This window comes from Homalodisca vitripennis, chromosome 5 (assembly GCF_021130785.1).
Source record: "Homalodisca vitripennis isolate AUS2020 chromosome 5, UT_GWSS_2.1, whole genome shotgun sequence".
Taxonomy (NCBI): Eukaryota; Metazoa; Arthropoda; class Insecta; order Hemiptera; family Cicadellidae; genus Homalodisca; species Homalodisca vitripennis.
In genome coordinates, this window is record NC_060211.1 from 103,908,254 (window position 1) to 104,150,453 (window position 242,200).

At 32.6% G+C, this 242,200-nt stretch overlaps 3 protein-coding genes across 3 annotated transcripts; 2 read left to right on the forward strand and 1 right to left on the reverse strand.

The window, feature by feature from the left end:
• The first annotated feature begins 13,696 nt into the window (after positions 1-13,696).
• LOC124362622 (serine/threonine-protein phosphatase 6 regulatory ankyrin repeat subunit A-like) lies at positions 13,697-91,494 on the forward strand. Its single transcript, XM_046817282.1, has 20 exons — positions 13,697-13,957; positions 17,186-17,304; positions 17,640-17,873; positions 18,885-19,085; positions 26,269-26,421; positions 30,350-30,553; positions 42,986-43,151; positions 50,254-50,382; positions 50,936-51,068; positions 52,304-52,513; positions 52,595-52,778; positions 53,442-53,550; positions 60,232-60,412; positions 61,350-61,467; positions 62,477-62,702; positions 75,733-75,820; positions 78,020-78,249; positions 78,446-78,608; positions 82,982-83,169; positions 88,796-91,494. Exons 2-20 carry the CDS (start codon positions 17,278-17,280, stop codon positions 88,897-88,899), a joined length of 3,048 nt encoding a protein of 1,015 aa, XP_046673238.1. The 5' UTR covers positions 13,697-13,957; positions 17,186-17,277; the 3' UTR covers positions 88,900-91,494.
• Positions 91,495-113,311: 21,817 nt separating this feature from the next.
• Positions 113,312-162,200, forward strand: LOC124362623 (transmembrane protein 245). Its single transcript, XM_046817283.1, has 14 exons — positions 113,312-114,031; positions 128,704-128,926; positions 131,460-131,512; positions 134,720-134,781; positions 139,559-139,740; positions 141,674-141,798; positions 141,966-142,094; positions 147,158-147,325; positions 147,680-147,875; positions 151,112-151,296; positions 156,291-156,391; positions 159,285-159,415; positions 159,800-159,974; positions 161,241-162,200. The coding sequence occupies exons 1-14, from the start codon at positions 113,513-113,515 to the stop codon at positions 161,422-161,424; spliced, it is 2,433 nt and encodes an 810-aa protein (XP_046673239.1). The 5' UTR covers positions 113,312-113,512; the 3' UTR covers positions 161,425-162,200.
• A 14,237-nt stretch (positions 162,201-176,437) lies between these two features.
• On the reverse strand, positions 176,438-239,667 carry LOC124362624 (exostosin-1). Its single transcript, XM_046817284.1, has 8 exons — positions 238,345-239,667; positions 228,202-228,446; positions 201,956-202,157; positions 201,009-201,128; positions 192,044-192,289; positions 190,223-190,504; positions 186,635-186,888; positions 176,438-180,386 (listed from the first exon to the last, which is right to left on the reverse strand). Exons 1-8 carry the CDS (start codon positions 239,038-239,040, stop codon positions 180,206-180,208), a joined length of 2,226 nt encoding a protein of 741 aa, XP_046673240.1. The 5' UTR covers positions 239,041-239,667; the 3' UTR covers positions 176,438-180,205.
• Between the last annotated feature and the right edge of the window lie 2,533 nt (positions 239,668-242,200).

Sequence of the window (242,200 nt, forward strand, 5' to 3'; positions counted from 1 at the left end):
GAGTGATTTAAACTAATAATTTACTTAACACTATCAACATTTGTCAATAGTATGACATAACCTATAAACTCAGTTTCTCAACTTTTGTGTCAATCTAACAATTAATCAATCAATCATAGTTTACGATAATGAAATATCAGTGTACAATTATTTACCTTTATTGTTGTAGTTGTTGTAAATGACGAATCTAAGCACTCCACATTTTCACGAATAAACATAGTTATCTGCTTTATCCCGTGCGGCGGACCCCACTGGACGGGCATCGTAACGTTACCGGTGCGTTACACTTTTTCATGAGTGACTCCGAGCCGCAACCTAATTTAAGACGTTGTCACGTCAATATGAAATGTAAAATAAATTAATAAAATATGAAATGTAAAATAAATTAATAAATAAAATCTGAATTGTAAAACAAAATAATAAAATCTGAAATATTTTATTTATTTTTTGAGTTGAAAATATTATTTTGAATAATACTTATATTTTAAATGTAAATCATGTTAGCAAAAAGATATACAAAGCAGATAATTTGAACCACTGACCACAAATTCACTAGGCCAATACTCTATCCACTGAGCTATCAGGAGCTTGATAAAGATGATGATAACTGCCTATCAATTGCAGCCAGGTACTATAGTAAGGGCCACGAAAGAGTGCATTTGGCGGCGACCAATAGAATGGACAGGCCTGTGCGACGTTGCCATACATCACGTCAACTGCCGCCCGGTACGACGCGCTACTGCTATAGCGGGCAGTAAGTTTGGCAACGTCGCTTAGTCCTCATTGGCTGCTCCAAAGTCACGTGCTAAATAGGCTCCTCCCTTATCTGCACTCTCTCGTGGTCCCTACTGTAGTGGCTAGACAGATTTAAACAGGTAACTCTGAATAAATGGTTGTTACAACTACAAAGTATATTGATAACTTATTTTAAATCATAGATATGTAATTTTGAACATTTTGTATTTAATAATAAATATAACTATGTGAAATAAAATAACCAGTCAAAAATGTATTATTGGCACTTTTAAAATTGTAGCAGTTTAGAGGTTACTTCAAAGCAGGTTTTATTTGATAAGAATTATAAAAATATCACCAAATAAAAACTTAAAACTAAGTGATCCAGAGTTACTATTCAGTTCATACTTTACTTGTTGGTTGGACTTGCACAGCCAAATGACATATAACACATTTAATCACTGAGAAAAGAATCACCACCCAAACACAACTACTTATAGAGCAGACAACCATGTTAAGAAATGTCCCTAATAATATCCATACAAATTATAAATTAGGAAAATGGTATGATTAATTATTATACCATTTCCCTAATTTTTATTTAAACTTGTTAGTTTCTATGGGTATAGAATATTAACACGCATTTTCACATTGATAACATTGCCATTTAATACAAAATGAAAAACAATTTTATAAATATAATTACAAATTATTTAACAACACACCTCGGACTAGATGTACAAAATTATGTATTACATACTCTTGTTCTAGAATACAAGGAGTTCTTCTACATAGAGTGAATGCATCAGATGGAAATTTTTCAATGAAATAATTTATATTGCATCTTAAGATCATCTCCTAATTGATCTTTCCTTCAGCAGCTATCACCGAACAGTTCTATTGCATGTGGAACTGAAATCAAACAAATGCAAAATCAACAACTTAAAATACCATCTATTAGTACTTACATACTAGTATTCTTAACGACCCTTCAATAAACTTTATCATTATAAAGGTGAGAAGTGCATTACTTTACTCTGATGTTCTAGTGAAAAATATATGAATTTAATGTCTTTTTAGTTTTCCAACTCAAGTGTGGAATAGCTGATCTTCAGAATCATGGCATATTGCGTATAACTTAAAAGGTCTTAATGAGCACAGTAATCTAAACTAATATAAATGGTTTTTTTAAATTAAAAAATTATATATCTCAACGAGCTATCATAGAAACTTCAGTTGGATAAAGGGAACCTTTTTCAATTAAGATCATTGGAATATTTTTTCAATATCACCTAAATATTTAGGTGAGACAAAGGTGGAACTGTGGGGAGTGAAATTTTCAATATGACATGTGGTGTATATAGCAAATAAGCAACAAATCAAAATGTATTTTACAGCCTGTATAGATCTAACTGAAAGCGATTGTATAAATTTAAATAGTGCAGGATATTTTGTTTCCGGAATGACTTGGCCTATAACATTGCAGTCAGCACAAACTATGCAAATACGGGTTGCCAAGTTCTAGCAGTTAGTTCACTCTGAGCTGCTGTCGCAAAATCATAGCAGCCTCTATTGATTTCTTGCCAAATATAAATTAAAGAGTGTTATTTGTTTCTTACAAGCTAAAGAGAATATTACAGCAGAAATCCCTTGAAGAATGTGCTGTGTTTAAGGGAGAAATATCATAACTGATGGTGCTGTGCATTTATTGTGTTAAAATTTAAATATGGCTGAATATCAAATTCATTTAGTGATTTTTGTGGGTGTCAGTTAACACCTTTGGGACCCAGCAAACACAAATCTTTTTGTAGCTTGAATAATCTGTGACAATAGAGGAAAGAGAAGAATCTTGACACTTCTAGAAATTCTACCTTAGACAAAGTACTTACTTACTTAACAGTTTTCTCTACGTACTTTGTCAAATCGTTCAAAAAGGCAGTCTTTAGCGATAGACTTGTGTCCTTTGACCTCCTTCATCGTACATGTCAATTCGACAATTTAAACTGTCACAAGAACACTTTCACTTATAAAGTTTCCTCCATAAACACAGAACATTCTACGACGGATTTCTGCGGCACTATTCCCGTCTGTTTGAAGAAACTAAAAACGCACCTCAATTAACATTTGGTGGGAGAATCAATAAAGTCAGCCATGTTTTGCAACTGCAGCTGAGTGCAAACTAACTACTAGAACTCAGCAGTGACAAACGTTGCAGCTGGAAAGATGCGCAATTGACTACACACACTGCGGACCTATCATGTGTTTGGCCGTCATGACATGAGGTCAGAGGTTAAAAATTGACTCTACTTGTAATTAGCTTTATTCTATTTTACTTAGCAATATTTCTTTTAATTACAAAAACCTGTTTTTGATCATTAACCACTAGGAAAATCAAATTATGTATTTATTAGGATTGAAACTTGAGGATTAACTCATATAAGTTAGTTGACCATAGTAGTTAAAATTAATGTAAGTTATTTGTTGGGTGTAGTCGCTCCATTAATAACAATCTAAACCCATCTTTATAATATGAATGTTGAGTTTAGCTCCACTTCACCTTCCTCTTAAAAGTCAATAACAAAAAACAAAACCAACAACTTACATTGTTTCAACGTCAGAGACACCTAGACTACAAAATATAAGTATAATCCAGGTGAATTGCATTCTCACCGTCTCATCAGGTGCACAATTGAGCACACTACAATGTTAACACGATGGGTAGGGTACGATAAGCGGACCCGGTTTTTTTATATCGAAGAATGTAATCATCGATACCTAATATTTGCATCTCAAATCCTAGACTATCAATCCATATAAAAGTATCTATAGTCCTCAATATCAATCATATGTTTTAAATTAAAATATGAATTTAATATTTACAGTGATTAAACAAATTATTATAACCAAGATTAGGAAAACTGAAGACGACCATATTTGCTCCTCTCACAGTTACAGTTGAGTCTTTCCAGCATATTTCAAAAAATGGGTTTTTCGGTACGAGTCCAACATGTTGAAGCCACGAAAAACATGTCCTATCATCTTTCAAAGCAATTTCGTGCAGTTTTCTAAAATTTACCGCCATTTTTAATAATCAAATGTTACTTATGTAAAATTGAAATATTACCTTACGTATATTATTTGAAAGTGTTTACAGCTGTTGATATAGATTATTTAAGTTAATTATTCAAAATAATTAATTAGTAGGATATCGATTTGTTATATCAATGGTTATGATTAATTAATATTGTTTACCAATTTCGATATAAAAAACCGGGTCCACTTATCGTACCCTACCCAACACGGTCTCTAGATTCTAGACTCTGTATTAAGAGGAAGGTGAACTGGAACAAATCTCAACTTTCATATTATATCAACACTTCCCAACATGGCTACATCTTTATAATATCCCTACTAATGTAACTTTAAATAACATCAGAAATTTCTGAACGAAACAATTTTATATATAATTATATATCATCTTCTAAATATAGAAACAATGAACCATTTTGTATTTATATGTATATGTATATCATGAAAGTATAGAAATTTCAAAATAAAGTTTTTTTTATAATAGTCATTTCACCTCAAACTTGATTTTTATTTGTTTTCCGTGGAAATGTTGTTGTCTCAAGTGATTTTTTAATTTAAAAGATTATATAAAACTCTGAATGTTAATTTTTGATACATTGTTCATTTACCTTTAAAAAGGAGCTTTTATGATAAAAAATTAATTTTAGGTAAATTCTTTTCTAAAACCTCGGGTTTTCGTCCAATAACCTAGCTGGCACTTTTCCAATCACTTGTCTTAATTTTGTATAATGGTTATGGTTCCTGAATTATTTATGACATTATGTACTGTTGTTAACTTTTTTTTTATTAATTAGGCCTAACACATGACTTTAATTTAGTATTTTAGACATGTTGATATCTACTGATAGTTTTGTTATTCAATATATAAAGCATCATGGTTGTAAGGGTAGGGTACAATAAGCGGACCCGGTTTTTATGTCGAAATTGGCAAACGATATTACTTTGTTACTAATATCATAACCATCGATGTAATCAAGTGACACTGAGTAATTATTTTGAACTGTTAACTTAATATATATATATATATATATATCAACAGGGTAATTATCATATTAAACGGCCGGGGCGGAAAAAATACGAGTTTTGCGTTAAAAACTTATTGGAATCGTCATATAGAACAAAAAAAGTATAAGGTTTGATGGGGTGGAAATGAGAAATAACGAAGTTCTAGAGAAAATGAAAAATTAAATAACTTTTCAGTAATATCTCCATGTTCTACATCCACGTCTAGCGTCACGTGACCTTTTGTGGCCAATGATTGAACCTCGTGATGACGTCACCGGTTGCGCCGCCATCTTTGCAAACGTAAATGAAAAAATAAGGTAATTCTAAGCAATATATGGGTCAACCTCGATTTTTCTCATATTACAATATAATGTTCCAATAGTCAATTAGAAAGGGAAAATGACTAGAATTTCTTGCCGGAAAGCAGTTATAGGGAGCAGGCAACTCATATTACAATATAATGTTCCAATAGTCAATTAGAAAAAGGAAATGACTACTAGAATTTCTTGCTGGAAAGCAGTTATAGAGAGCAGGCAACTGCGAGAATAACCTATTAGTGATCAGGGGCACTGACGTGATCTGGGCTTCAAATTTGGAACTACTCTGAGTTAATTTTTTTTCTAAAAGAGCAAGCAGCGCGAAGCGCTGCGCAGCGGGGCAAGCATCGTGCGTGATCTTCGTCTATACTGAATTGATTCAGGCCAAAGGAATGACACAGATTCCTTTACCAGATTTTTACGGAGATTTTGTATTGGGCGGATTATATTGGTTTACTTTGCTTTCCAGCATTTAATTATGTGTTTTAAAATTGTTTTATACATACATTACCTACATTATATTGTAATATGTAATAACAATTTATCAGACATTTTTAATAAAAAAAGAATCACGCACGATGCCTGCCCGCTGTGCAGCGCTTCGCGCTGCTTGCTCTTTTAGAAAAAAAATGAACTCGAGTAGTTCCAAATTTGAAGCCCAGATCACGTCAGTGCCCTGATTCACTTAATAGGTAAACTCTAAGCAATATATATGACCGTCTGGCGGTTGCCTGCTCCCTATTAACTGCTTTCCGGCAAGAAATTCTAGTCATTTCCTTTTCTAATTGACTATTGGAACATTATATTGTAATATGAGAAAAATCGAGGTTGACCCATATATTGCTTAGAATTACCAAAAATAATACAGAAATGAGCAAAATTTTTATAAAAATAAATGTTTTTCTTAATTTCGAGAAAAAAATTAATTACGAGTGCCTCCGGGCCATCAGCGCGGGCTTCGGCAGCACCTTCGGTGCTGCCGAAGCCCGCGCTGATGTCAATAAAAGAAAAACATCCCTCGAGATAGTACCTATCAGTAAAATATAAAATACTAGAGGGCTGACCAAAAATTATAAAATTGAAATGTAATGCAAAGGCAATTATGTAAAGTTAAAAAACTAAATAAATCATGAAAAACTCAAATATATAGATGGATCAGAGAACACATACCATTAGTGTGTTTGGCGGATACAGCTGAGCAGCAGCAACAATAAAAGTCGTTCTATCACAACGAAACGACAAAGTCTCCCGGTTTAAAAACACCACTCGGACCGCAACGACGAACACATACACTCATCTTAAAAAATTCCATGTTCAATTAAAAAAGAGATAATTTCGTTTTGGTTTTAAAACGTAAACTCTTTACGTGCCCTAACGAAACACTCCGACACACACAATTCACTAGGGTTGGTTGAAACTAGTGGATGGTTGATTCATCATTGTAAACGCACTCACTCAATCCGACCTACTGAACACGATATCTTGTGTAGAACTGACCCATGCCCCGGAGAAACTCAGATAACAGGTACGTTATCAGAGCTGCTATCAGTCCCGGCCGCAGATAATATTCAAGTTAAACAGATTATCCAGACACAGCACACAAACTGAACATTAAAACATTAGGAACTTAACCACTTATCAATATACCCCCTAAAATCATGTTATTTGTCATTTGCACCCCATAGTACTATATATATTTTTTTGTTCAGGAGGGTGAGCAGAATACGTTGGTAACGTCAAATTCGTGATTTGCCGCCCTGGCGTTTAATCTTACTGGTACGATCAACAGCTGTAAACACTTTCAAATAATACACGTAGGGTAATATTTTAATTTTACGTAAGTAATTTTAATTATTAAAAATGGCAGTCAATTTTAGAAAACTACACAACATAGCTTTGAAAGATAATAAGACACGTTTTTCGTGGCTTCAACATGTTGGACTCATACCGAAAAACACTTTATGTGAAAGTTGTGGGAAAGAAACAACTGTATCTGTAAGAGGAGCAAATATGGTAGTCTTCAGTTTTCCTAATTTTGGTTATAATAATTTGTTTGATCACTGTAAAGGGTAGGGTACGATAAGCGGACCCGGTTTTTTTATATCGAAGAATTTAATCATCGATACCTAATATTCGCATCTCAAATCCTAGACTGTCAATCGATATAAAAGTATCTATAGTCCTCAATAACAATCATAAGTTTTAAATTTAAATATGAATGTAATATTAAGTTAGGCTAAGCTATGAAACAAAGGTAAAGGTTTGATATATTAATACTTACTTAATTTAATAACTGCAACTATAGCAATAAACGCAGCAACATTTAGTTGCACAGCATTTTTTGCCAATTCTTTTTCTTCAGATGGATTACTTCTTTCAATAGGTCTCATTCTTTGCATTGTACCCCACTTATAGCCACTAGAAGCACAGATATAAGAATATTTATATAACTAACTTATAATAATATAGAAAACTAACTGTAATGACTCAATACAAACAATCGTAAAGTGTTCTAAGCTTTCAAACCAATAAGTTATACGGTGTTAATTTACAATAAAAACAAGTTATTAGTTAATTATTTCCAGTTTACGTCTGTATAAGTAAATAAAAAAATAACAAACACGTTACTTCATACATAAAAATAAAATTCACTTGTTCCCTGGCACAACCCTGGTAAAATAGAACATGTGTAGCACTGGAAACAGTAGAGGCAATGTACAGAATTGCCAAAGAAGATTAAAACAACTTCACATAGTCCAATCCAGAAAAAAATTACGAGCCGAGAGCGTCTCTCGGTGTGTCATAGACTACAACAATGAGTAATCTATGGTTCAGGGTGAAAAAGTCTAGACTGAATCGGGTTTTAATTTCTATATTTTGAAATAATCCATACAATTTCTCTATTCATGAAATCTAATTTTTAATTCACTTCACTGCTCGCTTTTAATGGCCTACCAGACAGTCAAGGTGCCAGTTTTTTCCACTTTGTATTAATTTTAAAGCTATGTGGAAAACAGTTTTGCAAATATATGCTAATGGATGATAGCAGACGCAGATTAACCAACACTAGTGTTCCAATGTTGGCTTTGTAAAATGACATTGAGAGAATTGCCATATTACCAGATTTCCCCGGCAATTATAAGATATCGATGGTAAAAATATAATTCCAGTGAATTTCCTCAAAAATCTAAAATTAAATTTAGAACAGATATACTTTTTTGAAATTATATCTGAGAACGAAAAGTATTTATGTTTGAAACATTTCCCTTTACAGTTATTCTTATTCTTTATTATTATTACTATTATTATTACTATGGTATTCTTTCAGAGGAAAACTTGGTTAACCTACGTTAAAATGTAGATCGTTGAGGGTCTGCAGATTTTTGGGCTCATGATTGACGAGTGAACCTAACCGAATCGAGGACCAAAGGAACCGACCTGAGATTAACTGTTTTGTTATGTTCTCTAATCCGTATTAGACGTGACGTCAACTTGTTTACAACGTCAATGTATAGAAATGTTTCCAAATTTACCTCTATAGAGAAAAATGTTTCCAAATTTACCTGTATAGAGAATGCGTTTTCTCTTCATTGCTTAATGGACAATAGAAAGAAATAGTAGTGTAAATAAAATTTAGTTAATTCGTCCAATACAACTTAAAATATTTTTGTCAAGAGTTCAGCAATTATCTTATGTCCAATTGAGGTGTATTAAAAAAGTAGGATCCACCTAAAAAAAACTGATTGTGCTATATACATGATTCCCTGTCTAGCCTTTTAACAGCCACGCTCGCATATATGCGAGCGGCAGCGTGTCCTTCCCGCGGGCCACGCCCGCATATATGCGAGCGAGTGTAAAGGTTTTGAATTTCGCGCCTTACTCCGTCATAAACGATCGGAAATACTTTGTGTTTGGTACGAAAACCTTCGGGAGATTTCGGCGATTCTCGTGAAATATATTGTTTTGGTCTCAATATGGTTGCATCACTGCAAGTATCAATTAATGTCTTGTGGTCCACCAGCTGTCACAACTGCTGTTGCATAGTTTGCTGTGTATTGATGAGTTTGTTTGTAAACAAAGTAAAATGTTTTCACGAAAACTGAAAGAAGGCGACATAAATAAATACTTTAGTCGTGATAACTTAAGTGAATTGTCAAAAGATTATGGAGAGAGTGACAGTGATGGTGAAATAGTCAGATAGTTTACCAACTATTTTTGTAAGTGAGGTAAGGGACTTTGACATCATTCCAGGGCCAAGGCGACAGATCCATTACAAATGAACCTAGGTTATATGAAAGAAAGAAATAATTTCAATTTAATTGAAAATAACATATGTATTGATGAAAACATCTGTCCGGCCCTTGAAACAGTTAGACCTGCTGAACATAATCTAACTCAAACTCGCCAATTACCTAGGCCTACAACGGAACAAACTAACAGATCTGGCACTAAACAAAAGATTGTGTTTCCATGGGAACATGATAACAATAATAATTGCTAAACAGACAAATTCATCAATAGGTTTTATTTGTCTTTTTTATTTTAGATTACAAAGATTTATTAGGTTTGCCTAAATTTGCTTACTTTGATCAATGTTAGGTTACAATTGCCATGTAAAATGAAATGTATTACAATGTAAAAATAAATAAATTAATTAAAAAAACTCATTTTTTACTATATTTAGTCCTAGTGAACACCTTAAAAGCATGTAAAAGGTAAATATATAATTTTATGAAACCATAAGACAAAAATAAGTTTTTTGTGTCATTTTGCTAAAAAAAACCCGGCCTGTGGGTATCACCAGTAGATATAAAATATGGCTGTTAAAAGGCTAGTTATGGTGTGATTCCCTCAACGAGTAGTGTGTCATTTCTGATGAAATTAATAAACGTGATTAAGATAGAAATCTTTAAATAAGTTGAATATTTAATTAATGAACAATATACTAAATCATAATGATGGTAGAAAACTAAATATGTTACTATAGGTTTATATTGTAGGCTAATATTACTAATACTAAAATATTAAATATTAACAGCTGTCTGATGCGGGGATTAAAAATATCTAATTACAAATAGTTTTTTAATTTGAAATGTTATTGATACACTTGCTATTTACAAGGACATTAAGGAATAGGTAGTCAAATAGGTAGACAAATACCTATTTCTAAGGTATAAAATATGTGTTTTTATATTAAGTTTGTAAATTAATACACATTTTTGTAAAAGAAACTCATTTATTTTGTCTAGTAGTCTCTGTACTTTACATTAGAAGTTTACATTTTTCTTACATTAAAAGAAGACAATTTGTACATTTTAATGTTTGTGTAATTAATAACATTTAAAAACGAAAACAAATAATAGTTACTTTTCTTATGACACATTTGGGAATTGTATGTATAATGCTAGAAAAGATTTTGATTCGATAATAGATTTTTTATATTAAAATATATTTAAAATATGTTTGAGCCCTTAATATTCTAATATATATCGGAAGCAACGCTCTCCCACGGTAGCACCTCGTTAAAATCTCCCCTGTTCAGCATTATCATAATATGGGAAGCTTAGACGCAAATAAAGAGCGAAGTGTTTAGGTGCTATATAAGGATTGGAAGCCGGCTGTAATAACATTACCTTGAATTTTTCTCCATAATAACAATGTTAAAACTCATGCAGCTTTACTCTTATTTTAGACGTAGAACTACGGGAGATATTTTTCACATTCAAACTCTTTTTTGTGTTTTTACATATTTTTAAGGAATACTAAAACAATTAACCTCCATCGTTTAAACGTTCAAAATGTATACACTTTACAAAATAAAAAAACGTTTTGGAAGTGTAGGCATTATATATGTAAATGAGACAACTCAAATAGCGCTAAAAATAAAAAAAAAGTTGTAAAACGTTTAAGAATGGTTCTTGTGGAGTAAATCTCAAGATAGTTTTACAAATGCCGAGTTTAAAAACGAACTGTGGGCCAGAGGTTGGTAGAGCATTATTACTAAAAAATAAAAAGGGAACGAAGTATACTCTATAGTATTAATATTAATAAAATGCAGTTAAATCATTCCTGTCGTACACATTAAACCCAAGGAAATCAATTCAAATATTAGTAATAAAGTCAATAAGTTCAGGAACATAATACGTAATATTTGGTGTTATAGACTTGAAAAACCCCATCTAAAAAGTTACTTCAGGAATAAAGTCCCTCTGGTTAATGATTCCATGATTAAAATCGTTTAATTATCTAGATGTTAGTAAAATTGTATAGAGGTACCATATCGGAATGGGACTATTGTTTTTTTAGTCGGAATCATTTCTTTTAGAGAGTTCAGAGTCGTTTAGTTACCGACTATTTGCCAAGGAATCAACATTAAAATGATCTTACAGGTTATTTTAATCCTCTATCTGAAAAGGTTAGGCTGTTGTCCCTTGGTTTCACATTACGATTGTTTTGGTCTGATGTAAACATTGTGTTAGCTTATGTCAATTTACTTGTAATTGTAGTTACACAATTAAACAAAAATGTTCTTTTTTTGCTAAGTATTTTTATTTGATTTTATGTTTTGTTTTAAATTAAGTTAACCCTGATTGAATACATATATTATTAAATGTTGAAATGCACAACTAAAGCATGAGAATGCATAAAATACTCATAATATATATTATTTGTTAAAAATTAAAATCTCAAATAATATTAATTGAATATAATAATTATAATTAAAACTAGAAATAAAATTCATGATTGAATTCAATTGTTAGAACTGCAACCAAAGTCCTTAAAAAAGAGTAAAAATTAATGTACTTACAATATTAATATATTAATGACTTCTATATATTCTACTTATTTAAGAAAATTAAAATACGCCTAATTTTTAAATGACTATATGGATTGGAAATCGGTCACGTTTAGTTAGTGTTAGAGTTACCCATAAGAAATATTACGTATGGTTTTGTCAAAAGGAGTAAATAACTGCGAGAGCGATAATATATTAAAAGTCTACGGGGTTCTTCATAGTACATCGCATAATAGCTGGCGGGGTCTTATTTCCGATATCACTCTGTTGTCAATCTGTACTTTTTCTGCTATCCTCTGTGGCACTCGTCTTCCTTCTCACACATACGGCTTTTAATGGTCAGTTACCTCAGTCTGCAAAACTTACGCTTCACACCCAATCTCACATTTGTTTACTAATCTAACAAACACGTGATCAATACATGTCTGCGACATATTGGTTACCTTGGTCGGCCCATTTATCAATTATTCAAAGCCAAAACTGGCCGTTAGTATTTTGTAATAAATTGTCAATATCGTTACTCTCTGAAGAAACCAAATCCAAATCAATACATTGATTATATGAACCCAGTTAATTAGGTTTTGTATATTCCTATTTTTTCGAATCACCAAAGCACAAATATTTGTTTATGTCTTTCCCACTTCACTGACAAAACAAAAAAAAAACTGACTCAGTATCAAACAAAACGGGTCCGTTGAATTTAACAACACATTATTTGTTCTTACAGCACGCAAAGGTCCAAAAGTACTGTTCTTCGTATTGAGGGTACATGGCATGCCTGTGACATAAGCATAAAGTTTCTGTTGGGTTGGCCACTGCACTGGCCAGTTTGACGAGCGGCCCTGGCGCGACAGATTCGGGACGATTCATAATAATATCACAACCTGCTGTCTCTCACCAGTATCCTGGCGCTGTGTGTCTTGACTGTTCAGTGTGTCTTTACTGAAAATATATTTATAATTTTGCAGTAGTAAATGAAGCAATACTATAAAATACTATACTAGCATTGGAATTTTTGTCTGTTATAGTAGTTACATTAGTTTTATACATGTTTCGATTTGGAACTCAACATTTCCATGGCTAAGATTTAAAAATAACCCGGACCGTGAGAGCGCTGGAGGGCCTTTGGGTCTGGCACCACTCTTCAAGTGGCGGCTCTGTAACTCTTCTGCGTAAGATCACATATTGTGCCCTATAAGTTCATTTCAGATGTAAAATGGTTTTATATCAAATACATTTTACTCAATTTATATTTCATTATTTCGTAAACCTGACAATTATTTACTTTTGCTAAAACATTAATATTTTAACTCTTTAAGCTGACATTTACCGATGCAATGTTTCGTCAAATCCCAATAAAGAATTCTTAATTCATATCGAAGTATAAATATATGATCGTCAATATTAATTTTGTAGAATGCAAAGGCGCATTATCGTATAATAATAAATAAACTCTCCTTTACTAATTCATTTTACAATTAATTTATTTATTTATTTTATAAAGAATTCTAAATAAAGTAGTTAAAACATGTTACAGCTTATTTATGAACAAAGTAACTAATAAAATAGCCATAGCTTACGTGACAATCACTACAATATTATTTCATATTTGACTACTACTTGGGTTTTAGGACTATAAAGTAAAATCATAATATTCTAGTGACTCTATATTTAATCTTTTACTCTATGGCATTATACATAATTTGTGCAACAGTATCTAATCTGAATTTTTTTCCTTTTAGTATAGAAACAGGAAGGTTAGTGAAAATGAAAACGAAAACAGCCGAAGTCTGCAAGCTGTAGTGCTTTAAATGGTGCTTAATAATTTATTTAATACAAATTTGCAATAAAAATAATTGTTTTCCACGCAAGTTTTTTTACTCTAATAGTGCTCTTTCACATCATAGTAATCAATACAACTCTTTTAAACTAAAATATTCATTTCGAGAAACTGTTGTTGACGGTACTATTGTATTATGGTTGTGAAAAATGCCTTCATGTCAGAGTTTATTGAGTAAGCATGTCAGAGTTGTTTTAAATTAAAATATCTTAAGTAACTGGTATGCTATTGTAATAATTGGCATTTAATCTGGTTCATGATGCTTATATTATGACAATTTTAGTTGCTTGAGTCAATTTAGCTATATTGTCAAGCTAAGTATCTACAGAATTGTACTTTACATTTTTAATACATCAAAAATAAATTATTTCCAGTGATAAAACCATTTTTATATTTATATATAGGCTACACATACAACAGACCTCTTGTTATCTAGTAACCATGGCTGCAGTATAGTAAGCGGACACCACCAAAATCGAATCAAGGAACCAAACTATCAATTCAAAATACTTAAACTATTGAAAAAACATTCCAAATATAGGCTAGCTATTTCAAATTAATTATTTCCAGCTCTTTTTAAAGTATTAAATAGTAAAGTTGTTCAAAATTCATTAAGGGTGCAGTATAATAAGTGATCACTTCCACCATCTAAAAATACTGAAAGCAAAATGTCAGACCAAATAATGTAATAGGTATTTCACAATGTAGTTTTCTGGTTTTAAATTCACAAATTTATATATAAAAAACTATTAAAAATTAAAATACAATATACAAATAAAACATTAACATTTACTTACCTTTAACTATTTTAAAGGTTAAACGTGACTCCTTGTGAAACAAAGGACACACATACGTTATTGTTCTTGCTGTCATTAGTTAACCAAACACGATTTTACTTTGAATAAATTTGGAACGATAATGTCAAATTAAAAAATTATATTGAGTTTTAGGTTTTGAATTCTACTATAGAGAATCTATACTTTTATATTTAATATAAATTTTTTTATTTCAAATTGAATAAAACAACTAAACTGTATTTAAACTATTCTTGAGTCGCGTAGTACTTACAATTATTTTACAATTATAATGCTCAATTGGATTACCACCAATAATCTGCTTGCTGATACATACATTCTGCAAGATGACCAGCAATGCAATCACTTCTGAGACAAGTTTTTAAGGATTTCTTTGTAGCTCTCCAATTAGATTCTATAGTTTGGGTGTTTGCAGGAGTTAGTGGATCAACAATGATTTTATGTAAAACATTGTTCAATGTTTAAAAATAGACTACATTATTCACTAACATCTGCATATTCGTCGCCATTGTTCTTCTCGTTGTCACTAACCTACTCACTACATAAACGAAATAACAGCTGGCAGTGATCATTTATAAATATCTATAAGTCAATGTTGTATTCGATAGTATTGATGTTTTAAATAGATAATCGTGATTCGTTTTGTGGCAGTGGCTGCTTCTTGATTGTGACGGGGACTGCTTATTATACTGAAGCAGCAACCTATTAAATTATGCATTATCTTCCCCTATCCCAGTAGTTGAAAAACTGTATTTAATGAAAAGAGTAAGTCCTAAAAAATATTATTGATTGAAATTGTGATGTTTATTTCATGATATGGGAACAGTAATAAAAGCAGTTTAAGTAATAATAAAGCACAGTTAAAGTAAGTGCAATATTAAATTACATAATTTAAGTTTGTTCACTGTATACCTGTAAATGATAAGATGACAAAATGCTACATTTTAATGTTTGCATATAATTTTATATAACCTATTTGCTAGATTCTTTGCACAAATTTTTGCTACAATGATAGGTTATCAAGGATTGATCATATTTAGTCAGGTTCAAGTGTAATTTAAGTTTTTCTTGGATGAATATTTTGGTGTTCTGCTGTACGCCTTATTTTTATATGTGCCATCTTGTTCATAATCTTATTCATATAACCTTATCTCTGTAAAATGATAATAAAAATCTAAGTATTATAATACTAGTACTATCATAAACTCATAGTAGACTCAGGTATACAAAAGATAAAATATTAACTTAGGACTATATTTTCAGTCTTTCTATTTGGCATAGTTGCAAGCTAGTGGGACTGATACCATGTAAAATTTGTGCAATGAGAAATTTGTGCAATAACAATAGCAACACAAAATCACCTACTTTGTTTATTGTTATAGGAGTTGTTCAAATTGTGTCCCCTCGGCTTCTTGGCAATATCCCAGCTGATGATAAATCGCTGACAACGCATTGTTTATTATACCTACTGGAATGCACACAGCTCCTTCTACAATACAGTGTCCTGCTATTGTTATTAACCACTAAAAATTGTTAATATGAAGTCAAACTAATTAAAGCAACTTCCTGAATTTTCTGCTAAGTTTACAGTTTATTTTAAAAATCTTTGAACCTCTGCCATTTTGTAGCAGAAAAAGCTTTAGAAGTGTGGTTTGCGGCTACTTCTTTGCTTGACTAACCCTTTAAAATTAATGTGCATTTCAACATATGGTCATATTAAAAAATGTTTACTGACCCCTCGTAGACTGTTCCTATTGAAGAATAGCAGGACACTGAATACATCTTAAAGTAGATATTTGTGTACAGGAATCATCTGTGAAGTGTTGTAGCCTCATCTAATATGGTTACTATAAAATTAAGCCATTCTTGAACTTGCACACAAGATTTGCATTGATACTTTCAAGCGCCTCCATTTTGTTTAGGATAACCTTTAGAGGTCTAATTTGTGGCATGATGTTGAACTAATTAAGAGCTTTAAAAAGGTATGCACATTGACCTATGCTTATATTTAATTTTTTCCACTAACCCCTTACAGGCCATCTCCTTGAGGTGATGAAGAGCTACTGATTGCATCAAAAAGTACAATTTTATGTCCTATGTCACTGTAGAAAGTTTTGTGTTAGTACGTTTACAAGAACCGAAGATATTAGACCGTTTCGAGACTTCCCAGTACCCCTGTATGGCAATTCTGTGCTAATGTAGACTTCTTTTGTAATTCCATAAACATGAAGCAACTAACCTCTTATTGGCCATTATAAGATACATAGGTAGAGAATGGTTTAGACATATAGGTGACTAATCTAAACTACCCCTCTCAGTGATTGTAATGTTTAGCAGGTGTGGTAACATAACCTAAGTACTAGGGATGCTTGTTGTATGTATTTGTCTTGAACATTTTCAAACCAGGTATTAACGTTGGCTGAATGTCAGCTGTTTGAACAATTAATCTTAGTTGAATGTAGCTAGTTTGGATATAAGGACAGTTTTTAGGAAGTATGTATACATAATTTTGTAGTCCATATTTATAATTTGTAACAGGATATGGAGATTAAATTAATTAGGACTTGATGACTTTTTTGTGTTTTAGTTTGAGCATCAAGCAGAAGATTGCTGGTGTGCCTTTTTAAGTGGAATGGTATTAACGTGCCTTCTGTGACATCTGTAATAAACCAAGAAAAAATGGTGATTCAGCAATTTGATGACGAGGCAAGAGACTTAAACAATTAAATGTTATATATTTGTGTTTAGTTTATTTTTAATTAAAAACTGTATATACCGTATTTAAACATTGAATTATATTGTTTTATAAAATGATGCTATAAATGACATTGGTAGACCAATAAAAAATTTTCTTTTATTATTTTCTTTAATTGGAAAAAATCAACCGTACTGTTTTCTAAAATATTAATTATGTTAAATAAAAGATACAAGTGTTAACAAGGTTCAATAATTGTATGTTCATGTTAATGGACTTAACACTTAATAAGTATAATATTAACTTGTTGAACCCAAATAAATCATGCAAAACAATTTTATTTCAGTCTGCACTTGTGCAAGCAGTGCTGATTGGAGACTCTGATGAGGTGGTTTCTTTGCTGCAACAAAAGGAAGATCCAAATCAACAAGATATAGATAAGCGAAGTCCCTTACATGCAGCTGCATTTAAAGGCGACAGTCGCATTGCTGAAGCTCTTATAATGAATGGAGCTCGAGTCAATGTCAAAGACAACAAGTGGTTGACTCCACTTCACCGAGCGTGCTGTGTCAACAGTGATGTAAGTTTATATCTGGTGAGATAACTGTTCACCATGTTATATAATTGTTAAAAATTTAAAATTATACTTACAATAACATTGTTGGTGTTGTATGGGTTACTGTATGGTGTAATTAAATCTATGATAATGGTAGTTTGAACATGAATCACATCAAGTTAACCTTTTCCACTCCATAGGAAAATTTAGTCCAATACCAATAAATCAATGTTTCACTCCATTGGCGGAATATTCAAATCTTTTATTGGTTTTGTATTTTCATTTTAATCATTCCTGACATTAGTCCATAAAGTAGTGCTAGAGAAACATTTTAGCCTAATTACTGTACTATATATGATGTGTAAAGTTAGTAATATGGAGCAATTAAAAGATTAATTCAATGATTGTAATTTTTTATGAATTATGAGATAAAAATACAACATTAAGGAAACCAAAACCGAAATTGAAGGTTTTTAAATGTTTTTGTTTATTTCATTATGTCTTTATGAAACTAAACAAAATATTTTCATTCTATAATCAATTCCACATTACAGTTATTTAATTTTTATGACAGAAAAAGTATGTAGGCTTAAAAATACAATAACATTTTAAAATTTGTCATCCTATTATTCTGAACAATACTTACAACACTTACTGTCTATTACTATATTGATTCTCTTAAAATATACATTTAATAAAACATGATAAATTGGTTTTTGTATTTAAAAAGTACAAGTTATTTTAATAATAGTTAATCATGGATAGCAAAATACACTATTCGTAATATTCATCACTATGGATTTTACTAAGAACTTAAATTGGAAATTTTGTTTTCTTGTTTAGAAACTGTTAATGATAGTAAGTTTTGTCGCTTAATCACATAGTAATTATTCACTGTTGATTGATGTATGTATTGTGTTTTATCTGTCTTACATATCTTTTGATATGGTTAAAAAACACTTGTCCAATAATGTATCTATTTTAATTCTTAATTCTATTTTACCTAGTATTAGAAAAGGTTGAAATTGTCTTTAGGACACAGTAGAGCTGCTGTTGAAGAACAAAGCAGATCTGAATGCCAGGGACAAGCACTGGCAGACACCATTGCACATCGCTGCTGCCAACAACGCTGTGGAGTGTGTGGAGGTTATGTTACCACACCTGCTCAACATTAGCATCACTGATAGAGGTGGTCGTACTTCTCTTCACCATGCGGCTTACAATGGCCACCATGAGGTTAGTCACCTAAATATTGTTTACTGAGCTATACTGTTGAAATGCATATTTTATATTTATGTCTTACAAAATAAGAAAAGATTAATTAAGCCTCTAACTGGCAACTGCCATATATACGGCAGTTAGGTCGCTCGCATACCGGCACTACCGTACATACGGCAGTAAGCAGATGTTTCGGAAATTGGTTATTATTTGCGTATTTTCGATGTTTCAGTTTAAAACCTGAATAATGGCAGAATAATGAAGCGATCAATTTATGTATATTATTACTCAAGAAATCAAACTTTATTCCTCTTTGTATGGTTAGAAGAAACGTCTTGTGCGAGCAACTGTTTTCACTGTGACCAGCTGACTGGGCCGATTAGTTACGTCTGCTACCATTGTGTTTTGGTGTCTGTCTAATTGATTTATTTTTAGTTTAAATTCTGTTTTGGTTATTAGTATTATTTTGAATATTCTGAAAACAATTATGTATAATAAAGCATGTATCGGTTCAATTTCCAGTGTTTTAAAGCCATTGTACAAATGGCTAAAAAAATACATTCTTAGTGGATTTTGTGCTAAAGTTAAAAAAGTAAGGGTCAAAATCACAAAATGGAATAATTTTAACAAAACTTTGTTAAATAAAAAAAATTAAAGATAATACTTTCAACTTTGTTGTTTATAAACCTTAAACAATGTACTTACTTACCTTCATCACAGCAGAGCTCAATTTCAGGTTAGTTTTATTTTATACATTTTGTCGTGTGATAGAGCATGTAAAATATTCACTCCGGTCACCACTCCCTTTTTTATCATTACTATCCAAAATAAAACCAAGAAACATAAAATACTAACTTTTATTAAATAACTACGGTATTTATCTGTATATGTATGGGATTCAACACTGTTATATTAGATTAATGTTTCATTTTTTCCTAAAAACAACTAAGAAAATATGCATTTACGATGTTTAGTTAGCTAAAGTTACTTATAAAAAGCTAAAATCAATGCCATCACTTAACTACCTATCATGTGCTTATTAGAGTAGTATTTAAACAAGGAAAATAATGTTTAAATTGAATTATTTTTTTCATAGGAATTAAACGATTTTAATACATTTCTGCAAGTGACCGAAGTGAATCGAGCGTGACAGAAATGAACTGTACGTGACAGAAGTGAACCTACGTGACAGAAGTGATTTCTTCCTTCAAATCAATTTAAGATTTATTTAATGTAATATTAAAAACAATTGTGACAAGATTTTATTTGGATAGTGCGTTTTAAGTTAGGACACGAAGGAAGATGCGTTTGAAAAAAAAAAAACTTCAATAGTACAAATTATTTTAATGAAAACGTTAACTTTGAAATAAAGACAAATCAAACATCTTAAAATTAATATTTGAGAACAAATGTACAAAAAATTACATGTCTTGACTTTCTTCAGTACTAGCAGTTATCGATGTCCTTTGTAGAATGTCGGTCATTTTTACCGATTTTCTTGGAAGAATGGTGAGCCTCATGGATAGCCTAATAAATAAATGAAATTAATAGCCTCAGAATTATTAAATACATTTGTAAAATCAGCATTACATGTCTTAATCAATAATATTTGTAAAAATATCTATAGTTTGACAAAATATATCATGATCAAAAATTACATTTGTATTTCTAATGTAGAAAAGCTGAAGATGAAGGCAAATAGTTTAATGTAAGGAAGAGAGAGCTTACTTAGTATTTATACCTAAGGCTAAATATACGATTAGTTACCTTGTCTTTCACAAGTAGCTTATTCCTTTGGACTGGAATAAGAGACAAATGAAGTGTTATTTTCTATGGATATTTCTTTCTTTGTTTTTATCCGGTTCAGCCTCACATTTTATTCTAATTTGGTGGCTTTATTTTTTTGTTCTTCATTTGCAATAGCTGGATCATCATCATCTCCTTCAGAAGACGATGTCGAATAAAATCATGTGGTACACAGTTTTTTTACCATAATTGTTTCCGCTATGAGCTTTGCAGGGAATCTTTCTTTCTTTTGTATTTTCAAAAACTTTACCAATAGTATAGAGGGTCGCAGTATGTATCTGGCTTACAAGAAAAGCAAGATAAACTTCTTGAATACATTATGCTATTCGAACCCCATGTTATCTGCCTAGCCAGCGTGATATTTTTTTATGGGTGGGATCACTGTTGCTTTTACTTCTTTTTTCATTTCATAAACGGTTGAACTGTCTATTTCAATTAAGTAAATTTTTGTCCTCTTCTTTAAAGTGTTCACAAAATCTGAAGCACAGGTAATATCGGTTCCTTGTCTAACAACTTCGTCTGCTATCGTTTCAATACTCCTCCCACACCATCCATTGGGCCTTTGCCATGGCCAGCCTCTGTATAGTTCCAAGTCATAAATTTTAAATTCTTAAAATATGTTGGTACTTTGCTTTTCATGAGAAAAATGTTGTACCTATTCTTATATTGGCTTGAAGGACCGTCAGAATAAAAATGAATAACCGTAGTGGCTGGGTATTTGTCTCCGATATGTTTTAGGATAGGGTCCCATGTGTGCCCAAGTAGCATGGGCCTGGTGGTCTAAATGATCAGATACTGTACAGAAGCTTTTTGCTACCAACTTCCCAGAATTATTCTTAACATAATACAGTCCAGTATTTAAAGTTATCTGTCGTTTTGAGGCACCAAAATGTGCCGATTGGATTTCCTCTGTGTGCTTAGCAATATAATTTTCAGAAAAAATCTATCCTCACTAATAGTTCTCCTTCTGTCAAATTAGCTTTAAGTTGCTTTAATTTTGAAGATTGCTGTATGTAATAATACACATGCTTCTTGAAAGCTATTAGTTCATTATTGAGCTCATTACGTAGTTCTGAAACATTCTGTATATTTTTCTTCTTTACAATTTTTACTATTTTCTTTCTTTTCCCCTTAATGACTTTCTCTTCTTTAACAGTTTGCCATTGATAAAACTTCACTTTAAAGTCATTGTCATATTGGTAAGGTATGTGCGCATTCTCACATTTCTCACAGAGGTTTCATCATACAGAACTCATTTCTTGGATCACAGGCAATGTGGTGTCAATTACATCATTGGCATTATTTTGGGATATAACTTTTAATTTTCTTAAAGCATTTATTTTCAGGTCTATATTTTTGGTGTTTGATGCAAGCACAAGTTTCTCTGTCGGCTGCTTTTGGGGAAAGTTATCCAGAACGGGCATAGTCTAGAAAATGTTGATAATGAAATATTTATGTTGCTTTCAAGTTATCTTTTATGCAAGTTCTTCTTGTAATCCAACAAGACTCTGCGTTGTTTTTTTTCTTTGTTTTTTTATAATAAAATCTCGTTTGCCAGGACAAATACGGCTAACCGTATCGTCTTTATTAAATTGTATGACATTTCTTGCTTGTTGGTCATAAATACATTTTTTCCGCTTACGTTCGTACTTTGAACTCACCTCCAATTCTTCTGTTCATTTTATACGATACTAGATCTTTAAAATGGCTCTGAACTCTATACCTTTTTAAAAATTTTATTCCCTATCATCTTAGTAAACTAACTGGTGCTCTTTGGATTTGTTATTTACTCTAGATACCTGACTTTTTTAATTGTTTTCTTAAGCATATCCTAAAAACAACTGTTTCTTTACTTTTTGTGAAACCCTGTCTTTAACCAATTAACATGTTCACTTGTTTGTTTGGCGAGGGGGAACCTAATTGAGGCATATCTTTCTGTTTTGGATTTTGCCCTCCTCAGTCTCATTTTATACTTCTGAAGTTTGCTTTTTAGTTTTTTAATTTCTTCTTCCTCCTGTATTTTTATTTTTCTATGCGCTTTGCTCCTATCTTTTCTTACTATCTTACGTCCCCTTTTCTTTTGTTCCGAGTTAGGAGGGGACATTTCAGGTACTGCTGCTAGTAATTTCCTCTTTTTGTTTAAATTTGATATTTTTTTTTCCGATCACAGCCATTGTTTTTTTATTCGGCGATGTTCACGAGGTGTCATGTCTTTAACTTTTTTTCATTTTATTTTCACTTTTTAGTTTAGCATATCGTTTTCTATCTTTACTTCTCTTTAACTCCAACTCTTCTTCAGTCATTTTCGCCCTATGCTTATGTTGTCTTTCTTTTGCTAAATCTCTCTGTCTCTTCAACGTTTCACTATCTGATGTTTTCTTTGCACGTGCCATTTCTTCATTGAGTTCAGCCTGAAAAACATGCATATTACTCGAGTTGGCGCCACAAAAGCATGTTGGATAAATATGTTCAAATATTAAGTGCTATTATTTAAATAAATCATTTGTAGGCTATTAAAAATCTTAAAAAAATATGTGCCTAACAATGATTATAGCAGTTCATTTGGATTTTACCTTGAAACCCTAAGTGAGGTTAGGAAGAATTTTTACAAACAAATTAAAATTGATAATTTTATAATTTAAAATGTATAAAACACTTTGTATTTTACATATCTTTAACAATAACAAATTTGCGTCTTGTAAATAATTATTGCAGTTTAGTATTTAAATCATATTAACAAGAAGTAATTCTTTTTTGTAGGTCATTGTAACGTTAAATATTTGTATCGGCATAATTGTAGGCCCAAATAATAATTTTCAATAACGTAAAAGGCCTGTAATGTATCTAGTAATGTATACATAGAATAATAGATATATCTAATAATATAAGTTCACTTTCGGTCACTCCATTCACTTACGGTCACAACCACGTTCACATCGTTCACTCTCATTCACCACCCGGTCACGTGAGAGAAGAGAGCGTGACCGAAGTGAATATTTGTAGTTCAGATAGCGCCACTGCGCAGACAGCAAAAACCAAACTGTTTTGAGTTTGAGGTTATGTTTTAATGCAGTCTCTAGTATTGAGCAATCGAATTAGTTTTATTATATGTTTATAAGTTATTGCTTTATATAAGTGACCGAAGTGAAAGGTAATTAACAGACGGCAAGTTTTTACCTGGAATTATGTAGAAATCCAAAGAAGATTGTAACAAACTAAACACAAATCACAACGTAAAACAACACGTACGCTCAACTTCTTACTGACTGCAGACGAAAGTCATAGATCGAACCGCCCGTGTCGGTTATATTGCTATTTTTAAAAATGACGCTGACTGAGAAGGAAGTGAAGGAACAGACGTTCTATGCATTTAAAACAGTTTGTTATTTTACTGTCATGCGTGTGTATATACTTGTTCTCACAAGCGCTTAGTAATAAACTAACTTTTACTACCTTTAATTCTTTTTTATGTCACAAAAAATATATGAAATGTTCAACCCTCAAATTACGTACACTTGGTGGTAAACGCATGACCGGACAGGAATATGCCAAACTAAAACGGTTACTGTAAATCAAATAAGGAAAAAATTTTAATAAATATATATTTCTTTATTTAAATTTAAATACTGTCACACTTATTGTATATAATTATTTTTTTTTAGTCCTAGGGTTTAATTTGTAAAGATGATGTAACATGTCCCATTTTGTGAATTTGACCCGTAAAACATTTTTTAAGTAAAGCCACTAAAACTATATAAATTTTGGGTAAGGGTAAAATCGTCCTTCTTTTGTATATTTTGGATTTTTTATCAATCTTTCTTACATATATGATAAGATAGTGCAAAGCATGTTGAGATTTTTCACTTTATTTGTTTAAGAATATTTGAGGAAAATATATTGAGGAAAAACATGTTGTCTGATATTTTGTTCAATGACAAAACAAAATTGAGGTTAGTGCTTACTATAGTTTGAATTCCTAGTTTACTTTAATGCATTATTAACCCTTTGCGTTCGAAGGTAGTATTTGTTATTTGTCCTTGGAGCTCGTATGGCCAGCTCTACTGGCCACCGCCATTTTGTCGGGAGCGCAGATTAATTTTTGCTGTAATGTTATCTCAGCTCGTATGTCCAGCTGTACTGGCCAATATATAATACGTCCATAGCTCGTAAGGCCAGCACCACTGGCCACTAAACACAGCAGTTATTTTCTAATATTCTATTTGTTTTATAATGAATGGTGAGTGCTGAAACCTATCAAGCAGCTTTTGAATTAAACAACCAAGCCTTCATTTCAATCGTTTTAGCACCAAAGCTCAGTGCAGGCAGTAAGGTTATGTACGAAAGACTGCGCAGTATGCAGTGACAGAAGGGCTGGCAAAGAAAGAAAACGTAGTAAATTTTACTGCAAGACTTGTGCTAGCCAACCCGGACTGCACATCGGTGGATGTTTTGAAAAATTTCATTCCGTAAAAAAATTTAAAGACTAAGAAAATTGTAAAATAGTTGTGACTGTGTATATAGTAATAAAACATAGAACTATAATGACATTTATTTTCTTACAATTTGTTAACAATATTAATGTAAGATTTATATTTCCTAAATTCATGCTTATCTTAGTATTAGAAAGTTTATATAAAAGTAAATTTTAAATTAGCCTATAATTCTTCTCTAAACATTGACTGTGCAAATGAGACAAATGGCGTGTAGTGGGCCTATACACTGAAATGATAGAAGAGATGGAAAATAGAGAAAATCTAGAAAATTTTACTAGAAGACGTGTGCTAACTATTCTTGACTACACGTAGGTATGTATTTTTAAAAGTTTAATTCCGTAAAAAAATTTATAGACTAAGAAAAATGTAAAATAGTTTATGTTTGAGTGTAACATAAATGTAAAGGCATACTTTATAACATTTTATTTACATATCTTTGTTAAAAATATACGTTTAAGAGTAAAATTTTCCAAATGTAAGTTTATCTTTGTAATAGAAATATTCATTAAAAATAAATTTTAAATTATTTTTCAATTCTTCTTTAAACATTTTAAATTACCATGCAAATAACACGGAGGAAATTGAAAAATAATTCTGATCTGGTGAGGCAAACAACAAATATGGCCGCCGAGCTGTCAATAAAAGAAGCGCGGCCAGCAGTACTGGCCATACGAGCTGCGAGGACAAACTATGGTAAAACTAACACGAGGTGTCTGCAACCTTGGTGTGGCCAGTACTGCTGGCCTTTCGAGCGCATAGGGTTAAGAAACACTAAAAATAGTTATTTTATAGAGTAAGTTATTGTAGCAAAAACAAATTTTTTGCATAGGTACTATGATAGAAACCACATCTTATTTGAAACCTTTAAACATAGCAGTTAACCTTTGCTAATAATATTTCAGATGGCAGAACTGCTCATATCTCATGGCTGCATTGTCAATGCCTGTGACAAGAAAGATAGAAGACCTTTACATTACGCAGCTTACCAGGGTCATGAGGATCTTGTGCGTTTGTTGCTCAACCATGGGGCTGATGCTAACGTTAAAGATAAAGGAGTAAGTAGAAATTATGATACAGTACTATGTATCTTACTCCTCCATTTCTCAGGTTTAAAACGAATGTATTGAAGAGAATAAAATTGAAAATAAAATATGATAAATTAATAGATTTGTATACATAATGATTGTTATGCATACTGTGATACAGGACTTAAGTTTAAGACAGGGAAGTGGATCTGCTTGATAGAAATGTCTTTGTTGTATTTAAGGATAATAAACATATGAAAGCAGATGACTTTGTATGATCTCAACTGGTGGGCAGTCAGCCAATGAGATCATTAAATACATATTGTAGTATAAGTTTAATTACTACTTAGTTTAATTATTTTCCTATTTTTTTGTAATTTCTTATATTTCAGATTAAAAAAGTAAATAAAAATGATTTTTGTAGTTGAATTTTACTAAGTACTTATTGTAGGCCTAATTTATTTTGATTTTAAAATTTAAAAACTTTTTTTTTATTTCAGCTGCATTTGAAAGTTCATTATCCTCATAAAGCAAATAAATTTTATAAAACCAATACATCATAGAAAATTAAACAAGTTTTACAATAATCTATCATAAGTAGCTTTTATTAATGAAAATTATATTATGCTAAACCTCAATTTCTTGTTCCATCGACTCAGCCACTATGGTACAATTTCATAAGTTTATATTTTCAATACCCTGTATGTGTGTCGTATTTTTCACTTCAAGACATTTTTTTGGGCTAATTACATTCCATATTCAGTTAGGTAGTCATATGAAACCTAACATGAATGATTGTCAAGAGTGTTTAATATGTAAAAACATTCATATACAAACTTGAATATTTAAAATAAAAACTTAAATAAATAAAAACACTGATATTTGTTTACTTGCTTGACATAATATGTCTGTGTTAGTGCAGTAGTGTGTATGTATGCCCAATGGACATGTCTTATTGGAATGCTATAAATATTAGTGGTATTATTTATTTCTCTTGGGCTTCACATTACTGACTGAAGATGGGCTGAACTAACCTGAAACATGTCTCTTAAGTGAATAATAAAAATCAACAACAGATTAATACTCAAAATAATATAAAATTTTAATAAATAAATTAATAATAATTAATAATTTTAATATATTCTAATAATAATAGAAATGACTCAAAACTAAGAACTACATTACCACTAACGCTGAAATCTCCACTCGTATATCTTGATTGTACTTCAGAATATTTTTGTTTTGTAGAAAAGAACGAAGTGATCTATAAAAAATTTCAAATGTTTCTTCCAGGTAATAACAAGATGCAGAGAAACATTTAACCAAGACTTATGAAATTAAATATGAATTGATTTATTTCAATCAAATTAAATGTAGTAGTTTAAATTACCTGAAGTTACTATTTAATTCAATTGTTGAGTTTAGCTGCAGTTTATCCTCCACTTAGTGCAGTGTCAGATGTCAGACACTGCACTAAGTGTAAGGTGAAATGGAGCTGAACTCAACATTTGAATTGACCCAACCCTTCCTACGTTATCATACTTAACCCAGATACGTTATTACTTGTGAATCATTAAAGTCATCACTATCTCTTTAAAATAGTTAAAATACCAGAAGATCTTTCAATACATTGTTATTGCATTGTAGTCTTTCCAACTCCAACTGGTGTATAGAAAACAAGTATTGCAAACCAAATATTATGATAATTTATTACCTTTGTTATCTTAATTATGAATAAAACCTGTTTTAGTGATTAAGAACTGGTTTTCTACTGCTGTTCTACTGCTGCAATTGTTTGGTAGCCACCTTAAAACGTCATAAACAATTTAAAAACCTACATAAACAAAAATTGTTTGTAATCTGAGAATATTTTCAGTTTTTGTTCTATGAGACAGTGTAGAATAGTGTCAATCTTAAAGTCTTGAGTTTTTAAAAAATTTGCATTTATAAATGTTGTTTCAAATTTCTTACAGGTCACAAAAAGTTAAACTTTTTGTCTGTATTAGATAAGATACAAATTTTGTGCATGTTTAAATATTTGCGGTATAACATTTTTACAAAATGAAACAGACTTTTTCTAGGCATATCTGAATATTATTCCCATACTAAATTAATTCTAATTGAGTCAGTTATTACATTAGTTACAGTACTATTGTACACTTCTAAAAGCTATATAGCCTCCATCTTAAAATTTTACAAGATATTAAACAAAACTAAGAATCTTCTTGTAAATAATGAGTATTTTAAAACCTTTTTCAGTCCTTTTTATTACTTAAGGGATAAGATATTTCTATATCATTTTAAATCTTTGAACACTCCTCATTTTTTAAATCTATTGAGAAATGCACAGTTACAAGATTTGTTTTTAATTAAATTATTTTTTTTTAACTTTCCACATGGAGTTTTTTTGTGTAGTTGCTGAGTATGTTCTGTAGTATGTCTAAGAGCCATCCATGTTGGAGAGCGTGGTACTAAATTCCAATAGTTTTGTTAAGCTTTAGTACCACTTTTTATTTTGTGATGCCAACTTTCAGATGTCTTTTAAATTCCTATTTATGTAGTTTAACCCTTTGAGTGCCACAGCGTCGCCAATTTTGACGTTTCGTATTTCGATAATATTTTATATAGTACAAGATTATTTTGGCCAAATAATCAGACGGCTGTATTCAATAGGATCCAAACTATCAATAAATACGAGTTTTATGTTGTTTCTCTACTATTTTATCTGTGAAACGTATGTTGTTTGGGTACTTATCAAGAAGCCACTATTTTTGGACGAGTTTTCCTTATCGGGGACAAAATAAATTACAGTATTAAAAACAACTGACTTTATTTAACCTATTTTGGAATTTACAAGTTATTACGACAATCAATTAAATCAAAAACTATAAGAACAACGTTTTATTATTCGAAAATGTCAGGTCATTCGTGTGTCTATTTGGAGAGGATTGGAGATAGGAAGTATGACTCATCGAGTATTTTTAGATTCATTATGGAAGAAGGAACTTATAATGAAGTTTATTTTGATCTCTGATAAGGAAAACTTGTCCAAAGATAGTGGGCTGTGATAAGTACATGTACGATGATTCTGTCTTCTAGTCACACGACGTAGAGGACGAGTACCGTGTTGCATAACGGCATTACTTGTTGTTTATGTGCCGATAACCAAGCATTTGAGTAAATACAAAATAAAATAGTAACTTATACAGTATTTTACTGTATTTATTTACAAAAGTAATGTATGATTTGAGTTGTGTTCAAGCGAAAAACGTGAATTTTCAATGTGAATATAATTAGGGTTATTGTTTAGTAAATGTAAACTTTTATGTAAATATGTTAGCAAGTATTTGTTTCTAGATTTACTAATCATATTTATTTGTGTTGTATTAATGTTTTATTAGATTTATTGGGAAAACTACATCATTACTAAGTAATTTCTAAACTCTGACAAATGAAGTACAGTTTATAAAATGTCGGTACCGGGCAGCATTTTGTTAATACATATAATACCATGTTTTTAAAATTCTAGAATAAGATATTACACATGGGTTTTATTTAGAATCATATGGCCTTTATCATGGTATAAAGAAAAAAATCTTAAAAATACCGTATACACACAAATTAGGTCGAAACTTAACTTTTTATACAAAAGTAAAAAACTTTTTTTTATAAATACTGAAATTTTTATATTTTTATAAATCAAATTTTATTTGTAACGATATGTATCACATTCTGCATTTAATAAGAAAAAAAACAACAACAAAATGATAGAAATCTGTTTGGTAGTTATTTTACAACAGCTTTTTTCCCAAAAGCTTACAAATATGCAAAAAACAGCGTGGCACTTTATGCATATGCCTTCGGAAAATACCCGTGGCACTCAAAGGGTTAAGTAACAATCAAATAACTAAAATCAGGTAGTTTAATTTATACACAAATGTAACTGTCTCTCCAACAGAAGTGCACACCGCTACATGCAGCTGCTGCCAGTGGAAACGTGTTGGTGGCCAATACTCTGATAGAAGTTGGGGCTGATCCTGATGCCAGAAACCTATTTGGTAACACCCCCCTTCACATAGCCTGTCTCAATGGCCACGTCAACTTGTGTCAGGAGCTCATCTACTGTAGAGCCATCATCAACTCTGTCAACCTCAAAGGACAGGTAGATCAAATATACCTGTATTTTGTTAAATAGTTACTTATGGGTCGCAACAAATCAGTACTACAGCTCTCACCTTTGACACAGAGTCATGAATGTATTGGTTTCTCTATCTAACCTTGTTGTTTGGTTTTTTAATTTCAAATTTAGTAAATACCTTTCCATGATTTTCATTTATATAAGTGTTACTTCTAAAGTTCACAAAACAGTTTGTTTGAAAAAATCCTATAAAATATATCTGTGATCTTAAAACTAGTAGTATTGCTTTTAAGATCCTGTTATTACATCTTAAGTTATGTATGTGTTGGACAAACATGTTTTATTCATTTATATGTAACATAAAAATTCTACATTGAATAGTTTTATATAATAGTAACAATAGTCACTGCATTAATATTACATTCTTACAGTCTCATACTTGAAATAATTCTTCTATTAAGTATAATGGTGCCTACTAGAATTTCTTTGTTTTGTTCTGAATTTTTGGCAATTCACATTCCTTTTTAACGTTTTCTAGAATTATTAAGAAATTTATTTCCATTTATACATACTTTTTTATATAATTCCTAACAGTAACATTAAAAAATATATGTTCTTGTTTCACATTTGTGAGGTTCATAACAATTTGTACGTACTTCATTATACATACTTGTTCTTATAGCCCATAAACTGTTAACATACTTCATTATTTACAATAATTTTTGACAGGCTCTGTAAATTATAAAATTAATATCACTCCAATTGCTTTGTTTACACTTTTAAAATTTCATTAAAATTTTTTTTATGTATTAATCTTTCATGGACAGATGTTGATACATCCGATAAATTTGAGCAAAATCATACCAATTTTTTATTTAAAATTATTTAAACCTGTATTTATCAGAGATAATTTACAAAATATAAATAAATTCTCAAAACACAAATTGAATGGTTATTTTTAAGGTAAATTTGTTTTGTGTTGTGCAGTTGGTACATTGCATTCAGGTATATCAGAATTACTTTTTTTGTCATAAATCCTTTCAAACAATTATTTGGTAAACGTTCTACTAAACTACGTTGTAAACTAAGTTTTGCATCAAAATGTATTAGAAAAACGTCTTTCTATAACAGACTGTATCTAGCTCAAAAAAATTTGACATAATTTCCTGATTTTCATCCACCCTCAAAAGATTATATTACATATAATCTTATATTATATACTCGCCTTCGGCTCGCTGGGGGCTACGCCCCCAGGCCCCCAAAGTAAACGCTTGCAAATTCGGGGATAAGCGGAATTCTCGGTGACTGGTTAAGTCCGGACATTAAGTAAATGACAAGGGATTTAAAAATTGACCTTTTTCATAGATTTTTTTCCGGATTCGTAAAAACTTTTGACTTTGAGGGCATTTTGCGGTTAAACCGTTAGAGATACGACAAAAAGTGACTGGACCTTTCTTGTTGGAAATTTAATTTTGTCTTTCGATTGTGCCCTCAGATCTGATCTACGGACCTATGGTTTAGCCAGAAATGAGCTCGGGAGAAAAGTCTGCACGGGTCAGCTATCTTGAATTGTTTAGTATAAACATAATAAAAAACCGACCTCAAGGCAGTATTTTAAGTCGAACAGGGGGTTTAATATCACCAGGAGACTATCTAGTCAAGGCGAGAAATTCCCCTGGGTGGGTGATTAATGTTAAGGAGGTTAAGACAAGAGGGGGGTTTAATTTCGTCAGGATATTGTCTGGTCATATGAACAAATTCCCAGGGGGGGTTAACGTTACCGGGGGATGGGGGATAAGTCTCCAGGGGGTTATCTGGTCATACCAGGATCTTCCCAGGGGGGGGGGGTTAAGAGATTTGGTGACTGGTAAAATTCGGACATGAGGTCATGGCAGGAAATTCCCTGGGGGGGGTTTAATGTTACCAGGGGGTTAACACATCAGGGGGTTGAATGTACAGGAGGTTATCAGGTCATACCAGGAAATCCCCGGGGGGGGGTTAATATTACCGGGGGTTAATGACACACTTGGGCCTTTTTTAGAGGGTATTGTGTCTGTGAACATAATAAATATTCCTCTGTCCCTATCTACTATTGACGCTTAGCTAACGCTCAGCCAACGCCCGAAGTCACTGAACCTTTTCTGTAGATCACGTGATTTCCTAAATCCCGTTTAAAATTGTTGTTTTGAGTTACGACCAAACCGTTTTAGCCGCTATCAAGCCCGGAATGTAAATTTTTAGGCGAAAATGTCCAATATTTTCACTTAATCCGCGTTTTTGCGGTCAAACTAAGGGAAATATAGTAAAAAGTCACTTGACCTTTTTTGTAGGTCATCTTATTTCCTAAATAAAACGTTAGTCTTATTTTGACCTCCGACCAATGGTTTCGCCGCTATCGACCCCAAAAAAAAACAAAAGTTTCGCGTAAAAGTTACAACAAAATTTGTACATAATCACGTTTTTTTCGGCCAAACCAATCGAGATAGGGCAAAAGATTACTGGACCTTTTCTGTAGATCGCGCAATTTGCTAATTTGATGGGTCAATCAGATTTGAGCTACGACCAACGGTTCGGCCGCTATCGGGCTTGAAACATTATTTTTATCGAAAAAATCTCTGGAATTTCAAATGTTCGAGCGTTTTGTCGCTTAACCATGGAAGATAGAGCAAAAAGTCATTAGACCTTTTTTGTAGTTCACTTCATTCCTGACCATGAATTTTCCGTCAGATCCGAGCTAGCTCCAACGGTTCGCCCGCTATCGGGCTTACAAAAACATGCCTGCAGGGGTGAAGAATGCGCGATTTTTTTTGGGAATTTTTTTGAGGGGTTGAAAATGAAAAATTCTCACTTTTCGGGATTTTCCTGGTGGTTACACGTGGAAAGCTATCTGTGTACCAAATTTCAAGTCTCTAACTCATCTGGAAGTAGGTTAGAATTAGTATACGTGAGTGAGTGAGTCAGTCAGTTACACATGCGGTTGTATATATATATTAGACTCGCCTTCGGCTCGCTGGGGGCTACGCCCCCAGGCCCCCATTTAGGTGTTGGCTAAATTCGGGGATAAGCGTAGTTCGGTGATTGGTTGAATTCAGACGTGAAGTTTCCAAATTTTATGTATCCGTTCTCGAGAATCTTACCGGGTCGTAATGCTTCGCTAACGCTCAGCTAAAAGATGTGTGGTGTATAATATTAATTAATTGATGTGGTAGAAGAGTTAAGTTATGTGTTTGTGAAATTTGGAGACAAGAAGAATTTGGTTTTAACCAAAGTCAGAGGACGTATGTATACCATAGTTTAATTTTCCGGATTTACCCAAAACTTTTGACTTTGAGGGCTTTTTGCGGCATAACCGTTAGAGATACGTGAAAAAGTGATTGGACCTTTCTTGTCGGAAATTTAATTTTATCTTTCGATTCCCGTCATCAGATTTTAGCTGAGAGCTTTGGTTTAGCCAGGAATGAGCTCGGGAGAAAAGTCTGCACTGGTCAGCTATCTTGAATATTGTTTTAGTATAAACATAATAAAAACCGACCTTAAGGCAGTATTTTAAGTGGAACAGGGGGTTTAATATCACCAGGAGACTATCTAGTCAAGACGAGAAATTCCCGGGGGGGGGGTGATTAATGTTAAGGGGGTTAAGACATCAGGGGGTTTAATTTCGTCAGGATATTTGTCTGGTCATATGAACAAATTCCCGGGGTGGGGGGGGTTAATGTTACAAGGGGTTAATGACACACCTGGGCCTATTTTAGAGGGTGTTGTGCCTGTGAACATAAAAAAAACACTTTGTCCCTATCTACTATTGAAGCTTCACTAAAGCTCAGCCCAACTCCCGACGTGGAGGGGGGTTTTTAGTCACTCGTTAACGTATTAATACAAGGTCAATCTGGAACCAGCACGAATCGCACTAATTATAGTTGCAAGATTTAAAACCCCTAAAATTGACGACAAAGAATTTGCCTTTTTTTAGAGCATTTACCAGGCTTACGGAAAGATAAACGACAGAAAGCTATTGGAACTTTTTTGTTGATTTTATCAATAGCTAGTTATAAATAGTTTTTACATTTAAAGCTACGGCCAACGGTTCGGCCACTATCGAGGCCGAAATGTAAGTTTTTAAGTGAAATTTTCGACATAATCACGTTTTACGGCTAAACCATGGAAGATAGAGTAAAAAGTCACTGAAACTTTTGTGTACATCGCATTATTTCGTATTAAAATCAAATTTCTATTCTGGCCTAGAACTAAGGTTTTGTCTGCAATGGAGCACAGAAAACAATATCTCACGTAAAACTTGAAAAATCGATACATTAAAACGCGTAAATGCGGCCAAACCATTGGGGATAGGGCACAATGTCATTTAAAACATTTTTGTAGATCGCGCTGTTTTCTAAATCGCACTGAAAATTTGTTTTGAGCTACGACCAACCGTTTAGGCGCTATCGAGCCCGAAATGTAAATTTTTGGGCAAAATTTTCAAAATGTTTTCACTTAATCGCGTTTTGCGGCCAAACCAATTGAGATAGAGCAAAAAGTTACTGGACCTTTTTTGTAGATCGCTTCACTCCACACTAGCGTTTTTTCGTCAGATCCGAGCTACGACCTACGGTTTAGACACTACAGAGCCTCAAACAAAAGTTCTACAAGCGAAAATTGCCAAAATTCGACAAAATTGTCGATTTTGGACGCATTTTACGGGTTGATCGGTAGAGATATGGGAAAATCTAATGTGTCTATTTTGTAGATCAGACAATTCGCTATATCCCCCAAAAATTAGATTTGAGCTACGACCAACGGTTTTATTCGCTAGACGGCTCTAAAGCAAAAAAATACACCAGTTTTTAACCAGTTTCAACCGGTTTTTAATTTTTTTGAAGGGTTAAAAAGTAAAAAATATCCGGTTTTCAGACTTTTCCTCCGGGTCATATTGCAAAAGGTACCTGCATGCCAAATTTCAAGTTTCCAGCAACTTCTAGAAGTATGTTAGAATTTGTATCTATATATCAATCAGTCAGTGAGTCAGTTTCACATGCGGCTGTATATATATGGGATAGAGATATGACAAAAAGTGACTGCACATTTCTTGGCAGAATTTTAATTTTGTCTTTCGATTATGCCATCAGATTTAAGCTACGACCTATAATTTAGGCAGTACAGAGCTTAGGACAAAAGACTGCACTGGGCAGTTTAAAAATATCACGTAAAACATAAAAATCAATACTTTAAAACGCGTTTATGCGGCCCAAACCGTTGAGGATAGGGCAAAATGTTACTGGGCCTTTTTTGTAGATCACATTATTTGATAAATCCTGTTGAAAATTTGTTTTGAGCTACGACCAACCGTTTAGCCGCTATCAAGCCCGGAATGTAAATTTGTAGGCGAAAAATTTCCAAATCTTTTCATTTAATCGCATTTTGCGGCCAAACTAATGGAGATAGAGTAAAAAGTCACTAGAACTTTTATGTAGATCACTTCATTTCCTATATCTAACCTTTGTTTTATTTTGCCCTCCGACCAACAGTTTCGCCGCTATCGACCTCAAAAACAAACTTTTCACGTAAATATTACAAAAGAAATTGCACATAATCACGTTTTTTTTTCGGCCAAACCAATAGAGATAGGGCAAAATGTCACTGGACCTTTTTCTGTAGATCGCGCAATTTGCTAATTTGATGGGTCAAACAGATTTGAGCTACGAGCAACGGTTCGGCCGCTATCGGGCTCTAAATATTATTTTTTATCGAAAAAATCTCTGGAATTTCAAATGTTCGAGCGTTTTGTCGCTTAAACATGGAAGATAGAGCAAAAAGTCACTGGACCTTTTTTGTAGTTCACCTCATTCCTGATTATGAATTTTTCGTCAGATCCGAGCTAGCTCGAACGGTTCACCCGCTATCGGGCTTACAAAAAATGCCTGCAGGGGTGAAAAATGCACGAATTTTCTCGAATTTTTTTTAGGGGTTTAGAAGTAAAAAAGTCCGGTTTTCAGACTTTTCCTCCGGGTCATATTGTGAAAGGGTACCTGCATGCCAAATTTCAAGTTTCCAGCACTTGTAGAACTATGTTAGAATTTGTATCTATATATCAGTGAGTGAGTGAGTCAGTCAGTTTCACATGCGGCTGTATATATATTAGATAGAGATATGACAAAAAGTGACTGCACATTTCTTGGCAGAATTTTAATTTTGTCTTTCGATTATGCCATCAGATTTAAGCTACGACCTATTAATTTAGGCAGTACAGAGCTTAGGACAAAAGACTGCACTGGGCAGTTTAAAAATATCACGTAAAACATAAAAATCAATACTTTAAAACGCGTTTATGCGGCCAAACCGTTGAGGATAGGGCAAAATGTTACTGGGCCTTTTTTGTAGATCACATTATTTGCTAAATCCTGTTGAAAATTTTGTTTTGAGCTACGACCAACCGTTTAGCCGCTATCAAGCAGCCCGGAATGTAAATTTGTAGGCGAAAATTTCCAAATCTTTTCATTTAATCGCATTTTGCGGCTAAACTAATGGAGATAGAGTAAAAAGTCACTAGAACTTTTATGTAGATCACTTCATTTCATGCCAGGAAATTCCCAGGGGGGAAGTTAATCTTACCGAGGTTAAGCCATCAGGGGGTTTAATTTACTCAGGAGGTTATCTAGTCATAACAGGAAATTCCCGGGGGTGGTTAAAGGATTTGGTGATTGGTAGATCTGATGTACGCTAGCAAAAATCGGGGGATGAGAGGGATTTGGTGATTGGTAAAAATTCGGACATGAGGTCATGCCGAGAAATTCCTGGGGGGGTTTAATGTTATCGGGGGTTAAGACATCAGGGGGTTTATTTTACTCAGGAGGTTATCTGGTCTTACCAGTAAATTTCCCGGGGGGGGAGTTAATGTTACCGGGGGGGTAAATGACACACTGGAGTCTATTTTTGAGGGTGTTGTGTCTGTGAACAACAAAACAAAACTTCACTCTGTCCATATCTACTACTGACGCTTAGCTAACGCTCAGCTAATTTCTAATGTGGGGTTTGTATTCACTCGTTAACCTAGCAAAGCAAGTGCAGTCTGAATCTGGAATGAATTACACAAATATTTATCGCACATAAATTTAAAACTCAAAAAATTGCCAATCCCACGACAAAATATTTTTACCATTTATAGAGTTTTCCAGGCTTATTAAAGGATGTTAAAAACTAGGGTGTTTGCCTAATTAAGGGATAAGAGTGGTTTATTGATAGATAAAATTCGGACATGAGGTCATACAAGGAATTCCCAGGGGGGGATGGGGGTTAACGTTACCAAGGGTTAAGACATCAGGGGGTTATCTGGTCATCCTGGGAACTTCCCAAAGGGGGGTTAAGAGATTTGGTGATTGGTAAAATTCTGTCTAGTTATTGAACATTTAGGATTTAAGTTATGACCAATGGTTCGGCTGCTACTGCCTGCCTCAGAAAACAAAATGTTCATCTAAAAATAATAAAACATTTCCTTTTTAAACAGGTTTTTAGGCCAGACCACTTAGGATAAGGCATAAAAGTTACTGGACTTTTTTTATAGAACACGTCGTTTACTAAAAAGTTGTTAAAATGACGTATTTTGAGCTACGACCAACCGTTTAGCCGCTATCAAGGCTGGAATGAAAATTTGTAGGCGAAAATTTCCAAATATTTTCACTTAATCGCGTTTTGCGGTCAAAATAATGGAGATATAGTAAAAAGTAACTGAACCTTTTTTGTAGATCATATTATTTACTAAATCTAACCTTTGTTTTAATTTTGACCCTGCTCCGACCAATTGTTTCGCCGCTTATCGACCCCAAAAACAAAGTTTTCACGTAAAAATTACATAAATTTTTGCACATAATCGCGTATTGCGGTCATACCGATGGAGTATAGGGCAAAAAGTCACTAGACCATTTCTGTTAGATCACGTTAATTTGCTAATTTGATGGGTCAATCAGATTTGAGCTACGACCAACGGTTCGGCCGCTATCGGGCTCGAAACATTATTTTTATCAAAAAAAATCTCTGGGAATGTCAAATGTTCGAGCGTTTTGTCGCTTAACCATGGAAGATAGAGCAAAAAGTCACTGGACCTTTTTTGTTGTTCACTTCATTCCTGACTAACGATTTTTCGTCAGATCGAAGCTTAGCTCCAAACGGTTCGCCCGCTATCGGGCTTACAAGAAAGGCTTGCAAGGGTAAAGAATGCGCGATTTTTCGGGAATTTTTTTGAGGGGTTTAAAAGTAAAAATTCCCGGTTTTCAGACTTTTCCTGTTGGTTATACGGCAAAAGGTACCTGCGTGCAAAATTTCAAGTTTCTAGCACTTCTAGAAGTAGGTTAGAATTTGTATACATATATCAGTCAGTCCAGTTTCACATGCGGCTGTATATATAATAGGACTCGCCTTCGGCTCGCTGGGGGCTACGCCCCCAGGCCCCCCCAAAGTAAACGCTTGCAAATTCGGGGATAAGCGGAATTCGGTGACTGGTTAAGTTCCGGACATTAAGTAAAATGACAAGGAATTTAAAAAATTGACCTTTTTCATAGATTTTTTTTTCCGGATTCGTAAAAACTTTTGACTTTGTAGGGCATTTTGCGGTTAAACCTTAGAGATACGACAAAAAGTGACTGGACCTTTCTTGTTGGAAATTTAATTTTGTCTTTCGATTGTGCCCTCAGATCTGATTCTACGACCTATGGGTTTAGCCAGAAATGAGCTCGGGAGAAAAGTCTGCACGGGTCAGCTATCTTGAATTTGTTTAGTATAAACATAATAAAAACCGACCTCAAGGCAGTATTTTAAGTCGAACAGGGGTTTAATATCACCAGGAGACTATCTAGTCAAGGCGAGAAATTCCCTGGGTGGGTGATTAATGTTAAGGAGGTTAAGACAAGAGGGGGTTTTTAATTTCGTCAGGATATTGTCTGGTCATATGAACAAATTCCCAGGGGGGGTTAACGTTACCGGGGGATAAGTCTCCAGGGGGTTATCTGGTCATACCAGGATCTTCCCAGGGGGGGGGGGGGGGGGGGGTTGTTAAGAGATTTGGTGACTGGTAAAATTCGGACATGAGGTCATGGCAGGAAAATTCCCTGGGGGGGTTTAATGTTACCAGGGGGGTTAAACACATCAGGGGGTTTGAATGTACAGGAGGTTATCAGGTCATACCAGGAAATCCCCGGGGGGGGGGGGTTAATATTACCGGGGGTTAAATGACACACTTGGGCCTTTTTTAGAGGGTATTGTGTCTGTGAACATAATAAAATATTCCTCTGTCCCTATACTATTTGACGCTTAGCTAACGCTCAGCCAACTCCCGAAGTCACTGAACCATTTTTCTGTAGATCACGTGATTTCCTAAATCCCGTTTTTTTTTTAAAATTTGTTTTGAGTTACGACCAACCGTTTAGCCGCTATCAAGCCCGGAATGTAAATGTAAATTTTTAGGCGAAAATGTCCAATATTTTCACTTAATCCGCTTTTTGCGGTCCCAAACTAAGGGAAAATATAGTAAAAAGTCACTGGACCTTTTTTTGTAGGTCATCTTATTTCCTATAATAAAACGTTAGGTCTTATTTTGACCTTCCGACCAATGGTTTCGCCGCTCATCGACACCAAAAAAACAAAAGTTTCGCGTAAAAGTTACAACAAAATTGTACATAATCACGTTTTTCGGCCAAACCAATCGAGATAGGGCAAAAGATTACTGGACCTTTTCTGTAGATCGCGCAATTTGATAATTTGATGGGTCAATCAGATTTGAGCTACGACCAACGGTTCGGCCGCTATCGGGCTTGAAACATTATTTTTATCGAAAAAAATCTCTGGAATTTCAAATGTTGGAGCGTTTTGTCGCTTAAAACCATGGAAGATAGAGCAAAAAGTCATTAGACCTTTTTTGTTAGAATTTCACTTCATTTCCTGACCATGAATTTTCCGTCAGATCCCGAGCTAGCTCCAACGGTTCGCCCGCTATCGGGCTTACAAAAAATGCCTGCAGGGGTGAAGAATGCGCGATTTTTTGGGAATTTTTTTGAGGGGTTTGAAAATGAAAAATTCTCACTTTTCGGGATTTTCCTGGTGGTTACACGTGGAAAGCTATCTGTGTACCAAATTTCAAGTCTCTAACTCATCTGGAAGTAGGTTAGAATTAGTATACGTGAGTGAGTGAGTCAGTCAGTCAGTTACACATGCGGTTGTTTATATATTAGATAAGATTATTATTATATATTATAGGTTAAAAAAGTGTTTAAACCTATATATGTATATTATGCAATACTTATTTTCTTCTTTTATTTTATGGAAATAAATTTTACATTCAGTATAAATTTTTTAATGTACATTGGGTAAATACCCAATCTTGTATTTATCTTCCCGCTGGTATTTACCCGGCACACACACCAATTTTGGCTCATATTGTCTTCTCCATACACTGGACTCAATTCACAATAAATTTCTACAGGTTGAATTTTCTTTGGCAAAAGAAATTAAATGACGCTATGTATTTCACTGTTTGTATAGAGTTGATTGCAGTGGCCATTTTGAACACTAGTGTACAGCAACTTTTATTGTGACACTATCAGATATGCACTAAATGTAGCTACTTAGTGCCACCTAGATATTGACTATAAGAGGGTAGTACAAAGTTCAACTGAACTGCAAACTGACTGCCTAAAACAATTCACTACTGCCTTACTGTCTGTCCTGTATGTCACAATCATGCTGTTGGTAATTTAGATTTTTAAGGCATCAAATGACTGTTTCAATCCTGGTTTGCTCACCACCCCTACCCATTTGGAGTTCAGATTCCTCAGCAACTTACTTTCTGAACGACCCTTGTTATTGTAATTTTCCAAAGAGAAAAATTGTCTAGTGTAATTTTACTTGTTTAGCTTTGTTTTTTAATCGATAAGTGTGTTTGGTTTCTAAATAGATTTCTTTTTTTTTTGTTCTTTTGATACTGGAAATAAACTTTAACCCTTTTAGTGCCAGACAAAAAATCAAAAGTTGGTCTGAGAAATGCCAGTGATTTTTCATATAAGACGGATGCCAGGCCTATTTCAGCCGTTTTGCAGTGTTTTACTAAAAAAATTGTAAAAAATGACACATATTGAGATATTTTCCTAATTTTTTCATTGTTTTGCAGTAAAATAAATTTCCTTATAAAAAACTATAAGGCAGCGAAGGTGCTGCCGAAGCCCACGCTGATGGCCGGAGGCACTCGCATTTTGGGTGGCGGAATGTGATCAAGAATAAAAACAAGTTTGAGTGTTTTTTCAATAAAGAGTTTAGTTTTAGTTTGGTAATGTTTGTTTTGGTTGAATTTTTGTGTTGGAGAAATGTAGAGGTAAAACACGAAAGTACAACAAAGCGACGCGACTCTGCAATCACATTATCTACTAGACCGCTCGACTTTGACCTCTGTCTGAGGATGGGGAGGGGTTTGCGATAAGACAATTCCTGTTTTATATTGACGAAATATTGTTTTACGCTAATCTAGTAATCAGTAGAAGCAAAATGTCAAATAACGATTCATGTCTGGGTGTGGTCGGTATAATCCCAAAGTACTATTTTCCACTATGAAACCATTAAAAACTGTCTGAAACTACTTTCTACTTAAAAAATAATGTACACTTTGTAAAATATCAACAACAAAAATTTACACACTTTTGTACATAGGTATAATAGTTAGGCGGTAACACAAATATGGTGAGGCAAACATAAGGGATGCAATCCTTTTTTACAGCGTTTGCACACAAACGTGGTTTTCATTTTATTGAAGTTTACTTTTTATGTTAGTAAACTATTTATCAACAAACAAACACTGTGGAAGCAGCAACACAAACAACCAAACACAGAGGTTAGACGTGAACGATCAGCTGACACAACTTTGTCTGATGCAACAACCACGGCTATTTCTATCATGGCTAAACACCTGACTAACCTTACGATATTACTATTATTATTTTTTTTATGTAGATTGGTTCATTCTGATTGTTTGTATACCAACAAATTTAGAACAAGTTAAAAAGTTATTGCGGTATGACTTTTACTCCGAACGTCCGTATATACGGATGTCGGCATTCTTCGGTAGTAATTCACGCGTCCGTATATACAGACGTTGGCATTTCTCGGTAGTTTTTTAAACGTCCTACATACTAAAAGGGTTAACCAACTTTAAAACGTTAATGATTTTTAGATACACCTAAAGTATTGACTTTGTACATTCCTTCAGGTCACTAGCTCAAAGAATGCTTTAATTTGATTTAAGTCAAAATCTTACTGACATTTAAAATCTGGAACTATATATATATATATATATATATATATATATATATATATGTATATAATAGATATATAGAATATATATAATTCTTATCACCCACTGAAATTTATATTCTATGTCATTGCAAAAGTGTTAGTTATGGTATATAATAGAAGTTTGTTTTTCAGACCCCTCTGCATCTGGCAGCAGCATCAACTCATGGCAAGGACTGTCTGGAAGCTCTGCTAAAGGAAGGGGCAGACTTCAATGCTCAGAGTGAAGATGGCCGGACACCTCTCCACATGACAGCTATACATGGGCGGTTCACTCGCTCCAAGACACTTATTGACTATGGTAAGTTGCACACTCATATCGGCTTGCACTAATACTTAATGTATAGCCACATCTGTTTATACTTGCTTGATAACATCATAAGTACTTCAAAGTCGACTTAAAGTACAGAACTAAATATATACAATAGATGTGCTTTAATAGAATTTGATGATAAGAAAGCATGCTATTGTGTTAGTCTCAATATGATGTACTTTAAACGCTGATAAAACTTTACACATCGCTAAGGTATAATCATACATATCACAGCATATAAATGATGCAACTTTATGTGAAACAAGGAAAGTAACATTACTGTATGCAATAATTATTTGAGTAAAAATTAGGATATATCAAGTGAAAACAATAAATATGATGTTATAAATAATATATTTATAAAGTTACTTTTACTTTTTTGAAAGACAATATTGTATAATAATTCCAAACAAAGAATACTAGTTTATATTAGACCTATACAAAAAATAATATTTTATAATACTATAATACAAAGTTTACAATGTTCAGTATTACACTATAAGCGGGTTTTAATGACTGAGATGTGTTTTGTCAAGCCATACCTTATTGTTATTAAATGCCCTTAATTGTTTTGTTAAAATATATCTTAATGATATAATTTTTTCCAATTGATTTCATGATTATTGAAGTGGCATTGAAAATCTACACAACCCTGCTTAGAATTATTGTATTTGATTCATCTTCAACTTATGACATGATATAATACCACTAGTAAATTATTATACGTTTTCCAATATTAATTTTATTTTTATGAGATCTTTTGAAATCAAAGATGCCATCGTCAGGCAACTTATGATGTGATGATCATCCATCTCCTCATTTTGAGCAATTATGCCGGTTAAAATCCAAAGTTTTTCAGGACCTTCATATACTTTGACTGTTGAATGCAATAATTCATAGTGGGTCTCCAAGTTAATTGTCCAAAATTTCGTCTTTATATCTGTCTCATATTAGTGCACGTAGAACTTGTAGATGTGCATTTTTATTGTCACTTCCAATACATTGGACAGCCAAAATAATAAATCTTTCACTGTTTTCTCATGTTGTTTGTGGAGCTCTCCAGTGACATAGATAATTATGTTTGAGGGGAGGCCACCGAAGGATCTGGGGGTGTGGAATAACACCAGATAAAGGGGGGTTCAGGGACTCTCCCCCAGAAAATACTTAGAAATAGTAGACTAAACATAGTGATTTTATATATTTATAAAAGTGAAAAAGTTCTATAGAAACAGCTATTATTAAATTACATTTTTAATATTCTGACAATTTATGTGTAATATTTTAAATGATTTGTTGTCCTGTAGTTATTATATGATCCCATGATATTAAAAAATGGTTTACGAAACCGTCCTATAAAAATCCAAATGCTTCAATGTTTTCTTCATCTATTTTCATGTTATCTATATACATAAAGCCAAATACCAGTGGAGTGGTTCATTACAAAATATCCAAAATTACGGAACGGATTTATATGTAACTTTGTACGCATGTTTATCATGTCTCTTAGATGCATGCTAAAAAACAGAGTCTAAAATCTCGTAGTATCTCAATTACGGAAATCCGTGAAAAATTATATATTTACTAAGAATTCTTATTACATTCAGAGTTGTTATAACATTAAAAATTACCCATATTTTATATGTAAGCTTAAAACAATTTTTGCTTGTTTCATCATGAGAACTCTTGAAAACATTGAGAAAAGTGTCAAAATAAAAGTGTTTGGAACAATTTTTTGTCATACCTCACAAATGTTATGAAAATCCGCAATACCCATTCATTACATCACATAATCTCCGCTGGGTGATTAATAATGATTGGGTACTGACGTTTATAGAAATTTAAACCCGATTGACATAACTGATCACTGACAAATAATGATTGAAATTTTGTGATGAAATCTTAATAATACATGAATAAAATGTTGTTTTCATAACCATATAAATGCTTAACTATTTACACGTAACTAACAAAACATGTAACTTTTTGGGACAAAAGTATTGAGGCTTTAAAGATAAAACATAGTTTACCTGTTGTAAATTAGTATTCATTGAGTAAAGTGTCAACAATTTATTATCCTTTAACCTGAAATTGGTATTGTGTTTACTACATTTAGAAATCATAATTTAATTATTTGGCCTTAAGTTTTTCAAATGATCTTTGTTTGAAGTATATTTTTATTTGAAAAATAAAAATACCAGTTTTGATATTGTTTGCTATGAGATAATGAGCACTTCATAAAAGCCAGTAATAAAAAATCTACAAACAAGATATAAATATAGAAACGTTTAAAAGTCCAGTGTAGGTGAATTCAGAGGTTCAAGCTCATTTATATGATTAATATTAGACGAATCAAAACTGTGTTTGTTGGTAACAACGTTTTAAATTTCACTCTAAAATTATAATTTTTTAATTATTTAAAAATGTATGTAATGAATCTTAACCCTTAGCACGCCGTAGACGGAATAATCCGCGATGTTGTTTGGTCTTATAACGCCAAAGACGAAATAATCCGCCAATCAATAAAAATATATTTTATTACTGTTTTTGAAGTTTATAAGTTCAATACATAAGCCACAATACAAAGTAATGTACTGGCTTGACCAAATAATCCAGTTGCAGCTGCCAGCTGGCCGCAGTAGGTAAACAATAAATTGTTTTGTTCCTGGCAGCTGTTCTCCCACTCCCGTCTGTACGCCGATGACGATACTATCCGCCATTACCGACTGTCAGTGGAGCACGCATTGTGCCTTGGGAAGTGTTCTTGCGTTGTCATTCCTTATACAAACAGTTGTAAAAATTTATTGTTACCATGTTTTAGGTGTTATAATAAAGTTTTTATTGTTTCTTTTCTGTTGTGTAATTATGGCTGCAAGTCATGTCCCGAGACCCTATGGCTTCATCCCGATTTTTGTTTTGAAGTTTACTGTACAACTGCCTAAATCTATTATTATCAGAACTTATAAAACTAATCAAGATCAGCATATTACACTTTATTTGTTTTCTTATCCTTGTACATAGTTTTCATATTTTTCATCACATGCATTTGATTACTCTGTAACCTAAATTTGATTTTGATTTAAATATTCCATTATTATGAAAAAATGATATTATTATTATGCAAGTATTACATTATTGTAAAATTTATTTTTTTGTGTGACTATTAGTCATTAGGAATTAATAAAAAAATTAGCTTTAAGGAATTTTCATTTTTATTTTTTCACCTTAAATGAGCGTGATCTAAAAAATTACTAAATTTATATCGGCGTTCAAAGGGTTAAAACATACTATATTATATTAACAACAGACAAGCTTTAAAGCATTAAGACAAGAATTAAGTTCAAACAGCTTAAATATTTTGGTTAATTACACAAATCTTATTTTATGCATATTGAATAGCTAATGAATGAATGAATGAATAAACATTTATTGTCATATTACATCTTACAAGATCCAGCTATGCTGGTAAGACAGATGACATTTGTCAGAAATTTCCCTTTCTTCGGTCTCCCATCCGGTTTGTATTGTTATTTGGTGGTAGAAGTTTTGTAGTAGTAGATTTAACAAAAACAAGATTCCAGCTAAAAAGATTTGCTAACAAATAAATAAGCTCTAATATAAATAACAGTATTAAAATGTTCAGCTATGAATAAATTAACTATAAAATAATGAACAGTATTAAAACCTATGTCAAATATTTATTTTGTAAAACATTATACCATAATGTAATAACAATCATTCATTAAACTAATTAACAAATAAAACAATAAAATTAGTAAAACAATTAACAAATAAAACTATAAAATTAGTAAAACAATGAAATTAATAAAACCATTAACAAATCAAACAATAAAATTGGTAACAATTAACATAATATAACATATTTAAATAACAAAATGGAAATTAAGTATTGAGTTTCTTATTATATTAAATTAAGTTTCTTAGGAGAAAAACACTTAATCTTCATAGCTAGATTATTATGTTTTTGTCATTTAGAAATTCAGAAATTCAGAAATCTTGTAGTAGGCCTTTTCGACAAACATATTTTTTATTCTATCTAAGAATTCAAACTGTGGCATTTGTTTGAAATTGTTAGGCAATTTGTTGTAAAGTTTAATACCCATATAATAAAAACTTTTTTCAAATATGGCTGTGGTGTGTACAGGATATATTAACAAATTGGTATTTCTAGTATTGTGTTGATGAATAGTTTTTTCTTTAGAAAACCAGTTCAAATGTTGATGAACTTGACTCAGTACTTCATTCGTGTACACACAAGGGACAGTAAGGATCTTCAGTTTCTTTAATTTTTCTTTACAAGAAATTCTTCTGGAAGAGAATGTAATTATTCTTATAATCTTTTTTGGATTTTAAACACTTTTTCTGCTAGTTCTATTGAGCCCCACAATGTAAGTCCAAACTTCATAATTGAGAAAAAATAGCCATAGTATAGGTCATCTTTGTTTTTAAACTTGTGATGTGTTAACACATCTCATATTGAAACAAATAATAGAATTGGGGTTTTTTAAGTTTTGTATTTTTCCTGTCCATGTCATATGTTCATCAAAACAAACTCCCAATAGTTTTACATCTTTGCAGCTATTTATTTGTTCTTTATCTATGGTGACTGTAAACTTTTCTTCTCTTTGCTGTCTGTTTTTGAAGTGAATATTTGTTTTTGTAGTATTCAGAATCATTCCATTAACTTTAAACCACTCTTCTAATTTAACTATAGTTTGTTCTACCAATAATTTCATCACATGTAAGTTTTTCTCCTTGATTATATCTGTGGTGTCGTCAGCATATAAGACTAATTTCGTGTCTATGTCTTGTGGTAGATCATTTGTATACAATGTAAATAGTAATGGTCCTAAAATCGATCCTTGCTGAACTCCTGACATTACATTTTCATACTCTGAATGATACTTTTTATAATCTGATACTAAAGTTGTTTTTTGTTTTCTCCCTGTAATAATATATGACTTAAACCAATTTAATATTTCCTAATTTAACATTTTCATTATAATTAATGATCAATGTACTTTGAACGCCATCTTTCATCATATTGAGAAGTTTTAGAACATAAAATACTATTAGGGCCTCACATGAGTCACATAGGTACTCTCACGATGGCAGTGTTCTTATATGATTTCATAACTAATTGTGTTATAACTGACGTGAACTCAACACTCTTAGAAAGTATTGGATACCAAGACTAAAATATGGATTGAAAATGTATAATCCTCTAAATGTATAAAATGTATAACCTCTGCCTATAATGATGCATGTAATGGTGCTTGATATCCATATTTCAACACTAGGTTGTGGGCCTATTGCAGTGAGGAGAGATAGATTGCGAAAATGGTGATTTATTCTAATGATTATCACAGATTTTAGTGATGTTAAACTTTTATATTTCTCTGAAACCCACAATCGGATTACATTGTAATTTTAACATATGGTTAACAAAGGTTTTACTCTGAGTTTCAATTTAATCTCTTCAAGATAAACAGTTATTGGACAGTTTCTACTGGAACTTTTCTTACCTTTAATGGGTCATAAAATTTGTTTTGGTATTGTTTTAATTGTTACAGAATTTCAAGTTACGTATAATTTTTGTTATAAGCGTTAATGAATGGTGGTTTTTGAGGTTGCACTTGGCTAACTGTGTGTAAAATGAGTGGACGGAGAATGAAAGCTAATTGGGATGGGATAGTTATAAGTTTTGGTCTTCGATAGCTGCCATAACTGGGAGATCACAAGAGTGACGGTCCAGCTACCAAAAATTGCTGTTCGTTTTGGCGTTACCCAGGGAGCACGTGTAGCAAGCTACGGACGCGAACAACTTCACCCCCCAAACTTCACCCACAAAAGCAGCGGGTGGCTTGGAAATTCCTCGAAAGGAATGGGTTTTATTGAATCGTTTTCAAACTGGTGTTGGGAGAAGCAATCACTGGAAATTTAAGTGGGGTATTACTGATGACCAGACGTGTGATTGTGCCGCAAACTCTCAGACAATGGAGCACATTGTAAACGACTGCCCTTTGCGGTTGTTTTCTGGTGGTCTGGCTGGTCTAAGTGGTTTAGAGGATGGGTCTCTAAACTGGCTCAGTAATTTGGATTTAGCTTTGTGACGGGAGATCTTATTATTATTTTTAATTTATGACTCAAGAACTTTGTTCTTACGTACTTTTTAGTAATTGTAATTTTTAATTTATTTATTTATGGATAGCTGCCTTCGTCCCCCATACGATATATATATATATATATATATATATATAGTTATAAGTTGTCTATTTGTACTAAGAGAAACACTTTCTAAGTTAAATGTATATGTTTTGTTAAATAGACTTTTTTAACATTTAAATCTTTTAGGCCCACTATATAATCTATTATTATATGTAAATTTAGCTCTACATGCCAGATTAATTTTGTAATATGGAATATTATATTTAATTTCTTATATTTATGTTTTGAAATCAAGTGGCAGAGAGGATTTTTAAGTTTTAACTTTACATAGATAATAAAGATAATTTTAATTTCATTCAACCCTAATTAATGTTTCAAATTTTATTTGATAGTAAAAAATTATACCACTAGTGAATTACAACACATTCCAATAATTAATTTAATGTTGTGTGAATTGTTCACACAAAATTAAATTAATTAAATTGGAATATGTGTTGTAATTCACTAGAGGTATAAAATATTTCCAAGAATCTTCAATAAAAAAATTTGTTTCTTAAAATATGTCTGTCCCAAAAAGAACCATTATCTCAAGTATCCTGGTTAACTGAAATTATCCTGTCTGTTTCTTATTATTTCAAGACCAACTATCCATTGTTTTCATGCAGAATTTTTGACATCCTGAAAAACTGCATTGCTTAGCAAAACTCAGTAAACCAACAAATATTTCTTAAATTTTGTGACCAACAATGTTTTAGAATAGAGTATCGAGAAGAGATCTGGTTCATAGAATCATATGCTTGAGTCATTTGAGTCAGTCTCAACATACTGTTACAGAAAGTTAATGTTCATAAACAAATAAAATTATTTGAAGTAAAATTAGTATAACAAAATATCATGTTGTTAGGAGCGACTGTGGACAGTGTGGACAGGAATGGCTGTACAGCTTTACACATTGCAGCTCTGTATGGTCATGAGCTTCTCAGTGGAACTCTACTTAACTATGGAGCAGATCCGTCAAAGCCTGGCTTCAAGGGTAAGCTTGCACATGTTTCTTGTTTGTGGGATCTCATGGTTAATTATTACAGAATTTCAAGTAAAGATTAAAATATTAACTCATAAAAGGAACATTGGATGTTTGTAAATAATCATTTCTTTTATAATAATAGGAATTATTACTGTATGAAATCAATGAAATTAAACAAAATTTATTGTTGCTATATCCCGAAATATTATACATTTACATGTATTTTGGTCCTATAATTATAATGTCATAAACTAACTGTCTATGTGTGACTGAGAAGTCCTGCTCAAATAGTTTTCTACATAAATAATATTACTATTTCCTAATAAACCAACATTTAGTATAATGAGGAAATTGCAGCATTTTTAGCAATTTTTTGTTGTCTCCACTACTTTTGGGAACCAGGATTCATTTAAGTTTGGTCAGATATTAATTTAACCTGCAATTATTACTGCAATATTATTTTTTAACAGATCTGAAGTTAAATACAGCACAATTAGTAAACAGCATGCTAATAAATTTGATTAAGAAAATAATCATGAATAACAATGGCTTTGTGTCCTAGGCCGAACCCCATTACATATGTGCTGTCTCGGAGGGTTTGTGGAGTGTTGTCGAAAGTTTCTCCAGACTGGGGTGGATCTGGATTGTCAGGAGGCAACAGGGAAAACACCTCTCCATCTTGCTGCCTTCAAGGGGTAAATATTTAATTTTAACACTTTTATATTATTGTCCAGGACTCGCTTTAAGTAGATTTACTTGTGGGGTTTGAAAATATGTTTTTTGTTTCTTTTTGTGATATCTGATATCCTGGCACATAAACAATGATGAGGAATTCTGAATTGGATATAACACAAACGTGACACAAGAATACACATAAATAGTATGTCACAAGGTTGTATGTTTCATTTAACCATGGTTTTGTCATGTCCTAGGCCTAGCCAGTTTGTACAACCATGGATGGCTGCATGCCATATTTCAGAATATTCAAAAACGTGTTTTCCTTATAAACTTAGAGCATTTTACAATTTATAGGTATTTCACAAGTACTCCACATTATGTGTCATAACAGGCTTCACTGAGGTTGTATACAAATTTTCAAATCTTATTTTATTCTCAAGATTATCCTGCAGACAAATAGGTAGACAGACAATTATATAATAAAAGAAGTTGACACAAAAATAAAGCGTCATGAAACTCATTCTTGTTGAAATGAAGTTTCATGTGATATTTAAAGTCTACATGAAATCTTTCTTGAATCTTGGTACATTATACATTCAGATTTTTTTCCATTAAATTGAGTTTCATTTCAGTATTTAAATAGCAACTGTCTACAAACCACTTACTATAAAATTATGTTGTATGTTTTAGGATAGTTAGGCTATGTGTTAATGTGTCACATGTTTGAATTTATTTTATGTGTATTGAGTTTGTTACCAAATTTGTTTATTTTGTAGTTGGCCATCATGGTTGCCTATAAGATCAATGTAAAAATATTTTCTATTGGCTAGCACGAGCCAAATCCCATGGATTGACATACACCATTATCAAAGTTAGTGAAGAAACTTCATGCACAACTTCTAGTCTATAGGTTAGTTTGTTTTCAAGATATCGTGCGGACAGACAGATAGACACAGAAATTACATTTTTCCAGTCCCACAAGTTATAGGCTTTGCTAAAGCTTAGCCAATTATATGGTTATTATTATTATTATTATTAAGGTGTTGTCCAAAACTATTTTTTTAGGTGTATTGCAAATGTTTCTAAGCTCCTATTTTATATGAATTTCCAGTTTAGTTGAAATTAGAGTAACTGGAATAGTTAAAAATGAATTTTAAAAACATGTATTAAATAAATATTTAATATTTCTACAAAATTGTAAAAAATTAAATATATTATCATATTTTTATGTTTTTTACCGTATTTCCCTCAGGAGTGTAGAGTGTCTGGATCTATTGGTCAGCAAGGGAGCCAACTTCCAGGTAGTGGATCATTTCCAGCGGACACCCCTGCACATAGCAGCCGCCCAGGGCCACTACTCTTGTCTGTACACTCTGGCATGCTTTGGGTCATCAGTTAATGAGCAAGACATAGAAGGCTGCACTCCTCTCCACTTGGCTGCCGCTTACGATCTTGAGGGAAAGTAAGTTTATCATTTAGTTTTGTATATTTATTAAAATGAGGTGATGATGAAGTGCTAGATTGAGTGTGGGTATGGTCGCAGGTGTGTCAAATATCTGGTGGAGCACAAGGCCCAGCCCATGTTGAGAGACAGACGAGGGTTTACAGCGTTCCATTACGCTGTGGCTGGAGGCAACATTGCAGGGCTGGAAGTGCTCCTTGCCAACTCCGCTTTGCTGAGCCTCTACAGCAATGATCTGCCCAAACTGACACCACTACACCTTGCGGTAAACTCACCTTAATGGTTCATTTTGAGTTAGTTAGTTGGAAATAAAATACAAGGTGTGTTTGGAAAGTAAGTTCCATTTTGGAATACAAACACAATAAAATATTAAAAGGTAATTTTACTTTAATATAGAAGATTGTACCTTTGACTATTTTTCAACAAAGTTTTCACCATGGTTCAAGCACTTTGTTGTAGAACAAAAAACATCCCACCAGTAAAGAATCACTTTATACTCTGTTTTATGTGTCATCATAACATTTTCACCACTTCATGTAAACCTCGTTTTTTATTTGCAAAAAAGTAGTAGTTATAGAGAGCCTGTAAACTGGATGATTGAATTGTCCTAACCTAACTGTTCAGTTAGTATTTTAAAACAATTGGGAGCATTTTTTAAATCCAGCTGGAACACAGCATGTGATAACCTAAGTAGCCATTCCCAATATCAAGCTAAACCGTTCTGGAAAATAGTAGAACTCCATTTAAAAGTATTGTAATTACAAATCATTGGTCTCTTTAATTTTCTTATCTTTTCTCCTAACCTAATTGTCATTCACAACAGAAGTCCTCACACTTACTGTGTAACAGACTAAATTTCACAGTTGGCAGGTAATCTTTAGGTAAATTTTCTGGCAGTGTACAACTATAAAATGTGTACTCTTTTCAGGCTTACTATGGCCATACTGATATACTGAGGCTACTTCTTCCATTATTTTCTGATACAAATTTGAGAGATCCTTCCGGAAGAACACCACTCCATCTAGCTGCACTGAAAGGTAAATTCTTAATATGCAACCAATCCTAACAGTAAAAAAAATTATAACAGAAGTAATATTTAACCTTTGAGAAGAAATTCAAATGTAAAATTGATGTTTGTGTTTTAGGAAACACTTAACCCTTCAACGCGTTATTTTTTTTTCATGGTCATACCCCCTCCTGCGTTGATTTTTCTGGCGGTTTTTTAGAGATTTTGTGTTTTATAAATAATATAAGCAAATTACCCAAGTTTATAATTATTTTGTTGTTATTATGTTGTTAGTGTTTAGAATTAGCCAAATTAAACAAAATTAACCTACTTTAGGTTAGTTTATTAACTTTACAATGATTCAAAAACCAGGTAAGCCTAGGCCTACATTTAGGTATGCATCACCTCCTCCTCTTTCAACAACATTGAACTCATTTTGTACTACAATGTTTTCACCTAGCCTATTTTCAATATCATCATCACTATTTTGTCCTAAGTCTAATACTTCAAACTCAGCTTGAGCAAAGTCATTGTCATATCCATCGTCGAAATCTTCATCTGATTCAAGGTTCAAAAGTCTGTCAATTTTACTGTCTCTTTCCACTAGGTGTCCTTCAAGATTACTCATTTTCGATTGATTTTAAAATATTTTACAAAACCGATAACAGTTTTAAAATAAATTCCCTAAAATATGCAAAAATATTTCCCTAAAAGCTAGCTAACCTACAAAACATTCCCGACTCATGTTTGTAAAACACAACAAATTGTTCCTGTCAAAACGTGATTTCCTTCTTCAAAACCATATAGTTAGCTTGTAAAACTAATACTAAGCATAACTAATAATAATAACTAAACAAAGGAACATAAAACACACAAAAATATGTCAGTAGAACATAACCATCACACTAACAATGACTGTACAACAACAACAAACGTAAGCCGACAAACGATCGGGTGCACGGCAATGACGTCGTCTTGAATGCAGCTGATTTCTCAGATATTTTTTCTAAAGATCGATTTTTCGAGATATCGACTCAATTAATCGAAAGTTTGAATCTTCTACTTTCAATTGGTATACATTTTTCATTGAAAACATTCGATAGTTGTCTGTTACAGCTACAAAAATAACCGACTACTCCATGACGTACTCAGTACGGCAAAACGCGATCTCAAGTGAAAGTGTCATGACGTACCTAGTACGGCAAAACGCGTTGAAGGGTTAAGATTGGATATTCTTGTCTTTTTAGCTTTATTCTCCTTATAGCTCAGTCAATAAAGGTTTTATGTCAGATACATAATTCCCTAAAAGATGAATTCTTCACTTGTATTAGAGCATCACTAGACATGTATTTGTACTAAAATACTCCTGTGAGATTTTCCCGCACCCTCCTTTTAGTAGATTTTGCAAGCATTAAAATAAAAATGTAGATATCTGCTAAACTATCCTTCAGGTGTAGTCTTTTACTTGCTAAGGGTGGTATAGATATATGGTTTAGTATTATTACTTTAAAAAAATACTAACATAGTAATAGTTATAATTTATGTATCGTAATAAATAATTAGTTAAATTAAAAATTTGTTATGTGACAATACCTGCTGCGAAGTGCTCGACCGAGCTCCCGCAGTATCATGCATCTACCTCTAAACTTCAGCTTAATCTCACTATTACTTACTTGGGGTTATTTGTTTATTTTAAAACTGAAAACATTGACTGCAAGGTCTATTCGAACATTTCCCCTCTAAAACTGCTTTTTTAACTGTAAAAATGAAATATTTAGACTTTTGTAATTTGCAACATTTTTAACACAAAAACTTTTAGGAAACTAATTTTAGGAAAATTAATTGCTAACAAAATAAAAAAGGTAATACATGTCACATTTTTCAGAATTCTAGGACAGTGGCAGTGGTAATAATAAAGGGGTTGTGAGGGTGGAGAGAAATCTTAACCCTTTCAGTGCCAGACATTCTCCCTAGTGCGCGTAGAAGAAGAGCCAGGCTATAATTGCCAATTTTTCAGCAGTTTGCAAAAACTGTCACAGTTTTGTTATTTATTTATGAAAATTGTTACTTTTTGTTTTGTTTTGCTCTAAACAATGTGCTTTAAATTAATACTGGAAAATAAATTTACTACAACGTGCATTAAAAATATAAAACTAGAAAAACTTTTACTTACATAAAATTTTATGATGAATTTTTCAGTTTGGTGTAAATATAAGGCCAGTAAAAAAATCCTTGTTCACTAAATTGAGTATGTATTTGAACCTCCACATACTTGTGAACACATACACAAAAAAAGTTTTACATCTATCTTCAAAAATAAAGGTTTTATCATTGTTTTTAAAAAATAACGCGTATTTGGATTTTTCGCACATCTTGCGGTACTTTGGGATTATACCGTCCACACCAGTATGAAGAACACAAAAATAAAAATTTTAAGAAATAAACATTATAGAACGAAAAAAACAACTCTTTAATTACAAAATTACAAACTTACAACGATTATCAATTGTTAATGGGGTCAGATTCCGTTATATGCCCCCAACGCTTAAACGTTTTTCAATGAACTTACAAAACGATGTAATTAAGTAACAGAACTAATATTCCATTTATCAACAAGCATTTCCAGGTATTGTGATCGGTATTATTGTCGCTGTTATCTTATCTTTCTCGAGAATCCCGATTACGGCAGGTCGCTTATCTTTCTCGAGAATCCCGATTACGGCACGTTATCTACTAGACCGCTCGACTTTGACCCTGTCTGAGGATGGGGAGGGGTTTGCGATAAGACAATTCCTGTTTTATATTGACGAAATATTGTTCTAAGCTAATCTAGTAATCAGTAGAATCAAAATGTAAAATAACGATTCATGTTTGGGTGTGGTCGGTATAATCCCAAAGTACCCATCTTGCTAAACACTCTCCGTTTCACTATCACTCACAACAACATTACTATCGTCTTCTAACACTCTCCGTACAGTGTTTTCACTAAGAGGTGATGCAATACGCTTCATTTTGTAAAAATTTTACAACAATAAACGAAACAACAAGTAAGCTCGGCGCAATCGGCGAAACTGCGTAGTTGGTTAGTAAACAACAGACGACAGCTGACTCAGACTAGCGACGTTCACAGCCACTTGATTTTGTTTTATTTATAACACTAATGTAATGGAAATACATTCAACTGAATGTTTTCTATTAGTTTATATCTTTATAAATACAATTATAACAACATTTGGATTGTTTAGATATTTTTTTGTATTTTTTACGAATATTTTAAAACACGTCCGTGTAGTCGGACGCTGGCTCTTCTTGCACATTTTATGTACGTCCGTGTAGTCGGACGTTGGCACTGAAAGGGTTAATAGAGAAAAACCAGGGTCTTTTGTAAAAATACATGTCTAATAGTGCTCTATCATCTGTGAAAAAATTCAGCTTGTGGAAATTATTTTGGACTTTTGGTAATTTTTGTTACCTGGGCATTTTTATTACCTTACATGATCCACGAGGGTGTACAGATGAAATAATTAGTCTGGGGCGGCGCGGCCGGTCCGGGTGGTAGGCTATGGCGCGGGGGGGGAAGAGGGGTGTGTGAATCGGTCATTCCTGAAAACATCACGCCCGCGCCACGGGTGGCGGGCTTCAAGGGTCGGGCCAGCCGGAAGGGCTTGGCTGACTTGTGACTCATCTTTCCCTCCAGCAAACCTTCCTTCCCTCCAAACAATATAATACCAGTGTGACATCTGTTGTCATAGAGTGAGCATCGTTAAACTTCAGTATTAACAGTGAGTTTTTTCTAAGCTGTGTGTATTTACTGAGTGCAGTTAACTGTGAATAATTATTAAGTTCAGTGTTTTTTGTATTGTGTTATTTTGTTTTAGTAAGAAGCTTATTTCATAAGCAATATGTGTGACCGCGTGAAATCAAAACTGAAGGGTAGAGTTTTTGCACAGTCAAAGTCGTGAAATTGTCAGTAATGTACATACATTCATGAAAAAGGAGGCTGATGAAAAAAACTACAAGTATTCCCTTGGCAAAGGCCCGTGTCCGAACAGCAGTAGCTACAGGCGTCTCAGAACGTGAAATCTCAAGAATTAATAGAGCTTAAAAATTTAAAACCGTTAATAATGACAATGGTGAAAAGTAGCTTTCTCACCCCAAACAAATTGAAAAGGAATCGTAAAAAGCCTATATTACAGGATTGGATGACTTTGACAAAGCTCTGATAAGGCGAGTTGTGTAACGAGTTCCATCTTCTAAAAAAACAAGTTACCAACTGTATCTTTGTTACATGAAGAATTGAAACAGCGGATCGACTTTAAAGGATCAAAATCGAGACTCAACAACATTCTTAAAGAACTTGGTTTTCGATGGGAGGAGGACACAAAATAACCGCAAGCTTTTGATCGAGACTAATGAAATAAGAGAAAAAAAAATTTCGTATTCAAGAGCACTCAAACGTTACAGAGATGAAGGACGTCCAATTATATACTTAGACGAGTCTTATATACTGACAAGTCATGTGTCAAGTTCATCGTGGTCTGACGAATCAACTAAAGGAGTGCGTGTTCCCATTTCGAAAGGGGAACGTTTGATCATGATACACGCAGGAAGTGAAGCTGGTTTTGTTCCCAATGCATTGACAATGTGGAAGGCATCGAGTCATTCGGGTGATTACCCACGATAACGTGAATACGGAATCAATGATGAAATGGATGAGAGAAAAACTTCTGCCTAACATACCACCAAGATCACTTATTGTTGACAAAGCACCTACTTCAAAAAGTAAGAAACAATTGATGAAAGATTGGCTTTCTAAACATCAAATACCTTTTTCGGATGATTTGCTAGTCCCGGAGCTGTACAGAGTTATTCTCCTAAATAAACCGAGATTTGTTAGGTATGAGCTTGATGAATTAGTGACCAGCAGTGGAGGACATGTTGTGCTTCGGCTCCCATCATACCACACGGACTTAAACCCTAATTGAACTCATTTGGGGCTGAAGTGAAAAACTACGTAGCCAGTAGAAATATTCAGTACAGTTTTCAAGTATTAAGTCTTTAGCGGAAGAAAAGTTTTCACTTATATGGTGCAGAGGAATGGGCCAGAAAGTGCGAACACGTGAAAAAAATTGAAAATGATTATGCTTCAGCTGAGAGCCCCAAATCGACAATCTCGTGGAATCAATGATCATTTCACTCGGCAGCAGTGACAGTGGAAGCAGTGAAAACGCGCCAGATGACTTGAGCGGCATTGAAGACTTGGGTGATGATTTGAGCGGCATTGAAGATTTGGATTGAAGCGTATTACCTATTAACTTTTGTACATATTTTATTATTATTTATTAACATGTTTTAAATTACTTCTGTCATTAAAAAAACTGTGGAGAATGTTGAATACAACACTGTTCTGTTCTATTCTATTATAATAAGGATCTAGCTTTATATTTAAGCTATTTAAAGACAGTTTAAGATTTAAAATGTAAAACTGAACTTTTATCCGTATTGTATCCTAGAAAATATATTAGGTGAGGTTTAGAGGTAAGCCAAAATGTCATTGCTTTCACGCTAAAAGAACTGAAGACCGTACTGAGACTGGGAGAAGCTCCCGCGCCCGAGTGTTTTATAAAATATTAAGATAACGCTTAATTTCCCCCAGAATGAGGGGTCGTAGAAAAAAGTTTTAGACAAAAAATTCAGTTTTAATCGATTTTCTAAAACTTTTCCACGGAATTTTGATACTGACAGGATAATAAAAAACTTCCTCGCAGAGCGAAAATTTCATGTCATAAAACCAAACTAAAACTGTACTTGGTTTTTAACTAATTTAGACATTATTATTTTAGAATTTACATTTTTTATACGTATTGGTTGGAAAGACAAGAATGTGTTCTTTAATTTGATATAACTTTTATGACGATAAAGTAATGGCAAAATGCTCATTTCATGTGTTAAATGGAATGAGTTTTGTGAAACGTTGCGCGTGACAGCGAAATAGAACCTCGAGCGAGCCGAACCTTAGTTGAACGGCTAGTAGTGCCAGAGCCCGCGAGCCCAGACTAATTATTTCATCTGTAAAAGGGGACGATAAGCTCTCCCAATATCCTGTGGAGAACCGCAATTGCACTAAGTGTGACATCATTTCAGATATATACAGTGAAAGTCAGGTCTAGAAATCAAGAGATTCTGTATCTACAAAAATTAAATGATTATTGATTCAAATGCAACAATTAATTAATTTAGTTATAGTAATAGTTAACAGTATTGATTTGTAGTACTGGGGAAAAAAAAAAAAAAAAAAAAAAAAAAAAACTTAATAAGCCAGACACCTTTTGTAACAGATGAAATTGGGCTATCCAAAAACATTGTGTAAAGCAACATCACGACTTGTTTTGATCGTGTGATATGTTTGAACAATTTTTTTAATTTTAATTTTTAATATTTCGTAATATTGGTTGGCTCTTGAATGTAATGAAAATGAACTAACTAAATTAATTTCTCTCTTTACATTTTATTTAACCTCCTGGAAATATATATCACAAACGCTAGATACACTTTTAAAAAAGGTACAATATGTGAATGAGTAAAAAGGCTCAACAAAGGCACAAAATCATAAAAAATAATTTACATCTGTTTGATAAACAAATGTCATGTGCAAGCAAAAAAATATAGAAAATAGTGTAATATTAACAATATTCTGTTAACTGCCTCACAGGTCACACTCATTGTGTCCAGCTATTGCTACGATGTGGCGCATCAGTGTGTGTCCATGACAGTGTGTTGCAACAGACCCCTGTCCATCTTGCAGCACAGGCTGGCAACCTTGACAGTCTCAGACTACTGCTGGACAACGCAGAGACTGTTGCGGTCATTGATACTCCTGATACACACAAGAGGTATGGTCTTTATCAGGCGCTGTTCCTCAAGGCTTCACGTATTTTTAAATACTTAAAAATTAATTTTAAAGAGTGATGATAACAATTTTTTCAACTTAACAGAAAACAATTATATGCCCTAACATATGTATAACCAGCACAGAGTAATGAAGAACATTAGAAGTATATTTGTTTTTATTTTATTGCATGGATCAACAAAATAAAAAAAATAAAGTGATAAATAGTTTTGATCAGGTTGAAAGGTCACTGCTATCAGCAAGAGTAGGGGCTAGTAATGTTATTTATTTTTAATATTGTAAGCATTTTGGGATACATTATTGAATTATGGTGTTCTTTTGATGGGGTACTCATTAAACCTTTATTACATTTTTATTTTACCTGGGTTTTTTTATTTAGCCATACTTTTGTTATGAAAACATAGAGTATAACTTAACACTATTAAATCCTGTTCTCATCAATTTTAATTTTGGTTGCAGGTATCAGATCATACATAATTGACACTACAATTAAGCAGCTTTTACACCTCATTAAAAATTGGGAAATAAACCTTTTTTACATTTTTATATAAATAAATAAGTATATAAATAAAATTATCCATTTGTAAAATTGATATTTAAACAAATATACTTTTGGAATTTGAGCTGTAATATTATCTGGCTATTCATTTTATTATGAACTACCTTTAGTTATATTGTAATATAAACTTGAAGGGAAGATTTTATTGTAGGTGTAGTTACTTAATTGTAGATAAATAGTTTTTATGAAAATAAATGTTTGTATAATTTATGTTTATTTGTATTAGTTTTGTTAATTCTCAATCATTTAAATTTGGGGCTTACATTTATGAATTCATCCACATGTGACAAATGGAGAGATTTAGGTTTATGTTCTGGTTACATTTTGTTATATTTATTTGTTGTGCCAACAAATGTTGTAGGACTCCCCTGATGTTGGCAGTGGGCTCAGGCCACACAGACTGTGTCATCCTCCTAATCAAGTCCAAGGCTGATGTCAACATTGTGGACAAGGACAGGCACCCTTCACTCTTCAGAGCTGTAAGTACATATCAGCCATTTCATTTCATCTTTATAGTGCTAACTTATATAGAGAATGTTATATCCAAAGCAACAAGAGCTATTTGTGCATGTAAAAGGCTTTTTAGATGTAAATGCGGGTTAAACCCCAAGATGATACATGGAATCTACTAGCCAAAATTAAGGCAATGGTCACAGTTCTTATGTGATGGCCAAAAGCAGATTTTTCATGTCTAAAACTGAGGTAATGATCTGTCCAGCTGTACAAATGGAGGCTGTTCAGTGATTCACACCTCTAGGCCGGAGGTTAAGGAGGCAGCTCTAGCTTATTAAGTGCAATAATGTTTTTAAGTAGAAAGGTGATAAGTTTTCTACTCTATGAATGACATGTGACAGTAACAAAGGAATATCCAGATGCCAAAGTAATAACTAACATGTCAGAATGCATGGCAAAGTAATACTCCTTTGATAAAACATAATGTCACAATTGGCAGTAGACCTAGAGCCAAGTTGTAGGGTTGTTTTCTCAATCAGTAGAACTTTTAGTAAATACCTGTGGAAATAGGGTCAGATCCAAGATGTGGAGGCCTCAGGACTCAGACAAGGACGTAAGTAAGAAGGATATACAACTAAAACTTCGAATGCTAATGACCCTCTTTGGAAACACTTAATGAAGATGAGGAGTTTAACTCGTGAATGAATGAAATCTTTGTAAAGAAGTAAAAGAATTAGTGGAAAATGTGTAGCTGGTATGTCCTTGTATTTGCAAAACAAAGACAAGAAGGAAGCACCTAGGGGCTTACCTAATTTTAGATCACTAATTAATTAATTAGTGATCTAGAAACTACAATTTGATAAAAAAAAATGCTAATTCTCTATTTGTGCAAATAGGGTAATGCTGAGCCATAACATTTTTATAAAAATGTTCCACTCAAGGATTCAATAAAATTTAAAAGGATAAACTGATTAAAAATACAAATTAATGTTTTATTTAATTGTTAAAAGTGCTTTACTTGTGGTGTGTTCGCAGGTTGTGTTTGGTCATCAAGAGATCTGTGAGCTGCTACTGACACAGGGGGCGGACGTAATGTTCCAGGACCTGGGAGGCAAGACCTGCCTGCACCTGGCAGCTGCCTGTGGACATACAGACTGTTACAAGACTGTCCTGGACCACTGCAAGAGCAGCCAACGTGATCTGTTGTCCACCACACAAGACTATCAGGGCTGCACTCCCCTCCACTGGGCCTGTCACAATGGTATCTTACCCCATCACAGACTTGTCTAAAACTTTCTCAATATTCGATTGTTTAAAACAAATAAATTACCTTTATATTAGTATCTCATGAGTAAACTTAATAACTACTCCAATAATTGAGTAGAATGAAAAAACAATATGAACAATACTAAAACCATAATACATAAAATAAAACAAATTAAGGCAATTCGTGTTTTGAGGTCTCTATTTTATGATATAATGATATAATGAAGTTTATTCCACAATAATTCAAATTTACAAGACATTGCAATAATGGAATAATACTAATCACTGTTACCAGTAATTGTGGCTAGTTAACAAATTTTCAATACATAATAAATATAACATATTTGAGTTCAGTTCAGTATACTGTACAATTAATGGTTGACGTGCAGCTTTGCAGTGTTTGTGGCGTGTCTTGATGTGGGGGGAGGCGAACAATACATAATATAAGATAAGATAAGACAGTTACAATTTTTTACAATGAGCCTAGACTTGTTTGCAATGGATACACCGTTTAAAACTACGATTACCAGAGTTATTTGATTTTATTATATAAAAGTACACAGTTTAATATTTAATACAAATACAAAGGCAAACAGATACAAAACTCTAATATATAATACTTAATTAATCATACGTAAAATTTTAATAATACGTATAATTTTAACAAATATTTTCCTGTAAACAAGTAAGTTCTTTTTTATCTAAAAGCCATATTTTTTAGTTTTTTTACAAAAAAAGGTTTATATTTTCTATTTCATTAATTTCAGTAGGCAACTTGTTAAAATACTTCGGTCCCAGATATAAGAATGATTGTTTTATTATAAACTTGTTTTACTTTTGGTAACATGAATAGTCTGATTTTATTACTACGCATATTATAGTGGTTCCTTGAGAACCCTCTGTTGCCACTTCTGCAATAAAAAAGTCGTAATGTTTTAAAAAGTGAACAAATGTTGTATAGGGAGGATGTTAAGGTTTTGGTAAAGAGGAAATGAAGATACTAATGCGGACTTTTTTTAGAATAATGCGTAAAAACATATTCTGTGTTCTTCTCAAGTTGTCGATAACTGTCTTTGACCCACCTGCCCAACAGACAATGCCATACTGCAGTCTAGAGTGTATTAGTCCATAATACAAACTACGCAGCAAGACTACGTCACAAAAGTTTCTTAAAAAATAAAACTTACGTAAGTTATATTTATTTGATTATGCAAAAGGTTTCCATGTGCTTTCCATGTTAGATTTTCATCAACATTTATTCCTAGGTATTTAAAAGAGCTTACTTTTTCAATGAATTGCACAGTTACAGTTCAAACATATTATTACAGGTATCGTTATGGTATCTATTGGAAAACGGAAATCGAAAGTTTTGTGATCAAAATTTATATATTTTGTTTTTGTTTGTATTCAACATCATTTTATTTACTTCACACCATTGTTTAATAATATTAAGGTCGTGAGATATATGAGAATAAAGGTTGTCTTTAATTTTATCAGAGTATACAAAAGCAATATCATCCGCAAAAGCAAATATGTTGCCCTCAAAATCCCGATTCAGTAGATCATTTATGAAAATAATGAATAGATTTGCAGCCAAAACAGAGCCCTGGGGGCACTCCGGCCTTAACAACCTGGGGTGAACTTAAAATGATTACTTATTCGCACTTGTTGGGTGCGACCCGTGAGAAAACTTGAAAACCAATTTAATGCTACACCTCTCATATACCAATTGCCTCCATCTTTGATAATAAAATATTATGATCCACAAAAATCAAAAAGCTTTTTTGAAGTCAACAAAAAGTGCAGATGTCTTACAACTGTTATTGAAGCTGTTGTATAATAATGAAAACAAAATCTATCAGCGCATCTTCGGTTGACTTGCCTTGCGTAAAACCAAATTGCCTATTGTTTTGAAAGTTTTATTGTTTTTAGATATGTTATTAGTCTTTTTTTTCATGCATTTTTCAAAAATTTTTGAAAAAAACTGATAGCAGGCTAATTTGGACGTATATTATCTAGACTCTGAGAATTTGGTTTTTTAAGCAGTGGAATAACAATGCCCTTTTTTAGTGCCTCGGGAAAAAAAACCAGTTGAAAAACTTATGTTGATTAAATGAGATAGTAAAGGAGCTATTTTTTCAGATATTTGTTTTATTAGCAGTACTGTGGTGATGTTATCGTATCCGTCGACTTTTTTTTTTTAATTCTTTAATAATTTTGTTGATCTCGTTTGCATCTGTTGGTGTAATATAAAAGGAAGAAGGATAACACCCATTATCTGACCTAAAGAATGATGCAAGGTTTGTTGTGCAATTGCTTATATCACAGACACTGATAAGGAAGCTATTTACTTTATCCGCAACCTCTTGAGGCTTATCTAAGGTGCTTCCATTCTCCAGTACAATTTTGTTTGACATTCTTATTTACGTTATTGCCCATTAAATTATTTATTATTTTCCATTGTTGGCCAATATCGCCATCATGCTCATTTATTAACTTAGAATAATATTGATTTTTAGATTGTCTATATCATTTTTTAAAATTAACTGTAAATGAATCATAATATTTCTTAAAACGATTATCATAAGGTCTTCTTCTATAAATATTGTATAACTTTTGTCTTTTCTTGACTCTATTTAATATATTATTATTAATCCAAGGACTTTTAAACTTAGCTTTATCAAGCTTATTTCCTATAGTAATCTTTACAGTATTAGTATTTACAACATAATTTAACTTATCTAAGAATAATTCATAACTATGATTAACATTTACTGTATTATAAAAATCTCCCCCCAATTCACAACATCTATGCTCTGATTTGATTCTTTCGAAATTATACTTAATTTTTGTTTTGCTATTTTGTTTATTTTCAATTGGACAGGAAGTGAATATTTTTAAACCTATAGCACAATTGATCTGATATACCAACATCAAACACTGCACTCTCAAGATTATTTATATCTCTATATCTAACATAGATATGATCTACGCAGGTAGAAGACGTATTAGTAATTCTAGTTGGTTGGTTAATTAGTGATATATAAACTGTAATTATTCATTAAGTTATTATATTTTTGTACATCTGATGAACACTTGAATGTGTCTATATTTATATCACCAATATAAAACTGTATTTATTTTTATCTGTAATAATTTATTTTCAAGTTCATATAGAAAGCTATTTTTCAGAAAAATTTTGTAATCTATACATTGAGAGGAGATTAATTCGTGTATTATTATATTTTAACTCTAACAGAAGACAATCAGCTGTTGTCATATCGAATTTTAATTGTAAACAATCGATATCATCTCTAATGAAGCAAGCAACACCACCTGCTCGGTATGTGTCATTACAATTACCAAACGTTTTGTATCCTGGTATCTTTATAAAAAGGACAATTCATTGCTATTTAACCAGATTTCACTTAGAACTAAAATATTTGGCTTACTCCTAATTAAATTAAGTTCCACTAACAAATAATCAAAGTTTTTTTCTCATACTTCTAATATTTAAGTGTAAAAAAGGAAAATTGTGCGTTTTTTTTGGGGGGGATGAATAAAATTGATCCAGGCTTTTATAAACAAAATGTTGAGCTTTTTCTAAATTCATATAGAAATGAATTATTAAAATATTGAATTGTTTACATAATATTAAAACGAAAATTTCAACAAGCAATTGCTGTACTAGCTTACACTTTTCAACTTACTTTACAGTTTATCTAGATCCTGTAGGTTGCTTATTTTGTAGCACTTTTCCCTGTCATTTTTTTTCTTACGAAGAATCTTCCTTCGCGGAAACCAGACGTATTTAAAGCCTGCGTCTCTGCAACTTCTCCTTCAACTGAGCTAGGAAGATCTTGTTGTCCGGCGACATATGTTCACCGATGAAGACTCGGTTCTTGGAGAATGATGGGGTGCACCTCGCTTGCCATTAGAGTTCTTTTCTGTCTAAAGCATTGTATCCAAGCATCCCTCTGTATTTTAGTAAGGAATTGTACAACTATTGATGGAGGACGCTCTTCTTTTTTAAAAAGTCGGTATGCGATGGACCGCCGACACTTGAGATTCATGTAACTCTATTCCAAACTGCTGATCCAACATCCTTCAACAAGCTTAACACATTTTCCCCTTTAGTCTCCGGTATTCCGCTAATTTCCTAAATTCGTCCGTCTTGAGTATTGTTTCCATAGCTTTGACTTTGTCTTCTAGTATGTATACCTTTTTCATTAAGCTTTCTGTTCTCGGATTTAATAATTTTCATTCTCCTTTTTTAATTCGGAGTATTCTTTCCTAATACTTGCAATTAAAGTATTTGATTCATCGACTTTGTCAGACAAGAATTGTACAGCTTTCCTGAATTCCTCTATCTGCGACGTATAGTTCTTTATTTCAGTAAAACACTTCCTCTTGAACGAGTCCATTGTCGATATAAGAAACTCCTTAGTAATTGAAGTAGATGACGGATTTACTGCTGCCGGTGGAGGAGGTCTCCTTCTTTTGTACACAAGTCTCACATTTCCATTCCTTGCCTCCGGTTCTCGTTTTTTCACTCCATCGTTTTTAACACACAGAGTGTGAAAATATTGCTCACATCCACCACTACACCTAACTGACGATTTATTTTCTCCGCATACTAAGCCACAAAACACCACAATTTAACGACATATTATAAAATTATTTGAATTACAGTATTGAACCGCACGATTACACAAAAAATCACACGCTCGGTATCTTATCAGTAGCGCAAGCGGAACGATAAGCTGCCTGCACGACGGCTGCAACTGAACATTTCAACTACCTAGAATAAATAATGAAAGTGCAACCAGTGCAAACAATTCATTAGATAATTTTCATCTCATAAATAATTTAACTTGACAAAATTAAATGTGAGAACTATAAAAATAGATCAGTTTGTATGCATTACACTATCAACATTAACTTTTATTATAAAAATTAGAATTAAACATGTAATGGAACCGTAGTATCTTTGATTGTAAACAGCCATTGTTTTGTTTTATTTTAAAAAAACCTTTTAATTTTTCTTATTTTTTATTTTTAGTGGAAGGTTATTGAATAGTGTAGGGGCATTGACATTTTATGTTTTAATATAACACTTGTTTTTGCCTTGGCACTGAAAATAATACAGGATTAGTAACGTATTAATTCAAGACTACATAGTTAAATGTGTAGACATTTATATCAGGTTGATTCACATTTATAATAAAATACAGAACATAAGGACAGATATTTAAACTGTTTAGAGGGTGCGGGACTTAAGCAATGCATTGACAAACCTACTTGAGTAACTGACAACCGTGTTTCCTGCCTGGACCATATTTTTGTAAGACATTTTAACATGGATCATGTGAGAACAGCTGTGGTCCACACTGACATTACCGATCACTACAGAACCGGCCTGACTATCTCGGTGTCACGAGACATTACTACCACTGACTCTGACAACGCGCCTCGTTCTTACATCGAGTACGCTCTTCTCACCGACAGCCTGGCTTGCGTCGACTGGCCTCCCGTTCTGGGTTGTGCTGATGTTGACTCCTGTTCTGAGCAATTTATAAATATAGTTTGCAACACTATGTCCGCAGCTAAAAGAGAAATCTGTAATAGAACCACCAGACTTAAAAAATTAAAACCTTTGATAACTTTGGCACTAATTAAATTGATTAGGCGTAGAGATAAACTTAGTAAATCTGTAAAAAAACAACCTTTTAATTTACAATTAAAAACCGATTATAGGAATCTTAGACATCAGCTCAGTAGCTCTATAAAGCGAGCGAAAAGAGATTATTATCGCGATAAAATCAATAGGTCAAAAAATAGTCCCAAACAATTCTAGTCGGTAATAAATGAGCTAAGTGGAAAAATTACTAAGAGTTCTTCCTTTCCTATAAAAAAAACATCTGCCAGCGGTTTCTGATTACACTTCCGATGTAATACAGAAATCTGCAAACAGCTTCTATTCTTTTTTTGCAAAAGTGGGGCAGGAGTTGGCGGATGTAATCGATTCGAGCGGGGTGCCGATTGTGAATGACGCTGATTTTACACTAGACTGTGTGTTTACCCTGAACACTTGTGACTGAGGTTGACGTTGTACGACACGTGATCGCACTGCGGGGAGCTCTGCGCCCGGCTTTGATGGTGTCTCTGCTGATGTTCTCAAGGAAAATATTCAGTTCTTCATTAAACCCATGTGCCAATTAATTAATTAATCTAAGTATTTTATTGGGTGTCTTTCCTAATACCTTTAAAATGGCTAAAGTGTTTCATTTATATAAATCAAATGAATTTACCAATAAAAGTAACTTTAGACCAATTTCCTTACTCATTGTATTTTCTAAGATATTAGAGCGAATAATTAAAGAACAATTAGTATCCTATCTTAATCAAAACAATATCTTGAGAATGTGTCAGTATGGGTTCAGAAGCGATAGAAATGTAAACGATGTTCTATTTGATTTAAATAAAGAAATAAATGCTTCTATTTCAAGAGGTAATCGCTCAATGCTTGTTTTTCTAGATAGCTTTTGACTCGGTAAAAAGAGACTAACAAATTAGAAGCTATTGGAGTTCGTGGAAGCACCCTTGTGTGGTTCTCAAGCTTGCTTAATGATAGATTACAATATGTTTCTGTCTGTGGGGTGGCTAGTGATCCATTGTCAGTGGACTATGGAGTTGTTCAAGGAAGTACTCTCGGACCAATTTTATTCTTAATCTATATCAATACATTTAGAAAATAAATTTAAACGGTGCAGATGACACTTTAATTTTTGTAAACGGTAATAACTGGTTAGAAGTGCAAAGGAAAGCTCAGTGATCTCATGACGTTAAAGAAATGGTTTGATCAAAACGTGTTAACGCTTAACATTTTAAAAACAGAATTCTTGCCAATATCTCTTCGCTCTATTTGTGACTACCATTTGAAAAATTTGACAATTCATAGCCGTGGAAATTATCTGAATGATTTATGTACATGCGAAAGCATAGATAAAACAATAGCTTACAATTATTATCTTGGAGTTATTTTTGATCATAGGATGACATGGTCATATCATATAGATTACTTAGTTCAGAATTACGTCAATTGATTTTTGCTTTCAGACAGCTAGCTAGCTATGTTCTTAACGCAAGTGAGATAAAGCTGGCTGGCATACTACCCTTACATTCAGTCTATGCTTTTATTTGGAAATATCACTTGGGGGGAGCTAGTAAAACAACTTTAAACAGACTGTTTTTATGCCAGAAACAGTTGCTAAAACTTGCCTTTCATAAAAAATGCCATTACCTTACTGACACTCTATTTAAAGAATTATCAATCCTTACAGTTCATCAGTTATTTATAAAATCTCTCATAGTTCACATCTTCTCACACTTTCACTCTATTTTTTCAGAAATTCCCCATTCATATAACACCCGATATGCCCATGACACAGGAATAGCCATTTTACAACTATATAGATCTACAACTAATTCGTATTACATATCAAATATACTATTCAGAAATGTTTCTAGATTCTTTCATGCTTATAATTTCTTTAACGCACAATCCTTGTCAGTTTTAAAAAATCGTATCAATGAGTGGCTATTGCAATTAGGCGTGTCAGAGGCGGAGATCATTATCACTGCTGGGTACAGGGGACCTGGCCCTTGACCATGACGTTACTATTACTAAAACACACACACACACACACACACACACACACACACACTCTGTCTCTCATCTCACTCCTTCATAAATGGATTATTTAGTTTAGCCACTTATACCATTTTTATTTCATTTGTTTTTCCACCACTTGAATAAAAACAATCACTTACAGTAAAAGTCAAGAAGCAATAGACATATATCCCTTTATCTTTTTTACCTTATTCTTACTCTTTACTAACATATCCAGCGTATTATTTAAAATTTTATGTTGGCGGCAAGATGCAACTAGGCCTACACACAGGCAGATTGCTCATGTAGGCTTTCCAGTATTGTCATATTTATTGTTCTATTCGTTACACTTATCTTACATTTCTTCTATAAATAAGCTGCTGTATATATAAAATGATAGCTTTTTCATCTAAGAAAGATTCTATATATGTATATATAAATTGCTGGTATAAACGTTATTCATTCATTCATTCATACTTTTTTGAAAACATAAAAAACACAAGGAACTAATGATTTGGACTTAAAATATATTATAGGCCTCTTCCAAGAACATTCCTTGTCTTGATCTTATAGTTTCATTCCTTTTACCTCTTGATTTTAACACATTTTAGTTAATTGCAGTTACTGAATTTTTAGTAAAGCAATCGGAAAAGTTTTTAATATAAGCTACTCATTAGTGTTCTTATTATTACTCTCCATACTAGCAGAATATGATTCACATGATAGAAACAGTGTTTTGCTTGAAATTAATTTTACAAGATATTACTAGATAAACTATTGGTTTAGTGGGAGTAGCGGTGAACCTTACAGTATGTGGTTGTATCTGATAAACATTTAAATATATCTAACCAGACTTCAGGTTTCTCTGTCAATGAGAATTTAAGTAGAACTGAAATTGGACTAGTCTATTTTACAGATTTTTCTGTTTGTTGTATTGTATTTTAAATTATACATTCTCCATTTTCCTACAAAACCACCACAAGTTTTTGTAATTAGAATTTAGTAGAAGACATTCCCTCAATCTACAGATACCTTCCTTTTACATGAATATACTTTGGTCTACAATATGCGATTGCTGTCCAGGAAGTAACAGATGTTTTGATGTGGTGCAGCAATGAGCGAGACTAGTATCGCCATCTTGCCATCAGAGTGTTCTTACACTCTGTACGCAACCAGCCGCAGTAGATTTTGCATCGTACTTTGTATACAGTGGAATATTGAAATGAGCACTGTAATTAAATATCCCACCAGTTGTGATGTGTGATCTGTGATAATACTTTTGTTAATAAAAAATTCAAACCAATTGAAGTTTTTGTCGCCAGATTTGTGATCTGTATGGTTAATAAAAAATGAGTGAGTCAAGTGAGACAGTCGTGCATTGATTTAAAAAATGGACCAACCAGTGTTCATAGTGAGCATCAAAGTGTTATTCTTAGTTTTGTGAGTGATGAATTGGTGTTGAAAATCAACGAAACAATCTGTGAAAATTATCATTTTACAATTACAGAACTTCAAGAACATTTCCTCCAAATTTCATTTTTCATTGTGGTTTGTAAACTTGATTACCACATATATTGTGCCAGGTGTTTTCCGAAAATCCTAATGGAAGACCACACAGAGACTTGCTCCAGCACTGATCACTCGTATCGTAACTGGTGACGAGGCTTGGGTAGACTGGTGGGCCTCATGGTGTGTTTCCAGGGTGCGCAAAAAGCCCTTGACGCTTAAGTGCATGGCAGTAGGCCGCCCCAAGGGGAAAAAAAAAGCATGTCAACTGTAAAACAAAACGCCAGTTGATGGAATGGGAACACACGCATTCGCCCCAAGAAATTGAGGAAATGTCTGCAAACGCCTATCAGCCATGCGTTTTTGGCTACGCAATCATGGCTACTGTGTTTTTGGATGCTCAGGGAGTGATTCTCGTTGATTTTCCTGAATGTGGCCAAACTGTCAACCCAGAGAGATATTGCTAAACACTCAGGAACTGAAAACGCAGAATGCAAGACAAGCTTTGGGAAAAACTTAGTAAGAAAATTTCGTTTCTCCACGTCAATGCTCGTCCACACACGGTCAACTATACCCAAGAGCTCTTGGATGGTAGGTTTCAATCATCCGCTCTGTTTCCCAGCAATGTGGCTCGCTACGCAACGATTTTACAGAACTTAGAACGAATAAAAGAAGAACCTGGAGGAATTTCTGCAAAAATATTAACAGTCTTCCCGAGGCATCCAGGCTTCAAAAAAACTCCCCAAACGGAGCATACAAATCCTATGGGGACTCTAGTAAAGGACAATGGAGACCTAACAATGAACAGGAAGGAGACCTTAGAACTACTTCTGGAGACACACTTCCCGGGGGGTCAGCTAACTCGTAATGAGGATACTTATTCTCTATATGGGGGGGGATCCATCCAGTCGGGAGGTGGCAAAAGCCAGACAGTTGTCTAACAGACTATTCACACACGAAAGAATTAAATGGGGCGATAAGATCTTTCAAGCCATTTAAATCTCCTGGGGCGGATGAAGTTTTTTCCAGCCCTTCTTCAAGAGGGGCTGGACATTCTATTAAATACCCTTAGCATCTCTATTTAGAAGCAGTTTCGCCCTAGGATATATACCAAAGAACTGGAGGATAGCACTAGTGGTGTTCTTGCGAAAAAATGACAGGGATCCAACAAAACCCAGTTCGTACAGACCCATAAGCCTAACCTCCTTCATGGTGAAAACTATGGAAAAAATTATAAATAGACACATAAGGGACGTAATATTACTGGAACACCCACTTAGTCCCACACAACACGCATACATAGAAGGAAAATCAACCACCACTGCTCTCCACAGTTTTAGTGAGAGAGGTGGAGAATACCTTCGAAAAAAGGAAGCCCTAGTCAGCGTCTTTATGGACATTGAAGGAGCTTTCGACCGAGTAGCATATCAATCCATGAAGACTGCGATGGAACGTTTTGGAGTTTCCCCAGACGTAGTCAAATGGATAGTAGCCCTCCTAAAAAGCAGACAGGTGAAAGCCAAGTACGGGGACGAATCGGCTGCGATCACGGCCCCAAAGAGGCTGTCCCCAGGGGGGAGTCTTATCTCCTCTCCTGTGGGCGATGGTAGTGGATGATCTCCTAAGAAAAGCAGAGAAGAGGGGGATAAGGCTACTATGTTATGCGGACGACCTAGTGCTTATGATTAAAGGGAAAAACATAGGCAGGCTGGAACGCCTAATACAAACAGAACTGAACTTCATAAGCAACTGGTGTCATGGGGAAGGTCTGGCGGATCAACCCATCAAAAACTAATATGATTACCTTTACCAGGAAAAGGAAATTCCAGCTAGCAAAACCGGTCCTGGAGGGAATCAGCATTAACCAAACAAAAGAAGTGAAGTATCTGGGTTTAATCCTGGATGAGAAGCTCACTTGGAACTCCCATATTAGAAACAAGACATCCAAAGCAATAATGGCCCTTGGGGCCTGTAAGAGACTCTTTGGATTTAAATGGGGACTTAAACCAAAAAATGATATATTGGATTTATGAAACCATAGTAAAACCAATGGTCACATATGCTGCTCTAGTGTGGTGGCCGAAGGTCGAACAAACAACAGCTGCAAGAAGGCTACAGAGTCTTCAGAGGTTAGCTTGCTTAAGCATCACGGGAGCAATGAGCTCCTGCCCAACACTAGCAATGGAAGCGGTTCTGGGTTATACTCCTCTTGGCCAGGAAGTGTTGAGAACAGCTGCGATGAGCGCAATGAAGCTTCTAGGAACAAAGGTAATAAATGCTACCTCCCTAGAAGGCCACATGAAGATATTGGAAAATTTTCCTGAGGCTGAAATGCTAACCAAAGTAATCTGATACTATGGTTAAGAAATACTCCTTTGAAAAAACCATAACACGGTCTCTATCGGAAGTAGGGAGGAATGGATTAAAAGGGAGGCCTACCCTAAAAAAAGGAGTCCTGAAGTTTTACACCGATGGTTCACTCCTAGACTCAAGGGCAGGATATGGAATACATGGACCTGGAGTTGACATGGCTGTGCCCCTAGGAAGACTAATGCCTCAGTTTTTCAGGCGGAGGTCATGGCAATAGATTCATGTTCTAGAAGACTCACAGGGGACAAAAGGATTATCATACCTAATACTCTCTGATAGTCATGCTGCACTGAAGGCACTGGATACCTGTTCGATTGATTCGAAAGCGGTCTGGGAATGCAGGAATGCTCTAGCAGAGCTAGCAACAAATAACAGAGTAACACTCGGATGGGTGCCGGGTCATGAAGGAATTCATGGGAACGAAAAAGCGGACATCCTCGCCAAAAAGGGAGCAGAATCCACATTGGTGGGGCCTGAGCCAGGTTGTGGAATATCCTTCTCCAGCATTAAAAACCCTCATGGTTAAAGATTGGGAAAAAGAGGACAAGATACAAGAATTGGAGCAGAGCCTCGGGTTTAAGAATATCCAAAATGTTTATCTCTCCCTTATGCAAAAGGATGGACAGCTCTCCTAGATCAGAATAAGGAGGATATAAGGACTGATATTAGGAATGTTGACAGGACATGGCCCTCTGAGGAAGCACCCTTATTTGAAGGTAGGTCCTTAGTCGGAGCAGCGAATGTTGACTCCTGTGGAGAAGAGGAGGAGTCAGCAGAGCACATTTGGTTTTGGATTGTCCTGCCATCGTAGAGACTAGGAAAAGATACTTGGGAGCATATCTCCTCAGCCCCAAGGACATCAGAGAACAGGAGCCCTTAAATCTGATTGGTTTTTGCAAAAGCCTCGGTTTTTGAGGGCACAAATAAAAGTAAGGGGAGGCGCAAAGGTCCTTTTAGGACTAAGTGCGGGGACAAAGTGTCATCTTCCCTCAGAAGGAAAAAAAAAAAAAAAAAAAAAAAAAAAAAAACGATTTTACACTGACACTGAATTGCATGCCGGTGTAAACCAGTAGTTAAACTCGCAGGCAGCAGATTTCTACTGAAAGGGTATTGAAAAGCTTGTACCACATAAATGTCTTAATTGAAATAGCGATTATGTAGAAAATAGCCAAAGAGTTAACTTCAAAATGTAAATAATAAAAATCGTTATTTTCAAATTGTTAATTTTTTATTTCAAAATGTCTTATTTTCTAGACAGCCCTTATATATGAAATACTGAAACACTGTGGGTTAATGCCATTTCTTTTTAGTACTACTGTGCTAAATCATTTATTGTTATTTACTTTATAGCCTTTTTAAATTTTAATATATATATATATATATATATATATATATATATATATATATATAATTAAATTACAGTATTAACCGTTTATGATGTGACTTAGCAATAATAATTTTATTGTTTTGTTCCCAGGAAATGCTCATTGTGTTGAATTTATATTGGAGCAGAAATTGTCCAAAATGATGGAGGGGAATCCATTTTCACCTGTCCATTGTGCAGTGTAAGTTCCATTATTGAAAGCATATTTTAGTTTTATTTTGTCCTTATAGGTCTCCATTTTTAATAGAGATCTGTTGACTATGTGTATGTAATGTGGATGTCAAAGTCAAAACTTTTGTGACACAGAGCATCTTAATACAGTATTTAGAGATTTAAAATAGAATTTTTCAAATAAACATTTTTTAGAATAAGTACAAACATTTACAAAGTTTGGAAACATATTTTTACTAAACTAAATTCAAATGTCCATTGTTTTAAAAAGAAATACAATTCAACGATCAAAATGTCAAACTTTTATGAAATGTGTGCAGATGTGTTATTTATAATCCAATTCTGTATTAAATTTTTTAAATCCATTGTACTTCTGTAAAGCCTGTCTCATGACTGAAGATGGGTGAACTTATTTGAAAAAACTAGTTAATAAACACTAAACACTTGTATAGGGTTTTTGAAGGGTTTTTAGTCAAAATTCTTGTAAATTCTTATAAATTTTATAGTTTAAAAACTCTTTTACGTTATTATATGACTATATTTTGTCCGATTCTTAACTTCTTAGATCAAATCGGATGCTGGAATCAGATAATAAGAGAATTGTATTTACTACAGAAAAGGTCCAGTCACTTTTTAACGTATCTCCAACAGTTATGCCAGCTTTCATATTAAAAAACTTAAGTAAAATCCAGACAATTAAACAAACTACGTCTATTTTTAACTCCTTAGAAAAAGGCGAATAATATACTTCACAGCCACATGTGTAACTGATACAATGGTTTATTCACTGACTGACTAACATATTTCTAAGATTGATTTAGCTATGAAACCTATCTAGATGGTTCTGGAACAATATAAAGATATAGCACTTTTAAAGACCAACCAGTGGATAATGTAGGAATCATATCTATTTAAGTACAATCACAGAGCATCAAAACAGCAAGGGTGAAATGGAGCCAACATTGAACTTTTTCATTTGCTCGGGGAGCTCTGCCTTTACTTGAATGAAAAGAATTAAAAACAGACATTTGTAAATTGTTAATTTAAAGTAATCGCTTTTGTGAATACAAATGTACCTTTAAATTGCTTAATGCCAAAAAAGTTAACAGTTGTCACTAGGTCTAAATTTGCATATTATTTAAGGCTGAATATTAAGAAACAAACAAGCACAGTAACATAGAGTTAATCAACCATAGAGAAACACATGATGTTGTCTGTATCAGGCTTCAAGTTATGGAGGTTTTGAGTTGCAAGATTGAAGGCTGAAGAAACAAGTGACATTAGGAAGTGGGGTTTGCCTGTGAAACGAACATAGTTTCCCCTTAATTTGATTTAAACTGTATGATTTAAATCGGTGGTTTGGATTAGAATTTTTACCTTTTTGTAAAATAAGTAGTTCCAATTATAAGACTAATAAGCGAATATGTAACGCCTTATTAGGGTTAATTTTATCAAACTTGCAATTGTTTGTGTTTAGATCTTACTATCTTCATTTTATTCTCAGTTTATATTTTTCATAGCTGTCCTAGATAATAAATAGTTAAACCAGCGATAGCTAACCATATGCAGACCGACTAATTAGCTGAAAGAGTCGACTTTCAGTCTCTATCCTAATTGCCTTACAGTGACATAATTATTATTTATGTGTGTGATAGCAATTTTAAGTTTGTCAAGGTAAGAAAAATATAATCTGAGAATAAATTGTCATTTTATATTTCTAACCTTTTTAATACCATCCCACTTCAAAACTATGGTGGCTGACGATTAGTTACTCTCCTAGGAGAAATTTCTCTGTCAATTTAAAGATAATCCAGGTCATGTCGTATTACAATGCAAACTGGCTCTCGGCTCCTAAACTGTTAAGTTTATAAAGTCACAGGCCAAGAATGTAATAAACACAAAACTATTAGTGGTAATATTGAAGATAGAGCTTTTATTGTTTGCTTGTGTTGTTATACAAAGCTTTATTTGAAGATTACAAAACACCTATACTTATGTATTTTGTTTTGTTAAGCTTTTTGGCAGCAAGACTTTATTTATAATCCTATTTCTCAAAAGTAGATCTTTAAAATATTTTTACTTTTGTGAAGTGTCTGATAGACATTCTACTGTTGCTTTCAAAAGGGTTTTCAAAACTAAAAGTATTTGTAAGTGATGTTTTTTTCTTAAGTTACTTACTGGTATGTTTCTAATTTAAATTTTTTTCTAGGTACCAAGGCAGTGAGCAGTGCCTCCATTTGATGTTGACATACTATGGTCCCAGTGTGGTATGGCTGCGAGACGTACGTCAGTACACGCCACTACATGTTGCCGCCCTCACCAACAGTGTGGAGTGCTGCCATATCCTGCTAGGCCACCATGCACCTGTTGATGAGACTGACTACCGCGGTCGCACCCCCCTCATATGTGCTGCTGCACGCGGTCACACTCTCATACTAGGTGTGCACCTTTTATGGTCGCCTGACTGTAGCAATATACAACTACCTGTCTTTACCCATAAAGAGTGTGGCTTAATTTTACTCAAATAAAACTGTTGGATATAAATTATATATATATAGGGTATATATAATCTTAAAACTACATACTTAAAATTACAGTCCCTCACAGCTTCCTCCTTGAACTGTTCTGTTGACAGAATTGCTGTTGGAGTACCATGCCGATGTGAGAGCCAAGGACTGCCAGTTGAACACGGCACTGCACCACGCGTGTCGGAACAGACACTCAGATTGTGCCCTCATGTTGCTGGAGAGGGTGCAACACAGCAGTATTGTAAACATGGCTAACAAGCAGTGCAAGACGTGAGTATCAACTATATTTTGACATTTTGTAAGGTCAGGAAGGTTTATTGTGTGATTTGTATCTTTATTGTAAGCAGTGGCGGCTCCTGATAAGTGGTCACGGGAGTGCACACAAGAAAATAAACAGTAGGATTAGATAATTAACTTACGTCGCCAACATAGTTATCGTCTCAATATAATAGTAAACAAAATATTTCAGTCCTTTTAGGCTCTTTATAACACCAAATTGATTTGTTTGTAAAAGGTGTACAAGACTGTGAGTTATTTCGTGCTGTGGAATGAATAGTTCGTAAAAAGAAACTCCTTAAAATTTGCAACGATATTTGACTACTTGCATTTTAATAATTGCTTATAGCCCAGAAAGTAATTAGCAAATATAACTGATTTATTGGTTGATTTGGCTAACAAAATGTTTATGAAAAATGCAAATACAAAGAAAGAGAATGTGAATACAATCTTATTTTATTGATACAAAGAAAAATGTAAGGTTATAAGTAACTTTGAAAATAGGTTAAATAGGCTAATTGAAAATTAACTAAATGTTTCATGAAATCATAGTTCAGCATTTTATACACAGTTTTTCTCCAAAAACCCTCTTTGTAAGATGATTAGTTCATGTACAGTTTTTAAAGTTGAAGTCCATCCTTCTTTCTTTTTGCCTAGCATAAACATCGATTACACGCTCATTAAAGTTAGGTATACTCCTGATCATACCCTTTCCCACAGACTTGCCCCATGGTACTTCTCAAAAATGTCTTGATGCTTTTTAAGGTCGAAAAGCACCGTTCCGCCTCCGCAGTAGTCATAGGGATGGTAGAAACAATGGCCAAAAGTTTGTGAGTTTCTGAAAATGAAGTCTGTAAGCCATTATCTCAATAACGAACTGTAACAACGGCACATGACTTGAAAATCTTTTCGTTTATATCACTGAAAGTTCGGTTTTCAATCGTTCTTTGTCTAAAAATGAATACACCTGCACTGATTCTTCCAAAAGTTGAATGGGAAAAACGTTTTTCTCATAGTGCGTGAACTTTTTTGAATCAAACAGAGAAACCGCTGAATGGTGTGTCAAAAAGAGTATCTCTCTTTTATTTGATTGGAAATAACATCATACACCTCTTTTGCGGCAATAAAATTGTCCTCGTCACATGAATATTTTCATCACGTCGGGCTCTTTTCACAGGCATAGGTAGTTGATCAACATCAATTTTGACACTATCCATGCTTTGCCTTTCTTTTTTTGATGCATTCAATAAATGTTTCGACATTTTTCTTTGTTCGCACAGCATGGGTTGTATGTAAGCTGTAGTTGATTATACAAAATGTCAACATGGGGCATGATTTTGTGGAACACTGCGAGCCAAAATATAAAGTTGGGATCCTCTAACATACGTCTGATTGCCCCTGCTTTGGTGATAGTGATTGCTTGATGTGATGAGGCCTCTATTTCCTCCATGCAAGCAATTAAATCTTCTCTGTATTCATACACAGTGTTGACTGTACAGCTCTTGAAGTTCCATCTAGTTGCGGAAGCACGAGGGATTCTTCTGCCAACTATTGTGTCTGCAACTCTTTTGTGGAGAATTGCTAAAGAAGTTGGTCAAAATCACTCAAATTTGAAAAAAGAAATTCTCACTTGTTGGTTTTGGCTTGTAGCCTATCCAACTACCAAATTCAGTTGGTGTGCATAGCAATGAACATAAAATGCGTGGGGATACACTTGCTTAACAAGAGTCTGTACCCCTGCATGATGTCCACACTCATTACACTAGCGCCATCATAGCTTTGTGATATGTTTTGCTTGGATCGTCTACAACACTTTGTATTGCACTTTTAATACATCTAGCTATTGAGTCAGCATCGTGACCAGTGGGTTGAACAAACTGCCAAAATCGTTCTACAGGTTGGCCATCAGGCAAGACATAGCGGAAACACTATGACTAATTGAAATGTTGATGAAATGTCAGTAGTTTCATCAGCGATCAACGATAAAAACCTAGTAGTTTTTATCTCTTGTTTTATGTTGTCCTGGCAAACGGCAAGCATGCAATCAAGCAATTCGTTTTGGATACTTTTAGATGTACCTTTAAAACACTGTTGCATTGTCCAGATTTTCTTTCAATGAAGCATCAAATTCTGCTGAGAAATTTACTAGTCCCCTAAAACGCCAGGATTTGAAGAATCATCTTGCTCACGATGGTCTCTGAGTACTAACTCAAACGCCCCACAAAAATTAATACAATCAATTAGTTTGGAAAGCACATAACGATTTTTAGTAACCTGTTTGTTGTGCTTTTTAATATTTTCCCTGTAAGCACAGTCTAGCTGCTGTCGAATGTCTAACTTGCCTAAAATATTAAATTCCAAAACTGAGTTTAAGTGTGACTGAGAACATTCATGTTTTCTGATTTTTGATTGCAAATGGGAAAGATCAGCAACCCCATATTTTTAACCCAGTTATATTCACCAGTTTGCTTCGAAAAAAGTAAATAGGGGAAGCAATAAAATCTATTGCTTTGTTCACATCCACAAATAGACGGGGTTCTGGTATATACGTTTTGATTGAATTCCCCTCTTAAAGTTTCTGTTCTTACCTTTAGTTATGTGAACAATGTTAAGTTGGGGGGGTCGGTTTTCCACTTACTTTAATTTCAACCTTTCTTTCGAGAGATAAGTTAGAAAACCTATGTTCTTTAAGTTCAGTTACTGTCACTGCCATAATAATCAAATGAATATTAAAATATTACAAAACACTCACATGCAAAATCTCTGTAACAAAACACAACACAAAAGAGACACAATATTCACAAACAGCGGTCATTACGACATTCACACAGCGGAGACGCAACGAAACGAAATTATGTATACATCAAGACTGCGACTAGCCGTCGCACTACTGGCTCGTGCACCCATGCTGTTATATGAGACCCTCTTCCCACCGCTTCCCCCCGCATGCCCCTCGCCTATCCCCGCTTAGATGACAGGCAGCTCACCGCACCTGCACTGTCCGCGCGTCTCTGCTCGATTCGCTTCGCGTTTAACGCGTCATTGTTGTTAATAATTCGTTTACTCCATATTAAACTGAATGTTATTTTATGTTGTGGCTCACGTGCTCATGTGCTCAAATGGAAAAAACCGCCACTGATTGTAAGTCCCCCAGCAATAATATGTTTCCATAAATCTTCCAAGTTAAAAATAAATATACATTAATAATGTTGATGTTCATCCAGTATTAACCCTTTTGAAACCAGGCTAAAAAATTACTATGTCCCAAAATTACACATAGCCATTTTGGGGATGAGCCCCAAAACTGCACATGGACTATTAGCAAGTGATTTTCTTAGAGTCGTAAAAGAACCATAACTAGAAGTACAATAAAGGTATAAATCTGTTTTGTTACATACAGAAATGAATTATTGCCTTCAATAAAAAATAATCTGTATCCTTACAACAAATTCTGAAAATATTTACAACATGAAACTTTTAAATTTTTTATCCAAAATCAGTTTTAGTTTGAAGGCAGTTTAGATCTTTTTTACTCGCTGACAAGATCATTATTGTTGATATCCAAACTGAGACTATTGAAAGACTAATTATTTTAATGTTGTCTGCAAGACATGTCAAAGTTCGGCAAACTTCATGCCTTGCTTCGGTGGTTTCACTTAGACATTTATTTTTATTTAGATCATATTTATCTGCAATCTAACTGGGACAGTCCGAATTATTTAAAACCGTTATCTATCTCACTACATAAAGGACAATTAATTCTGTTTGTCATTACTGTAATGTTTCGTTTGTGTTATTCAATTGGTTTTTACAAAATAGATTATCCTTATCAGCTGTCTCAACATTATAGAATTTGATGTTTGCTGTTTAGAATGGCTTAGGTTTACAATATATTATTTATTGCACATCACATTGCAAAAAATATTACTTTTTTTGTCTTAACAGATGATAGCATGAGTCTAAATATATTTTAATACACAATAACTGCAAAATAGCGTGTCACAAGTGTTGTAGTTTGATGGGCTTTGTAGACTTGAATAAATTATGAAAATTTGTTTTTATTTTATATAACATACACAGTTATAAAAACCAACAATGAATTGGGTGCTTGACTCACAATGTCAATAACAGTATGCTTAATAACTCCCGTTGCTGGGAGTAAACTGGTCCTCAGAAAGTCATGTGTTAAAGGGTTAACAATAAAGCCTATTATCAGAAATGTTCTGTATTTTTTATGGTAATAGCAGAAAGCATCATGGCTCAGCATTTTCACCAACAGTGGTACCAAGAGCTGGAGAGAAGTTTCTCCTTCAGTGAACCCATGAAATATATGTAATAATTGTAGGTAATTTCACTATCTCATGTAGGGCACTGCATCTGTCTGCTCGTCACGGATTGGTGTCTGTTACTCGTCGGCTGCTAGAAAAGGGAGCCTCAGTTCAAGTGGTGGACTGTAATGGACTGACTCCCGCTCTGGCTTGTGCTCCCAGCCCCGCCATCGCACAGTGTTTGTCTCTAATATTGACGGCTTCCACTCAGTCACCAATACAAAACAGTAAGTATTGATAAATTAAATAAAACCAATATAAAAACCATAAGTAAGACTCACTATATTATGTGTAAAGAGGCAAAACGACATTATTTTAGAACTTGACATTTTCAAATGAAAGAATATAAAATGGTTAACCCTTCAACGCACTATTTAATTTGAACTGAACACCCCTAAATGGTCCACTTAATTTCTTGTTTTTCACAGTTTTGTGACAACATTACCTACACATACATTAAATGATTTTCTGTTAAGCCTATACTTGTAAAAGTGATTATATTGCTAAAATATAAGTATACCCATACAAACATGTACAAAATACCATTACAAAAGTTTTTAAGACATGTTTACTGGAAGTTATTTGCTGTACTTATATTAGAAATTTGCAACTGTGTGATATGTCTTGAAGCAGTCCTCTAGGCATAGGCCAGCCTCACATTTGGGACACCAGTAGACTGTGTCCCTTCTTCTGCCATGTTTGTAGCAAACCACACATCTCCTTTGAGGCTTTGCTTTTTTCCCAGTTGGTGGAATCTTTTCAATAAAATGTCTTTCAGTTAGGCGCATTGGTGGAGGCTCAGTGGATTGTCTGCCTTGCACTGTTCTTGGTACCTCATGTTGAAATCTTTCCAACATTTATTTTACTAGGCCTAATCTAAATGTTAAGTGATCAATATTGTTTTGTTTTGACTTCCAAATGATGTATGAGTTCAGAATTGTAATGCTTAGCATACGCTTGAAGGCTTTCATGTACCATTTAGTACCTCTTTTCCTTTCCAGTAGATGGTTCTCTAGCATTTGATCTCTAAGGTCCACACCCCCGATATTCTTATTATATTCTACTACAATACCAAACATAACCAAACAAATAAACAGCTAAACACAAACAATAACATCGTCATGCCAACAGACAAATTCGTTTCACAGTCAATTGCGTAGTTGGAAACAGCTGACAGCAAGCGCCACCTTGATCGATGTTTTTCGTCTACTATAAACTACATGTTGAACGGCTTTCGATACATAGGTATCGATACACCAATAGTTCATTTCATCTTCTTTCCAACGATGTATAACTTTTAATGTATTACACCAAAAAATAACCGAAATGTATTCATTATAAGATCGGGCTGCGCGATGCGTACAGCATACGTCGCGGTGCGTCAAAGGGTTAAATTGGTTTAAAGGCAAAACCAATATAAAAAATGTAAAGAATTCCAGTTACAGTTACTCTTATCATTTTATATTTACAAGTATCAAAATGTGTTGGTAGGAATTATTAAAATGTTTCAAGACTTCTGTATTTTTATGCATACTGTAAAATTAATTTAACTCTTTCTTATTTAGGTGTGTGATCATTATTTATGTTGTTCGTTAATATGATCTGTATTAGTCAATTCCAATATTTGCAAATCTGATTTCGATACCAAAGCTAAAAAAAAAGAGTTGAGCATGTTTTGGACCCAAAAGTTCCTGAAATTAAAATTGGTACCAAAAGATAACAATGCCATCTACTGCCACTTCATCCCATCCTCAGAATAAGAAGAGGATAGTTCAAATGATTCCTGTAGGCCTACATTATTTAGTCGATCGCTAGGACTTGTTTGTAGCTTAGGCTTAGGCCTAGGTCTAGGTGGTGTTTAAAGCCATGTCCTATGCCTCCTGGGGCATCATCCCAAGATGAGAACAATCCTCATTTTGTACCGAACTAGTCTAGATCTTTTAGTTTCTTATATTGAAGGCAAATTAGGATCATAACGTAGGTTGATGTCTGTCAATCAAAAGGATTGCTAATGCTCAGCCAAATCCCATAGAGTGACATGCACCATCATCAAACGCCATGTTGCTAATATATAAATAAAGTTACATGCAAAATTTGAAGTCTATACAGAACAAATCAAATCAATTACCTCCACCTTCCCTTTTTATGCGTTGTTGTCCCAAGTATTGTCCGATTAGCTGATCCACCACAAGATTTGTGGTTAATCCATAAACAGGGATGCCACAGGTCAGGGAAGTCAGGGAAAAAAAACAGGACTGGAAATCAGGGAAAAGTCAGGGAATCCGGTCTCAAGTCAGGGAATTTCGACGTTGGTCAGGGAAAAATATAAAATCCCTTTACACAAATAAACTTACTGCCGCCGCGCCGAGTCCAAGCCTGCAGACGACGCGGCGCATGAAGCAGGCAGCCGAGGCGGCTCGGCTGGCCCGGCCCGGCCGGTGCGACAGACTTGCCTACCAGCCGCCCGCCCAACACGTATCCAAGAGCACGATTTCAAGCCAGCAAAGTCGTATGGAACGATTCTGTGCCAAAGACGATCTTACGACGGCAGAGATTTTGTGGTGCCTTCAGGCCGTTGACAACCACTCCTCGCTAGCAGCGACGGGTAAGCAAGCGGCGCTCTTCGAACGCATGTTCCCCGACAGCCAAATCGCCAAGAATGGCTGACTCAAATCGCTCTTGGCCGACTCAAAGTAGGCTACGGTATCACTTTTGGTCTCAGTCCCTACTATTTTGAATGTGTCCTTAACAGTGCGCGGAACGCAGATGCGTTTGTTATTTCATTTGACGAGAGCCTGAACAAAAAATCAAAATTACTTCAGATGGATTTTGTGATAACAGATTGGTGTAAGAAAACAAATGAGGTGGAAACACATTACTTTTCATTTGCGTTCCTAGGCCAGTCCCGCGCCAAAGACTTGTGCAGTGCTTTTAAGGAAGAACTAAAGGATTTGTCACTCCAAAAATTATTGCAAGTTTCAATGGATGGACCTAACGTGAACTTTGCTTTTCTGAAAGAGCTACACAATGGTTTGAAAGAAAAAAAATGGTCCTTTATCTCCAATCTTTCTTGAGCTAGGGTCATGTGGTCTACACACTGTTAATAATAGTTTCAAGTCTGGCTTTAATACTGTTCCATGGAAACTAGCTGAATTCCTTCGTGATATATACTATGTTTTCAAAGACGTGCCTGCCAGAAGAGCTGAGTATATACGGTTCACTGAAGAAGAAAATCCTGTTTTTTTCCGGCAAAGTTTTGTGCTGTTCGGTGGCTGGAGAATGCTGAAGTAGCTGAAAAGGCTCTTAAAGCACTGCCGTACCTAGAAATGTTTGTCGAGGGTGTGTAGAAGAAGAAGGTATCAAAATATCATCAAAGAGCTACAGTAATTTGGCTAAAAGACTGAAAGAGAAAATCTTACCTGTTAGGCTTGCCTTTTTTATGTATGTTGCAAAGCAATTACTCTCCTTTCTTAAAGCTTATCAGTGGAAAGAACCAATGATTCCCTTTCTGTACAGTGATCTCAGTGCAATAATTAAGGACCTTATGAGTCAGTTTATCAAAAGTGACATCCTTGACAAAGCAAAGTCAGTAACAGATGTAGATCTCAAAAATTCTGCCAACTTTCTAGCAGAGAAACATGTAAAAGTTGGGAATGCGGTAAGGGCTGAAATGAAGAAACTCAATCTTAGTACAGATGCAGTAAAGGAATTTAAGACTGATTGTAAAAATATTCTTTTCAAAATATGTGATATGCTTGTTACCAAATCTCCTATTAAGTATAGCCTTACTAAGAATGTCACATTTTGTGATCCTGCTTTAATAGCTAGTCATTTAAGTGTTTCTAGGAACAGACTGGAAAAGTGTGTTCAAAATTTTCACTCTAAGAATTGGATATCCAGTCAAGCAGCTGATAAGGTTAAGGGCGAGTTTAGAACTCTTACAAATAAATCTGATGTAATAACATTGTGTAAGTCGTACCGCAGAAGTGACCAGCGCATTGATCACTTCTGGAGGGGAAAGATGCTTACTCCAACCTGTACTCCTTCATACAGAAAATCCTAATATTGAGTCACGGACAGGCATTTGTAGAGAGAGGTTTTTCTGTAAACAAAGAATTAATAGTAGAAAATCAGTTACCACGCTCGCTCATTGCACAACGTAGAGTATATGATGGCATAAAATCTTGCGGTGGAATTGATAATGTTGTTGTTGAACCAAAAATGATTCAGATGTTCAGGAGGGCTCGGACAGAGTATGGTGAAGTTCTAGAAGAACAAAAAAGGCAGAATGCAGAGAAAGCATCCGAAGCCTCTAGAAAGCGAACTATTTTGCAACAAATTGCAGATTTAAAGGCAAAGAGAGCAAAAGTTCTTTCTGAGAAAACTAGTGAGATTACTAGTGTAGATGACGAAATTACGTCTCTTATGTCCAAACTTGGGTAGCAATTGATAATAATTTTCATTTTTTATAGTTTTAAAATCGTACTAACAGTTATGCAACTGTGAAAGGTGCTTTTAGTATGTTAAGTTAATAAAAAGTTCCTGCATAAAGCAAATACATGCTTTTACTTACCTGACAATTTTTTGATTTTAAAAGTTGATGTTTAAGTTATGTACCTTCTTTAGCTCTGTAATTTCTATGTGCTACTAATTACTTATGGTGCAGTGTTCTAAAGTATTTTACTTCTGTGTTGTAAAAGATCATTTAAGTCAATCTTTTTGTAGGTATTAAACCGTGTTCACTTTATTTTTTTCTTTTTTATATTTGCCACCCTGTTAGCCTCAACACCGCTTTTTTCCACCCATTAATTGCCAAAAACCCTGGGGATTGCGTCGAAAAAAGTCAGGGAAAAATGAAAAATTTGGTCTGGAAATCAGGGAAAAGTCAGGGAATTTCATTATTGGACTCCTGTAGCAACCTGATAAAACTAATCGCACTCAAGACTGAAAGGGTTAAATCACAAAGCAGATACAATCAATCCCATTTATTGTTTATATATTAATTGTTTTTAAATAAGGATTCTACAACATGTTAAAATACTTACATGGTCTATCATAACAAATTACAGTACAAAAACTTTCCATTTATTTACTTTACTATCACTGGTAAATGAATAAACAATTTTCCAACATAAATTTTATTATTGCGGAATCATTGATTCCGAAAGGCCTTGTGCAATAATAAAATTTATAGTGGAAAACTTTTTATTCATTTACCAGTAATAGTAAATTAAATATTTTTTCCAATGCTCCAAGATTCTTCATTCCCATTTATTATTCTTTATCCTAACCTTTAGTTATTCATATTTATCACATTATTTAGTCACATGTCTATTCAAAATTCACTTGAAATTATCTTTTCACTAGGTTCTTGTTACAGATTATGTATTTATTTTTTTAGGTACCTTCGAGTCAGACAGAAATGGAATTTTTCCAGATCCTGCAGTCAATAAAGAATAATAATACTTAAAGTGGTCATTCTCCATAAGTTTCATTGACTTTATTCATTACAAAATTATAGTCCAACCAAGTCAACATGACTTCTCTTGGCGAGCGCACAGTACTGAAGAGAACTTTCCAACTTTCATTAATATATAGTGTAATTACAACATTCATTCATAATGCTATCATTATTTCTTGTAATGTATGGAATGCGTTTTAAAGATGTAATAACACAAAATGTAACATGAATAAAATTCCTATACTGATACTGTCTTCTTAAATGTGATATAAAACCAAATATTGGGCTTTTGCTAGTTCTAGTATAACCTCACTTGAACCCAAGATAAATTAATTTATGTTTAATCCGCTAAGACTGTTAACATTGGCTAAATACTTTATTTTGTTTATTAGATTTCAAGAAGTACACAATGTCTCTGCCTCTACTGAATCCACAGCCTCCGGACTGTGGTCTATTACGCACCAGCAACCACAGCAGCGACTCAGACTTCTACTAGCCTGCCACCGCCACTAGTGCCACCACCACACTCCCACCATAGCCTTCCGTCTCGCCTCGTCTTGTCTCAGCTGCCCTGCCCTCTCCTTCCAAACATTCCAAGTGCCTTTTACCATCCAACATTCACTTGAAATTATCTTTTCACTAGGTTCTTGTTGCAGATGATGTATTTAGTAAATAAATTCTAACAGTAATTAAAGCGGATTTATTAGAAGTTACTAGATGATGTTATGCAATTCACAAGTGCAATAAGTAAAACCAAAAGTTGTATTAGTTTTGAGTTTTTTTTTTTTAATGATTATTTAAGTTAGTCTATGCGATAGTATTCATATCTGCCTATGTTATTCACTGTTATGATTGAGTTCGCACAGAGGAAGTTTAATGTTGAGTCGCAGAAGAACCTGATAAACCGTGTGTACACCATAGATATTGGTTACATAAGATCTATATATGTAATTTATAGTAACTAATACACGATTTGTTGAGGATTAGTAGGAGATTAATATGTTGTGTTGTAGCTGATTATGTTGTGCTGGCCTGCAGAAGGTTGCAGTAGCTAGTGGACACGTTGGTTTGCTTAGTACTGTTAGGGGTTTTGAGGAAAGGGCAGCTTTTCCAACATATCCACATTAATTAGCATTCCCCTGGTGCCTGAGATTCTTTGCTCAACGCAGGCTCGACCGTGTGTGTACTTTAGCTGTCTAGGGGAGAGCCACTGTTGTAGGAGCGGTAATGCAAACAGAACACAAATTGAAGCACAAAGTCAGATTGAGAATTTTATATGAAATTCTATGTTTTTGACATTGTTTGCAATCGCTCCACAAATGCTCAAGTGGTGTTATTCGTTAATTGTATTCCAAATAAGTGGTAGCTATTATAAAGTGAGTTTTCTATTCACTTTATTTTTTGTTAAAAAATTTATTTTAATAATAATAGCAAAAAGCGGAAGCTTACCTGATCTGGCATTTTTAGATAATGTTGAGAATGAAATTGTGTTGAATATATTAATTTTTATTGTACTGTTTGGAAACTTATGAAGGTGAGTGGATAAGGTTTTAGTATTTACTATCCGCTACTATATTTTATATCACATGAAAATATTTATTTATATTCATTCTTCTAAATAACATCAGAGTTGTGGTTCTTAAATCGATTTAAAAAATAATAATAATAAATAGAGATGTGTCTAATTTTCCAAGAGATATTATTTTTAATTCTTTATATTTTTACTTCAGGTAAGCTCATGTTAATTGCTTTCAATATCTACTGATTCATATGAAACACTTGTTAGACATTTTCACTCTGAGATTAAAGATGGAAGTTTAGTGGCTCTTCCCTTTAACTATGGGAATCAATGTGATAAGTGCTTTATGTAACAAAATGATATCATAGCGCCGTGCTGCACAGCGCAGTAGTTAGGTGATACTTGTGTGTTCTATGTTCCACATTGTGATACACTATGATTGTGATGTGCCGAATTAGTTTATACTTCACACATTAATAATATTAGATTTTTTATTGACATTAAGTAGTCTTATGATTATAGCTCCCTAAATTACAGTAATCTTACCAAATTCCCTCCAGAAAGTATTTATACATATTTATCACATTGCTTACTGATTTAAATAAAAACTTGGCACTATTCTCTTAACGATAACTACTAATACAGAGTAATTTTAGTTATTTGACTAATATATTTATTTATCATAATCTTATATTTTAATTTCAGATAATAGATTTGGTAGACTGATTTCTGTATGAGTGAGATTGAGTTTTGGCAACGTCGGCCAATTTACTTTACCATACAAAACTTCACTCATTACTTCTTTGTTGTAACATGCCTGTACAATTTATGATTCTAGTCCCATTTATTTATAGTGGATTTATCATATTTATTACATTCTATGCACCATTTATTTTGACATTATTTATATACTTATATAAATTTTTCCTCAACCATTTTAACCAATATGCTTGTGCTTTATTTTTTTTTAGATATTAAGTAAGAGAACATTTGATTAACATTCCTAACATTAAAAAATGTTAACAATTTATATGAACTTTTAATTGAGACATACTCAAATATCACTTAGTATTCAACACTACTTTTCCTTAATTAGCTGTAAACAGACAAGGGCCTTAACTGACATACCTTAGTCTTCTATGTATATTAATTTTGTTTCATTTAACAAAGAATGCGTGTTATTACAAATTGTTACTGAAATACATATTGTATAGCTTGACTTGTACAATTTTACTCTATGTGGATCTAAATATGCAATGTGGACTGTTGTTTTGATATTTGTTTATAAAATGAGAGATCTCTTAAAATAATATTATGTACATTCAATATTGTGTTCATGATTTTATTACTGTACATTCTGGGAACAGAAAACTGTTAAGCAATATTATGCAGTGATGATTTATGTGAAATTGATATTTTGTGTGATAGTTTTGATTTATAAAACTCTTGAGAATCACTGTTGTTAACAGTATTATATTTGTGCACCACAATTTGCAAGATTTTTATATGTAGATTTTATATAATTAATTATCAAAGAATGTTTTAATGAATTAATTAAATTTATGTAAAATGTGTTGTTGCAGTTTGTATAGTGTGTGCGAGTGTAGGGGTGTAGGTATTATACAGGTTTTCTAATTTATTATTATCGTTACTATGTTATAGCATGCTATATATATTTGGCTTTTACAGAACCTACAATGAATTTCTCAGCAGATATCCTAACACTATAATAATTTGTGACTGTGTCTTTCCAAACAAATAATTTTGTTATGGATTCAGGTCACATATTAAAAAAAAAGTACTGTTATGAAGTGTATTTTGGATGTGATACTTTTATAAATTGTTGCAGTATTAAAAATTATGGTAAAATTATAAAATTACTCTTTTTATTCAATGTAAAAATTTACTTTTCTTATTTGTATTTTTAACCCTTTGAGTGATATAAAGATAATTTTATGAATTTAAATTTTTGTTCTACACACACGTTCAATTCTATATGAAAAAGTCCCATTATAGGTAATACTCTAATAAATGTTTTGCGTGTAAATTTATTAAAAATTGAACATACTAGATTATATTTATGATTATAGTAATACTGTTTGAGTATTATTGAGCTACTCTGTACAATAATAAATACATGATTATTAACTTTTCGCTCACCGGTAATGAATACCATAATCTTCGTTTAGCGCCAAGATATCTATAAAAATATTTTCTTTAAGTTCAAAGCTAATTTTTTGTATAAATATGCTATTAGAGGTAAACACAAAAATATATAAAACAGGGTATTTTAGTTAAAATTAGCAAATTTATTGATAACAATCTAAACTTAACTATTTACCATATTGTTAATTTGATTTAAATTTAAATTCATGGTACAATTTAACCCTTTGAGTGCCACGGGTATTTTCCGAAGGCATATGCATAAAGTGCCACGTTGTTTTTCGCATATTTGTAAGCTTTTGGGAAAAAAAGCTGTTGTAAAATAACTACCAAACAGATTTCTATCATTTAGTTGTTGTTGTTTTTCTTATTAAATGCAGAATGTGATACATATCGTTACAAATAAAATTTGATTTATAAAAATATAAAACTTTCAGTATTTATAAAAAAAGTTTTTTACTTTTGTATAAAAAAGTTAAGTTTCGACCTAATTTGTGTGTATACGGTATTTTTAAGATTTTTTTCTTTATACCATGATAAAGGCCATATGATTCTAAATAAAACCCATGTGTAATATCTTATTCTAGAATTTTAAAAACATGGCATTATATGTATTAACAAAATGCTGCCCGGTACCAACATTTTATAAACTGTACTTCATTTGTCAGAGTTTAGAAATTACTTAGTAATGATGTATTTTTCCCAATATATCTAATAAAACATTAATAAAAACACAAATAAATATGATTAGTAAATTTAGAAACAAATACTTGCTAACATATTTACATAAAAGTTTACATTTACTAAATAATAACCCTAATAATATTTACACTGAAAATTCACGTTTTTCGCTTGAACACAACTCAAATCATACATTACTTTTGTAAAGAAATACAGTAAAATACTGTATAAGTTACTATTTTATTTTGTATTTACTCAAATGCTTGGTTATCGGCACATAAACAACAAGAAAGGCCGTTACGGAACACGGTACTCGTCCGCTACGTCGCGTGACTGGAAGACAGAATCATCGTACAGGTACTTATCACAGCCCACTATTTTTGGACGAGTTTTTCCTTATCAGAGATCAAAATAAACTTCATTATACTTTCCTTCTTCCATAATGAATCGAAAAATACTTGATGAGTCATACTTCCTATCTCCAAATCGTCTCCTAATATACACACGAATGGCCTGACATTTTCGAATAATGAAACGTTGTTCTTATAGTTTTTTATTTAATTGATTGTCGTAATTACTTGTAAATTCCAAAATAGGTTAAATAAAGTCAGTTGTTTTTAATACTGTAATTTATTTTGTCCCCGATAAGGAAAACTCGACCAAAAATAGTGGCTTCTTGATAAGTACCCAAACAACATAAGTTTCACAGATAAAATAGTAGAGAAACAACATAAAACTCGTATTTATTGATAGTTTGGAACCTATTGAATACAGCTGTCTGATTATTTGGCCAAAATAATCTTGTACTATATAAAATATTATCGAAATACGAAACGTCAAAATTGGCGACGCTGGCACTTTATGCACTTTTCGTACCGTCAAAATTAGCGACGCTGTGGCACTCAAAGGGTTAATAAAACTAAAAAATTATAAAAACTACTAATTATTATAGCATTTTCTTATTTAAGGTTTAGTAGATCAGGTCTATCATCTTATCCTATCTTCTGGGCAGACAAAGATTAATTATAATTTAGTTATTATATATAAAATAGATATAAATATGAGCAATTTAAGTTAAGGATATATTTGGTTATGACTCTGTAGGACACGTAAACCAAATTAGCAGGTGGACTGGGTAGACAAAGGGTGCCCCCCTTCCCCTGCCATTGAATGTAGATCTTTTAAAAATATTTCCTAGTCAACCACAATAAGCATGGAATGTGTGCCTGCCATTCCGAAGTCTTGTTGTGAACTAAAAGACTCTCCAAAAAACACAATGTATCATTTCAGATATAATCGTGTTTGCAGTTTCTGTCAAATAATATATCTGTTTACAGCATGGGAAGGGTTAAGAATTAGTTCATTGTCTGGGAAGACGGTGGCGGGCTAGATGTAGCCTGCACTAGCCAAAAAAGGCGAACGTTTTAAATTCTATCAGTAACGAAAAACGTAAAATCATGATTTTTATATGCTTACATATATTCTATGACTTTTCTACAACTATTAATTCAGTCATGTTGTAGTATAAGTCATATACATCTTTTTCACATCTCACATAATATCACTCCAGCTGTCGTCCAAAGTTGATCAAATGTCTATAGTGATGTAAGATTATAGTGTCTTTTAAATTGTATTTGTTGCATTTAATAAACAACTACAAAATTAATGTTCTTACTTTATGCATCATAGAACAACAGAAATACAAGTATTCTATATATATGGTTTTAAATTTGACCAAAATAATGGAAATTACTATTAACAATGTAAAGAAAATTAATACAGCTAAAATAAGAAATGATCAGTTTATACTCAAGTTAGCATTGTCGACTGATTTGTAAAAGACTAATAGCACTATCATAGACAATATTTTGAGCATTAAAGACTTTACTTTAGTTTTCTATCAGTGACAATGCACATTAAAACCACAATAAAAATCGGGAAACAAATGGTCCACTTGGTTTTTGTCCAAGTAATTGATTGCTACATATAGGTAGCTTGATCTGTTTCTCATATTATGGTGCAGGCTTGGTTGTTCACTCAGTCCTTAATTTTTTAAACTAATTGTTATAGGGAAAAATCAGACATGTTGGAGATTGTAACGCAAATATTTGATCAAACCATTTAACAATATATTATATACAACATTAAAGTAATGAATTAAATACAATCAGAACTGGGCTATTTATTATTAAAGTCGGTAATGCCAAATTGTCAGCATAATGTTTTTTCCAAAGGAAGCTGGTGACAAATACTCGGTTATCACCTTGCACTCAAAGGGTTAATATTTCAGTTTACAATGATATGAACATTTTGTAATATAAATTTTATATTAACTAAGTTATCATAGAGACTTAAAATTAAAATTTCATTTTTTTTGTTCCATACATGTTGACTCAAATACAAGTTTAATGTACGGTATTAAATGTTCAAAAGGTTTGTAAAGATATATTTTTGCTTTTAAACTGCAGAATATCAATCTTTGTACCTGAACAATTTTATTAAACTTGTGGAAACATCCTATTCTCCTACCTTCTTACCATTTGTGAGTCATGCTACATTGAATTTCGGTTTGATATTTTTGCTCATGCAGTTTTGATATGTTTGTTATATTACAGAAAAATGTATTTTATTCAGATTTTGCTGTATCAGAGTATATGACACACTACCACGTCTCCTAGTCTTTGTATGTTACGGTCGGAAAATTTAGAAATGTATCAGTATTTAAGAAAACTATAGGCTTCCATCACAATAACAATCTTAATAGTTTGACATTTTGTCACTAGACATGTTCTTAAATTATTTTTTGTTACAGTAATTTCAAAATATTGTACAGCCATGCCTTACTTTACACTGACAAATTCCCAAACAAAGAAAAAAATGAATAAAAACTTTTTTGCTGAATAGGCCATTTTTCAAGATACATTTTGTAACCCTTGTGATGATCGACCAACACCATTTCTGTATTACTAGTAGTCCATTGTTGGTTGTTCAAACATGATGTTCTTGCATAATAACTTTTTATAACATAGGTATCCTATCAAAGTATCAATGTGATTTAACCACGTTTGGATTGGGGAAGAAAACGGCTAATTTAGCGATTATTTTTTCCTCTTTGTTAGTGGAGGTGTGAATGTGAAAAGAGGTTTCTGAATCATTTAAACACATTAAATTTATAAATTTTCACAATTATTAATTATTTATAATTTTTCAAATATAAAATATGAAATGTATTTCATGACTCCTGTATTGTGTATTTTATATTAAAATATATATTATATTAAAATGTTTGCCTGTTTAAGGTTAATACACAGAAAATTGGCCTTTATTTTGTTCAGGAAGTTTTTCATTTAAACTGGACTCTAAAAATGTTAAAAACTGATAACAAATTTTTATTTTTGACAGCTGCATTTTTATCCCTAAAAACGTTTTAGGAAGTAAGTTTTCTAATCGAATCCCAAAAGTCTAATTTGAGAAAATTGTTAATAACTTTTGATTTATATTGAACTGCACATTATTTAAAAAGTTTTTTTATTTCATTCCAACAGATGCTTTCTTCAGTACAACTTCAAAATTTAGATAGATTTTAATATTGATTTTAATGAGTTACAATAAAATAGCATTTGGTATAATAATACATATTACGTATTATAGAATTATTAAGGATATAGCATCTTTAGTTCTCAAAGTAGTTAATACATCCACTTATTAAAATATTTTCTCTGTTTCTTCAGTGTATGTGTATGTATATATATATATACATACAATGCTTTCAAAAATAATCATCAATTTCATAAACAAAATCAACTGTCTTAAGGATGTGTATGGAAAATCTTTAAAATCTTTAATTTTTGATTTTCAAAATATTTTTATTTAATTAATAGATTTTTTGTACATTGTATGGTGTCATAATATTACCTTAACTTTAAATCAGTATTAATTTAGTTTAGTAATACAACGTGAAACCAATTACTTCATTTATTAATTTTTTGTTAAAATGCAGTAAACCATTCTATAATTAAAATATATTACATTGTAAATTTAGCCTTAAAAATTAAAAAAAGATCTTTCTATATTGTACTTTCAAAAACTAATAAAATGAATACAAATCTTTTAAATTCCAAGATCAGATTAATGTAAAATGGAAAATAGGATTTTTGTCATGTGCCATCATTTAGTACATTTGGTAGAAAAAAAAGATTAATATTGTTTAAGAAATTAAATTTTTGAATATTTCAAATAAATGTTCTTTTAGTTATTTTTAAGAATAAATTCTTTATTTGTTTCAGAATGATGTTAGTACTTTAATCCTTTTAGTGTCAAGTCATTTTAATAAATTCCTGTATAAAAAGTACTACTGTGCCATTTTATTACAAAAAATTGAAAATTTTGTGAATGCTTTCAATGATGTTGTTTCTAACCTACAAATGTTATATCACTATTGTTTAAAGTCTAAAATGAGTATAAATAATTTATTACAATATAGTAAACATTGAAACTCACTTTTCACTATTAGTGAAAAAAAAACTATTCTGGAATAGACAATTCCAGCTCTAACTTCAAATGAAAAAATTCCCTAGATTTATGTTTTCATTTACTTAAACAAACTAGTCATCACTAATTGTGAAATTTGTATCAAAAACTAAATTTTACTTTCAATACAATAAAATATTTTGCCACACTAGCTTAATTCGTAAATTAACTGTAAAAAAAAGCTAGTGGACGGGCGCTGATCCAAATAAAACAAATGTATCAAGAATGTAATTACAAAACCTTACTTGTACCACCTACAGGCAGTGAGAGTAAAAACTTTCAGACATTCGGATCCATCCCATTAGACAGAATGCTGAGCAGTATAATAAATTTTCTGCATTGATGTCAGCTACTTCGCTACTTTTCGCACTAGTACGGATTTTAGTCTAGAGCAATCTTTGGCATAAGAGTGCTAATAGCAAACATATTTGCAGATTAAAAATAATAATTTCAAAATGAATCTGGTATTTTTTTATTTTGTTCAAATTTATAAAGTTGAATCAACCAAGTTATTTTTAATGAAACTTACTTTTTAATAATCCTTCCCTCTCATTTTGGCCGGTATTTGTTTATGTGAATATTTTGTATGTCACGCAAAAGTTTGCAGTAAAATCTTCTCCTAATGCTAGTCTAAAGAGTTGCTCAGCACTAATATTAAACTTTACATTAAATGGTTTCAATTACATAAAATGAATCTTTCATCTGATTGGCTCATCACAGAACAAATCTCTGATGAAGTTGGGTTGTGACGGTTGTTAACAATGAAGTAGAGTTTGGTGTGCCAATAAAAGCCATAATAAATTTTGAATCTAATATAATTTAGTATAGTTAGTTAAAACATGTGTAATTAAATTAGAAATACTTGTGATATTTATGTTTAAATTTGTGCTTTGTAAAGCTTTATTTAAGCTAAATTTAAAAGAATATGAAAAAATGTATTCCCTTTTTTTGTCTTTTTCAATGTAGGAAGTTATATAATGGTTTTGATATCATTAATAATTTACCAGTTATAACAATCTACCTATCTTCTGACTTACATATGAAACGCTAGTGAATTTATGCTTCTTGCAGCTTCTTCGTGATACTTGCATTTTGATTTAGGCCTATAACTAAACATTGTTACGGTGACTAAAATTTGAGTTTCCACAATCTATGTGGCTACTGCCACTAAAAATTGTATTTATTTAGAATTTACTCATTTCATTAAAAAGAAAACCCTTTAGTGAGCATTCACAGGTCAGAGTTAGCTAAATTCTAAATTTTACCTCCACAATGTATAAACCTAGGAATCTAATGTGTGTGTTTAGATGGGGAAGGTCATACATGTTCTCAGAAAGGTTTTCTTCTACTACATATCCTTGGAATAATTTATTAAAACTTAGAATAACTTTTTATTATCTATGAATACATGGCTAACACTCTTAAATACAGGTTATGGGTTTTCTTGATTTGGATGTTACATTGGTTTTACAGCGAAATTTTAGGTAACTTCATAATAAAGAAAACCTTGTCATTTTTTTCATAATACTTATAAGCCAAAAACTTAACATTTTAAAATCTTTGTACTATGCATTTTATGTAATCTTGGTTTTTAAATGATACCACATTTTGTTTTATGCATTGTGTTTATTAAAAACATTCTTTACATGTTTATGAATTTTATTGTTAATTTTAAGTATGTTTATCTTTATTTGTAAGTGCTCTTATAATTGTTGTGTTGTGTGTATTGTCTTCCGGCAGATAAGACTGACAATTTTATTTTCCACTCTTTAACTTTGTATTTATACATTTTTAGTCCAGCTACAGTTATGGTTTTCATTGCAACAAACTTGTATTGTTTTTGGGTTGTTCAGTAAATACACAAAAGTAAATTAAATTTACTAAAAAGCTATGTAAATTAGTATGTATTTTTTAGATTTTTTTACTCAACATCTGTATATTTAAAGATTGTAAAAAAATAAAACACCTAAGAAGCACAATTTTTAGTTAGTTTTGAAACGTTCAAATTAGCTTTTTGTTCAGTGTTGTATTGAAGTACTTAGCTTTATATTGATGATAAATATTTTTGATCCAAGATGGATTAGTTGCTTTTGAAAGGTTAATATCACCACTGAGAATGATGGGTAATATTAAGTAATGATGTTTGTTGGACATCTTAAGCGTACGTGATTGATGTTGTTTTAGTCTCAGTTACTATTATTTTAATTTCTGAAACATTATTGCTTTTAAAATTAGTTTTTGGAAACTCTTCAACTAAGTTAATGTTGGTGTTTTCGTCATTATGTTGATAATACCAAATTGTGGTAGTCTGTGGAAAATTAATGATCATACTACCGTCAACAAGAAGGTACTGCTGTTATCTTGTTTATTAGCATATCAAAATACAAGTGAGTGACAGTTTTTATAATCTGTCTAATAAACATTTAGAAAGTTTTGACCTTCTTTTGCTCTTGTTTTTTATCTAATTTTTTAAGTATATTTTTGTAATGAGTTGATAAAGTAAAGTTTATGTAGTGTAGTTTCATTCAAAAATAATAAAAGTTATATGTTACAGTAAACATTTCTTTGGATTGCTTAAAATATAATATTAAATTTACTTAAATAATTAATATAATTATTTCTTGTTGAATTTTCAGTGTTTAATTTATATCAACTTAACTAAATACCAAATAGCTGGACTAAATAAGTCATGAGTTACTTTAGCTCTTAGAGTTACCACTTCTGTATCAATATTTTATGTTTTAGTACATTTTCAATAGCCAATGTGTGCCACTGCAATAGTACTTACAATGTTTCATTTCAGTACATATATTCTCATTGAAACAGCAACTAAACAGAGGAATTTTATACTCACGTAGTACTATATTGATGTTATGTATTCTTTGTTTCTAGTAACAACAAAATGATTAATTGTATACTATTGTTACAGTGTTAAAAATGGTTTTTGTGCAAACATTCATGTTTGCAGTTATGTAATTTAAGAATAGAAAAGCTTACTTGTTTTGCAATTGGTTAAATAAATTGGCACTTAAGTAAATGTAAGTTTTATTTTACTTTACCTTTCCAGATAATTTCTTAAATTAGTTTATGGTCTTGGTTGAATTGGTCTTCAAGTTTTGATTGCTCCACTAAATAAATATGAGAGTCACTCTGAATTCATAACAAGAAGACCAAATTATAATTCTTCTAGGGATTCCAATCCTATTTCAACGCCTATGAATTGTTGATATCAATGACAAGTCTTTTATTTCTTTTTCGAGACACACGTGTATCTAACTTCATCTTCTAGTACATCAAGTATATACTGTATTTGCTTGATCAGTATAGCAAGGCAAACTCAGCTGAGGTGTTGTAAGTAAGATTTATTCTAATCAGAAATGCTCTTATATGCGTAAAACGTAGACATACTATATCTACTATATCTATTGCTCAGTCGCAATATCCCTTAACCACTTATTGTCCTAATCTTACTTACTCTTACTCTTACTCCTGTGGCCACTCGAAACCCAGATGATTTTTGACCTCGCCAACAATGTCTCTCCAACTTCCTCTATCTTGAGCCACTTCCAGTGTAGCGCCAATCGTTCTTAAATCCTTCTCCACCTGATCTCTCCATCGCATCCTAGGTCTGCCCAATGGCCTCACTCCCTCTGGTTCCCCTCGCCACACCTTCTTTATCATTTTATCTTCTCCCCTACGGGCAACATGGCCCATCCATCTCATTCTTTTACTCCTGATCAGTGCAATCACATCGGGATCTTGGTATATTTCTCTTAATTCTCTGTTCTTCCTGATCCGACATATGTCTCCTTCTTGAACTGGTCCAAAAATTCTTCTTAGTATTATTGTCCTAATCATGAACTGAAATAATATGTACCTAATATTTTCTTATTTATGTTAGAATAATATCGCAGGACTCCATAAAATTATACCATACATGCTTATACTAAGTAGGCTACGGACTTCAATTTTGAAATCGTATTTAATGCCGTTAATAACAGCCATTTAAATATATAATTAACACACATCCAAACATATTTTAGTATTTCTGCATACTTTTTAATATTTAAACTAGGAAGTAAATGCAACTTTGAAATGTTATATCTTAATACAAATATAGAACACTCGAAAGCATATGAACGCATATTATAAATGTAAAATGAGATGATTTTTCATAACTCGTATGACCAAAATAAGAGTGTATTAGTGTTTGAGGCTTAACGTTGTTCCTATGGGATGAATATCAAGATAGCCAACAGTATAGCTGGATTTTACTAATTGGATCTCCATTTAATCTACTAGGGTATTGGAATTAGTGTGCTCTCTGTCCTGAATGAATGAATGATTCATATCTTTATTTTTATATGAATTACAAAGGTTAAATTAGTGTCACGTGGCCCTTTCATACATGTAACTTCAAAAACACCAACTATGAAACACATGACTCCAGTTATCTAAATAAGTATCGTAATGTGAATGATAAGTTGAGCTCATTTCTCTTTAATTTTTTGTAACATACACGTTGGCAATATGTGTTGCAGCTTTGTTTCAATAAATTATTGGTGGAATAGCATCTCTTAATTCTGGGAACCAACTACAATCCAGAATTATTCCATCTCTGTTCCTAAACAGTCAGTCCAGCACTCATCACCACCCCGGTTGGGGTAAATAATTAAATGAACAGATAGCTATAACAAAAAGAAAAATACTATTTTGTTTCTTTCGAGTTTTCTCTGTAGCTTATTACAATATTAGTAGGAAAAGTTTAATATTCAATATTGATAATCGTGTCGAGACGCCTAACTGATTTGTATGGTAGTAGTTTTGATTTTCTGAAAGGTTTTCCAATACCAAATTCTTTATTACTATAAATTTAATGATCAAAATACAAATGGACGAATGTCAAAACCCAAGTTTTCAGATATTTAAGTATAAAGTTAAAAAAATCATTACTTTTGTTTAAAGTCATAATATATGAGTTACACCTGCACTGGATGTAATAATGTCACAGTATACACAGAGGAAGTAAAGAACACAACCTTCCTGTAAACAACGGCGGACAGTGTGGTGCGACTGGGATGGTGGTAGTGCTGGACTGATTTTTTAAGAACGGAATAGTTCTGGATTATGGTTGATTCCCAGGATTAGGAGATGCAGTCCTCCAATAATTTACTGAGAGTTAAAACTGCAACACATATTCCCAAGAATGCATATTGCAAGACAAGTTATCAGCAGCTCATGAAATCTGAGAGCGGTTCAGACGCTTGCAAGAGACAATTGAACAAGATACATGTGTTGATATTACTTCAGAGAGCGACCACTGTTGTGAAATGGAGGAACTCTATTTTCAACTGAGACGTAAATTTGATGCATATAGGAAGAAAGTATCACCGGATGCTGGTAATAACACAAGTGTGACTACCCCAATTTCTACACTATGCAGAGTTAATTCCACCTCTAGCATTCATTTCATGCCCTTTAGAATGAAGACTTTAAATTGTTATCAATCGTTTGGAAACATTTTTATACATTGAGAACATCAAAGAAAAAAAATTGAAAGTTTACTTCTTGTGACATGCATTAACACCTCTCCTACACCAAAAGTGATATGACCCCTGTGTACCAGGAGATTGAGTGTTTTCTCCTTCGAATCTCCTGGTACACAGTTGAAAAATGTTGGGAGATTTTCTGGAACCACAATCTAGTTTATGGGCTAGACAACACAAATTCATTTGTAAAGTCCAGTTAGATGGGGAAATAGTGATACAATTTGTTGCTGAACTACAGACATTGATTACAAATTGTGAATTTAACTCGTAAGTCGGTATCAAAATTGTTGTTAACTTACAACTTACTTTTAGCAAGCGTTTTTGAGCTTGCTAAATCTGGGGGAAGTTAGTGACACACTATGAGCCAGGTAATTCTGTGCAGCGTAACACAACCATTTCGTGGGTTCTCCTGGAAGTAGTGTTCAGCGTAATGCACAACGGACTCTTGCCACAAACTCTCCTAAAAGACCAAGTTATCAACCCACCAAATGATGTTACAAGTGTGGAAATAGTGGACATTGTGCTAAGGACTGTAAGTTCATCAACAAAACATGCAAGTTTTGTAGCAAGCTTAGTTACATCGCCTGGGTCTGTAGAACCAAGTTGAGGCAACAGTGTGTCTTTCAAGCTGATGTAGAACTAGACTCTGAAAAGGAACCTCACCAAATAAGATCTCTACTAATGTTAATGACAAAATTATGGTCCAGTTCATGATAGAAGGTAAGCGTGGAATTGGATACTGGTGCAGCTCTAATTACGATTTTATATTACCAGTTCGTACGACTGTGTATTGAAAGAATGTACGTCGAGTATAAGTTTTTCCGTAAGAAGAAAGTAACATTGTAGAAGCTCTGTTCTTATTGGAACTCTTAATTAATTTGAAAACAAACACTCCAATAATACATTTTTTAAATTTATAATGCAATAAAAATTTATTATGAGAGTTTTTGTTTACAAATTAATTAAGATTTATGTTATTAAAGCAAAGGTCAACACTATTTTTGGAAGAGAATGACAGAGAAATAAAGTTAGATTGGGCAAGTATCAAAACCCTTCACTCTACAAGGAGATGAGACAGATATTTTACTATGTGAATATAGTGTCTTATTCATAAAAGGCACTGACCATATCAAATCGGCACAAGAATATTTTAGACTAAAAGGAGTGTGAAACTAATTTTTACTAGACCCAAACAAGTTTCCTATGCTTTCAGGGATAAAATTGAGAAGGAACTCGATCGACTGGAAAAAGTGGGTTACATAACTTAGGTTGAACATTCATAGTGGGAAACTCAAATAGTACCAGTAGTGAAATCAATAGGAGATGTATGTATTTGCGCTGATTATAAAGTTTCTCTGAACAAGCTTATTAAAGATGGTCATTTCCCAATACTCAGAATTGAAGATTTTGAGAAATGAACTATGGAAAGTATTTCTGCATACTAGATGTCAGCAAATCCTACCTTCACGTAGAAATGGGTGACCAAGGCACGGAAATGCAAACACTGAGCACCCATAAAAGGCTTAATTGTGTTAACCGCTTAATATTTGGTGTTAAGGTCACACCATTAATCGGGAACTGTAAGATTACAATGATCTTGCAAGGGTTAAATTGTGTGATAGCATTTTTCAATGATATCATCTTTCAAGGAGTGACAAAAGAATAATTACTGGAAAGACTGAAAGAGTTTGAAAAGGTGCATAATAACATAGACACCTTAAATAGATATAAATGCAATTTTACTTAAGGGGAGCAGGTCGATGAAAATTAAAAAAAAATTAGAAACATTTTTTATTGCATTTTTTAATAGTTTTAAAGTGTGTATTTTAAAAATATGTAAGTATTAATGCTCAAATAAATTTATAAATTACCAAAAAAAAATTCACAAACAAAAGATGTTCACTAGTTTTTTGCAGCAGTTCGTAAGATGTTGGCTGACACAATCATATATATCATGTGGGTTAGTTATAAGTATGTTATGGCTTTGCTCTGTTGGTCAACCTGGTACTGACAACTGGGAATACAGATGACAGAAAGAATATTGCTTTATTTGTTTTGATATGCTTAGGAGGTTATGTTATATGTGTTTTTGTGTCGGATAATTGTGTTTTACTAAAAGTGTTGCACTTTATTCATAGTTAGTGGTAGATTAGGAGTGTGTATTGTTTTCTTGAAGTGTTTTACAACTTCTTATAACCAGGCCAAGAGCAAAGGTTAGTTACAAAACTAAATCTAAACGTGAGTTTAGAGGAAACAAGTACCGTAAGTTGGACTCTAAATCTAGGCCTACCCAAACAGATTCTGCTAGCCCTAGCCCTAGGCCTACTACTAATGCAAACATTAGCTCTGCTTCTAAAAAACTGTCCTTTGATAAATATGACAATTATGAAGGAACTGGAATGGGTAGTGTTATTTTTGGATCTTAGTTTATTTAGTGAGCAATTAAAAAAATTTGTAAAATGTAAATTCTGCGATAGCGAAGACTGCATAGAACTTTTGTACTACGGATAAGAAAAAGATTTGGATTGGCTGTGAATATTGAACTGAAATGTTGTGTTTGTTTGGAATCAACTAATTTTTACAACTCTAAAAAAAAATGAGAATGGAAAATATGAGGTAAACTTGAAATTTATTTACGGCATGAGAACGATCGGAAAAGGTATCAGTGCAGGTAACATTCTGTGTTCATTATTAGACTTACCTTTACAACCTCAAAAAATAGGACCTTGTAGTAACATAATATTATCAGGCTGTTGAAAATTGTGCTAGTGAAAGTATGAAGCAGGCAATTGAGGAAGCTGTGTCTGTAAAATGAGTGTGAAGAAACGTCAAAAAGAGATTTGACGGTTTGTTTAGATGGGTCTTGGCAAAGGAGGGGACACAAGTCACTGAATGGGGTTGTCAGCGTAACATCATTAGATACTGGCAAGGTGTTGGATGTTTCCCATAATGTCCAAATACTGTCAAATCTGCACTGTACATGAAAATAAAAAAAAATAGTACCTGATCATATATGTTTCCAAAAACTACGAAGGGTCAAGTGGCGGCATGGAAGTTGCGGGGGCCCTAGATGTTTTCCGAAAGTCCAGAGATCGAAATGTACGGTATGTACGATACTTAGGAGATGGTGACAGCAATGGTTTTAAAAAGGTGGTTGACGATAAGCCATATGGAGATGAAGTAGAAGTAAGAAAACTGGAATGCGTCAATCATGTCAAGAAGAGAATGGGGAGCAGACAAAGGGAATTGAAAGAAACGGTTGGGAAAAACAAAACTAAAAGATAATAGAGCAATAGGGGGCGAGAATAGGCTAACAAATAATGACATAGACAAGCTGCAAGAATATTATGGCCTAGCTATAAAAAGAGGTGGATCAGATCTTCAACAAATGGTTAAAAATGTGTGTGGGCAACTTATTTCCACAAAATATCGAATGATGACACTCCGCAACATGGCCTATGTCCAAAGGGGCCGGAGTCGTGGTGCGGTTATAATAAAGCCGAAGCCCTACATCAGACTTTCAGCCATAAGTCACACAATTTGCCATATGAAGTGATGGTACAGATCAAACAAATTTATAGAGATTTAGCCAATCCGGATCTTCTAAAAAAATGCCTTGACCAAAAGACTCAAAACCAGAACGAAAGTTTCAACAATTCCGTCTGGTCTAAGGTGCCTAAAAATGTTTTTGTAAGGCTAAACACTCTAAAACTTGGCATATATGATGCAGTTTTAACTTTTAATAATGGATTCACCAGCAAATTGGATGTGTATAACAAGCTAGGAATCAAACTGAGCGAGAAGTCTGTTGCCGCATTGCGAAATTTTGATACAATACGATTGAAAAAGGAAGAAAAAATCTGCTTTAGACATGACCAAGGAGGCTAGAGTTGCTAGGAGGAAAAGAAAACTTGCATTAGAAGAGGAAAATGAAGACCCAGATGACCCTGGAGTACGAGCTGGGATGTTTTAGCAGCAAAAAGGTTAGTTTAGCAGTCATTTTTGCCTTTACCGGACATTTCCCGGAAACTTGGTTTTTTTTCATATAAAGGTACATGTATCTCAAAAACTATAAATGCTAGAGAATTTAAATTTGGTATGCATATAGAACAGTGCAATTCCAAATGGTGTTGCATCTTTTATCGTTCTATCTAAAAAAACAAGTGAATTTTTGGTATAAAAAAATAATTTTTTTTACACACAATATTTAAAAATTCCTAAAAAAATTTTTTTTAAAGATTTTTTTACTAAAGTTGCAAGAGATGTTTATAAAGGAGTACTCTTTGCCTACAAAAAATTTGAAGGTTGTAACTTACTTAGTTTTGACAATACATGTACCTAAAGTTTGTAAATTTAACATGCGCGGGATAGGAACGACCCGCTCCCCTTAAGAAATATTAAATATCTGAGACATGTAGTTGATGAAAATGGTCTACACAAAACCAAAGACAAGATTGACCCAATCACCCATTGCAAAAAACCCCCTGAACTAAAAGGAGCTAAGGTACTTCATGGGCATGGCGAATTATTAAAACAGTTTTCTTTCTCACTTAGCCTCAATACTTGTCCCTCTTTACAAACTTGCAGAAGAACCAGAAATTCTGTTAGACACATGAATGTGAGAAAAGAGTTTACATAGAATCGAGGAAGAAATTGTTAATGATGACACCTCGTCCACTTCAGCCCTGATCTACCCTTTGTCCTCGTTACAGATGTTTCACTAGTTGAGTTAGGAGCAGTGCTGCCGTACAAATATCAGGACGGATCAGAACGTCCTATTGCTTTTGCCTCAAGAACTTTAACACAATGTGGAAAACGATATATAGACAAATTGACAAAGAAGGTATAGGAATTTACTGGGTTCTTAATAAATGTTTCCAAAATTGCTATGGAAGCAAAATTATTTTGATCACAGACTACAAATCCTTAATATAAATTTTCCGTCTCTCAAAAACACTACCTACAATATCAGCTTCTCACATATTTAACTATGCAATTTCCTTAGTTGTTTTCATTACTCAATTGAGTACAGACCAACCGCACTTCATGGAAACTCAGATTTTCTTTCAAGGATACATACTGACCTGGCTGTTTGTGAAATATATATGACGACACCACCATTTTCCAGATGAAGCAGCTATCCAAGTTGCTGACTGACAGCTGCAGCGTAGCTCAAGAGACAAAAGAAGACAATTATCTCCAGCCCATACTAGAAGTACTGATTTCAAGCCATTGTGTAGAGCCATTTGGGGTTCACGACAATGAAGTGAACCTCCAAGATGGCTGTATCACTTCTTGTCACTCCAGTCAAATATCCTCTTGACATATTGGAGTGGTAAATATTAAGTCTTTAGCTAGATGAACTGGCTCGAAAGTGCAAATGGATCGAAGTCATTCCCTCGAAAAGAATAACATCTGATTGATGCATTAGTACTTTAAGTACTTTAAACGCCTTTTGCAACATTTTGCACACAACAGACGACAGTGTGTGTCCCAGATGTTCGAGATCTTCCTTCAAGACAGCTCCATAATACATAAAACGACGGTATCCTTTCATCCCCCCCCCCCAACAAATGGCCAGGCTGAACATACTGTTCAATACAATACTGTGACAACAAACAAATCACTTGAAGCTATGTGTGAAGAGTCTGGTGACATCTACTCGTATTTCAAATTCAACCGTCTTCTTACACAGCTCAGGAGAGCATCAAACAACATGGTACTGTCTCCTTATGAAGCTATGTTTTCACGGAGAATATCAACCACTCTAGAGTTACTGGTAGTTGTATGGGAATTGAGGACCACCGCAACTGGATCTAATGTTCCAACTAACGGCTTTGTAGAAGTTGGCACCCGAATAGAAACCAGGGAGATTCGAAAAGGTGGAGTTTCGAACGAGTGCTAAAAAAAGAACGTCATACACTACAGACTCTTAATGGATGACTGACAGATCTGAAGGCCCCACATTGATCGGGTTATACCTTGCAGTTTTGATGGGGGGGGCCTTATATGTATTATCATTAAAACAGCTCTTTATTATATAGTCGAATAGATATAACTTCCGTATTGGAACGGTGTGGAGGGGCAGCGAGCAGTGGGGAGACTGATGCCGCGGTGTTGCCGCGTTGGTGCGGGCACTGCCGTGAGCGGTCACTTTCTCACCGAACACTGAGAAGAGAACATCAGACGGTGCGCGCCAGCGTACTTACCAACAAACAACGCGTCAGTGTGTTGTCTTTTGATTGTTTACACTAGTAATCAGAAACGAAATTTCTCTAATTTAACACAAATATGTGCGATATTAATATGTTACCATTATACTATATAATAATCTACAACTACTAAATAATTCGGGTATCGTGAAGGACACATAATTCGGGTACTCTGAAAACCTAATATTGCATTCACAGCATAAATATATTTATTGCGGGGGCATAAATATATTTATTGCGGGGGCTGTCAAAATACTTCAAACACCGCCCCCAGCAGTAAACTCGAAGTAGTCACTCTAGTAGCACTTGAAGACTGCGCAGAGAAGCGGTCGCCGCGGTGCGATGTGGCAACAGTGCTTGTTGCTATGGCAACCGCGTCAGACGCTCCTCGCTCCTATTGGTCAGGTAGCCAACCAGGCAGTTCTCCCTCTCACTCCAACGTCAGAAGGCCCGAGCACGCCGATACGGAAGTTGTATCTATTCGACTATAAACAGCTGTTATATTTCCAGCAGCTTGTTTGATTGATGACCAATAATGTGATTGAATATTTTATTGTTGTGACGAATAGATTTAATAAATAAACAAATTTCTTCATTTTTTATATAACAAGACTACAGTCATTTGCAAGTGGCTAACCAGTTAAGAAAAGTGCACACCACAACAGCTGGATACTCTGACTGTATACAGACCAATCTACACACCAGTAGAAATAAAAAACCATCTTAACAAATATTTTACCAATACAGCCAAACATTCTTAACCCTTTGAGTGCCAACGTCCGATTTTACCGGACGAAAAAAGTTGGCCGAAAAGTGCTAACGTCCGATTTTACCGGACGACAAAAGTTGGCCGAAAAGTGCCGACGTCCGATTTTACCGGACGTTCGGGAAAAAGTCACTAAAAATTGTAACCTTTAATATTTTTGAATAATATCATATTGAAATGTTTGTGAAGAATCGTTCTTTTCAAAATAAATTGTTATAGTACACGTCCGATCACTTTAAATTATGAAAATCACATATAAACATTTTTTGTTGCCATAGCTACCAGAAACAATGTGACAATAGTTTCTTAAAAGTTGTATAACTTACTCATTATTGAAGATAATAATATAAATGTTTCAAGATTTACAGACAATTGCATACACTTTCCAGTGATATGGACTAAGAAAAGGATATGAATTTTTTTGGTCATAATAATTTGGTTGAAAAATGAAATTAAAATTTTTTTTAATTTCTTTAGGTAAGTCCATTTTCGGTATTCCTAAATTTAGTGTTATGGTAACTTTGTTATTTTATGTTACTTAAACAGAGTTTTCAGAGAAAAATAAAAAAAGAATCATGTTGATAGCTTATTAAATAATCGAACTGTGAATGTTTTACTAAAACCTTGCAAAATGCCTGAAAAAGGGCTGGCACTTTTAGGTACAACACCCACTAGAAAAATACCTGGCACTTTTCAGTATACCCACTCAAAAAATACTTGGCACTCAAAGGGTTAAATCATGGATAAGTCAATGTACAGCCGTAAACAACCACTAAAGACTCATTATTCCACTTGCCTAAATTGTACTTCCCCAAAACAAATTGTTTTGAAATTGGTAAAATTTTAGACAAACTAAAAGCAGGATATGGTGGCTTTTCCTCAAAAGTGATTAAATCCTCCAAAATTGATATTCTCATCCCACTAAATCAATACATCTCTTTCACCAGCAACATTACAAAATTGTCTGATGATGACTAAAGTATATCCGAAATATAAAAGTGATAATTTTAATGAACCAAAGTAGCTATAGATCGCACCATATCATTGATTTCCACCTTTCCTAAAATATCGGAACGAGTTTTTAATACACCGTTAGGCCACTTAAGTAGTGTAAATCAACAACAACCAACGTACAGCTAGCCGAAATTATCATTGATAAACGTGAAGAAGGCTGCATAGCCATAAGCATCTTTTTTATTTTAGTAAAGATGTATTGAGTGCCTATAAGGTATAGCTCATTAATACAAAAATTAAAATAATTGTGAATTAATGATAAATATGTTGAGTGGTACAAAAGCTACTTGAGTGACAGAAAGCAGCTGGTAGAGCTTACATCTTTGCATGCACTCCCAGTAACACGAGGCGTTCCCCATGAGTCTGTTCTTAGACCAGTATTTTATAGACTTCTAACTAATCACTTCTCACAACACGTGAAGAGACTCTGTAAAGTTGTGATATATCCTGATGACACTGCACTTTATATACACTGCGCTCCTCGTGCCTGGTTTACAGAATCCTGACCACTGGCAGGCCGGGATATCTGAGAGAAAAACTAAAAAGCAGGTCTCAAGTCCGATCTCGCAGTACTAGACAGGATCAAGTGTTGGAGATGCCTCGCGTTCGCCGTGAATTTGAAAGAAAGCGATTTGCGTACTTTGCTCCCAAATTATATAATGAACTGTCCTCCAGCGTAACAGGCCAGGGTGTATCTGAAACGACATACAAAGAAAATATATACAAGTATTTAATGTACAATACAAGGTGATATAGCCATATATAACTGTATGTCTAATATTATGTTTTATTTATTAATAACTATAAAATAAGCTTTTAATTTTTTAAGAACTATACTAAGACATGAGTCGTTTTGTAAACCAGCAATTATTGTTGAAAACCACTCCAAAATAAAGTCCTTATTTATTTATTTATTTATATACAGATAAAAATAAAGACCAACTTGACATATACACATTTACAGCTTTTACTATGGCAAAGAAATATTGTCATACTAATTATCGTTTTCTAAATGAGATGAACACTCAACAGCCTAGTTTTCACTGTATCACAAAACTATTTTAGCGGACCTCCAGAATTAGACATTTCAAATACAAAAAAGTCCCTAGGCCTTACTCCAGACAACACACTCTCCTAGAAGCCTCATCAAGACAAAATCTGCCAAAAGATTAGCTTTTCCCTTTATGCAGCTAGAAAATTTAAACAAATTGGCAGTTGACGAGATGGTACGGATTCATAGTTTTTGGGAGGGACAAACCTCAGAATAGTCCTGATGTCCTGATAATACTAAAGAGCTCTTGCAGGGCTAAGACCTCAAGCTAGCTACAGGGAACTTAGAACTCTAATAGTAATAACTCTGTACGTACTCCAAGCAATTGTACATTCTGTTACAACAGGGTAGACCAAAACTGGAGACCATCATTGTTAGAACACAAGAAATAGAAACCACTTTGATATCACAGCACACCACCTATCCCTATATGAAAAGAAACCACCATGCAATGGAGCAGAATGCTCCTCCAAAATTCCTAAAGGAAACCCAAGCAGAACATTGGAAAAACCCTTAACAGTTTCGTTTCTTTAGCGGCCCTTTTACACCACTCAAGAATTTCTGAGCTGGAATTGTGAGTTAAAAAATATATAACTCCACTATCAATAAATATATAAATCAGAACATTGTACATTTTCTACATAAATCGTATATTTACAAAAGCCTAAACTTGATATTTATTGATAAAGAGCATTGTTTATTGGTAGCATAATTGATCCATATTGCCATATTTATTCACGTTTAGTTTAATGTATGAATCACTTTGTTTATATACTTAAAACTCAGTTTTCTTAGTTATTTTGACTTATTAACACTTGTTATGTTGTACGGCATTTAATATTGTATATTTGTGATGTACTGTAATCTAAAACTATTGAACAATCGGAGCGTAAGTTTATAAACTAAAATAACAGATTTATTACTTTCTTTATGTAGTGTCCATTTTTAAATTAATAAAGTTGATATTGGCATAAGATGTAAGGTACTTGAAAGTAGGACCTCCAGTTTCCGCTGAGCTATGGTGGCTAGGTATAGTATAGTTGTGCAATTACAATCAAAGGTACTACAACGCAAATGTGCATTGAAATCAAATCTTTGCAACCACTTTTAAGATTGACTTTCCTTCTACTACATGAACTTATATTACATGGCTTTGACTTTTGAATTGCACGGTGAATAACTTGTAAAATCAATTGCGGTAGATAAAATATTGCGTTTGACTTTTAACATATACCTTACAATATTTTTCGTTATATACAGTATTATTTTATTCGGTATTATTTACATTTTTTGTACAATGTTAATGCTGCTAAAAATAAAATAGAAAAACTACCAAAACTATGAATGTCACAGTCAGCTGCAAAACATCTGACTCTGACATCATCGCTATATTATCACTTACTGTCCATATGACTCCATGACTCATTAGTCATTAGTCTTCAGTAGTAGTATCGATAACTGGAAAGTACTTTGTTAACCTCTAAAACGTAACTTGTTTTAAATTCTGAAGCTGTTCACTGTTTTATTTAATGACACTTAACAATTTTTTCTTCTAAATGGAATTGAATTGTTGTTAGTTTAAAATTAATTCATGCACTTTGATCTCAAATAGATTTTACTTTCAATGGATACACCCAAGATTAAATCTACATTCTTTGAGGGATCCATACTGGGATCTAAATATGAAAAACCAATTAAAAAGGCTTTAAATAACGTAATTGCCCTAATTTTAATTTGCTCTTGCAGTTTCTTTGCTTGGTTGTCATTTTTAATCCTACAACCATTTTTAAAACCTCTTTTCTGGGCTCTATTGTGTGGATCTGTACTTCACCCACTGAAGAAGAGGCTTTCTTCTCACTTCAAAACATGGATAATTTGGTTTGAAGATACAGATTTTAGGCTTCCAATTGTAATAGGAATAGTCTCTTGCCCTATCAAGCTATTCTTTGATGTTTCTGATTATGTGGGTGAGTTATTATGCAAGCATTGGATGAAGATAGTTTGTGGTGTACTTATGGCATTTCTTTCTGGATTAACTTACAACTACACTCCTCAGATATTAATCTGTTTATCATGGAATGTCCTGAAGTTCATGGTGAAATTTATAGAACTTACTACCAGTGTTTTTGAAAATCCGTCTTTGGTAAGTTGCTGTAGACTATCCTAAATTAAGGTTGCTGTGTATAGTAATGGGCCACCACAACAATTCTATGTATATAAAACTACTGAAAAATAAAAAATCTTAAATTTTGAACTGAGCTACATTTTAGGTATTTCAATTTAGGGGTAGGGTACGATAAGCGGACCCGGTATTTTATATTGAAATTGGCAAACGATATTACTTAATCACAACCATCGATATAATCAATCGATACTGATTAATTATTTTGAACCATTAACTTAAATAATCTACACCAACAGCTGTAACACTTTCAAATGATACTCATAATAATATTTCAATTATTTATAAGTAACATTTTATTATTAAAAATGACAGTCTATTTTAGAAAACTAAACAGCATTGCTTTGAAAGATGATAAGACATGTTTATGTGACTTCAACATGTTGGACTTGTACCGAAAAACCCATTATGTGAAATTTGTGGGAAAGAAACAACTGTAACTGTGAGAGGAGCAAATATGGTTGTCTTCAGTTTTCCTAATTTTGGTTATAATAATTTGTTTGATCACTGTAAATATTAAATTCACATTTTAATTTAAAACATATGATTGTTATTGAGGACTATGGATACTTTTATATCGATTGATAGTGTAGGATTTGAGATGCAAATATTAGATATCGATGATTACATTCTTCGATATAAAAAACCGGGTCCGCTTATAGTACCCTACCCCAATTTAGGCTGTAGTACAGTTGAGCTGAGTTTTTATATCTGAAAAAGTAATAATTTAATGATGAATTGGGGAGACTTTAATAAGTGGACTACTCTCATTATTTGATTATTATTATCAAACGATTCAGAATATTACCCAACTTTAATCTTAAATTAACAATAAGAATAACACGTTCCAATAACAAAATTAATTTAACAATCTGATTAAAAATTTAAAAAATCAACTTTGACGTAGACTTATATATTAGAGATGCTTTACAATACTCCCAGCTTGTCCGGATAGCAGTTAGCTACCACTTTTGTGAAATGGAGGAAAGGATTCTCCCTTGACAGATGCACTTCCCTGCAGTACAAAACATTACAAAGATTGTCTGTATTCTACTTCTCAACTTCTATGACCGCTCACCAAGAACTTTCAATCTCAAATTCATCAACATTTTCAAATTTTCCAAATAACAGTTACTTCTTATTGTTTATTGTTTACATTAAACATTATTATAATTTATTAATAAGTTGGTCATATTTTAAGTGAAATAAAGTGTAGTATCGAAAAATTTATTTGATAAAAACACTTAAAATTGAATATAAAAACAACCAAATAACAAGTGTAGGCCGCTTTTTAAAGACTACCCCTATTTTTATTAAATATAACAAACAAAGCATTATAAAATTTACTTAAAATTGACTCCCAGGTTCTAGGCTACTTCGCACTATTTGAAAGGATAATACGTCTGATAGCTTATGACACAAATGATGTATGTTCATCACTTGCGACCATTAAGCAAATACCACACAAATTATTTTGCTTTGTTGGAAGCCATTTTTTTCTGCAACATAATAAGCGACCATCACCACAATGGAATCATTGATATTAAAGACTCTAAAAATACAGAAAACAAAATGTCGAACCCAATGATGTAGTAAGTATTTTAAATAACAATATAGCTCCATTATAGATAGGCAGTGTTATTGTCAGTGTCAGTAACAGGTTACTCAGTCGTAATCTATTACCACTTGTCTATTTGGAGTGACGGACTCATTGATTTCTAGTATGCTCTATTTCCAGTGAGGACTTAGGCCTGACCACTTCGGAAGTTAGTTTGTATTAATGAATGCCCTAATTTACTGTTATTTCAGTAACAGTTGGGCTGATTGATTTAATGTTGTATTAATGAATCTGGTTGTAGGTTACTCGGTAACCAGTAACAGCAACGGATATATTGTACAAGCAATGAGACTAGGAATGGAAATATTAAACTAGCCTATGGATGTTATTAAACGATATATGAAGGTTTAGATTATATTATTGTACATTTTTTACTAGTAGTACCAAAGTTAAAGGTAACCTTTACAAGCGCTCATGTGATATCTGAGCTTGAATTTGAATGCTATCTCTAGGGATGTTTTTCATTTTTTGCCTGAAGTGCGGGTGGCGCTGAAGCCCGCACTGATGACCAGTGGCATTTCCGGTCGGTACTTTCCCGACCTCAGTCATGTCCCAGAACGTCCAACTTCTCTGACATCAGATTACATTACCAAGGTTACAAGTTACTGGAATGTAATTCCTCAACGTTATTTTGTAATAGGTCATTGAGAAATTACAGTATTTCCCGTCTCTAGCGGCTATTAATCAAACATTATACACATGATATAACTTAGTTTGAATTTATTTGGAACAATAATATCAAACTGAATTACATTATAGACTTTTAAGGGTACTTTGGGATTATACCGACCACACCCAGACATGAATCGTTATTTGACATTTTGCTTCTACTGATTACTAGATTAGCGTAGAACAATATTTCGTCAATATAAAACAGGAATTGTCATATCGCAAACCCCTCCCCATCCTCAGACAGAGGTCAAAGTGGAGCGGTCTAGTAGATAACGTCTCGCCGCCCGTTCAGCTGGTGCGTCGCTTTGTACTTCCGTGTTTTACCCGTACATTTCTCCAAATACAAAAATTCAACAAAATCAAACATTACCAAAGAAAAACTAAACTCTTTATTGAAAAAAAAAAAACAATCAAAACTTGTTTTTATTCTTGATCACACTCCGCACCCAAAATGCGAGTGCCTCCGGCCACGGGCTTCGCCCCGCGCTGATGTCAACGAAAGAAAAACATAGTACCTATCAGTAAAATATCAAATTCTAGAGGGGCTGATCAGAAATATAAATTAAATTGTAATGGAAAGGCAATTATGTACCGTACAAAAAACTTAAATAATCACGTGATGCCGCACGGCCTGCCTGCCGTAATCGGGATTCTCGAGAAAGATAAGATAACAGCGACAACAATACCGATCACAATACCTGGAAATGCTTGTAAGTTTGTAATTTTGTAATTAAAGAGTTGTTTTTTCGTTCTATAATGTTTGTTTCTATAATTTTATATTTCTGTGTTCTTCATGCGGGTGTGGTCGGTATAATCCCAAAGTACCCTTTTAAGATTGTATTGTAGTGAAGTTAAATTTTTATATGTAAAAAAAATACATATTTTAGATTATAGAAAATAACACAACTTTATTCATTCTAAGTGTGAGCAGCATAGTACTTACAATTATTACTTTACAAGGTAAACATGTCTGACAGCATTTAAATCGTTCTAATCGATAGTTTGGTCATTTGAGTGTTAATAGTTGATTTGATTGTGTTGGTGGCCACTTATTAAACTGCAGCCAACATATCCATGGCTGAAGTACCTAACTAGTTTGTGATAATCTATCTAGTAAATAGTCATGTGAAACTTAAACAACATTTTTTTGAACTCCTGATTATAGATACAGGGTTTTGATTGGGTTAGGTGTCATTCTTTACTTTATCATAAGATCTCACCCCGTCTCTATAGCGTTGCATCATCAGGATCATAATACAGTCTTGTTCACTTAAACTCTATTTCAAAGTAAAGTATCACAAAAACATGTCTTAACTTTGTTGATTCCAACCAGAAACTGTACATGATACTGGACTTAAAACTGATAAGATAATAGAGGCCTGTCCTGCAGCAGCTAATAATAATTGTAAAATAGCTTTGAGTTTGTAAGGAAAGTGGTTGTCTATTGAAGTTTGTACCTTCTGAATGTGGTTCATGTTTTGCCTCAAATTAATTATTAATTAATTTAAATTAGCTGCCATCTTGTACTGGGTTAAGCAGTGGCGGATTGTGACTTTAGCGGCCCCTAGGCACATGTTAACATGCGGCCCCCCCTACCTAAAAAAACAGAACTACACAAAATAAAAAAGATTGGGACTTACAATTAAAACTAAGTTAGTGGCTTTGTACACTTTATAATATTCAAATCATATTAGTGAAATTATACATTGATTACATGAATAGTTTTATGTTTTATATTTCCTTACAAATCAACTTTTCTAGCTTTTAATGCAGCAAACTCGTCTACAATATCATCATGTGTTGGGTGTTTATAGACCACCATCTGGGAACTTGGATGAGGCAATCGATCACTTAACAGAGATCTTGAACACAATCCCCTTTCAACAAAGCATTATAATTGGCGACATAAATGTGGACAACCTAGTTCAAGACAGTCCCTGTTTGAAACTTAATGACGCTCTTGCACAATATGGTGTTAGGAGATTATCACTGCCACCTACCAGAGTAACCAGCACTACATCAACATCAATTGACTGTGTCTGCTCCAACATCCCTTTACCAGAAGTCACAGTAGATGTCTTGACCACAGGGCTTTCGGATCACAACGCACAGCTGTGTTCAACGAATCTGAAGAAATCACCTGTTCCCACAACTTATTCAATTAGAAGACATCTTAATAAAAATAACCTTGACAGCCTGAGTGACTACTTAAAGGGACTTAACTGGGAATTAGTGCTTAATGCACCAGCTGTGGACACTGCTTTTAGAAATTTTAGCCAAATACTTAACTCTGCAATGAACCTAACATGTCCTTATAAAAAAACCAAAGCAAAGCGTAATGCAAGAGCTTGTTACTTTAATGATCCAGAAGCTCAAAGACTGAAGACCGAGTTTTTAGAAGCCTTAAATAGAGAAGAAACCACAGGTTGCGTAGCTGCTAAAACCCAAACAGCAGAAAAGAAAAAAGCCTATGATATGAGACTGAAATATTTAAAAAGGCAAGCAATAGTAGACCGCATAAGCAACTCAGAAAACAGGTCAAAAGCAGTCTGGGACACAATTAATAATGAACGCCATAAGAAGAAACAGGACACTCCACTTGAATTGACAGTCAATGGCAACAAATTAAACAATCCATTTGAAATAGCTGAGCACCTAAATACTTATTTTACAACTATAGCTGAGATAACACTAAAAGAAGCAGGTCAAACTTCAGATATCTCAAGGAAGCCTCAATGCACCTGAATTTGTTATTCATAGCACTACACAGGCAGAAGTTAAGAAAACATCATGGCAATGAAATCAAAGCCATCAGCAGGCATAGATGATGTCTCATCTATCTTACTTAAGCACTGTGTTGATGAAATTACACTGCCTCTGACTGGTATTATGAACAAGTCCTTAGCTCAGGGTATTTTTCCAGCTGACCTTAAGATTGCCAAAATAATCCCTATTAAGAAACAACCACAAAGCACAGAAGCTGGCCACTTTAGACCAATATATCTTGTATCAACCATCTCCAAGATATTTGAAAAAATTGTTTTAACAAGATTAATAACCCACCTCATGGACAATAATTTGATCAGTAAACATCAGCACGGATTTTTATCCTCTAAATCTACAACCACAGCTATCACTGACTTCTTTGAGAATGTAATTGACCAAATTGAAACTGGAAAAATAGCATCTGCTATTTTCTTGGATCTAAGTAAAGCTTTCGACACACTGGGACATAATTTACTTCTTACTAAGCTGATGACTTTAGGAATCCAAGGCAATGCAATAAACTGGTTCAATAGTTATTTGAAGAACAGGACTCAACTAGTAGAGCTGAAATATACAGCTAATAACACAGTTTACCATGCTAGGTCAAAACCCCTCAATATAACAAGAGGGGTCCCTCAAGGCTCAGTACTGGGTCCAGTCTTGTATGTATTGGTAACAAATGACCTCCCAGATTACCTAAAGGAGCAAGCCCACACCACAATGTACGCTGATGACACAGCTCTTATACTTGCTGAAAAAGGCCCTAATGATTTAGATTGTCAGGCCTTCATTGCTTTCAATATGGCAAAACAATATTGTCAGGAGAACGATCTTGCACTAAATGACAGCAAAGCTAAACAAATTCTGTTTACAAGAGCTGCAAACTTAACCGAGGGGTTGCCAATGGTAGAAGTAGAGGACGAAACCAAATACCTAGGAGTGATCATTGACCAACATCTGTCCTGGACCCCTCATGTGGACATGGTGTGCAGGAAACTGAGTACTGCCCTGTATGTTGTAAAAAGAATAAGGTCTGTTGCAGATCTGTCAACGGCCAGGGTCGCGTATTTTGCCCTATTTGAGTCTGTTGTGAGGTATGGTTTGATAATATGGGGAGGGTCAAGTATAGGAAATATGACTAAAGTTCTAAAACTTCAAAAGAAAGCGGTAAGAATATTGGCAGGTCTAAATCATCTTGACTCGTGCAGAAGTGCTTTCAAAGACCTTGGAATTCAGACAGTGGTGGCTCTTTACATACAACAAACCATTCTACATGTATTTAACACTGATTACAATAGACTGGGCGAAATTCATTCATATGGAACCCGCAATGTGACAGACTTCGTCTTACAACCTCATCGACTCACCATGACTACCAAGAAGCCATCTTATGCAGGTGCAAAATTTTACAATCTCCTACCAAGACACCTCAAGAGCATAACAAGAGAGTCAGCGTTGAAGAGGAATCTCAGTGCATGGCTTGCTGACAGGACGTTTTACTCCATCGAGGAATTTTTAAACTGGACATGACATTTTTATCTTTATCTATGTTTTAAACTAGATAAAATTTTTACATACATATTGACACATATTCTGTACTCGATGTATATGAATAAAGTTCTCTTTGATTTGATTTGATCAAAATTCAGTTTATTCAACAGTTCAGCATTTGCAGAAAACCCAACTAGGCTGGACCGCCTGGTGTCAGTGGTTGAGTTGCGTAGTTAATTCTTCACACGTTTGAGAATGCTGAATGACCGTTCTCCCGATGCATTTGAAGACATCATGCATAATAAGATTTTTAGTGCAGTATCAATGTTTGGGAAGAGTGTTGTCAGTTGTTTCTTCCTGATAAATTTTAAATAGTAGGCAGGTAAATGATGTTCTTTTGCGTTTTCTTCTATACCTTCAGCTTCTTCCACAAACGCTTTAAAATGGATCATTTCTTCCCCAAGTTCAGATGTGAGATCCGAGGAATATTTATCCACCAAACCACACGCTTTTTGACGAATTTCTTCATCATTTAGTTTGTCCATGTTATACAAAACACCAAAAACCTCATTTTGATCAAAATAAATTTTTGACCTGTTGTCTAATTCCTGGGTTATATTGTCAATAACAATATAAAATGTATTTACAATCATGTTTTGTCTTCCATCAAAGCTACTGGTATCATTATCAGTGCCATTTAATTTGTCTTCGTCTGACATTCTATTTCTCTTCCTTCTCCTTTTCGTGTCTTCCTTGTAGTTAGCTACCTCACTTTTTATTAATTCCATACCCTTCTGTTCATAGTAATCATATCTCTCTCTAAGGGTCTGTACGTAATCTTTAAGTGATTTATACAGATTACAAACCATTCCCAAGTCAGCACTTGTGCTTTGCATGGTTTTACTAGCAGCGTTGAAATGTTCAAGGATATCATTCCAAACTACCAGTAGTATTGCTATTTCAATTTTGCCAAACGAATTACATAGACCCTCAGCTGCAACTCTACATTCTGGTTTTTCTTGTGGGCTCTCCGCTATTTTTTCAAGTGCTGCATGAAACTCCCAGTAGTTAACAATTAAAGCTCTTGAAGCATTCCACTTGGCTAACCACCTTGTAGTAATAAGTCTCTTAGGTAAAAGCTTTTGTTTACTATCGCTGTCCTTTATCAGGTTTTCAATGGTCACCCATCTTGAAGTTGATGCACTAAAGAAAACATACAGTTCTTGTATAAACATAAATAACTTGGTTGCTTGAAGGCAAGAGCTAGCTGCATGTGTTCCTACTAAATTCAATGAATGAGCGGAACATGGAATGAAGTTGATTGTGGCCTTTGATTTGTGATTGAAGTCCTGAGTACTGACCAGACATATTCGCGGCATTGTCGTACCACTGGCCTCTCATATCATCTAAAGGTATTTTTAGAGAAGCCAACATGTTCAAAACAATTTCTTCCATTCCGGCACCAGTGTGATTGTCTATTCTGATAAAGCTTAAAAATCTTTATATTGGACACCCATCATCTAAAATGTAACGAACAATAAATGTTAACTGATTGTGATGAGTTATATCGGGTGTAGAATCAATACTGATAGAATAGTATTTGCTTAATTTTAACTCCTCGGCGATGGTTGAAACAATTTTTTTATGCATTATTTCAGCCAATTCATTGCATATCGTTGTTGACAAGTAACTCACTTTTCCTGTTCCAGGATTGCCATGCGTTTGAAGATGTGCTTTTAAAAAATCGTCTTACTCAGCTACAACCTCTAGTATTCCCATGAAGTTCCCATTTGTTAAAGAACCAAACACTTCATTCTTAGAACCCCGAAAGGCCAATCCCCGAGACCCAAGGAACTTTATTACGTGAATAACGCGTGATAAAACTTTACGCTAGTAGTCCACTTCTTTCATGTACTGTTGATGCAATGCAGAATCAATTTTACCAAGAACATTTCCTCTCTTAACAAAAGAAAGGGTGTTATTTCTATGAGCTGAACTTTTTTCATGTTGTAAAAGGCGGCTTACATTCTTCTAATCATTAAATCCATTTGTAAAAGCAGTGTCACAATTAATTGATTCATTGTGAAATAGGGTACAAGGGACACAATAAAAACAACCTGCAGAGTGTGAATACATCAGCCATTCCCTCTTTTGTAATTGTCCATTTTTCATGCGCGTAAACAGCATGCTCTTGTTGGCATAACGCGTTGTTTTATCTGAATACACACGCTTAGATGTTGAAAAGTCACAATTTGTAATTTTTGATAGGTGCTTTGGTAAGCTTTTAATTATAATGTCTTTCATTTCGTTGGTCAATGGCCCCCAACAATTTGGATCAGTTAAATCAAAGTTAACATTCTTCTCTGGTACATTAAGACTACTGGTAGACTGTATTTATGGATTTGAATCCGGAAGGCTGTGTATAACTGAGTGTTTGTATTTATCATCATCGTGAAGGGCGTCTTGTTCATTACTTAAAAAACTACTTTCAGGGCTTGTTTCCGAGCTACAACTACGTGTAGACACGTCTTGTGATGCATTTGTCCCTGATCCTTCTCCAGTCGCTTTGCTGTCAAATTTAGGTGTTTTGGAGGTTATGAAAAATGTGTTTAGTTTATGGGTTTTATCTAATAATTTAGAGGCAGCATCATCTTTTGCCTTTTTTAACTTACGCTTGAAAGCACCACTCGCTGAATGCAAATTTTGAGACATCTTTGATGGACTGATGGACGTCAGTTAGGTACTTTGTTCACTGTTCAGTAATTCACTTCACTCATACTAGGCATACTCACTGAAATACGAATGACTGAACTGTTACTAAACTAAAACAAAAATAGATAGTATACTAGTAATATACTCGTACTTTATAGATTAAATGTAACAGCACGTTTAAAAGATATATCAACAACTATACTCGAACAGAACAGTCAACAACAACGTTCAACCCTGCTGGGGTAGTGCCGATCACTACACTAGCTGTCAAGCGGGAGCTAGCAGGAGCATCTTACAGGTAGTGTCACCGTGCTCGGCGCGTAGGGGAGGGTGGCCTGAGAGACAACGCCAATGCTCCCACTCCACCTCCCCTACTTTTACTCGGTACAGTCAACTCTAGCAGGTCCCTCTGGCCCTCGTGTCTTCCACAACAAATTAAAAATATCTTCGTTATTTTATCAATGGAGGAAACACATTTATACTAAACAGTATGAACCAAAATATTTCTTTAAATTGATTTCATAGAAATGTTTAAATAATATTTCTTTAAATCCATGACATAATTATTGTGATAAGGTATTTCCCTCTGATGGTTAGAAATAACTTTCTCTCTGCGTTCAGAGTTTCAATACTCGATTGCAGGCTTGAGACTGCCGGAGGCCGCATTAAAAGTTATTTACATATTTTACATACTCACAAAACAATATTTATTATATACAATAATTACAACATTGTGGGAATTAAAGATTCCAAAGTGATATATTGTCCTCCTCGTTGTCCATAAACAATAATGGGTGTACATTGGAAATAAATATTTAAATCAACTCTTCGATCCCTGACAAATTCCCGTCTTCAATGTCATCTTCAGAAAAGTCACTGTTGTCCTCTTCACTGGACTCTGCACCAAGATCGATAACAAAAGATTCAATGGTATCTTCCAGTTGACTTTGAACTCCTATGAACTTCTCTTCCATTTTCTTGACATTTTCACATATTTTTTTCCAGTCCGTTTCAGTTATGGTTTCAAACTTCTGGTTTACAAGGCGCTCAACATCATGTATGTTAAAAGTCACATTGTGAGCTGCAACCCAGTTTTTTACATCAGCCCAGATTAGCTCTATGGCATTGAGTTCGGGATGATATGGAGGGAGCCTAAGGATGTCGTGTCCATGTTCTCTCATAATCTCGTCAATTTGATAGCGAATGTGCGCCGGTTTGTGTTGCCTAATCAACTCGTAGAGCTCCACCTTGAGTGATGACGATGAGAATGCAATATTCTTCTGTATCAGCCAATCTTGCATTTCTGATTTAGTGTTCTTCGAAGTTGGGCACTTATCTACTTGGACATTGTGATAAGATGCATTGTCAATAACCACAACAGTCCGAGGAGGTAAATTTGGAATTAATTTTTCCGTCAGCCATTTAAAATACATCTTGCCGTTCACATTGTCGTGATAATCTCCTGTTTTTATGTTGGCTCTCCACATTGTCAAACAGTTTTTCACGAAGCCCATTTCTCCTCCTGCGTGTAGAAAAATAAGTCGCTCGCCTTTGGACAATGGGGCCGCCACTCCTGCATTTGAGTCATCGGACCAACCTTTTCCGGAAACATGAGCTGAATCGATGTAAGATTCGTCCATAAAAACTATGGGGCGTTTCTCCTTCCGGTATTCTTGAATTTTTCTCAAATATACAAATCGTTTGTAAGCAACATCCTGGGTTTCCATAAGAATATGTTTGTTTGATTTGGTCTTTCTCCATCTGTAGCCCATTTTCCTAACAATTCTTCTCAAACTCGAGATAGACCTGGTAAAATGTATTTCACTTTCGAGTTTTGAACACATTTTCTTCAGTGTTGGTAGACATTTCTCGGTCAAATAAAAATTGTTGATTGTCCGTCTTATAACACCAAGATCAAAATCATCGAGTCCAGTCACCTTTTTTGGCACCTTTCTCACTTTGTTTGGAGTTTCAAAGGAAGTCGTTGTTTCAGCTAATTTTCTTTTTTCGGCACTTATACGGGTTAGAGTTCGCCGCGAAACACCGACAGCTGTTGCCACTCTTTCTCTTACTTTCTTAGGGTCAATAACAAATGTTCCCTCTTTACCCTCTCTACTCATAAAATCCATCACATTAGAAATAACTTCACGTGTCTGACTTTTCAGAACCTTGCCATCCAGCTTCGACTTAAATACAGTCGGTGTTGCCATGCCAGCAGCTCCAAAACTTCCACAAGTATCACAACATTCACAACACAAACACAGGGTGTTGACCGCACACAGGGAGCAAGAAAACAATAATGAGCGTTGTGAGCCTAGCTGGAGTGGTCGCTTTCCAGTGAGACTGTACCGTGACTGCTAGTGGGGGAAGGACAGTAGTGCGCATGCCCAAACGAGGCGCCGAGCACGGTGACACGGCCTGTACTGTCGTGTCGTGTCGGGCTTAACCGCTTCCCCCACTCTGCGATTGGTCCTGGCGCGGGCGCGGCAACTATACTGAGCGCACGGAAGGATGGCCCTATAGACGGGGCGCGGAAAGATGAACTAAGGTGATCGCGCATTTAAATTACTACAATTCTTGTGTAGCTTAAATTTACGGTTTTTTTTATTTTCGTTGCGGATAGCATCGCGGTTAACCCGCTCGCGGTAAATCGGGAGTCTAGTCTACTGTACATTGAAAAACTCGTTTTATATGAATAAAACAATTTTATGTACTAGGGAAAATCTTTTTTTATTTTTGGGGTTTGCGGCCCCTTTAGACCGGCCCCTAGGCAGTTGCCTATCGTGCCTAATGGGAAATCCGCCACTGGGGTTAAGATAGAAAGCTCTAGTTTCCACAATTCTTCTTTTAAAAAGACCTTTCAAATGAGTTGTTACGACCTTAATGGGTCTTTACGTTTACCAATTTTGAGCGGACCCCTCCAAATCTCATTTTGGGAAAATGGGCAAAGTTGTAACAATGACTTAAAAAGTACACTTCTATTTCCTATAAAGGTGTCTGAGTTTCATCCCTCCATCTTTATCCATAAATAACAAAACAGCATGTATCCATACTTTTAACTCACACTGTATATTGTTATGTGAATAAGTTTAATTGAAAATGTTTATAAATATTTAGGGATATTCTGTTTTTGAACAAGTTCAAAACGATACAAATTTAATTCATTTAATTCCAACCATATGACTTTTATATATGTTGTTTTATACAGGGTGTCCAAAAAGTCCCGGGTCGGTTGAATATTTTTCAAAATATTTAAAATAGAGTTACAAAACCTTACACAAAGTTACTTGACATAAAAATCTATTTTATCACATATTCAGTGATCGGCTACTTCCTCAGGGGGGCGGCCCGCTAGGAGTCAGAAGAAAATCTTAAATGTAAGCATACGTTGATATGCATATCAAATTAAAGGTCTATATTAGTAGAGTACAGAGCCACAAACCCGACCTCAAACGGATAACCGAGTCAAAAATGGCAGCTGTTCAAAGATGGCAAGAGTTTGGGTCCAAAAAGTCCCGGGTCGGTTGAATATTTTCCAAAATATTTAAAATAGAGCTACAAAACCTTACACAAAGTTACTGGACATAAAAATATATTTTATCACATATTCAGTCATCCGCTACTTCCTCAGGGGGGCGGCCCGCTAGGAGTCAGAAGAAAATCTTAAATGTAAGCATAGGTTGATATGCATATCAAATTAAAGGTCTTTATTAGTAGAGTACAAAGCCGCAAACCCGACCTCAAACGGATGACCGAGTCAAAAATGACAGCCGTTCAAAGATGGCTAGAGTTTGCAACTTAGGTTAATGTAACAAAATACACTGATGATATTTTTCACTTTAACTTTCCTAACATTAAAAAATGGACATGAGGTGTTTCTTGAGGTGTTTGAGGGTCATTTGAATAACTCATTAAATTGTAAACAGTTTTGGGTTAGTAAAGTTAAAATCAAAAAGCTCATCAGTGTATTTTGTTACATTAACCTAAGTTGCAAACTCTTAGCCATCTTTGAACAGCTGTCATTTTTGACTCGGTTGTCCGTTTGAGGTCGGGTTTGCGGCTCTGTACTCTACTAATATAGACCTTTAATTTGATATGCATATCAACCTATGCTTACATTTAAGATTTTCTTCTGACTCCTAGCGGGCCACCCCCCTGAGGAAGTAGCGGATGACTGAATATGTGATAAAATAGATTTTTATGTCCAGTAACTTTGTGTAAGGTTTTGTAGCTCTATTTAAAATATTTTGAAAACTATTTAACCGACCCGGGACTTTTTGGACACCCTGTATATAAATATATATACACACTGATTGTTACTTCTGTTATTTGATATAAGAAGTATTGATGACTAAACCAAGTGGTATAAAAACCATGGACAGCTTAATATATTATGCCCCATAAAAAGGTATTTCAGAAGCAAAATTCTGAATAACAAAAATGTGTCAAATTTTAATAGAAATAAGATAATTTATGCTATATTTAATCTTGTTTATCTAAAGTAATTCAACTTGTATCTTTTTAATTAAAACAATATTAAGGAACATGCATCTTCCCACTAAGTAAATTATAAAAAGATGGAGACAATAGTAAGTCAATGTTGGATTTCTTATGAGTCATATATTTTACAAAACATACATGTCCAAGCTTCATGGTAGTCATGGCACATTTTTCTTTATGCTGTGGATAAATGAAAGCACAGCTTATTGATAGTAGTTGAAGAAATGTCAATTATTTTTCATATAATATTTGTATATATTTTTATTATTTTTGTTATTTATGAGATTGTTATCAATATTTGCAATTAGTTTATTGTGAAAATAAGGATTATTAATCTTTTGTGGATAGATGCGGGTACATCCGCTAAAGACTGTATGCAGCGGATGGTTTTGCAAATATCAGTATGCCTTTTTTAGCAACAGAGCCGCTACAAAAATTATTTGGTGTGAATTTACTATCATACACAAAGTTTCATCAAAATGTCAGAAAAACATGTTTAAAAAATATTCTGTCCCAAGCCTGGAATATTTTACGTATTCTGCTGATTTTTGGTGGTGCACAAAGGATTAAACAGAATATTTACAAGGTAATGTTTCTCTCTGTCTAAGATAATTTCAAAACGAAAATTCCACTTCCAATTTAAGAATTGGACATCCAGTGTACATGAACTACTTTCAGATAATCTATATGACACCTCTTTTTAATGTAGGTATTGGTATGAATATTGTGCATTAATTTAGTTACAAAATAGTTCTAGTTTAGATTACATGCACTAGGGACTTTTTAGCACCTCACATTACTAAAAGTAGAGTAATAATTAATTTTAATGTTATATTTCTTGATAAAATTAAACTTAATTATGACTATTTTACAGGTAACAACTGTTGTACTGGCATTTCTAATCTCTATAACACTGTGTTGGGATCCCAAATATGAAAAACACTTCCTCTCAGCATCATATGCTGTTTGGTTTGCCATCTCAGCCTACACTGCAAGTTACTTCTACTATGTAAAACTCCCTGCCTTCATTCTCTTCCAAATGCTTTTTATTTCAGGAGTTTTACTCTCACACAAAGTCAATCTTTCACAGAGTGTTGGTAAGTATATTTTTAAAAATCAGATAGTTAAAGACGTATGGACTGGACATACTGATTACAATCCATGTAACTTTTATAATGATTACCTTGTATGCTCTGGATCAATATATACCTTCATTATTTCAGTCAGTTTATAGCCACATACCTTGTCACAGATGTTACTCTGTATTTTCATGAACAGGCTTTAAGTGATAATAGTTCAAGCCTGAGACAGACTAAGGTCAGTCAATCAATCAATATTTATTTGCCTTTTTACATATGACATGCATTGACAAAGTCAGTAATATTGTCTAGATGACATGGTTAGAAACAAGTAATAAAACCAAACTATTCAATTTTTAAGATATCATTACAATTTAAAATTATTTTTTGAATATTAATATCATAATGTAAGACAATAGTTTAACAAAGAGAGATTTTAAAATAATTGAACAACAAAAGATTTTATAAAAGTTTAAAATATATTAAATTAAAACATATTTTAACTGATTGCACGTGAATTACTACAATACTAGCACAACAAATTAAAATCTTAGGATAACAGGTTACAATATAAGATCTACAGATGAAATTTACAGTACCGTACTGAATAAAAATAAGACAGTTTCTAGATTAAAATTGAACAATTTACTGAAATCTCATTGTTGTTTACAAATATATGTTTTCCATTGTAGTATAACAGATTTAGCGAGCTGTGCAATGGATCCTGTATACATTATTAACAAACTAAAATTTAATATCCTTGTAATTAAAAAACTCTGATAGGGTATAGAAAGGATTGTTCAAAAGCCAATGGTACAGTTTGTTTTAAAATATTTTTGTGGGATACTTATCTACCAAATGTTTTACTTTATTGAAGATTTTTTTTGAGATATTATAATGTGACTATTTTGAGATTTGGCTAATCTAACATGATCTATGGCAATAATAGTTCTATTTCTAGTATAGTAGTTGTGTATATCACTTCTTAGAGTGAGAGTTTGAAAATTTTTGAGTAAATAAGTAACTAAATCAAAGATGTAGAGATTTATCACAGTTTGTAATTTAAGTTCAATGAACAGAGGCTTGCAGTGGTCCAGAGAATGGGCCCTCGCTATCACTCGCACAGCTTTCTTTTGCAGAATTAGAATGTCTTCAATCTTACTGCTGTTTCCCCAGATTATTAAACCGTATCTGAAAACTGATTGAAAAAATGCATAACAAGCTGATTTTACATAGTTTTCAGGCACACACGACAATAATCGCCTGAGTAGAAAAATTACCCTAGACAACCTTTTGGATATGTACTCAATATGGGAATTCCAAGTCAAAGTACTATCGATATAGATACCTAAAAATTGTACAGTAGTAAAAAAAGCATTTATTGTATCATCTGATGGTGTTTGTTTTAAGCTGAATATAATATTCTGAGTCTTGACTTCATTGAGCACTAACTAATCCATTGGACCTAAACCACAATGAGGCCTCTTGTACAGTCTCTCTAACAAGATCTCAACATCAAGACCAGCTAAAACCAATAGAATACAGAAAGTTTGTGGGTCAACTCAAGTGAGGATGATGTCCTTTAATTTGATGAATGAAATTGCATTCAATTTTAGATAGAAAAATCATTCATAAAAATGATGAATCAAATTTATATAAAAATTAATTTTTCAAATATAACTGTATAATATGTTCAAAAATATAGTACCATTAAGTTTTTCAATAGTTTGTTATGTGTTTGTTCATTAAATCACTATAGAAAGAAAACATTCTTTTTTATTACCCAGTTTACTCATGTTTAGGTGCCACTTACAATATCACTATGCAACACCATCTTTAATTTTATGTTTTTAGGGGTTCTTACCCGTAAAGAAATTACCATCTTAAGTTTTTACAAAATGTTTTTTACTTTTTTGTTTGCGACTACTCAAAGAATAATACTGTAGAATGTGAAATTATTGTCCATTACGTATGAAGAATTTGAATTTAATTTACTAATATTAGTTACCCCATGTCAAACTTTCAGTATCCCTCAATTTTAGAATTTTTATTCCAAATAGGTTGGTGGACTTTTTTGTACTTTTAACCCTGGATTTTAAAGTATGGTACTGACTAAAATTTTTATTATTTATTCGAACATAAGTCCAAATTGTCACAACAAATTTTGTATAGTATTTCTCAGATACATTCTTTACAGCCTACTTGTATTCAAGTTTTTGTTCTGATGTTTATGATCTGAGTTTCATACAGGGTGGAGCAAAGGAAACGTAATTTATAAAATTGACAGCGTACATAAAACTGTTTTTAAAAATTGGTTGCTTTTATGTACATAATCATTCTATCAGTTAGTGCTATTGAAGAGATTTCAGGTTCGACTCTTCAGGAATTTCATAAAAGTGATAGTGTAGTGTCATTTCTGTGATCCAGGTCCATGAATATCAGGTGAAGTGATGTTAGTACTGGTTGATCAGGTTTTCACCTATTTAGTTCAGTATCTATGACCTGTGTGATTTGGAAGTAATAATAAAAGATTGTTTCATTGTTTTCACAGATAACTCTCCAGATGGGAAGAATGAATCACAAGAAACCACTAATGTTGAACAGGTAACTGAATTTATAGTTATAATTCATAATGTTAGGTATATCATCATTCCACAAGTAAATTATAATTATTTACAAGCCTGTGAGTTAGATACATGGTCCTCAACTTCAATTTATTTCTGATATTGTAATTGTATATATCACTACACATTTAAAATGATGTAAGTTTTTTCTAGAATACATTAAACATTGAAAAATATAAATACATGGAAGAGTCATAATACTATGTCGAATAAATAAAGGTTTGATACTAATTCCGACTGGTACCTTTCACAGAGCTTGAACAGCCCTTTTCTGAAAGGTAAATATAAGAGTATATGGCACAAAAATACAACACTTAGTGAAAATGCTTAAAGTGTGGTTTCAGTCAGTGTTGACAAAGCTTCCTCTGTGTAGTATCATCATTATCTTACAACCCTAGGACAGTTTCTTGAAAGTCAAAAGAGTGCCGATATAAAAACTGAACTACTAGTAAAGTACTGATAAAAGTACCATGTATACCATTGTGCCAAAAAATTGCAATGTAATTCAGAGGATAATCTATATAGCTCAAACAAATTTTTAGTAGTATGTGCATTGACACGATTTTACCTTGTCTTGTAATCATGAAAATACCTCTGTTTAGCTTTGCTATTACAGTTTATATCTGGGACTGCTATTTTAAGTTAGACTGTATCCCTATAGGAGTAGAAGTGTTAAAGTTTCCTAACAGTTTGTACAGCACTATTACTATTTTTGTACAGAGATACAGCAAAATCTTGAGTTTTATCTAAGTTTAAGGAGAGCAAATTTGCCACACACAAGTCACTAACTAAACATGACTTTATCAGCTAAAGGGGGACTAGATCATATACTTAAACGTAGATCATCGGCATAAATGTAAAACTTAACTAAATCGTCTTGTAAAGTAAAATGTAAATTATTCACATACATGTTAATGATACTCAATGATACATTGGTTAAAAAGTAATGGTTCTAAAATAGATCCCTGAGGTACAAACTGATTTACTAACCTGTAATTAGAGTACTCATTTTTATAATACACAAGTTGAGATCTATTTGTAAGATATGACTTGATGAGGACTAATGAGTTTTCATGGAAACCCTATGTTTTTAGAAAGTAGGTGAGAGTGTAATACAGTACCAAAGGTCTTTGAGAGGTTAAAAAATTACCAGTCACAAAAAGGTTTTTTTCAAGACCATTTAACAGTCTTGTTTAAAATCAAGTATGACATGAGAAGAAGTATGATTTTATCAGAATCCAAACTGACTCTGTGAAAGAAGATTATAAGGTTCCAGAATCAGAGCGATTAGCCAATAGTTGCAATATATATCTTTATTATTTTTCTTATGTATCACTATAATTTTATACACTTTTAATTTGCTATGGAATTTGCCCATGTATATGCAATTATTGATAATGTAGTTTAATATTTTGGATGTAAAATAAGTACTTGGTTTGATTATCTTTCTGTTTAAGTCATTAAGACATCCAGACAATTACTGTTACTTAGTGACCTCACTGCATCGTGCACCTCCTGAACCATGTAATTTATAGAGATAAGGACCAACATTATGACTACTTTTTAAAATTTCAACAACAATATTTTATTTATACTATTTACAAAATAACTGTTGAATCCTTCAGCAGTCAACAAGCTACCGTGGTAGTTAAGTGATCTTGTGTTACATTGTTATAATTAAGCTTAACCTTTTTTGACAGGTGAGATATGAAAAGTTTTGCTGTACTATTATTGTGAATAAAAATTATCAGACCATGTACAACTTTTAAAAGTTCTTGTAAATTTTCTAAATTCGTATTTAAATCCATCTCATCAAAACTGCATGTATAAAATGATATAAAATTTAAAGCTTTAGAGTTTTGAGTACTTTCAGTATGAATATCCTTAATGAGTATCCTTGCATTAATCATGAGTATATTAAATGAATATATTATATCCATTATTAAGCCACAGATTTTTCAAAGTCATGAAAATTTAATTTTTGTCATATTTAAGAGCAATTAACCATATTAACACACCTTTAACTGTTCCAGTGGCAGTACTGAATTTTTTAATGGCAAAGGCAAATGTCAAAAAATGTTATAAAAAATACATAGTTTGCAGAAAGTATGACATGTTATACAGTTTGTAAATACAATTTTAAAATCTAAATAGAAAACTGGTAATATTTTCATTACATTTACCATAAACTTATGAGTACAACCCTGATTTAAAAAGTAACAAGTTTGAAACAATTTTCACTTTCACTGCACAAAAAGGTTATAACATTAAATAAAAAGCCCATTGTGAGATAAACACTTTTTTCTAAACTTAGTTCTAAATGTAAAAACATAATTACTTTAATTGGCTATACATACAGAAAAAATGCTACTATGTTAAGAACTGTACACACAATAGTTACACAAGCATAGATACATAACATGAACATGCCTTTGGTCGAAACAAGTCAGTAATTAGTGGTTGGCACTAGTTTATTATTTTGAATAAACACTGACAAAGTATTAGTTAACTTGTAATGCTATGTATCTGAAAAACACCAACTCTTCATTAAGATTTATAAAACTATTCAAGTTTACCACTCTAAAAGTTATATATCTTAGTTATTTTTATTTTATGAATACTTTAAACTGTATCATGTAAATCAAAATAAATGAGGAATAAAAATTGAAATTGTGAATTAGAGCTCTTGTTGAAGACCCAGCTCTAGTGAATCAACCTTTAGCTTTACTTCATAAAATCAAAGGTAAACTTCTAATAATTTTTACAGCATTATTTTGGGTTGTAAAATTATGGAAGATGTCTTATTTAAAAAATATGATTCATATGCATCCAAACACTTTTTAGTTTTTCTTGAAATGTGTGTACTTTTTAAATATTTACAATTAAACACAAAATTGTACCTGTTTGGTACTAATGCTGTCAGAATCGGCTCTCATTGGAACAGTAATATGTTTATGCTTTGGGTTGTTTTAAATACAGTCAAAATTGGATCATTAAAAAATTTAGAATTCAAAATTTCGATAGAAATTTTTCTTGGTCCTTGACATCCCTTTACATGTAATAATGTGTGTATGCTTCCAAATTGTGACTAATTCAAATTTGGTATATGTCCCTGGAGATTTAAATTCCACTTTACATAAAATAAAACAGTAGTGTTAACTGATTAAAATTTTTTTACTTTTTACAGACCAGTTATCTGCAAGAAAATGTCGATTCTAGTATTTCGAGCCCATCTCCAACTAAAAGTCTGTAAGTGTAAATGTTTAAGTATTGCTATGTTTACACTAAATGTATGCGATAATATTTATTTATATATATATCAATGACAGCTGTTACTTGTAGATTTAATAAAATAAACCATTGTGTTTCACAAAACAAACAGAGTAAAACATTAATTTTATATACATAACTATTTTATTTTAAAGTATTTTAGAAAAGCAAAATATAGAGTATGTATTTCTAAATAAGGAATATTAGATTATAAGGTATTTTGTATTAAACTCATATTTACTGAGGTGAAATTTAGATCTAATTAAGGCCATATTATAACTCTGAATTACAGTTTTATATAGGATTGAAACATTAAAATTCTATATAAAAAAGTAGATTGCAAAAAATTAATAATATTCTTATTATTGTTATTGTGTTGGATAAAAACAATTTGACAGTCATGGGGGAATGTTTGTTGAACAGCTTATTGATGCTTTTTTTAAGGATATGTTTATTTAATAAATAAATGCTGGCACACATGAATTATTGCAGATGATTTCAATATACAGTGTGATGCCCAGTTACAATTGTTAGTCATAATAGAAAAGAAAAATGTACTGAAAGAGTGCATGAATAGAAATAAACAAAAATACTTCGATGATAAAATTATATACTCTGACAACAAACAAAAAACAACTTGGAAAATAATTAAATATGAGGTAAACAAACAATCCAATGTAAATCATAATAAAAGTATTATTGCAAATGGAAAATTAATAACTAATCCTGTTACTGTAGGAAACACTTTTAATGATTTTTTTTGTGACAGCCATTGACTTGCTAGTATTACCTAACATACCTCAGCTCAACTCTATTTATAGCAATAGTGAGCATCTGACCTGTGCTCGGCCATGTTTCAGATTTCAACCGGTGTCTGAGTATCAGTTAAAAACAATTGTTTTGTCATTTAAAACTAAGTTTTCTGTGGGGCACGATGATATACCAATTGATATTGTGAAAAAATCTGTTAACTTTATTTTAAAACCTCTTGTCCATGTAATCAATTCTTATTTAATTTCAGGAATATTTCCTGATATTTTAAAAGTTGCCGAAGTGATTCCTCTCTTTAAAAAAGGTAATGTGACTGATCCAGCATGCTATAGGCCAGTGTCATTGCTCCCAATTTTTTCTAAAATATTCGAAAAAGTGGTTTATGATCAGCTTTTAAAACACCTAGAGTCTAATGAACTGTTGGACAAACAACAACATGGCTTTCGTCGTGGAAAATCAACAATAACGGCAGGTATAGAATTTATCCAGTCCATTATTGACTCAGTTGATAAAAGAGAAAAAGTAATTGGGATATTTTTAGATCTTACCAGAGCATTTGATAGTGTCAGTCATGGAAAGTTAATAAGGAAATTAAACAGCTTCGGTATATATGGAAAGGAACAAACGTGGTTTGATTCCTATTTAACAAATAGAAAACAATATGTAGAAATAGAAGAAACAATTTTTCACAGTAAAAATCATTATGTGAGGGCTCATAGATCACAGCTGCAGACACTACGGCATGGTGTGCCCCAAGGGTCTATCCTGGGACCTCTATTGTTTTTATGTTATATAGGAGGTTTGCCAGGGGTGATGGAGGGATTGGATGGTGGCGTATGTCTGTATGCTGATGATTCAAATGTTTTGTTTTCTGGTCAGAAGCTTGAGAATATTGAAATTTCATCATATATTGGTCTAAGTAGGATTAAGGATTTTTTTGACAAAAATAATTTTTTATTAAATCCAGATAAATCTAATTATATTTCTTTTTCTACAAAGCAATCCAGATCAAATTTAAACTGTGACATTTTTCTAGACAATGACAGACTTAAACAAGTAGACCACACAAAGTTTTTAGGACTTATAATAGATACAAATAGTAATAAGAAGAAATTAGTAATATGATGTTTATACAGCTTGGGATAAACATCATATTACTAAGAAGATGTCTACTGGTCTATATGCATTGCGACAAATGGCAAAAATTAGTAATTTACATATTCTAAAATTAATATATTTCTCTTTGATCCATTCACATTTAGCTTACGGAATAAGCATTTATGGAGCAACAACAATAAGTAATTTAGATAGGCTTTTGGTCCTACAAAAAAAATCTTTGAGAATCATGAAAAATTTAAGATATACAGATTCTGTTAAACATATTTTTTCTGAACTTGGAATTCTGACAGTATATGGTTTACACATATTTGAATCAATAATTTATGTAAAACAATTTTTTGATCCGATACTACAAACCAATAAACATACATATAATACTCGTTTTAATAGACATGTTGATCAACACAATCTTGAATTTTACAAAAAGAAAACATACTACAGAGGTTTTAGATATTTACATAATTTACCAACAAAATTTATAATGGAAACAGATCTGTTAAAATTTAAAAAAGAAGTCAAAGATTATTTAACTAATTTGTCTCTATATTCTTTTGAGGAATATTTCTATACAAAAACGAATTAATTCATTTAAAGAAGAATTGAAGATAAAATTGTTAAGATGTTACGATTGTATTTTTTTTTTACTTATATTTTAAAATTAATATTAGTATTTAGTTTCATTGTAGTGACGCTAATCTTTGTACCTTGTATATATTACAGAATAAAGTAGTTTGACTATTGACTATTGACTATACAAAGACTATCTCACTGAAAAGATGAGAAATTTTTTGTTAAATAAAATTTTATTTTATAAAACAAATATAATTAATGCTTTATACATTAATTACAATTAAATGTACTAGATCGTTCGCAGTTTGTATTGTAGAGTGTATAGTACATTTGGGATGAGTCTGTAATTCGTGTGAAGGGTGCCATAAAAAATAACTTGTACTTAAGGGAGCCAAGAATCATAAAAGTCAATAAATGTGGTTTATTAATAGTGGAAATATTCATTGTGAATAATGAGTCCTTTCAGTTGTAAGTGTTTAGGATTGTACACTGATGCAGTGGTAACATCAATATTTATTCCATATTTCATTTACTCAACATTAGATAAGATTATTACAAGAAAATAATCCTCACCGATATTAGCTGATATGGGCATTTCACGGTCATCCATTTATGTAACAAAAATCATAGATGCAAGGAAAAATAAAATTACTATTAACATAAGTATTGAAAACAGCCAAATATCCCCCTAGTAAAATGTCTATATAATTTGCAGATTCAATAACTTTTAATGCCAAACAATCATTGCGAAGAGACTGAAATATATGGTAAAATACTGGTTTGAATAAATCTACAAACTATTAATTTATTTATTAATGGATCCAACGTAAAATTGATTAACTTACTGCATCATTTAATACCAGTACTTAAAGCTGATCAAATTCTAAATCGAATTTCAGCACGGTTAATATTAATTCCTATTCCAATTCACTCTTAGTTTTGTCCTGACGGGATTTAAAAAAAGGTTTTAAAATAAGGCAGTTGTGGGACTGACCATCAGAAGTGACTACTTTTTATAACAAGCTGTGAATATATATCTTGAAAATGTATGTTTGCTAATTTTAAAATTGTTATTTTTTTATATTTTAAAATAATAAGAGACATGAAATTCTTTAAAATAAAAAAGTGTAATATTTTGTATTAATTTATTCATATTTTTGTAATATTTTTTACATTTCAAATATTACAATGATTACTGACTTCTATTTGTAAACATTTATGATATAAAATGTGATTACCTAAACTATTAACTATAGCTATTCCACTTAAAAACATAACCTTTTTATTAGTATGCGATTTAGAATATTAGAGGTTATCTGAACGACATATGCACTAAATATGCATTTTTTCTAGAAACTCCTAAAAACAATTTCTGTTTAGAGTTATTTATTTTATATACAAAATACAGCTGTCATATAACATTCAAAATTTTAAATAAATGCAATTTATTAGCAACTAAATTCAATCAAATATTATAAATTGATAATGTAATTAATTTTATAAAACCCAATCTGCAAAATTACTTTATTGTAGTTGTATTTTTATTATCAAGTAAGATTAATTGCACTTTCTTTGGTAAATACATGTAGTCTATTGACAGTAAATCTATTGCTTTTAATTTTTGATGCCTAATTTTTGATGCCTAATTTTTGATTTTAATTAATGATGATGATTGATGCCTCAACCTCAGTGAATATGCATTTTTCAATAATATCCCAAGAACAATTTCTGTCTAGAATTATATGTGTTGTCAAGAAAAATATTATTATTGGCTGAAAAGAAATAAATAAATATTTACTACTTGCGAATCCCAATAATGCCTGGATAGCCACTGAATGGTGAAATGCACTGACATTAAAATGGTATTATACAAAATGTGTTTATGTTAAAGAATTTACTGTCTAATATTATCTTAAAATATAAAAAATACCCATTTAATAATTAGCAAACATACTTTTTCAAGATATATATTCACAGCCTGTTATAAGAAGTAGTCACTTCTGGTCAGTCAGTCCCACGACTGTCTTTCCATTTTTTATATACACAAATTTCTCATCCACATAATTATATCAGACATGTTGCACGTTTGGTTCATTTGTAATAATTATAATAAAAATATTAATTTGAAATACTTTTTAAATGAAATGTGATTATCACAAGTACTTATCTGATTTCTGAGATAGTTATTTTTGAAATGGCTATGTTCTTCAATGAGTTAACTTTTAAGTTTAAAAATATTTTCTTCCTTTTGAAATAAATGGTTATTTTTAATGAAATTGAAAATGTATTCTTTCAGGCGAAGCTCTGACAATGTGACAAGACTATTGCGAAAGTTCCGATCCTATACGAGCGAAAACACAAGTGACATCTACCTCTACTGGGTGTCTGTGGCATGTGTGGTCACACTGTTCCTACGCTCTGGCTGGTTGCCGTACTGTGTGGCTCTCCTGCTGATTGTCTATACAGTCCGCTGCTTGTGTAAGTTGGAACTTGTAAATTGTTATTTCGTTTCAATTAGGGATGGGTCGATTCCAATACTCTATGCCTGAATACATCTTTATTTAGTGGTATGGACAATTCCTGATACTACAGCTTTTTGACTCTATTCCGATACAGTTGTTTCTATTCACTGGCAACAGTTGCTCTACATAACTCAAATTACTGATCATTACAACATACGTTTATCATACTTTGAGTATACAAAAGCTAGGATACATAACCAAATTAACAGATTATTGTGATTTTTTTTTACAAAAATTTGATTTCAGTTTATATATGCTATATTTATTGTTCTGTGCATCGCCGCGAGTCTCCTGTGTCTATTTGTGGACAACATCTTATCTGTAATATGCAAAATACTGACCATTAAACCGTGTTTCTATTGTACATTGTATATGTAAAACCATAACTAGATAGCCAAATTATCATAGTTTTGGAAATAATATTTAGCTTGCAGTTCCTATTTCCCAAACAGTAAATACCCTGCACTATGTTTATAAAAATACCCTAGTTAACTTGTAAATGAATATTAACTACACACTATCTAATAAATATATCAACTATCAGATAACTATATATGTAGACTCTAAAGTGGATTCTCTTTATTGAGTTATCTGATGGTGATATAATTATCATTTATGTGCCTGATTATATGATTTAAGTGTCTGAAGCTTAAAAAAAGTGAATCTGAGAAAAAAATTTCGTATTCTTAATCCTTTTGATGCCTTCCTGTGTCGTCCTCCACCAAAACTAGTGTTGCTAGCGTTCGATTTCTTTTATAGCATAAATTCCTCTGTAGATTTTAAGAAAAGTCAGGTTGTATGCTTATAAAGTGCAAATTGACTCCTAGACCATTTGGTCGGTTCCTTAAGTCGGAGATTTGTTGTGTTTTATCAAGGTTTATTTAGTTGTTCATTGCAGGTTTAGCTAATTCCTGAGGTTAAAATTGAGCTGTGCTCTTCTGATATGCTAGTATTCCATTTTTCTTTGCGGGTTTGACTGGTTCCTGAGATTAAAGTATAAGAATTTATTCCAACAGACTTAACTTTGTTTTCATTTTTGACATTTTAAATAGAATAAAAGTAGTGTTGCCCTCAATATTAGAAGCTCGTGAGTAATTTGTAGAATCCTTGAAAATGTTTTCTTGACTTTTGTTTCTCTTTCAACTCATTAATAGTTTTTTCATGTTCTTCGCTCCTTTTTACATAGCAATCAATGAGTTTCCCTTTTTCAGATCATGCTCCTCATTAGACATGGCTTCTAGGTGTTGTTTTTTTTCTTTGAGAGTTGAGCATGAAAATCTATGTTTAGCTGTTCATACTCTATTTTATTAATGTTTTTCATTCCATAATTTTCCATTTATTCCATGATTAGCTCCTTTACACTAAATTTCGTTTTTAACTTGAGGATTTCTTCTATTTTGGTAACCATCTTGATTTTAAACAATGTTTCAAATTTCATTGATTTACCTTAAACCAAAACAAGTTATCAAAATATAACAAAACTCTTAAAATTTCAACAAAATTGGTTGCTGCCATCAGGTCTTCAGAGGCTTAAATAACTAGTTCCTTAAGGGGATGAAGCCTAACAATCTCTTCAGTAAAGTTTATGACTGTAGAGATCCAAAACCTGTATCCTATTCATGTGTAATGAATAATAACTAAATATCTAAAAAAAAGAAAAATGTATGTTGTCTAGTTTCTTGCTAACTAGTCAAAATTAAACATACCTGTGACCGCTTAAAAAGTTAGAATGTTTTAAGATTAAATAAGTATAATTATAAGCAACAAACTAAACTAATACATCACACTAATACACATTAGTTGAATAATTCATATTTTATAGTGTGATATTTTTTAATTAGACCTTGTACAAATATATGAATTAAGATTGTTAATTGATTATGATTTAGGCAGATCGTTTGGTATCACAGACTTTGTGACTGCTCAATATTCAGTGTTAAAGAACTCACTGAATGATTGGTACTTGGATAGAAAGGAGGTTCTCATTCCAGCTCCAATTTCATGTTTAAATTCGGTAAGTTCCTATGTACTTGTGATTGTACAAAAAGATGATATGTTACTCGGACACTTTAATCTTTATACATTTTATTTTGAAGGCTTTTTAAAATTAGTGTTCACCTGCTCTGTTGCCTCAGAAAATCGAGTGACTCTGAATTCATATAAACAATGACTTATTTATAGATATTCTTGGAAATGAGGGTTCGTCTGCTCTGTTGGCTTAGAGAATCAAGTGACTCTGCATCTTCAGTAATGGTCATACTGGCTCTTGTGTTTTGCGTCATATTTGGTTCTACATTCCTAGTCATACAGGTACGAGGGTTCTCATTTGTCTAGTTAGTTTTTTAAACTCATCCTGAGTTTGTTTGTTCTTTTATATTTTCAGGACTAACAGTTCATTGCTGTTGACGGTGAAATGACAAAAAACTAACAATGGCCATAAATATACATTTTTTGACATTTATTTAATTGTGAACAAGGCAAACTCTTGACTGTTCATTGTGGAACGAGGCAAACTCAACATTAGCATCGTAAATATATTTCACTCAAAATCAGATGTGCTCATACACATGCAAAGCCTACAAAATGTAGCGAAGCTGCGGGTAACTGCTAGTAACTTTATATTTTTATCCTTATACTAAAAAATCTGAAGTAAATGCAAATAATTATTTGACATAATATTTTAAATGCTTTTCTATACATAAAGTATTTTTAACTGCTCAAATGTTTTTCTGAAAAACTGATTTAGTTATATATGATATTGCATTAATGATATTTTATTTGTTTGTGTGTTATTTTACATTAAACAGTACTATTATAGACAGCAAAATATTATGTTGCATTCTCTTGTATGATAAAACTGTGTTAATTTTCTGTTAGGTATGAAAAAATTAAAACACATTTGTAGTAATTTTAATTTAATTAATTGTGATAAAAATATTTTAATACTATGTAAGGAAGGAAAGAATTGTATGGAAAAAATGCTACTATTATAAACATTTTAAAGATATATTGACTATCAAAGTAATATTTTTTGCTCTTTACAAAATGTATTGTTTACATACGATTGGAACTTGTTCAACTTAAAAAAGAATAAGGTGGATTATTAATATCAAATTTGGAATTCTCAACAGCATACATGAAAGGTTATAAAATGTGTGTCTGAGTGAATTAATTTATTGAAAATTCAAAGGGGCTAGGGCGGGACTATCTCTTTCTATCAGTTCATCACTCTGGGTGTGGACTTTGTGTTTGCGTTTTAAATCATTTGGTGTTATTAATTTTTATTATGCAAAGTTTTTTGTATCAATTTTTGTAGAGTTTTTATAGATAGATTATTGTCATTATTAGAGTTTCAAACATAATATAAACTGATAGAGAACATCATTGTTTTACAATCTCTGAGCTTTTGGATAAATTTCCACAAATTCCAAGTGTGGTCAGTCCAGCACTTCGATAACAACAATGGAATCAAAGATGCTAGCTGAAGGCGCAGGCGGCAGAATTTTTTGAAGAACGCAGTTTTAAATTAGTCAAAAGATATGATAAGTGCTTAAATCTTAATAGCAGTCATATAGAAACATAAAGGAAATATGAAGTTTTTTAAATGTATGTAATAGAATATGTTTATCTGATTAGATGTTGTTTTAATAACCAAGTGGTGGTTTTTTTTTTTTTTTTTTTTTTTTTTTTTTTTTTTTTTTTTCCTTTGGGATATTGGGGTGGATTCCTAGATCCTCACACGTCAACCTGAGCTTATTGTGTGCCCCTTTGATGTTTAGAAGGGGTAAGCCTATCTTCGTGCCCTTAATTAGGCTAAGAAGCTTTTCCCCGATACTAGCATCTGGTTCGTCGCCTGGTTGTTTATCACCGAAAAGAGCCCTTCTCCTTGCTCCCAGTCTCTCACAGTCCCAGTATTATGTGTTTTGCAGTCTCTTCAGACTTATTGCAGAGTCTACACTCCGAGTCCTCATTTCGTAAACCTAGAGTGTTTAGGTGTTTCCTGAAGTGGCCGTGTCCAGTGATCAAGGCAATCACTCTGCTTAACCCGATCCCTCCCCAGCCCCGTCAGCCATCTGGTGAATCCGGGAGCTAGAATCGGCAAGCAGTCTTTTGCCGAGTGCTTGTCCTTGGTGACTCTGCCACCCGCAAGCGGTGTGTCTTCCTGGACCATTTGTTTATACTTTGATAAGCGGCTGACTTGCTTATACCACAACTCGGTTCTGGACCGGTGTATGGCATGCTTGCTCCGCTTTTGGCAAGCCTGTCGGCGCATTCGTTGCCACCTATGCCTGTGTGGCCCGGTACCCAACCAAGACGCACACAGTTGCGTGATCCAAGCTTGCAGAGAGTGTTAAAGCACTCCCACACAAGCTTGGATGAAATGCTGTTGGAGTCAAGAGCTTTAAGAGCTGCCTGACTGTCTGACATTATACAGATGTTCATTTCCTGGTACCCTTTCTGGTGAGGCCTAGGTTGGCACAGGCTAGGATACCATAGATTTCGGCTTGAAATATGGAGCAGTTCCGACCCAAACTGCCGCTAAGGGCAAGTTCTAGGGGATTGACTAAACACTCCATATCCAGTTCTACCCTTAATAAGCGAGCCATCCGTGTACCAGACAAAGCTCTTTCTTATTGTTGGGATGTTATCTTGCGATTTCCACTCATCTCTGGATAGAAGTCAACAGAGAATGGCTTATTGAATACGAACAACTCCGTTCTCATTGTGTCGGAGACCATTTCGAGAATAGCGCTTGGGTTTACAGCTTCAGTGATGGCGCCATGGCTCGCGTTAGACGCGCCATTCCTCCACAAGCCAGCAACCATCAGCCGATAAGCTGACTTACGCGCTTTCAGCTTTTATATGATCATCAAGAGGTAGAAGTCCTAAAGCCACCTCGGAGGGTCGCTGAGGGACTGCTCCTGAATGCTCCGGTTACAAAGATTGTGCCAAGCCTTTGTAAGCTTTCAAGCTTGGCTTTGGCAGTTACCTGATTCACCTTTGTCCACCAGACTAATGAACCATAAGTGATTTGAGGCCTTACAACTGCTTTGTAAAGCCATAGTGCTATATGGGGTTTTACGCCCCATGAGATTCCTGCAAGTCTCCTGGACGTCATGAGCGCCCCACTTTGCTTTGTGCAGGATATTATTAAGATGATCATTCCACGTAAGCTTATGGTCTAGAGTCAGTCCTAAATATTTGACTGTCCTTTGACCACTCCAGCTGAGTGGATGCGAGTTTCAGCCTAGAAAGAGACTCTAGTTCTTTTTTCTCTAGTGAATGGTACAACTACTGTCTTAGAGGGATTTACTTTCAGTCCCTCTCCCTGACACCAGTTTGTGTACATGTTGAAGGTTGGTATTCATGATATCAACAACAACATTTGTGTATTTTCCCCTGTACCATAAGGACTATGTCGTCTGCATATCCTTGGACATAGATTCCGTTGTTAGTAAGGTCCTCAAGTAGAAACCATCTACTACTAGATTCCACAGTAGAGGTGACAGGATGCCTCCTTGAGGACATCCCCTTGTGGGTGCGATCACAAGCGATACTTCATTGAGATCGGCCCTGATCCGTCTGGAGCACAGCATGGCCCTAAGCCAAGCCACCGCACAGAGCTGGCTCGAGGCCACGTCGCTGTGCTCCACTTACCATTGCAGTGAATTTGGCATTGTCGAAAGCTCCTTCAATGTCTATGAAGGTGCACAATGCCAATTCCCCTTGGCGGACAGGCTATCCTCAATCCTACTGACTAATTGGTGCAGTGCTGATTCACAGGATTTGCCTTGCTGGTATGCATGTTGGTTGCGATGAAGGGGAGTGTCTGAGAGAACTCCCTTTCTCAGGTGCCTCTCTCCACCAGTCTTTCTAATGTTTTTCAGTAGAAACGAAGATAAACTGATGGGGACGAAAAGATTTAGGGACAGAGTAGTCCGCTCTCTCCCTTTTTTAGGGATGAAGACCACCCTGTTGAGACGCCAGACTTGTGGTATGTACCCATAGGCTAGGCTCGCCCTGAATAGTTCACATAGAAGGGTAAGGAGATTCTCCGGCCCTTGTTGAAGCAGGGCCGGAAAGATTCCATCCCCTCCTGCAGATTTGAAAAGGGCAAATTTAGAAATTGCCCATTTGGCTTTAGAGAGAGTGACAATCCTTCTGGCAATGGCCCAGCTACCACGACAAGCTCTTGGCCGTGAGCCTGCTCGTGATTACCAGACGTTCCAGTGTCGTCATTCTCAAAGATACAATCAGGGAAGTGAGTCTCAAGGAGAAGTTTGAGGCTATCACTAGACCCGGAAGTGTGTTGACCTCCCTGGGACCTTAAAGATCCCAAGTGACCGGTTGGACTTTGAGGCTTAGCAAGCGTTGCAGTCTAGCTGCCGCGCTTAACTCATTTACCTTCTGTGTAAACTGCCTCCAGGAACTTTGTTTTGCTTTTTTAATTGCTATTGGCTGTATTCTGTTAGAGCTCTATGATAGGACTCCCAGATACGGCTCCTTTTGCATTGATTGTACAGCTTCCTGACATTAGCCCTTTTGCGAGCGAGGTCTGCAGTCCACCACTTACTATTGGTTCGACTCTTCCCCCGTCGCAATGGGCAATTGTCATGGAAGCTATTGATTATAGCATTCTGCAGATCAGAAGCTATCTGATCTATTCTGTGAAGCATCGCACCCTTCCGCCTACCGATCCCAACTGTGACTGAAGGTCAGACTTATATCCCAACCAGTCAGTCCCTCCTGGGATTACGATAGAGGACCTCTGCAGCCTCATCTTGCAAGTTAAAGAGGATATACCTGTGATCCGATAATGAGGCCTCTTCGCTTACGTGCCACTTATCAACCATTCCAAGTATTCCTTGTGTGCAGATTGTTATGTCAATAACTTCTTGTCTAATTCGTGTTGCGAACGTAGGGCGGTTACCTTTATTACATATAAATAGGTCCCTAACTTAGAAGAAATTGTAAAAAGTGCCTCACCTCTAGGGTTAGTGTTGGTGCTGCCCCATCCAGCAGAGTGATGGGCGTTGGCGTCACAACCTAGAAGAAGTTGTTGACGTCTGGCTTGTGCTTCTTCCACCAGGAGCTCTAGGTCTCTTGATGGAGGGAGTTTCCCTGGCATCATATGGCAAGTATATACGGAGCCTACAATTGTGCTCTGCACTATACCTCCATTCTTCCAGGTCAAGTGGTGGTTACTTTTGTAATAGATCTCATACAAGATCAACAAAAAAAAAAAAACAGTCAAGAGGCAAACAGAAGTCCGTAAGTGTTACAGTGAAGAAGGGAGACTAGGGTGCTGTAACTATTAACTGTATATACTAATTAACCTGTATATCCTCCTATGTTCTTTATGGTTGTTACAGGCATATACTGAGGGCATGTACATGATGAAGGTTGGAGGTAACGTCATCAACCAGACAGTGGTACACAACCCGGAACTGACGCAGCTGCTGCCAGAAGGGTGGGAGCACACCGTTGATTCTGTCCTGAACAATGCATACACCTACGGCCGGGAGGCTCTCTCTAAACTGGTAACATTAAACTCACAATAAGATTATTCATAAAACAAAACAACTTGTGTAGCATTTATGGAAATACAGTTATTTAACCATTTGAACAATATTTACTGTCCTCAAAAACATTAAATCCTTATAACAATCTTTGTTTTAATTAATTCAGGAGTTCTTCGTCTTCTTAACTGGAGAGGAAAGAAAGATTAAAAGAAATAGATTGCTACCAGATTGCTCCATTCTTTGTATTAATGTTGGTGAGGATTGCACCAGTCTTTACTAAGTGAAGTATCAACTATTTTAATACACTAAGATTGATCACATACTTATGGTATACTAAAATGTAATTAATTACATCAATGATGGTTGTTCAAGGTAAGAAACATGATGACTGGAGTTAGCCAAGAGAAGACAGAAGAACTAGAGAAGAGAGCGCTTGAGGTGTGGGACAGAGTCTATCAAGCCTGGATGATGAGTACGATAGAGACGGAATCAGTAGGTCCAAAGGTCACATCTTCAGCTGTTTACCAAACATGGGATCACTTTTTAGATGCAATGCATAAAACGCCAGGTAATGTTCTAGTGAAATTTTAATATATTAAATTAGTTCACAGAAGTGAATGAAATTCATTTTGTGTAACATGCACATTTTAAGTGTGAAAATAAACATCAATGTTATGATTGAAAGATTAACTTGTATCTATCAAAGTAATACAGTTATTTATATAATAATGTGCATGTCGTAGTGTCAAGTCATTGAAATTCCACACACTCAAAACGGTGGTGTAACTGAAGAAACAAGAACAGATCGTCTTATCAATAAGGTACCACAGAGCTCTGTATTGGGGCCAGTTCTGTTAATTCTCCTTACAATTTCATATGTAGGCACTCACTGCTCCCCAGTGATGTATGTTGATGACATTACGCTATCAGTATCTGAATTATCTTATACCAACCAAGCTATTGACCTTTACATGGAACAAGACTTACCAATACTGTAATGTAAATGGTTGTAGTTAACAATGATAAAAACTTTAACAGCTTGTTTTTGGAGGATTAAAGGATGAAGTTTTACACTGCCTGACGTAAAATGGGGAAGTCATACCAAGTCTTTGACAATAGCAGTGGACAGCACCTTACCATGCAATTATCATATTGAGATACTGTGCAAGAAACTGATCTGAATCATAGGTGTGTGTGTTTTTTTTTTGTTCTCTTAGGACAAGAAGCTTATAAATTGCACTTAGTCCTGTAAGAACCTTTGCGCTGCTTCCGGACTGACAGGATATTCAGGATAGGCAAGGTTAGGGAGTAGGGGCCGCCCCCTATTGAAATCCATGAGGAAGAATTAGGGCACCACATCTCAAAGTCATATGTCTCCCCGGAAGAAGGGGAGGCCAGCTCTGAACCAGCCTCTCCAGTCAAAGTAGGCAGGGGGTGGCACACCCTAGTTGAGGTTAACAAGAACCTCTGAGGTTAGGGAACAAACCCCACCAACTCCAACAGTCATCTCTCACAGTAGACTAGACCTATCGAATTGCCCATGAACCCCAGAATCTCAACATTTGCGGTTAGTGATGTGCCGCTACTGGACATCATAAGGTTGCCCAGATTTAAGTGGCACATCGGTTTTTGCTTTGCCCAGTGGTGGGTTCAACTGGTAGGTATAAACCAGCCAGAAGCCAGTGATATCCCTGCTGGGTATCATAGGTGTGTTAAAAAGAACTGATATTTACAGTTATTTTTTCAAGTTATACAGTCAGGGCATGATATTCATTGGCGTAAAACCCATCAAAAATCAAATTTTTACCTACCTCTAAACCTTATTACAAAATTCAAAATGAAATCATCTTACATAGGTGTAGAACATTTCTAAACCCTCTACCCTCTATTAGAAGACGTGAAGACACTCCAAGGGAAAAAGGTGAAGACGGCCCCGACTACATGATTTATAAGCAATCCCTTATACTTCCTAAACGAATTTCTGGGGTAGAAAAGGAAGCCAACTCAACTTGTTTCACTAAATAATTTTGTATTTAGATTTGAGAATTTTGACTCAAGTATTTATTTTTAAAGTAACTATAATTTAATTTTTAGTGTGACTTATACTATTTAAATTATTGTACGAGGTCTGTCCAAAAAGTATCCGACCGCCGACCAGTAGGCTTAACTGACCGGCTCGAACCGGTTATTGGAGGGGAGGGGCGACCCTACTCCTCCCCATATTAGGTATTGAATACGATCCGGTCACTCAGTGAGTCACAGCGCTCTGTTCCGTACAGTACTGCCATGTGTGTGCGTCGCATTTCAATATGACTGAACGTGTTGAGCAGCGCATTTGCATTAAATTTTGCAAAAAATTTGGCCATTCAGCATCAGAGACGATTACTATGAAACAGAAAGTTTATGGTGAAGTGTCTATGGGCGATACACAAATAAAAGAGTGGTTTAGGCGGTTTAAAAATGGCCGCATATCAGTGGAGAGTGATGACCGATCTGGCAGGCCTTCAACGGCCAGAAACTCTGAAAATGTTGAACATGTTTGTGCAGCAATTAATGAAAACCGTCGATTGACTGTCCGAGAGTTGGAAGAAGATTTAGGAATACCAAAATCACCAGTTTGTAACATTTTACACAGAAGATTTAAAAATGAACCGTGTTTTGGCAAAATTTGTTCCTCGGCTGCTGACAGAAGACCAAAAGAACTGTCGACTTATTCAGCGTTTTTTGGTCAAACACAACATCAACCAACTATGACAGCCTCCCTACAGTCCTGACATAGCTCCTTGTGACTTCTGGCTATTTCTGAAATTAAAAATTCCTTTGAAAGGAAAAAGATTTGATGATGTTGAACAAATAAAACAAAATGCGACGAAGGACCTGTTACTGTTAGCCACTCCGCAAAATGAATTTAAGGAGTGTTTCCGGAAGTGAGAGGAGCGTTGGAATAAGGTAGTGGCTTGTGGAGGGGAGTACTTTGAAGAGGACCAGATTGCCGTTGCCGCCGAGTAACGTCAGTTCGTGCCAGACGTCAAGGTCGGATACTTTTTGGACACACCTCGTATTTTAATTATCTGTGCTGATTTCATTGGTGTGTGTTGTAATTGCCTTAAAATTATATTGCTTATTTTGGTTATCAGATAAAAATTTACTTCAACAAGTTTTTAGTTTTTCCTACTGTAAATTTTGTTTATGAATTATAATATTAAAATGAAATATGTATAATTCAAACTTAAAGGGTCTATTAAAAACTTTTGGCTTAAATAAGATTACTTGTGTGTTTTAAAATGCACTAAAAGAATAATTTAAACCATCATATTCATATAATTAAAATTATCACACTAGAAAAAGGTATGCGATTTTAATGTTGCATTTTCTATTTTTAAGATTTATATCTCAGGAATCACGCAAAATAAAGATTAAAAAAACTCAAATTATTCATCCTATTTTAGTATTATACATGATACAGATTTCAAGGAACTAGAAGAAAAGTTCTGATTATCCACGATTTTGATTTTAAATAAACATTCATACCACTACATATTTAGTGAGAATTACATTTTAAACTTTCAGACTCATAGGAATTTGTGAAATAGTATAGCAGTAATGTGTTCTCTTTTAATTCTAGATTTTTCAAAAAAAGTAGCCGGGTACAGCTGTTGGACTCAAGAAATTACTCAGTGTGAAGGAATGAAGAGCTACATAAAAAGCCATTCTTGAAATCCTGGGGATGGTTTAGAATAGTACACAATAAAAATTCTCATTAGATGGCTAAAAACATGTGATGACTTCATTTATTTATTTCAGAACTGGTCAGCATGAATGCTCTGACACAGCTGGCACAGAACAATATGGCTATGCTGACGTCAGGGTTGGAGTCTGCGTGGGACCTGATCCGAGGCAACGCCAGCCTGGTGTTCAGCGCTTTCCTGACTGTTCTTACAGTTGTGTTCTCTCACAGTTTTGCTGTTCTCAACTTCTGCATCAATATGGTGAGATATCAACATACATTAGTTACCTGCTATTACTGTTACAGTCAAGTGTTACTTGTAAGTGTAGTGATTGTAGATAAAAGGTATTTTGAGGGCGGTGTAAATCTAAGTAGACATTCAAACGACACAGAACTGTTATATAGCTAATCAGAGATACACAGTTTGGTTTTATTACAATCTTTTAAAGCTGTGTAGACAGTGTAAATATTTCAATATCGCAAGTCAGTGCTGAATTCATGTTTCATATGTGAATGTGAATAAATATATCAGTGTGTGAATGTGTGTGCTTGTGCTTTTTCTCTAGGATTATATCTCAAGAAGTATGAGAGTGTAGAGATTTAATTTTGTTAGCCAGTAAATATAAGGTTCACACCATACTTTATCCTACCGGTATTAAAAGTGTGGAAATATAGGTGAGTATTTGTCCTTTCTTCACACAAAAACTACTGAACCAATTGAGTTAAATTTGTTTATTAACTTAATTTTATACGTTCGTACTGACCATCATTTTCTTATATTTTATACTATGGGTACATTTTGCAAAAATAATGTTTTATATTAACATGTATCATGAACCATAAATTGTACACTCTGGGATGGTGGAATAAAATACAGGTTTTCTAGTGGGCCCGTACTGTTTCTTACCTAAACTTTGATTATACACATGCTTTATCATGTTTGTTACACATTGTTGTCTTGTTAATTTTATTGAAAGGCATTGGGCAATAACATTTTATGTTAAACTACTGCTAAAATTATACTCTTGAATGTTATTTATATTTTTTCTAGATAAAAACTTTTAAAAGCATATGATTTATTTTACCTAACCGTTATAAATCCCTGATGTAAGCAGAGCAATATACAATTATGAATTGTTTCTTTGTTTAAAGGTTATTTTTGATGAAGATTGATTATAAAGGATGACAGATTAGTGGACATTTTCCATTGATATGTTACAAAAATAAAACATGATGTTTCAAGAATTGTAATCTATCATTTTCTTCAGGTATCAAAAACCTTAAAGCATAAAGTATGCATACACAAAAATCAAAATTTAATTACTGTATGGCAATTAATTCACCAAAGACAAAGTTGACATCAGTACTCAAGCGCATTCTTGAGGGTCCAAACATGTCACTGTACAAACCAGGTACACTGATAAAACACACTAGAGAAGGTGAGAAACTGAGGAAGAGTCAATATAGGAACGTCCTACGGCAACACAATATGTCATCTGAAACAAGGAAGAACAGGATGGCAACAGTTTGGATGGAGGGTAAAGAGCTAGACCCTTGTGGTATTACTTTTTTATTCTTGGTCTTAGAATCTTAATGTGTTAGAATTTGATTGGCTGATGTTTCTTTGAATGTAACATTTGTTTAGGTTTCCTAGTTAATTCTTTGTTCAATATTGGTAGCCAAAGTAGTCCAGACGGGGACATAGCAAAAAAGATGTTTCGTCTTTGTAAAGTATAATGATGGCAAAAATCTAAAAAGTCTGCTATGATTGTTTGTGCACCATCAGTGGTCCATTACAGAATTGAACAAATACTGGCCATGTACCAATGATGACCCACACTGGCTAATTGTAAGTAAAGAGAGCATAGATTGTTAATGGCTCATGGCAACACAAAGGTGATAATACTGAAATAACACAAAGATATTTACTTTAAAAATTACTGTAGGATAGGAATTCCAAGTATTATACACCTGCGGCGGCTCTCTTAATGTATAGATTATTTATGTTGGGGCCCTTAATGTCTAATCTATTAATTTAAAAAATGAAATCAAAAGTAGTTTATTTTAATTAATTTGTAGCTTATACTGAAGTTAGATGCAAGCATAATAAATATTTACATTTATTTATATCATAATTTTTATGATGTTTTCTGTTTTGCCAATATAGACGTGGCTCAGTAGCTCACACTTTAGAAATTCCTGTTGTATTTTCCAAATGACATTTAAACTCATAGAGGTATTGAAAATGGCGAGAGAGGTTGAAATGTTCGTTTATTATTGTTTTGCACAAAGATTATACAGATAACAAATGAGAAGTTCTGCTTGAATGATAATTTTAAATGAAAATTTAATATTAGTATTACATTTACAGTAGTTATTGATTAGCATTGTACTGAAAATCGTTGTAGCAAATACTGTAAAAGTAATATGTTACTTCTGTACAGATTGCACTAGTGAGGAATTGAGACCATTTAATAAATACTGCTATAAAATCCAACCTAATAGAAATTAACTGTGAATGTTTGCATGTAATGTACCAGGTTTATCCAGAAAGTAATGTCCGTATTTAAATAAAGAGTAGATCAGTGAGGATACAAAAGTTTTGTTATAGATATCTAAAAAATTTTAACTTTTCATTATTTTTCTACATAGTCGCCAAACAGATTCAAACACTTGTCGTATCTTTGAAATATCCTTGTCAAGTCTTTAAAAGTACTTTAAGAGCCTCAAAATATATTACCTGTCTCAATTTAAAATAACGTAATCTATAAGCCGCTTCTTTCTTACTCTCTACTGTGGATTTGAATTTCATTTATAGCAAAACGGATGTGGAGGATAAGTTTATTAGACTGATTGAAACAATGAGTGTCTTATGTATAAAGTGTAGCAACGTACGGGCATGATGATGGTCCTGTAGTGAGTGACAGTAACAAAGGAAAGGTGACCGTTTATTCTAATTTTTCAGTTTTGTCATAGTTATTTTTTAGTTAAGAAGTGGATTAGAAGCTTGGGGTTGGTATAAAATCTCTGTTAGGAAAGTAAATAAAATTTTAAAATAAACTATATCAATGTTATAATAAGAAATATGTTACTGACACTTCTAGGAGATAAAACCCCATGATTTTAAGCATGATTTTAGTAGTGATTTAAAAAATTCTAAGACAGTACACAGTGTAACTGTTTATAGTAACACTCACTATTTCCATTATAATTGTTATTGAAAAAATAATTTGTGAAAAATAAGAAATAATAATTATTAATAGTCAATTAGCCACTGGCAAGAAGTGGACTGCTAACATGGCTAGTTAGTAACATGTAGATAGCAAGCAGAGTATGGCTTGCATTGTTAGTCAGCTGTACTTGGTTACCAGTCTGACTGCACATAAATCTAGTAGACAGACAATAGCAGCTCTAGGTCAACCACTATTGCTTACTATATTACCAACCTGTGACAGCGTTTTGAAGCTCTTTGATGTTGGTGAATCGCTGAGATACAAACCACCATTTCATGTTCGGGAACAGGTGAGAGTAGCTAGGAGCCAGGTTGTTCTTCTCCTTGAACGTCTTACCGAGAAATAAAGTCTATGGCAAAACTCATTATGTCGTCATTGGTAAGCAGGTTTGGTAGTTAAACGAACAAAGAAGTTGTGGAAGTGTAATTTTTTGTCACTATTTCATGTAAAAGATTCTGAGAAACTTCTGAAAAGTGATAACTATGTCTCTAAATTGTGAAGTGACGGTTCGTACAAACTTTTCCATTCACTTTGTTCAGTACTGGGACAATACGCGAATATACGATGCTCCGCCTTGCACAGTTAGAATCATATTGAACCACTGTATACACTGATGTCAAAATAAGAGTGCTACTCACACTACTTCTTGTACTGTGTATGAATGGTGATTACTTTCTGGATAATTCTTGTACTTGGAATTTTCTTCCATGTATTTTGTACCATACCATGTAATTTGGTATGTTTATGGTGGCTAAAAAAATACAGAGGAACAGACAATCCATTTTCTCAGAGATTACAACCTGAGATAACATGTGAATATAGCAAGGCTATGTCTATTTCAAAGGGCATAAAAATTACATCAGACACAAGTGCCATTTTTAATGAGTTTAGGAAATTGCTTAGTGCAACGAGCCCTTGTTATGATGAGTGATTTGTAATTCAATAAATCTCAGCAGGTTCCTGGACATGCTGATTTTAGGGGCAATGAACTCACTGATGAGAAAAGTTGCTAAAAAGCATTTTATTGGTCCTGAACCAGCTTGTGGTATAAGTAAGTGTTTCAAAGATAAGCACTATCATCGGTGGCAGAGTATCTCTGGGCAATCATTTGAGACACTAACATCTAGGTCAAGATCTGGATGAGGAGGTTAACAAACTAAACAAAAATCCAAGGTATAGATTAAGTAATCTGCCAGAGGAGACTGCTAAATACATTATTTTGGATTGTTAGGGGCTTGAGGTTAGGAGCCCTCACCTATTTGGAACCTCATAGTTGATGAATTTGACATCGGCATTGGGCACGAGGACGTAGCCAGCAATGGGGTCCAAGGGGCCCAGATTCACCAAATTGTATTTTTTTCAATTACATTTTTAGCAAATAATTATTATTATTTAAATAATTCAGTATTACTGACATGTACTGCTGAAAGATCGTCCTTAACATTGAAAAGGGTTAAGAACTTTTTAAGGAACAAAATGAGGAATGAGGAGTTGGCTGAACTTGCCTTACTTTCTGTCCACTAAAGTATCAGTCGTTTTCACCCCCCAACATTTTTCCTGGCTACGTTTTTGATTGGGCAGAAGCTCTTGGATCTCATTGAAGGTACAGGGGTAGGAAACCCCTACTAGCAGAACTTGAGCTGTGCAATAAGCTTGACGTGTTGGGAACTAAGATGCTTTATACCCACCTCTTTAGTCTAATCTAATATAAAGACTATTTAAGGTATATATAAGGATTAAACATTATTATAGGGCTCCAACAAAATACATAAAAGAATTGAGAAAGAATAAAGAACTGTCTTACCAAATGGCCTTACGTAATTCAATAGTAACCATTAAAATCTTATGAGATATTGAAATATTTTAGAATTTCATTGAAATTCAATATATCACATTGATACCCATAAAAACTGTGCTCTGAGTTCAGGATCACATTTTAAACTTGGACATTTTATTATTTACCTATGTAAATGTGATTTAGAATGAAAAAATAATGATCTGTTTGAAATTTGAATGGTTTCAGATTATATTCTTGACGGCACTGTTTTATCTGCTCAGCTCAAGCCAGCAGTTGTACAAGCCAGTTGAAGTTATGACGGCAGTCAGTCCAGTGTTTGGTGGCCGGTGAGTCTCTGTGTAAAAATATTTATTGAAGTTGAATAATATGGTGTTGCGCTTGTTGTTTAAGATTTGGTAATATTACACAGTATAGACCAGCAATAAAGGTGTTAAAAACTTCATTTAGGAATATCAGTGATTTGGAAAATAACTGATAATTTTTGACAAAAGTGGGTTTATTTATACATTTTGAATGCTTGATAAAATGAGGTTCTTTAATATTGTGTGTAAAGTTCACCAAAACAGTAACTAACAAACTGCCTCAATACTTAATGAATGTTTCATTTACTTTGACGGAGAGTGGTTTCAGACAGCTCATTGATGGTCTCTCCAGGGGTCACATCCATTTAATGTGAATTGATATTGGCTTATCAATACTGAGCCAACAGCTAAATCTCTCTTTTCATCTGATCTTGTCACCCTTATATAAAAACTGTACTTTAACATGAAAGATTGAAACCATATTTTGGAAAACAGAAATAACCTGCTTCTATAAAAAATAGAAAATAAGAAATAGGATGTTTATAAAATAAGTTGTTTTTTTCATAATCTACTTTCCCCCCTTATTCTGATCATCAACTTCAAGTATAAAAGTTAAGGGTTCCAGATTTACCGTAGGTGTTACTTTTTGCACCTGGCTCGAAACATTTTTTATTCTTTAAAATGAAATTTTCAGGAAGTATTCATTGAAGTATAGATGTTTATTTGAAATTTAACTGGTGTAAAAACAAATGTTTTGCTTCATATTAAAACATTTGTCACAATAAAACTACTTGTTTTATTTAAAAAATAAAATAATAGGTTAGTAGATACAAAAGTACGCTTAGTTGAAAACTAAAATATATTTACAATGGTGTACTGTAAATTTTAAATCAGTGACAAACTTAGATGTTTGAAAAAATCAGTATTTGTGTTTGCTTAACCGTCTTGCCATTTTTAAAATATTAAGAAGAGGATGGATTCCAATCCTCAAAACCTAGTGTTCTATTTTTGTAACTTAATATAGTGATGGAAAATTTTCAAATTTGTTGTATCCTTTCAAATAATATCTCTTCAACAATATTTTAAACAAAGGTGTATTATCTTGTAAATTGTATCTAAGGTTTTACGGTAAAAACTTAAAATTAATCCAAGTTGTGAGTGATATAGTTAATCATCGTATATTTATGTGTCTAATCTTCTTGAAACAATTTGTATTAAGGAGCATAATTTTTAAATAATTAAGGTTCAAAAATTTCTAGATAAAAAATTTAATGTTTTTTGAATTCTGATTTTTGTTCTGAATTCAACACTATTTTGTCCAAGTTTTTCATGGACAAATGTAGTTAATACCCTACTTGACTCACTGTACAGTTGGCATAAAGGATTTGGATCAAGTGTAAAATGACAGTAGATATTAAACCGGTTGGTCAGACTTTAGAAAATGCTATTGAATGGTAGAGTTTGGCCCAAAGTGTGAATAATTAAAGATGATTGACTCTTACAATTAATAGAAATGATATGAAAGTTTATTTAATTCATTATAGTAGTGAATATTCTGTCATAATACAGCATTGTGTTGTCTGCAAAGTGAGTAAAATGATTTGAAAAAATAACCAGAAACATGTTAGAGAAAAGTTTTCTCAGGATTCTGAATTAATCCCAAGATTAAAATGACTTTTTGTAAAGAACAATATATACATGCCATCCTCATATATTTTAACACCAATTCCCCTGTACAGCTGTATGCTTCATGCAGGACATTAGCTATGATTGGGAAAGTGAATAAACTGAGTGGCAGCTCTTCAACAATTACTAAACAAAAGACTGTTAATTAATTGTAGCTTTTTAAGCTTTTTCACTTTTGTAATTAATTATGAGCATGCTTAACCCATTGCGGATCAACGACGTGAGGGTGACGCGGAGCGAGGCGTGGACCAAAAGCACAATGACGTGACCCTCACGCGGATGACGTGGTAAGGATGACTCATTTGTTTTGAACGCTTATCGCTGTTATAAGTCTCGGAGATTATTTATAGTCCGTTTTCCTGAACTGGCTTCCTATCTTATCTCTGGTACCTGTCCACAAATACTCCCCTCGTTATCGGTCAATAACGTTTTTATTTGCGACAAATTGTTTGTCTGAGTCGTACAGTCGTGGCGTTCGATTTTCCTTTGCCTCGTGTGCGTGTACGTAAATAAAATGGGTGATAATTTACGATCATCTGAATTAGATAGACTATTATTAGAAAGTGGAAGTGATGAAAGTGATATCGATAGTGTTATTGAGGATGGAGACGATTCTATCACGCGTATAATTGTTTCCGTGACTATCACACCAAAATCCAGTACTAAGACAAAGACAGTCTCAATATTTTGTAAATATTAGATTAGTTGTTTCTTGAAGTGACAGTTTTATTAGAACATTTTTTTATTGTGTAAAACATTTGATCCGTCCTACATCAAGCAGCTACAACACGCAAAAAACGTAGGTAAAATGTTATGTACCTGTATTTTTACATTTGTTCTAGTATAATATACTTGTCTAATATGATCTGTATAATGTTTATATAACATAAATAAAACATAAACAAACAAAACATGTATAATTATATACGCTGGCCTAATTAGCGAGCGCGCTAAGCAGGCAGGTAGGCGTGCAAACACTGCGGGTGCTGCGTTGTAATACGGATTAATTCGTACTCTAAGGCCCGCGCGCGCGCCGTTTTCACGATCCGCAATGGGTTAATATCAAGTAAGATTATTTGGCAGTTGTGTAAGCAGTAATTTACTTTTTGTACTCTTGTAAATTTAAAATACATTAATTTAATGTTACATTAAATTTATTCATATAAGAAACTAAACATTTTATGAAATAGATTTAATATTGTAATAATGGTAAAAATAATTTTGTTTCTAGAATTGCATTTGCAATGGAGAATGCTGTGAATGAAGTTCTAACAGGATCATTCAAACTGGCATTGTTTTATGGAATGTGGACATGGCTTATTCACACACTGTTTCAAATGAATATTGTGTATATTCCTTCAGGTAAGGTCAGATTTACATTATTTATGAAAATGGATATAATTTGTTAAAGTAATTTTCTGAATAAATATAACTTATATAGTGCAAATTTAACATAGCTTTGAGTTTTAAATTGCAATAATTAATATGTTAAAAATAAATGCATAAGTATTGCATTATTGGATATATTATTGATTTACTTTAGAGGTTTTTCAGAAAATATAAACTGCAGTAGTAATGTAAAAAAGTGTTTATTGGAAAAGTCATAAGCATAATTCATGGAAATCACCAGTGTGATAATCATTTTCGTGCAGAATTTCCAGATCTTTGCATTTTTACTATTCATGCCCCCCTGAACCAAAACCACATAATCCTAAATGTATATAAATGTTATGACTGTATATCCAGTGTTTGCTGCGATGTTGGCTGTAGTCCCAGCCCTCGGCACATACTGGGCCTGTCTGCCAGCTGTAATAGACCTGTGGTTAGCTCAGGGCAAGAATATACACGCTATCACACTGGCTGTGTGTCAGTTCCTACCTACGCTCTTCGTTGATGCAACCATTTATACAGAAATAAACGAGTAAGTTGCATATAAAATGTAGAGCAAGTTTAGTATGTACTTTCCATTAATTTTAATTTTTGAGTTTCAAGATTTAAAATGGTTTATTGGCCAATAAATAACATTTTGTTACAATAAGTTTGTTAACAAAGAACAATTTATATAGTCGTGTGTTAAAATATATTAGTATTATACAAATGTTAATGCAACCAGACAGGTCAGAAAAGTTGTACCTTGTGCACTTGTCTACAGAGTAAAAAGCTTTGGTCTTACTCAAGCCAATATATTAATTCTCATAACTAATTCTAGTTTTTAAAGTACCAAATTGTTGGTAACCTTTGGTATTGAGTATTTGAAATAATTTTAGGCTACTTTCACATTGGAAACATACGTAGGCAATTAATTAAACTGGTAGCACACGCTTGACCAAGCGTACCTGAAAAAATAAAATTTGTAGGTGTGCTTATAAACTAGTTATGACGTGCCTGTGCTGTTCACATTGATCACCACTGGACAAGCTTGTGCCCCTCTTTGAGTAAACATAAAATTAGTTTCAACCAACAAACATCCTCATTCCTCCAGAGGGCAGGGACACAGTAACGTGAGTACTAGTTTGCTTGGTTTATTTGTTGTTCAGCAGTTCTCATCTTGGATACTGAGCTACCAATAGTTGCGATCCAAGGAAAAATACCAATGTGGGATGCATCTTCAAAGTTTCACAGCAACAGAGACACTACTAAAGGACCTGGAAAATTCAAGAGTATTCTTTTCTACTCTGTCTCCTAAGTATTTATTTATCTATTTTCCCCTAAATGGTTCATCATCTATCAATAAAAACTTTAAAACACCACTTTCAAGAAAAATATCCTCATATGATGATGTCCATCTGACAATTCCATTGCGACTGAAACTGGAAGCGTTCCCTTGCTTATAATTGCATATAGTTGTCACCATTCGTTCAGGCATGCCTGGTTGAGCATGCGCATCCAGTTTAGTGGCCCAAGCGTGTTTCCAATGTGAACGTAGCCTTATCCTGTGCTGTAAGATTTTGTCACAACACATAACGCAATAAAAATAAAAATTGGTTGACAAACCTGGTATATCCACAGTAGAGGACAATATATCCAGACTTTCTAGGAATTATTTTGTAATAATGCATATTGTTTGAATATTGTGCCAATGATTTGGACAATTTATTTGATTGTAAAATATGTACACTGACAGTTTTGATTTGATATTGGAACTTGATCAATTAAAAATATCAACTATACCTGTACATTTTAACAGAGGACACCCGTACCTGACCGGGTTGTCGGTGGCGGGTGGGCTGTTTTGGCTGGGGATGGAGGGGGCCATCATCGGGCCGCTGATCCTCTGCTGCCTCTACGTAGTTGTCAGCCTCTCCACCGCCGTAATGCAGGAGGCTACCACCACCACCCCCTTCACCCTCGCTCCACCGACACGTCGCTGACAATCCTTCTAGTCACTAACTTTCACGTACTCGCTGTTTTAACATTTTCAACCATTATATTATTGTTTGTATTTTTATACTTTTATATATAACACTCTATATGGCATTTCTTTACTAACACACCTCACAATTATATAATTATGCATGTAATGAAAGATTTGTGTGTAATACAGTTTGTGTTTATTGTTTTTAAAATGTTACGTAATATGTTACTATAAATGTTACATGCAACACTTCTGCTCTGTATTATAAAATAACTTTAGTGAGCAAATTAATGTACTGTTATTGATAAATCGTTAACTTGCTTACACATATTTAGTGATGGTGCTACAGGGAGCATGTGATATTATAATAAAAGTAAAGCAGTTTGGGGTATATTTCCCTAAGCTTGACTGCTTGGCAAGGTATTTTAATGGGGCTTTTAGGATTATGAATAAATCTTTTAAAAAGTCACTACTATAAGCAGTGTATTAGCATAAGTACAGTTAATTTAAATCTGATTAATTTAGATACTAGTCATTTTTAATAAAAAAGTTAATATCACTGCATATTCTCATCTACCTTATTCAGTTGTAAAGAAAATGTAAAGAAATATTATAACCTAAGAACTACTGTAGGCATCGAACTGGCAAGGTTGTTATTTTAGGTTCTATTTTCCATTTTGGAATTTTAACTTTGAACACTCATGAAAATTACTTTTACGTTGTGAACTGGATCTAACTTTGTATTTGATATTATTAATATATTATTTTGAATATATGTGTGTATAAAATGTGTTTGTTCAGTGTTTTCTTAGAGTTTTATAAAACAAAGTTTTACTAATGAATATAACTTCAAAAAACATGAAGGGTTCAACTTTAATTTTGAAATGGGATTTAAAAAATAATGTATTAAATTTAAAAATAATAGTTTCTACAGTCTGTTTATAAAATACACTTGCTACTACATAAATAGTGTTTTTCATCTAAAAGATGATTTTCATTTTGAGGATTATAATAAATTTTTTTGTGAGCTAAAGACCAATAACAACAGTAAACACAGGCTTGGGTTAGGCTATCACTGGTATTTATTCTTCTGATGAAAAGGATGGCTGTTGTCTTTTTTCTTATATGATTCTAAATATTTAAAATGGGTAAAAAAAGTTTTAATTTCAAACATTTTGGTTCTCATTTCCAAATTAATTTGCTTTTTAAAACTTTAAAACATAATGACAAATGTGTTATAAATATAGTATATTTTTGTCATAAATTAACATTTTTAATGAAATCTTGTGTTAAAATATAAATGTAGATAGCCAAAACCAGCTGTCGCTAGCAAGTTTAATAATTCCACCTTATTATTTTGTCTTTCTCTTGATACAAATGAGTGGGTGTAATTATCTCTTAAAACAATTATTGCATTTAGATTTTTTTAGATAAGTGCAATTTTATATTAGTTGTAGTTTAATGTTTTTTAACTTATTAGGCCTACATAAAAATATTTCTAACTAAATATCAACTTACCATACTAACAATTTAATATAAGCTTATTTTACTTCATTAACAAATGAGACATACACACATTGGAAATCACTCTATATCACTCATCCAGTTTTGTCATATAATTTTACCCGTCAAACAGTAAACCCTATAAATTCAGTAGGCAATTTTAAGTTTTTTAAAAATAAGTTAAATGTTATTTTGATGTTGATTAATAAAATATGAATGTTGGCTGTGGCATTAGTGCATTATACAGATATTTTTCATGATATGCTAAGTGATATAATCAATAAAGCTTAACTTTGACATAAATTAACCCATTGCGGATCACTGACGAGCTAGGTGCCGTTAGGCCCGGCCGCTGCGTGACGAGCTCAGGTCGCAAAAGCGATCTGCTTTTAAATTTCCCTCCAAATAGTTCTATTAATGTCTGATAGATCGGGCGATCGTCTTCACTTGTCTACTAATAGTGTTTAACAACGGTCTACGTTTAGAGTTTTCAAAAGTTTTATAAATATCCTACAGATCGCAGTTGTATGTCGAAGTTGAAAAATCATTCATATGAGTTTACTCTCTGCTTTTTAGCACTTCTGATTGGGTGTTTTCCTCAGTTGTTATTATAATACTTTTGAGGTTAGTGCCACAACTAAACGACGCAGACGTACATGTTGGTGGGTTTAGTCTAGACAATGGCCCGGATGTTGCAATCGATTCGCCCGAGCCGCTTTATTTAGACTATGATTCAGACATCATCCCTGCCACGCCGTAACCTTGCTCGCGTGTTATCGTTCCTACATCACGGATACCCCAGCAGGCCCATGTTCCATCTGAACGAATACCTTCGCAGCTTAATTTTCTAGTATACAATAGCAAGCGATACGATGTGGCGCACCATTGCTGTTCGTGCGGCGGCTGACCGTGAATTAATTCGCGCCCGCTGGTGCCCGCGTGCCAAAACAATACGATCTGCAATGGGTTAATGTTATTGCTTTGGGTATAAATTTTAAGATAATATTGTATGTGCTATAAAGTATACAACATTAATATTCAGTATTTTTAGACAAATACAATGCAATGCGGCTACCATTAGTTTTTTCTGTTAGAGCCATCCAGCATTTAGATAACTCTGCTTGTGTAATTTAGTAAAGGTCCTTTCTGGAATTAATTGAAGAAGTAATGGGTAAAGTGAGTCCATTACAGTCCACCACATTATCTATAACTATAACACACTAGAGTACAAGTGACAGTAATTCAACCCTTGGTGCTGCGTATAAGTGTGGGCTCTTAGCTGCAAAACTCATCACGTATTTTAATTGCTTTATATTAAATACAGCAGCAGTAGTTATTTATGAATTCCCTGAGTTAATTTAAAAAAACTCGTTCTGCTAATTTATCAATGTCACGTGAGACCCAATTATCAACTCCTTTAACAATGTGGTCAATCAAGTCAAGAGTGATAAAACACAACCCAATCTTTTAATTTTTTGATTGTCAGAATCCATTGAGAAAACAGTTTTAATAATCAGTTTTCCCCAAGCAAAAACCATTGCTGTGGAAAACTGACCTTTATAACTTGGAAATTTAATTGATAATTTTGAAATTATGAATTGTTTGTCCTCTCGAATTTAGTTACTCACAAACCAATTTTTTAGAATTTAAGAGAAGGTTGGCTTATTAACCCCTTTACTATATCGAAGTGAACTTGTCCTAGAAGCTCCTCTGTAAACATTATATAGTGTTGAATACGCTGTAGATGCTTCTTGCTTTTTGAATTTTAATTATTAATTAATTAAATAATAAAAAAAATAAAATTTTATTGTTGGAGTGTTTGATTTTTTCAATTAATGAATAACATGTAGTTAAAATTCTCTTTTCTCTGAATACCTCAAGAAAAATATGAATCTCTACAATACAAATTTCTGAGTATAGATAATGTATAGTTAGAATTTAGCTTTAATACAGCAGATCTGTCTTTTTTGTGCATTGGTACAGGACCTCAATAAGTCCAGTTTATCAACAGTTTCCAGTGTGGCTGTTTCTCTCTCGTCCCTGTAATAATGACTCGTGATGCCATTCAATGTATGTAGGACAAGTAATAAATGCCTGATACTGGCTGGAAGAATCTCAGTTACACAAGATTTTATAGTCTTAATCTTGGTAATGGAGTCCGCAGTATCAAGAGTCTGCAGTGTCAATAACATACATTTTCTCAGAATCCTTGAGATTTAATTTTAACAAACAAAACTTTGTACTTACTGGTAAGAATGACTTGTGGTATTAACATTTTCATATTGACGTTTCATTATTCAAAACACTGGCCGTAGTGGACTATTTTAACCATTTTCTGCTTACCAGTATAATAGATTCTCTCATAATTAAGATTTAATATAAACTCATTAAGCACATTAAATACACATTGATTGCACAATGTGCTTAAGTTATTGTATTTATCATAGTAAATTACATTAATAAAAACACATAACTATAAAATATTTTAAATTGTTTCCTTCTAATTTATTCTTAAACTGCTGTCTGTTACAAAAATGTCATTAAACTATTTTCACCAATTACTTTACTTGCGTACAAATAAAATACTTTACTTGTATCAATTGGATGGCTGCAAATATTTATTATTAATTAAGTGGTTCTATTAAGTGAATGTCGTATGTACTTGTTTTATAGGTGTAAGTTTTAGATATTAGATGTTAACCGTTTATATGTGTTAATAATGCTATGTGATCTACTTTGTGTTAGTTACCAACATGTTAAAAATATAATATTTATTTTTATAAGAGCTGTAAGCTATACTTTCCGACAGTTTTTCTCAAAGTATAGAATTTTAAAATTAATTGTTGTTTTTTATTGAAATCCTGAATGTTGTAACAATTGGCTAAAATTAGTAGAACAGTGCTATTAAAGAAATCCAATAAAGTATGAATGTGATTATACTGTAAAATAGAGAATTGTGAATTTATTAGCTTTCCAAATTTTGCCTAGTGTTTGTTTGATGGCTTATGTTTGCAAATATGTAGTGCATAGGGTGACCATCCAACCGGGAGAGTTAGAAAAACAGGATTGATCACAATGAAAAATTAGGAAATCTGAAACTTTTGTTTTCCTCAAAAGTTGACAAAATATGATTTCAAAAATGTTTTTTCATCGGGAGCTGATAAATCCTATTTATTGTATTTATAACTCAGAAGTTGTGAATGAAGAGATTGATGGTGTGCAGGTGATGATGTCACCAAATTATTTACAAAGTGTATTGTGAAGGAAACAGGATTTTTCCAGACATTTTCCATTGTTCAGTGATAAAAAAAATATCAGTACTACTATGTTTCGAGATCTGAATTTTGATCTCTTCCTCAGGTGAATAACTAACCTGGTTAGTTATCTATCCATCATCGAAAACAAACTTCAAATAAAGAAAAGTGTATTGGCCCTTATCTTTTGTGTAGTTATTATCAGCTATCACCAACTTTTGTATACCCTTTCAGAGCCCTTCAAATCCTGTCTCATGAATCCTCTGTATTATCTATCAAAATTAACAACACACCAAAAATGGACATGTAGCAAACACAAAAATCCCCGCCAAATTGAGATATAGTAATATAAGATCTATGAAGTATACGCGGGTTTACGCATTAAAAAAGGGGTTTGTCTTGCATATTTGAGCCTTTATCCTTCAAAGTAGTTCCCTCCTGATGCCAAACACTTCACCCAGCACTATTTTCACTGCTCTGAGCAGATTTTGGAATCATTTTACGAAACCTCAAAAAGTTGCTGATGTATTTTGTTGTATCTCTACTAAATCTTAAAATCGGTGTCCTTTCAACTGATGTTTGATTTTGGGAACAAAAAAGTCACAAGGAGCGATATCAAGTGAATGTAGGACTATTGTATTTGCGTGATTTTCCAAAAACTGCTGAACAAGTTTGTAATTTATTAGTTGGAGCATTATCACGATAGAATTGGAAAATCCCACTTTAATGCATTTGTGGCTTTTTAGATGAACAACATCCTATAATTGACATAACACTTCTTGATAGTATTCTTTAGTGATAGGCTATTTAATCCATAGGAGTAAACATAACAAACGATTTATTCACAATACAAGTAACTGTCAACATTTTCTTAACCATGTTTTTTGTCTTGGGTCATCTGAAGCTTCCCATATATGCTTTGTTTTCAGGATTGTATACTTAAACGCATTTTTCAATTAAATTCAAAACAGCTTTATTCACTTGATATATACAAGAGTAATGTCAAGATTTAATTCATTTTCTTACCAAATTAGAGAGAGAGAGAAAAACAAGAATACGTAAAAGAAAGTACGAGATTTATCAACAGGAAATAGAAAAAGTTTAAAATACTTATTACAGTTGTTAAAAGGTTACAATTAAAATAGGCAACATTAAAATTAAAACAGAAACAGTTACAAGAAAAACAGCTTTTGGCATAAAATTATTAAGTATGAAGTACTCCACCTCCATAATCATCACAGGAATTCATTATGGGAATATATAGCCTTATTGATGAGAAACTTTTAATTTTATTGTAAATTTATTGAATGTAGCCTCTGACTTAATTTCAATAGGAAGATTGTTGTAAAATTTTGATCCAATATACTTTGTTTTTTTTTTTTTTAATTTATTCATCAACAGTAATGATGGTTTTTAAAAAGGTTCTGCAACTTTCAAAGCACTGGATAAGATCTTGATCTCCACCAAAATGACATAATAATTTTCGTTAGTATTTTTACAAATATCTCGAATCTATTGACAAATCTGGGTATAAAAACGCTTTTCCAACACATGAAAATGCTTTGAAGACCTCGGTATGCGTGGAAGTAAAGTGTAATTTTTCAGAACTAGTCAACCCTGGCTTTAACCAAACCTTTGTAAGTCAGTTATAGTACAAAAATTAACTCTGGAAAGCCCAATATTTAAATATACCTCATAGATGTAAAAATAATTCTTCAAAATTCAAACTAAAATTTAAAAAAAATCACTGCAAAACTAATTTGAGTCATGCACGTGCTTAGAAAGTTTCAGAACATGAAAAATAAGGTCGACAGCAGATACTTTTTTGTGACAAAACAAAACCTGATTGTTTCAGAACATGTTGAAATAATAAATAATCCCAAAATTTAAAAACACAAATTGCCAGCAGCTTTCAATTGAACCACGAATTGAAGGCCTTGGGGAGGTGAGGAAATATTTGTAAAACAAATTTTGTTCAATATAAACCTTCCAAAATAAATTTTGCTTCTGAAATAAATACTAAGGCAGGCTCTATAAAAATTTACCCAAAATCTTTTTGAAAACTTCGTTTCACATCATCATTTTTAGACATTTGAACTTTCAAATTCATTTTTATCAGGGACTTAAGAATCAATTTTTTGGATCAAATTGACTCCAAAACTAGTGGTTTCGCTATATTTTCTATTATTTTAATCAAAATTGGTCAGCGAACTTCTGACAAGAGAACCATATTAATGAGCATAGTCTAACAATATAAATTTCAACTTTCATTTCTACCATGTTCTACTTATTTGAATTATTCCCATATATTTCATAATTTTATCTTCATTTTTTATTTACTAACAGACTGCTTCATCCCACCTCTACCAGAAACACTTACTCTGGTATTGTGATGGTCTCCACCCAGGACTGAGGGGTTTAATAAACTCTTTCAAGCTACAGATTGCAAATAAATTATAGAAATTCTATCCACATACCAAAGTTTAAGTCAATAGCAATCTAAGATTTGTGATAACATACACAAAAGGATAGATATTTGAAGTGAATAGCCGAGGTGGAACTGGCAGAGGTGTGAAAGTCTGTCTGTCAAAGAATGGATACAAGATTATTTCTTATTGCTACAGTGGGAAAATATTATTTTAGCTTTACTTAGGCAATTTGTTCAATGTAAACCTTCCTAAATAAATTGTAATGGTTAAGGACAGTATTGAAGAAGGAAGCAAGTTGTGTAAGAAAGGACCACACAGTTTTAACTTAGGCTGAATAAAGAATTATCCCATTTATTACTTCCTATGGAAGTTCACCAATTTGAACTTGAAATGCTACTACATTAATCTCACTCTTTATTAGATGCATATTCACTTGAAATTCATCATCCTCTTAACTGGATGCGATTCATTTGAATTGTCTCCTTCTTTAATACAATCTGTTTTGTAAAATTTATTTGTAATGAAGGAATAAAGAAATCAGTGTTGGAAAAAACAAAATATAACAATATTATACTGTCAAATTTTTAATACCCCTGCCTAAAAATAATTGGAACTATACACCCATTCAAGAAAAGTTATTAATAGTTACTGTTTGGTTGTAAATTGTAACCAATCAATACTCAGACTTGGAACAAGATAGAAGCAAAAATATTTTAAAAAAATCAATGTTATCTTGATTGTCAGATAAGGTTCTTGAATAATTTATTGTTTATTCTCCAAAGATTCATCAGCTTTCAACCTTTTCCAGAGTGTACCGAGATTTGCTTTATGAATTATCTTAAAACTCATTCTGATACTTGTCAAAAATTAACACTATACCAAGTGATAACTAGGAATTCTATGAAAACATCTCAAATTTTAAGTGAACAGCAAAAATATTAAATGGTTATTGCAGAGTCATAGAAAACTCCTGAAATCCGTCTTACTAGATACACTAGTGCTGTTCAATGACTTGTTACAGAGATTCTTGCTGTAAAGTATCATGGATCACTAACTCTTGGTTGAGTTGTTTCAATCTACAGTTACAAATGGTCAAACCAACAATCAGAGAAAAAACAAGCACAAAATGTTTTAATAACAAAAGTGTGACATCCACTGTAACTGACTAGCCTGAATGTTACATTATGTTAGATATTACAGTGTAATACCATTCCACTTATTTATTCTACAGGCCTTGTTGAAGCATGGTAGTTTTGTAAATAAATTCTTATTTTCTTCAATTTTTCTTACAGTACCGTTATGCATGTACAAAAAATATCTTTTGTGATAGGGTTTTGAGGTCCAAGATACTGTATTAGAAGTCATTAATGTGACATTCGCTTAACCTCTTAACAGTTTTTTAGATACCTAAAATTATGTTGTCTTGCTCAATTATTTTGCTGTTTTACAGAGACAGGTTTGTGGAATTTATATATGTATTTTTTTATGCAAGAAAGTTATTTATAGTGTCTTGTCTTTTTTCATTGTTTATATATTGCCAGGACGGGTGACATGCAATAATAGTAGCTGTCTGCATCATACGATTCAGTGAAATCACCAAGTTGCAAATACTCATGACAGAGGATCAAGGATGTGATGACATCTAGTAGAAAACACAGAACTACTTGTGTGACGTGTGTTTGTCATAGAAATGCTTCTTGGCAATATTGCGGCAGACAACACAATAAAACAGAAACAATATAAAGATGCATAACATTACGACGGTAGCACACTTTTACACAATCACTATGACGCAATATTGATGTTTTCAATAAAACCTTAGTAAAAAATAGGGTGAATGACTTTAAAATTATCCAATACTTTAGAATTATGATTACTGCTGTTTGGGAGGAAAATCAACCAACTGTGTACATTTTATTAATAATATAAATACAAAAGTTTGTGAAATATGATGTTGGAAGTTTGACAATCACACAAAACCTAGTGGACAGATTTATATAAGATTTGGCATGTATACTGCTTGGATATGTCAATAACACAGACATGTTTTTCAACGTAAAGGTGGCGTGTGGAGAATGTTGTGTAAAGTACTAATGAAAGGCTATGTTAAATGGTACATAATTTTAAAGTTTTTTTTTTTTTTTTTTTTGTATATAAAGCTATAAGTTTCAACTCAAAAGGATCAATCACCCTATCGAAAATGACAACTGATTAAAGTTTTAAAGTAGTGATATTGGAGAAAGAATTTGTGTGTTGTAAACCCCAGCCATGAAGTTAGGTATTTGATTGCAGAAATGGAAATTATCTTTTTTTTTTAATTGTTTACACTACTCAAACCAATAAATTACCAACAAACAGTACAGTAATTATTTTATAGATTATTTAATAAAGACTTGTACATCCAAAATTAAAATTAAATAAGAGATTACAATAAATGTTCAAAACAGGTTCCATGTATGGCTGGACAGTGCCCAATTCTGTGTAGAAAGCCAATACTACATTGTATAATGCTTCTTCATGAAGTAGCCTTGTTTCGTCGAGTATTCAGTGTCTTACTACATTTAAATTGTGACGTTTAGTTTTTAAACATTATTTTTCAATGCCCCAAAAAGAAATAGTCTAGTGGTAACATCGGGCGATCTTCCGGGCCATTCTACAGCTCCTCTTTGCCCAATCCATTGTTGCGTGATTTTCTCTATTCTGTACTTTGTTGGTACGTTATTGATACAAATAATGTAAACATTAAAAAAATATAATTTCCATTTCTACAATCAAATACCTAACTTCATGTCTGGTTTTAACAATGTACGAATTCCCTCTCCAATATCACTACTTTAAAACTTTGACCAGTCACCATTGTTTCTAGGGTGATCCTTTTGAGTTAAAAATTGCAGCTTCTTATAAAAAAGACTTTATTATGATGTACCATTTAACTTAGCCTTTCATTAAAACCTGTTATGACATTTCCATGGGCCATCTCTTTTAGGTTGAAGAAATTAAATTCTGCATCAAAAGACGGAAAGAACCATTCTACAACCATATACTAAATTTCATATACTAAGTTTTTTTATCCGAGCTTGTGGTACACAGTCAAAGACAATGGAATGTGTTATCCAAGTCAAGACATTTCAGAAGAGATGGAACTTTGTTGGCTGAAAGGAATGGATTTAGGAATTAAATAAATTGTAACAACGTACTGTTATGAAAAAAACAATAGTTTATATTAACAATCTTATTCTACATTGCATTGAGTATAGCTTTATTTACATTATATACATGTGAAAATATATTACAAAATAAAATTTTATATATTTTTTAATATACATATATATATATAACGTTGTAATCTAATCAGTATTTAAATGCGTATCAATGGCATGAATTAATAAAAATATTAGATAAATTTCATCCTATACAATGATATTATAAAATCAATAAAAAATGTTTGTTCCTATAGTATAAAATAACAATTTATTGAGCTATTATATTAGGCTTTGCATACGTCAGCCTAGGACTCGTCACAACTGACATGACAAGATATGACTAGTTAGCAAGGCTCTTTGAAGGGGAAAGCTGCCTAAAGGCAGACACCTATCCACATTACAATTACTATGTGTGGTGAATTCAGCATTTCACTTACATTACTGAAAATTAATTTTCATCCCTACCGTAGAATATAAAATTAACTAAGCACCAACTAAGAACAATGATAATGCACTCAATATACACTGAATTTTTTGTGCCACAATTTTTTAAACAGATGTTTGTTAACCTATCTAATAAACAATATCTGTGCATGAACAATGAACTAAAATCGTTTCATTACAAATAAACATAAGTAATGGAGGAATAGGCAAAACATTATATTGATAATATTATTACAAAACATTAAAATATAATTGTTGCAGATCCAAACATGAAATTAAATAAGTACCAAGTCCAACAACATTTCAAGTGGTTTGTTTCCGTTAATTTTTAAAAAATTAATAGCTTGAACAAAATTTAACTGATCTGAAATTCAATCAACTTTCAAGCAAAGCAATCAGTGCGTTTATTTAAATTTAGCTTATAGATTATATCATCTCATTCCCTACATGCTAGTCACGATCAAAAATAAACAATGATTTCTGTTTTCAAATGGCATTACTGGGATAAAAAATAACAAAATGTCCACTTACCTTTTTATGCTTCAACACAATAATTTTTTCAAAAATTCAAATATTCACCACACACATACTACACTATATAAACCATAATTCTTTAGCTGTGTGGACTCATTGTATTACAAGTATAACATTAAAATATAGGATAATAGGAGAGTGCTAAGTTAAAGAGGATTGAAGTCACCTTTGCTGGTAAAAAGTGTTTCTTAGTACATTTCCTATAAATGTTAATTTGTTTTAAAACAATATTATGTGAGAATGTTTTGTGATATTATATAAATACATTTTTCTAGAATACAAACAGTAAATACAACATGATACCTCGAATACATATATTCAGTATTAAAAAAATCATAACTAAAAACATTCAACTTATGTACAACCAACACCCTATTACAGTTATTATTTGAAACATCTTAACACAATAAGGGTTAGACTTGCACATTAGAAAAAGTTTATCACACAATAATTTTGAAGTTCTTAAAAAACTGCAGACTTTTCAAAGGACCAGAATTTGGAAATAATTATAATTACAAGTTTTTAATCGTCCTGTAAACTCTCCATAATTTTCCTAAACAATAAATCTCCTGTTAAAACAATTAACTCAGATTGTTTTGAGACTGACTGATTGTGATTTAGTGATAATATTACAATAAGATTTTAATTTGTTTATAAACTTTTAAATTTTCCACAACAATGTGATATTACAAATTATAATTTATTGATACTCTACATTTAGTCATAATAAAAATAAAAAAATCGCTCGTGTTTATTTGGTAAACATCCAACTTCTCCATATTACAAAATGTTAAGAATAACTCAAAATTAACAAGCTAAATTGAGATTCGGAATCATTATTAATAGCATACATGAGAATAAAGACAACGTATAATTAGGTATAAAGCACAAACAAACAACAGATAACATAATTCATACTGCTGCACTTATTTGGTCAAATCTATTAGAAAAGACCATCAGATAGCACTCTTTCTGTAAGCTATCATAATTTCTCTCTCATACTATGTATACGAATACAGTATTATATTTTCACAAAAGTGCTTTAATACGAGGGCTGTTTTTTTTTTTCAACTTCCGATCGTGCCGCTAGATGGCTGGGCGAGCGGTATCGGCCAGCAATGCGCAGCAGTCGACTGCGCACCTCTCCCACTACAACCTCACTCAATTTCAGACGGCCGACGCCATTTCCAATTTATCTAGCGACACATAAACATGGCTACCATGATAGAATCTCCCGCCAAGTGTGAGTTGAGAAGTGTCATTCGTTTCTTGCAAGCTGAAGGGTTATCTGCAGCAGAAATTCACCGTAGAATGGAACGAGTATACGGTGAAAGCTTTATGAGTGACAGTGCAGTGCGTGATTGGTGTAGGAAATTTAAAGATGGACGAGTTGACATTCATGATGAAGGGGGCCAAGGACGAAAGTCGGTCGCAAACGAAGACCTCGTTGATCGAGTTGACCAAAGTGTAAGAAGCAATCGAAGGTTTACGATTACGGAGCTATCCAATCAGTTTCCTGAGATTTCAAGGTCAGCCCTATACTCTATCGTAACTGAAAAGTTAGGCTACAAAAAACTTTGTGCGCGATGGGTGCCGAAGATGTTGTCTGATGACCACAAAGCTCGGCGAATGGCGTCAGCAACGTCTTTTCTGAACCGCTATGAAGCTGATGGCGAAGATTTTTTGATCAAAATCGTGACAGGAGATGAGACATGGGTTCTGTACGACACCCCAGAAACGAAACAGCAGTCCCAACAATGGATGCATTCAAACTCTCCAAACAAACCCAAAAAATTCAAAAAAACTTTCAACAACAAAAAGATAATGGCCACAGTGTTTTGGGATCAAAAAGGTGTATTGCTTGTTGAGTTTTTAGAGCCAGGTACCACAATCAATGCGGAAGGATACTGCGGTACGTTACAACGTTTGCGGAGAGCTATCCAGAACAAAAGGAGAGGAATGCTCACATCGGGAGTAGTGCTCATTCATGACAACGCCCGTCCTCACAGTGCTGCTTTGACAAAGCGTCTTCTTGACGGTTTTAAATGGGATGTTTTTGACCATCCGGCGTATAGTCCTGACTTAGCGCCGAGTGACTATCACCTTTTCCCGGAACTGAAGAAGATGCTAGGAGGGCAGAGCTTCCGAACAGACGACGCGCTGCGAGACGCCGTGAAGACCCATCTCAAATCACTGGCGGCAAACTTCTATGAAGAAGGTATTAAGAAGCTTGTACCCAGGTATGAAAAATGCCTCAATTTAAATGGCGATTATGTTGAAAAGTAACTAATAATGTACCTAACTTTTGATAATAAATTTATTTAATTACTCTCCCTAGTTTTATTTTTATATCACATCGGAAGTTGAAAAAAAAACAGCCCTCGTATTAATTTTTCAGACTAATATTTCTTAAAACCTCAAGCTTACTAAACATTACTCTGAAGTATACATTTAATAATGTTCATTGCATTTATGTGTATGTAAAATATGTAATCCTTTTAGATATTTAATTATAATTCTTTATACATGATCATTTTGTGAATTTGTTGAAACAAATATTTTATACCTCTTTTGACAAAGAAACTTTTAAGTACAGTAAATTCTCTCCTTGGCCAGGCTTTTAAGTTGTTTATTTAACTGATTTAAACAATTTAATAATTAATTATTTCTCACATAAAGGGTGCTGTTTTAATCTACTTGTTGAATCACCATGTCATTCAATTCACAAATTCTGTATAATATCTGATAATAATACAAAGGAAACACAAGGAATAACAAATTATACCAGGAAATTAAACAGGTTAGTTGACTTCGGTCAATTTCTACTATGAACTGTTCCATGTGCTTCAGTCATCAAGCCGGCCGGCTAGACCATCTAAGTCCAGAACAAAGGGAGTCTATTGTGAATATTTATTTTTGTTTTTATATGAATGACAACAGTATTAAAACATAATTAAATTAAATTAAAGGTACGTTAGTTTCATATAAAGAAAGAAATATTATAAGAGAAATAATATAAGGATATTATAGAACTAAACTGTCAGTAACATGACTAAATATTGACTAAATATTAAATAAATATATAAATAAAATGGAGACTTCATATTCAACAAGAAAACATAAACTTAATACACTAATTCCCAACCTCTGGAAGGACAGGGAATCAAAACATGAGTGAATATTTCCAAACTTTCCTTTAAAACACTTTGAGTCAAACAACTCTAGGGTGGTGATGACACATGCATTGTATATTTTTTCTCCAAAGAAGGTTGTTACTAATATACAGTACTTAGGTTGCTTTTCAAAGGCATGAAATTAATTTGACACAAGACAATAGCTGAAAAAGGCATTTATCTTAGTTTGTTCCATATTCACTTAAGTATTTAAAAATGAAACAAAATCTATTACTGCCTCGCCTCTAATTTTATATAATTTTGTTACAAGTGCAGGAGAATAACTATGCCCCTTGAGTAACTTTGGTACATTTAGGTCTCACCTGAGACTCCGACCCTAGGGCAGTAATTCACCCCCTTCTCCCTCACCTAAGTATTATTTTGATTTAAAGTGTTTTAAGTTTAAATTTATTTTGAATTATGCAGAAAGATATATATATATATATATATATATATATATATATTACATATATATATATACACATAATATACACACATAATAATTATACTAAATTCACTCATGTTTATTCCTTGTTCTACCACACACTATACAAAATTGCTTTTATCTTAAACCTTATCAATGACCATAAACTAATGGAATTAGGAATTAATTCAATTAAATCAAAATATAATAAACTTAAGCAGTATAGCACCTTAATTCAAAAATGAAAATCTTATGATTCTACTTTTAGTACATTCTGGATAGTGCCTGTGTTGGGAATGGAAAAGGTTAACTTAAACTTTAAACTATTCTTCTATTCATACAATGAGGCCTGAACTGTTTAATTGAGAATTTAAATGGATCTTTTCATGGCTAAAATAAAACCAACATACTATAGTCCCACTGTAACAAAATCTTTAATCTTAGATACTTTTAATATTTTAGTTTAAATTGTGAAAATTGCATAAACTTGGCCTGAAACCCTCTCAACTAATTTGATGTAATGAGCAAACGCTAATTGTTGTTATACTGCTGATAATGATTTGCTTTATTGTATGCCACAGAATCTTGGTGTTACATTTATAGATAAAATAATGAACTTTATTGATATTCATTACTATGTTTTTAACTATCAATGAGAAAAAGACTTCCAAGTCTTTTCTGATTATTGTTTCTTTCACAATGGAAGTTTTATATGGCACAACAGATTTATTGTTAAGAGCCATATAAAATCATGATGAAATACAATAAACTATGCTAAAATTGTATTGTTTAACATTTGAAAATTAAGAGAAACACTTTGTGGAAACATAAATCTATATTATATCAAAATTGGTCACGCTTCTGCCATCTTAATATTTTTACCATCTTTGTAAACTGTGTGTCAACTTTTATTAACTACAGACCAAAGAAAACTTAACATACTGTATTTCTATTCAAGAAATAGAATAAAAAAACAATTGTATGATACAATTACTGACACACATTCTATATAGGCTGGATACATACAATTCATAAACAAACAAATATTGAATTATTCATATACTTAAATTAAATTAAACCCTCTTTTTCAGAAAAATAATCAACCATATTTATAATATTGAGTATAATAATTGTCATCTAAACGTAATTCAAGTTATAAAACTAAAACAGGAATTGTTATTAAAAATCACTAGAAGTGTGCAATTTGAAAACATAAAGTGCTGAAATGGAAAAAAATCTTGTACAGTTCACACACAACAAATTGGATGGGGATCGTCATGTTTCAATTACATTTCAATACAAAACTAAAATTAAATATACGCTAAATTTGGTCAAAATTGATCCATTTGTTGGTCATGAACGATGTTTGTATGGACGGACAATTTCTAAAATATTATTTTGACTTGGATTTTATTTTGGGACTTTTTTCCAGAAATGGAAATTTCCACTGGATACCAAAAAGTCTCGTTTTAAACAAAAAAATACTTTTTCGTGTATTATACATAGCGAAGAAATAAAAAAAACCAGATAATTTTGGTAGTTATGACAATTAAGCTTGTATCTGATTTTGAAGTTAAATATCAAGTGATCAGTGCTTGTGTGGAATGTAGATAATTGGCTAAAAAACGATCAATAGTCAATCAGCTCAATAGCCAGTAATGAAATTGAGTTTTAGCAACAAGGAAACAGGACAAATGATGTGGAAATAGAGAGACAAAACACAAACTTACGTAGATTGGCTTGGTTGATACAATTTAAAGAACTGAAAACACAGCATTATATGATGCTAACTAATGTACGGGTGTAGATATACACATTAAATATATCTTTGTGTTAATTTATTCGTACATCTTATATAAAGACAGGTTTGAACAGGAACCAGGTTTCAAATTCCTACACTAATCAAAATGAGTTTTCAAAAATATAGTTTTTGAAAATGTGTGTAGTTTTTTTAACCTTAATCTACTACTTTATTCAAACTTAAAATTGAAGCACTTACAACAAATATTTGGTTCAAGCTTAGAAACTGGTTTCTTGCACAACCAAAATCATGAAACTCATATAAAATAAGCTAAATATATGTGTACGAGATTAAAATAACATTTAAAAAAATCATTACATGAAGATTACAAAACAGTGTTCTTGAAAGAATATATTAGCCTGTGTAACATAAGTCTTATTCTAAAGTTTATCACGTGTCATAGACTTCAAATATATGAATTTAAAATATCTGTTAAGAGTGAATTAATTATTTTATATAACAGGTAAAAAAATTGTATTATAAAATGTAGAGTATTGCAGAATATGAAAGATAGAGTATGCATAAGAAAGGATATGTGTGTTAATAAATTACCTACTGATATCAGATCAAAGAATTCCTTCAAGCTTTATATGAAAAGTGAAAGGTTATTAACTTGAAAGATGTTTACATAGTGTAAATTATATTTTAACGGAACTACAGTAATCTCTTAGTTGTAATATCTAATGTTGAGAGGTTTACTGTTTGATTCAGTATCTAATGAATTTTGCGTTATTTGTATTATAATTTATATTTTATTCTTATTTTCATTTATAGTATGTGTTTTAACATACTTGAAAGTTACCTAAAATAATCAATTTCCTGCAATATAATACGAGGTAGGAGTATGCCACACCATGTGTCGTGTAACAGGCTTCGCTGAGATTGCAGGCAAAATTTCAAGTCTCATTTCACTCCCATTCACATTTTTGTTGTTTAAATAATAAAAGTTCTGGTGAGGTACGGAGAGTACTACCACCCATATGATTGTATCTGATTATTTTTAAATTGATTTATTCTGCTATCATGGTTGCCCTTCACACCAGTGTAAAAATATTTGTTAACGCTCAGCCAAATCTCACGGATGGACATGCACCATCGTCGGACCCAGTCTTGCCTATATAGAAATTAAGCTTCATACATAATTTCAAGCCTATAGGTTAGTTCTTCTTCAATATACTGTGTGGACAAACAGGCAGAAATAAGATTTTTCTAGCTCCACGAGTGATAGCCTTAGCAAACGCTCAATTATATGACGCTCAAATATTTGAAATTTTTACTTCAAGAGGCTTGTATTTGTATTACTATAAACAAGACAAAACTTGTGTGATACCTTCTGATGATCTGAAACAAATTTAAATCTGTTGGAGACAGTTACCAGATCTATTTAAAAAAAATTAAAGTTTTGACTATTATGTACTGTATATGTTCAAATAAATACTATGTTATGAATCATGTGATTTTTTCCCATTATCATACGGAATCATTGTACAGCAAAGAGAATTCTTTTATGTCATTTAACCATATTTCAAATTAATCATTTGTTGTGCGTACTGTTTGACATGGTGGATTTATAAAGTAACATAAGAAATATACTGTTAGTCAAGATCAGTTCTCAAATAAAAATATGATCAACTATCATTTAACCAGATAGAGTTAGAACTTTCCTAGAATAAATAAACAAAATATATAAATGACTACTCTCATCCAAATTAATATTACCTTTTAAATTCAAAATTATGAGTTTCTCATCACCCTGTACAAAATAAATGATTAGTTGAAATAAAGGAACTACAAAAGGGACTTTAGTCTTGCTACTTAAAACTAAACGATATACAATGAGTGATAAATTAACTATTCCTATGTCATTAATACATGGCAAATTATTTATTTTTAAATAAATTAATATGGTAAAAAACCTTAAAATAAAATAATTACTAACCAGTTAGCTTTTTGTTAGAATGATTACAAAAAGTTAGTCGAATAATGGTAATGGATGTGATGTTTAATAGGCGAGTGGTGAACTGGCCCAATACTAGCTGCCGACGAGTTCAATCTTGCGGTACTTCTTGCGCAGATTGGACACTGGATCCTTGAATAACACAGGGTCCAGTCGCATGTTGGAACGGATCAGAGGCATGTAGCCAAATACGGCAGCAAAAGTGTTGAGACAGGTCTGGCGCTGGATGAAGTGATCTGGGTCATTCCACGGAGACCTGTAGATGACAGAGTATCTTATGAGTCTTTCATTTACATGGACATTATTTCGTTTCAATATTAAGTCTTCTTGACATATACAGATTTATTTTACTGAGATTGTATCAGATTTTACTAGTCTACATCACCTTGACTTTTGATTTGACACATATTCTAAAATGTCATTTAGGGATAGGAAATAAGACTACTTAAGTTATTCCAAATCGGCTGAAATATTATTCTCTTCACCTAAGTGGGACTTGACTGACTGGTGAAAGACTAACAAAATTTGAATGAAAACTCCTACTGTTATATATTAAATTAAAGATCTTGATGAAAAAAACTAATAACTTGTCTATGTTGAAATGAGAAACTTTAAAATTTAATCGATACAGACTAAATGTCTCCCAAGATATCTTGCCACATGATACATTCACATTTTCTTTCATTAAGTTAGGTTTTGTAGTAGTGTTCAAATAATAAGAGTTCCACTGAGCTATGGAAGGTACTATAATGTAAGAGTGCACACAAATCAAATCTTATCACCGATTTTAACATTGAACTTTTTCCACTCTATTATTTTCTTAGTCTAAGACCAATGTAAAAATATTTGCTAAAGCCCAACCAAATCTCAAGGAGTAACATGCATTATCATCACTCAGTATTACCTATATAAAAGTTAAGCCCTTAACGGTTTTGTTTTTCACCTAAAATCGTTGTTTTGCTGAAATTATTTTTCTGTTTTATAGGGTCAAGTTTGTAGAGTTCACTTTACTGAAAAAAGTTATTTTAAACGTCTTTTTTAAATTTACGTTATTTTTATACAGGGTAAGACAGAGCACCCATCTGCGATATATTGCAGCTCAACCGAGAAAAGTACCTTCTTAGTTTCAAATAAAATACCCATATTTTGATCTCAAAACTTAGGGGAAATAAACTTTAACACCAAAAATACCCTAAAATGGGGGGAAGGTAGGGGTTATTTTTTAAAGATTTTCAAAGTCAAAGTCAAAGTCAAATCATCTTTATTTACATAAACTTTAAGTTTAGTAATTGTGTCAACAAATAAAGGTTTAGGTCTAGTTGTCTTGTTGGTCTTAGGTCCTCCTTCCGTAGAATTCGTTTAGTGAGTAAAATGGTCGATCCAGTAGCCAGTTCTTAAGGGTTTGTCTGAAGTGTTTCCGGTCTATTTTTTTCAAGTCTTCAGGAAGTGCGTTCCACATCTTGGCGCCAGCATAGCTTGGACTCTTTTCAGTTGCTGTGAGCCTATGGCGAGGCAGGCAGTAATCAGATGCATGTCTTGTGTTATATTGATGCATTTGTGCATAGGTCCTTGCTGCCTCTGGTGCTTTGATGTGAACATGCATCACAGCTTCTAGGATGTATAAATTTACACATAGTAGTATTCAGTTAGTATTCTAAGTTGTTTGAAGGAATCCCTGCATGTTTCCCTGTATTGAAGACTTCCCAGAATTCTTATGGCTCGTTTTTGCAGCACCAGTAACCTTTGTATGTTTCCTGCTGTGGTGCCTCCCTATACGATGATTCCATATCGGAGGTGTGTCTCAAGCAGCGCATAGTAGGCAACTTTTGCTGTAACTAAGTCACCTATGCTTTTCACTCGCCGTATTACATACAGTGCTGTGCTGATTTTTTTGCACACAGAATCAATGTGTGGAGTCCATGAGAGGTCATCGTCTATAGTTATACCTAAGTATTTAGTGGAAGTGACTTCTTCTAATTCAGTCAGCCTCCCTGTATCCTCTTTGTATTTTCCTAGTACTAACTGTTTTGTTTTTCTTTCATTGACAACCAATTCATTTCTATGGCAATATTGAATGGCCATGTTGAGTGCTATAAATGCGTTTACTTCGAGATCTTTTGGTAATTTTTCCCCTAGTAATAGAACTGTGTCATCAGCATACATAAGTCCTTTACTATAGTCTTGTATATAGTTAGGAAAGTCATTTGAGAAGAGGATGAATAAAACTGGACCCAATACTGATCCCTGTGGGACTCCGCGTGAGACAAATTTAGGTACTGATCTAATCTTTTTTATACTCCCTCTGCTTGTGTGATTTATTTCAACCACTTGGCTTCGTCCTGTCAGGTAGCTGGTGAACCATGTTTTTGAAGTACCTTGTATGCCAAGTGTTGACAGTTTCTCAAGGAGTTGTTTATGAGAGAGGCAATCGAAAGCCTTACTGTAGTCTAGTAAAATAGCTGTACATGTATTGCCTGCTTCAAGCTGGTCTATTATGAACTCCGTAAGACTAATCAAGGCTGTTGTTGTTGATTTTCCAGCTAAGAAGCCATGTTGGTCAGGTGTTAGTAAAGAATTGGTCACCAGATGTTCAATAAGTCTAGTTAACATTACTTTTTCAATCACTTTAGAAAAGGTTGAGATAAGAGAAATTGGTCTGTAGTTTAGTGCTTGTGTTGTGCAGCCTTGCTTAAATTTAGGGTAAACTTTAGCCAACTTTAATGCAGACGGGAAGATTCCAGATTGAAATGATTTATTAGTAATATTAACTAAGGGTTGTATTAGTTCGTCTTCACATAACTTAACTATCTTTGATGAGATTTCATCATACCCAGCTGATGTTTTTGTTTTTAATGACCTAATAATCTTGGACATTTCTAAACTGTTGGTTGGCGTGAGTAGTAATGGTGTTAAGTTTACATTTTCAGGTGATAGAAGTGTGTGAGTTTTGTGTAGTCCATTCATGTCTATAATCTTTTTAGCCGCATCAATAAAGAAATTATTTAGGTAGTCTGCCATTATTATTGGGTTAGTTGTAACTTCATCTCCTGTATCAAGTTTAATAGGCAGATTCTTTGTAAAAGTATGTCATCATATCTCATTTTAAAGTTCTCTATACAAACTGATCATTAAAAATAAAAGTTTTTAATGTAAAGGAACATGAACTGGCTGAAATTTATCATTAAATTAAAGATGTTCATGGTGAAAACGAGATGAGTGAAGAAATGGGTTAGAATTTTTAATAAAGATCATACAAATGTCCACAATGTAGCTTAGAGTGGTCCATAGTCAATGATGAAACGGTGAGGAAAATTGATTAAAAGATCCATGAGAACACAAGTTTTAGAATTAAAATGCAACATTAATGAGGCACTATATGTACTGTGATTTAGGCATGCATTCAAAATGGAGAGGAATGGTCAATTGAGGTGTTCCATGATAATGTTCCATGCTGATGGCACTGAAATGGTGATACAACAATTTCATTGGAAGCAGTTCGACCATCCACCATAGAGCTCGGACTTGATGCCGTCTGACTACCCCTTGTTACTGCACATGAAGCGTAAGCTAGATGGCAATAGTTTTGGATCTGAAAATGAGGTGGAATTGTGATTATCCTGATTGGCGGAAAGTTTATATGAAAAATGTATAGAAATGCTGATCACCTACTACGACAAGTGTTTGGTCACTGAAACTATGGTGTGCTTTTTTTGTAAAAGTAAAATTTGAAGATATATCATCATTAAAGTTATAAAATACTCTTCAGCTAAACCGGCATTACAGAACAAAACGAAACGTTTCAAATGCCACCTGCCACTGAATTGAGCCAAATACTCTACAGTTAACAACATAGAACTGGCGGTTATTGGCAAAGAGTAACACAAGCGTTTCTACTACCAGTTGTAACAATTTTATTAGGCTAACTTGATTGCTTCTATTCTGGCGCTAGTATCTCATCAAAGAACAATAATTCCTCTCACAGGTCAGAAGTGCTGCTGTAATGGAAACAAATCTTCTAAAAATAGAGGCTATTAAGCCACATTGGCCTTCCAGTTTTAATGGACCTTGCAGCTAGAGGAGCTGTTAAAATTCTTAACCTCTACAATAGTGGTTTTGTGTTACAAGTTGGAACCAATGCCCACAAATTCCACAGCCTGGAGCTGAACATTCTTGTTTAGCAGTAACAAGTTTTTCTCAAGATCTAGTGAACCCTTTTAGTTTCAGAGTAAATAGTGTCTTGACTAGTGCTGGAATATTTTTGACAGTTAGTGTAGAAATTGCCTAGAGTTTTTAGGCTAAAATAAAAGGGTTTAAGAAAGAATATAAAAAATTATGTCTTTAAATTCTTCTATCCTGTTTGTTTGGTGTTGTAGTTAACAAACTATTTGTTCTGGTTATGATACTTTATTCCACAAATTAATAATCCATAATATTTTCAAATTACAACGTCGATTTAAACTATAATATAGTATTACAATATTATAAAAAAGGTACAATAATATAATCAAGTATTAATTCTAATAAGAAATATATACAGTATGTAAATATTAGTTATTAGTTGTGAGTATAAAAAATAAGGATTACAAATTCATAATGGCGACCTTTATTATGGTTTGTTTTATTATACTTAAAACGTGTATTCAGTTTTCAGTTCAACAATAACAATATAACAATATTTAATCTATTTTTCTCTACTTTTAGGTAGTTTTATGTTATAAATAGATTTAATGTTTGTGTTAAATTCGAAAAAAATCAGATTATCACAGGTTTTTCAAGGCTGGATTCTCAATATCATTATATGCAAACATGGATGGTTGCATTACAATTTTTTCCAAAAAAATTCTTTAACCCTTTCCACTTGTGATTCGGACGTCGTCCGACATTGCTATTTTACTATTCCACTCGTATGTCGGACGCCATCCGACATTGCAATGACGTCAGCTTTACTTTATTTTTAGCCGGCCTACGATGTTCCGATTGATGCTGCGATCGCACGGCATTCTCAGGAACTAATAAATGACAGCTGAACTACGATTGGTCGGATGCTGATTTATTTTGCTTTGTCATTGTAGTCATGTTTCATAACCAATTTTCGTGATGTAGTAATGTTGAGTAATTTCTACAACAATGATACTGACACCATCTCAAGAAGAGTCAAGGATCATCAAAGAAACATACAAAAGCCAACAGTTATCTGTCAGTATAACAAATATATGGGTGGCGTGGACCAAGCAGACCACTATATTGCTTCTTACAAATTTTCCCATAAATTTCGAAGTGGTGGAGAAAGCTATTTTTCTGAATGTTGGAAGTGGCAATAGTAAATAGCTTTCTCTTGTTCAACATGAATAAACAAAACCATGGAGAAAAAACAATTCAACACAGGAATTTCAGAGAAATCCTCATCACTGAACTTGTAGGCCATGTCCGTAACACTATGAGTTTGAAGCGGGGTCGTCCTTCATCAGTAGAAAAAGAAGAAAGGCTGAACAAACACCATCACTTTCTTGTAGCTCATCCAACAAAAAAACTAAAGACTGTGCTGTTTGTAGCAATAGAAAGTGGTGCCAGGAGGAAGAAAGAAAACACTTTCCTATTGTAAAACCTGTTCAAAAAAATTATGGTCTTCATCCTGCAGAGTGTTTTGAACGATACCATACTGTGCTAAAATATAAAACTTATTAGTGTAAGTATCAAATTTTATATCTCTATACTATAAATTAGAAATAAAATAAAATTATTATACAATATAATAATGTATATACTTTATTTACTTCCAGTTTGCTAAAACTGGCTTTTTACTGAAAATGTGCTAAAATAAATATGAGCTGAGGGGGCAAGACTGGTGAAAAAAATTCGAGTGGAAAGGGTTAAAAATAGTGTTATGGTTGTAGTGCATAACTTATGGAAAATTACAAATTTGATGATATCAGCAAGTATAAAAACTCCACACAGAATATCTTCAGCTTTACAAATATGATCCTGACTAGAAACTATTATTTTCTTTAAATGCCAGGATAATTTAGATTTATGGTTTAAGAGTTATAGATCAAATTAGAAACATTTACTATGCCCATGTTAGAGAAACATGAAATAAAGTGATTGTTTTTTCTCTGGTAATATTTACAAGATGGTTCATGCAAACATTAAAATCTATTTGCACTGAGAATGACAATGTTCATAAAGGACAGCTGACATAATATACTGTATTTTATCATTATTGTGTCAGCATTGTTAGTTGGATATCACAAAGATATAAAAGTTAAATTAGTGAACTATCGTAAAGTAATACATAAATATAAATAAAATACATAAATTTGAAAGTAAACATCTTATAATAATCATGTTAGCAAACTTACCAGGAATTAAACTAACATAGTTAGTTATTTACTTATGAAATTAACATGACATAATTTGCTTTTGAGTTAACCACAAGCATTATTTTCTTTACTCGGTATTCACAATAAAACCCTAAAAGTATTTAATTAGTGACAATAATGTTACCTAGAGCCTACGCCGGGGGGCTGGTCCTTGTACTGTTTGCGCTGGGTAACCTTGATGGGGGGGCGCCGGGTCACATGGCTGACTAGAAAGTTGATGAGGATATCCTCACAGTTGTGCGACTGTTCCACAGTTTTGAGCAGCAGTGGGCTCAGCCACTCTGTGTACAGGTAGTTGTAGTAACGGTGGTAGAACGCTGCCCCAGTCAACACGATGGAGTAGTCGTTTGTCCACTTTGACGTGTAACCCCAACTTCCCTGTAATCAATTAAACTGGTCAAATTTCTAATTTAAATCCGTAAATAATAGTGATAACATTATTATGTATATTAAAACTCAAGCGCATTGCAACCTCAAAATAGCGATAGGATCAAAATGCTATATAGTGTCCACATTACAAATACAATGTTTAATCCACATCTGTGTAAAATTTTGTCATTAAATTGGATCAAGCCTAAGCTTGTCATAATGCTACTGTTAATTAAAAATTATAGTATGAAACATATCAATGCAGGTCTGGGTTGTGGTGCGGTGTTGTCAGCTGTCGTTATTGCTCATGTATCTTCCTGGATCCTTTACTTTCACAATTTATATTAAAATGTGTTTACACTAAGGCACAGAACGTAACCAAAAATAATAATAAAAACATACAGAATAATCAAACACCAAAGAAGAAAACTGATGTGAACAACTGCAATGAAGCGAGGTTTCGTCTCATACTGAGAATCAGCTGATATGACAATGTGACAACGTTGTAAGATGAACGTTGGAAATAGGGTGTGGTAACTGCCCATGGGGCCAGACTTGCAGTGATGTGTCCTTTATTATAATTATTTATCACAGCATGTTGCTACCATTGAAAACTCTCAGCTGAATGTAAAAAGCAACCTGAGGTTATTTTTCCTATCAGAACAGATTCTTCTGTTTCAATTGAAAAGGCCCAGTAACTAAAACCGTTGTTGAAACCTTTGTTGGGAGTTATTTCAAAGCATTTCTAAGATCCGCGGTGGTAATAGACCTACATATATTACAATAATTTACTATCTTCTCATTCAATCACAATACTCGCAGGCTGCAAAAGTACAAGACATCCATGAGAAGAGTTACCCCTTGAAAATTATATATTTTACAGTGGAAATTTCACAGTATTTCTTAATTTAACCGGTTTAGGATGATGAACATTTTAGTAACATTTCCTGCTACATACTTTTGAAGTTACTCCTTTTTATGAAGGGTGTACAGAAGAAAACAAAGATGAAAATAGAGAAAATGCAAACTTTTTTAATATATTATAAGTATAGTATTAAAAAAGATATACACATAATTCTTTATCCCATTATACACAATAAAACTATCTACATAAAATATAAAACTATTTAAAACGGTATAATAGGTATAAAAATATTTTATTTTGTCTTTTGTTTTTATTTTATTTTAGTTTACTATTAATTGTACAGTAAAAATCATCATTTTTCAGTATCATATTTATTTTAAAGTAAAAAATTTGATGTTGATTGGTTGGAAAATAAGGCTAAACAGTACAAATACAATAACACAATCGCCTATCTGATGATCCAGCTAAAGTGATGTGATGCAACAGCTGTTGAGCAATAAAAAAGATGTAGATGACTTGTTTTAGCATAATTTGAGTATCATGATTTTACTATGTTTCCTGACTCATAAACATAAATCAAACACGGGCTGCATATAGTATGATCTTGAACAACTTTAACTTTGCCCACTCTAACATTGCTGGCTATTAATCCCCTCTTTATCCTAAAAGGGTAAAAACATCTTTAATGTTAGATGATTTGTAAGAATACTGGGGTTATATACATTTGCCACCTATATATGTTACAAAAAACATTTAAAATAGTTTGCTCTCTCTTTTGGTCAAACCCTAAATCATAAAGTTAATTACACATAATTTTTAAGAGCTGGCTGTATCAATGGTAATCTTGATCTTAGCCCGATAAGGACAATCTTAAACCTTGTGCACTTTTACGACCTTATTCGTAGAATAATGGGAGAAATCTAATTTTAAAGATATACTGTAGTCTAATTAATACGCATCCAAAAACTTTTTAGTTTTTTCAATATCTTTATAGGTTATACAGAAAAAATCTCAAACTTTTTTTATTTTATAATTTAAATATTCAAAACGTATACTCTTTTAAAAACAAACTATAAAGCATTTGTATGTGTATAATTTTATCTTTAAACGAAACACCTCCTGTAATGCTACAATAAAAACCAAAGGCTTAAAAGTGCATGAGGTTTAACATTGTTCTTATGGGGAAAAACTCAAGGTCGTTTTATTGCAGCTGACTCAGAACACCTCCAACAAACATAGTGATACACACAAAAGTCAAGGCAAAGTTAATAACTGAACATATGTACATAATATACCAAGGACAAAATAAACACAAACACAATAACACAACACAATACAGATGCACCACATCAAGTAAGTTGATACTAAGTAGGAAATTAAATCATTGAACATATTCAGAAGGTAGTGCAGCTAAACCAATGACAGATAAAAGAAAGGATGGTGTGGGTGTGTGGGGTAGACAGATTTGGCTTTACTTTTCCAAATGTTATATGACAAATTTCTTAATTTTTATAGCTTGAATAAGCTTCCTAATTAATTCTGTTTTCTATATACTGATACCTAAAGTTGCCTGACTTCTGCCAATATCATGTTCTAAGTCTCAATTAGTTATAAAATTTAAAAAATTCTCTTCATATGTATGTTGGTTTCATTCCACTTCATGTGGACGTGGACATATTACATGAAGAAAAATTGTATTGGAATTCTATCTCTGTGGATAGATGAACGAAAGTAGAAATACTAACTATGGAATGACAAATTCATTTATTTTAGTATCTCTGAGCCAAAATGGTGTAAGTTAATGTATCTTTACCAAATTTTTAGTTGGAATTAGATTGAAGACAGAGCTTTTTGATCACATTCTATTAAAATTTATTAGGTAAAATGGGCCATACAGGAGATCCGATTGTGTGAGTTGAATAAAGCCAAGGAGGCACTCATGAGTGGGCACTCCAACCAAGCTGAGAGCCTAATCGTCAATGTGGGTTGTCTTGATTTTTATTGTAATTTTGAAATTTTTTACCACAAAATGGAAATACACATTTTACAATAATTTTACTTTATCAACATACACTCTTTTAACAAAAACTGATTTAATAGTTTGTATAAGTTTTAACACTAATTTACAAAAGGAAAATAACAACAAAATTTATTTTGGTTGGTTATTTAGTAAATAACTTTGGCCAAAACTGCTGGGAAAAATTATTTTTTAAAACTTTAAACTATAATAATAATAAGTCTTTATTTGTCATATGGATAGTTATGATAATTGTTAACTGTATTGGTTTAGGGTAATGATAGTAACTACATACCTGAGTAGTGTTATTAGGAAGAATACAAAAGACAAAGGTACATAGATGGTAAGGAATAGGAGAGATGGGTTATGTTTTGCTACCTGTGACAAACAAATTGATAGTAAAAATAACTATAATTAGAAAAATATATTTCTTAATAATAATACTGAAACATAACAACTACCTTAGCATCATCCCAATAATGTGAACGGGCGGGGTAGCCGACTATCCTCTCAGGGAATGCCCTCCAAACTTCAAATGCGAAGTCAACCTCGTCCGTGGACAACAGTGCGTCTTCGTCAAGTGATAGAATGGCTGCTGTCTCCAGGAGGGGGTGGGGGGAAAACCTATGAGAGAGGCCAGGCTCGAAAGCCTCCTGTAAAATGTGGAAGGAAACTGTGAGGGGAAGTGGTGGCCATCGGGATATGGACGGTGGGGGCTTGTCTCCTCCCCATACCACGATTATCTACGAGAGAAAACACAAACACATTTTAGAGAATCATCTAGAGTTATACAGAATGCATCTTTACTATTATTCCTATTTAAAGCTATTATCCAGATTTTTGTAGACCAATAGCAAGGATTTTATGTATGAGTGTCCACCTTCACAGACATGATTTTTATTGATCATTGGCTATTTTGGCTTTTTTAAATTGATTTAGAGATTCAGAAATAGATTTCTGGCCAGGAAGAGGAAGAAATGTTTATGTTGTAAAATTAAACCTAAACCTAAATGACTTTACGAAAAAGGATAAACTATAATTTTAACATACATTGGTAATTGTATTTCCTTAAATGTAACTACTCGCTTGATTAAATGTAACCCTTTCATCAGTACATATATTTACTGATAAATACAGGAAATGATTCAGAAAGCCATACCTTTAATATTTCTATAAATAAAGTGTTTTAAAATTGTGTTCTTGTCTACTTTGAGTATGTAATTTTTATAAAAACACAATAACCAGGAAACAAAGCCGTAAGTTTTTGTGCTTACAATAAATTATGAAAAAGTACAATGAATTGCACTTCGTAGAAGGAAGCAGTACATACATTTTCTTAACCTATGAAATACATGCACATAAAAACTGTTGGCTAATTCTAAACTTCTACAACCGAGGATCTCCTTTCCCATGTAAACAAATTATTGTGAATAGAAACATTCTGCTATTATTGCTAGTAATAGTCACATGATGTGGTTGCCATGTTCAAAATAGTTATTCTTATGATTACAACGGTCTACAATAATTTTTGATAATAATTTCTATATAAAAATAAAACAATGTTGAACTGAAAGCTGGTATGAATGAAGTCACAAGATAAGCAACTCTCTGTGCATGGACACTACACAGAAAAGAAGCTATATAGTGTATACTTCAGATGTACATAATAACATTTATTTTATTAACAATAGAGACTGTTTTATTGATAGTTTTTCATATTTTTGATGCTACTTTCAATGGCTCAATTAAAATTAGAAATATAACACCCAACAATGTTTATATAACTAACAGAAAAAACCTTTTCAATATTTTAAAATTAATTTTATTTACATTACAAAATTAACTATATGACTTATTTATCTATAGAATAAAAAAAGAAACTTGTATTTTCATCTTTTGTGTGCAAAGAGAAGAAGCTTTACTACACTAATGTGTAAAAAGTAGTAAAATTTTAACCCTTTGTTAAAACCCTAAGTAAACATTTTTTCAAGCTCTTTGCCAAAATGGTATGTCTTCAGAGCAGGCAACCAATTATTTTACCTACCTGTGCCACAATACTAATTTGTGGTTGCTTTAGAAAAAAAATCTATTCATATTTCTATTAATGTTCTAAAATTGGTTCAGATTACAGATTTAAGATCAAAATGTGAAAAGGTGATCATAAATATTTACATAAATATTAAATCCCATCATTGGCAAGACATAGTAGAAATTGTTAAATCAGTATAATATTAGAGCCAGAGTTAAGCAAAAGTTCATACTAAGAGTATTATAACACTAACCCGTGTGCAGTACTGGCTGCTGGCAACACTGCGTACCAAGCGGTACAGCATGGATGCGGGTGTGACAGGTGAGTTGAGTTGTGAGTAGATGACAGCGGTGAACTCTGCGGACGGAGGATGGGAGCTGTAGAAGGGGAAATCCTGCCAGCAGTCGGAGAACTGAGGAAACGTTAGAAGAGCTCCAGGGGCATTGTTCCACACCACACCGTCTCGCAGCTTCTGCTGGGGCAACCGCTCCCGAATAATCTGCAAAAAATAAAAATTACTGAGTTTTTCACAAACAACAAATATTTAAACCATGAGCGGAAACTAACAATACCAACTTAATCATTTCATATGGTAATATTGTCCAAATATATTACATCACTCGCTGAGTGGTCATGTGTTAATGAAGAGATAAGGAAAACCAATGAATCCTGAAGAAACTCTGTGAGAAGTATCGTAATGTGACATTAGTTGAAGCCAGTAAAGCAAATAAACACTTGCATACTAGACATTGTTTACACCTTAGTGTTAGTGTTAGTGGTAAAAGGTAACTGGCTCATGAGATAATGCAAGCAGTAAGACACAATCCAGATAAGTGAACCACATCATCTCTAAGTTTAGATACAAGTGACCATCAGTGTCGTACTGAATCACCAATGTTTGCAGTCAGCCCAAACAAATCAAGCCAACAACTCAGGAAACTCACATCCCCAGATCCAAGTCGCCACTGATGACAACACAGTAAACTTCATGGGATTTAATATCTTTCATTAGAATATCCAGTCAATTAAAAATAAACTATACATGTTAAATATTTGAATAAATGAACTTAATATAATTATCGATATAATAACAATTAATGAAAATTGGCTTTTTGAAGAGGAATTACTTTTATATCCTTCACTAGGTTTTAATTTAGGCAGTAGTTATTGCAGAAAACATCCCTTATAAGAGGAGGAAGCAGTGTATATGCCAGGGTAGGGATGGAACTTCAGATAATTAGCTTGGAAAACTATTGCCTTCCTCTTGTGTTTGAAGCTTCAGCAAATTTACTAAAAAAGGAAAATTTCTGAATTGTAACTATTTATTGTACAACTGATTCCGATGTTTAAATTTTCTTCTGTTTACTAGATACACTTTTACAATTTTTATCAAAAACATACAAAGAAACCATAATTTTGTCAGGAGATTTTAACATAAATATAATTTTAAAAAATCATTTGAAAAGGAGTGCTTTCTTAATTTATTACGCACTTACAATATGTACTGCTTGAACTTGGAAAAAACAAGAAGAGAGGCAAGTTTAGACAACATTATTACTAATTTAAGTGCAGGTAAACTTAAATGTAGAGTAGAAGAACATCACCTGTCTGACCATGCTGGTATCTTAGCTAGCTTATATAAATTTAATTTGACAAACATACAAAACTAATAACAATAAGAATGATGACACCTATCACCACTGATAGTTTTATTAAACTACTTCTTGAAGTAGATTGGACTAGGCTTAAGTTTTTTTATAGAGTTGACGAGGCATTTTCTTATTTTATTAATTTATTAACTAGTTTATGTGAAGAAACATGTTATTTAAAAGAAGTTAGGGCTAAAAATCCAAAAAGCCCAAATATTCAATGGATTACGCCAAAACTTAAGAATTTTAGAAGGTTTGTTTTAGTTTGTTATGACAATATAAAAAATAGTAAAGGTACAGAAAGAGAAATGTTGGCTAAATCTGTTATAAGGAAGCTAGAAAACAGTATAAAACCTTGATGAAGGAAGAAAAGCTTTTGGTAAATGAAGATTACATTAAGATGTCTAAAAATAAATGTAAAGCCGCATGGAATATTATCAAAGCTGAAAAAATATATGAAGTTGAAAAAAATATTGATTCTAATGTTTTGAATGAATATTTTATAAATGTATTGCTTGATACAAATAAAACACAAGTACCTGCTGATTTTAATGTAGCTCTTAACTTAGTAAATAATTATGTAAATAGTTGTACTCCCAAGAAATACGTTACATTGGAAAATGATTGTTGTTGAAGATGTCCTAAAGTGTGTTTCAGAATTAAATATATCTGGTAGTGAAGATTACTAAGGTTTTTCGAATAAGATTACTAAACAGATTATCAGTGTCACAGCTGAACCACTAATTTATCAATTTAATCTAATGTCAATTGAAGGCACATTTCTTCAATGTTTAAAAAATAGCAAAAGCTGTTCCTATCTATAAGAAGGGTGATAAAACACCTTCCAGTTACGTCCCATACCTTTAATATTTATTTTTAGCAAAATATTTGAATACTGTATTAAAAACCAATTACAAACCTTTTTCATGCTAAATGGTCTCTTATGTAAAGAGCAGTTTGGGTTTTTTCCAGAATTGAATACTACAAAAGCTGTTTTTAATATATAACAACATCACCTGCAACCTTAATAGATTTGTTTAAAGTCTTTGACAGCATACCTCATTAGGTACTTATAAGTAAACTTTATTGCTATGATGTGCAAGGTAGTGAGTTAAATTTGTTAGTGCCTTATCTGATAAAATAGAAAACAAATGGTTGTTCAGGGTTCTATTAATCTATTACAAAAACCATTCAAATCGGTGTGCCACAAGGCTAGATTTTAGGTCCTTTTTTATTTATCACTGCAGTTTATGATTTTGCTATTAATTTACCCTGTATGTCAGTTTTGTTTGCTGATGATACTACTCTTCTAAATTACTATAGTACACTTAATGGTTTAATAGAACAAGAAAATGCAATGAAGATAGCAACTGAGTGGTTTCAGGCTAACAGGCTTGTTGTAAATAATAAAAAAACAGAAAATATAATTTTTTCAACGGACAACATTATTTACTAATGTTTTAAGCCTGTTAAACTACTAGGAATCTTCTTGGACAGTAGACTAAACTGGGAAAGCCATATATAGAGTCTTTATAATTAGTAAGAGTAATTTTCCTATTGCATAAATTGAAACTCTGCGTCACTGAATAAATGGTAATAACCTTTTACTACACCTTTTTCCATTCTCTCTTGTCTATGAAATTACTTTATGGGGAAATAGTTGCCATTCAAATAGAGTGTTTGTCTAGAAAAAAAAAGCAATAAGAATTATAAAAAATCTGAAAGAAAGGGAATCTTGTATGCAATATCATGACATTGCCCTGTTTGTGTGTGTGTGTGTGTGTGTGTGTGTGTATATATATATATATATATATATATATATATATATATATATATATATATTATTGTTTGCTGGATGTGAAAGCAAATCTACAAAATTATACTGTAAGATAAACCATACACACTTATAAAACTAGAAAAAGTACATGGTAGAGCTGCCAAGGACCAGGCTTGAAAAAACAAAAGGTAGTTAAATCTATATGAAAATTAAACTATCTAATAAATTACCAAAAGGAGGATGGATTGTAAATATAAATAGGTTTAAAACAGTTGCAAGCAAATGGCTTAAAGAAAAGGCATTTTACTCTGTGAATGAATATTTAGCCTGTGATATTAGTTCCTTAAGTTTTTAATTTTATCTTGCCAAGTTTTAAGTTTAAACTTTTGTTAAATATTTATATTGTTACATTTTTCATTGAATTTTAATTGTATATGTTCTTTGTATTTCTTTTTCAATTTGTGTTTTTGATTTTTCATTTAACATACAATGCTTTAATTATTACTTAAATAATGTCCTATGACCACTCTCTATGTATACAAGTTAAGAGTATAAAACGACTTAAAATGATCCAAAGATTAATTTAAGGAAAGTTTGCTGCTTTTCTTTAGATTTCTTTTTTACTAAGTGACCTAGACCCTTGTACTCTATATTACTTTCATCTCATAACAAAGTAAATTAAATTCTAAGAAAATATTCATATGATATTGGTAATTAATTAGTTTAAGATAAACTTATTAATAGGCTACTTCATGCTGTTGCAATTCATTACAGAACTTTTCATAATAAAAAACAATATTATTGCTGCCACTGATAACTTTTATCGTCTGCAATGAAACACAGCAGCGAGTTCAAAGTTCAATTAATCATGGTCAGTTTATTCCAATTTATGGGTAACTAACCAATCATCCCAAAGAAACTGGCTTTAGCTGGTTATGTATTATAAAAAACACAATCGAGTAAAAATTTATGTTTATTTTAAAAAACCTACATTTATATTAAAAGCATAAAAATGTATTCTTGATCACCAACAGAATTTTAATAGATAATAGGATTCTGGAAATTTGCCATAGTTATATATTACAAAATATATACCACTATGTTTCAAGGCTTGAAATCTATCCTCTTTGTTAGGTAATTAGAAAATGTACATGTACTCAAAAGCTACATGTGACAAAAGACAGCCATTACAAAAGAAATAAAAAAAGAGTAAGAAACTAAATGAACACTATTCTCCTGACGGCAAGATGATTTTAAACAATGGTATGTTAAACGTGTAAGATTTTCAGAAATTCAGAAACTCTATCACTTAGAAACATAATAAGATATAAATATTTGAAAGCATATAAAGATGTTTATAAAAATATGAAGAGAATCACTGAGAGAATCTTTGTTATCTATTGTATATAAAGTATATATTATATATATATATATATATATATATATATATATATATATATATATATTACGCGAAGCTGTTTCCTCCACAGTTCAAAATAAGAATTGCTTTAAAAATGCAATAGATCAATTGTTACTAACACTTGAACTATAGATTAAACATCATTTCACTAGGAAAAGAATTCATAATTGATTAAGGGAATTGATTAGAAAAAATGGTCCTTTTGAGACAGCTAAATTTAATCCAGCTGATTTTTCATATGTAACAGAAGTTTGCTTCTGAACCTTTTACTCACTGAGAAGTACAGTATAGCATCAGCCTTTATTATGCCAAACAAAATAATACATAATATACAAAATATTGTAATTTGATTGACAAAAATAAAAAATTAAGGCAGTATGTAACTGGATCAGCCTCCTGATGACGTAGGCCAGCTGCTTGTTCAGAGGACAACATGGACAGATTCGGAATATGGGTTAACAAACATAAATGTTTTTTTTTACTACATGAAGGTGCATATTAGACCTAAATTGTTTGTTGATTGAACTATCAAAATTAATGAATCAATTGATAATTGATACATATGTGATTTCTTAATAGTATTATGGATTAGTGATTTAACATGTGAAACTAGTTGATGGCATTCATTTATTTAAATAAGATTCAAATCAAGGCCAGCTACAGATCCTATAATCTTTATAATTGCATAAATGTTTGAATGTTCAATATATCAGCTTATTTCAATTTCAAAAGTGTTCTTAAATAATTTTCTTACAGAAATATCTTGTCATGCCCTAGAGGGAACTGGTTCTTTTACAAAGCTGCAGTTAAATACAAAAATAAACTGTATTTGATTGTATATAATTTGAAGAATGGTTTCAATAATTTTTATCTGCACTATAGGACAGATGGGAATAAAGATAAAATACTCAATGGAACCATAGCCCAGTGACTTTAACCAAATCTATTATAAACTTTAAATTATATTTTTTAATCTAATCAAACCCAAAACTTCACTGTACACGTGTATTGTGCATTACAAAATCAGACCCATAACACTGCAACTGCAACATAAAATAGTCCCCCTTGATACATCGAACCTGATAAGAAAATTATACACTCGACATATCAAGTAATTCGAAATGCCAAGGTTTAATTTATCGAGAGTTATTTCAGCAAATTTCAATAAACAAAGGTTACTGTGAATGAAGGTGTAGAGTCTAAATCAAATAAATATTTCATTAATAACCCTAAGTATAGTTATAAATGTTCTCATTATTCAATCTCAGTACTGATTAAAAATTTAATTAACTCATTAAAGTTTGTCACTGATGTATGTTTTATAGATATCGTACAAAAATGAAATAACTGTATTTTCAAGACACGATTTAAATTTTAACTCTTTGAGAGCCACAGTAACAATTTTTCGTTGCTGTTTAACTGTGCAGAAAATGCCAGGTGACGATCCATCGTTGCCGATTGTTACTGTAAATTTAAATTATCTGTTTTACGTCCCATATTGTTTAAAAACATATTTCATTTCACAATAGAAATACACTATTTTTATTCAAGTGGAGAAGGCTGCCATGGTGCGTAGTTTCCTAATCACATATGAAAATAAATTGCATGACTCTGTATGCCAGTATATAGGCCTAGTGTATATATATATTTTGGAGGGAAAAAATATATAGATTACATATTGGACTACATATTAATCAGAGATCCCAAATGGTATATATGCAGTGTGGAGAAGGCTGCCATGATGTGTAGTTTCTCCAACATGTATGCAAAATATCGTGTGACTTTTTATGCATGTATATGGATGTATATACTTTTTGGAAAAATAAAAATAAGTATGAAGACTACATAATACGTTGTTTACTGACTTTGTTTTAGTGTGGTGTAGACTACCGGTATGGCTAGTGCAAAAATGCTTTTTTTAATTATGTACATAATTTAAAAAATTTTTATTAAAGTATTGTATTCCTAGAACACATTTTACAATTTTTTTTCCATTTATAATATTATAACAAATGAAAAGAAATTTGTTCCCACATTGTAATTTTTTGTATTTATTTGTTAAAACAACATCAAAAGTAAAAAAAGAATACTTGTATATTTTTCAATTTATAAGTGCTACAAGTAAATATATTTTCTGTTGTTTTTTTGGTTGTGTGTTATTTTCTTGTTTTACATTTCAGTACAAACATTTTGATACCATTTCCCCGAAAATACCATTAAAATATCATTTTGCACATGAAGCTCTGCAATACAGCTAAATAAATATTGCCTGGCATTTCTCCCATATGACTTACAGCATTGTTGTCAGGTGAATCTCTTTGTCTCTCAATTTTTCCTCTGTGACATTCAAAGGGTTAAATGCAATATGAATTTCCAAATTGTTTCCAGAAGTATTAAATATGTTACAGGTACAATTTTGTCGCAGCACTATGTTAACCACTGGATAACTTACTCACCATCATCTTTGAACTCGGCAAACCTTTCACTCTTTTTAATGATGGTGCTCCAGAACTTCATATTTAACCTTTTTTTTAATGGTATTCAACATTCCAAACTTTTTGGATATTGAATACCATTTTCAACTGATTTTTTATCTCTTTTATGAACCCATACTAACAAAAAATAATTATATTGAGTTTTTCACTATATGTAAGTGTTTTGATTTCCTGCACTTAACCTTTCCAGCGTTATTGACGCGGATCCGCGGAGGGCCACTACAAGCTCAAAACGTCATTGCCGTGGATCCGCGTTTTTGCATTCTTTATTTTCTTACTGCTATGTTAGTTGAATATTTTGCTGCTAGATGGTTCTAGTAGTCATGCGACATACAGACGGGTTGCCCCGCCTCGAATTCTGTTACAATGGGAGTGGCAGTTGCTACTAATTGGCCAAACACTGTCTAGCGGGCGTGGCCCCGCGCCTTTCACAAAGTCATTGACGGGAGCTCCCGTCAAGGCATCTAGCCAGTTAGTTAGTGGGAAGCGTCCGGTACACGCATATGTATTTTGGTTATCGCTAATTTTCTGTTGTTTCCTATTCTTTTTAAAGTAAATTATTCATATTATATACAGCAGTTTCCAGTGTTTTTTACAATTATTCGTGTGAATGGCGAAACCAGACGATTCGGAATTTGAAGATTCGGTAATTTTGAGCAATTACTTGGTCAACCCCAAACTTTTTCATATTTTACTACGGTCATAAGGATGTTATCAGAAAGCAAGAAACATAATTCAAGCCCCGCAAGGCTGTCCTACAGGTTGCCGAGCGATAAGAAGGTTCAAAGTCCACGCGATAACAGTGGCTTGCGGGAGCCGCGCGGAATGTCAGTTGTGACAGCCCGCCACCAAATAAACACTCTTTGTCTACTTTTGTATTTTTCTAATTTTATTGGTTTGTAATATAGTATATGTTTATCTATAAAACTGTGTTTAATTTCCATACTTACTGAATAAATAAAAAAATATTGGTGACAACTACACTGCTATTCTACGATATTCTCAAAAGTTAAAAATTAGCGTAGGAAATCTAAAAAGGGTTAAACAAATTTTATTCACCGTTAAATAACTCTATTTTGACATACAGAAACGAAAAAAAATTTAACTTTACACATTAGAAATTAAAAAAAATTGTAACTTTATCAAAGATCAGGTCTAATTTTTCATGACGCTTAAAGGGTTAATATTGTAAGATAAATGAATGTTAAAGTCTTTTTGGATATATTGGCATTATTTAAATCCTGTAATAGTTATGTATAATATTTATCATTTTGAATTTTATTTGATTGTTAGACTAGTTTACAGTTATATTGAAAGTACACCTGTTTGTTTATGAATTACAGATGACTTATAGTGAAGTTATACTAAACCATAATATGAACAAAACAATAGCATAATATGTATTGTACACTTAAAATTTGTATAACAAATTTTCAGCCAATCCCGCTCAAGATAAAAAGTTATGGAAATATAAACCTACATTATATGGAGAATATATTTATGCACAATTACATAAAGAAAAAACAGTATTAAAGAACAAAATATTAGTGATTGTCTCTTGTTTACTGTCTATTATGATATCTGTGCATAGACACAGCAGAGGTACAGTGAATATAGACATAAAATGTACAAACTTCCAGATATTAATTAAACCAAAATGTTTTCTTTCTTTGGTTATTCTCATAAAACTTTCTGTGACAAATTTCTGACAAATCAGAAGTCACTACCAATGGTTGATGGTAATAATAATACTTATGGTTTAGTGTACATGCAATGTTATTCTAAAAAATGTTAATATTTCTATACATTGCAGATTTTTAAATTTTTATAATAATACAAGACAGTATTAATATTAATTAAATAATAGTAAATATTACCTCTAATGTAGTGAAAACTATTTTCTCTATTGAAGAAAAGTATTGTTCCCATAGAATCTGAGTTTGCTGACGAAGTGCAAAAACTTTGGTGGCAGAAATTGACCGAACTATTTCAGGCACCTGAGAAACAGACAAGAGAAATTAGCTGGTAAACTAAATTAGTAAAAGGAGTTACATTTACATTTACTTACAATGAATCAATGTCTTGTTTAGGATTTCAGGAAAAGATTAAAACCATTAAACAAAGAATTATATACACACAATGCAATGTGAATGGTGCAGCATCATATTCTTGCATTCAGAAATCTTAGTGGTTTTTACTTCATACTTGCAACTAATTCACCTCTATGAATGATTATACATAATACATTATAATTCATTAATAAATAAAATGGTTTAAAAGTTAAAGCCGTTATGGTTTAAATTGTTTTATTTGAAACTTTTGGCAAATGGAAAACTTTATATATTTTTATTTTATTGGACCTTAGACATAACTGTGGACAAACAAGTGTACACCCTGTTGCACAAGTCAAAGAGCTCTGCAGTAAATGGTCTGGGGATCAAATGATAACTTTTTGTTGTTATCTACAAAAGCAATCAAACTGATCACTTATTGACCCAAGTTCTTGACAAGTCAGAGTTGAATCACATTGTCAATAAGTGGAACAAACAATAGGGAGCAAGGACAAAAACATGTCCGGAATTGAGAAAATTTTATGTCAACTTGTTTCTTCTTTTGAGTTTGGTTCACATTGTTAACAAGCATTCATGATCATTTAACAGTTCAGAATGACATACGTATCTACTAAAGAATCAAATACTTTAGATTTCAATAACAACCCAGGTCTACCAACCAAATTAAGATAAATTATGGTTTTAGTTGATAAATTCATATAGTATATAACTGTGTATAAATGAATAGTTTACGTAGTCTGATGCCAACTAACTTGTAATAGAAGGCGCTCGTCTGCCCAAATGACGGCCTTGCTCCAGTCAATGGCCTGATCAAATGGTAAAGCCCAACTGTTGGATAGCAGTACCGGTATACAACCAGCCTGCAGCGCCTCCAAGAACCGGAACGAACCAAGCCTCCGTCCCCGTGGTACCAGGCAGAATGTAGAGTTCTGGAGCAGCAACTCGTAGTCAAACCTATCATAACATACATATATAATGATCATCTATGAACGGTAAAGCCCAATTGTTAAATGATAGTGCCAGCATACAATTAGTCAGTAGTGTCTCCAGAAACCGAATCGAACCATCCTCCGTCCCCGTGGTACCAGGCAGATCATTGAGTTCTGGAGCAGCAACTCCAAGTCAAACCTGTCATAACATACATATGTAATGATCATCTCTGAAGGGTAAAGCCCAAATGGCCAATGGTAGTGACTGCATAGTTGTTCAACTGTGCCTCCAAAAAACTTCTGTTAACATTTGAGATGGACAACAAGAAGTAGGAATTTGCAATCACACAAATAATCCTATACTCAAAAATTGTTAAAACATTTATAATTACAATGGCTGTAACAATAATTTTCACGCACTTATTGTTGTAGGTTTATTTTGCTCTAATGTTGGTTTTATTTTTAAATGAATAGAACACCAAAAGTTGTTTGTTCATATTTTATTTGTTTTAACTATCCATTTTAAGAAAAGATTATACACTGTTGAGGAGAATCTATATACAGTATTTCAGTCTTCTTATATAACATAACAAAAGGCAAAACTGTTAACTGTCCTCTAACTCATATTATACATAACCTATAATTCAGCTTATATACACTTGTATTAAATTATATATTTTCATAAGTTTAACATTTATTTTCATTAAGTTTATGAAATCATCCCTCAAAGCTGTTTACAGTAGGAGGACTAAACAATTCTCATTTTCAAATTTAATTTAAATTTGATTCAAATCTTTTATTGTAACACTCTATATTGTTATTGCTGTACATTTTCTTTTAATTAATTATTGTAATTTTACTGTTAAATAAAGCTATCTGTTTGTGGTTGCAAATAATCAATTGATAAAAATATCACATATATTCAATATCAGTAGATTGACTTGCACGAACCAAGCCAAAATACAGACCAAATATTCTTTAACAACAACTACTACATAATAAATGGGTAATGTTGGAATGTTCTGCTCCCCAGATATTTGTATTTAACACGTCTTAATTTTTTCTTCTTCTTTCAGGATGGACGATATGAATCTGTAGTTTGGAACCATTAAAATGTTCATTACCGTGATCCTTAGTGATTAAAATGATTTTTGTTACTTTTCACCCTGAAATTATACATAGCTGATGTGTCTTAATTTAATTAATAAAATGTACAAGTTTACTATAATAATCAATAATGGTTGTTATTGTTGAAAAATACATAATATTTCCGTTTTCTGAGAACAAATTTGTTACATTTATTAATAATATTTAGCTATAATATTTACCTAAATACTGGTTTAGCCTGAGCACTTTTAGGATAGAAATCAAAAGTTGTTTAATATACAATAATAAACCTTTTAAACGCTTTATATACTTTTATTATACAATGTATATTTCGAATTCAATGGATTCATCATCAGGTACTTGTGGGTTAAGTTAAAATTTACTTCATTTTCCCTACGAGTACGAGTACCTGAAGAATAATTCATTGAATTCAAAATGTACATTGTACAATAAAAGTATATAAAGTGTTAAAATGTTTATTATTTCAAACACTTTTTGAGGCTACATTTCTAACAAAAGTTGTTTGTTTGCCTTGCTCTTTGAGTACCAGCTGCTTAGTGCCACGGCCTTCCGAAAAGTGCCACAGTGAAATAGGCCTGTTTTGCAGGTTTTTTTTATTTAGAATCTTAATGTACATTGTATGTGTTTGTTGGGATAAATTTATAATTTTGTTGTTTTTTAGCAAATTAACTGTGATTTAATAATATGTAACCAAAAAATAATATACCGTATTACATAATTAGTAATCTTCTAATTTACAACAAATATTAAAAAATTTTGCTATTTATCTTTTCAATTTTCAGTTTGATAACATTTTAAGAAACATATTATATATATATATATATATATATATATATATATATATATATATATATATATATATATATAGAAAAATATTTTATGAGTGGAAACATATTTAACTTCATGACATATTTTAGGCAACACAATCAGTTGTTTATATGTTACATGGTTTCAATATCAAGACACTTAAGTTACAAAAAAGCACTGTCTGGTTTACCCAGCAGATAATCATAATCATAATTTTTATTGCCATTGATCACATTTTACATATAATGAAATAGGCATAGTCATGTATTAATAATAATAGACATAATAGATAAAATATGTTTAAAATTAGACACGTAAAATTTACAGTACAATTATACAATTGCGGTTTTACAACGTATGAGTTTAATTACTACTCTGGCACTATTTAGTTATTCAGAATTAAAATTCTACATCCACATCATGATTTAGAAAATCCTCTAGATTATAAAATGGATTTTGTTGTAACCAATGCAATACCTTACTCTTAAACACCCCAGTTGAGGCAGTCCAAGCTGTTACATCAAGTTTATTAAAGAAAACAATGCTGTTCACCATGTGAGATGAACCTGTTTTGGCCAGCCTGTGCTGGGGTATATCAAGCTTATCACGATTTCTAGTATTATATGAATGCAAATCCTGTCTAAATGTGAATGAGCGCAGATTAGTTTTTACATGTAATAATAGATGGAAGATGTATAGGTTTATAATTGTGAGAATTTTTAAACTAATAAAAAGTGGTTTACAATGTTCTAAGAATTCAGCTCTACAGATTGTTCGTAAAACCCTCTTTTGTATTATTAAAATATCTTTAACGTGAGAAGAATGACCCCAAAGTATTAATCCATAAGAAATATGAGACTGAAATAAACCAAAGTATGCTGTCCTCAAGTATTCAATAGAAACAACATCTCTTAGTTTCCAAAAAAGATAACTTACTCGCGAGAGCCTACTGCATAAGTTATTAATGTGATGGGACCAGTTTAGTTTAGAATCAATGGGAATACCGAGTAATTTTGCACATCTTGTAATTGGACATCTTGAGTGTTATTGGATAAGCTAAGAATAATATTTTAAGTTTTTTCTTGGTTACATAGCAATTTGTTAGAGGAAAACCATTTTAAAGCTTCATTTTCAGCTTGTTTCATTTTAGTGAGTAAATAAGGGAGGTTTTTATTACTTGCAAAAAGGGAAGTGTCGTCTGCGAAGACTACTGAACTAACATTCAAATTATTTGGTAGATCATTTATTATAATAGTAAAGAAAAAGGGGCCAAGTACTGAGCCTTGGGGGACACCCATTTTCACTGGTTTTACAGAAGCATTATTACCCCCAATTGAAACATATTGCTTTCTATTAGTTAAGTAAGACCGAATTAGATTAGATGATTCTTCTGAGACTCCATAAAATTTCAATTTCTCTATGATAATATTAAAGGGGACACAGACAAATGCTTTACTTAAATCCATCATCGAAAGGGCTACTGATTCTTTATTTTCAAAGGCATTAAGAGAGTGATTTACTACTTCCATGATCGCTTTTATAGTTGAGCGACCTTCCCGGAAACCAAATTGGGAATCAGATAGAAGATTGAATCGTTCAAATGGGATAGCTGTTTATGCATTAGTGACTCTAATATTTAAAAAAATATTGGAACAATGGATATGGGTCGATAATTTTGAGGCAATAGCCTATCGCCCTTCTTATAAACTGGAACAATTTTGGAGGTTTTAAGCAACTCAGGAAAGTAACCAAACTCGAAACATTTGCTAAGAATAAATGCCAATGGTTCTTTGATAATATGAATAGTTTTTTTTACTAAAAAATTTGAAATCCAATATAAATCCGTACTTTTGGAGTTGGAGAAATTTGATACAACATTTACTACCTGGTCCACAGTAACGGTTTTCCAATTAAAAGTGTTAGGAGGGACTGGATTATTTCTTAGAAGGTCAGAGAATAAAACGTTAGTGGATGGGATGCTGTTTGAAAGTTCAGAGACAGAATTAAGGAAAAAGTTGTTCAATTATGTTGGTTCGAGTGTAACTGTGTGTTGTGTACTGGAATTACTTTCTTGCTTGATGATATCCCAGGCGGCTTTACATTTATTAGGGGCTTTTTCTATATATCTTTCACATGCTCGTCTCTTGGCATGCTTTAAATTATTTCTATAATTTCCTTTATATTGACGGTAAAGGAAGACGGATATTACAAGATGGATATCAAGTCTTACCAGATCCCTACAAATTCCAGGGGTCAAGCCTATGACAATGTCAGTTCTCAGGCAATGCACTACAAAAAGTGGCCCAACAAACTCAACATTTGCATTGAATCAATCATGCCCACCATAGCTGTGTTATGTACTGATAGGATGTTGACACACAAAGCGTTAAAAATAATGGGAGCAAGATTTTTGCCCTAACTTGAAAATACACTAAAAACTGACAACAATTTCAAACAAAGATTTGTTCATAATTTACATGGTTATAATACTGTGTAAATTACTGTAATGCATAGCAATATATAACTGTATTTTTCAAAGTACTTCCATTCATTATGGCTATACACTGTAATTTAAATTACAGTTGCAGCTTAGGAGGAAGGATCTAATCTTGTATAGGTATACAAGATTAGATGAAAGTGAATTGTTTAAAGAGTAACTTAGATCCAGTGGAATTGTAGAGTAATTTTTAAACTGAGCAGGATAGAATAATAGACTGCTAAGATTTTCATTTTGCAGTTTATACATATGGAACTACAACAAACTGAATAGTAAATAATTTTTTTTTGTACAAAAAACTGGTGTCTTCTCAAAGAATCATCAAATTGATTACTATACAATTTGACCAAAATACAATTTGCAATATGTAATTTAACTAATTGAAATATATATAAACCACAACAGTTTGTTATAACTAGTTTGGATCCATGTATGTACAAGCCTCACATTAATTATCCTAGATTTTTTTAGAAAGGGTGTGCATATTCTAGTTTAAAATTGTATCAATATTTGTACTTAAAACTTTGTGGTGTTCAAGTATAATAATGAATTTTAATTCTGAATTACAAGTAAAATTCATCTGCCTATTAGAAGCTTGAAAAAGAATGATCACTGTTTTATTGAAAGATGGCTGTAGTAAAATGAACTTGAGTGTTACCCCATTAGTACATTCATGGGAGACATCTCATTTTAAAGATATAGTAAATGAATATCCAACAATAATAATATCCAGTTGTCTAGAAACCATTAAAACTTTGTGGCAATATTCAAAATAATATTGCAGCACCCGAAATTAATTCAATATTACTGTCAAGATTTTCTATAAACCCACAATCCATGAAGGGATGAACATCACGAATTCTATATGTTTATCCATACATATATCAATTCGCCAATAGCAATGTGTACTTTCGGCAACATTAACATATATAATATTGTACATGTTGGGTGTCTTAAAAGTTGAAGACCTGCTGTGATGACTCTCAATTACAGAAAACATTAATAGCTGGTATCATCAATAATACTGACAGCATATTTTAATACTGACAATATTATTAAACACGTAAGGTACTCTGCATGTTGCAATCCTGCTATGATTCAGTTGCAGACTACAACATTATTAGCTGGTGCCATCAATAAACTGAGTTATACTCATGGAGATTTAACCTAATCAACTCCCCAGATGTATTGTGCGTCATTGGTTATTTTCTGTTTATCACAATCTGGTTCATGTTACTTACAGTGTTAAACTACTTGGCCTATTTCACATTTGATACAGTACGCCCTTGATTTAGTCTGCATATAAAACATTACAGCCAAATAACTGATAGAAAAGGTTAACATTAATGCATACTAGTAAAAAAGGAGATATTTAATTTAAAATATGGTATAATTAAAATGCTTACACCAAAACATTGGACCTTGAGTTGACATTGAAACATATATATATTTTGTCTTAACATTTTCAACGATAATTAAACATTAACATGGTAGTTTAATTAATTATACAACAATTACTATACAATGCCATAAAGTTGGAAATATTCTAAAATTACATTTTACGTAATTCAGCTAATACAACTTTGGACATAACTTTATAACCTAGAAACTATGGATTAATGTGACTTGAATATTAGCATCTTCTCAGAGGGTATAATGTAAGAATCTGAGGCAATTTTTTAATTTAGGCATAAGTCAATCTGTATATTTTTAATGAGGTTAGATAACAACAAAGATAGACATTTAAACTTAAAAATCTTATTGGAAAAATTATAATAATTTAATGGTATGAAAGCTGGAAATTAAACATCATCATTAGTCTATGCAGCTCACAGATATCTAGAGGAAACAAAATGCACTGCATTTAGGAGTTATACTTCTAGACTCCTAAAACAGTAAAACTGCCTTAACTTTTAAATGCATTTTATTTTGTTGCCTCTAAATATCTGTGAGACGCATAGACTAATGATAACATTTAATTTCCATCTTGCAAACCATTAAAATAATTATATTGTTTCCATTCAGTTTTTTAAGTTGAAATGTCTATCTTTGTTCTTATCTAGCCTAGACCTCATTAAAAAGATACACAGCTTGACCTATGGCTAAATTTAAAAATTGCTTCAGGTCCCTGCATCATACCATTTGTTGTGATTATGATGTTTAAAAAATATGTAAAATACACAACATTTATGAAGAGAATTTCCGCATCTCACTCAATATCTTTCAATAAAACACTAATTGTTACGCATCTTTTTTTAGCTCTTAAGATTTTGAATTTATTCATGAATCTGAATTTTTGTGAAGTGTATGTAAATAAAGTGACCTATTTAATCTTCAATTTCTATAAACATTAAACTGTGTAAGTTTTTTCAACTATCCAAACTGTATTATTTTAATTAAATTTTTCGCTTCATCTAAACATTTCCGAACGTACACAATTTGCCCTCCATTTACATTCAAGATTTTTCACTAGTTCTTCATGGGCTGTTCCATGGGGGTTTTAAAAAATATCTTGGTCTTATTACAAAAAAAGTAGCTTCTTAATGTGATATAATAAAAATATTTTATAAATTTAATCACATAAATTATTGTTTTTTATTTAGACTTAATGGACACATTTATATACACACAGTATATATTACTCCTGTTAGTTCCTTTAGGATATGTTCCTTTGGATTAATACAAATATAAAATCCTCCATAATAATATCTCAAACAAAATGTTTTAGTTTAAAAAAAATATTTTTAGTGTAATTTTAACAAATGAACCCAGACTTTATTGAGACTTACTTTTATGTATCTTGATATTTTCTCTTATATTTCTGTTAATTTTTTTGTACAATTTGACATTATCATTTTAAACAACCAACTATTCTTTATATCAGTTAAAATATTTTTTCCAAATATTAATCCTTGCAAAAATTGAAAACTTCAATGTAAACCATGTGAGTTGTGAAGTTTTACATAACAATCACATACAGACAGACAGATGACAAACCTCAGGGTTCCCTAAAATAAATATTGCCACTAACATAACAAGATTTCATACTCTGTGCCATCATAATACTATATTATAACTTATACTGTGTAAATGGTAAAGTAAAAGTAAATGGTAGAAAGTAAATTTTAATGTAAAAATGCATATATACACAATGTTTAAATATTTTTATAAAAAGAATATCATATAAATTCAAAACAATACATTACCTTTAGTATTAACATTACTTTAAAATGTGTGATTCCATTTAAATGGTTTATGCAGTAAATAATAGTATGTGTACATCTCACTATAAGAAAACATTAATTACTAGAATTATATGTCTGTATACCAGCATATGTACGAGAGTTTTAAGGTTAACAAAGTCCGCAATTACAAGGTCAAAAAATACAAGACTGGGATGGTTTGTTCTAACGATGGCATCAGTTTATAATATCTTATGACTAAAATCTTGACCATTATTTCATACAAAAAATGCAATATATTACTAAATATCTGTATACTATTTAATTAGTATCTAATTAGTAACAAATCAGAACTAATTAGTAAAAAAATTAGAACTAATTAGTAAAAAATTAGAACTAATTAGTTCTTTTGTATCATAATTAGTAAACATTACAACACTCATAAGATGAAAAACAATTTGTAATCCTATATAACAATAACACTTTATATTAACATTAAAAACTTTCAGTTATATGATAATATGGCCAGTTGAGGGTTTTGAATCTATTTGAAATTGAGGAACAAACAGGTCTTTAAGGAACCGAACTTTCAACTTGAAGGAAGTTAGCCGTTCAGAAAATGAATTTGTAGTTTGGACACGTGTGCTGTCTGAATATACTTTTGTTTACTTTAGAAAGCCAACTTTTGGTGAGCTAAGTCTGAATCATATTGTGTTATTATCTACACAACTCAGTCCTTTAGTTACTAACAACTATTTATATAAATATGATTTTGACGTTTGCAAAGTTTTATGATTTTATTTTCTCTAGTCTGCAAAGTTGTTGCCGTTAAATGATTTTCCACAGAATTATAAATATGAAGTTAGCATTCTCAAATAGTTTCAAACATCATCTCTATGTAACCATACTTTTATTAAAACCTGTAAAATGTTTGAGTTTGAAATTTTCTTAACAGCAATTGTAATATATTTTAATAATATATTTATACATTTTAAGGATGGGATTCTAATTCTATGCATTTTTAAGAGGCACACAAATGCTAGCAAACGTAATAAACAAAATGTATAAAGCTTAATATAATGACTGAAATTACTGTTACAAATGTATGGTTCCCATTAAAAATGTCTAGTACTATATTTCCAGATAAATTAAAAAAAATACAATTTTACATATACAACAAATCCAGTCCTTTAGTTACCAATATTTAACTATTTGTACAAATATGATTTTGACATTTGCAAAGTATTACGATTTTAGTTTCTGTAGTCTGCAAAGTCGTTGCCATTAAACGATTTCCCCCAAAATTGTAAATATAAAGTTAGCATTCTTATATAGTTTCAAACATCATCTCTATGTAACCATACTTTTATTAAAACCTGTAAAATTGTTGAGTTTCAATGTTTCTTATACAATTAACAAATTAATTGCATGAAAATATCCGCTTCTGAGTAACTATGCAGTTATATATTAATATCCAACAACCTTATATCATATTTCCTATAACAATAAAACTGAAATGATTTTAGGCTGATTGATATGATAGTTTATATAACAATTTAAAATGTTACAGTTTTAAAAAGAAATGCAATTGAATTAAATTAATAATAAATAAGTAACCCTCAAAGTTATTTAAATTGTTATTGCTAACATGTTTTCCAAACAGTGAAGAAAGCTAATGTGAAAGCTCCGACAGGCCTCTGCAACTGTGCAGATTCATGCATGTTTATGCATACACTACTGACGTGATTAGTGACAGGCCATATCTTACTTAACCTGGAGTCAAGGTGTTTTCAGCAGAAACGTTTGTCATTTACATAATGTTCCATTGCCAAGACCACAACAGAGAGCCATCATCAGGTCCTGTGACCTTCAAATCCACTTGTCATCTTGCGCATGCTGATTGCTTTTATCACTGCCATGACACACATATGTCCTTACTGCGCTTCTTGGCAGTCAGTCCATTGCAATCTTCTCTATTGCACATTTCATTTAAAAAAATTATGTTTACGCCACTGTGAAATGAAAATACGAAAATCACAATAAAAGTTTTGTTGTAAAAGAGAATTCAATTCAATCATCAGTAAACTTATGATGATTTTAATATATTTACGCATTTTAAGGATGGGATTCTAATTCTATGCATTTTAAGAGGCACACGAATGCTAGAAATGTTTTACAAAACGTAACATACAAAATTTACGAAGCTTAATATAACTTTTTTAACTGATAAAATATGAGTTATATTACATTCAATTACAAAATACGCAGTGAAACAAACATATAAGTTGAAATTAGCTTTATACATCCTATACTATGTTTAGAACAACTCCAATTACTGTAACAAATGTATAGTTCCCATTAAAAATGACAAGTACTATAATTCCAGATAAATAAAAAAAAGAAATACTAACACTTTTCGTAAGAAATAAAAAATATAGAAGACATTGCATACAATTATTCCTTTTAGACTCCTCTATAATTACAGTCTTTGAACGTATGGTACAAGAAAATTCTATTTAAGTAACATTGCGGATACAAAGCCTTTTGTTGGTTACAAAATAAATAACTAGTGAACTATATAATAAGTATGGTTCAAAATTAATCAAAAGTTGGAGACCGAATAGAATAAAAAAACTTCTCTCAAACATTTAACAGCATTTACAGTTTTAAAAACCCTATAATAAGTTAATAGAAAGGCATAATTACTATGAGAATTGGTTGGTGATCATCATAAATTCTTCAATGTTTATAGATAATTTGCAGATTCAACTGATAAAAATCGTAAAAAACCGTAAATGTACAAAAATGTAATATAACATTTACAATATAAAAAAAGGCAGTATGACTAAATCAATTTCAAATTCATGATACAAACAATTTCTATTTTATTACTGCAAAAATCTTTACCTGATGTAAAAACTAATAACATTGAGTAAAAAGTAAACTCCACATTTAACTGAAATATATCCTTCACGTGAAATCGAAGAAAGTATATTGTAAGATTGTTTTACAAATATGTAAAATTATTTTTCAGGTAATTGATTTTATTTTTAGAAAAATTAGTAAACGGTCGTACCTATCTGGAGTTAGTTAGTAAAACAATTATACAAACATTTGTAATACAGTAATAAATATATTGTAAGATAACTCTGAATCCCCCTACAATCCATAAATCAACACAAAATAAAATATGATCACTGAAAGTTATTACTGTACTTCCATACAATAATTTTATTACTCATACAGTATTTTCTTCAAAACAAAACAGATTTTTAAAGGTTGCATTTCGTTAAAATAACAAGAAATTGTTGGCTTAACACTTTCAAAATAGTTTCTGAGTTACTACAAACCCGTTGTAGTAAAAATAATTGTTTGGGTAGTTGTATCTTTCTATAGCTAGCATACAATAACAGTTTGAGAGTTTTAAATATAGTTTATGAGTTTCAAACAAGCAAAGTTGCCCTCAGAGCGAGGTACAACCACCTAAAAGATTTTTGCTAAGATTCTAAAAACTCATATACTAATGATAATTTACCCATTACCCACTCAATTGTCATAGGATGAATTTTACCACAGATGTTCATAAGATAGAAAATGGAATTTATGCCATAGCCTGTTGATCGTCCAGGTCTGCCATCATGTTAGAAATTTTTAACAGTGATACTTGTAACTGTTGGTGATTTACGTATATGTATATTAATATGTACTTCATTCCTTGAATAATTTACTTGTTTACACATTTTATTTTTGTTTTAATCATAGCGTCTGATTTTTACTATTTTACCTCTTTATTAAGATCTTGAAAATGAGGTGAGACAGGATGGAGTTACTGCTAAAATACTTTTACCTCTCTCCCCAAAATGGATATTTGTAGGGGTAAGTAAAGGCTTTTGACTCCATCATATGATACCTCATTTTAAAGGTTTCTGTAAAAAAAAGAAGAATGTTGAAAATAACAGATACCTAATTCCATCCAATATAATGTCCAATTGAATTTATAAGTTATATCCTTGTTCAAACAGTATCCATTTTGGAAAGTGTGGTCAAAAATGAGAGTTTTGGCGTAATTAGTTGTATTTCATCAAGACCTTTAAAATGACCTTAAATGAAAGAAAAAGTATTTTCCGGACATTTATTATTGTTCAGTGATACAAAAATTAACTGACTTTTTGTTTCACAAACAATTTCAAATGTCTGGAAAAATTCTGCTTCCTTTACAACCCTTCATTGTTAAAAACAAACTTCAAACCCATCACAAACATACATAAGTGATTATATTACATATTCTGAGAGCAGATTTTATAATTATCAACCGATCAAACTCTGAAGTGGTAGAGGGCTTTTGGGATACCACATGTTTTTACTTACATTACATGTAATATATGAATCATATATAGCACATCGATTCTAAAGTATCTAGCTACAAAAACTAAGCAAAATTCGACAACAAATATTAAAAAAGTAAAATTGATTAACAGCGTTTATTAAAATATTTAAATCGTTATAAATTATAATAACTGACATAATGGGGTATTAACTATGTTAGATTATAGCAAAGTTTCCAACAATGTCCAGGAACCATAGACAAGCTTCAGAAATTCCAGCAATGATATCTAGAGCCTAGCTTAAGAAATGGATTTGATGTGACATTTATTTAGATGACTCATTCCAAAAACCTGCATCAGCTTAAAGTATTATGAAATATCTCGATTAATTTCCCAACAAAACATACATAGCTTTTGAGATAAATAGTAAATAATTGGAAAAGGTGTGTACTGCTAACTGCTTGCCATATAGTTAATTATTTTATTGGTACTGCCTAATAATATTTACTAATCATTTGTTTATTTATTATTTATTGGAAATGTTAATACTAACAAGTATTTAAGCATTAGAGGCTGAAAATAGCACAAGGAGATTTATGTTCTTGCATTATCTCTGCTGGTAATATACAACGTTGATTTTCCATGAATCTTATCTACGGTAGTCTTGACACTCTAATCATATATATCACTCCCAAACTATGACAGAACACCGTTCTTCAGAAACCTTTAAATTATGGCCAGTATAATTCTTGAGATACAATATTATAGTTCTATGCTTACAACACAGACTAGTGTATTGACTAAAACTAAAGCTAAATGTGTTTTATATGATATTATTAAATACATATACAGTGGAGTCATGCCCAAGGTCACAAATATTTGATGTAAATAAAGGTAATTACTGTTAAAAATTAACAAAACTTTTCAACCTAAAATACTATTCATAATTATTAAACATTGCATAATTTTAACTACAGTACATTAGTACAATAGATGACAGTACTGAGTTAAAAGTGATTGTATTATAAGGTTTAATATACATATTGAAAAAGTTTAAAAGGGCCTATTTAAGAGGAGTTAATCGTTTAATATGTGAAGAAGTACTGGCCACCTAATTATGCAGGTGAAAATTTCTAACTAAAGCTATTAATGACTTCAAAAGTATCATTTTTAGAGGAGTTGAACATTTGATCAAGCCTTATAACTTATTTGTGATCTTTTATTAAAGTAAACTATTAGAAGACAGATTAAATCCTCTTTGAATGGCTATGTGACAAAAAACAGAACTCAACCCTCATCTAAGCTTGATAAACAGTGAATGATTAAAAGCTTGATGTGTTAATGGTTGAAATGCAGCCAGAAACAATTGTTTGGTGACGAAGAAGGATGTCATAAACCCGGAATGGACTGTAGAGGATGTGGTGTCCTGTATGACACTCAGGGTATACTATGATGGTATTGAATGGTTTTTACACTGTGAAACTAATCAACGATGGATATAACAGACCATTGAGATTGGCTCTGGCCCATAAATACGAGTACAACATTGACACCAATAGCATCTTTTTTTCGTGTGCTTGGCATTTTGATAATGCGACAATTTTGTAATCTTGGCATAAAACTCTTAACCCTAATACTGGCAAATGTTGATAATGAATTTAGTATTGTAGTGGCGAACATTTAAAAATAGTGTTCATGCATTATGAACATTGTGATCGTTTACATAGTATAAAATAATGTCATTGAAAATCTGAATTAATAATTATTTGCTTCTACTTAATATTTGAACATGTATCCCTGAGAAGGTAACAACTTTAGATTAGATATTCAATTTGTTTTTAAGTTCAATAAAGAATTTTAATTTTATGTCATTGACTCATTTAAAAATTATGAAGTTATTAACATTGATCAATAGAAATAACGCAACCAAACTTATTGGATTGAGATGCACTATCGTAGAATTCATTCTTAGCATGTAAGTTATAATAAAGGCTGTATTTTGGATGTAATCTACAATTTAGACCATACTCTGAATAGATGTTGATATTACTAATCAGATAAAAGCACATTGTCTCCATTGTTTGACACAGTAACTGTTGTGAACCTAAGTGACCATTGGACATTATTCAACATAACTGATATGACTAAAGTTTATACAATATCAGCACTGCATTTCACCTACCACAAAAACTACACATCTCTTTTTGTTAACTTCATTGAAAAATGTAATAAAACATCCATAATCTCCTGGAGACCAACTGATGATCTAAACTGTTACTATTAGCCTGTACCTGAACACGTGTGTACATATTAATGTTTAAATATCTTTATATTTTTGTTTAAAAGCTGTATAAATACATTATAATATAAACCACAATATGGTTTTATGAACATTAAAATTATTACTCAAGATAAATATTGACGTTTAATAATTTAAAATATATTTTAAGTTTTGTCTATTCACACCATTTAATTAAGAGTAATAGAGTGAACAATTATAAAATAATAACTATAAATACATTTTTAAACAAACACTCCAATAATTATTACATTTTATTTTTGTGAGGCCTTTTGTGTTCAAGGAACACATCATCAGACCCAGATCACTGAAAAACTAGTAGGTCTGATGATGTGTTCCTTGAACATAAAAGGCATAACAAAATTAAAATGTAATAATTATTGGAGTGTTTGTTTACAAATTAAGTATTATATTCCAATAAGAAGCTGGTAGAAAGTATAAATAAATTGTCTAGTAAATTGATTTATAAATAATCTAAACACACATTTTATATGATGATAGTCATTATGGATTGAAAATTCAATGTTTGCACAAGTGCTTAATGATGTTTCATGACATACAGTCAAACAAAATGAGGAACAATGCTCTGAAAGACCTTGTCCACAGGAAATGGCCATGGTCATGAATCAGTTCAGCTGATACTGTACAACACAATAAGAGCATCTATGCTTGCATTCCAATGTTTAATAAAGCAGATCCAGTGACCGATTCAATCCTTGAGCCTTGTTGATGGATTAATTATGAGGCCATGATGTCAACTCATTAATACACAGTCTAATCAGTCAATTATATATCAGACTATGTCTGAATCATTTTCAATAACGTAATATGACTTCATAAAGTGTCTAGATTGAGGAATGTTGATTGTTATCCATATAAATATTATTAGTCAAATTAATTCCAGAAATGCTTAGTATAACTTATGCATACACACATCATGTCACTGATACATTTTACTGACTTTTTCAAAATATTTTGAAAGCAAAAACCAAAGAATATTAGAAATATATAAAAAAATAAAGAAATCTGACAAGTGTTTCAGAAGTATTTATAATAGTATAACTTTATTTTTCAAAAATGTTGGTTACTCAGAATACACAAATTCTTTTATTCAGATTCACATTTATAATATTTTTTCACACAACTACTTTCATTAACATTCATTCAATTATTACTGGATACAAAGCTCTATAACAACACACAAATATTTAGACTTTGTTTGTTATACACATTAAATTTCACCAGATTTGAGTTCAAAACATGGAATACAAAAAGGAATGAAAAGCCCATTAAAAAAAAATTCTATAAATTAAAAGTAAAAACAACATTTAATTTTACATTTATTTTTTATAATTGAGTTTAAACTTAGCACTTGGCATAAAAGGTCAACTTTTGTATTACTTTTTAATTTTACAGGAGACATACAGGATTATGTTCACCAAGAGACTTTTTTCAGTAACTTTTGTCATTAGCATCTTACCTACTGCCTCAATATTTTCATTCCACAATTTCGGCCCTGTTTAATATATAATCTGCAATATTCAATTCTTTGTAAACCATTGTTTTTTTTTTTTTTTAATTCTGGTAAATTATGCCTATCATGAATTTTATATTATTTCCTTATTAATTTATTTTTTAAACTATGTGTATGTGGATATAATTATGTGTAAAATACCATTTACATATTCGGTTTAAACTTAAGTTTATTTTAATATTTATATTGATAAACTCAGTAAAAAATGTTAGAATAAGTAATTTTTATTTTAGTCTAAACAAAGAAAGAAAAAAATTTAATATTACCATAAAATTGCAATCTCTGACTAAGGAGTACGTAAGAATTCCAAAATCCTTTACAGGAACAAAATGGCAACAACAATAATTTGTTATATTGAAGACAATTAATAAACTTATATTAATATCTTGTAGATATTAATAACCAATAAAAATAATTGGTTAATTCAAATTCTCTGTCTGTGATTCAAACCCTCTAAATAAAAACAACATGAATGGAGTTATCATTCCCTTCAATTTTGAATTAGTAAGTTCAGTTATATGGATTTAAAATATGTCCAGTGTATAAATAAAACAGCAGTCTTTTATGGCAATGGAAAATTTGAGATTACTTTATACAATTGATGTCATTTGTTTTCAGATACAGTTACAAATTAATTACATAGCATTGAGCTATGATCATGGTATTGCTAAATCCATGGCAAACTGTAATGTGTTATAATTACATCATTTTGTTGAGTTCAAATAAGTATAACGATTACGGCTAGATTCACATTCTTGTTTTGTTTTGATCTGACGTTTCAGCAAATGACTACAAAAAGCCGACGACTACAGCAATCAACCACAATTTTGGCTATCGTAGTCATTCTAGAGGGCATTGACAGTGATTACATAGCTGTATGGCCGGAAGAAACAACCAATTCTTACATTATTGTATAAGAAGCAAGGGGGAACGTCGTTTAAGAAGCATAGCTACTACACAGCTTCATTTGTTATTAAGTAATATTACTAAGGAATCTAGATATTCTTTGAAAGTTGTAAGATTTTATACCATACATATGTAGAATTAACTTGCTCAACACTTTTTATGGGCATTTCAAAAAAACTAGACAACTTTTCTTGACTCAAAACTTTCTTTAAGATTACTATATACATGTAATATCTTACATTTCAGGCAAAAATATGAAAGTTACATCATTCACAATTAAATTTAAATTTTTAAGTGACAACGTGATAGTTTTCTACACATAACATAGCTATGGTAGTAAAGGTTGATTCAATATGAATGATGAATTTAGCTACAGTTCTGATACCAGATACTGCAACAAAGGGAAGGTGAACTGGAGCTAAATTCAACATTCAAATGATAGTTGTGGTTTAAAGTAAGCTACAGGATGTAATAATATAACTATGAAATATCTTGGTACCCACATAATTCAATAATGAATAAATTAAACTCAATACTATTTACTTGAGAAATTATTTTGCATGTAAGATAGTAATTTCTTTCAAAAATATCACATTTTGTACAATTTTAAAGCACTCAATACAGATTGCGACATAAACTGAAAATAAACAAACTGAATCGCTGAAACATTGCATAATGTTTTGAACTATTTTGAACATTACGCTAAAAACCACAAAACCCATGAAATTTGTATATGTTTTATATATAAGCTCAGTTCATTTTAGAATTAATTTTTCAAATAGATTAAATTAATGCTATGTTAGCACTGTAAGTTTAAATTAAAACAGAATTAAAAGAGACTATGTCTAGTTCATCAACTACAAAAAGCTGAAAACACTGATGATGTCAGCATAATTATCAGTTATTTCTTTTAATCAATCTTTTCATGCAGTTAGTTAAAATAAAATACTACCTTAACCTAAAAATAAATTGACATTCTCAATTTCCAGTGCAATTGTTCTGTATGCACTTTGGCCTAACTTCCAGAAACTGACATGGTAATCCCAATTAGTCAGTTTAATAAGAGAAATTAAGTACTGTATCTATATAAAAGGAACTAAAATAATGGGGATACCAGTTAGTGTGTATTTTGGTAATATGATGTGATTACAACTGTGATTCTTAATAAGACTGACCCACAATATTATATATTGGAGGGGCTTGTATTCCAGGAAATCAGAGCTTATCAAACAGATAAGTATAATGTGACTATCTAAAGTGATATGTTGGGTTCTGCAATCCAGTTCAAGTTACAAGACATATGTCCACACAGTGTGGGAATACCATTCTTCAATTACACTGGCTAAATTTTGGCCATTAAGTACAAACCGAAGATATTTCTATCAAAACATTAACTACTTTGTCTAATTTTATTTTCACACACTAGTCTCTTAACCTATATTATCATACAATAAAATATAAATAACACATATTTTATTAAATGATAATATAGGTTAATACACACACACACACACACACACACACACACACACACACACACACACACACACACACACACACACACATATATATATATATTTTATAATATAAAATATATGAAAGATCATGTCCTGAATTCAACGGTTTCATAACAAAATAAATGGTAATTAGTAATCCCAAAAAGTTGTAGTTTAAATTGACTATGCTGGGTACTTTAATTTTTTTTGCTTGTATTAATGATTTTTCTTTTCATGACAGTAGGCTATTTGTTTTTTTGTAAAAAATATTTAAAATAATTCAGAAGATTCTTCATATTCCCAAAGTATTAAATGTTTTCCTGACTTGGAACTCTCTCATCTTATAAATAAGTCATAGACTTTTCAGAGTAATCTTTCTTTTGAAACACCTACAGTTCTGTGTCAGCAATTGTATTTGGGTAATGTATTTGCCCTATTTTCATTAAGTTTTTTGATATGGCTTAAGAGTTTTGGGTTAGCGCTAAGGGGTGGTATTCAGTGTCATTTAAGCAAACAAGCTAAGTTTGTAATCCTGAGACTGATTTTATGAAAAGGAGAAATGTCAGTAAAAGTAAATTACAACAAATCAATCAGTCCTATTAGAAACTGCAGCTATGCTCAAACCTAACCTCAAACTCTAACCCTAGCATTAAAGGCTGTTCTACGTCCATCCAGCAGAATTACTAAATGATATATCCATAAATAATAATGCTTGATAATGGAGAAAGTTGTTCCATGTACAATGCAATAGTACTAAATAAAAGGTAATTATAGATGTAAATTTGTTGAATATAGCATTACTTTTCGTTACCAAACTCTGATAACAATATCGGAAAAATTAAGTTTCTTATACCTTGTGCACGTTTTTCTCCAGAACCGTTCAAAACCTACCAACCAATATCCAATTGATCATTCATTCAGGAAAACTTATCAAAACATTTATTTATTATCACTTTTACCGTATCACCGTTCTTTATACTGAAATTGGTGCTTTTGGTGTCCCATACTCCTTCCCACTCTCAGTAGCTGTCGAATGGTTTCTCCAAAGCAATTATTGATCGGTTTCAGTTTGTCTAGGGTGCGTAACCTTGAAACTGTCTAGTTCTTTTGTGAGTACTATGGTCTACTGTACCGGACAATACGGTCACTGTAACTATTTACCGGTCTGTTATACCGGGTGATACAGATAAGATATATATATATATATATATATATATATATATATATATATATATTTTATACATATAATTTTCTAATATATATGTAAATTTTATTTTTAAATGTTTTATTATATTTTACTATATATTTGTGTAGTACTAGGAGTGACTTGGGAATCCTAGGAGTGAACGATGCAAGGTTTAATGAGTGACTTTTACATTGAGTTAAAGGGGATGATAGTGATAGTGATGTAGTGTAGTGTAGTGTAGTGTGTGTGTGTGTGTGTGTGTGTGTGTGTGTGTGTGTGTGTGTGTGTGTGTGTGTGTGTGTGTGTGTGTGTGTGTGTTTGTGTGGGGATGGTGGTGGGGGGTGCTATTGACGAACTAAACCAAAGTGAAAGTGATGGTAGTTTTGTTGCAGATAAACCCAACTTGGAAGACAAAGATATCATCCCCTAGACAATTATTTGGTTCAAGAACCAGAAGACGATTTTTTAAATGGAAAAGTTGGTAGTTTATGGTGCAGTATGGAGCCACCCAAACAGTCCAGAACACCTCAATACAACACTTTGAGAGGACCATTACGTGAACCTACCAGAAGAGCTTGAGGTAACAACCCTACTGAACTACAGGTATGGGAATGTTTGTTTGACAATCATATTATAGATGAAATAGTTTTGCACACAAATACTAAGTTACAAAATAATCAATATACTTGTGATGAGCAAACAAATTAACCAGTATAAAGATGTTAATAACATAAAATTAAAAGTTTACTTGGGCTCATAATACTAAATTCAGTGTCACAATCTTATCATGAAAAGGTAGAATCTATGTTTGATAAAGGAATTATCAAAAGGCCAACAGTATTCAGAGCAACAATGCCACAAAATAGGTTTGAGGTTTTTTTGCTAGTCTACGCTTTGTCAATACAAGGACTAGAAATCAATGGAAAAGCACTGAACTTGCAGCACCTATTAGTGACATTTGCAGATTTTATTGACAACTGCAAAACTTTTGTTTATTCTCCTGGACCCAATATTACAGTAGTTGAAATGCTTATTCCTTTTTGGGGTAGCTGCAAACTCCGAGTGTACCTCAGAAATCCAAAAAATATGAGTTTAAAACTGTTCATAACTGTTAGAAACTGTATGAGTTTTATGTACAGATTCTAGTTCCACCTATTGAACATACACATGTACAAAGGCAAAGATACTGATAGATTTGGACTAAGTGAGGAAGAAGGACAACTCAGTAAACCAACCCAATCCGTTATACGCATATGCAAGCCAATAGAAAATAGCAAGAGAAATGTCACTGCTGTCCAATATTTCGGTTCGGTTGAATATGCTGGTCATCTTGCAGACCGTTCACTTGCTTGTCAGAACATTAAAAAAAAGGAAAAAAAAGGAAATTCCACCTGAGTTCTTACCCTCTAATGATAGATGTGTTGGCTTGGCTTTGTATGATTTTGCTGAAACAACAACGCTCCTATCTGTTATTCCAAAAAAAAGGAAAGCTGTCCAGATTTCTTCTACACATCATAGTATATGTAGAAATAGGAGGGAAAATGAGCCTGAAATTGTTTGCTATTACAACAAGACTAAGGCAGGAGTCGACTTGCTTGATATGAAATGTACTATTTACTCTTCCAGTTGTAGGGCAAGGAGATGAATTCTAGCTATGTCTAATCAAATTCTAGATATCAGTTGTGAAAATACCTTCGTGGTGCATGTTTATTTTCATGAAAATCCATTCATTACGAGATTTGATTTTATAAAACATCTAGCCTTGAAGTTAGAAAGAAACATAAAAACCACACATGAAATATAAAACTTGCCAAACAATATTTGAGGTGTTACCACAAAGAATGTCTGAGAAGTGGAAGGTAAAAAATCCTACTGTACGTATTCCTAGCAACAAATTAGAAAAACAAAAGACATGTTCCAAGTGTCCAGCTTACAAAAGAAAGAAAAACTAACTAAAATGTGTTAAATGCATACAATTAATTTGTTTGGAATACAGACAAAAGTTGTGCATTTTATATGTACATATTTAGATGTTTCGAAAACATCTGAAAACTGTGGATACTTATTTTGCATGTACTCATGACATTTGTTTCAAGTTTTAAATGCTTTGGTAAAACAGTATTGAAGTATTTTTTTATTTAAGTATCTAATTTTTCATAATACATTTTTATATTATGCAGGTACTCAAGAACATTATTTTTCTTCCTAAATTTTCAGAATTACATTCATTAATACATTTTATTTTAAATATTTCGTGTAGTTTATTATCATCAATGGATAATTAAACAATATGTTGTGTATAAATGTAATCAAAAATAAATTATAACCTTAAAAATGGTGATAAACTCTTTACCCATTAAACAGAATAATATTTAATACATAATCTATTTTAAGTTGACACTTTTCAATAGAACGTACAAATAGTTATGAAACTAATATAATTATTTGCATTTGCATAAACACTAAGGACAGTACATAGCAAAACATAATACATTGTAAATACGTTTAAATATGGTGTGTATTTATGTATAACCCACCTAACAGAGATATCCACTAATATCCTTTAAGTTTTGGAATTCCCGATAGTTACTCGACACTTCCGAGCTGAACACACATTACTCATTTTCTCATGAATACTTGCCAGGTACAAATAGGTAGCACCCACAAACTAAACGAATTTACATACAACAATATTTTCCAAAAGATATAGGTGACAAAACAGACACTTAACAAAAACCTGTTTCTACAACATGTAAAAATAGAAACCTTATAATTATAGAAAAAAATAACTGATCTTACTGCATTTTGTTGATAGAATTATTAATTGAAGACTCTTGAAGCAATTGGAAAAACTTATAAATATTACTAAATGTGAAGAATACATAACATTTCCAATTTATTTATTTTTTGGGCGAGGCCTTTCGAAACCGAAGGTTTCCTCATCAGGCAACTCCACAAAATTTTGGAGTCCTATGGTTTCGAAAGGCCTCGCCCGAAAAATAAATAAATTAGAAATGTTATGTATTCTTTACATTTAGAATTATTGATGTTGACAAATTTGTATCTATGATTATAAAAAAGGTATATTATTACATGTTGTAGTGTTTATTTTGTCATCTGTATCTTTTGTTACAAAAATATCATTAATGTAAAAACATAATGAATAAAAGATAGAATAAATAAAAACGAACTTGAATGTGATTTTTATTTGAAGTTTTCTTTGCAGAAAACACTACTTGAATATTGTATATTCGAACTGGAGAAAAGTTTCTCAGCAAACATCCTGATAATCTCAAGTGACTGTCTACATCAGCATCAGCATGGGTCAGCTCAGACAGATTTTGTCTGTAACATTACACCTATGACCTCACAGTCAGCAACAATTCTGCTACTATTCAGTCACCTGACACTCAACTATATGAAAACAATGAGTTATATACTTCTCTTTTACCGATCTGTTTTACAATACAATAATTTTAAATTTAAAACATTAATAAATAATGAATATCAAATACTGTTCAGTGTTATTGCAATTCATAATGAAGTGTTTTTAGAGATAGTCTCCAAACTATTAATTCATATGCATAAAATAAAAAGATTTACAAAGAGATCTGAAAATAATATTAATTAAATATTGTTTAGCATCCCTGTCTTCACTGTTTATAAAAATAACTACTTATTACAAAAACTAATTTAATGCAATATACAAAATACAAGCTATTCAGTCTTTATCTTTATTGTTAATTCTAAATTAACTATAACATAACTCTAAATTTTCTAGGTTATGTATTCCAGACATTGAATATATCTAATCACAATTTAGGTTTTATTCTCGTAGTGATAATTTTGTTTCATTTAAAAAAAGTAATAACAAAAAAACTATTACACAACTCTATGCCTTTGTTTAAAACTTATTTAAAATCATAATTTTTTAATAATGATTTGTTATTTGTAAACTCTCCCTTTTAGTAGTCAGTTATTTTTTTCCTGATTAGTTTGGTCACTGTTGAGAAATTGTGGATGAGAATGTTTTAAATCAGATAGAATTATATGGCATATACATTATGTTATATTGTTATGTTGTGTTATATGTGGTTTTAACATTGAAAGAATGTTATATTAACAAAATAAAATATTTAAGGTATAATACATGTAAACTTTGTTTATTTACAAATTTGAAGGGACATATTTTGTGATAAACATAGTATTGTAAAAAAATATATTTATTATGTCAATACTTGCTGTAATCAAAAAAATATGGTGAAGTATATACTTCATCAAACTAAAAATATTACTACTATAAAAAATTTTAAATGAGAAAATGTGTTTATTTTTTATTTTATACTCTTAGAAATATTTTGTATTAATATTTAAATAAAGCCATATTTTTACACCAGGTATTAAATTGTATTCATCGCCTAAAGCACAATGCTAATAACAACTTACTTGTGTATAAAATACTGAATAAAAATGTTCAAATTACTACAATACTATAGTGAACCAAACTGCCAAATATTTGCAAAACAGACAAATATGTTTTATGTTAACTCACGTCTGCCATTTCTTATGTTACCTCAATCATGATACACTGTGATTGTGCAACATGAAGAGTCTTTAACCTACATCTCTAATTTAATAATATACCCTAATATGTATCTTCTTTATCCGATGTTAACTAAAAAGAAAGGGCAGAGATGACACTATCTCTGACATCTATTAGTTTGTTCAGATGTAAGTGACATCATGTTTAATGAATGGCATTAAGCAGTCGCAGGTGGTGGATTACAAAGCTTTACTAATCTGTGTAATATAAATGATTTGAAAACAAATTATGAAAGTTACGTGTCACAATGTGAATAAAAATTAGTTAAGTGTCACATTTTGACTAAAATGGAAACAAAGAAGTACTGTTTCATCTTTCTTACATCCAAGGTATAATTTACAAAATAAGGATATTTAAACAAAAATTATTTTCAAACTAGCTTAAATCGTGAAGAACTGTTCAAAACCGGTGAAGAACACAATTTCACAGTGTAAGTTTGGAGTATATGAAATTGTCTACAGTAGTTGTGGCTCAGTCTAGATAAGGAAAAAAACTACTAATATCTACACGAGTTGATGAATACGTTGTGACCTTTTTGTTTTCTTTATTCCTATAAACACTCCTGTTGTCAAAAAAACAAAATATTGGAAAAGCATTGTTTTACTAGCTACTAGTTTTAATTTTTTTTCAAGTACTCCAAGAGTCTTCAATAATGATTGATGTTTACTTAAAAGTTATCAAACAGTCAGAGAAACCATCCATGACTCTTTAACAAGCCTTTATTGAACATCCATTAGCTGCTTTATTTGGTACCTTTTATTTGATCAATATTCTATTTTTAACTCTTCTATAGATGTCCCACAAGATTACTTCCTGTCACACTCTTGGGGAATTTACATATTTTCTTTGTGGATTTGTAATTACATAGTTTTTTTTAGACCCAAAAGATCCCCCTCCCATCACATTAAAACTCTTGAGAACTTTCCTATTTTCTTTTTGAATTTGTAATACATAATTTTTTCATGTTCCTGACTTATTCATCTAATTTAGGATATATTGGAGAAAATTTGGAATATGTAGCATTAAAAATCTTTACATAGGACAAACGATTCAAATTTCAAATTGAAGGTCTTGAGTGTACAAAAGCAACAATACTAAGAAAGTCAAAATTTTACCTCTCTGTCCTAAATAGATATCTAACTTTTTGTTCAACAAATTGTAATTAAAATGGTAAATTTTATCCGTGCATAGCGTGTACCAAATAATCAGACTATTAGCAAAGATGGGACTGAATGTTATACTAATGTATCTCAATTTTAAGAGATAATCATGACCTCACACCTGCCTGTAGAGTATTGAGACTTAATGCTAGAGGTGGCAATATAAATTCTATACAGGGTGTTTAGGCCAACTGTTCATGAATTTTTTAAAGCATATTGCAATCCCAACCAAAGGCTCTAAACTTAATAGATTATATATATAATTTTTTGTTACAATAAGTTTAAGATGCACCAAAAACAATCGAAATAATTTAAAAAAGGAAATTTCACCTCGGATTCTCTTTCATACTTAACTTCAGGCGCATAAAGACACAATTCTAATATATACATTTCATCAAAACTTTAGTGGTGAATTCAAAAACATATAATTTATATGATTTTAAAAATATATATTTAAACTTTTATGTATATTTACAAAAACGTTAACTCGCTAGTAATTCTCTCAATTTACTTGACCTATCTCTAAAGTTTTTGCTCATTTTATTACAAGTTATTTATGAAAATAAGTTTATTTAGCTAATGATTAATAAACGCTGAACTATGCACCTGGAACAACACAAGAAAGTAAACAAACCTTGTGCAATAACTAACAACGTCAGTCACAGCTGCATGAACGGGGCAGATGTCTGCTACATAAGTATTCCCTTATATCCATAGAGAAACCTAAAAATATTAAAAACCTAATAAAACACAGTATTAATGAGAAGCCATTCTTCCTCTTTGCAAACACATGAGTTATCACAATCTGATAACTAAATTTCGTAATAGGGTCCGATACTCAGTGCTGCTACTTGAATAACAGCCTACCGGCACCTGCCACTTCTAGAGTTAATATAGTTAGAGGGTTAATGTAGTTTACAAAATAGAATTTTGAATATCTGCTTACCTGTCATACTCCAGATTGTCCTCATCACACCGTTCATCTTTGAGCTCCTTCCAGGACTTGCCATGACGGCATGTTGTCACCAAGACCACATCCTTCTCATTGTGTAGGTGATAAAGAGAGTTGCGAGTCTCTGAGCCGATACCGTGAACATATCTCTTCCCTTTGAATGCCAAGAAATATTTTTTGCTGACAGGGAAATTCAAAGACGTCACATACCCAGGATCTCCCCCTCGCTCGGGGTGGTTCTGTAAAGAGAAATATGATTAAATTTAGTTAGGTATTTTGAATAAGGTAGACCTTTCTACATATTTTAAATTTATAAAACAATAAACAAAGATTAAACAATAAGATTTAATTAATATTCAACTAATAGCAGGTCTGGGGCTGAATAAAAATATAGTGTAACCAATCAATTTAAGAGTTTATCATCTGGCAGCAAAATGGTTTTAAATAAATTCAAGAGTTTGGCTAAAAACATGTAGCCAAGATCATTCTCACTACTGGAATATGTGCTATTTGCAGTTGTATAATTATTTAACAATATCACTTGTACACACAGTAGCTACTGAATGTTAACCTAATAAACCGTCCAGTGATTTACATCGAATTAGTTTGGATACCATGTTTGAAATTGTCCTGATGTTTAAGGAATAGACCACTCATGTTTCTACCACAGAGAATCCCATAATATGTTACTTTCATTTGAAATAAATTCCAATATACTGTATTAAATAAAGATGCAATGTCCTTTTTTTTATTGTTTATAATAATCAACAGGGAAAGAGTGGTGATTATTATAAAGAGTGGTCTCATTTTCCTTCAAGCATTACATACACGCTTGAATTTCAGAACCGTTTTGGAAACAAGATTTTTCAGAGTTCTACTGGTAAAGTATCAGTGGTAAGTGGGAGTATTGGTGAATTTTGCGGTTGGGGGATCATCAATACATAACATACTTTTGATGGATGGAATACTAAAAAAATACAACAGTCTAAAATTTACAAATAAGGTATTTTTATGCTTAAAACAATTCTTAATTAGCTCAGTGTTTTACTTTGTCTTATAGTCAATTGTATCAGGACTTCAAATGTGTCAGAATGCTATTACACTGCACTTAAGACAAAAATCACTCTGTATTATCTAAAAACTCAATGAGTTGTTATTTTTATGCTTGGTCACTTTACTTTTGTAGCGTGCATACAATTCTGCTAAGACACTCTACTCACTGAGTGTCATTATGTATTACATTTTAATTGTACCACTCAAAGCAAGCTTATGGTATCTTTCATTAGTGTGGAATTATCGCTCTTGTGCAATAGTCTCACAAGCAATATCATCATTGGTGCATACAGCGTTTTATAGTTTGGCCTTACCACTTATCTTTTTGCTTTTTTTGATTTTTGGGTTAACTATAGAAATCTTTTGGCTCATTCCACATCAGAGAAGAAAATCTCAACCTCCTTGTGAAATAGATTGGCAATAGCTGTACAGTGTTAAATGATCTCAGAGTTGAGTAGTGCTGTAATACCTTGATACTTAACACATATGAAAGGCCTTACTCATGTTTTGCCTATGCATATACTAATTTAATTTAAATTTCTGACAGGGGAGATTAAACTTTATTAATAATGTTTATTCAGCAGGTTTTTCTATTTGTTCTTTTGTTTAAACCATGGTATCCCATCCAACTGCTATGCTGTGTGTAAAAGTGAGACAATTGTAGTGAAAAGAACTTTCTCTAGAATTCCTGTGATGATCATGTGCAACTTACGACATCTCAGATTCAGGAAGATCAAATGAATACTTTAACGAAAATCAGCATTTACCAGTATTCCGAGCAGTTATCTTTAAGTCTAGGAATGATGAGATCTCTGTCTCACAAAATTAGTTTAGTCTGGCTAAAAATTACCCTCATGTGGTTTCTGATGCTAACTGCTACAGTACACAGGTGCAAAAATATGAACTTCTGGCCATTCAAAAAAACTGTCAATGGAACAAAGACTAAGATCCTTGAATTCTTTGATAAGGAGTTTAGGAATTGTTCTTTCTGATTTGTAGTCTTCAGATTCAAATAAAACCTGCAAGGGAAGACATCGTTGGGAAGGTAGACGTTGCTCAAGAAGATCCTTTAAAATGTTTGTGGTATCAATGGCACAGGTGAGATAAAAGTGCCTGAGGTTGAACATTTGAACAAAGAATCAGATTGTGATTTAAGGGGTGATTAGTTAAAAAGAGCAGTCTAATCTCCAGATAAATAATCAATCTAAAGCAGATTACAAACATGATTTTATTATTAATGAATACCTTTTCTCACAATACTGATATAATTATAATAAAACAGTTCATGTTTATATTTTGTATCAGTAAATTTTACAAAATACACTGTTAGTTGTTGTTTATTTCATGGTGCATTTTTCATTTTAACTTTATACATAGGTTTCCTCTGATGTATCTTCAAAGAGTTTTTCTTTACATACATCTTTGATTCCCTTGAAATTATGACAAAAGCATGATATTGCTGATGTGTTCCTTATTGCTTGGCTGAAACGGTTATTCAGAAATTTCTCAGACTCAACATACTCATTTTGAGTTGAGAATGTAACATTAACTCTGTTAATTTTCAATTGTCCGTTTTTAAAGTTACATAGGATTTAAAATTGTTCGTCATATGAAACTTGTAGACTTGCTCTTACAGCAAGTCTCTTCACTGAGCCCAAAACTCCACCACATAGTCCTTTTCCATTGACAATAACAGAAAAATGCCAGTCAGCTTCCACAACAAAACCTTGCTTATGATAGCATAAGTTAATAGAGTTTTTTTCTTATTTTCATATTGTCCAGCACATCCATAATAACAAATCTTGTTTGGTAACGACAAAGAATCATATAGATCACAGTCTCTTAATTATATTATTTATAAGTGTGCCCTTAAATTTTCAAATAAAATTAATTTTAATAATAAAAACTATTTTCAAATAAAAAACATTATTTTGTAAAGAACTAAATAGTTGTCTTAGGGGCAACCCCCATTTAATTACTCAATTAATAATTATGATAATATTTAGTTACCATCATAAATAAATTAGGTTAAGTAAGGATACATAGTATTACATTCTTAAAAAAACTCCTTAAGTGGATTATTAGATTATGAACCCATTATGGTCCCATTTTTAAATTTTGAGAATCATTTACTATTCTTTTCTATGAGAAAATATAAACTATTTATAGGAATGGTAAAAAAAGTTTCAATGCACTTTTGGAGAAATAAAATTTAATATTTTTGAATTGGATTTTTCAAAATATTTTTTATCACAATATATGTTGTGTAGTACTTAAAAAAAGATCCATTTAAAATGGAGTAAAATGACACCATTTCCATCTGTCTAGCTCAATTAAGAGAAAAGCTATTGTATTTCAAAATATGTTGGTTGTGTGTTTTTATGATTATCAGAAACTGTATATAGCTGTAACTTTTATACCGTCTTGAGATATTATTTGAAAAATCCTCCTAATCTACACGAGAAACAACCTTAATATGAAATTTTATCAAATTCTGAGGTGGTCAGGTTTATACCCTGGTTTGATTTGACATGGAATGTCCCCTAATTGGCTGAGCATTGGCAGGCCTATCAATTGAGGAACTGATAAATTTAATTTTTGTCTGTTTGTCTGTTCGCATGATATCAATGAAAATGAACTGACATATGGACTTTAAAATTGTGCATAAAGCTTTATTTCTATATGAGGAACACTGAGTTTGATTTGGCTGAGTTTGGGATTTGACTCATTTTACTCATAAGAGATTTTATCATGTGACATACACATGTAGCCAACAATCACAACACATGGAACATAATTTTTAGGTAACATGGTGTGTAGACTTTTATTATTTACACACTGATATATTTAATGAACAAAAATGTGTATGTATCAAATGGCAAGACATCTTGAGAAAGATTTCATCTCTTTACATGGAATTTTGAAAGAAACTTCTTATTTTCATTTCTACATGGAAAATAATGAGTTTTATGATGTTGTATGTCTAATCTAATCTAATCTGTCTAATCATATAATTTAGCTGAGCATCGTTAAAGCCTATCACGGCAAATATATATATATATAAATAATATATATAAATATATATATATATATATATATATATAAATAATATATATCAAATATATAGATATATATAAAATATATATATATGGCAAATATATTTTTACATCTCCTGGCATACAAAAGAGAAATTGTGCCAGCATCCGTGATAGGCTTTAACGATGCTCAGCTAAATTATATGGTTAGACATACAACATCATAAAACTCATTCTTTTCCATGTAGAAATGAAAATAAGAAGTATCTTTCAAAATCCCTAGCAAAGAGATGAAATCTTTCTCGAGATATCTTGCTATTTGATACATACACATTTTTGTTCATTAACACTCCAGTGCTCGCGTGGATTGGTGTAACGTGAGTGCTCGCGTGGAGTGCTATTGCACTCCATTTTATTTCGCAATTTTGGTAATTTCAATTTGCGTTTAAGGTGTAATAACATGCTCATACACATGTAATTTACCAAAACAAATATGTATTTACATTTTCAGACACACAGCATACTTAAATAGAACATAATAATAGTAATAATTAGAATTAAAGAAATTGATGAGTTGTTAACAAATAATTTTGCCTTTTCCGTGGAAAAATCAATCATCAGCTCTTAAGATAGACAATACAAACTATAACTAAGCTAGAAATAAACTAAAAACTGATACAGAAGATTCAAACTTTATTTACCTATTCAGCACACTCTACACAAACACTTTTTGAATGGTCGGGACACACCCATTTGTTGCACTTGAAACATGATTTCCTCGAGGTCTTGTTCCTTCCTCTACCGCAGAGGTAACATCTCCCTTGTACAGCTGTTCTCTGAGGTTGAGGTTGACAAGGTCCTGCGTTGTCCAGCTTCAATAGAAACTTTCCCCTTGTTCTTATCTGTTTAGGAATCATGTCAAGGCTAACTCGATACTCAATGTGAGGTTTCATTAGTTGAAATGACAGGTTCTTCAAAAAGTCCAATCTGTTTACAAAAGCAATGTTTTGGTTTGCTTTATAGATATTCAACGCATTAACACCTCCAACGTTGAGTATGTGGAAGAAGAGAGTCAATGGCCAACGTCTTGAGTTCCTGGAAACATCATATTGTCGACACATTTTGTCGAGGATATCAACACCATATTTTGTGTCGTTATAGTCAGTAACTATGACTGGCTTCTTGTCATCCCCAGTTGCTTCATTGATTGCAGCATTGTCATGCATAGAAGAAATCATCAAAACAGCTTTGTTTTTCTTTGGCACATAAGACACCAAAGTGCAGTTTTTCTGGAAGCCAAAAACACTACTTTTTATTTGTCTCTTTGACTCGGGTAAGAAATCTGGAGGCACTTCTCGTTTGTTCTTCCTCAATGTTGCTAACATAGTTAGTTTGAATTCTTCTCGTAGTCTTATGACTAGGGGCACAGAGCTGAACCAGTTATCACAAGTTATGTTCCTGTTACTTCCTTTTACAGGATCTACTAATCGTACAACCAAATCTGAAGTGTTGCTGCTAACTCGATAAGGGCCATCAGGCTGTTTACGAACAAAAACTTCCAAATTTGTAGCGTAAAAGTTTGAAGTAGATACCAAAGCAAACACTTTAATCCCATACTTAGCCGGTTTTTTTGGGCATATATACTCGAAAGGGACAGTTTCCTCTAAAAGCCACCAACTGTTCATCTAGTGTCAGGTAATCATTTGGTTTATATGAGCTCTTGCAATTGGACACAAATTTTTCAAAGATTTCTCTGAATGCAGTGAAAATGTCAATTGATTTTCGTTCTTCTCGGCTACGAATGTCATCAAACCTGAGGCAGCGTAGTAAAAATTTAAATCGGTTCAAACTCATTGCAACGTACACTAATTCGACTCCAGTACCACTAGTGTTGTCCCACATATCAAACAAGTTCCTTCTTCCACCTTTTAGAGCACCGGCAATGTACAAAATTCCAATCAGGGCTTTCAGTTCACGAACATCTGTTGGCCTGGAATCTCTCTCTCTTTCAAAGTTGGTCCTAATTTTGGCAATATAAATATTTGTGTATTCAACAATTTTTTATATAATTTCTTCGTCAATCATATTCAAAAAAGCCTGCTCAGGTGTTTCAGCTAACCTAGCATTACCTTGCGGTCCGGGTCTGTGGAAGACTGGGACGATGTTGTGCCTAGGAGTGCGGGATGTTCTTGGTGTTTGTGGGTCAATATACCATCTTGTTTCTCGATCCCTTCCTAAATAAAATTCAGGGTTTACAAATGGAACTTGCAGTGGAGCCTGTGGACAGGGTAGCGGAGATTCAACCTCTGATGTCTGTTCTTCAGGGCCTTCAATTTCTGCCACAATTTCCGAAATATCCATTTCATGAACACTAACATCTTCGGAATCAGAACGGCTTTCAACTTCAGGTCTGGCGTCATCTTGAACTTCAATATAATCAGTTTCTAGTTCATCGGGATCTTCCTCACCCACTATACAGTCAATGTCTTCCTCCGTTTCAGCTAACCAACGTCGTAAGTAACTGTTCACCGTCAGCCATTGTTTATTTTCTAACACAAATACATACTTTTTAAACAGGAGAACAATGTCAAAATTAATTGCAATAAAATCACAACACACGTCACTCAGTGAAAAAAATGGAACGTGGATGCTCGCGTGGAGTGCAGTGGCAATCCAAAACTGTAGCGCTAGAGAAATAAATCGATATAAAATAGACAAGTGCGTAACGGCAGTTGCGACTAAACTGAAGTGTGCCGGGGGAGTTGGGGAGAAGGTATTTGACCGCTCAAGGTCAGCAGTGCTGCCAACTGCGTTTTTTGAAGAAAAAGAAATACCTGGAGTGCTATTGCACTCCGCGCGAGCATCGGAGTGTTAAATATCAGTGTTTAAATAATAAAAGTCTACACACCATGTTACCTATATATATATCTGTAGTTCAATCTGTCAATAATGGAATGATCCATAAACTTAAAATCATGCATTCAATCTCTGCAAAACCTGTAATTTAACAAGTGGTAAAGTGTACTCCTACCTTGTAGTAATAAATTATTCTTAAATATTGCCTTTTTAAAACCAGAATTGGAAAACAATGCTAATAGATATACTTTATCTGACTTGATCACTGAAATAGTTTTTAAAACCTTTCATTGCCAACATCCACTTATTCGCAAACTGTTAGTTTCCGGTTTTCCAAACATCGGCAATCTACATGTAAACTTCTAGCATCCCATTACAGAATGTTTGTAAAAATATTTATAACATATACTATAAATCACATTAGAAAACTTTTAAATTGAGTATCGTTTATTGGGTTAAATCTTTAAAAGAAGATAACTGTTTCATAGAAAGATATCCACACTGTGTACAAATACGCTACAGAAGGGACTTCACACTGTTGCCGTTGTCACTCCTGATAACTGTTTGGAATTCTAACTTGTAAAATTCTTATTAAGTATAAATTTACTTAAATGATACATAAATACCCAGGATTGAATTTACTTCAAAACAAATTTGTTATTTATATGTGTTCCAAATATTTTTTATCTATGAATTGTAAAGCCCAGACCTTTAAATTGTTTATAATTACATATTTTTATTAACCGTAATTTGTTAATGTTTTGTTTATTGCAAATGTACTTTTACTTTAAAAATACCAGAGACAAAATATACAAATTGTGTGTTATGTTTATGTGAGTTCACAATTGAGTCAGGCCTATTAATATGATACCCACAATTTGTATTTAACAAATAAAATTATTGTTAAAACATCATATAGGTTTAACACCCACAAAAATATTAATAAAGTTATCTTACCCCTATAATTTTTTTTATGGTTCAGAATTGTATTAGCATCAACTAATGGTACTAGTTTTCAAGATCTACTCCGCATTGGGAAGTGCTTAATAAGTACCTAGATTAGCAATACTCATTAAATAAAAGTGAGGAAAGGCCTAAAAAGCTAAAAAATACATTCTCACCTAAATGGAGAAAATCCTTTTTGGGTAAGGTGGTAGGCTCTCGAGTAGAGTGGTAGCTCTACACAACTCTACTGCCATCGAGGATGTTAGGCTCTCGGGTAGGTGTGTATGGGTTTTGGTCAGGTAAGTTTTTGTTGGCTTCATGATCAAAATAACATTTCTGTACAGTTATTTTCGTATTTTTTCAATTATGTTTTGTTACTATATATAGTAGTTTAGCTCTAAGGAAGCGAGATTAAGGATTTTTGTTACATTGAGGGATTTATTCCCTTGTACAGAAATATTTCTTATTGGGTCTTTTCTCTTTTTTTTTAAATAGTGTAATCCTTAACACTTTTTAAGTTCACAGCTAACAGTTATTGCTGCCCACTACAAACATCTACTTTTTAATAGGTATGTAATTTTTGTATTTTTTAGGCTGCAATGTAGAAAATTTTACCACTATTTCTAATACTAAGGTTCTTATAGTATGATCTTTAATGAGGTTTATATTATCTTTATTAAATATTTTATGAATATTTATGCAAAACAATGCAAAATGTCTAAAACTGGCCTGGTATTTTTTGGACATGCTCTGGTAAGAAGTTTTGCAGTTTTGAAACAGGCTGTTAACGAATCATCTGGCAGTGACAGGGTTATGTTAATGTGCTCCATAAAATACACATACAACCTTCTTCAATTGGGCCTAGAGTCATTCCATTTCAAATCAACCAATGAAAATATAATTTTGGACCTTTAACTCACAGATTTTGATGATTTGTTTGTATGGAAGATGTACTTACCAAGATTAGTCAGAATGCAAAATGTTACATTTTTCCGACTTATGGTTTTTGAGTAACTGGATTTTCAAAATCCACAAAAAGGCAGTTTTTGATCATGTCTCTGTATTTTCTAAACAACATTGCTAAACAACTATTTAAGCTAAAGACCTCAAATTGTGACGGTCTCTTCCATTTTAAATGCTCTGTAATATGATATGTCACATGATTGTTTTGTGTATTTTGAATTTTTTTATTCTCCCAAAAACGGTTTTTGAAAACCCCAACATACATCTTCTTCTATTTTTTGGAAAAAAAACCGTTTTATTCAGGCTACAACTGACTATATACTGTATATGCAACATTTCAAAATGGGACTTAAATGGGTTCTTATTAAAAACAATATTTTGTTACTGGAGTACACACTGGTTAGGTGTGATCAGACATTGCTATGTACATTAAGGTACTGTGTTCTGCAATCAGTTAGCTGTTTGTAAAATTATCTCCTTTTCATGAAAACATCCCTCACGATAGTACTGATCAGCAAAATATGAAATTCCAAAAGGCTGATTACTAATGCTTGAGAGCTAAAAATATTACAAACGCACCTAACCAAATTATTCTACGAAGCAGAGCACTGGACGACAATGGCCACTACTGTAGAAGAGCATGAACAACTTAAATTTGCATTACAAAGTAAAATAAAACAACACATATTTTCTGTCTATTCTGACACAATAATAAGTATGGTAGCCTGGTATACTTTTAAGTTCACTTATGGCACTTACTTAAATTGAATATGCAGAACAACACCACTCACTAGTAGCACAAAAAATATGAACGACTATTTATGTAAATGACTTCATAATAAAATCTAATTAATCAGGAAAAGCAACGTCGAGATGATCAAAGAGCCCCAAACAAGACCAAAATAATTAAGGAAAACCGTGGAGGTAAAAACTGTGCTAAAGTATTATGAAAAACAAAAAAGTACAAAAAAATTCTTAAATTTTCTTCTATGTAGTTGGTAGATTTTTCTGCTCAAATTCTCATGTGAATGTTGATAACCCAGTTATCCCTTTCTAAAAATTCTTTCTTAAAATGAAAGTAGGCCTATACTATTTAAGGAAATTCTTAAAAGTGGTTTTACAGTATATAGTTTTGGGTAACATAGTTAAAGTAATTATTATCACGCAGAGTAGGCCTATCTAGCATTAGTCAACTCTAGGTTTTAGACAAACAATACTAAATAGGCTACTATAAAAAATTGGTTAACAAACGTCTGGTAAAAAAATAATATTGATTGCCACTTACCTTGTGGAATAGTGGTATGGAAATGTCAAAACCAGGCCGAAGACTTGTGACAGACATACTGGCTTTTGCTAGTATAGCTTCTCCTGTATCAAAACCTAGATCATCTTCTGCGTAATCTGGCCATGTTCCAGAATACAAGTTGAACACAACATGGTTTTTACCTCCATTCCATAATTTCAGTCTCTGAAGGCGAGATGGCACATTTCTCACATAATCAACTGATAAACTGTCTCTATCTAGAGTATCAATTGCAAGAACAAATAAACACGCTTGACTAGGATCAGATGTATAATAGCGCGATTCTAAAATTACATCTAGAACTTTTTGATAGGCAGGACTTGGAGTTAAAGGAACTTCTCCACCATGAAGATCATCACTTGTGGGATATACATAAACTTTGAAGTCATTATGACACTTGGAGTAATCAAAACATGTCTCCATCCTACATTTTTGATTGATTATACTATTACTAACTTTTTTATGGTTGTAATTATTACCACCTGTCCTTCTGATGTGAGGAGAAGGTTCTAAATCCCTTGTAAACAACTGGTCACTCCAAGGGTCAAAGAAAGTAGGCATACTATCTTCAGGCGGATTCACTTTATGGTTACTTTTCAATCTATAGCCACCAAAATAACAATACGCCAGAAAAGCACACGATAGTAAAACTAAAAGATAACGTTTTTTTGCTTGCATGTTATAAGGAAGCAGTGGCAATGTGAGTAATACACTGCTTAACCTATAACATAGCTCAATAACTGAACAAAATATTTTCTCAAAAACTGAACCTGTTTAAAACAACCACTTCCTTAATAAGCGTCCTTAGGAACTTTTCAACTATAGTACACATTTCCACAGACTTTTTGACTGATTTTCTTGAATCCATACATTCATGTCATAGAACTGTCCCTAACTTGAGGGTAATTGTAGCAAGTTTGTTTACATCCTATAGCAGTTATAACAGATCTGTTTACTAAAACACAGCGTAATAACGTCATTTTAATTTTAAAAGTGTAGGATGTAAATTTATTAATATCACAAGTAATAAAAACACTAGGTGTAAAAAGTCATGACGATCGGTTCTGTTTACACAGTCAAGTTGGGTGCATTCAAGAACAAATTACATGAAATCATAAAGTTCATTTTATGAATTTAGACAATGGAATGAAAATTATTTAAAACTGAAATTAGCACACAATGTTTATGACTCTTCCTGAAAAATGCACTATGAAGATAATACACTATTCACATTTGATGTGAGGACCAGCCGACAAGTACTCTGATCAACATCAGACTCAGACAGAGTATCAGATCAGACAGAAAGTATTGAACATTTCACAGAATCCCGCTAGTGCGCGTTGAACGCAGTGAATCTTAAACACATGCTGCTACCTGTAGGGGAATTACTCAACCAATAATGCAATTCTGTTGTCGACCATTATTCTAATAAGTGAAAAAACTCATGATATAAACCTGAACCTTATTAGTTTTGTTTTACCTATTATTAAGTTTCCTCTTATTTATTTATGAACATGTTGTAAAATACACCACTTTACATAGATTCAAATATAAGTGTTTTTTTTATTTATTTATTTATTTTTTTATATGGCTACTATAAATTTGGATACCGGGGTACCAAATGATATATACAACATTAGCACAAGTAATAACATTATGTATACAAATAGTGTCTGTGTATTCAACTACACCGACATACATTGTGGGGCAATCCTAAATCTGATATGAGTTTTTTTTTAAATAAATTATTGGTTTCCTTTGCACAGTGTGGTATATAGTCATAAATTTACCATTTGTTTAAATCTTTGTTTTGCTTAGTATAGTAACCTCCAGATTACTTGTAAATCCGACCGTGGACACCACTGATAATCTACAAGTAGGTGAAATCAGCCAACACTGGCTAAAATAACAATATTGTCGTATTCAATTAAATTAACTCTGTAATACAAGAACACACCGAATTTATCATTACTAAATATGCACATACTAACAATAATGTACAATTAATTGCACATGAATAAACTAAAATTATGTTAAACACGTTACACTGTGATTAAAGTTTCATCAACATTTTTACAAAGTGATGGATCGTCTTTTTCTCTGACATATTGGTTAGATAACGATATACCTTAATTCTGCTTAATGGCTCACTTGCTTTAGCATTTGTGGGTTCCTTCACCTCACTTTCCCCATAAATAATGTCATTTTGATATTACTATAGATCTTCGTAAAATTAGTTAAAAGCGTAGCAAAATTATAGTATCAATCTATAGTAAAAATAGCGCTATTTTTTCTGCTTGACTTGTTACGAAGACGATATTTCAGATTAAGTTAAAATAATAGAGTTATATAATTATTTAACCAACAAATTATCAAAGCAACTTTAAAACGTGTTGATTTATCAAAAATTTCATATGATTAACTTTTACCTTACTTATTTTTTCTATTGCCTTAGTTTCCGTTATTTTAGTTGCCATCATAATTACCTATAATACTAACTGTGGCGTGACAATTCAAAACGTATTTTGTTACAAGTAGTACAATTTTGTGAAATTACAAAAAACTGTTTCACATATTATTTAAGATTACGCATTATTCAAGCTATGATTTTCTTATAGTTTATTTTATTTTAGGGTCGAATGAATACTTTTTCTGTTAAAAAGTTGATATTTTCTTATAAAATTTCCTGTAAAAGGTGGATAAAACACTGTTTAAATAAACAGGGTGGAAAAAACGTTTTGTTTCGTTCGGTACCTAATAGCCATGACACGCTTTGACCAAACCATGGTTCAGAATCTTTTTCAGGATTCATCTTTTTACCTATCACCATGGTTTGTAGATTAAAAGAAGAAAACTACTTCATTTTTACATGACTGTATTGTTTTATTTTAGTAACACGATGAATAATATAGTAAAAAATGTACAAAATCCATGTAACATTACTTTCTACCCAGACATAGATATTGTTGTAATTCTTATAGTAACCTTGTTGACACATTCATGATAAGTATTAATATTAAATAAAGAAATATAGAGAATGACTTTAACACAAAACTTTAACTCTATTGTTCAATGTTTTACAAAACACATTACCTTATAACAATCATGTGATAAACATAACATACGTTTTCATAGTATAGTATTATAAACTTATTTATAACAATTTCCCACACTATAAACTTCGTTGTCACCAAAACCGGAATTTTTTACAAGTCCTCTTTAATGACTGGACTCTTTACTTTTTTTGAGAGGTGTAGTTCAGTTATCTCAACACCTGCGACACCGTATCTGGTTTCTTTTTACTAGTCTAACGTAGTGGGTCTTTTGTATCTTGATTTTTACTTAGCGTCCTTTCTTCTTTAACTTCTGAATTAGTGAAAGTCTGTTCATTCAAACATGGCGATAACATTTCCTTGGTTTCTATGTTTTTAGGAATTTTAGGGGTTGAAATGCATGTTTCTATCAGAAGTGTGGTCTCAGTATGTCGAGTTATGTTCGAAAATTACGCCCACAAAATTGTTCTGATGGAGTCTTTCCGCAAGCCGGAGGAGTTACTCGATACCTGAAGAGTAACAAGTCGAGTTTCTGTTGGAGACATTCTTTTTCTCTTTCCATAAATGCTAATTTCTGTTTTGGTATTTTAACATAATGTTCAACTTGTTCATTATCATTAAAATAATGGTATTATCACTGACGAGTACTTAAGGCACTTCATTTCGTGAAAATACTTCACTGAGCATTCCAATTGTAGAATTTGAAGTTGCAACGGAGTTCTTTATTCTGATTTCTGGCCACTTTGATTTGGCAAGAATCATAAAGTGACGTCCATTGTATGGAC

Coding starts and splice junctions, on each gene's coding strand:
- LOC124362624 (XM_046817284.1), bottom strand. CDS start 239,040: ATGCAAGCAAAAAAACGTTATCTTTTAGTTTTACTATCGTGTGCTTTT. Junction 201,129..201,955: donor ACGAGCGCCTTCTATTACAA/GTTAGTTGGCAT, acceptor TCTGTTTCTCAG/GTGCCTGAAATAGTTCGGTC. Junction 190,505..192,043: donor GCAGCCAGTACTGCACACGG/GTTAGTGTTATA, acceptor TTTCTCTCGTAG/ATAATCGTGGTATGGGGAGG.
- LOC124362623 (XM_046817283.1), top strand. CDS start 113,513: ATGGATACACCCAAGATTAAATCTACATTCTTTGAGGGATCCATACTG. Junction 134,782..139,558: donor CCATCTCCAACTAAAAGTCT/GTAAGTGTAAAT, acceptor GTATTCTTTCAG/GCGAAGCTCTGACAATGTGA. Junction 139,741..141,673: donor CTATACAGTCCGCTGCTTGT/GTAAGTTGGAAC, acceptor ATTATGATTTAG/GCAGATCGTTTGGTATCACA.
- LOC124362622 (XM_046817282.1), top strand. CDS start 17,278: ATGGTGATTCAGCAATTTGATGACGAG. Junction 17,874..18,884: donor CGTGCTGTGTCAACAGTGAT/GTAAGTTTATAT, acceptor AATTGTCTTTAG/GACACAGTAGAGCTGCTGTT. Junction 60,413..61,349: donor ACTCCTGATACACACAAGAG/GTATGGTCTTTA, acceptor CAAATGTTGTAG/GACTCCCCTGATGTTGGCAG.